This window comes from Sinohyriopsis cumingii, chromosome 3, assembly GCF_028554795.1.
Source record: "Sinohyriopsis cumingii isolate HCF-2022 chromosome 3, ASM2855479v2, whole genome shotgun sequence".
Taxonomy (NCBI): domain Eukaryota; kingdom Metazoa; phylum Mollusca; class Bivalvia; order Unionida; family Unionidae; genus Sinohyriopsis; species Sinohyriopsis cumingii.
Genome location: NC_142963.1, coordinates 52,899,015 through 53,187,372, shown reverse-complemented (window position 1 = coordinate 53,187,372; position 288,358 = coordinate 52,899,015). Strand labels below are relative to the sequence as shown.

At 36.8% G+C, this 288,358-nt stretch overlaps 3 protein-coding genes across 6 annotated transcripts; 2 read left to right on the top strand and 1 right to left on the bottom strand.

The window, feature by feature from the left end:
• Positions 1 to 7,916: 7,916 nt before the first annotated feature.
• LOC149802872 (SPRY domain-containing SOCS box protein 3-like) lies at positions 7,917 to 19,501 on the bottom strand. Of its 2 annotated transcripts, XM_089951323.1 has the most exons (5): positions 19,366 to 19,501; positions 17,284 to 17,460; positions 11,631 to 11,780; positions 9,668 to 9,919; positions 7,917 to 8,383 (listed from the first exon to the last, which is right to left on the bottom strand). In XM_089951323.1, exons 1-5 carry the CDS (start codon positions 19,367 to 19,369, stop codon positions 8,295 to 8,297), a joined length of 672 nt encoding a protein of 223 aa, XP_089807449.1. In that variant the 5' UTR covers positions 19,370 to 19,501; the 3' UTR covers positions 7,917 to 8,294. The 2 variants fall into 2 exon arrangements, with proteins under 2 accessions (XP_089807449.1, XP_089807448.1); XM_089951322.1 differs by lacking the exon at positions 7,917 to 8,383 and having other exon boundaries at positions 8,657 to 9,919.
• A 359-nt stretch (positions 19,502 to 19,860) lies between these two features.
• On the top strand, positions 19,861 to 80,605 carry LOC149802871 (PRKCA-binding protein-like). Of its 3 annotated transcripts, none has more exons than XM_089952317.1 (11): positions 31,870 to 32,017; positions 34,731 to 34,861; positions 41,648 to 41,888; positions 46,601 to 46,667; positions 49,801 to 49,890; positions 51,860 to 51,976; positions 54,432 to 54,565; positions 60,380 to 60,472; positions 62,470 to 62,570; positions 70,575 to 70,669; positions 73,718 to 80,605. In XM_089952317.1, exons 1-11 carry the CDS (start codon positions 32,012 to 32,014, stop codon positions 73,948 to 73,950), a joined length of 1,308 nt encoding a protein of 435 aa, XP_089808443.1. In that variant the 5' UTR covers positions 31,870 to 32,011; the 3' UTR covers positions 73,951 to 80,605. The 3 variants fall into 3 exon arrangements, with proteins under 3 accessions (XP_089808442.1, XP_089808443.1, XP_089808444.1); XM_089952318.1 differs by having other exon boundaries at positions 31,870 to 32,241; XM_089952316.1 differs by lacking the exons at positions 31,870 to 32,017; positions 34,731 to 34,861 and adding an exon at positions 19,861 to 20,055.
• A 27,228-nt stretch (positions 80,606 to 107,833) lies between these two features.
• LOC149802870 (fatty acid synthase-like) lies at positions 107,834 to 242,754 on the top strand. Its single transcript, XM_089952315.1, has 31 exons — positions 107,834 to 107,904; positions 109,064 to 109,250; positions 113,563 to 113,715; positions 114,000 to 114,173; positions 119,522 to 119,722; positions 121,829 to 121,951; positions 128,803 to 129,033; positions 132,532 to 132,971; positions 136,033 to 136,263; positions 140,035 to 140,224; positions 140,334 to 140,563; positions 142,358 to 142,659; positions 150,025 to 150,407; positions 155,120 to 155,392; positions 162,916 to 163,095; positions 167,174 to 168,440; positions 170,376 to 170,521; positions 171,547 to 171,842; positions 178,555 to 178,912; positions 187,604 to 187,726; positions 196,509 to 196,723; positions 199,224 to 199,413; positions 201,934 to 202,097; positions 204,163 to 204,409; positions 207,103 to 207,354; positions 211,510 to 211,637; positions 218,224 to 218,434; positions 223,426 to 223,544; positions 231,850 to 232,128; positions 233,565 to 233,819; positions 240,291 to 242,754. The coding sequence occupies exons 2-31, from the start codon at positions 109,073 to 109,075 to the stop codon at positions 240,402 to 240,404; spliced, it is 7,653 nt and encodes a 2,550-aa protein (XP_089808441.1). The 5' UTR covers positions 107,834 to 107,904; positions 109,064 to 109,072; the 3' UTR covers positions 240,405 to 242,754.
• The last annotated feature ends 45,604 nt before the right edge of the window (positions 242,755 to 288,358 follow it).

Genomic DNA, 288,358 nt, shown 5'->3' with positions numbered 1-288,358 from the left:
ATCCAGTATTGCCTTCACTAACTGATGTTATTAATACCTCTCTCTTTCGTCCGGGGGATTCCCATCATTCTTCAAAACTGCCATTGTAAAGCCTCTGCTGAAGAAACCAACACTCGACCATAACGATTTCAAGAACTACCGCACAGTTTCTAATATCCCATTCATACCAAAATTATTAGCAAAGCTTGTTCTATCCCAGCTTGTATTTCATCTGAATTCAAACAGTCTTTTTAGCCATGTACAGTCTGCATATCGCCCTTGCCACAGTACTCTTCTAAAAGTACTTAATTACATTCTCTCTGTTTTGGATACCGGAAAGATTAGTCCTCACCCTCCTTGATTTGTCTGCAGGATTTGACACAATAGACCATGATATATTACTTCACCGTCTTCAACATGTATTTGGCATTCATGATACAGTCTTACTGTGGTTCAAGTCCTACTTGGTCAACAGGACACAACTTGTGTCTGCAAATGGAATACACTCCAGCCCAGTTAATCTATGTTCTTGGACCTGTTCTTTTCATTCTATACACTCAGCCGCTCTCAAGTGTCATAGATCATCATCCAGTGTTTCACCAATTGTACGCTGACGAAACCCAAATATACAAATGTATCCACCCAACTGAAGTTGATGCTACCGTCCAAAGTGTAGAGAGGGGTGCATTTCTGATGTTAAATCGTGGATGACATGTAACAAGCTGCAGATAATGATGATAAAACTGAGGCCATTCTGATCACAACACAAAGACTTTCTTATTCACATCCTTTACCTCAAACAATAAATATCATTAACACCAACATTAAATTCACACAATCAGCACGAAACCTAGGTGTCACTCTGGACAGTACTCTCAGGTTGCACCAACATGTCATGAATATATGCAAGGCTGCATACCTTGAGCTAAGACGCATCAACTCCATTCGCAAATATCTTTTAGTTGATGCCACTAAAACACGTGTGTGTTCATTAGTACTTTCAAGACTGGACTATTGTAACTCAGTTATGTCTGGTTCATCTCAAAACACAGCTGCTCAGATCATACTTAGAGTACCAAGATCAGAGCACACCTCCCCCGCTGCTCTGTACCCTACACTGGCTATTCATTCGATCCAGAATCAAACACAAAATTTGTTCTCTGTGCTACGTTTCACTGATGAACTCTAGTCCAACATACCTATCCGACCTCACACATGCGTACAGACCAGCAAGACACTTACGCTCCTCTTCTGACAATCGTATACTCATTATTCCCACTATGAAAATAAAGTCGTGTGGACAGCGTTCTTTTGCATACCAGGGCCCAGCAACATGGAATGAATTGCCCACTGAACGTAGACACAAAGACACGGTGACCACATTCAAGAGGGCTCTCAAAACTCACTTATTTCGACTGCAAGAACCAACTTAAAGACCTAATAATGTTTCCTACCTTAAATATTCTAAGCATGTTTTTTTTCTTCTATGTTTTCTTATTTCATGGTGTTTGTTTTTGTAATCATATCATTATATGTTTTTAATCTTATAGGTGTTGTCTAATGTTGTAAAGCGCTTAGAGCTTCTAAAGATTAGACGCTATACAAAATCATTATTATTATTATTATTATTAGTAGTAGTAGTAGTAGTAGTATTACCCAGTGGCATAGAGCTGGTCGAGGCTGGATTAAACCTTGGGAAGATAAACAACAGAACTGTGCCTGTTGACAATCTATGGTATAAAAATATACAGGATGCTGATATTTATGTTCTGGCTAACTGTCACTACTAACCGGTAGTATCTGATATTTGTCGAGAATAAAATTATGCTTATAATAGTAATCCACAAAGTCATAAACCGTAACATTGTCTTCCATTAAGGGGATTTTGTCCAACACGCCAGTTTTAATACGAATTTACAGGAGTGTTATGATATGTTGGCACCGAACCTCTTTCCGACAAAGCTACACCCTTCTTCAATCTGCCTTTTTGTAGCATTCAAATACCAGTGATTATTCATTTTATGATATTGATGATGTTCTTACGTTTCACACGAATCTCTGCAAAGTAATGGTAGACCAATTCCCAAAGACCCGAAGTTAAACAACGAGTCCTCTCCTTTTCTATTGTATCCATGAGGATAATAATCTGAACGGAGCAAAGAACAGCAACGACAAGACGAAGACCACGTGGCATGTTCAAGGTAAACTGAATCATTATGCGTGAAGTTTCAAACCACAACTGAAACACTGTATTTGGTCTATTGGCTCAAAATAGACAAATCCTACTCTTGCCAATTATTCGCCGCTGGGTCCTTTTAGATACTTAAGTCATTTCCCTTGAAACTCTGGAATTTATTGGCAAAATCACAAAAGCCAGACGAAGTTATAGGAAAGGTTTATTCTTTTCCTCTTGGTGATTCACGACGAGCTTGTGATAACCATAGAGGTTTGTGTGTATTTGAACAAGATCCATAAATGGACAAACGGCATCGCTTTCGACAGTCGAGCAGCAAGGTCGTGCTGTCTCACTAATGTGGGAGGGTATAGGATCACTGTCGTTGCAGGGCAAGGCATCGCACATAACTTCATTGAACATGGGATATATGGGTCCATCCCATGGTTTCAGTGTAAATTTCGTCATCTCTTTGGAAGTCTGTGCAGTAATCTTTTCTTGTTTGTTTGTGGGGTTGCGTAGGTGTTTGGTTTTATAACCTCTTTATATTGGAGAGTGGTTTCCTGTGATCGGGAATTTGCACTTGTTTCTCGTAGACAATCTGGTACACACTTTCCAGGGTCGAATGACGTCTTAATGATTTGATAAACGTAGTTTTGTGAGGATCGAATGTTTTGACAGTCCATTTTCTGGTAAGGACAGCAGTTGTCATAGTATATTTTCAACCACAAAATCAGACATCTGGTAAACATAAACGTGTTTGTTGGAACATTAGGAAGCTTCATCCAATGTGGAACTGCATGACCAGCAACGATTTCATATTATTTGCATATGTGCTAGAAGATAATGTTAAAGAATTAGAAACAAACCTGAGAGAAAACGAACTGATGACCGGTGAAAAGCATTATGAAGACGACATAATAAGATTGTAATTTAATGTCATGGTCAACATAGATCAGCATAATTGTAAGGACCTTCCTACTTGCCAGATATTAAGAGTAAAATCCTAAATGAAGTAACTTAATAGCTACATCCTCGAGATGGTGTTAAATAATCAACAATTGTATGTAGTGTAGAAAACTCATATAGGAGCACTTGAACATCATTAGAAAACGCCGTGTATTTGGAATGTGAGTAACTCGAATAGGAAGGAGTACTTGAAGATCAACAGAAAACACCGTGTATTTGAAGTGTGATTAATTAGTGCAGAAATACTTGAAGATCTATAGAAAACACCATGTATTTGAAGTGTGAATAATTAGTGTATATTGAATAATCAATAAAAAAACACAACATATTTGAAGTGTGAATAATTAGTGTAGGAGCACTTGAGATCAATAGAAAACACCATGTATGTTAAGTGTGAATAATTAGTGCAGGAGTACTTGAAGATCAATAGAAAACAGTGTATTTGAAGTGTGAATAATAAGTGAAGGAGTATTTTAAGATCAATAGAAAACACTGTATTTGAAGCGTGAATAATTAGTACAGGAGTACTTGAAGATCAATAGAAAACACAGTGTATTTGAAGTGTGAATAATAAGTGTAGGAGTATTTTAAGATCAATAGAAAACACTGTGTAGTTGAAGCGTGAATAATTAGTGTAGGAGTACTTGAAGATCAATAGAAAACACCACGTATGTTAAGTGTGAATAATTAGTGCAGGAGTACTTGAAGATCAATAGAAAACACAGTGTATTTGAAGTGTGAATAATAAGTGAAGGAGTATTTTAAGATCAATAGAAAACACTGTATTTGAAGCGTGAATAATTAGTACAGGAGTACTTGAAGATCAATAGAAAACACAGTGTATTTGAAGTGTGAATAATAAGTGTAGGAGTATTTTAAGATCAATAGAAAACACTGTGTAGTTGAAGCGTGAATAATTAGTGTAGGAGTACTTGAAGATCAATAGAAAACACCGTGTATTTGAAATGTGAATAATTAGTGCAGGAGTATCTGACAATCATTTTGAAAGTGAAGAACTCGTGTATGTGGTATACGGTAACTTTACTACGGCACACAAAATATTTGGAATTTGAATGTTTGCACGATAGAAATTATAGGTTACCCCATTTATGTTCAAACATTTTTCATTTTAAATCTGAAAGAGAAATGAGACTTTTAACAGCTTAATTGATGCTTACATAGGAGTGCAGCCATTCCAAGTATCTTCCGAAAAACTCAGTTTTTATTAAGCCAATTTTATATATAAACAAAACCCATATCAAATAAACATGGCTGCTGCGACTATATACTTTAATTTACGGCGGCTTGCCACCGGTTTGGGTCACTCCTGTATGATTTCTGAGTGTACTTATATAATAAAGTCAGTGAATTTACTGTGGTTCGAAGGCGTCATTCTTATATTTTTATGACCTTAATGAACAGTTTTCTGGTAGAACTATCCGCCATTGTATTGCCAATTACAACTAATTATCGATTGCTCCAGCTCGTCTTCCCCTCCTGCTTACCCTCTCCAGATCACCCTATTTATCTTTCCGGCTGTCTTCTCCAGCTCACCCTATGATTACACTAGCTTACCCTACCGTCTCTCGAGCTCACCCAAAGATTAATCCAGGTCACTCTACGATTACTCCAGCTCACCATGGGATCTCTTCAGCTTGCCTTCTCCAGCTCACTCCTACAACTACCCCGGCTCACCACAAACCTCTCCAGCTCGCCTTCTCCAGCTCACCCAACGATCTCTGCTGATCACGATACTATCGCTCGAGTTGGTCCATTTTTAATGATTTGGCGCGCCATATATGGATACTAATAGTACTATGATGCAGAGTGACCGGCAAGCTTAAGGTCAACTGTACAACCTGCAAAGACGTCTGAAACTGCCAAAAGGTCCATTAAATTACCTACTGCGCACGGATTTCCAATTGTTACATTAAGCATACAGATTCAAAGGTCATGGGAATGTCGTTGCTGATCATCTCTAGCATTTGGAAATTATTGCGAATACATATATTTGCTGCCATTAAAAGACATTAGGATAAAGGAATCATTATGAGGAACCAAGTCAACTTCACTGTATGGGAATATGTGCTAAAAGAAATTTTCAAGTAGATTTGTCGGACTGTTGCAAAAGACAGAAGAAACTACAAACGATAAAAAAAAACGCGACAGTGCCTAGGTCGGGTGCAAACAATGCTAATATAAACATACAAGTCATCGTGAATATTCACTAGCTTACTGTTTGATATTGGAAGCCACTGATTATAAAAGGTTTACACACAAGTGTGGAGGTCGGTTAACAATGTTTGAAAACAAAAGTATATAACAAACATGAAATAGAGAAATCAAAACCATAGGAAACAAACTGAGAATCGGGGTTCAAAATAAGGTCACAAGAGTTGTTTTCGTCTCAGAAAAAGATCACATTTTGACTACAACATGGCTGAATGGTAAATGCGTAGCACATATTTTTAGACCAAAAAAAATATGTAATGAATAATTAAATAAAGAATATTCAGTGAGAATTATGAACTTACATGTTAAGCAATGAAGTTACTGGTTGAGACAACGATTATTAAATGCATACATGTTCTCTCTGACAAGTGTTCAATATGTGACCGATACTCATATAAGAAATCGATATAAAGAAATATTACCAAAAACCACAATATTCTCTGACAGTAGTTTTGGTAACGCAATACAATGGAATACCTCTCATGTCTACACCGTTCAATGTCTGCCACGCACATCTGAAATGTTTACCTTCCTCTAAGATGTCATTGTGATTTTACCTATTAAAAATGTCTTTTGACGGTTACTTTACAAAACTCTACATGGTATATCTGTTTATTTAACACAGCTTCCTCCGCATAAAGAAACATCTACCATCATTATTTTTTGCATGGATGTGGTCTTTGTTTCTTTAACCATTCAGATAAATCCGTGTATGAGCTTCCCTTGAGCGGTTGATATCTGTATGCAATGTTAAATATCTAACCCTTTCCAGCATCCACATTGTCCTTTAGCTTATTTGCCGTCCAAGTTTGGTGTGTAAACTGTCAAACGTTAAAATACCATTATCCATTTCGCTTTTATTTGATATATGTAATGTGGCTACAAGAAAAAAGCATACACAAGATGGTCTTCCTCCCAGACAAGTAGTTTTTATGTCTGATCGTTAAGCATAACTAAGCTTTCACCAATAATTTTCAAATATATCTCAATGTCCTTGAAAATTTGACTGCTTCCACGGTAAAATATATACTGAACTAAATGTCTGTTACATAAATCACAAACACAGTAATCATTATGTTTTAAAGATCTGTCTATTCACAGTCCTTTTCTAGATCGGAAACGTGTTCAAGATGGTTGCAATATTCTTTTTTTTTTTTGAATATTGGCATATCACGCACTCAAGTGTTTATTTTGATGTATTGAAGTAGAATGCTTCAATGTATATTTAACCGTTATTTTTAAAGTAGACATATTTCACTATTTAAGCAACTATTATTTAAATAGAGATACATTTATACATTTAACTCTTTGTGCATGCGATTAAGTTTAAATTGTTTACGTCATCGTTTATTGTATATCTACTTTTTGTTTTATAAGCAGAAATTATTGTTACGTGTCAATGATTAAATAAGCAGAAAAAAAATAAACATGCGTCAGCGGTTAGGTAAGTTTTGTTTTGTTTTTGTTTTTTGGGTTCAACGCCATTTTGAACACATGATATGCCCTAAATGGCGACCAGTATATTTAGTGAAGAAAGTCCCCAGGATGAGTCACTAAACCACTGAAGGCTACTAGCAAGTTTTCTCACAACGTCCATTGATCCGAGATACGAACATACGCGGACCGAAGGGATACGTTAGTGATCTGTAACGACGAGAGCCTTAAACAACGTTTATCCGGGATCCCGGTCCAATAAGTAGAAATCGTAACATTTCTCAACTAACCCAGCTATCTAAAGAACTTCGTAGCAGAGCAGGAGAACTCATGAACATCCGGCAGTAGTTCAGTGAGCAGAAATCATGAACATGTGTCAACGGTTCAGTGAGAAATCACGAACATGTCTCAATGGTTCAGCGAGAAATCATGGACATGTGTCAACGGTTCAGTGAGAAATCGTGAACATGCATCAGTGGTTCCATATGCACGAATCATGAACGTGCGTCGATGGTTCAGAAAACAGAAATTATTAACATGCGTTCATCGATTCAATAAGCAGAAATTGTGAACATGCTTCATTATTATAATAAGCAGAAGTAACGAATATGCGTCAACGGTTCGGTTAACACAAATCATGAACATACATCACCTGTTTCCTTAGAAATCATTCATAGGCATCAACCGTTACATGAACCTAACAAATGATCATGCGTCGATGGTTCGTTGAGCAGAAATCATGAACAAGTGTCAATTTGTGAAATAATATCATTGAGTCCTGGAAGTCTAGTACTTTTTAAGTTTTAGCCAATAATTGATGAACCACTCTGACAAGGAAAAGACCTGCTGTACTTTTTTTTTATAGATAGAGTGAGCATACGGGCTAAAAGATCCTGGAAATAGTATCTGTCATTTTGGGGGTTGGTGTGCAGAACCATAAACAACTTGTCTTTGTTATTGACATCGAAACTCATAGGCTATTGAAGTGCGTATGACACAAGAGACGTCAATTCTTAACAATTTATTTATAACTTCGTTCGTATGAGAACCATTCCGAGCTGAAGAATATATATATATATATATATATATATATATATATATATATATATATATATATATATATAGGCAACTGACCTACATCGAAGGTAAGTAAAAGAAGATCCTAAAATGATATATAGAAAGACAACAAAAACAACATCAAAACACAAAAAACACAGGTACTGATGCACCAAGATTGTACATTCTATGACAGCTACACAGGATGAACTATAAACAATAGAACATAGACCTAATAATTTTGAGACGTACTGGGAAGGACGTTCAATGTTATAAAATACATTCAATGCAACATATCGTATGTGACATCGTTTCGAACATAACATTCTTATGTAGCTATGACTATGAACTTAACATATTGTTACAACGGGGTCAAATATTTTTGTATGCGTGTGATTATATTGCTGACAAAGACGTCTAACAATAATGTCTCATTGTGGATAAATCTATATTACTTGAAGCAAGAGTCCAAGCGAGGATCGGATGCTCGTCTGTAGATGATGACCTCTACGGAATGCACATACTTTGGATACGTGTCATCTAAGAGAAAAACAAAAATTCTTACAAGAAAAACCAGACATATGTGTGCTATAGATTTTTCTGGGAGACAAATTTTTAAAAAAATCAATACCTGCTGAAATGTAACACTTTACAATCATCGAGGAAAAGGACGCCAAAATGTCCCCATATATATATATATATATATATATATATATATATATATATATATATATATATATATATATATATATATATATATATATAAACACATGAATACATAAATAATGTACCCTCCCGAGACTGAAAACCTACTAAGTCGAACTCCTCATTTATTTCAATAACATTTAAAAACTGTAACCTCTTTCTTCTGTAAACTGAAACAAATGTACTCTGAAGATTACCCCATTGAAAATAAACTTATTAAAATTGTGGTCATTGAACTGCAGGACCCCGATTGTAAGGTCCGCCAGCAATGTAAAAATCGACCAGTATCTTGAGTGATGGAGAAGAAAATACCTGCTCATGCACTGGCATAAAATACGCCCATCGTAAACAAAAGGCTTGCGATTAGTCTTTACAGGTATCTGACAACTTTTCGAAGTTAATTGTTTGCAATATAGTGACAGAGGTGCAAATCAGATGACATTATGCTTATCTGCCGATCATTTATGCCCGATAGTATATGTCCAAACAATTTTCCATCATGGGATTTATTACAAGGCTCGCGCCCTCTCATTTGACATTTTTGACAATCAAGAGCAAAATTGTTCTCATATTTACCAGTTAGTAATATTTTCAAATCGTGTAAATTGACCTGAAAGTACAATGCATGTACTGAAACCAAATTAGTTTAAACACGGTACAAATATAATAGAAACACGATAATTATGCACGTATTATCAAGCATGACTAGGTAAACATTTTAAGTTTACTACTAAGGGACATAACTGATTGCATCTCTTTCTATTTGGAGTATGAAAACCTGAGCAAACTGGAAACCGACTCACAACTTTAATATCAAGTATGGTCCTTGATAGCTCTAGAACTAGTCTATGTGAATTTCCAAACAGGAAGATTCCGCTCTTTCTCACAAGTGCTTATCTTGATAAAGTACATAATGAAGAAGATGCGGCATCCACAAAATAGTCCATAACTTGACCATGTTAAAACAAGATTCCAGGATATTCCATCAAAATCCTTTTACGTACATTTTCATGATGTTAGGAAGAGGAAGACTGTCAACACAACTATAACCTGAAAGTGATTGCCTGATAGCACTACAACATTTATCCTGAAGGGTAGAATAGCGACAAGCACGCATACCAAGTCCCATTTCTGTTTCTGTGGTGGTGGATGAAATAATTGGATAAAGTGGCTCCATCACACGATCTAATCCTTCAAAAGCAACTCCAAGATTCACTCCGTTTTTGTAGAATGATAGTGTGCCGTTATTAAGATTTAGGTAGCAGCCGATAATTGTTTTCTCGTCATAAATGGGTTCACAATATTGTCGGGATTTGCCGTTGTTCCAAACAGTACCTTTGTACGAAAGTCCCCAGCTGTTGCAATCCATACCTGTTTGAAATGCATACAAAATAAATCATATGAAATCTTTCTCAGACTCCTTTAAAATATAGAACACGTACTTGGTCAATATCTTCTCACGTGTGTTAATCAGGAGAAAAAAAAAAAGAACGATGTACGTATTTCTTACTTGTCTGTGATGGCGACGGTATGTAAATAATATTACAATTCTGTGATTTTGATAGTGATACAGCATACATCATAGTTCTATTCATGTTCGAGAGGACTGTTCTTTATATCAGTAATCGTTCTAGCATCGCTCTAGACTCTTAACAATACAGAACTTGGGTCTTTTTTAAACAAACCAGTACCTTGTTCTTGTTGTTTTTGTTTTGTTTTGTTTTTTTTCGCTTTAAGATAACAACAAACAAAAAAAAAATGAATATACATCGTTCTTTCTTCTTTTACAAATCTGATAAAGATTATTTTTTTCAAATCTATTTGGTGGACGGATGTTTAAATAAATAGTCCAGGTTCCTCCTCCCAAAAATTAAACGGTTGAGCCCTTATTGGGGCCTTGATACAATTTAAAAATGGCGTGCATGCGTTAATTTTCGCAAGCCAAGGTACCGCTATGTCAACCCTATCTACACCTTGGCGGATCAAACAGATGTGCTTTGGGTCTATAGATGATTCATCCAATCAAAATTAAGTTGTCCAAATCTGAACACTGTTCCTACTAGATTGAGACAAGGTGAGCATACAACTTGAATGGGCACATAAAAAAGCAATTTTCCATTGCCGGTCCGTGTTTTTTTTTTTTTGGGTGTTTTGTTTGGTACAATTCTCTTTCACTTAAATAAACATGTATTGGGTTATCTTTGGTATGTAGTCATACTTTCAATAGTGAACTTACAACATATATCCTTTTGAAGTCGATTGCCTCTACCATTTTCGGCTGATGTATAATGCACCACAGATGCACTCTGTTGGTTAGTTGGCACTATATATTAAAGGAGGCAATTCATGAAATCCAATAGATATCGCTAGGACAAAGCACTAAAATATCTGTTCGATCCACCATGGTGTAGATAGGGTTAACATATCGGAACCTTGGCTAGCAAAGATGGCATGCTACTGTCGCCTAAGTAGATGATCTACAAGACTATACACACAAAAAGATATTGATTACTCAGATCTTGCATCTGTTACTAGGGAAAGTAATAACTGACTTGAATTGGACCGTAATTTATACTCTTATTTTATATCCTATGATTGATGTCGAATTAAATACATTTTCTTGGTGTTCATGCAGGTACGGGATTACAAGCATAAACTAATGTATTGCATGATACTAACTATGGTCCTGAATCAACGGTACTGTCAGTTTACAGTAATATTTATTGTTTATGAAATTCATATTTTCTATGTTGACTCATGCGCAATTATGTCTTTTCTGTTTCGGGGATAAACTTTAAAATGTAAAGAGCAAAATCCACCGTATATGCTCGCTTAAAACTTGAATCTAACTGCAAACTGGAGAGACCCAGGCCCTGCGCTACCGGCGCATTATGCTACGACAGATCAGGATCTAGTTTGCGGCTGGACTCGAATTATAAGCTTGTACCTACGGTATTACAAGGTCCTTTCAGATGAATATGAACGGGCGGGTGAAGATTCGCCCATAGAAAGTCAGTCTGACGGTGTTACACATAAATTTACACGGCACTATAAACTGATTGTTTTGAATTTTTGTACATACCTAGTAAATTAACGAACTTGTAATCCGACATATGCAACACAGTTTGCTCCGTTCCCACACCCACCATGACGGACGTGCCAATAGGAGCTTCCAGAAAGATTATCTCCCAATAATGTTCACCATTTGTGAAAGCCTTGGTCCCTCTAACCCCTATAACATACAGTAAAAGGAGACAAATGAAAATGACCAGTGAAAGCAATTGTCTTTAAAATCATTATGCATAAATTGGGGAAACTGCAAATGTATAAACCTTATATATTCGTGGGTTGATAAACATTAATGTCATACATACATACATACATACATACATACATACATACATACATACATACATACATACATACATACATACATATATACATACATACTGTGTGGGGAGGTGATATGTGTAATATGTATTCCCCACCCCCATCCCGTTATGGTGCTTTGGTTATCGCTATCTAGGAGATGATCGACCACAGTGTTATTGCCCAGATCGAGCAAACAATACAATAAAAGATGAAATTTATGGACGGAATAACATATATCTCAGCAAAGATATAGAACAGAACAACACGAGCCTCCGTATGTTACATATATAACAATTTAATAAATTTCATAAACAAAATGAAATTAAACATGACACTTAAATGATACACTTTCTCTCAAGAATAAAATTACCCGTTCTGTTATACAAATTTCATCATAGAAACGAGTGAATGGCTGAACTCAAATTGACGGCATGTCAGCATAACCCAGTTGCTTCCGGCCTTTTCCAAATCACTACTGGTGACAGGTCAACGTTGCCATCATTCCTCTCACACACACACACACACGCACACACACCAACCTCTCCGGGTCATCAACCGTAACTTGGTTGCAGCCTGCATTCCCTTCCTACTGTGTAGAACTGGTATGAAGCTATTTTCCCCTTCAAATAAATAAAACGCAACCTAAATATTTGTCAGGTTTTTCTTTTCTGGCGTCGAACAATAATCCCACTATTGTTATGCCCGATATCGTCTTATAACTAAAAAAAAATACTAAGCTAATGTGGTCAGCTCGCAACCTGATAATAATACTCAGCATTGTATTAACATGAAATTAATATCTTTTCCTAGCTTCTAGTCGCATTCCTAACTGGAATCATGACATAAGTAGACCTCTTCGATAACTATTATATCCTACTGTGAGCTGTAAATTACTAGATGAACGATATCATTCGTGACACGCTTATTTTCTCTATTAAGAACTTAGTGACACAAATTAATTAATGGACTTCACGTCTTGCCTTAACTTCATTACTTGCTAACTAGCTATTCATTGTCATAGACATAACACAATCAATTCTTTGCATACATGCTATATATCAATTAAGACAGATAAATAATTTCTCACAATTTGTATCAGAGTAATGCATGAAATTCCTACAGTACGTGATTTCTATTACATACAAATCACTAAATCTGAACAAATTCATATCAATGAAAATTGTATGACATTCTTACAATACATGAATCGCATAAAACTTAAGACAATGAATGCACGGTTACCTTCTGACTCAATGAAAATTAAAGTATGAATTAAAAACTTACATCACTTGTTAATTTCCTGGGAGCCAATAAGACTTCCCTTTCTAAAGGAAAACTCGGACTGACGAATTTTGCAAGGGAAATTACTTAAAACACTGAATTTCGTCTGGGAAACGCACCCCTTCGTTTAGCCAATAGGATTCAATTTATCTGACGCCAAACTTTTAACACTCCCATATAAGTCTTAATAATTCTCTCTAGTCCGTCATTATTAATAATTAATCTGGAAACTATAATTTTATGACACCTATTTCCAAATGGCACAAACTGTCTCTGGGTTGTCTCTGTTTTGTCATTTCCTCAATACGGCCTTACGTTAACATCTCTGTCGGACCGTTATCCTAGCGGATCCAAAATAAAATCCACCCCACCCCACCCCACCCCCCAAAAAAACCCAGAGCATATCCAATCATTCGCAGGCAGGGATTTATTAGGAGACTATCACATATGTCGAAGTTAATGGTTATGTGTCAACTTTGACTACGACAGAATGTACTATATATAAAACATTTTGCACCATTACATACATACATACATACATACATACATACATACATACATACATACGTAGTCATTGCAGGCAAAAGGAACGTATTCTGATTTAGAAAAAAGCTCATACACTGATCTGCATTACGGCAGCACTACAAACAATAACGGGTGTCTCTTGACAATTACATAACGACAAATATATAGATTGACGGACGGACAGACAGACAGACGGATAGCATACAAAGACAGGGTCGAATTTATAAATGACTTCATTATTCCAATAACAAAAAATCTGGAATTTCGACATTTTTCATTCAGAGTATAAACTGTTTGATAAAGGAAAATACCCCCCCCCAAAAAAAAAAAACTGCCTGCCATCAAAACCACTTAGATTAGAAATATTGCCAACAAATACAGATATAACTGAATGTTTCTTAGAGCGAGAGTCAACTATTTTCCTTTAAGATGGATACATATTAAATATTATGTCTTAGTCAGTAACGCAGTTTTTCAATCTAAGTACTTCCACTGCTACACTATAACCGAATCACTGAAAAAACCCACACACACACAAGCGCGCGCGCGCGCGCCTACCTAGCTTTTTATGGTAAGCCATACCCAACTAACTATTTATGTTAAGCTACATGGTTGCGGCTTGTGGAGGTACAAAACCTCAAACTGACCTGACGTGACCTTTAACTGTCAACCAATAGGTGGATTAAAGAATTTGAAAAAAAATTAACATTAACACCACGTTGAAGTGTGAGTGATTTTTACGTGCTACGACTGTTATTGTTCAGAGGGCAACAACAATTTTGAGTTCGTGAGGGGTGGGTGGGTAGGATTTGTATCCCCTTCTTTTCTTCCATATATATATATTAAATAATAGGTGTTAAAGTCAATCACGTGCAAAATTATTATCTTAAGACCTTGCTTTGGCAATCAATAATTCGAATATGTGTTCAATATGAAGGTGGAAGATCCAGATGGATATAAACGCATGACCTTTATGTTAGTCACCCCAAAAAACGAAAGAACGCAAACAATTTTAGCGATAAAACATAGTATTCACGTTCATTTTTATGTGAAAATGGTTTATTTGAAGTTTGTCATCAGTGCGTATGTTTTTGGTGACTAAACTTCAAAGCTTTGCGTTGAGTATGTACAGGACAAAGGTTATCAGAATCGATTGGCAGTCTGCAGGCTCGGGTTAAAAGTAAGATACAAAGTACGTGTTGAACCTCTTGCAAACGAGATCGCTCGAAGAATTATAGGTTACTGCATTTGTATGGGAAAATATGAACGAGTTTTTCGAATGGAAATACTGCACGACCTTGGGAGTGCAGTATATCCATCCGACAAAACGAGTTAATAGTTTCCCATACAAATGCAGTAACCCTTTTATTATATGCTCATTTTTTATTCTACCTAATGCTTAATTATATTTACAAAATACACTACAAGAAACAAAGTAACTGAATGTATACCGTATTCCAAACTAAATACACAAGCGCAGGTCATCATTACACAACATTATTAATGCGCACATAACTCCGTCCAAAAAATTTGAACTTAGTCCACGCTCGACATAACTTTCGAAAGAAAATGGCGTGTCTAGTTAAACTTGAAATTTGGAATCATACTGTGAATCAATGCGCATTGCAACAACTTTTCCATTTGATCTGGAATGAATAGATTTTATTTTTCGATTCTACGAAATTTCGTGATTATGGACTGGATTTATATGTGACAATTCCACATGAAATACATCGGATTGAAGAAGCGAGGGAGAAGCGTGTTGACATCTGCAAATGTGTTTCTGTCACTAAATGTTTGAAATCATAATGTGGGAAAAATATGAAGTCTTTCAAGTGCAATTATCAAAAAGACGCTATGGAATTTAATGCTTATTTCATTTTGAGTGCAGTAAGGAGGATGCAATTGCACTTAACATCGAAATTACAGCGCAATTTCGAAATGTGTAATCAAGATTGAGAACCTATGACATGGCTAATGTCATTCGGATTTGCAGAATTAAGAAAATACATTTTGAGGAAATTCAGGATGTAAAACTGTAAGTATATTTTTTTGCCATTCTTATGACCAGCTAAAGAAGACAGTATATGCCTTGTCACTTGTATGTTATTTGTAAGGACCCTTTCTTGCGTCTGTTGTATAGCTAGCCCAAATCCGAAACATTGAATACAAAAAAGTTATCGCGGAATGTGCCAAAGCAGCTGGTATCTGGCAGTCCACGAAACATCTACTTTACTTCATTCAGAAACAAATTTAAACAACCACAACGTAAAGCGCCTACTACGCGAGTGTACATGATTTGTGTACAAATCAAAAGTGCTGGCGTCTGCGTCCATTGTTTGTTTACAACAGAAAGTAGTTTCTTTATGTACGTGAATGCAATATGTGTATTTGCACGCGAGGTCAGAATCGGGTAATATTGCACGATTCTGACACTGTAAAGTTAACGGAGAAAAAAAAAAGAGAGCATATAATAAGTCGGAATATTTTTCATTCGTGCACTGACTGCTTTCGTTAATAAAAGACATTTCACTGTTGAAATCAACTCATTCAGCTAAACATAACCGTGCAACCCGTCAAAAGTACAGAAACGCAGTATAGCAAAGTATATCAGTACTGAAATCAAACTGAACAAGAAAATAATAAAAGATTTGCACGCACACACCCAACGTACTTTTTGCGAGTCGAGTAATGATACCTATATTTATGATTACAAACTTCACATGGTTATTTGCTTCTCACATAGTAGTCTATCAAGTAGAATTTATAAGGATCAAGAGATTGAAGGACCACGATGTTGACAGGTTTTAAACAAAAATTTAAAATCTAAATTTAAAAAGGAGCAAACTAACATTGTGTATAGTGTACTAGTTACCTCCTACATTAAACGAAAACATATCATTAGTATGCAAAAGAATTACATCTACGCATCAGGCCAACTAGTCCTACACGTGAAACCTTGAACTGATATTTATGTTTTGGGCGTCACTAAAACAAAACCAACATGTGCTATGTCTTACATTGTAGGACTAGAGGCCAATTGGAGCAAAATGTTTCACCTTTCCAGGTGATACAGTACTGATAAAGATCTGTAAGGACGAATCCGTGCTGTCCCCATCCTCTATTTTACTTCTAAAAATAAGCGCAAAACAACACACACACGTTTATTAAAGTTTCTTTACATTTAGATGGTTATAATTATGCCCTATAAAGGCTACAAATGCAGGAGCTTCTGGAGCCTTCGCCCCCTCAGCCCCCACAGGAGGTTTCGTTACACAGATTCCTCACATACTTGTTTGCGCACCCTTTCCCCCACCCACCGTCCAGAAAGAAGAAAAAAACCCACCACAATACTTTGGGATCCGCCGCTGGACTTCGTGTCATATCATTCGATAGCAAAGATATCGCATGACATTTATTCTGATCATTTATAATTAAATATAGGCCTCGTGCAGAATACCCATGTGGATAAAAGAACAAATGCTAATAGACTAAACACTAATATACAATTACAACAGTTATGCAAGTGATCTCTCTCTCCCCAGCGTGATTTTTACCTGCTGTTCCCGTACTTTGATCGACAGGATCAATATAGAAATAAGCATCTTCAAAACTGCGAGATAATTTCACTTCTGGACTCTTGTGAAATTGATCCCAGACCCAGTCCTCTGGGTCATGGGGTATAAAACCCAACCTAGGATCACTGATGTTTTGGCCTTTTGTCAGAATCAGGGCTGAAACGGAAGCATTATTGATTGTGAGGATTCCAGTCAGAATGTTTGTTTAAACCGATCTTTTAATTAAACGTGCACACAAAAGTAAATGCATGTAAATGGACTGTCGTGACTTTGTTCCGAATTAGGGCCTTTATGACTGACAGATGACGCTACCGCGCTATAACAATGGGAGGCCAAATATATGGGATCAGTAAATGTCAATGGTAAACTTCAAACAATAAAAACAAAAAACAAATTTAAAATATTTCTCAGCAATTTGCCAAATAAAGTTGTTTTAGCGTTATTCGAAAATTGAGAGTAGCATCCAAAAGGATATAAGAGTGAATGGACATAAGCAGGGCACAGTAATAGGCTTCAGGTATCTAGGTGCTATAACCTCTGATGAAATTTTAAAACCTGAGCTTCTTTCCAGGATTGCGCAGACAACAACTGCAGTGGCTTGGCTGAAGCCTATTTAAGAAGGTCAGCAACATTACGCTTGGGTCCAAGGTCACGCTTATGCACTCCCTCGTATGTCCATGTATGTGAGACTCAAACTCTGACAAGCAGAACTAGACAGAAGAACCGATACCTTAGATATGAAATGTTATCGAAGGATCCTGAAAATCTCATATTTAGACCACGTCTCGAATGAGGAGGTGAGCATTAGAATTCAAGGTGTAATATGACCATATGAAGATCTGCTCACCACTGTAAAGAAACGCAAACTAAAATGGCATGGTCGCGTCTCAGGAGACAATCCTAGATGGCACAGTGAAAGAAAATACAAAGCAAGGCAGACAAAAGAAGATATGGGAAGATAACATCAAAGAGTGGACAGGCATTGACTTTGCAAATAGCAGTGGAAAGCAAGGCAAAATGGAGAGAGGTTGTCGCAAAGTCATGTGACGCCTCTACCACCAGCCAGGTTATGGGATACAAAAAATTTAAAATCGGAATAACCGGTTATGTGACTGTTTTACGCATGCATTAAAAGACATAATAGCCGTTCATATTTTAAATAATAATAATAATAATAATAATAATAATAATAATAATAACTTTATTCATGAAATATAATTAACTGGTGCTAATCGTCCATATGTCTTTGGACAAAATAAGGGTAAACACTACGCATGTTATTACAACGTACACTAAATTAAAATATACTTTACTGATAAATCAAGATCCCCAAAACAATATACATTTTATACTCTATAAAGACGTTAAAAGACACTTACATTTCTCCTCATTCTATGTAATGATTCATAAAAGACTTATAAATTAAACATCTAAAATAAAGACATCTAACGCTACATATACAACACATACGCACAAACATATGCGCACACACAATCACACATCCATCCAATACACATGTTAAAATGCACATAAGCACAGTTTATTAAGGGAAAATATATTGCAAACGCTTTACTATCTAATGAATGCAATACAATCAGGTAAAATACCATGAAAGATTAGTTGTTAAAAATGATGTTTACTGTGGCAGATTCAGGGAGTGAAGGCAAGCCCCCCCCCCCCTTTTTTTTAATACACAGACACATGAGCGTGAATCAAGAACGCTTCTGAGAGTAAGCGTTCTTCACATTCCCCTCCCCCCACCCCCCATATTGCTGGCTCTACCCCTTGTCTCACATAAATATACATCTTATGAAAGACACTGTTTGATTCCAGTGCTGATGGCATCACAAATATGATCGAGTGTGATAATACAAAAACTTACGAAAGAATTAATCCTTTTCATTTTTGTATATGTAAAGAAGCTCTACTATAGACCACAGGGGTTCGTTTTCGTGCTTAAAACTGACCTGTCATACATGTACTATATAGTAGTTTTTACAAATCAAATATAAAACTGAAAATAGATTATCGTCTATTGAACTGTTTGGGTGGATTACTTACCCATAATCTAATGTATTATCGAGATGAAATCGCACAAGCTACGTGACTTCTGCTGCAAAAATGTATTTTAGTATTACGGTAGTGTCCTTATGCTGACTTGTGTTGTTTTTAATATAGCAATTGTTTACTATTACTACATGTGGTGACCGATATTTGAACGAAAGTTCTCTCATTGGTTGAAAAGGACAACGCCTTTATGCGGAACATAGCGACCTTGAACCTTCAAGCCTATTTGATTTGTATTTAGGCCATCTAACTTCCTGCAAAAGAAACTGACAAAGAGGAACGGTTATATAGCGTCACCCTAATAACCATCGTGTAACGCGTTTGTGAAATCAGTTTCGGTTGATTCTATATAACGTACAGTTTGAGTTAAAAATTGTAAATAATAATAAATTAATTTTAACAAAATCATAATTACAGGATTAACTGAATCACATTTCCAAATCATTTCATATTTTTATACCGGGTTGGAGATGGAACGACCATATTGCAAGAAAAAACCCACTCTTTAATGTTTATTATACGTTAAATGATGGTGAAAATCATTATTTACCAACTTTCACCGAGGAATGAACTTGTAGTTGAAAAATGTACAAGTACGCATGTGCAAAATGTTTATTTGTTGACTTCCGTCTGCAAGTTGATTTCGAACACGATGGATATGTTTGAATTAGAAGAAGATAAACTGTAAGTCTTGCGTTTAAAGAAAACCACTGTCGATACGTATTATGTCTTCCATTTTTCACCGTTGTATTATCTGCATTTATTGCAAAATAAGTTATTAGCAATAAGTCACGCAGTTATATGTTTTCGAGGACAATAAACTTCCACATTTAAGTTTATCGAAGCATATGTACGGCTATTTGTACGGTTGTTAGAGGCAAACCGTACCACATATGTTACCAGGTATGACCATATATACTTAGGAACAAGACGATAAAACCAAACAACGTTTAACTTTTATAATTAGCATGCAAGATCGACCCCAAAACATTTCGACCCCAGCCATGGGACACTTCGACCCCACCCCAGTTCGTGCACTCATGAAAAAAGATGTTAATAGTGAATTATAATTATTTTCACTTTTATTTAGTTAATGAATGCACACTAATTAGAATGAAAATAAATAAAATTTACCAATGCTGTAAATTTATATAAAAGAGCCGAATTATTGTTAATGATTAGCACATTGCTAATTGTGAATTCCCCTGACTCATTGATGTCTGCAATTAAAGAAAATAACACACACCACTAAGTGTCTTTTATTAAGTTAATGAATGCAGGTCAATTTGATTGAAAAGAAATCCAAAAGAGCAATAATTTTTTTGAACAATAATTTGTACATTTTAAATGGTAAGTCACACTAATCAAACTGTGATTCATTGATGCCTGCAATTAAAGAATATGCCAAAAGCACAGAGGTATTTTTTCCTTGGTTATTACTTTTGATAACAGGATTATGACATCTCAGTCCAATATATTTTGGCATAATACTAACTGAATAGTGTTAATGTTACATTAACGATGTATGAATGACACAAGCTAATAAATAGCTTTGTTTCTTACACAGTACATATATAAAAGCTACTACTGTATATCTTTTTAACAGTTATATTTATTTGTTAAAAAGATTGATAGTCTACATGGTACTAGAAGTGAACATATTTTTTCTTTTAATTGTGTACTTGTTCTTTAACCATTTACATTATTGCTGTTTAGCTCCAGTTTAAATTCTCCCAATATTCATACAGCAACACATGCTTCTATTATGTATAAAATTTGAATGGCTGACCCAGTCATCTTTTGTATATTTGACTGATTTGTTTATCCCATTTACAGACCATTTTGCACTATTATATGACTCGCATGTCGATTTGTATTGGGGTTGAATTGGCCTTGGGGTTGAAATCTCGGGACTGAATTGTCTTTGCAGTTGAAATGTCTAGGAGCAATGTATACTCTATGCACATTCAGTTCTGTTTGGCATGAGTGATATTTTCTAAATCCTGATTGTACAATATATAAAAGGAAGTAAGTTCTATAAAAAAAAGTCATGGACCTTCAAAGCTACATGTTTATAAATTAATTTTGATAATATAGGTAAAATGGATATTGACCTAAGTTCATAGGATCCTCCTTTTCTCTGCAGTTTCAAGATAAGTGCAACCGTTTCATATTTGAAGATACATGGAAAGTTACCACTTATTCTTACAATTTTGATATGCATTAGTGACTTTGTTATTACTAGTGCAGCAGCTTTGAGAATTCCCCAACCAATTCCTTCCAGTCCAGAGAATATATTAATACTTATTGAACATATAATAAACTTTTGCTTCGCTAACAAAAATCTATAGAAAAATATTCATCATCAGACATTTTTGTTCCTAAAAATTATAGAAGGGCATCTAGCTCAATTGGTGTTTTTGGAAAGAAAATCCCATGCTCCCAACCAACTCCCAAAGGTTAAATGATCAATCCCTTATATTTGGGAAAATATACAATGAAATATAAAGTCTTGACAGCAATGCAGCAGCTCTGAAATCTGTAACAACGAAATATGTCTAAACGTTTTTTTCTTTCACTTATTCATTATCCTCTCTCTCTCTCAATGACACACACACACACACACATGGATGGATGGAACAAAATAGTCCCTGGTTTGTATGTGAAAAATGCAAGGTCAGCAACAGTTATCTGTCTGCTCATGCCTCATCATCTACTCCAGGGTGGTTATTAAAATTCTTGTCCAGTAACCCTGAACAATTAGAAACAAGAGTACTGTGAGTGGCACAATATATACCTGACCCATGTTTAATAATCATCCATGTATATAACTGATGTTTTTCTTTCAGTCACACTGACCATGACTATGGACCTTTTGACCCCATTATCAGTATACTTCTTTCATACCCTAAGTGCAAGCTATCCACTGGGCCACGACTGGCCGAGTGGTCTAAAGCGCTCTTCGTTACGGATCACTGCCATCTCACCTCTGTCTGCGGCGGTTCGAGTCTAAGATTCAGCCAATGTGGGCATGTGAGAAAGCCTGCCAGTAGCTTCTCGTGGGTCGGTGGTTCTTTCCGGGGTTTTCCGGGTTCTTCCTCCACCATTAATACTGGCCGCCATGTATAGCCTATCGTGCTGAAAAATGGCGTTAAACCCCACAGCAACAACAACAAGCTCAATTGGTATGGTTGTCTTGTTCTGAATACAGTTACAGTAGGTGCTTATGTTAAAATTATTAGAAATCTCTTGTAGAAAATTGTTTTTAGATACTTCCATAATGTCTTAGTACTTTTACTTCCATTAATGGCCTGTTTATAGTATTATTCTTTTGCAATATCAATCAGTTAATTAGCTTTTTTCCAACATTTAAAAAAAAATCAGGTCTTTTTTTGTGGATTTATTCCTTAGGTGCTTAGCCTCATGATTTCAGTTGTGATTCACTTGTGTCTGATTTGGTGTTTAACCATTTTTGTTTTAATTGGGGTTTGCTTGTCTAAGGCTGTATTTAAAAAATGAAGCCATATGTCTAAGACAGTGTTGACATCATCTGTTTGTGTTAACAGAGTGGAATGGTTTGCAGATGAACTCAGTACAGCCCCAGTATTATATTTCAATATGGTTACCATTTTTTAAACAGTTTTGGAGCATGTCTAGTTATACAGACCAAAGTAGTCACACATTTATCTTTTTCTCTAGTTGGAGTGTTAATTGTTAATTATTTAATTGTGTGTTTATCTTTTGTCCATGATTGTAATTTGTACTTGCAGATAATATAAACAGCATGTTTACATAGGTAACTAGTCCATGATTGTAAGTTGTAAATATGTTTAAATAGCATTTGATTCAGAACACTCTAGGCCAGGGTTATCCAGGCTTTTTTTTGGGCTGGGGAGCCAAAACATATTGAGGCCCAGAGTGGCCGCATGGTCTAAAGCACTCTCTGTTACGGATTACTGCCATCTCACCTCTGTCTGCATGGGTTTGAGTCTTGGATTCAGCCAATGTAGGTACGTGAGAAAGCTTGCCAGTAGCATCTTGAGGGTCTGTGGTTCTTTCTGGGGATTTCCTGGGTTCTTCTCCACCATTAACACTGGCTGCCATGTATAGCCTATCATGTGCTGAAAAATGGCGTTAAACCCTACAGCAACAATAACAACCAAAACAGATAAAATGCTTAAGGTCACAGACCACATGAGGAAGAACAGTTTAATTAATAAACTTTAATAATTAAGTATGACAATCCAACAACATTTACACATGACACTAATGACATTCATATTACATGGTTGTAATAAAATTGCTATATCAAATAGTTACGTATTGTGGTAGGTGCATAAATCATTATCAGAAATCAATACAGAAAAATGGAATAAAAATTAATTAAAATGTATATCTTATGGCCATGGGCCACAAATGTAAAGAGCAAGGGTGCATATGGCCTGCATGCCATGGGTTGGGCATGCCAGGTTTAGGTCTTGTTTACAATTAGATTGGAATGTTTTTGTTTGGAATGGTTCACATCTTATTCAGTTGAAAATATGTATCAACAATAAACAAATAATTAATTCCTGTTTTAGATCAGTATATGGGAATCTATTTGTGATCATAGTTTACAGTTGTGATCAGATATAATTTGAGCAGAATTATTTATTTAAACATTCATTGGAATTACTAAAGTGATCATTCTCTTTTGGATTATTGCACACCATATTGGATTATTATGAACTCATTCAAAGACGTTCAGAACTGCATTACTATGTTCCATCAGGTCATTCAAATTTTTTGGAATTCATCTGAAATCTTCTATTTTCTTTTTACTTGTGATGGGACATTTAGGATTATTTGGGTCTTAAGTCACAATACTGTAAGTGTTGCTTGAATTTTCATATTGTGTTGTTGAGAAATAAATTCCTTGTTGATTTTACCAAAATTGATGGTTTCACTTTCTGTTACATAATTTAGACCTTAATTGGTAGAGTTCTCTATAATATAGTTTAATATGGTGGAAACCTTACTAAGCATGTTTTTGTATAGTCAGGGTAGAGTTCTGTATAGTGTAGTTAAATATGATGGAAAACCTACCTTATCTTAATCCCCCTTTCATTAGACATTTATGCATAGATAGTATATTTTAATACGATGGAAAACCTTACTAAGCTATGGGCAGAGTTCACAGTAGCATAGCAATGACTAAGGTTTGCGTATGCATTTTTTATATTACACCTTGTGTTTGGGTTATATAACTTCATATGAGCACAGCAAAACTATACATTGTAAATTTTATAAATTAATTCTAATCAAAATGAGTACCTAGATTACATTATGGTAATTGCTATTAGGTACAAATATTTATTTAACTGCTTTCCCAGAACATAATTATTTTTTCTTTCTTGTCACAGATTCTAAAATCTACAGAATTTTCTACCCAGTTAAATTTTGAAAAGAAGACTTTAATTTATATGAAGAAAAAGAGAGCTGTGATTGAGCGTTGACATTAAAGTGCAGTAATTTATTTAGCACACTACAGCATTATTAGTGGTGCAAAATGCATTTGACATGGAAGAAACTTTTGTCTACAGAGAACACAATCTGGCAAAATTGATTTGGCTTGTGGCAGTCATCAACTCTTGGATACATGTATGACTTTCCATGTGAGATTGGTTTTTTCCCCCATGGTTTTGAAAGAAAAGGTGAGGATTGTATTTATCTGCACATTTGGACATGCATTTGTAATTGCATGCATCCATGAGTAATGTTGTACAAATCCATCTTCAACAGTTGAGACAGAGACTTCAGAACTTTGGAATTTGGTTGGGTGTGGTCTAAGTATGGTTTTGGAATCTGGATACATCCCTTGGTTCCTGTGTTTGGTGACATTTGTGCATAAATATGTAAGTGTGTGACAGGGCTGGGGGTGGGTATGCAATAACTGAGAAAAACTTGGGGATTCCTATGGTCTTAAAGTTTATTTTGTAAATGTTGGAAGGTAAATGAAAGTGTTTTGTTTGGTCTTAATTTTTATACCATACTATTCTTACTTATATCTTCTTCCCTAAAAAAATGTTATCATAGAGAGGAAAAGAATTTCTGTTGTTAAGACAATGTCAGACAAAAGGAGATGTCTATATCAATCATCATTCAAAAGATAATTAAGTCATGGAGCACAGTACTGTATATACTCACTTATAGGTCAAGTCCACCTGCAGACAACATAGAATCTGATCTTATGGCACATGATGTTCTGTCAGATCAGGTCTGCAGTATGTTGTTTGTTCTATTCTGAACAGAAGGCATAGATCAGGATCTGCCAGTTCATTATGTAATGTCTCTGTTTTAAGGCTTTTAGTTTGGCTAATGCTGATGTCATGATTATAAAATGGCTAGTGTAAGTGAAAGAGTTGACATGCCGAAACTGAACTATAAATCCAAGATGGCGTCAGACTCCTGGACCTTTATGATAAATTGCCATTAAGATCATTATTTTCTTCCTGAACTATCTTTTATTCATCTTCTCTAAATGTCCTCAACAAGACTCGGCTTAGGTGTGACAAAAGCGTTCATTAAGGTCCAATATTATTAGCATTGCACAAATTATATAGGCAGCATATACAAATTTTACAGTACTATAATGAGATGAACCAGTTTAACAAGTGGGAATGAAAAGTTTTTATCCTTACAATATTAACAACCTGATTTAAAGGAACAGTAAACTTTGGAATGCATGCATTAACCATACTATGCTAACAACCAATATAAAAAGAAAAAGTATAAACTTTGGAATAAAGATTTTATCTGTACTTTGTTTACAACCAGTTTAAAAATGAACAGTGTAAACTTTTGTTATGAATCTATGGTCTTAAACTAAGTAAAAGAAACAAGCAAAACAATCAGGTTTATTAAAATAACAATTCAGTTTATTTCTTTGAGTTACAAAGTGAACATTTAAGAGAAACTTACATTATTGTGAAGTAAATCCCAAATAGTCCTATAAGTTGTGCTGATATACCTTTTGTCTTGAATGAGCTGATGTACCAGTAGTCTTGATATATCACAATGATATAATCCAGAATGACTTTGAATAAATTCACAATAATCCCAAAAAAGGGATTTTGTCCGAAATGTCATTGAGCACTTTGTAATTGCAATGAAATATTTGAATAAATAATTCCTTTAAAATTACATCAGAGTACATATGAAAATGATTCCACAGACTGAGCTTAAAAGGGGAATTTAATAATTTTGTTTGATTCATCCTTGTATACAGATCTAAGAAACAATTAAATGGCAAGGATGTGGGTCAGAAGTACATTCCAGTACATTCTAAGTTTCGAAATGATTAGCAAACAACGTTATATATTTTTTATAAAATTCAGGTTGGCCATAACTACCTTACCTCATTAATGGACAAAGGTCAGGCATATGCAATAAATTAAGTGTACATAACACTTTGAAATGAGAGTTATATCCCTACTATGTACTATATAACAAATAGTTTAGAAAGGAAAGGTGTAAACTTTGGAATGAGAGTTTTATCCCTCCTATGTTAACAATCATCTTGACAAGAGTCAGTATTATTTAGACATTTGTATCACATTGATGATGAAATTGATAATGGTCAGTTCATTAAGTTGTACATTTAAGTAGGTTCAGAGGCATTTTGTTTTCATTCCCACAGCTGTGATAATTATTAATTCCTTATTATGTTTTATATGATTGCTCCAGTGGCTTAGAGGTTAGAACATCTGCCTCGAATTTGAGAGGTCGCGGGTTCGAACTCCAGATGAGTCATACCAAAAAAATGGTACATACATCTGCCTCACTTGGTGCTCAGCATTAAGAGGTTAGTGTTAGGACCGGTTAGCCTGGTTTCAGGATGATGTGACTAGGCGGGACATCATGCTACAAACTGTCACACTACAGACATTGTAGTGATATGTCTGAAAAATTGTTAAAGCTACATTAAAAATCTAAACCACACACACACAAACACACACATTTTATATGCTTTAAATGTGCATCAGTGATGGCATGAGGATTCAAGGTACCTAGTGGCAATATCCTTTGTCAACTTCTTCCCCCCCCCCATAAATATAAATTGCCCCCATCAGACAAAAGTGAAGGTGATTTATTATGAAAATTGCAGCTGCAGGTAAAAGAAAAGCTTATGATGGTGATCCTGTCACTTGGTGACATGGGGCAATAGCCCTCTACCAAACCCTAAACCCATTTATGTTACCACTAGTTTGCATAGAACTTGCTTCAAAATAAATAATACATGGTGGTCCTGCAAATATAGATATATGCTGTGAATTCCAATGACTTGAATTTTGACATGAAATTATCAGCAGTACATGCACACAATTTGTGCTTAATTGCCTGTTATTTCATATTTTGTAAACAATATTTAAGATGTATTTAATTTAACTTCCTTCTGATAGTCTTTGTTTTTAAATTGCACATTTCAAGATTTTCTTGTGTTTCTGTGTTCTTAAATGGAGGAAGAACATATATCACAGCATGGATTTTTTGAAAAAGTTACAACCATGTAACATCTCAGAAAATTAAGTTATATTATTATATGTTTCAACCAAGTTTTGTGGAAAAATCAAAATAGATACTTTTGATGTTAAATGTTTTTACCAATACAGTTTTGAAAAGGTTTACAAAGCACTTAGATCTTTTGTTCCAATATGGGTCATTAGTTGCAGATATCTGCCATACTATAAATGACAAGATCTGGCTAGGGAGCCAGTAGGCTAGTAATAATTGTAGAGATTGTGCAAAGCAGGAAGTTGGACAATTTAGGTACAAAAGTAAGAGGGCCAGCTTAGGCAAATCACATCAAGTTAAAGTTTATGATACCATTTTTTTGTGTTAACCATGTAGTTTGACCGTATGGCTTTAAATCACAGGGGCTCATTACAAAGAAAATCAAGGGATGGGGGTTCTAACCTCTAACAATATAACACGTTACTATTCTTGATTACGACTGGCCTTAGTTGGAAATTAGCAGATGCAATTAGGATAAACTAGCAGTGTTGGAACTACCGAGGGGTGCAGACTGGTGTCTTCCCTTGTGCTTTATTATAACAGGTTAGAACCCCCATCCCTTGATTTTCTTTGCAACAAGCCCCTGTGCTTTAAATGAGCTCAGAAAAGAACTATGCTACATTGCAATGAATTATAACTGCTAGTAACACCATGATTACCGGTAATTACATTATGGTACATGTAGTTACAGATAGGTAAAATTAATGATACAATTTTAATACCAAAAAATTCAGAATTGTGGATTCGTTACTGACAGCATGAGGTGGACTGGATGTGCATTGTTATTATACAGTGACATGAAAACAGAATGCAGTGGTGTGAGCTGATGGCTCTGTGCACAAATCCACAAATTCCCTCAGTTGCCCTGATACATTACTGGATCTGTTTTTCAAACTGTCGCTGTTGACTTGTTTTAAACATCCAGTGCTATCTGCAAATTTACTGTAATGGTCTGATCTTACTGCAAACTGCATAGACCCAGATCTGCTATTGCATAATGCACTAGCTTGTCTGGGTCTGTGAGGTTTGTTAGGAGTAATCAATAAAACAACATAGACATTGATCTGTTGGTGAATTATGCAAAGTCAGATCGGGGTCTGTGCAGTATGCAGTTGGATCTGCCTTGTAAATAAAAATATATTGTACCACTCATTGGAATATTATTTAATAGGAATATTGTATATACTGGCTACCTGTATAAAATGATCAGTTTTTAAATGTTCAGTTTAGGGAAGTTTAACTATTAATTCTCTTAGAGAAGGTCAATTGATTAACAGTGGAATCAACAAGAGATTTCTTTTTCTTGTTACATTGCCTCATGACTATAGTTCTCACTGTACTGTGGTTAGGGGTGTGCAGATCTACTTGTATATGAGTATATTGTGGTACACATCCTGTCAGTATATGTTACACAGAATATTGCCAGTGTACCTGTTTTTTGTGTAGTATTTCTATAAATAGTATACCAAAATTTTTTTTATTTCATTATTCATATTTATTGTTTCAGTTGTTTGTCATTTTCAGTGTCTTTTGTTCTAAAAAGATGCGTGTATGTGTGTGTGATTTGGATTTTTAACGTAGCTTTACCAATTTTTCAGTCATATTGCTATGATGTCTGCAGTGTGGCAGTTTATAGTGATGCCTAGCACTGGGGCATCATGTCGCAGACATGTAGCATGTTGTCCCACCCAGTCACATTATCCTGACACCAGACCGACCAGTCCTAACACTAACCTCTTAATGCTGAGTACCAAGCGAGGCAGCTGTTAGTACCATTTTTGTAAGTCTCTGGTATGACTCAGTCGGGGATCGAACCCACGACCTCCCGCATCTGAGGCGGACAAAACAGAGCCTTGAGGGACCCCTGACTAAGCCAGGGATGGAACCCACGACCTCCCACATCCAAGGCGGATGCTCTAACCACTAGGCCACCGAAGCGGTGTAAAAAAAGATTTGTAAAACATGTCCACTGAGAAAATGGTTACACTGAACATTATATCTGGCTGTTGCATTATGAGCCAAAATGGCAGACAGGGAGCCTAACGATCTGTGTGAGCTGGTGCAGAATCAAAAAGCAAAATCATTCATCTAGCTGCAGTTTTTGACTGAAATTCTTCAAGAAAGATGGAAAACAAACTGATCAGCTTGCCATTTGTTGTAAATGCAGTAGGTGGAATTCATGGATGTTATGATGAACATAACTACCCACATTTGCCGACATCATCCCACCATAGCCATCAGAGTAGTATTTGAAAAGATGTAAATTAAATGAGTCTAGATGTTTTGTGTAGTTTGGACTCGACCACATGCAACTTTGACTTCTTGTTAACAACAATAAAAGCATTTTAGTGCTGGGGGACATTAACTCTGATCCTTTGTGTCACTAAACTATTTGTCACTTGTATTAAATGCTGAAACTGGACATGCTAAAAGTCCAAAAACTTAAACATGTATCCAATATACTTAAAAGAAAGTCTCCTTTTTTTAGAAATGTACACATATGCATGAAACTCATGTAGGTGGCTTAACTAAGAATTTTTTGGGGAGGGCTTGATCTTTTTTCATACACTTATGTAATCTGACTGAATCAACATTGGCAGGCATTTATGAACCAACATTGGCAGCTATTTTAAATATCAGCATTGTCTGAATTTATATGTATAATGTGTAAGATATTAATTCTGGTAAATAAAAATGAGACCCAGTTTTACTAAACATCTATAATGTTTTTCATAAATTGAGATTTTTGAATATCTTTTTCCCTGCTTTATTTATATTTATGACTTTTTTCTAGAAAATTTGAGATATCAATGATTAATATACATTCATAATATCTTATATTTTCCAGAACATAGGATTGTGTTATTGCTGTAGAACAGTAGATTTCCTCAAAGTTTTTGAATTCATGAACTTCTTTTTCAGAAGTTAAAAGAACCCCAGATATTCAGTTTAAAACTTAAGTGTTATTTTTCCTGGTATTTATTACATCTACCTCTCATAAGATTCCAAATATTGTCAGAAATGTTGTAAGCAGTGCAATTCAAAATTGCAATCCGAAGAAACCTGAGAATTTTGATCATACTAGGACCTGATGTCTAGGATGCCTTTTATGACATTTGTAGGTAAAGCCTATCATGACTATGGCATGGGTATGTAGTTTTAGGGTTATACTGGTGTGTCATCATCTGTCAGTTTAACTTTGCATTTATGACAGTTTTAAGGCACTGGTGGATTACCCTATTTCTATTCCATTGAAAAACACATTTCTGGTTCATTCAAGAATGTTTTTTCTTCCCCTTGCGTACAATAGCATATTCTTTAGAACTTTTTTCTTATCATGTTAAAAGGAACCTCACAGAGGATTAAGAAATAAATAAAAATAAGCATTGTCATTCTTTGAATATAGTAAAACCCACTGGTCTAACAAAACCTTGTTGTTTTTTTTTTTCAACCAAGAAGAAATGCAAAGAAATTATTTACAGTATTTCCCCATTGTTTTCACTTCAAAGGATTACAGACTCTAAGCTGGTGCTTGCTACTCACAGGTACAAGTGTTTTTCACTTAGTTTTTGCTGGTATGTAACGCTAGATGCTAGTCCAGTTTAACATGTTAATATTGTTAGTTGATATCTAGTGTCAAGGTTGGATTGTTCTTTATTTCCCCCCTTACTCCAGGTTCAAAGGATTTTATATTTTTGTGTACAGTCAAGCAACATGTATATAAAGATTTTTGAAACTTTCAAACTTTTTAGTCTTTACGGTACGATGACGTGTCTAGTTGGAAGTCTGTTGTTCCCATTGAAAACAACCCAGCTGTTACTATAAAAATAGCTAAGTACCGTCACATTCACTTATAAGTCGAGTCAAACTGCAAACAACAAAGATCCTGATTTACCAACTGACTAGAGTCTTTGTTGTTTGTTCTACTTATTACACCTAGCTTACAGCACATTCCCAGATCTGCCAGCATATTTTGTGCCGGCAGATCTGGGTCTGTGTTGCTTGCAGTTGGGCTTGTCTTAAAAGCATATATATACAGTATTTATGTTTCCAGCTAATAACAACACTGATTATTTGATGTGGATACATGAGTGTAAGTCCCCGGGAATTTTGGCAGTGATGTGATTCTCTTGGAAGTACATGTAGAATGTTTTGTGTACATGGATATTTTGTACTTTTTACCAGTTTCTTATTTCTTTGTTTTGTTGTTTGTTGTTTGAAGTTTGTTGTGATTTGTGAAGGGAGTATGAGCTGACTAATTACACGTGTACATTGGTGCTTGGTGTATTTTCCTGTTCTTTGGATAAATTGGATATTGTGAGATTTATTAATCTGTGAAACATTTGATGCATGTGCAAGGCTTTTGCGTTGTTTTTAGAAAATACATATTAGGCATATGTTTTGTGGATAGCATAGACTAGTTCTGGGAGTTTATAGTGTGAGCTACCCAATACTTTTGTAAACTGAAAATTGTCTCCACACTCCCACCCTTGCTTTTGACTAAATTTTTCTTGTACAAGAATAACATATTGGATGCAAATGTAGAATAGGTTTGATGCACTCGCCTCCATGTCATTAGTTAGAGGTGACCAATGGAGGCACTTGCCTGCATGTCATTAAAGGTGACCAATGGGGTCACTTGCCTGCGTGTCATTAAAGGTGACCAATGGAGGCACTCGCCTGCATGTTATTAAAGGTGACCAATGGAGGCACTCGCCTGCATGTCATTAAAGGTGACCAATGGTGGCATAGTGGTTAGCAAACCAGACTCAAAACCAAAAGAGTGTGGATTAAAATCCTACCATTGGATCTGCCCAGGTCAGTTATCTTGCTGTGCCCTTGGTCAAGTTAATTCACTCCAATTGCCTCAGCCCTAAATAACCTACTAGTGTTATTGTGCCATAAAACCAAGCATGTGATTTTGTAATGCACATCTAGAATTAGATGAATCTTGTCATGGCCGGGGTTTAGGACTGCTCCGGTGGCCTAGTGGTTAGAGTGTCCGCCTCAGATGCGGGAGGTTGTGGGTTCTATCCCCAGTCGAGTCATACCAAAGACTTACAAAATGGTACTAACAGCTGCCTTGCTTGGTGTTCAGCATTAAGAGGTTAGTGTTAGGACTGGTCGGCTTGGTGTCAGGATAATGTGACTGGGTGGGACATTATGCTACATGTCTGCAGCATGATGCCCTAGTGCTAGACATCACTATAAACTGTCACACTGCAGACATCGTAGTGATATGACTGAAAAATTGTTAAAGCTACGTTAAAAATCCAAATCACACACACACACTCAAGGCTGGGGTTTTCCCTGTCAGCCATATGATTGAATGTTATCCTACTTGACATATTATTGAGACTGCCTTGGCTAAAGCTCAACTTGGCAGTCACTTTGGCATCAGTGTGCATGCCCAGCCATACATCTGTCCACCTGTATATTCATCTATCCATAATTACTTTGGTATCTGTTTGCATGCCCAGCTATACATCTATACCCCATATATCTGTATATCCATAATCACTTTGGTATCATTGTGCATGCCCATCCATCCATCCATATATATGTCTATCCATAATCATGTTGGCATAAGTGTGCATGCTCAGTCATACATCCATCCACCCATATGTCTGTCCATAAATACTTTGGCATCAGTGTGCAAGACTGGTCATACTTTGTCTACCTATTTATCTGTCAATATGGCTAACAAATCAACACCCAAGATTAGGTCAGTGTTCAAGCTTTTAAAAAAAATCTAAATAAAAGTTGTGCTCGACATAAATTGTGTGGATTCTAAAGATTACCAGGGATCTTTTGTGTGGAATATGTAGCAAGCAAGGGTCTCTTGTATGGATTTTGTTTATTACCATTGCTTTTTTGTGTTACATTCTGTACATTACCAGGGGTCACTTGTGTGGATTCTGTTCATTACCAGGGGACATTTGTGTTAATTATTAGATTACCTGGTATCTTTTGTGTAGATTCTTTGAATTAACAGGGGTCTCTTGTGTGAATTTTGTAGAATTACAGTAGTCTATTGTCTGTATTCTGTAGATTACTAGGGGTCTCTTGTGTGGATTATGTAAAATTCCAGGGATCTGCTGTGGATGTTGTACATTATCAGAGGTCTCTTGTGTGATTCTGTACATTACCAGGAGTCTGTTTTAGTACTTACATGGGTGGACAGGGTGGTTACCCTAGATGCCAGAGGTCTTGTGGCACTAAAACCATGGGCACCAGAGGTATTGGGTAGTCAAAACCCTTTTGGGCCTTTATTGTCACCCTGGGCACTATTTACTCTTAGTACACCATTGGGCTCTTGTGTGGATTCTGTACATTACCAGGGGGTCTTGTGTGGATTCTGTACGTTACCAGGGGTCTGTTGTGTGGATTCAGTACACTACTGTTTATTTTGGTAATGTTTTCTCTGCTTGATGGAAATTTCCAAACAGGTTGGCTGGTCATAGATCTGCCTATGTGGATTGTATGACATAAGCCATTTCAGATACTGTACCTACTCTTGTTAATCATGACTCTGAAAAAATTACAGTTAGGTGTACACTGGTTATATTGTTTTGGAGATACCTTGGTAGATTAACAAATGTTATTCAAGTGTCTTGTGTTTTCTCATGTTGTGGCCTCAAAGTGTTGTGTAAAATAAAAGTCATTATTCTTAATACCTTTTATAAGGAAGCTTATTGGTTTGGTTGATAATTATCTATGATTCATCTGTTGGAAAAGAGATTATTAGAAATGTTTTGGAAAGGTTGTTGGTGACACACTCATGCTCATTTTCTATCATGACATAGGAGTACTTGATAAACAGTAGCAGAATAATGAGTTATGCGGATTACGAGTATGAAATGCTTCCTGAAGAAGACTTGGATGAGTGGTTCTACGACAAGAACAAACATGTGCTCCTCCCCTGGGAAGATACCATGTAAGAAAACTTTACCTCTTGGCACATTCTTTAAATGGCAGTTTGAGTTTCTTCTTACAGTACATCATTCCTCTCACTCCCTGATTTATCAAACACACAGTAACTGGACCAGACTTTGTGGATAGCTACTTGTTGTTGTAGGGTTTATTGCCATTTTGAGCACAATACATGGTGGCCATTATAACTGGTGGAGGAAAAACCCTGGGAAGAACCACCGACCCACGAGAAGCTACAGGAAAGCTTTCTCACGTACCAATGTTAGCCGAGCCTGAGATGGCAGTGATCCAGAACAGTGAGCGCTTTAGACCACTTGGCCAGTCGTGGCCCAGTGGATAGCTTGCACTTAGGGTATGAAAGAAGTATACTGATAATGGGGTCAAAAGGTCCATAGTCATGGTCAGTGTGACTGAAAGAAAAACATCAGTTATATACATGGATGATTATTAAACATGGGTCAGGTATATATTGTGCCACTCACAGTACTCTTGTTTCTAATTGTTCAGGGTTACTGGACAAGAATTTTAATAACCACCCTGGAGTAGATGATGAGGCATGAGCAGATAGATAACTGTTGCTGACCTTGCATTTTTCACATACAAACCAGGGACTATTTTGTTCCATCCATCCATGTGTGTGTGTGTGTGTGTCATTGAGAGAGAGAGAGGATAATGAATAAGTGAAAGAAAAAAACGTTTAGACATATTTCGTTGTTACAGATTTCAGAGCTGCTGCATTGCTGTCAAGACTTTATATTTCATTGTATATTTTCCCAAATATAAGGGATTGATCATTTAACCTTTGGGAGTTGGTTGGGAGCATGGGATTTTCTTTCCAAAAACATGTCATCTATTATGTCAGAGTACTTATATTTTTCTTTCCAATCAGAGCCATTGGAGGGTATTTTTTTAAAGCTCTTTGTTGACCAGAATTTAGTTTTCTTCTTTGGAATATCCTTGGCCTCCCTTTGAAATGTTTGGTCCCCAGACAAAATGCTAAGATTAGAATGGATTCTATTGATGTCCAGCAATGCATTTACATAAGCTCAGTTTTTAGAATAGTAGCAGTACAATCAAAGATAAACTGTTGAAAATGGAAGAGGTGCAATGGCTCAATAATGTGCCCAGCTCACAAACAAAAGGCTAAGGGCTTGAATTCTTCCACCAATCCAACTCAAAAACAAAAGGGTGAGAGTTTGAATTCTTCCATTATTCCAACTCAAAAACAAAAGGGTAAGGGTTTGAATTCTTTCATTTTACCAACTCACACAGAAAAGGGTGAGAGTTTTCCATTATTCCAACTCAAAAACAAAAGGTGAGAGTTTGAATTCTTCCATTATTCCAACTCACAAACAAAAGGGTATGGGTTTGAATTCTTCCATTATTCCAACTCACACACAAAAGGGTGAGAGTTTGAATTCTTCCATTATTCCTACTCAAAAACAAAAGGGTAAGGGTTTGAATTCCTCCATTATTCCAACTCACAAACGAAGGGTAAGGGTTTGAATTCTTCCATTATTCCAACTCACAAACAGAGGGTAAGGGTTTGAATTCCTCCTTTATTCCAACTCACAAACAAAAGGGTGAGAGAATTAATTCTTCCATTTTACCAACTCACAAACAAAAGGGTAAGGGTTTGAATTCTTCCATTATTCCAACTCACAAACAAAAGGGTGAGAGAATTAATTCTTCCATTATTCCAACCCACAAACAGAGGGTAGGGGTTTGAATTCCTCCATTATTCCAACTCATAAACAAAAGGGTGAGAGTTTTAATTCTTCCATTTTACCAACTCACAAACAAAAGGGTAAAGTTTTGAAATCAACCATTACATGAGCTCCAGCCAGCTACTGTGGTGTCTCCTGTGGCAAAGCACATTGCTCCAATTGCCATAGCAGTAAAGAACCTAATTATGTTGCTGTGTTGTAAAATAACACTCCAAACTAATCATGTTTGAAATTATGATGCTGTTATGATGTCATAACACTCTGCAAAGTACTGACATCAATAATAAGATGTTCTGCTACTTTTCTCCTGAATTTTTTAAACTGTCAGTAAAACTACTATTAATGTCTTCAACCCTTCAAATATTAGGCATATTCTTTAATATTAGACATATCCTCAAATATTTTATATATTTTATGTTAGACATATCCTCAAATATTGGAGAAATCTTCAGATATTGGACATATCCTCTGATACATAACACTGAGGTAATAAATTACAAGTTTGATGTCATTATCGATTCTTTATACCTTTGATGTATATAAGTTAAGAATAATGTTGTTGTAAATCTAGACAAGTATTGAAAAGCTGAAGATGTTAGTTCAGTCTTGAAACTTTAATCTTTCCATTGTTGCAAAGACGTGATGTTAATGGGTGTGGGGACTAGTTCACAATTCAGCCTAGTATAGTGAATGTGATGTTAATGACATAAAGTCAAGTAAACTGCAAACAACAATAGATGCTGATCTGCCATAGCATAATATGCCTGCAGATCAGGGTCTGTGTTATGTGTTCAACTAATTACTCCAAATAAACTATGCAGTTTGGAGTTGAACTTGAATCTTAAGTGAGTGCATGTACATACCATATAGTACACATTACAGCCTGCTGTAGTCAGTATACAGATGCAAGGACTAAATTTCAAAGATCACATTTTCACATAATACATAAATGTATTTACATGTATAATGACCACTTGCTCATTTTGACCATGTAGATTGTTACTAGAGTGCCAGTTAAGTTTGTACACAGATAACTTTCAGGCTTTTCAAGAACTGTGTCTATCAGAGCTCTGGTAGTTGTGCAAGATTTCTTCCTATTTCTCTCTTGCAAACAGAATTTAAATTGTCCTGTCACTGTTTGCTTTAAATTTTAAGATTTTGGATTTTAATTGATATCTCTGCTATTTTGATTTTTTTAAATTATGGAAGGATACCTTATTATGTATATAGTATCATGCTTTGAGTATGATATATGTATATTTTGTAAAATTAAACTAGAATAGATCATACTATTGACATTCTACTAGGGTCATACAAAGTTGAATGATCCAAGGTAAAGCTGAAAATAGGAGTTCATGGCCCATGTCAGAAACTTGTTTTCTTTATATCCATGACAGATGACCCAGTTTACATGATGCCCCAGATCAAGGACAAACCTGTGTATGTACATGTAATATATATTTAGTCAGTTATTTTTAAGGCACATATAAGGGGCAAGCGGAAATATAAAGCTATAGTCTGCATCACATAATGTACTTGTGGGTTGAGTCTATTCTGTTTGCCTGATATCATAAGTAGAGAGAATAGCATAAACCCTGATCTGCCAGTGCATTATGGGTTTGCTGTTTTCACAGTTGCATGTTTCGATACACAAGAAAACATGCTCATTACTTCCTCTCTATTTGATGCCTCATTTTTGATTTTATGTAAAGTAATTTATGTGAAAGAGCACTTGCATCAAGGGTTGATCAGTGGTACTTGATTTTAGAAAAGAGTCTGTTTTTATTTTCATGATAAACTGATGCAAAAACGTATGATTGACATGTGCCGTAGGTTTAAGTCATATTTAACAAATTGGTTTCAAAGAATGGGCAAATATTAGAGGAAAGAACAATGTGGTATATAGTTCTGTAGGGATTTTTACTGGGATGTTTATCATTTCCTTAATTTATACACGACTTACCACTTCGTAAAAGGTGATTCAGTATCCTCAGCAGATATATGTTTATGGTGAACACACAATTCATCTACTTGATGTACAAAATACAAAGCTCAAATGAAAACTACAAACAGCTCTCATATATTTGATGTTTGATATAACGAAAATGGGATGACAATAAATACTGATCATTCTCATAGCCACTGAGTAGAAATGGCTAGAGTTGACAAATGAATATAATTTTAATAATGTCATCTTAGAGATGACAAAATAATTGCTGTTGACAATAACCTAAAATGATCTCAACACATTACTCATAGTTGTTACGTTCCAAGGAAACACTTGTAGAAAATTTCGCAAATGTTTGCATAAAAAAATCCACTGGTTAATAACCCATGTAAGATCATTTCAGCAACCCTGGACCACACTTCCAAAACCAGACAGGAAGTATTAGTACATTAATAGAACTGTCACCAGTAATTTGTGGAAGCATTATATACTGTGTGCTGAAGTTACATGTAGTTTAACAATTAAGTACAAGAGCAGCCTTTCACTGTCCATTAATTATCCATATTTTCTAATTAATATCCATTAACATTAAATTCTGTGTAAACAATTTATACTACTGTATGAATAAAACTTGAATTTGAAATATTAAAAATAAAAAAAACTTTATGATTTACAGTGAATATATTTTTTCCAGCATCAGATTCCTTTGATGTTGAGCACTCAAACAAAAACATGGCGAAAGTGATTAATCTTGACAGGTGTTTTACTGGCAAGCTTTCTCACATACCCACACTGGCTGAATCCGAGACTCGAACCGGGGCAGACAGAGGTGAGATGGCAGTGAACTGTAACAGAGACCGCTTTAGACCACTCGGCCACTCGAGGCCCCTTATACTGGTGGTAGTATTGTTTTAAACATTAAAGTGACTGCCATTTGCGTCGGCATAGTTTGATTCTGTTGTATTCATTATGTTGGGTATTTGTAGAGGTTAAAGCGTGAAATAAAATGCCTACTAATATGCAAACTTCGAGAAGCAAAACCACAAATTTAAGTACCCACAAAAATGACTTTCTTTTTTTTTTTTTTTACAAAACCACGAAAATTGAGCCCAATAAAAATAAATGATACTAATGTATTTCAATGTGTGTGATTTGGATTTTTAATGTAGGTTTAACAAATTTTCAGTCACATCACTACAATATCTGCAGTGTGACAGTTTATAGTGATGTCTAGCACTGGGGCATCATATTGCAGGCATATAGCATGATGTCTTACCCAGTCACATTATCCTGACACCAGGCCAACCAGTCCTAAGACTGACCTCTTAATGCCGAGCACCTAGAGAGGCAGCTGTTAGTACCATTTTTATAAGTTTTTGGTATGACTCAGCAGGGGTTTGAACCTGTAACCTCCCACATCTGAGGCAGACTCTCTAACCACTAGCCCACCTGAGCAGTCTATATTCTATTTCAGTGAGTAGTGTAATTACTAATTTAAGAAAATTAGGCAATACCAGCCTAATTCTTTGCAGCTGGCATCAATTACAGTGTGTTCTGATTTGACAGAACTGATCAGGATTGGAGAGTGTGATCCAGGTCTGCTGGGGTCATTCATCAGCTAATTCTTCAAAGGAACATTTGGGACAGTCTTTACAAGTTGGTGGGGTGTTTTGAGGCAAATTTAATGAAGACTTTTAGACTCCAAATAAGGGGTCTGCAGAAGTGTATTGGCTGAATCATTAATAAATATTACATTAACATTGAGTACTTTGACTGTTCATGTGCTCAGTATTAAAGAAAGAATATATATCAAACAGACACAGTAAGTGTTCAAGTTTGTTATGACACTTCCAAATTATATGAATAATATATTTCATTATAGAGAATCTGTAATACACCAACTTGGATCCTAATTACTGCCAGAAATGTCAGAATTCTGAACACAAATATTCAAGATCAGTTGTCAGCACATGCACTTTATACTTTAAAACTGCATTCCAAAGTTAATCAAACAGGTCTCCTCCATTTCTGCATTAGAAATTAGAGTTATTAACCCATGGAGATTTTTGTCATTTTCTCCTTAAATGGGAGTTGGAAACATTCTGGGGTCTACTTCTGAATACATCCAAAAACATCTGTTGCCAAGAGATTTTCATTTAGCCTGATGCCTAGTCGTGTTAGAGAAACCATTTTTGATTGGTTATTTGGCTTGGGAATGTGCAGAAGGGTAAAAGCTGGAGTTCTTTTTTTTTTGCTTATTGGACCCATCATTGTTGTGTCCTGGCCACTTTTTACTCTAATTCCCCAACTTAACCTTCTTTTTGCAAAGGTTCACTCTGTCTGTGTGCAGTTCTGACCGGTCTGTCTTAGATCTCAGGCAAAAAAGTAAAAACTCCAGTCACATAAGTCCAATTCTGACAACTGGCAAATATTTGGTATAAAGAAATTGGATGGGGAGAAAAAAGTATTTCCCTCAGCATTTTGTAGTGAGAGTAGAAAGTTCAGATTATTTAGTAGAACTACATCTGTCTATTTTTCTGTAATACCACCCACATTGATGTATCTTAACTGACCTTGACACTACAGAGCTCAGAAGTAAGGTACTACTTTCTGACACATAAATGTGGCACCAAGGCTTAATGAGTTAACTGGATGAAATTATAAGTTCCCTGTGTTATTAAATTCTCATGCTGCATTAGAGAGAGAGAGAGAGAGAGTATCAGAGGGCCTCAGACAAGATTAATTGTACTCATCTGATTCAGTCTCTATAAATAAAGAAATTACTATTGTCATTATTAGGGCCTAGTCCACCCGACAGGGAGGAAAAGTGGTACATGTATATTGTGCATACTGGGTTTAAACAAGATATTTTCTCCATATTGTACCTGCACAGTTTAAGGGGTTCTGTGTGGACTAGTCCCCTGTGAATATTGAAAGGTTACACTGGTTGACCTATACACAGATTTCATACACTATCATGTGATTATAAAATCCACAATCAGCCAATCAATTGATTGTGTTAGAAGACATTATATCAGTCGTTAAAACATGTCAGAATCAGGAAACATTTTCTGCAAGCTAATTAAACATTTTTTTAAAACTTTTTTTTCTGCAGGGGCATGACAGTAACTTCTGGTAGTGCCAAACTAAAGAAAGATGAAAAGAACCTAATAGGGATAAGTATTGGGGGTGGGGCACCTCTCTGTCCCTGCCTTTATGTTGTTCAGATATTTGACAACACACCTGCAGCTAAGGATGGAACTTTGGCCTCGGGGGATGAGATCGTGGGGGTCAATGGTCAATCTGTCAAAGGAAGGACAAAGGTAGAGGTGGCCAGAATGATTCAGTCAATAAAGGTTAGTTAAAAATATTCATACACAAGTGTAATAATCCATAGAAATCGACACATTGCAAGATGTTTATCAATGTAAAGAATCTCATGCATAAAATTTAATCAGATTCTGATTATTAAATAGCACTACATAGTAACTTTCAGGTCTCCACTCAGATTTTTAGATTTAGTAAGTTTTGGATTTTCAGTTTTGCAGCTTCTGTTTTCCGACTGTGGACTGATGTGTCATTAATAGACTAGCATGTATATTGACCTTGGAAATCATGTTATTGCTACTCATGAGTGTTTTATTAAAAATCTTTTATTATGTCTAGTTGATCCTAAATGAAAATGTTGCTGATCTGACATTCAATATGGCTGTCATGACAGGCATTTTTAAAAATCTTGTCACTTCTTCTCCTGATTGGAAAATCATATCGATGTAGGTTTTTCAATGTCATATTCACTGTCATATTGATGTGGGTTTTCAATGGAAGACTTCTTATGGAGTCATGTTGGACCAGAATGAAAATTTTGCTAATTTGACCTTGAATAGCTCCACTGTTGTGTCCATCTTGAAAACCGTGTTATTGCTACACAAGCATGAAAACATATTTTATGATATCTATTTGGTCCTAGACAGAAATGTTACCAATCTTACATTCAGTGTGAAGGGCACTGTGCCATCTTGACAATCTTGTTATCACTCATTCTTCCTGAATGGATGATGGTATTGGTATGGGGTTTCCCCTAAAGATTTTTTATGAAGTATAGTTGGATTGGAATGAAAAAATTGCTTTAGAATATGAAAGATGGCTCCAACACTTAGTAGTTAAAAAGAAGAAGCCATCTTATTTTAGATTTCAGGAAATTCTTTTAGACCAGCAGAGTGTCAGTCCCATTGGTTGATTTGGCTTCAATAAGAATATTTTTCTTGTAAAAAAACATGTCTAAATTTATAAATTTATTTGCACAAATTTATTTCTAACATTTGTGGCAACATTTCAAATTCCTCATTATTTAGAAGGCAGTCTGATATGTTTGGTGAAATAGAGTTTGACTATAGCTTGTTTGTCCATGTTAAAGTCCCGGAAACAATTGCCTTTTTTATAATGCATTTTATGCACTATTTTAGAGCACTTCATAAAGTCAGTGCCATTATTCAACATACTTTTTGGGGCCCTGAGTGGCTGAGTGGTCTAAAGCACTCTCCGTTACGGATCACTGCCATTTCACCTCTGTCTGCATGGGTTCGAGTCTCGGATTCAATCAACGTGGGTATGTGAGAAAGCTTGCCAGTAGCTTCTTGTGGGTCGGTGGTTCTTTCCGGGGTTTTCCCGGGCTCTTCCTCCACCATTAATACTGGCTGCCATGTACAGCCTATTTTGTGCTGAAAAATGGCGTTAAACCCTACAACAACAACAACATACTTTTTCAAATTTATATTTTGTATTTCTAGTTCCGTTGTTGTTGTAGCATTTAACGCCATTTTTCAGCACAAGATAGGCTGTACATGGCAGCCAGTATTAATGGTAGAGGAAGAACCTGGGAAAACCCCAGAAAGAACCACCAACCCACGAGAAGCTACTGGCAAGCTTTCCCACATTTCTCACACAAGACTCAAACCCACTCAGACAAAGGTGAGATGGCAGTGATCTGTAATGGTGAGCACTTTAGACCACATGGACACTCATGGCTCCAGCATTTTTAGTTCAGTAAAAACTACACAATATGCTTTTCTTCTGAAACACTTCCAGATTTAAGAGTAAAGAAACCCATGGCTTTAGCAAAAATAACTCGTTGGATTATAATTCCAGTTTGTTTCAAGGCCTGGATATCTTGAGACAAACCTTTGGCACATTCATGGAACTCCTCAGCTTGAGTGCATACTCAATTAAGATTTTGATAGCTTGCAGTAAATAAACCAGTTAAAATACCAGCACTTTCAGAGTAGCAATAAATTTAGGTACACATCTTAAATCGGTAAAAACTCATTTATAAGTCAGGTCCAACTGCTAACTGGATAGACCAGGTCTTTGATCATATAATGCACCAGCAGATTGGGAGTATGCATTCTTTTTCTACTGATTACTCTTCAGAAACTGCACAGACCCAGATCAGCTGGCACATTATGCAATGGCAGATCTGAGTCTATGCAGCTTGAAATTTGACCTGACTTGTAAGCAAATACAAATAGTATGTATTGTTTATTTTTGAGCAATTTCACATGGAAAAGATTTAGGACAAAGGTTGTTTTAGGTGATAATGGGTTTGATGAGTTTTGTAAATGGTTTGTTACAACATTTCAGTTATTGTCTATGTAATATACCTGTAAATTTATTATTCTTACATATAGTACAGATATGATAAGCACTGTCTGTTGCTTCAAAATATAGATAATGGAAGATCATTTTCAGTACTGCTTTTATGTACCTTTTCCTATATTCATGTTTGGCCCTATTTAATTAAAAAATTGCAACATTATAACAACAGTGTATAACCTTATTACTGTGTTTACCCTATACTGCAAACTGCACAGACCCAGGTATGTGGTGAATAATACACAGACAGATCTGGGTCTATGCAGTGTGTTGGGAGTAATCAGTAGAACAAACAACAGAGACCCTGATCTGCTGGCACACTGATATGGCAGATCAGGGTCTGTTTTGTGTTTGCAATTGGGCTTGACTTATTAATGAGTACATTTGATTCTTTAGTATACCACAAATCACCTGTGAACAATATAGTCCCAGATCTGCTATCACATAATTTACTGAATGATCCAGGTCTGTACTGATCTGATTCAGGTCTTTACAGGTGGATCCAGGTCTATACAAATCTGATCCAGGTTTGTCTCGTTTCATCCAGGTTTGTACTGATCTTTTTGCTTAGTATATAATACAGAAGCACTTTAATTATACATGCATGTTGTTTGCATTCACTGATGAGATTAAGAAACATGAACTTATCTCATTCATGCATAGCTCGAGGCGATGCTAATAAAACTGGCAGACCTACAACACAGTGTATGGGAAGATTTCAAATGCAGACAGCGCAATGAGTTGTCCAATTAAAACAAAATCTCATTTTACATATTGTTTTAAAACTCAAACAAGTTGACTTGTCACGTTCATTGTGTCACTTTTGTTATCTCTGAAAAACTCCTAAATGTTTAAACTTCACACTGCTATTCATTGCGAGGAAAAGTCACCTGATAGAAACTACATGAGAATTTAGATATAACATGTACAAGTACATGTCTGACACTGTTCTTGCATATCCTGTCAGATTTTGTCTGCGTTCAACCCTCAAGGTCCCTTTCATAGATATCCTGTTAGAAGTCTGCATTCATTATGTCATTCTTAACCCTCTAGGTCCCTTTCTTGCATATCCTGTCAGATGTTGTCTGCATTCAACCCTCTAGGTCCCTTTCATAGATATCCTGTTAGATGTCTGCATTCATGATGTCATTTTAACCCTCTATGGCCCTTTCATGCATGTCCTGTCAGATGTTGTCTGCATTCATTATGTCATTCTCAACCTTCTAGTTCCTTTTCTTGCATGTCATGTCAGATGTTGTCTGCATTCATGATGTCATTTTTAACCCTCTAGGTCCCATTCATAGATATCCTGTTAGATGTCTGCATTCATTGTCATTTTTAACCCTCTAGGTCCCTTTCATACATGTCCTGTCAGATGTTGTCTGCATTCATTGTCATTTTTAACCCTCTAGGTCCCCTTCATAGATATCCTGTTAGATGTCTGCATTCATGATGTCATTTTTAACCCTCTAGTTCCCTTTCATACATGTCCTGTCAGATGTTGTTTGCATTCATGATGTCATTTTTAACCCTCTAGGTCCCCTTTATAGATATCCTGTTAGATGTCTGCATTCATTGTCATTTTTAACCCTCTAGGTCCCCTTCATAGATATCCTGTTAGATGTCTGCATCCATTATGTCATTCTCAACCTTCTAGGTCCCTTGCATGCATGTCCTGTCAGATGTTGTCAGCATTCATGATGTCATTCTTAACCCTCTAGGTCTCTTTCATACATGTCCTGTCAGATGTTTTCTGCATTCATTGTCATTTTTAACCCTCTAGGTCCCTTTCATACATGTCCTGTCAGATCTTGTCTGCATTCATGATGTCATTTTTAACCTTCTAGGTCCTTTGCATGCATGTTCTGTCACATGTTGTCTGCATTCATGATGTCATTCTTAACCCTCTATGTCCCTTTCATACATGTCCTGTCAGATGTTGTCAGCATTCATGATGTCATTCTTAACCCTCTGTGTCCCTTTCATGCATGTCCTGTCAGATGTTGTTTGCATTCATTATGTCATTCTTAACTCTCTATGTCCCATTCATCCATATCCAGTCAGATGTTGTCTGCATTCATGATGTCATTCTTAACCCTCTATGTCCCATTCATGCATGTCCTGTCAGATGTTGTTTGCATTCATTATGTCATTCTTAACTCTCTAGGTCCCTTTCATCCATATCCAGTCAGATGTTGTCTGCATTCATGATCTCATTCTGAACCCTCTTGGTCCTTTTCATCCATATCTTCTCAGATGTCTGCGTCCATAATGTCATTCTTAACCCTGTCAGTCCCTTTCATGTTTTATCGACATAATATCATTCTGTGCATGAGAGTGATTGGTGACCACGTGAAATAGGGATCAGGCATAAGTAATCCTTAAGCACACCTGACCTGTATCACTTTTATTGTAGGATGAAGTCACAATCAACTATAACAAACTTCACGCTGACCCAAAGCAAGGGAAAAGTCTTGACATAGGTAATTTTCCGATTTGAAACTTCTCGGTCATATTGTAAGTTTTTCAGTATAATTTCATTTATCATCTTCATTAAACCCATGCATTTTATAAATACTAGTAATTTGTGACTCATTTACTTATTATTATTGTTGTTGTTATTGTTGTTTTTGTTGTAATTCATGCTTTCCTTGTTTTTATAGATGGTTTAGTGTAATTATTCTAATTTAGATACTGCTCTAATCTTGGCCTCCATTAAGTCTACAATAGATCAGTATTATCTTGTATAGACAGATGCTCATACAAATTTAAAATTCTGAGTATTCATTTGGAAAAGTTTGAGTAAAGAGTAATATTTTGAGTATGTTTGAGTTGAGTAAGTCCAAACATTTTTTATGATTAAAGTATCATTATGTTATTATATTGTTCTATGAAGTCCTTAATATATTATAAAAAGAGGTAATATTTTGAAAGGTAAATCCTGTTAAGATAACATTAAACATCTAAACCAACAAACCTGAATGCAAATGCCCAAGGTGTTGACAATAATTGACGTACAGGTGACTAGTAATGGATGCAGTAAGCTTGTTGTATCATGTTCTCTGTGGTTTTTTAATTAGTTATGCAGAATGATAATCTTTGGCCAGGTTAATTTCTTTTTGATTGCATGTTATAGAACCATTAAAGGAAAATCCTACTCATTGATGTTCTGTTTCATTGTTGAATTAGTGAAAGAAATTCAGTATTCAGATCCCAAACTCAACTTTCAGACACTGTGCTAGTGATAAAAATGAAGCCACTAATGTGGAGTGATCATATGCTTGCAAAATGCTGAAAATAAGTTTATAAGTTATTTCCACCAAGTCTCTCATCCTGGTCCAGCTTCACCTCTACCACCAGTACAACCTACTAATGCACTGCGACCCTTTGTTGCTTTCAAGTCAGAAACCAGGGTTAAAACCAGAAATCCACCATTCCCTCAAGTAAAATGTGAAAGCCAGATTCCTGCCTGACAGTAGTGTCAAGTAGGTTAGCGACAAATGTGATTGCTATAGGATTATTAAATAGCTGATTATGCAAATGCCCATGGTGTGTATACGGCACCCAAATAATTCAATGTCAAAATATGAACAAGAACCAATTATCATGACCCATAAAGTATGGAAATTATGGAAAAGGTGGGTGGAAGCAGATCTACCCTCTTAAGGTCAGTGATTACATCATGAAATGGGTACTTCAGCAGAGAGATATGCAGTTTTACCAGTTCCATCCTGTATTCACATCAACAAGGTTGTCACCCTCATCATACCACACAATAACAGTTCTACACTTTCTGGATGTTGGCGACAGAAATTTATGTCGTATAATTTATGGGTATTTAGAATGTGAACTTCTGTGACCTTGAATGAATTAATTTCAGCAATTTGTCGACATACAGGGCATGAATAATTATTATCTCATACACCTGATTGGTGACATGAATGAACCTCCTGCCTTCTTTGATATGATTCAAGATAGAACATTAGAGACAAAAGGAGTGAAATCTGTTTTCATGCACAGCACAGGATTGGAGAAGAGACACCTTATTACAGTTTTCAGTGTTGCTGCTGATGGTATGTCTTCAGTACATGTTATATTTAAGGGGAAGAGAGTAATGCAACTAAAGCCACCTTCATATGCACTCATCATCAGAGCCCAGGAAAATGGGTGTATGGACACAACCGATATGAAATTCTGGACAATGAAAATATGGCATGTGCACACCAGGTGTCAGGACAATATTCTTGTGTTAGACAGCTTCCAGGGCCACATCTCTGATGATGTAAAGGGCAATTTCAAAAGTAGCAAGACAATGCCAGTAGTGATCCCTTGGGGCTGCACTTCAAAGTTATGACTTCTTGATGTATCCAGAAGTAAGCCTTTTAAGGCCCTGTTAAGAAATGAGTGGATGGAGTACAACATCATCAAGTCCAACAGGAAAGGGTAAGGTGCAGACAGATGATAGTTGATTTGGGTATCAGAGGCCTGGGCTTCTAGTTCTGGAAGACCAGACCTCATTAAAATATGTTTTCTCATGGTGGGAATTTCAAATCCATGCACATGCGCTAATAAGTTGAGTCCATCTGGAAACTACACAAACCCAGATCTGCTATCACATAGATCTGGATCTATGCAGGGTCCATATTGTCTCCATTTGGACTTGAATTGAAAGCAAGTATATCTGGTATATATGAATGCATGTCTACTGTGGCTATATATAAATATTTTTGAGTCAGAAATTTAGAAGGTTTGAAATGGGCTTCATTTATGCTGGTATATTGAAGAGGCCTGCATATTGTCAATTTTTTTTAAACTTTGTTTTTATTTGATAAGTTTAAATGAAAAATAAGAGGATGCATACACTTGGCTGAGTATACCTTAGCGATTAATGCCAATCTTTGACTTCTTCATTCAGTCATTTAGCTTTAGCATTAAGGTGCACTATATTATTCAGTCTTACAGATGGCCAGATCACTCAGACCGCTAGGTTTTTAGAACTGTAGAATTCTTATTACCAAGACACTTTATACCCATCTTTGTAAACCATTTCTTAGCAAGTCCGTGGTATGGAGACATGAAGATTTTTAGTTGCAGGGATATTTGTAATTTATTTACACATGAACAGCTATATAAACTGACGGGACCATCTATAATTACTATTTAATATGTCCTATTTACTATATTTACTATATGTCCTATTTACTATATTTATTCTGCTTTCCACATTTACTATGAGTATATCCTGCTCAGATTCACACATATTGCTTGGTAAATAAAATTGGTTCGCATATGTCCTTATTCATTAATTTTGCTAAAAATGATTAGAAAATATAATCACAGTTTCTTGGTGGTTCATGTACATATTATATTTTGGACCCTATCATATTGGAAATCTGAGTGATTAAGATTTTGTAATGCCATGGACCTTATTGCTAATGCGGAACATCCAAATGAAGAAGTTGTAAGATTAACATTAGGTGCTAAGTCTTCACTGAGATATATATTGTTAAGCTTGAAACAACTGCCTGAATAGACAAGTATCAAGCAATCATAGCCCACTTTTGTATCTTTTTAGACTCATTGCATAGTGCAGTAAACTTTCTTGATCTATTCCAGTTCTAAAGAAAGTGAAGCACCGAGTTGTAGAGACCCTGAATTCCAACACAGCAGATGCTCTAGGCCTTAGCAGAGCAATTCTTTGTAATGGTGGGTATCAGTTGATGGTTGACAAGTTCTTGCAATCTATTTTCTCATGACAACTCAGATGTTTGTTGAAAGTAGCTTAAGAGGAACTACTTCATTTTGGGGATCTTTTCCTCTTGCACAAATCAAATAGTTTTTCAGTAAAGGTTGAGTTCTGAGATGGACTTTGATGATGAGTTGGTAGAGTTTGAAAGGAAGGGTACCATACCTTTGATTATTCAAGCAGGTGGAGCTTTATTGCCGTTCATGTGTGAAAAATGTAATGCTATTGGCTGATCTCATGACACATGGACTTGTAAGCTTATTTTTTCCTCTTTATAACCAGCAAAAACTGATAGGTAATCAATTACATGTCAAGCCTCACCTGTCAATCACTATATTAGGTAGTATGAATATTGTTATTAGGCATATCAATACATGAAAAGTTGTATTATGCTGAGGCAATCAGAGTAACATGTCTTACCAAATGACACATAACAACATTTTTGGAAATTCAAATATCTGGCGTGCCGGAAAAAAGTTGAGCTTTGGATTTTCATTCTGGGTCTTGCTCTCATTTAACTTACATCTTCACCCATTATCTTCCGTTATTTTAGTCAGTATTTCCCTTTTGTCTAAGTTACTTTTTTTTTCAACATGGTAATTGATTAAATTCTGAATTATTTATCTCAGTAAATTTATTCCTTCCAAATGTTTATTTCTTTTGTCAGTAATTTAACCTTGAAAATACTTAATCTATTGACCATCAATGACTTCGCGCTGTAAATCAGCAGACAACTTAACAAACCATCATTATTTCAAATGCCAGAGTTATTTATTTAAAATGAATCACAATCTGAAAATTGTGATTTCTGATTGCTTTGGGCAAGTATTTCAATCAATAGTTTCATCATAGACATGGAAGTCAATATGTTCAAGCTTTTATAATTACTAAAGTAAAAACAAAATGTGGTGACAAAAAAGCATGTCACACAAAATAAAGGCTTGGGGACATAGTAACAAATATTGCATAAAATGTGATCTTTAGCCTAAGGTTGAACATGTCATTTCTGCTATGGCATTGTGTCAAAGCAATTACTAGATAAATATGAGTTAGGTTAACCAGATGAGACTGTTGTAAGGAAAATGATTAGAGGAAACATATTTAGGAAACATTGTAAATTTCACAGATTGCTGTGAAAAGGAGCATAGATGCATGACTTGATTCAGGACTTTTGCACAGTGGGTCCCATCAAGAGTCCATATGCTGTTTGTATAGAATTTTTTGAAAAAAATGATAAGTCCCAATCTAATTTTGACACATTTCTGCAAGTTAGGGACACTTCTTAAGGAGTCAAAGAGAATCCCTGATAAAGGAAATGTGACTTCACTGACTTACTCTTAAATTGAAAAGATTACAGTTAAAAGATTAATAAACAACAAAAATACATTGAAGATAGCTTACTTACAACTGTTTTGACATATATTGGTCTAAAAAAACATTGTAAATTATATTTATAATGGGGAAATAAGATACATTTTCACAAAATAAACATTTTGAATATGTATCTTCATTAAGTTTATTTAAATTTTGCTGGGTTTTTGTTAATTATCTTTTCAGCAGGAAGTGCCTTGGGAAATTAAAACCTTCTTATTCTTGTTTTGCAGATCTTATTCAGCGTTGAATATCTTTAAAACAGAGTCATAAATATAAAAAATTATTGAAAATTACATTATAAAATTGCAACCATATAGAAGTACATAGAAAATGTTAGGAAGGCACACACTTTCTCAGACTTAATGTTTAATGAAGAGAAAAATTCATTTGCTATTTTAAATATAGTTTTTCCATGTCTTTGATTATTTGTCAGTTTTGAGTATATCTAAAAGGATTACCATTGTATAAATCACCTTTTTAAATGCAAGAGTGATTTCGGGAGCATGTTTTGATTGATTATACAGGTATTTAGTAAACAATTCCCATTCATTATAGATGGTTTGGTGAAGAAGTTGGAGGAGTTGGAGAGGACAGCCGAGACCTACAAAGGCCTGATAGAGTTCACCAAGAGACTGCTTAAGGCCACCTTTGATCTGTCACAGTCACATAAAGGTATGTTGTATATTGATGTGCGTTATTTCAGAGTCAAGTCTATACATGGTTTAGTGCCAGTGACATCATGAGATTGCAGTCTGTGTTCGTACATTATCAAACTAGGCATCAAAAAGTAAAAGGCAAATGTGTGTTGAGATTGATTTTCTTCAACTTGACATTACAAACATGCCATCTTGTGTTGAACTCTGGCAGGGTCAGCAGGTGAGAATAATGAGTATCTTGCATGTCTCTAATAGTTTGATTTGATTGTAACTCACATCACAAACATAGCAACTTCTACTATGAATACATTATTTTGGGGAATACCAATTTTTATGGATTTAAATTGTGATTTCATGCACACTGTACCATGAATACATTATTTTGGGGGATACCAATTTTCATGGATTTAAATTGTTGTTTCATTCACACTGTACCATGAATACATTATTTTGGGGGATACCAATTTTCATGGATTTAAATTGTGATTTCATGCACACTGTACCATGAATACAGTATTTTGGGGGATACCAATTTTCATGGATTTAAATTGTTGTTTCATTCACACTGTACCATGAATACATTATTTTGGGGGATACCAATTTTCATGGATTTAAATTTTGATTTCATGCACGCTGTACCATGAATACAGTATTTTGGGGGATACCAATTTTCATGGATTTAAATTGTGAGTTCACACTTTACCATGAATACATTTTTGGAGGGGAATCCAATTTTCATGGATTTAAATTGTGATTTCACACAGTGCTATGAAAACATTGTTTTGGGAATACCACTTTTCATGGATTTGGTGGTTGCTGTAAACTATCAATTAAAAAACCCATGAACTAAAATATTTCTGTCGTAAGACTTCTGTGGAAACATCAGGACTTTTCTGGAAACAGTAGGACTTGTGTGGAAATGATATGGCTTCTTCCCTAATCCACAAATTAAAGTACTAAAAGAAAATAATTTTTAAGCCACAAAAAAAATAATTTTTACTCTGGAATATAAAAGAAATCACAGAGACAGATTTAATCTCAAAAAGCATTACATCATGCTTTGTCAACTGGAATGGACACTACATTTTAAATTTAGCACATTTCTGTTGTACATTTTGCAGTCTTTAGACTGTGTTTTTGTTTGTAATAAACTTGGTATGTTTTCTTCCCGTTGTTAAGTGGAATTTATATTGTTAGAAGTAGAACTGAACGTTAAAGATTCATTTTTGCAACAAAGCAGTAGGTAGTGAAGTGGAAAATTGTTTACCTCTGTGTTTATTCCACATATGGACATCTCTGATTCTCAACTAAGATTGCAAGATTGAACTTTGAACTTTAGGAACTTTGTGACATTTCTTACTAGGGGTCCTGAGTGGCCGAGTGGTCTCAAGCACTGTTACTGATCACTGTCATCTCACCTCTGTCTGCGTGGGTTCGAGTCTCAGATTCAGCCAACGTGGATATGTGAGAAAGCTTGCTGGTAGCTTCTCGTGGGTCGGTGGTTCTTTCCGGGGTTTTCCCGGGGTCTTCTCCACCATTAATACTGGCCGCCATGTACAGCTTATCGTGTGCTGAAAAATGGTGTTAAACCCTACAACAATAACAACAACATTTCTTACTTCATACTCAGACAAAATAACACAAACATATAGCTATCAATAAGACTGAGTGATTTTGATGTCTATCATTTAGGACTTTGATATTTATGAACCCAGATTGCCCCCTAAACTTTTTTTTGGTGCTGCATAACACTTTCAAGCACTTTTAGATTCCATGTAAATTTGTTATGTGCGTTTTTAATTACTGAGTTAGGGAAGTTCCTTTTTAGTTTCCTACTTCCTCATTTATGGAAGTTATGCCCCCTGAATTCCCATTCACCTAGACATGTTTCCACAGCAGAACTTTACCTTTGAATGTTAAATGTCAGTTTAGTTTGACATGCAGCTTCTTTTTTCTGAAATTGTGGATGAGATTAATTGCATTTGTCCAGATTTATTTGATTTTACATTTGTCTTCAGAGGACATTATCTGGTACTAAAGTTATATCAATATGGAACATTTCTCATCTCTGTTCTTTTACAGTTTGCCTTGCCTACAAAATGAAAGCCACATCTGTGGAAATAAGATAAAATTTGAATGATTTACATTCTCTTATATTATCTCAAATTACATTCAAGATTGTTTCCCATCATGGATTTGGAAAGAAGGGACACACCATCAAAAGAGCTTCAAAATATTTTAGCAGAAAGTGCTTTTCATCCTGCCAAGTAAAACAAACAAAACATTGCCACCTCTGTTGGAAAACATAAACATAGAACTGAGATATACTCAGATGTCAGGCAGACAAACATTCTGGCATGATAGCTGGTTACTGTAAATGGGTGGTCCTTAAAATAGTTTTCATTAGTTTGAATGTATTTTGAATTGGATTTCTCTCATATTTATACATACTCTTATGATTTATTTTTCAGCCTTTGGAGAAGTTTTCAGCAGCATTGGTGTGAGAGAGCCCCAGCCTGCAGCCAGTGAGGCATTTACCAGGTTTGGAGAAGCACACAAGAACATGGAGAAATTTGCTATTAAAATGCTGAAAACTGTCAAACCTGTAAGTCTGATTAGATTTTTGTACATTTTGTAACTCCTAGACCTCTAGAGATTCTTCAGTTTCACTTGAAATGGGAGTAGGAAACATTTGGAGTGTTAATTCTAAATGCATCAAAACACATCTGTTTTCAAGAGATTTTCATTTAGCTAAACGCGTAGGTGTATAAAAAGTGTTTTTGAATGGCTTATTACTGTGTTCATGTGCAGAGGGGTGTAAATTAGACTTGTTTTTGGTTTAATTGTTTTTTTAGGGGGATTTTGTTTTTGTTTTTTCTTGGCACCCCTTTTACTCGAAATTTCAAACTTATGCTACCTTTTATGGAGGTTTTTCTGTCTGTGTGCAGTTCATACCAGTCTGCTTTAGAACTGAGACCAAAAATTCCAAAATGTGGACACACTCCAATTTCAAAACTGTCGATTTTCAAGGTAAAAAGATCTGTCTAAAACATTAAGTATTTCTGATGTATTTTTTGTGTGAGTAGAAAGTCTACATTATTTGGTATCATCGCAGAGCTACATCTTTCTGCTTTTCTGTAACACCAGCTTTGGTGTATTGTAAATGATATTGAACTTACAGACCTCAGAAGGATGGTACAACCTCTTGACATAAACCTGGAACATGGAGTTTATGGATTTCATGAAACTTTCTTTGAAATTGTCAAGAAATGGTTTGCAGTTTCAGTACAGTGGTATGCACAAATGATCAAATCAGCAAGGAATACTCAAATTTATTGACATCATCAAAATTTACCCATTAACTCATTGACCCCATAAGATTATTTTCATTTTTGCCTGAAATGGGGGTTGGGTAAAGCATCTTAATTTGTTTCCAGTAGATTTTCATTTAGCTGGCCACTTAGGTGTTTCTGATTGGCTATTTTCCCCAAACATATGCAGAATGGTGAAAATTGGATTTCTTTCTTTTTGCATATTTGTCCCTTGATTTTAAGTTCTCAATGCCATTCAGGACAGATTTTACATTCAGAGATATAGAATATCACGTCAGGTCATTATCTTTTAGTTTGAACATCCTGTTGTGGGTCTTTGTGAAAATTCAGTACTGATTCATGATGTCTTTCAGAGCCACCTCTGTAATGTTATTTGTTATTGATGAATAACTGCAGAAGGCATTCTAAACTATTTAATAAATACAAGTCATCAGTACATTTAGGAAGGGGAGAAAAGACTGCCCCAAAAGTATTTTCCCCCATGGAATTTAAACCCTAGCGAACATATAAACATAAACCAGCTGTTGGTGTATATCAGTTCTAGTCCAAGTGATATTTGAAAGCTAATTATAGTAAGGCTTATACTACATCTCCCCTCCTGAGTATGTGAACATTAAACCGAAATGTGATCTGATCACCTCTTTTCTAAACAAGCTACCTCAGCTTCATTTTTACAAGTTCAGTTGCACAGGTGGTTTTGACAATCATCCTGAATGTGTGAAAGATCCGTTTCTGTCCCACGTGAGTTATTACCATGTATAGACAAGGTGTAGATAGATGCCTCAGATTTAACAATGCCTGAAGAAAAACTATCTTTAGTCCATACCTTATTCCCTACCTGAAGTCTTTACATATTTCAAGCACAATGTCAACGATCATAATTTATTTTTGAGTTTGCTTTTGATAGTTTTCCAATTTCTTCAGTTTCATTAAATCTGGCCATTTTGGCTGTAAGTTTTCTGGTGCCATTGGCAGAGTAGTTGGTAATTTTCTTCCCAATAATAATTCAGCAGGGCTGTATCCATTCGGTAATGATGTTGTGCAATATGTAAAAAGAGCTATGTAAGGATCGCTTGCATTTTTAAGCATTCTTTTAATTGTTTGAACAGTTCTTTCAGTGAGACCATTACTCTGTGAATATTTTGGTCTATTTGTAATATGCCTGAATCCATAATTTGTCACAAGTTCTTTGAGTATTGCAGATGTGTATTGCATACCATTATCTGAAACTAATACTTCTGGTATACTGTATCACATAAAGATTGATTTGAGATGATTGACAATTGCTTTTGAATCTTTGCCTTTGCAATTTTGCTATTTTGATGTATCATGAAAAATAATCAGTCACCAAGCAATATGTTTGACCATTCAGTTCAGACAAGTCTGGTGCAACTCTTTGCCAAGGTCAGCTTGGAAATTCATTTGATATCATTGGTTTGGCTTGATCTCTTGAGTTTTCGATGCAGTTTTGGCAAGATTTTACCAAGTGTTCTAGCTGAGTACTTAGTCCTTTCCACCAAACTAATGTTTTGTCACATTCTCAGCATTTAACTATGCCTTGGTGACCATTGTGAATTCTCTCTAGGATTTCTTTTTGAAGTGATTCTGATATGACCAGGAATGTACCTTTCATTAAGAGACTATTTTGAACTGTAAATTGAGCTCTATCGGCCCAGTATGATTGAAGTTTTCCGTCAAAAGCGGATTTCTCTGGCCACCCCTTTATACAGGAGTGTATAAGTTGTTTGCTAATTGAATCATTTCAATGTTCACACTTTATTTGTTCAAGTGAGTATTTGATGTGGGCAAGTTACTAATTACGAAATCAACATAGGTGTTAGTTTCGGCCTGACATTCTCTGTCACTCTATGAGTGACAACTTAAAAGTGCTCAAGATAGAGCATGAGCAGTAAATAGATTTGTGCCAGCAGCATGAGTTACACAAAGTTGAATCTCATCAAACACTAAAGCATTGAATTCTAGGTGGTAAATTTCCCAAGATTTTTGTGCTCATTAGTGGTACTAATGGCTTATGGTCAGTTTCAAGTTTGAATTGTGACCCAGTTAAATAACTGTTGAAGTGTTCACATGCCAAAGTGATTGCAAGGGCCTCTTTTTCTATTTGAGTATAGCATTGCTCAGTTTCTGACATACCTCACGATGTGAATACCACCGGTCTCAGATTGCTACCTTGCTTCTTCTGTAGCACAGCAACTAGTCCAAATGAAAACACATCAGCATATACAACTGTTTCTCTATTTGGATCATAATGTGCTTAAAGTTGGTGAAGATATAATTTCTTGCTTGATTTCTCTAAAAGCTTTTTCTTGATCTGGATCCCAAGTCCATGAGTTTTTGCATTTCCAAATTTCCCATAATGGTTTTGATTTTTCTGCCAAATTTGCCAGGCTGATTTGCCATACTGAGAAATTGTCGTATATCTGTTACACATTTTGGTGTTTGCATTTCAGTTATAACTTTATCTTTTTTTGGATCATGTCGGCAACCATTTTCATCAAGAATATACCAAAGAAACCTAATAGATGATCTTGAAAATTCACTTTTCAGTATTCAAAGTGATGCTGGCCTTTTGAATTGATTTCATGTCCATTTCTTGTTTTTCGTCTTGCTGTTTCTACATTTCCCCAAGAACAAGAACATCGTCCATGTGACTGAGTGTTCCACCATGTATGACTAGAGTTTCTGACATCCTTTTCTGTAAAATTTCAAGTGCGGAACTGATCCTGAACAGAAGGCAATTAAAATAAAAATTACAGTCACATCATTTCTAGTATCATTCTTGAATAAAAGTGAATTGTTGTTCATTCTCACATGCGTTATCCACGGCTGACCTTTCTTTGTGCTGATAGTCCCTTGAAATCCAGGTTCTGCTCTTGATTCTGTTTTGCAAACTGCTGATTTTGACAGACAGTATTTTGCATAGTGTCCTCTTTTCTCACACTTGTGGCATTCTGCTTCTTTTTCTGGACGTTGGTAACTTAAACCTTAGTGAACATATAACATTAACCAGTTGTTGGTGTAAATCTGTTCTACTCCAGTGTGGAGTGGTGTAAATCTGTTCTACTCCAGTGTGGAATGGTGTAAATCTGTTCTACTCCAGTGTGGAGTGGTGTAAATCTGTTCTACTCCAGTGTGGAGTGTCTGATTACTTTTACTGTTAATTGATATTTTAGAGCTAATTAGATTAAGGCTTACACTGCATCCTCCACACAAATGTGACTTTCATTTACATGAAGAAAATCACTTTTCAGGTGCACCACATGAATTAGATCTAGAGCAAGACAGGAAATCCCTTCTGATTCTCCTTGGATACCTTACCAACAAGAACAAATTCCTTTTACTCACTTAAGTATTGAGTTAAAAGCACATGTGAACAGGGTCTGTCTTCCCCAAAAATGTGCCTTGAAATGATCTCAGTGGTGTCTACTTTTATCTAAAAGGATCAAATCTCCTCAGTGTGGCTGCATCTCAAGACAATTGCAGATGATTCTCTTGTCCCAGTAGCAACTGAAGCTTTGCCCACTGGTTCAAGCAATCCTGCCCACTGGTTCCAACAGTCCTGCCCACTGGTTCAAGCAATCCCAGTTTAAGATAACACAGGCCCCATTTTAGCAAATGAGAGAAACTCACCTTGCAACAGGTATACCCTATCAGAGCTGTCTGCATATTCGTCAAAATAATTCAGTTTCACCTATGACAGTTGGAGATTTTTAATTATTAAAAAATGCTCCCACTTATTTTGAAGTGAACTGAGCTGGGGAGTAGAGAGAGCTCTTGTTTATTTCTACCACTGAAATATGGAAAGGAGAATATCTCAGCTCAAGCTCTCTCATCCTGGGTACAAAGGTTTATTCATTCTATATATAAAATACTGATCCAAAACCAGATGAGTTAATTCCACTTACTGGCTTACAGGTTTAGGGTAGTTGCTACTAACGTAGAAATAGATCATAATTGTTCCATAGCTGACACTATCCAAGGAATGTCAAGAATAAAGGATAAGGTCATTTAACAGCTTTACAAATACATTTATGCTAAAAAAGGGTTTGGCTATGATTTTTTAATGTTTGTTTAAGTTTATATTTTCTTGTTTTTAATGGGGTGTGTTTATATATATATATATATATATATATATATATATATATATATATATATATTCATTCACAGAGAGGTAATTGAAAACTAAACTTATAATAAAATGTTTACATTTTTGGGGTAAGTGGAATGATGGCACTTCCAGGTTTTAGGTATTGGACTTCTAAATTTCCAGTCAAGGATGTCCAGGACTTAAAATCATGAAACATTAATGGAATCTGCCATGACCTAACAATGAAATTCTGATTTTATTTCTTTAAATGACAGGATTATTACCAGAATGTACACTTGTAATGCAAATTGGTGTTGGTGAAAGGGAATTTTGCTACACTTTTTATAATTATATTTTCAGTTTTTCATTTTATTCTAGACATTATATTGCAAATATGTGTATATGTAACTTCAGTAACTCATAACGTGAATCACCCAAATTCCCAGCATCACTCGAGATACTTGCCCAGTCCTGATGTGACACATATGTATATGAATGAAAAATACCAAACTTCTGGAAGCTCGAACGTATTTTTTCAAAAGCTCTGTTGTACATGATATAGTAAATCCTGTCTTAAGAGACTGAATCTTTTGCCAGCTTAATAAGGTCTCTCAAGAAAAGTTGTATTGCAGTCAAGGTTATCTCATTATACAGTAAAATTGACCTGTGACTGAAGAACCGCAATGTAAATGATGTGTTTTCCAGAAACCTGTCGTTTTAAATTAGGTTTTTTCTGTACTAATATATACTTGCATATACTTGGGATCCAAATGAAAACTGCATTTGATCTTCTGTTGCATAATGGTATAGCAGATCTAATGCTGCTTGTTAGGATTAATCAGCAAAAGAATATGTGTCCTGATCTGCTTGCAAATTATGGCATATCAGGGTCAGTGTTGGTTGCAGTCAGACCAATTATATGTGAGTGTGTAAGGTACTTTATTTCATGGTAAATTTCTGTAATTTGTACATTTTTCAGATGATTAGTGATCTGAACACATTTCTCAACAAAGCAGTACCAGACACCAGACTTACTATCAAGAAATACCTAGATGCCAAGTTTGAATACCTGGTATGTTGAACGAAAATGTCAGGAAGATGAGAACTGGTTGGAAGAAAACATGTATGGCCCCACTATATTTATGGCAGTAATACATTAATAGTATTACTCATGTCCATCTGTCCCATTATGTCTTGCAACATCACATCTCATGTCATGTCCCATCTATCTTATCCAGTCATGTAACATCACATTCCACATAATTTCCCATCTGTCCCATCCAGTCATGTAACATCATATAACACATCATGTCCCATCTGTCCAATCATGTCACATCACATTCTGCATCATGTCCCAGCTGTCACAAATTTAATTTTGTTGCATTAACTTTTGAAGGACTTAATAAATGTAAGCCAAATTTAATGTAAGGCTCTAAATAGTAGATTTTGAATAGGTTCAATTTTCACCACTTTACAGCATAATTTTTTTGAGTTATGGACCCTGTTAGAACTCGAATTGCATATACATGCAGAGGTATGTGTCATGCACATGTCATACACATTTCTACTAAAGAGATCCATTCTTTTCATTAAAGAACATAGACAATGTAAATAAATGTAAAGTTAATGTTTTCCTTCAAGTGGTAGCTGGTTAAGATTGACATTAACGGACAACTAAACCCCTCAAAATCTAAACCCTTGGCCCCCCAGATTTTTTATTTTGAGAGGTATTTTTCCAAGCACTTACATGATGTGAGAGAGAGAAGAAAGAGAAATAGAGTATATTATTATGAGGGAACATCAGTGTATGTGCATGGGTGGATGCATGTTTGTGCATAAAATTTAAAAAGCTTCTTTATTTCTTCTAACCAGCCATTAATCCTTTATAAATTTGCTTTAAAAAATAGATAAAACATGTTTTATTAATCATGTATACAAGTGAATAGTGTCAGTCACAAAAATTTAGAAAATAAGCTGATAAACATAATCTTTGTTAAAGGGCTTTCCTACTAGCATTTAGTTAATAATAATTTTCCTTCAAAGTTGGCTCTTTTTTAGCATGTGTTGCAACATTGTTTAACCATACTTTCCCTTGGGACATTTTCAAGGTCTTTGTCTCACCATTAAGCCTTTTCTAATGCTTGCTAAATATAATTTATGTTTCAGCATGTGTCAGGAATTTAGCAGCTAAAATACATTTCAAAATCTGAAGTGAGTTTTGGTTTTCTGGGGTCTTCTTTTAGCATAAAATTGAAATTTGGGAGCTAAATTTTGGTATTTGAAGTTATGGGTTTTTTTTATAATTGGGAAAAAAATTATGATACAAAGATCGAGAAATTATAGACAATAAAAAAATTCTGTCTTGAGAGGATTCCATTATTCTTCTGTTCTATTTTCATTTTATCTTAACATGAAGACATCTATAAAATCGTACTTTATGCCCTGTTCTCATATTTGATATGTATGTTGGTTACGCAAAATGAAATAATAAAACATTAGGTGAAAAAGTGAATATTTCAGACTTTTAGTTAAAATGCAAATATGACAGAGAACAACTATATGCACTTAATTATAAGTTGATGCCAACTGCAAACTGCAAAGACCCAGATTTGACATTGCATAACTCACTGTCAGAGCAGGGTCCATGTTGTTTGTATTTGGACTTGTTAGTGATTATATATGGTATTGAGGTTTTGCAATGCATGATAAAATATCAGTAAACAAATCCTCACACTACCAGCCTACCACCAGATGTCAGTCAGCATTTTATTGAAGACTCTAGTGGTCAAAAAATCCATTCTCAAGATGGGCTCTAATTTATTATTCAGTCATGTTTGGCGTGCTAAACTAAAGTGACCAGGTTGACTAAGGTTGGTAACGTTGACCATTATTACTGTGTAAAATGTAAAAATTTATACTGTTGTAACTTCACTGTCATTCATCCAAGTTTCATGAAACTTTTACTATGAACCTCAGATTTCTCACTAAGTGTTAAAACTTTGAAATAAATATCTTTCATTTTAAAGAAAATGAAGCACTAATTAAGAGGTGTTTTCTCCACTCATTCAGTCTTATTGCTTGAAAGTGAAGGAAATGGATGACGAAGAGTACAGCTATGCAGCACTGCAGGAACCTCTTTACAGAGTTGAAACTGGAAACTATGAATACAGGTGAAGTTTTTACACAATTCTGTTTTAGAAACCCTTATATGGATATAAATTTAGAATGTGGTCATATATATTCAGTTTGATGACAGTAACCATTCCTTCAGAAATTACATATGGGATGGAAAATTGCAACTCACAAAATAGGCCAAATTTTTAATGAGTATTTCTTTTTGGAACCTAGTGCTTCTCACAATAAAGTATATTGTTAATTTCCCCATTATTAAAGGTAATGAAAGAGCAGACTGTGCTGCTAAAATCTCTCTGCAGCCTTTTGATCATAAAATATAATACACTGATTTTAAACCTGGTATCCAAAAAATCCTTTTTTAGTAAGTGGCAGGCATTATGGAATGATGCTGTCAATAACTAGCTCCATGTGATCAAACCTACTTTAAGTGAATGGCCTCTTTCCTACACAACCAACCATAGGGACAAGGTAGTCATTGCCAGAATTAGAATCGGTCACACTTAATAACTCACTCCTACATATTAAAGGGTGAAGACCCACCTGAACACATTTCATGAAATTAACCCTTCACCGTGAACCACTTTTTGATAGAATGTTTTGATCTCCAGCCTTCACATGATCATTGCTACAATGTTCAACACATGAAGGAACTTTTTGATACCGTAAATGTGACATGTATTTTAAATTTCTTGAAGGAACTTACCATTTATTTAAAATCTAGATTGTGTGCAACCCCATTTTCATTGAGTGTTCTTAACCAACATGTATACTGTTAATCACACTAATTATTCTTGTATTGTCTAATTACCTTATATACATACCATTTACATCCTCCTTTGATTGGTAACCTTCATATATTTTCACCATTTTGTCATTGTGTTTTAGTATTTTTATCACTCGTTGATAATAAACATAGAGCTTTACAGCGATGGTGCATCATAAAATCCACAATCAGTCAACCATCTAACTTTCAGGAACCCTTATATTTAATAATAGTGAATCTATTCTCCAAGATTACATCTCAGCTTGAAACAATTCATGGCGCAAAAACTGTGTCATCATTCATTTTGAATGGTCAGATACAGGTACAGTCACTGGCTTATGTAGCAGAAAGTAGTCAGATGTATAAATTTCTTACCTTTCATTTCAACCCTTCCCATTTTGATTTCTGGCTATCTTGCTTATACTTTCAGTACGTCACACTTTGCATATGATGTCACACTTTTTAAGGGTGATTTCCCACACCAGCTGTGACGTCAGATGAGCAATGTGCTGAAATTTAATGAATAAATTAATGTACACTAGCCTTGTGATAAACAAATCATAATGATTGATGAAGCTGGTTTGCCAGTAAAGGTGAAGAGGTAGCCTTTAATTGTATAAAGTGTATAAATTTTTTCAGGGTAGTCTGTCCTGTAATCGTCTAAATTAGGGCTGAACATTACTTGACAGCTAACACAGAAAGCTTTCATTGATTGATTGTAGTGTTATGCATATCTATATTATGTGTATTATTTTAATAATAAGTGTTTGTTAGGGTCATTTCTTTAATGACATCTTTAATACTAATATCAATGTATGCATTTTAAAAAAGATCAGTCATGAATAAAGTGTTTAGATTAATTCATAATGTTCCAGTGTTGAGTCATACTACTAGTACAAGTTCACATCGTATGATCCAACAAGGACATGAGTTCTTGAAAATGCTTCTTTGTTAGTGAAACCATTCCCCCATTTTTTGATGTATTGCTATAAAACTTAGTAAATGTTATGGCCATCAACTGAAGATGTGCATATGTAGTCATATCGCTTTGATTCCTCTTTTTTGTTAGAGTTATTCCCCTTATTTGTCATGTAATATAATGTAATCTATGATACAGTCTTATGAATGCAACTGATCCAACAGTTTTTTTAATGGCTTGCCATGAAATTTGGTCAGTATTATGGTCATCACCTGAAGATGTGCATATCAACTAATCATGTTACTTCTGCATTTTTAATATCAGTGATATACAAGCTGTCGCTTTTGCATAGCTGGTACTTTTCTGGGTGGAAAATACCCTGACTGTAAATGAGGAGAATTCGTTTTCACAGTAGGGTGAACTTGAAGATTCTTGGACACAAGATCATCCCCAGGTCAAACCTCTAGATGCCTTGCTCTTGTGCACTTACCTTCATTCATTTTCAGGTTGCATCCATTACAGGCTGCTTAAAAAGTCTATGTTATAGAGAAATTGCCTTTGCTTTGTGTTTTATGTCACAATTTGAGTTTTTTCTTTATTTGCATCATTTTTATCATGATGGAATTACCTTTGTTCAAGTAATTATTTCCTTTAAATGTTTGGTGTGGCCTTTCATTAGGTTCTTATTGTTAAGAATTTATTTCTAGTTTAGGTTTTATGTTTAGTGAAATATCCCTAACCTTGCAGAATTTGGTCTGCAGACTTGTATTGATTCTATTTTTATTGTTTTATTACTGTAATGAATCTTCATATTTCACATTTTCTATGTTAATTAGTATTGGATAGTATTCCATTTTATTATCTGTTTTATTACCAATCATACCAAACTGGTTTTTTGCTAAATTGGTCATCACCAGATGTCAAATAAGTGTTGTCATCATCAGTTCTATCAATTATCTTCAGTATTATTTATTGGTTTTTGTTGCCATATCTTATCTAAATATGGTCTGTAGATTCACATTGATTCATTGTATTGCTTACTACAGTATTGAATCATCACATTTTAATTTAATTAGAATTGTGCTATTTTTATGCTTGCCCACAGGTTCTCTGTGTGCTAAAAGTGAGTCATGCCCCCTCCACATGGGGGGAGCAGCAGCCTTACAGTGCCCATTGTCCACAATGAGATCAAGCCACCTGATAAGGGAAAAGCTCAGATCTAAGTCTGTCAGATTTGAGGAAGGGTCTTATCTTCAGATCTGAGTTTTTTGACTGGGCACCAATCACTTGTCTTTAACCAGTTACCAGCAACTGTCACTGGTCATTGAAGCTTTCTTGGTATGGGGACAAGGATTGGGTCAAGGCTCCCTCCTCTCTTGCCTGTTGGGGATTTATAATCAGTGTACAGATGGCTAGGTATGGGATAGGGTCCATATCAAGGCATTCCCCAGCATTATTTCCTGTAATCCATCTAAATTCATGCAAGATCTGAGGCCTGCCACTGCAGGGAAGTGATTGGCCCTTTCCATGCATGCAGACATCCATTAGTAAAGATGGCAGAGAAGGATGAGATCTGGTCTTTCGACCAGGTTGTAAACAAGGTTTGCTGTCTGTTGCTCTGTGATCTGTGTCCCAAGCCTTCAGATCTTTTGCTGCTCCTCACTCAGTTAGGATTAAGATGCTTTCTCAAAGGTTTAGTAGTAACCAGGACTTTACTGGACCATGTAAGAGGATGTATGTCAGAAAAAGAAGAGAGAAGCCCCCCTTCTTCCTGAGACCCTTGATCTCTGCATCATGCAATATGATTCATACCTGTTCCTGGCTACTTGGATGCTGAAGCAAGTTAAGTGGGTATTTCCATGGGGACCCAGGCACCCCTTGCTGTTTAAATAATGGAAACTTTACAACAAAAAGCTAGCTCACAAGTAGCCTCACATGCTGACCAATTTTCAGCATTTCGTTCAACCTGCTAAGAGTGGAATCTATGTCACCAGTTGCCCTTCATTGTTTGTTGGAAGCAGTGGTAAAAACATCTTGGCATATGTTATCCTTAGCCATGCCTTGTCATTGGAGCTTCTACCACCTCCACAAGGTCTAGAGCACTGTAAGAACCTCTGAGGGCTGCTCCCACAGAAGCAGAGACTATCTTCGGGAGGCTTGACTGACTGACCACCAGTCCCATCGGCAAAGTTTTTTAAAGTCATGGAGCCCCACTCAAAGCAACAACCCTATTTCAGAAGGACATCCCTTGGGACTTGCTTCATCTCATGCAAGTATTCCTCTTCTGTTGATTTCCATATGTGTCAGTCTGTACCACTTTTCAGAGGCTTGGTATGGAATGATTTTCAATGGTTGGGTCCTTTCTTTCATGAAAGTGGATACTGACTCGTGTTTTGAGATCTGCCTTCTCTGATTATGCCCCCTATGTTCTTCCACCAATTGAATCTTATGTGATTAAAGGAAGAGGCACACTTCCTTCTTGTGAAGGATGCAATAAAGAGGTTATTCAGCCCACTTAAAGTCACTTGGTATCCCAGTCCACATTTTTCAATGATTAATTGATCCATAATGGCTTGTTAGTCTCTCAGACTAGGTCTGTCTGAATGTTGGTTCATGTGACTAGGCTGGGTCTTCTTCCAACCTTGAGAAATCAGAGCTTACCCAATGTCAAGATTTTGTCTATGTGGGGATTAATTTCTTCATAAACTAGATTAGTTTGTATCCCTCTGGAAAGAGTGGTCAAGATCCTGTCCTTGTTGGAGGTGCTGATTACAATGCCCATGTTATTGACTCGTCCTGTTTTTCCTATGCTGCAGACTTTGTACTCTGCAACAGACATGGTTCTTCTAGGTAAACTGTACTTGTGCCCTCTCCAGTTTCACCTTTTGACAAACTGGAAACCACACAGGGACCTTCATGATGCTCTGATTTCTCTAGATGTGAATTTCACCATCATCTGATTTGGTGGACATATTCAGGCTGGTTTCTCACTGGAGACCCCTTGCATACCCTCAAATCCCACTTCTATCCATTTACAGAGGTGTCAGATTCAGGGTGTAGATATCTTGGAGGAGAGTCTGTCAAGGAAATGGAACATAGTCCTCATGGAATGGTCTCTGCACCAATCCATAGTAGATTGCATGTTCCAACTTTGATGGACACTATTGATACACCTGCTTGAAAGTAAAATGACTAGTCCACATTTTTCGTTTTCCCAGTTACCATCTAGAGGACTTGGGCAGTGGACACTTTCACCATGCTTTTGCATCCTTTAGAATCTTCACTCTGGTACATCAAAATAAGGAACACCACTGCTCAGTTCATTTTGTGAGCCAATCTATGACCCCAACATTTGAGGTACAATATATATGCCCTGCTGGTGGACCATTCCAAAATATTACCTGAGAGGAGGTACCTCCTGTCCTGGCACCGGATATCTGTCCCAGACAGCAGCCTTCAAATTCTCCCCATTTTTTCCTTTTGCTCATCTCAAAAAAACAACAAGTTGCCAAGTTTCATATTCAGCCCAGGAGACAATCTATATATCTAAGGTCTATAATGCCAAGTGGAGAATCTTTGGGGATTGATGCAGTAGGAAACATGTCAGCCCTGGCTGACCTTCTTTGAGTATATTGAATGATTTTCTTCTCATCCCTTTGGAAGGGAAACAGTGCTCAAGACCAATGTCTCACTTACTAATGCCTAGATGCAATTTCTCTTGCATGTTCAGTTTCTAACATAAACTCCCTATGAACTATTGGGTGAAGCTTCATTCAAAAACCTTAGCCTCAAGCCTGTTTTCTTGCTTCCCTTTGTGTCTATGCAGCAAAGGGTCGAGCTTCATGACCCATCCATAGAACCAGGCTGTATGAGGTTCAGTGGAATTATGAGTCAGTTTCTTGCCATTGCCAACCAGGTTTTTACCAAACACCCAACTTCTGTTAGTTGCTACACTTCCGATTGGGATCTCCAGTTTCAGTCATATCTATTTGGATGATCCATTTTATGCCCAGTTAGAGCCTTATGCATTTTTGGACAGCTTCTAAGGGGAGAATAAAGGGTAAGAAAGGTCTTTAACTCCCCCTTATGGGTTTGGCTGATCTTTCAACTTCCACCATTTGAGATGAGTTGCTTTTCCTGTCAGGAGATTTTATCAGTCTCTTCATGAAAGTGATCTTTCATTCATGAAATTAAGCTCATGAGGTTCAAGCAATTGCTGCCTCATGGACCCATCTAACTCATTAGTGTCTGGAGGGTGTGTTGAAAGCCGTTTATCTCAGACTTCTTTCTCCTTTTACCTTTATTCATTGACTCACCAAAGCAAAGGTATATTTTGCTGTGGATACCATCTGGAAGTAAACTTCTATTCTGCAGGCCACTTGTACAGTCATCAGCCTCCTACTAAACTGAAAAAATCTGCTATGCAATAGCAATGGATTTTGTATGTATGGGGGGGGTAAAACTAATTTGAATTATGTAATACTTACCTGTTGCTATAGCCAGATTCCTTCCTCCTGCCCTACACTGATGTCCCACTAGTTTAGGATGTATTCTAAAAAGAATAATGGATAGTGGGCATGGGTTAGGTGTCTACAGGTTGGACCAAGGGCGATCTGGGCATGGGTTAGGTGTCTACAGGTTGGATCAAGGGCGATCTCTTATGTTGAAAAATCTTCTGGTTCACCCTAATGGAAGGATGAACTCGCATCATATAGTTGGGGAATTTTCTGCCCAGAAAAGTACCAGCTATACAAGAGGAACAGGTAAGTATTATATTATTGACATCAGTTTTGAGCTATTGCCGTTTTCATCGTGTAGCTTAATCCAGTATTTGACACAATCTCGTCAGTACAACTAGTCCACAGTTTTTGATGGATTGCCATGAAACTCAGTAAATATTTTTATGGTCTTCACATGAAGATGCACATTTGACAAATCAATGTGCCTACATTTTTTTGTAAGAGTTATTGCACTGCCTTATTTGGAATCTGTTGTAACATATGACAGAATGTTGTAAATAAAACTAGTCTCACATTTTTCAGTTGATTACGATGAAACTTTGTACACTGCGTCCTTAGCACACCCTGATAACTCTCAAATGCACTTACAATGCAGGGGCTGATTTGGGTCCCGTTTTTTTGTCTTACAGAAAATGCCAGAACTTTGCTCATATTTGCCCCACATAAATGTGTTCAAAACTGGTCAAAGACAACTTGATATAGCGTTTGTTTTATCATTGAAAATGGCAGTCATTGTGATGAAATTTTGGAATCGTCATCATGAAATTCACATTTTAATAAGAATTAATATTTTTATCAGATTTGTTGTAACAAACATTTTCTCAACAACACAATATATGACAAAATATAAATCAGTGAAAATTTTGGTAAATTCCTACTGGTAGCAACACTTTAGCAAATAAATGCCAATTAAATAAGTCTTGTCAATTGAAATTCATGTTTTAATTTGATCTTTTAATTCAGGTTTAATGTAATCATGATAAATGTGATGTGCCCACTTTTATTTAAATGAGTAAAGATTTCATTGACTGTCAGGCAATGCATGGAAGTGCTTTTCGTGAGAAATTAATTAAGTGCTTACTCAGTAACTAAGCAGACTTTAATTATTATTGTTCTGACAACTGTTGTGAACTTATTGGTATTTTGACACAATATACACATGTCAATAATGAATTGTCTCCAGCTGATTTTTAAAGTAAAAAGAGACATAAAAGACATACAGTAACATCATACACAACAGACATCTCGTAAGGTTTTGCTTTGGCTAATCTGTGATCTGTTCTAAATATGTATTTAAAAACAACTTGCACACTCTATTAAAGCATGCATAATTTTGACTTTGCTGTTTCTTGTCGGTCAGTTTTTTTTTGTGGTTAGATTCCGATGTAGCATTCTAGGACAGTGCAGCTGCTGTGTGCAAATTCTCTTTTAGAATAAATGTTGTGGATAAATTCCACTTAAAAGTTATCACTTGCTGATGTCTAAACTTTGTTGCTGTGACCAATTTTTCATACCTCATGGAGTTGTTAGGTTTTGGATCATACACTGAGTAAGCAAACATGCAGCATTTCTTTGAAATTTTCACCTGTACATAACGTATGTTGACTGAGAGAAAAGTAATCATTTTGTAATGTCTAGATATTTACATTAATGACAGTACTCCAGTTCAAATCAAAATAATTGGAAGTCAGACCTCTAAGGTTGGTTTCAATCCTGATGTCCAGCGATCCAGTAGACATCACTTACTTCAAAATGAAATCATTGGTTGTATATATAAATTTTTAAGATATGTCATTTTATTGTATACAGTATTGATTTGTCCCTATTAACATTTTAGACTGATACTTAGATGTCGACAAGAAGCAAGAATAAGATTTGCGAAGATGAGGTCAGATGTTCTGGTTAAACTAGAGCTTCTGGATCAAAAACATGGTAAGATTTATGAGTGTCTTGCATTGGATACTACACCCCTGCCCCAGCAATCTCTTTTTTTGCTACATGCATTATGGTAAAATTTGAGTTTCTAGCATTGGATACTACCACCACCCACCTCCCAGCCATCTTTGTTTAGTACATGCAATATGGTAAGATTTATGAGTTTCTAGTATTGGATGCTACCCTATTTATATCTGCTGTTGGCTTAGTGAAAAATGTGCTTTCCTAACAATAATTTTATTGTCTAAGCTTTACACTATTCTGTTGGAAATTATTATCGCTACTTTATTACACATGCATTTAATCTTACATGGCTGATCTGGCATTTGATACAGATGCACAGTCTGTGTTCCGTATCACATACCTAAAATTTCTATATTTTACACTCGGCTTGGAACTGATTTTACCACTGAGCAATATTCTGTAATAGTCTACTTTTAAAATAACAAGAAATATTTATTGCTATAAAATTGAAACTATTGTGTGTAATTTCGAAAAAATGTCTGCACACTTTATGAATTTTAAAAATTGTCATATTTGGAGGATTGGGTGGTTGTATAATGTACAGTGTGACCATGCTATAGCATGCTCCATCATAACACAAATTCCCAAAATTTCATATGTATGTATTTTTCTTAATATTTGAAAAGATATTTTTCTTCTTAAAAGTACAAAAAATAACGTGTAAAAAGTTTACTATCATTTTGAGGAAGAGATTGTTTAAGAAATCTAACATAAGAGGATCTTGCAATGCCTCCTAAAATTTCATATACATGTATTTTTCTCGTGCACAATTTGTAAAAAATAAATTATACTTAAAAGTATGAAAAATAACAGGTAAAATCTTTATTCAGGGAGCACACTGGGATTTGCCAATGTCATAAATTGGGTATTTACTTATTATTTTTCCTTATTGGTGACAAAATGTACCATCTGGAGATGCACTGTGACTAATACATGAATTTTATTACATTATCTGTACTCGAATTCATTGATTTTTCATGTACATATACAGTACTTAATACATTATGGACTGTACTACACAAATACAAGATGTCAACGTACAAGTATATTTCAGACTAATTTTGTATTTATTTAATCAAAAGCACATATTTTTGCACCAGCTTATATTATTACCCCATCCACCCCCAGCCATCTCATTTTGGTACATGCATCATTTTCAGCTAATTGCTGACAGGGTTGGTTATAACTTGGTTTGATCTGTAATGTGTTTGGGTTCCTTGGACTACAACAACCATGTTATAGCAGGGTCAAACTATATGTTGTGAAAATAGATAAATTTGCAGTTGGGGCCTAGTTGCAGAGTGCCATAAGTAGTGTTAGTATTCCAAGCACTTACAGCCAAGAAATTCAAGTTAGGTGAAAATAGTATTTTAGACAGACTGTTTGATGGTGTGTTTGCTGGTGAAGCTTGTGTGCAAAGTGATAATACAGATGACAGAGAAGGAGAGACCCAGACATTCCCACTGAAATCCTATATTGAAAGTTTTTGTGAAAAGTCCAGACACATGAAAAACTCTGGAGTCATGTCCAAATTCAAGACATGGTTCGAAGTGCCTATAAGCTCGTAGAAAATCGGTTTTAATCAGACTTGGTAAATAGGCAAATATCATCAAGATGTTGGACAACTTTTAATATGAGAGACTTATACATATTTATTTGATCCTGTGTCTGATATGGAGATTTTTTCTTGACCACTCTTTACACTACTTTTGATAGGATTTGGATCAAACTGGTTATTAAGTCTACGTCAACAAGATCTTGCTTGAATATGAGTATGTTTGAAATTTATGCATATTAATGATGTAACTTTGCATCTGATCTGCAAGCTTGCCAACAATCCAGCAACTACATATTTCCCTTTTTTAAAATTAATTTTGTTAGTCTTATACTATCAAGTTGTTGTATGAATTTAATAGTGAGCAAAATCTTCATATAGTAATGAGGTAATGATGTATTGTTGTTGTTGTTGTTGTTGTTGTAGGGTTTAATGCCATTTTTCAGCACACGATAGGCTATATATGGCAGCCAGTATTAATGGTGGAGGAAGAACCCGGGAAAGCCCCGGAAAGAACCACCGACCTATGAGAAGCTACTGGCAAGCTTTCTCACATACCCACATTGGCCGAACCCAAGACTCAAACCCATGCAGATAGAGGTGAAATGGCAGTAATCTGTAATGGTGAGCGCTTCAGACCACTTGGCCACTCGGGGCCCCAGTAATGGTTTATGAATTTAATAGCGAGCAAGATCTTGATATAGTAATGAGGTAATGTTGTATTTGATTGAGCTTATTACCACTCTGAAGACCAAATTCCAGACAGAAAAATACTTGTACTACTTTAAGCTTATATTATCATCACATTAGAAAGGTTCTGTAATAGGTGATATGGAGCATATTAATGGAATATCTTGCATTGGATTGGCTGAGCTTGTTACATCTAAATATATATTGTCCATATATCTCATCTAGGTTTTATAACAGCTGATAAATGGATTTATATCATCAAGATGTTGGATGGCTTTGAGTAAGAGCAAGAGAATGTGCATATTAATTATGCCTTTGGAAAGAATTTTTTATGAGGATATAGTCAAGTAGATAAAATTAACATGATATAAGTTTGGTAGATAGTTCACATGGGAAAACATAATATCATCCCACCTGTTGTGACATTTATGTGCGAGTCAGCATGTATTGTTCAGTATCTTTTATTATCTACCTGTTTTGACCGTTACACTTGGGTCAGCTTGCATTATATCATTCAGTGTCATGTTTTTAATGTAACTTTATGATATTACATCAGTTTTATTTGTTTGAATGATGCATTGATTGCATAAACTATCGTTATCTTGTGGTTATTAAAATCCCATATTAGTAGTACTTTATTTTGGAAATCAGAAACTAATGGAGTTATTTCACTGTTTTGCTCACCAAGGTATAAAATTCAAAGAAGTATTTCTACTTATTTTGGGGTCAAATTCCCCAACAATGAGCACTTACGTCACATTTTTTCCCCTTTCCAGTTCAAGATATCGTGTTCCAGTTACAGAAGTTTGTATCTGCAATGGCCAGGTATCACAAAGACTGTCATGTAGTGATGAAGGAAGCTGTTGTCTTCCCAATTGAGGTAGATTTGTCTCGAGGTACATTTACCTATGACACGGCTGACCAGTTTAATGATGGGGAAGAGGAACAGGAGGAACAAGGTGAAGAGGTTACAGAACCAGATGTTGGAGATCTCATTAGCACAGAATAGCTTTTGATTTTGATATTTAAAATATTTTGAACTTAGTGTTGTGTTCATTGAATTGTTTCTTGTAAAGGAGCAGGCAAAGCATGTAAGAGTCTTGAAGTGAAGACATGCAGATATTTTGTTCAAATGGAAAGGATAATGTCTGTATCAACAGTTTTCAAGTTTAACATATTCGTATTAACGTAAATCAATTTTTATTATATGAAGACATATAAATTCTAAACCATATTAGGCTGTACTGGTCATAGAGCTTATGAAGATGGCTTGTTGTCCATCATCTGTCTGTCCATCCATCTTTCAGCATAAGTATTTTTATTGCTACTCCTTTTAAACTTCTTGGAGGATTGCCATGTAACTTTGCACATGCATTCACCCCAAGATCTACCTGGTTCTAAAAGAAAATGATACCTCTCAGACATCCTTCTGGAAATATTTTATCTTTACTCCCCATGAATTGACTTGGGATTTTCACCTATAGACATATTATGAAGTCTGGTGGGTCCTAAATGAAAATGGTACTACTCTGACTTCCATGTTATTGCTACTGTTTCTGAATGGATGGTCATATCATCATGGTCTTTGCAGCAAAATACTTTTTGTTTCTGAATGAAAATGGTGCTGATCTGACATCTATTATGGCCACCTTGCATGCAGCAATCTTGAAAATTTCTATAACTTCTCCTTCTGAATTGATGGTCATATAGATATAGAGTTTCATCAGAAGACTTATTATGATGCCTGGTTGGTCCTAAATGAAAATGGTACAAATCCTACATCCAACATGGCCACCTTGATGGCCATCTTGAAAATATTGTTATTGCTCAAAAATGTCAGAGATAGTTTAAACACTTAGTAGTGGAAAAGAAGAAATGGTCTTATCTTGGGAAATTCTTTTTGGCCAGTGCAGTTTTAGTCCAATCGAGGGACAGTTTTTTTCTGTTTATTTTGAATGAAATGTTCAGGAACTGTTATGGTACTTCTTTGATTGGTTCAAACAAATATACCACTGTATACATACTCTAATGACCTTTCAAGTGAGCTTATGGCATTTCCTTGGATTGATTTTCTGTCAGCTTTGTGAATAATGCACCATCTGTGTTTGTGTTGTTAAGAACAGCTTGTTACTAACCTAGAGGCTAGATTTTAAGAACAGAGAATCTGATGAAACTTGCTGTGTAAGCTTATCAGTACCTTATTAAATCAATTTTATTATGATTAATACTTGTGCATATTTATGACTTGATCTGGCATCTCATCGGCTGTAAGAACTTCATACCATTCTAGAGATTGCATTTTCAATAGAATTTATCTAGTTTCACATGTAGCTTGTATGATCAAGAATTTATTCAAATTTGATAATAAGCCTTACAGCTTAAGAATATTTCCAGATTAAATCCTGCTTGACAGCTTGTAAATCCACACGGAATAACAGAACCCTATGATTTCAGATTTCGTGGCTACATCTTGCTGTTCTATCAGATCCAGCAACCACAAAGAGGCAAGTACTGCTCATTGACTCATTTGAAAGTCTCCATTGCTTTGGTCAGGTGTCTCAAGTTGAGCATCTGTGGATATGTCATGTGACTTTCACTTGCACTTTTACTTACAAAGCAAACATTTTCATATATTATGGATCAAAATATTTCAAATTACTTCATATAGTGGATTTAGTAGTTCATTTAGACAATAAAATTAAGAAATTGCAGAATATATTTTGTTGAGTTTCATACCCAAAGCAACTGAAACTTTCAAATGAGCATATAAGTAAAAGACTGATTGGTTACTGGATTTATGGAGCAACCAAATGTAGCCATGAAATTCAAAATGGTGACTGGAGAGATGTTTGATGTGGATTTACAAGTTGTCAAAAAGGATCTATGCTGGAAATATTTAATACATATTGTCAAAAGTATCAACCAAATGCAACTCAAGAGCTGTTGAGAAATACCAGTAAGTGTTCTACAGTGTACAAAGATGTGTTGTGGACAAGTTTGTTTGCACAATTATATGATTTATTGAATAGGGAAATCCGACCTAAACCATCCATCAATACCAGTACAGATTTGACAGCTGATTTATTGGATTAGACAAAATATTTCTTGACTATGAAGAGGTTTATGTACAGCTTTGAAAACTTAATAAATATACTGAGCTCTGTTGCAGTATAAAATAGTTTTGATTAGCTTAATGAGTAATATCAGACCCTTCTAGGCCTCCCATGCTGTTGTGTATAGAGTGCTGTGATCTGGTATTCTGAACTAGCATTCATTTGCTCTTTCAGTCAGTAAATGTGGCTCACTGTAAACATAGATCAAATTTTATGTACTAGTTGTGTACTAGCTGTTTACTAGTTGTGTACTAGCTGATTTCTAGTTGTCTACTAGATGTTTACCTAGTTGTGTACTAGCTGTTTACTAGTTGTGTACCAGCTGTTTACTAGTTGTTTACATATCTATTACATAAGCCTTGTGCAATTTTAATATCATACAATTATGATACAAGAAACTTGTTAATATGTTGTCAATGAATCCCACATTCCAGAAATTGAGTACCATTACAATATACTTTGTTAATTTGTATTCATATTGTTATTTTGTAATATTTTATCTGCATTAAGTCATGAATCCAAATATGTTTTAATATCTTTTATTTTAGTTCTTTTTGTTATCTTTTACTAAAAATTTATGCTTGCTGTGGAGGCTTGGAACAAGACATCTTTTCACATCATAGGTCTCAGAACATAAGGATTGGATTTTGCTGTAAATCATTTATGTTTTGCAGTGACTCAATTTTGTTAAGGTACATCTTTTCACTTTTTTAGAAAGTATTGTGAATTTATTTCTTCCATAGACAAATTTTCATGATTTTGCGAAGTGACATTTTGGTTGGTTTTATTTGTGTATTACATATGTGGTATTAATAATATAACCATTGAGACTTACATTTTTTTAATTTGTAAAAACAATTCAATTTATGTAAATTCATCCATCTTTAAAAAAAATAGTGAATTCACAGTGCATTCATTTAGGTGATGAGCACTGAATTGCATTTACCTCTAAAAATCTCTTTTGCAGTTATAATTTTAAAAAATAATTAAATTTGTGTTTGAAATTAATATGACTGTGTGTGTTTGTGTGTGTGTGTGTGTGTATATGCCTATATTTGAACAAGATTTGAAATCTCATAAAATGTAAGTAATACTTGCACTAAACATAAATTTCTGCATGGCATATAATTAAAATGTTATTTTATGATATTTATTATTACATTTATAATAATTCTGTATGGATGGTAGTTGATACTTAATATACATGTACATTATTTAGAAAGTCATCATGATCCATTATTGACATCATTGTGAAACTCCCAGGAAACTAAGGTTTTACACTCAGCTACCCCACAACACCAGGACTTTGTTCCATAACTATTGCATTATGTAATGTATGAATTTCAGTCCCAGTACTATACAAGATGTTGTAACATCAGTACTGTGTTCCATAACTGTTACATTATATACTGCATGGCTTACAGTCCCACTACTATACAAGATGTTGTAACACCAGGACTGTGTTCTGTAACTATTGCTGGCTTACAATCCCACTACTATACAAGACGTAACATCAGGACTGTATTCCATAACTATTGCATTATGTAATGTATGGCTTACAGTCCCACTACTATACAAGATGTTGTAACACCAGAACTGTGTTCCATAACTATTGCATTATGTAATGCATGGCTTATAGTCCCACTACTATACAAGATGTAACACTAGGACTGTATTCCATAACTATTGCATTATGAATTGCATGGCTTACAATGGCACTACTATACAAGATGTTGTAACACCAGTACTGTGTTCCAAAACTAGTGCATTATGTAATGCATGGCTTACAGTCCCACTACTATACAAGATGTTGTAACATCAGGACTGTGTTCCATAACTATTGCATTTTGTAATGCATGGCTTACAATCCCACTGTATTGTTAGGATGTTTTCCTTCCTTCCATTAAGACTATGTTCATCACCATCAACAGTTCATAAATGGCTTACACATAAGGTAAGGAAGGGTGTTACCAATTTTTGGATCAAAAGGTCAAAGGTCAAGGTAATTGTGACTGATTGAAGAAAATTTGTTGCAGCAAAATGACTTAAGTTCCTAACTATTAACAATTGCCAAACATTTTAGATAGCTTGCACTTGGGGTTGGATGAAACATATTGATATAAGGGTCAAAAGATCAAATCCCAAGGTCACATTGACTCAAAGAAGAAAAATGGTTTCCTGCATAATAACATTAGTTCTGTACCACAGAAATGAACCAAACAATGTGAATGACCTGTACTGGGAGTAAGAAAAAACCTATTGATTTGAGGTCAAAATGTCTAATGTTATGGAGTTAATGTGTCTGAAAGAAGATTTTTTTTTACTGTACATCAGTTTTAAGTAACAGCCATGTACCTTTACTGAAGTTTTGGATGACATGTTGGGTATGAAAGAAGGCTATTGATTTTATGGTCAAAGGTCAAGGTTACTATACCTAAAAAAAAGAAAAATTGTTTTTGTATAATAGCTTTAGTTCTAAACTATAGCTTGACCAAAGTTTGTGGAGTGTTTGCACATGAGGTCTGGAAGAGGTCCATTGACTTTAGGATCAGAAAGTCATGGGTCAGGGTCATTGTGACTCAAAGACATGTGGATTTATTGAATAACTTTTGTCCCAGAGTAAGTTTTTTACGACTTTGTGGATAAAATACACTTAGAGTAATAAATAAATCTATAGATTTCCAAAAGTCAGTGGTAGTAGTCATGATTAAGTCAGAAAAGAAAATAATGGTTTCTGCAAAGTAAGTTTTGTTCAAAACTGCATGTCTTGACCAGAAGTTGAGGTTATTGAGACCTTTTGATCAATAATTTATGGAGTGAAGGATACCATACTAGTGCCTACATAAAGCATTCGTGCGAACCATTACATTTTGGCATAAACATCAAGCATTTTTTCACCAAATTTAATTTTACACTTGCCTATATATGGATTACACATGTCTGGTACATTTAAAAAAAATAGAAAAATAATGCGGTAAAAAGTTGTATTTTGTCATTTATATTAATGTCTCTTTAATTCTACTTGACAGAAAAAATTGAGAATATTTTGAAAAGAAAGGCTGCTGCATAAGAATAGCATAAGAGTTAATTTGTCTATCATAGCTCTGCATGTACATTTCTAATTAATTTTCTATTTATAGCAAGCCATTTCCAGTAAAACAGATGGGTTTCTTTAATTTGAAAGTCTCACGGGTTCATCATATTAATAATCAAGTTAGCAGACCAGTCTGTACTTTTAAAGAAAATGGTACCAGACATTAAATGAAATGGGCTTTTATGGCTGACTTGTGCATGAAAATTCTTGGAGCAGATAGTTCTTTTTAAACTTCAAAACATGTCTGATCAGAAAAAGAATAAATGAACACCACTTTACAAATTTGTAAAGAAGAATATTGAAAGGATGCACTACATCACTCAGTTGGAGCACTTGTCATGCTTATTGCAAAATTTGTAGACAGACTGATCATTCAGCAAAAGTAATACATGTAGACTTATTAAAGTGCGTGTTGAATATGCGGTAAATAATTGTTCTGCATGTTTTGTGTTTTGTATTCTGGTTCCAAACAATGTGGATTTTGCCCATTATTACCAAGTATTGTGACCTGTAGATCCAGTCTAGTAGTAAAAATAAATGTACATTTTTCCTGCAGTGTAATGCAATGACATGTCATATAACAGCTATGATGCCTCAGTGAAGTAGAGAACTGATATTAGTACTATTAATATATAGATTACACTTTTTATGCTCAGATTATGTCTTTTTGCCACTTATATTATGCTGAGCCCTCTGTTGGGGTTGGCATGTCTTGACTTAAATTTAAATTTAAATTCATTGATCTGATTGACTGAAATTTACACATGATTTGAGAAATATCAATCAAGTGTCTGAAGTTTAATTACTTTTCCTACTGCAGTGACAAAGAACATAGTATAGAGTAAACACTTCATTGAAAGTGTTGTGGCAGAAATCTTGTGTAATTTCATTTTAATCAAGGTGACAAGCTTGTTGCCTGTTAACAACTAATCCATCTAAGATAACATCCAGTATACATTCCATATCTTACAGATTTATGTGTTTGACTGTGTATGTGAATTAGATTATAACAGTCTTATGTTATTGAATTTGATGTGTTAGTGAAGCCAGCAAAATTGTTATTTTTATGATAATAAAACCAACCTTAGTGTTATCAGATCCTCATACAAACACAAAACTTTTATCTATGTTAAAACAGACTTGGAAAAATGTTTTTGAGAAACAGCCTAGAAAGTAATTCTGTGTGGTGCTACATCGCTGGTGAAAGTCACAATGTCATCAGAATTTCTAATAGTATTATGGATTTTTTCAACTTTGGTTGATGTTTTAATTTTCATCATTTTTTAATTATTGATAATGGCCAGCCTTGTGGAATAGATCTTTGAAATCCAGATTTACAAGGCAGTATTTGTCAAGGTTATCATCGTCTTTAAAACTCGTATAGCAAGCAGTTCATTTTAATATGTTTTAGTTCCGGCTGTAACTTATGTTAATTTAAATAAAAAAATATCTCTGAATTGATTTTCTTCTGCTTATTTGCATAATTTGATCCTGGTCTGTCATCCATTCATTTGATAATGAAATTCTGTCATCTTACTACATTTCTTCTGTAGGGATAGATATTTTTGATTGAGATTTGCTTGCAAAAGGTGTTACAAATGCATTATGGTGCATGTTGAACAAATATATACCATATATGCAAGTCAAGTCCAACTGCATACAACATAGACCCTGATTTTCTGTCAGATAGAGCACTGGCAGATGTTTAGTATGCTAATTATAGCTGACAGACATTGATATGCACCAATGACTATCATCTAAATCTGGGGCAACGACTGTTCAAGAGTATTGGCTGAGTGAGTGACACCACAGTTTGGTGAGTGAACTTGTGAGGGGTGGCAAGTTCAGTGAATGCACTGAAAATACCATGTTTGTTCCAAGCCTGTGAAAAAAGGAGTGATACATGGTTTGCTACTGCAGCCTGAAGCTAGGAATGTGTCTCCATAGTCCATCAAGATTTAGAGTTCACCCAGAGAGCATGGATTTCCCTGTACATGTAGCTCAACACATATATGTAAACCAAGGCAAAGATGGAGTTTGAAAAGGATTTCTTCAAGCCAATGAGCAATTCTTCTTTCAGAAAGACCATGAAGAACCTGCAGAACTAAATTTCAGTGGATCTCATGCGGTCTGAGGGTAAGGAAGACAAACTTCACTGCATAATTGCTGACTGGCTTTAGCAGCAACCTTGTTTTCATTTATTTAAAAAAAATTAAACCTGAAGTTAACCATTGCATCTATACAATCCCCAACTTCAGCAAGCTCCTCACATATATGACTTTTACTATGGCCATTATCAAAGCATGTTATGGTGAAAAGCATCCCAGTTATACATGGACACCACCAACTTGCTGCTGCAGATTGAAACTGCCAACGGTCTAAAGCAACATGGATGCTGGCCTCCATGATATGAGCTCCTCTACAGTATGGCCTAGAGAGTGGTAGTAATCTGTAGTTCCCTGCAAATGAAGTCCATGCAAGGAGCACCACAGGATAAAGATGGTATATATATGGCGACCTGGTATCAGCCAAGGTGAACTCCTTGAGCAACCACACAGTGTCAGAGGCTTTACATTGCCTTCCTTCCATCTCTCAACACATGTATGGGTACCTCACATAATTGTTTGAGTCCAGGAGTTTCTCCTCTGAATCGACCGGCCATGTCATTGATGTTGCTGGTAAACCCCACATCACCATCTTGCAAATGGCAGCAACAGGTTTTTACATGCAAGATGCATTACCTGAATGTTTAGGGCCACCACAATGGCAGACAGCTGTCTACCCTAGTCATTTTTATGTTTTGCTCACTTACTCTCCACAAACAACATCTGGCTGTACTGGTGCCAAAACAGCTGCTCAGCCAGAGAATGATTGAATCTCTCCACAATACCTTGCACATGGTAGACACGTGCTTCACCCTGCCTCACCTGCAGATTTTGCTTGTACATGACTTCTCATAAACTCCCAGTCTTGGTCAACCTGGAGCAGTTTGGGCGACCTTAATGGCCCCTAATTGTAGATATATGTCAGCATGTCAGCAACTTTGGAAGCCTCATTCGTGGCAAAGACTTAAGCCATCTGGTAAATCTGACACATTGTCCTCTTTTTGTGCCACTCCATGGCAACATCTAGTGACTTTTGTGGATTCTGCGAGTTTTCTGTTTGTTATAGCTGCCATGCCCTTCCAGTAACCTGTAGTTGGACTATAGCGTATCACTGCTATCTATCACAGTAAGTCCTGTGCAGTATTCATAATGTTTTGTTCTCTTGAGCTACAACATTCAAACTTTACAGAGCAAAAGGAAACACATTTATTGCTGCTGTGCTCCTGAGCAGGGAAAGTCTGCTTACAAGTACTTTTAATATGAAAATAAAACAAAATAACAAAGGCAAGGCCCCCGTCAAAAAATATCAGCTCATATTTTGCAGCTCAGGCTATTGTGTATAAGAGTCGAACACTTGGGTTCACCACAAAGCTCACCGTCCAGGTTGCCATCAGCGTAATGGTGGGGTTCTGTACTGGACACTAGGCAAAAATCGCATTCTTCTTCGCTAACATCCTGATTAACGATTTCAGCAAAATGTTGGCCAAGCAAACGCTCATTGATGCATTCAAGGTGCTTGCAGCACTTGCAGTGGTACTCGGTCTGTGCAGCTTGGAGCTTTCGTCTGCCTTTTCATGCCAGTTGCATTCATTGTCAGCAGCTTTTGGGCTAATTGCGGAGAAGGGGTAGTTTCAGCCTGTGAATGCAATGGCATTAACAAGTGCCCCGCTGACCATGGGAGCAACTTCAGCCTTTAGGCAGCCATGATGATATTGGTAGAAATGATGCTGTGTTTAATTCACATGTCGTCTTTCGAAATGCTCAGCGTTGTGATGGCAATGGCCTTTGCTGCAATAGTCTGCCAATCATCATATAGCCAATGCCATGGCCACCTAGTACCACTCCATGGTAATTTATGTTTTCCAGGTCAATATGTCAATATAGACCAAATTATATTCAATTTCCTGGAAAATTTCAAGCCTCAATATGCATTCAGAATCACGGTTTTATTTGCAAAATTAATAGACTGTCTCCATGTTCGATGTACCTAACAGAAGACAAACACTGAGCCAAATATCTATTGCTTTACACGATTACCATTTTTCAAAAAGCCAAATCGTTGAATTCCTCAACCCTCTCCCTCCCCCATTAATGTATGAAAGGGCAACAGTGTTGTCCATTGCATGTTGACCCTTAATTCCTGAGCAGAAAATTAAGAGACCTACTTTTAGTCCAATGGCATTAATGTGCCACAGTCTTCTTTCTTCAGCTGACCAATGACCTTAAGCCAAATTATAATCAAATCTACCCCACCCCATATATATTTATATCACTACTTAGAGCCATGTGAGGCTGGAATACAGGATAGGGATGAATGGTGAAATGTCCATATTGATTCCACCATTGAACAAGTTAGTGACTTTTGTCACTCAAAACTATGGGACTGTCGGATTCACCCCTATGCAGCTTCAAGTTGTAGTCCTCTGTGTATAGCACAATGGCCTTTACATTGCTCCATGTTCACTAAGAACCATATTTCCAATCAACCAAGCGAAATCCAGAATGGGAAAGGAAGTTGCCCCAATAACTGCTGGCTGTCAGATACCAAGCTCTCAGCTTTTACTTATGTAAGGCACAAAATTAACAATGAAGCCCATAAACATTAACTTGAATAATGAATCCCAAGTTATGCACCAAATGCAGTGTCTTGCACATTTTTTACACAGTGAATGTGTCTGATGCAGTAAACTCATCAATATACACTACATTACAATGGCCACCAATGCGCAAGTGTGCAAAAATAGGCTTTACTTACTTTGTGAATGCATGAAGAGCCAGAAGGTAACACATTTAGAAGGCAAGTGAATTTATAAAATGCGTTATCCAAACAAAATCGTAGGTAAAATCAATGCAAAGGGAGTAGAATAATATGCCTCTTTCAAGTAAAGGGAGACAATCCAACAGTCCTTTTTTTTGTTTTTCTTTCTTCATTGGACTGATGGAAGGATGTAAAGTTTACCTTTTCAAGTGTCGTTTTCTACCTATTAATTCCAGTGTTTGCAGTTAAGATTTAATTTCTGTATACCACTCTTCTTGGGTCTTAGAAAAAGCCAAAGAGAAACAAATTTGTTGACAAGTTGGAACAGGGCCTGACAAGATTTTAAAAAATCAACTTCAAGTACTTCCACATTGACTCTGAAGGTATTTGTGGGTGAAAACTTAATTTCAAATTAGTCACATTAAATTTTATTTTCAAGTAAAGTCTTTAAAGTACAATCGTCAGAAGTAATTTTTGTTCATTCAGAAAAGAAGATTACTTCCAGATGGTATCCACAGCAAAATATACCTTTTCTTTGGTGAATCAATGAATGAAGGTAAAAGGAGAAGTAAGTTTGAGATCGAGAAAAATGGCTTTCAACACACCCTCCAGACACTAATGTGTGTGTATGTGTGTTTAGGATTTTTAACATAGCTTTAACAATTTTTCAGTCATATCGCTACGATGTCTGCAGTGTGGCAGTTTATAGTGTTAGCTAGCACTGGGGCATCATGCCGCAGACATGTAGCATGATGTCCCACCCAGTCACATTATCCTGACACCAGGCCAACCAGTCCTAACACTGACCTCTCTATTTGTGTGTATGTGTTATGAAAGATTGTGGTATTTGCAACAACAACATCAGACTAAAGCTTCCGTAAGGACTAAGGCTGAATAATAATAATAATAATAATAATAATGAGGACATTGTATAGCGCCTAATCTTTACAAGCTCTAAGTGCTTTACAACATTAGGCAACACCTATAACATAAAAAACATAAATGATATGATTACAAAAAACAAACACCATGAAATTAGAAAACATAAAAAACATGCCGAAAATATTTAAGGTAGGAAACATTATTAGGTCTTTAGGTTTGTTCTTGCAGTCGAAATAAGTGAGTTTTGAGAGCACTCTTGAATGGGATCACTGTGTCTTTGTGTCTAAGTTCAGTGGGCAATTCATTCCATGTTGCTGTGCCCTGGTATGCAAAAGAATGTCGTGAATATGACTTTGTTTTCATAGTAGGAATAATGAGGATACAATTGTCAGAAGAGGAGCGTAAGTATCTTGCTGGTGTGTACACATGGGTGAGGTCAGATAGGTATGTTGGACTGGAGTCCATCAGTGAAATGTAGCACAGAGAACAAAATTTGTGTTTGATTCTGGATCGAATGAATAGCCAGTGTAGGGTACAGAGCAGCGGGGAGGTGTGTTCTGATCATGGTACTTTAAGTATGATCCAAGCAGCTGTGTTTTGAACTTTTTGAAGTTTCTGGAGTAGATATTGAGATGAACCAGACAGAATTGAGTTACAATAGTCCAGTCTCAAAAGTACTAATGAACACACAAGTGTTTTAGTGGCATCAACTGAAAGATATTTGTGAATGGAGCTGATGCGTCTCAGCTCAAGATATGCAGTCTTGCATATGTTCATGACATGTTGGTGCAATGTGAGAGTACTGTCCAGAGTCACACCTAGGTTTCCTACTGACTGTACATTTAATGTTGGTGTTGCTGATATTTATTGTTTGAGGTAAAGGGTGTGAATGTCTTTGTGTTGTGATCAGAATGGTCTCAGTTTTATCATCATTCATCTGCAGCTTGTTACATGTCATCCATGATTTCACATCAGAATAACACCTCTCTACACCTTGATGGTAGCATCAACTTCAGTTGGGTGGCTAGATTTGTATATTTGGGTGTCATCAGCATACAATTGGTGAGACACTGGATGATGATCTATGACACTTGAGAGTGGCTAAATGTATAGGGTGAAGAGAACAGGTCCAAGAACAGACCCTTGTGGAACACCACAATATAGATTAACTGGGCTGGAGTTATTTCATTTGCAGACACAATTTCTGTCCTGTTGACCAAGTAGGACTTGAACCACAGTAAGGCTGTATCATGAATGCCAAATACATGCTGGAGATGGTGAAGTAATATGTCATGGTCTATTGTGTGAAATGCTGCAGACAAATCAAGGAGGGTGAGGACTGTAATCTTTCTGCTATTCGAAGCAGAGAGAATGTTATTGACTACTTTTAGAAGAGTAATTTCAGTACTGTGGCATTCAGATGAGATACAAGCTGGGATGGAACAACCTTTTCTAAGATTTTTTATATGAATGGGAGATTAGAAACTGGGCGGTAGTTCTTTAAATCGTTATGGTCGAGTGTTGGTTTCTTCAGCAGAGGTTTTACAATGGCAGTTTTGAAAAATGATGGGAATTCCCCTGATGAGAGAGAGATATTAATAACATCAGTTAGTGAATGCAATACTGGATCTAAGCACTCGAGCAGCAGTGATGTTGGAATTTGGATCAAGTTCACATGACTTTGGTGCGCTCTTCATCACTATGGTACATACGAAATCCGTAGAGACAGGTTCAAATGCTGCTAATGGTTGCTGCTGAAATTCTGTATCCCAACTGTATGGTGATAACGAGTCAATTGAAATTGTGTTGTCAAGCTTATCTCTAATGGTTTGTACTTTGTCACGGAAGAAATTTGCAAACAGGTCTGGAAGGTCGACTGGAGAGAAGGTCTTTGACATTAGCTTGTTAGTAATCTCGAAGAGCCCTTTGCAGCTGAAACTTTCCATTAGTACTGTAGTAGGCTGATTTCGCTGCATGGACTATATTTGTGACATTCTTCTTAGCGGCTTCATAGATTTGCTTATGAATAGTGAGTCTGGTGGAAAGCCAAAGCCTCTCAGCTTTACGACGGTCTCTTTTAGCAGTGCGAAGCTGGTCCCTAACACTGCTATACCATGGAAAACACTTTTGAATTGATACTCTAGCCATCTACAGAAATGCATTTGATGGCATTGACACCACACCTAGGCTGTGATGTGGCAGATATTTGCAAATTGTCAACAATCATTCAATCCCCTTCAAAGTTGCCCATGCAATTAAAGCTTTGGGTTGCATGATGGTCTGCATGACTTGAAATTTCATGATCCCGCAGCTAGCCCTGAAAGCCAAAAAGCACTATTAATCTGAGTACTTGCTAACACAAAACTGAAAACAATGTTCATCACATGTATAATGCAATCTCCAGTCAAAAGCTTAAGCTTATTCTAGATGAAGTCAACAATAAACGGCTTTGAAAAACGAGATATGAGCTCTGTCTCTCAAGGTACACACTTAGATTATCAATGATGAGGTGGAAAAAAAAAATATTTGATAGCCAGAAGAAAAGACAAAGTATTCAAAGACCCAATGAAAGGTCGAGCTGGAAAATTCTCAATAGACTTTGTTTGGTCTGTGGAAACAGCTTAAATAGTGAAAACAAATGGAACAAATAAATCGTGAAAACAGCTAGGACAACTTTCTTGCTCGAGGGCAAATTAAGCATGAGGCCAGTCCACAGCACACCACCACATAATGCACTGTGTTCACCTTAACGGGCTGCTCCATGCTTCACAGTGAAAACGCCTCTGGGTTCAGCTACCTCGCCAAAACACGAATCATTTGCTAGATGCATGGTGCAACACACATCAGAGGATGATGTGGCTTATCTTAGTAGTGAAAGGGGTGAGATTAGCGACAATGGGAATTAGCATTAAAAACACCCCCTGGGTAAGATTAGCGACAATGGAAATTTAACATTAACCACCCTGGGTAAGATTAGCAACAATGGAAATTTAACATGGGCAAAAAACCCTGGGTAAGATTAGCGACAATGGAATTTAACATTGGAGAAAGGAAAAAAAAGGAAATATTGATTTTAGCAACAAAGGCATTCGAACAATGGAAAAAAAAATATCGATTCTAGGGACAAAGGCAATTGAACATGGGGAATAGAGTTTGGGTTTGTCTAGGGACAAAGGGGAATTGAACATGTTAGAAAAAAAACTACTTTAGGGACAAGGGGAATTGAACATGGGATTTTTTTTTTTTTTTTAAATTTTTTTATAAAGGGGTAGGCAATCGAAAGGCTATCTCTTTTCGAGAAATGTGGGTGGCCCTGAAAAGGGCCTTTGGGTTTATGTTAATATTAATATCAACATAGACGGCATCTGTCACATCTTCTTCTTCTTAAACTCCTTCTAACTGCAGGTCCATACACAAGTACCCTCTTGAGGCATCCTTGTCTTTCTATGTAAACTCTTCTCATCCATAGACTAGTATCTGTCCTATCAACAACAGTCCACTTGGACCGGACATACATGAGCATGTCCGTCCTAAACATCATTGAAGACACAAGGGTGGATGATTCAACTGTGGTCCACATCGTGAGGCGACGAGAACAGGTGAATCAATGCAGTGAACTGCGCTTATTTATAGGTAGAGGAAGGATTGAAACGGATTGAGTTCATTCACCAATCCGAACACGCGTTACAAAATTCAGTCAGTCCGCATCCAATCCGAAGAAAGCAGTCTGTGACGTCATGTGGTCTATATAGATTCGCTAGCGCCTGTGTGCTGTCAATCTATGCGACAGTGATTCAACATGACGGAAACTCAGAAAACGATCCATTGGGGTGCACCAGCAGTGGAGACCGCCCAAGGGAACCCGGACTTACTTTCAGAAGAGGTACATTGGGATTTTGTGGATTTTCTTACCTCGCAAGAATTTGTTCCGGAACCTTCGTCCCATTCTTCATTACCGCAAGTGGAGAATTTTAGACAGAGACAGAAAGAAGAATTGGAGAAATTTATGCAACGACAAAAGGAAGCGGAACAAGCTTTTCTCCTACAGCAACAGCAACAGCAACAAGAAGAGGTAAGAAAAAAACAACAAGAAGAAGTAGCAGCAAAGAAACAAGAGGGTGAAAATCAAACGGCTACGGTACTGTTGGACATTTTAGCGGAGTTAAGAAGTCTGAAACAAATGTATCAGACTTCTTTATCACGACCGAAGAGAATACGACCTTCCCGAGCTAAACACGCCAACCCTGTGACTAAGCCTATCGTACCACCCTTAGTGATTTCAACCCAATCATCATCATCAGAAGTAGGCCTCGGCCGTGGCAAAGGCTTAAGGCAGTTAAAGTTGATTGGTTAAACTCACCCCTACACCAAAAAAGGCCCTTTTCAGGGCCACCCACTTCTCTCGAAATGAGATAGCCTTTCAATTTGCCAATAACTCAAAAATCAACAAAAAAAAACCATTTTACCTTATAGTACATGTCTGTGTATGAGTGCGTGAGTGTAGCTTCTTATTTTAAAATCAAAACTCAAAGACACTTACCTTATATAATTAATGTATTCTTTTCTCCATAGTTACAATCCAATTCACAATTCACAACAGAACACTTTATAAATTACATTCACTTCTTCTGTTTCTTTTTTTTACTCTCTCTTTGTTTTTCAATTTCTTCACCGTCACAGTCTTTTCCTCCTCTTCCTCCTCACTTTCTTCCCTTCTTTTCTTCTCCTGTTTCTTTTTCTTCACCTGGCTGCTTTCTTCCTCTGAAGAATCTCTCTCTTCTTCTGAAGAATCCCTCTTTTCTTCCGACTCCTCTTGTTTCTTTTTTGGGCAATCTGGAGACCAATGTCCTTTTTCTTGACAATAATAACAGGTATCTTGACTTTTGTCTTTTTTAGCCCCTGTTTTTGTTCTTTTTTGACGGTCTGGACACTCTGAAGACCAATGCCCTTTCTTCTGACAGATATAGCAAGTATCTTGACTTTTATCTCGAAAGGAAGGAGAGTAGTCCGTCGGCTGGTCTGAAGAGAATTTTCTAATGACCCCTCGCAAAGCTCTGATGAAACGTTCCATCTGGGTAGTCTCTTCCATCGTTGTGCTCGGTTTGAGAGTGAAATGAATAGTGAAAGGACAAGACACACACCCTTTTTATATACGCTGGTTTGCCATGACTATAAATTAGTCTATGGTGTTTAACCTTGAGTCATTTGACGTTTTGCACTCAAGATGAAACGATCCTATTCATTCGAGAAGAAAGAAGAAGAAGAAAGTAAGAGGCAGAAACGTGATCTATCGCCTCTTACCAGAGCTGAAGTCTTGGCACAAATTCATGCCAGTGATTTTGAAGAGGACATGAGTGAACCAGAATCCGAACCCTCTAAACAAAGTTCACCACCCTTAGTCAACCCTGAAAAGTACTATTCCATTCGAGAGACGGAAAAGCGCTTCTCTAGAAAATTTAGAACCACGGCTTACACCTACACAGTGAAGCTTAAAGATTTCAAGTCCGACGTACCATTGGAGAAAGCAGAAGGGTTTATCACCGAGATGTGGGATTCTTTGCTCACCGCACTCAAGCGACAATGTCAACCCAAAAAAGACGATCGCTTGACACTATCCATAGATCACGACAGCTTGAAATCCCCTGTTTGGATCGAGTTTAGCAGACCCGCAGAACTAACCCCTTCCAAAGTCATGGACAAGATTCAACACGTACAACAATCTAATGACCAGTTTGACATCACCGATGGTAAAGCCACACTGAAAATGGCCCACGTCTCTCCTCCTCAAGGGACCGGACAACGCAATAAGGTGTTATTGGTGAACGACCTTCGCAACACCAAAAAGAGTCTCATCCAAATTCACAATTCTCAAGACCAGATGTGTTTAGCCCGAGCCATCGTTGTGGGACGAACATATGCCAACAAGAACGACACGGTAGAATGGAAAAGAGCCTGGAAAACTATTCAACGATCCGACCGAGCCAAACAACGAAACGAAGCAGAACTCCTGTTACAACAAGCCGGACTGTCCAAAGACACACCCTGTGGCATTCCTGAGATGCAGAAATTGCAAGATGTCCTAGCTCCACTCTACACCTTGAAAGTGCACCCTCAAGAAATGCGCGGACCTCTGTTGTTTCGAGGGAAAGACTTTAAGGACGGAAAATACATTCATGTCTATGATCACGATGACCATTTCGATACCATTACCACTATCACTGGATTCCTGGGATACAGTTATTACTGTGAGAAATGTGACTATGGCTATAACAATCGAGAGCAACACAAACATTGCGGATGGAAATGCCTAGGATGTTTGGCCTCTCCACCCTGTCTGAGCGAAGGACAAGAAAGAGTACATTGTCCTGCTTGTCTGCGCACGTTTGTCAGCCCTGCCTGTTACCAACAACATCTGAAGACGCAAGGTTCACAGCAGAAATGTGCTTGTCATCTGCTGAGATTGTGCCCTACGTGTCGACAAGGCCTACGTACCAATAATGCCAAGGCACACGTATGTTCAGGAAAGAAAAAAATGTCACATTTGTCACCACATCGTGGACTTGGAACACGAATGCTACGTGCAAAAATACTAACCCCCACCAAAGAAAGAGGACGGTCACAAGAAGAAAGGCAATTTCATCTTTTTCGATTTCGAATGCATGCAAGAGACTGGCATTCACATTCCTAATTTCTGCGTGGCTCATCGAGCGTGCGAGAAGTGCATTCAAGAACCTATCTTCAGTCATTGCCCTCACTGCAGTAAGATTCCCGGAGGGCGTGAAAAAATCTTTCGAGGACCGAACACGTTAGCCGATTTTGCCCAATGGGTCTTAGATCCCATCGACAAGACGTGGAGCCAAGAGAACATCGAACGTTACGGAGATTGTCATCGTCATGCCACAGTGATGGCTCACAATTTTTCCGGATACGATGGACAGTTTCTTCTCAGATACTATACGGAACAAGGCACCGAACGTCCTAAAGTCACTTTGAACGGAGCTAAAATCATTTTCATGCAAGTGGGACAAGTGCAGTTTAAAGATTCGATGAGCTATTTGGCCATGCCTTTGAGTCGAATGCCTAAAACGTTTGGAATGACAGAAATGGCTAAAGGGTACTTTCCACACTTTTTCAATACGGAAGCCAATCAACACGCCGTTCTACCCCATTTGCCTGAGGCTCACTATTACGACCCCGACAACATGCGTACCGAACAACGAGAAGCTTTCTACGCTTGGTACCAGACTCACGCCTCCGACCCTTTCGACTTTCAGGAAGAAATGCTAAAGTATTGTCGTTCTGACGTGGACATTTTACGGCGTTGCTGTGGAAAATTTCGAGAACTGTTCATGGAACACGGAGGGGTCGATCCTTTGAAAGAAGCTTGCACCATTGCCAAAGCGTGTTCCTTAGTGTATCGACAACGATTCATGCCTGAAAAGACCGTGGCTGTCATCAGTCCTCAAACGACCCACTATGTCAAGCGTCAATACTCGGTCAAAGCCCTACGTTGGTTACATTACTTGTGCGACAAGGAAGACAAATGGATTCAGCATGCCCGCAACGGAGGAGGCGAAAGACCATCGGAACGTATTAGGTCGATGGCTGGGACTTAGAAAACCCCAAGATCTGTTACCCTGATCGTAGCACTAAAAATCAGTTTTTACAACGAACCATGGACGACTTGTACCAGGACACTTGTCAGCGACGCCTAAAGTTAGAACAGCAAGGATACCAAGTGGTGGAAATGTGGGAACACGAGTACGATCACCGTATGAAAACCGATCCCGAGTTTAAACGTGCCGTGGAAAGTTACAAGCTGATGGACCCCCTAAACCCGAGGGATAGTTTGTACGGAGGAAGGACCAATGCCACCTGTTTGCTGTACCAAGCCGACGAAGAGAAAGGAGAAGAAATCAAATACTTGGACGTGTGTTCGCTGTATCCTTACGTGTGCAAATATTGTCCCTTTCCTGCAGGGCACCCACAATTGTTCACGGAACACATCGACCTGAAAAACATTCGACAATACGAAGGCTTGATCAAGTGTAAAGTTTTGCCTCCCACGAACCTATACCATCCCGTCTTACCTCACCATTGTCAAGGCAAACTGATGTTTCCATTGTGCCGCATTTGTGCCGAAACGTGCAACCAAGACCAACCTTGTCAGCACACCCAGGAAGAACGGGCCTTGACGGGAACCTGGGTCAGCGTAGAATTGTTCAAAGCTCTGGACATGGGATACCAACTGTTAGAAGTGTACGAAATTTGCCACTTTCCCAAGACACAACAATACCACAAGGGTGACCCCAGTCAGAAAGGCATTTTCGCCGACTACGTGGATGCCTTTTTGAAACTGAAGCAAGAAGCCAGCGGCTATCCTTCCTGGTGTCACACTTCCGAAGATGAAAAGACATTCAAAGAGAAATACTATGAACAAGAAGGCATCTCTTTAGACCACAACGAGAAAAACGAAGGCAGGCGGTCGTTTGCCAAAGTGATGTTAAATTGCTTGTGGGATAAAATGGCACAACGACCGTGTTTACCCAAGACGGAATATTTGACAGAACCTTCCCGCTACTTTCAGATGATTCACGACAAAACCAAATACATGAAACACGTGGACGTCGTTCGCGAGGATTTGATCTTGGTCAATTACGAAGAAGATCTGGACTTTGTACAAGACGACCCCTTTGGAAATGTCATCATTGCGGCTTACGTGACAGCTCGTGCTCGCTTAAAATTGTACGAAGCTTTAGAACTGTTAGGGGAACGTGTCCTGTACTTTGACACGGACAGTTGCATTTACATCCATCACCCGAGTCAACAGCACCCTGACATCGAAGGAGACCGTTTAGGAGCCTGGACAGACGAACATCCCGACGACAAGATTCTAAGTTTCGTCAGTGGTGGTCCCAAAAATTACGGCTACGAATACCGGGACAAACAAGGAGAATTGCACACGACGTGTAAAGTGAAAGGATTGACTCTGAATTATCGTACCAGTCGTGTGGTGAACTTTGGGGTATTGAAAGAAGCTTTGCAATCGGGAGAGGATGGAAACTATAAAGTGACCACCTATCAACCCAACAAGATTGTCCGTTTACCCACTCACCACATCGTCAGTCGACCCTTGGAAAAAGTCTATCAAATCGTGTACCAGAAGCGAGTGCGACTTTCCAATCATTTCACCTTACCGTATGGACACGTCGGTATTGGTCTGTATATAAAAAGGAACCCTAGGCAAGATCGCTAGTTCATTGTGACTACCAAGACCGAGCGAACAAGATGAATACTTTCAGAGAAACAAAAAACAAGTTTAGACAGGCACAATTCAAGTGTGGGGCTTCTGAACTGGAATGCGATTGTGAGCCTTGCGACTGTTCAACCTGTGTTAGTGACGGTGCCAGAAGAACCCGTCACCCAGGACAGGACTGTCGTGGACAGGCCTGAAAGACCCTTTCGGGAGGACACTTGTGTGACCTTACCCCCTATAGAACTGGTCAGAACATTACCCAAAACATGTTGTACAGACACCTGTGTTTATTCCACGTTGATGGTTATCATGTGCCTTTTATCCTTGTACTTAAGCCTTTGGCTTTTATGTATTTTTTTGTCTTTCGTATTCATGTTTGAAACATTCAATAAACGTGTTCTGAAAAAAAGTATATAAACTCTCGTCTTGTTTGTTTTCGTGTCACAAGTGACATTCCAGACACTATGGCTACCTCTGCTGTCTATGCCCCCTCTTCCTCCACTGTCAAAGTCATCGACGAACACTTAGATCGTGCCAGTTGGGAGGCTTTGTATCTTCGCCATCATTTTAACATGCTCATTGCTGGACCTAGCGGTTCAGGCAAAACCGAATTCGTCAAACGTTTCATCGAACATAAACATCATTTGATCGATCGGCCACCTCATCGGATCGTGTGGTGTTACAAAGAGTGGCAATCGACGTACACCCTCTTGCGAGAAAGTCAAGGCGATTCCATCGTGTTTGTGGAAGGCATTACTAAAGAAGACGACGGCATCGTCTCTGACTCCCGTCAAACCCATTTGGTCATTTTCGACGACATGTTAGGAGAAGACGAAGAAGAAATTAAACTGTGGTTCACGCGCAAAGGGCATCACCGTAATGCCAGTGTCGTTTACATCACCCAAAATTTGTTTCAACAAAGTAAAACCCATCGTACCATCAGTCTCAATGCGCATTACGTGGTCTTGTTTAAAAGCCCTCGAGATAAATCGCAAGTGCAAGTCTTAGCCAAACAGCTTGGAACGCCTTGGCTGACTCAGGCGTACGACGATGCCACTCAAACTCCACACGCCTATTTACTCGTCGATTTGAAACCTACGACCCCCGATGATTTGCGATTTCGTACCCACTTGTTTCACCACTGGTGCCAAGACGGAGGGCCTGTCCTGTACACGTCTCCGTCCTCGACTTAATTTCACTCCACAAAAAAATCTATAAAAACATCAGACCCTTTTCGTCTGTCTCACACACATTTTGAACATGACGTCCCTTCAGTCGCATCTTCCCGTCAAATTGATTCGTGCCTTGTATGGCATCAGTCGAGAAAAAAATCCACAAACACGAGCTCGTGTCTTAGAAGCTAGTCTCAAAGAAGTCTTACGATGGTTCATGGTGACGGCACGTCAATTACTCTAAGGAATCATTCAGATTCCTCATCAAACCAAACGCTTTTTTTGATCGAAACCAAGTCGCTTTGACCCAACTGGCCGATCCCCGCATCGACACTCAAACCAAAAAACAAATCATTTTGAAACCCGGAGGAAGCGGTACTCTAGGAGGGGTCATCATTCGCTCTCTCTTAAGATGGGATCCTAATGCCCCCAAACTTTTCCCCAAGAAAAAAGTCAAACGAAGCTCCAAGAAGAAGAAAAAGACCAGGTCCCCAAGGAGAACTTCTCCAGTGGCGGGACCCTCCTCTTACCAGACGCCACCCCGGAAAAAGAAAAGAAGCCCCCAGAAAAAGAAAAGTCCACAGAAGAAAACTAGTCGCAAGAGAGGCACTTCGGCCAGGACGCAACTTTACACTTGCAAACCACGACCTGCCACGGCGGTGACTGCGTCTTCGGCATCCTCAAGTTCATCCACTTCTCCGTTGATGACACCAAGAACTGAAGAGTACTTGGAGACGTTGATCACACCAAGAACATCTCCGTTGATGACCCCAAGAAGAACTTCCCCAGTGGCAGGACCTTCCAATTTAGTGGCAGTGGGTGCTGCTCACAAAGTACCTTCTCCCAAAATCAAAGTCCAAGAAAGATCGGGCATGTTACAAAGTTTACTGGATTTGTCCAAGCAAGAACTGGCTCGATTTAGTCCGTTACGTACCCCTGCACGACGTGTCATGCCTGTCCTCAAACTGATACGACGTAAAGACAATCAGTGGCGACGCGTTCCAGTATAAAAAAGGTCTGTGACCAAGTTGGGGTATCAGTGTTTTTGGTGCTGAAGACTCAAAGATGTCACCCTCCAGAAAACATCCCTCTGCTAAACAGCCAAAAGGAAAGAAAAGAAAAGGTCTGCCTCCTCGTTTAGTTAAACATGGGGACATGTTATCTGTCCTGTCCAAAGCTTCTCCACCCCTACGAAAAAAACTCATTCAATCGGCCTCCAAAGAGGTCATCGATACCGTGTGCGAATGCTGTTTGAACGTCTTGAAAGGCACGATCCCTTTGTCCAAACACCAGAAACAATGCTTAGGTAAACATCGTCACGTTCTTCGCCAAATGGTTCAAAAGAACATTCCCATTCGTCAAAAGAAGAAGATGTTGGTCCAACGTGGAGGCATTTTACCCCTCTTGTTAGGTCCCTTACTGAAAGGAGTCTTGGGAACCATGTTGGGAGGACTGGTGGGAGCAAGATAAAAAGGCCCTCGGAAGTCCCAAGATCTCATAATTGACCCCTGACAACCCCATGGAAGGACGAAAACTAGATTTAGTGCCTTACAAACGATGGATGGAATACCATCGGTGGCAAGAACAACGCACCCCGCATTTACCTCCCAATCCCCATTTGAGCAAGATGTCCCAGTTGCAACACGAATTGCAGTCCTTGATGGATCGCCAAGATTTGTCCGAAACAGAAAAATCGAAAAAGTACGGTCAACTCTTGCAACGACTGCAACTCTTTCACCAGAAAGCTTTAGACGAAACAGCTCTAACCACTCTGAAAGATTTTAAGACCTTGATGAAAAGTCCAGCACCATGACCAGTACCAGTACCAGTACCAGTACCACCACTACCAGTGACCAAGACAGAAAAAGGAGAAGAAGAAGAAGAAGGGTTTCAAACTCCACCAGAAAAAGTACGCAAGTTAATAACACCACCTACCTCCAGAATTGGATGGATTAAAAAGATGATGGCCACCCCTTCTTCATCACAAGAGAAAAAGAAAGTGAAGACAGAAGTGAAGACAGAAGTGAAACAAGAACCGATATCCCCCGCTCAGACATCCTCCTCTTCAACACCTATTGCCGGTCGCACACGCAAAGCATTGCAATCCAGGAAAGTACCCCAAGAGAAAAAGAGTAGCATCCTCCAAGAGTGGGTGTCTCATTAACACACAAACACAAAAAATGGAAAAAGTCTTAGCCAGCATTTACTACGATCCCTCTCATCCTGCAGGTTACGCAGGAGTTCAAAAATTGTATCGTGCTGCCAAAACTCGATTGAAAAGTCTCCGTTTACCTCAAGTGCAACGATGGTTACAAGAACAAGCTACCTACACTTTACACAAACCCATTCGACGCAAGTTTGCCAGAAGTCGCACCCGAGTGGAAGGCATCGATCATCAATGGCAAGCCGATTTAGCCGATGTCTCTCATTTGGCCAGCTACAATCGTGGCTACAAATATTTGTTTTGTGTCATCGACGTCTTTTCCAAATTTGCCTGGGTCGTGCCCTTGACTTCCAAATCGAGCAGCGAGTTAGTGCGAGCCCTGCAACGGGTGTTGAAACAAAGTGGTCGTCACCCTCTTCGATGGCAAACGGACAAAGGTACCGAATTTCTGAACCAAGCTTTCCAAAAAGAATTAAAGAAACGTGACATTCATTTTTTTACCACCGAGAATCCCGAAACCAAAGCCAGCATCGTGGAACGTTTTCAACGCACTTTGAAAGAACGCATGTGGAAATATTTTACGCATCACCACACTCTGAAGTACATCGACATCTTACCGCACCTGGTGCAAGCGTACAACCAATCTTACCATCGAAGCATCGGACGTGCCCCGCAAGAAGTGACTCCCGACAACGAAGTGTTGGTGTTTGAGCGCCTGTTTGGTACGTCCCCGACGAGGGCTGTCCCCAAGAAAAGTGGAGAGTTGACCGTAGGAGATTGGGTGCGCATTGGCAAAACCAAACGCACTTTCGACAAAGGTTACTTACCTAACTGGACGACCGAATTGTTTCGTGTCACTGGACGAGTGCATGGCCGTCATCCTGCCGTCTATAAATTGGAAGACATGAACGGAGAAGTGCTCAAAGGAACGTTTTATTTGCCAGAGTTAAAACATGTCACCAAAAAAGAAGACGACGTGTACGACATCGAACGCATTCTCGAACGCAGAACCCGTAAAGTAGGCAAACGACGTGTCAAAGAAGTCAAAGTACGTTGGAAAGGATATCCACCCAGTTTTGATTCCTGGATCGACGCTTCGCAAGTCATCGACTATAAAAAGAAGTGACAATCATGCCCTTTCACACAGACGCAGCTACGTCGACCACTCCTTCACCTAGTTCTTCTCTGCAAGATTTACAAAAACAACCCTTGTGGGTGTGGTGTGGAGAACGTGTGCCTAAAACGCAAATCGTCTTTTTCTGCCAAATCTTCGTGGTGTATTGTGTCATCGGGGCAGCCATCGCCAATTTGAGTTTGCAACAAGGAGACAAACAATTGTGGACCATTTTATTGAGCAGTTGCATTGGTTACCTGCTTCCTAATCCCTCCCTGAAATTCTCTTCGAACGGGAACCACGGGAACCTTGTGTCCAGTGCCAGTACCAGTCACCACTCAAACAACAACCACAGCCAGAACCCCATTTTGGGCGGAGACACGCCTCTGACGTCCAGTAACCCCTCGGACAGCCACAGAACTCTGGAATTATGAGTCAACAAAACCAATTTTACTTAACCTTACCCAGTGACAGTTCCATGGAGGTGTTTCCCAAGAACACGTTGTGCTGTTACCCGGCCAAATTACCTCAGACCATCCCCTTAGATCACGAAGCCCATTGGGAAGTGGCTTTAGTAGAAATCATTCACCGGACCCAAGTCCTCAATGTCCTTCCCAATCAAAATTTTTTGATGTAGAAGTTCATGACGAACAATTGCAACAGTACTTGGATACCTATGGCAAATATGACAAGAAAACCCCTGGCACAAAAAATCAAAAGTACACCACCTATCACTTGTTCATTCCTCCAGGCTATTATTTTAGATTCAACATTTGGTGAGCACCATAACCTCCAGATTTAATGTCGTGTTTCTGAAAGCTTTGGAGAGTGTCAAAAAAAGTGTCACCATGGAATACCACAAAGCAGCTCGTCGCTTCTTGATGAAATTTGACGGGAGTAAAATCCTGTCCATTTTATTTTGTCCTGAATTGTTTGACATGTTGGGCGGAGACATGGACATGAGAATGGCCATGCTCAAGAAAAACGAATTACCAATCGTTTACGACAACGAGTCTTTTAGCAAGTTATTTCGTGCCCCGGTAGAACTGAACCAAGGACTGAATTTGATTTTTGTGTACTCCGATGTGGTGGAGTACGACGTGGTGGGACACACCTCCGCACCGTTACTGCGTGTCATTCCTTTCAAAGTGGATTCTGCCACGGTCACTGACGAGGAAGGTGGAAACACTTATCACGTTCACCGCGAATTTGTCCATCCTCACTATTTGCCTGTCAGCAAGTCGTATTTGGACACGGTCAACATTGCTATAAAAGGAGATTTGGGACAAAATATTCCATTCACCAAAGGAAAAGTCACGGTGAAACTCCATTTTCGAAAACGGTTCTCTCACGACTCGTAAGTCATGTATCCAGTGTACCGAGGGGTTGCTCGACAGCGAGGACACGGTTTAGGAGATATGTTAAAATCGGCCTTTCGTTCGGTGGCTCCGGTCTTGAAACCGATGGTGACACGCGGATTGCACGCCTTGATAGATGCGGCACTGACGCAAGGCAAAGAATTTCTCCAAAATGTCATCATCGACAAACAAAACCCTAAAGAAGCCTTCATGAGGGCAGGCAAAAATGTCTTGCTGCAAACGGGCAAAGACCTTTTGGACCGACGCGAAACACCTATAAATGCCCTGCACGCTACCGAGTCAAGCATTCAGCAAGGACAAGGCAGAAGGAGACGACGAAGAAAACACCCTTTCACCAGACTTCACACGTCTAAAGCGAGAAAGACAAAGAAAAGAAGAACCGTTCGAAACTTAGACGTTTTCGATTATTGAGACACAGAACAAAATGATGCACCGAGAGTCTTGTGCTTGTTCCAAGTCGGAACTGGATCTCTTTGCCATGCCCCCTACCATGATGACGATGCAAGAATCCCAATGGGTGGAATTTCATCCCGTCTCCTCTTTGACGGATTCCGCTCCCATCGAGTTTGAAATCAAAGGACAACCCGAAGATTACATCGATCTGAATAGCAGTTACCTGTATTTGAAAGTGAAAGTGATCAAAACGGACAACACCAATCCAGGAGGCGATGCAAGAGTAGCTCCTGTCAACAATTTCATGTATTCCTTGTTCAGCGAAGTGGACTTGTACTTGAATAACAAACTGGTCAGCAGCAGCATGGATACTTACCCATATCGTGCCTACTTGGAAAATCTCTTGACGTACGGAAAAGAAGCCAAGAATACTCATCTGGATGCTTGCGTGGTATGGAAACCTGACACGGCAGGTGTAGCCACGTTTAGCGACACAGTCCTGACAGAAGATGACAATCCTCACAATGTGGGGTTTAACGACCGTCGTAAGAAAATTCTGCAAGGGCGAAGTTTAGAACTGATGGATCGTTTGCATTTGGACATGTGGTTACAAGAAAAGTATTTGCTGAAGGGGGTGGATATCCGTCTGAGACTGAATCGTAGCAGTGCCGCTTTCCATCTGATGGCCCATGCCAACGAATACAAAACTATCATTCAAGAAGCCCGACTTTACGTGCGTCGTGTGGAAGTGTTACCTAAAGTGGGAAACGACGTCAGTCAGACGTTGAGCAGAACGACCGCCAAGTATCCGATACGACGCATAGAAGTGAAAACGTTCACCATTCCCGCTGGACAGCGATCTATGATCGAAGATCATCTGTTCCAAGGACAGTTACCCAAGCGTTTGATTGTTGGTATCGTCAGGAATTCAGCCTTCAACGGAACCCACGATCAAAATCCTTTTGAGTTTCAACATTACAATGTGTCCAAGATCGAAGTCAGTCGCGACGGCAAGACCTTGTGTACCCGACCCTTTGAGCCTAACTTTGGTGTCGCAAAGAATTATTTGAGATCGTACTTGTCCCTGTACGAAGCCACGGGACAGTTAGGAACCAACACCAGTCACGGTATTTCGTACGACGATTATGCAGGAGGCTATGCTTTGTGGAGTTTTGATTTCACTCCAGACCAAGGCAGCGACGAGGGACATTTCCACCCTATAAAATCGGGTCAGATTCGTGTGGAACTTCAGTTTGCAAATCCACCTCCAGATCACACAGTGAACGTCCTCCTGTATGCAGAATTCGACAATACCATAGAAATCAACAGTTTGAGAGAAGTCATTCTAGACTATTAGAAGCCATGGAAGACTGTTATCCCTCTTTGCCTAGTGGAGAAACTTTAGACATGAAATGTGAGGAGACCGTGGAAGGAGAATCCCAAGACAAAGACGAAAAAGACATCATGATCAAGTATAGATGTCCAGAACAAGATCAGCAATTGGTCTCCTACTGTGCTACATACCTGGCAGACACAATTACGATATGGATGAAGCATGATTACTATGGATGTCAAAACATCAGTCAAGAAGAAAAATTCAACGAATATCTGGACGAAGCTTGGAGTCTGTTTAAAAAAGACGTGTTACGTTGGTGGTATAAAGACTTGCGTGAACATTTCTGTCCTCCATTAACGACTCGAGACATCCATTACATCAAAGCCCTCTTTGACAAATTCAAAGAGAAAGTCGAGATCGAAATTGATCACTTATTATCAGCAAAAGAACATTTAGTGACTTATTTTGATCGTGATTTTTCTAGAAACGATGAGAAAGTAAATCGTTGATTTTGTGACTAGTATGCTTATTTTGTTGTCTTCAGCTAGGAAACGTAGTGTCCATCCATGACTCAATGACTTGCAACAGTGGAAATCACAATTTCATTCACAACGTTGCAACCCTGTTTAAAGTAGAGTGTAAATTGAAAACAAAATGTTTGTCATTTGAAAAAAAATGTTTGATGTTATATTGTTGGATTATTGTTAAAAATGTTAGAGTTGTTGGTTAGTGTTAAGTGATTTTTGAATAAAAATGTTGTGTTTTGAAAAAAATGCCTTTGTGGTTTGTTTGGCTATAAGAATGTTTGATTCATGCTCTTTGACTTCTTACTATCCCTCTCATGACACTCATTGAACATTGCGGCTCGAAAACCGTGGAGGGATGTTTTCCTTCACGTCCGCGCTTTGACTTTAAGAACCGGTTGTTTCCAGTCTAACCATCCATTGTCGACTCATCCTCCTACGAAGATGTACTCCAAACTAGCTAAGCTAAACGAAGCCTACGTGAATTTGCATAGGGTCAGACACAGTCTGATACCGAAGCCAGAAGAGATAGAGAATGTGAGAATGCTAAAAGTCACTGAAGACTTGATAGAAGAGCTCTTCAGAGAAGAAGTGAACAGGGAGAAAGAAGAATGGACAGAGAAGTACAGACTTCAGAGACAGCAGCAGCAGCAACAACAACAGCAGCAGCAACAGCAGCAGGAACCTGAACCTGAGAGAGGCTTTGTCGATTGTCGTATCGACACCAAAGAGTTCTTCTTCTCTTTCCGAAGAAGCAGACCTATCGTCAGAAAGTCTATCCTCAGAGGACGTTGCATTCTTAGAAACTAAAAGATTGCCATAGCAAACAAAAAAACAAAAAAAAAAAACAGCCCTTTTCAGGGCTACCCCAATACTCTAGAAAAGAAATGACCATCGATTTGCCAATGTGTGTAGGTAGAGTAGTGTGAATATAAACACTAACTCTTTTTTATAGTGTGAGGGTATGTGTTTGTGTATAGGATTGTGCGTTTGTAAATGCTCACGTACGTTGGTGTGAATAGTAGATTAAGATCATGTCTTTTTTTTTCATTTGGTGTTTGACGTGTGGGGAGAGTAGATTTGGGGTTGGATTATTTTGAGTATGTAGATAGTATATTGAAGTGATTAATGAAAAATTTTTTTAGAATAGTGATGAACAGTATAAAAAAGTGAGTGAGTGTTTCTTTGGTCATTATCTAGGTAAGATCAATTTTATGTTTTTAGGGGGATGTTTTCCATCACGTCCGCGCTTTCAGTATAAATTGAAACTCGCTCGGCAGTCTAGCTACCCTTGTTGATTGATCAACACCACCAGAAGAATGAATACCAGAATTGTGGAACTGCTAGAACTCCAGATGCACCTGGAATATGCCAGGCGCATAGTAAATGAACTATCCACGGAAGCCATGGTAGAAGAGGCAAGAATAAAGAAGGAAGAGGAGGAGAGAAGAGAGAGGGAAGAGGAGGAAAAGAAAATAGGAGAGAGGATGACTTACAAGATACCAGAGACAGAGGATTGGGGTGCTGAAGCCAATCATCCCGCCTCTGCACTCCCAAGAGGAAAGGTGAAAGGAGACTGGGGAAGAAGATGCGTGTGTGGCGCCAGGCCAGGAAGGTGCCATCATTATATAGGTGCATCTGGAGTTCAAAAAAAAAACCAACAGCCCTTTTCAGGGCTACCCAATACTCTAGAAAAGAAATAACTATACATTTGCCAATGTGTGTGTAGGTAGAGTAGTGTGAATATAAACACTAACTCTTTTTTTAATAATGCGAGTGTATGTGTTTGTGTGTTAGTGATTGTGTTTGTAACCGTTCACGTAAGTTTGTGTGAATAGTAGATTATGGGTTTCTTGATTGTTTCTTAGCGTATGTGGAGAGTATAGTTTGGGTTTTGTAACGGCTGACGTACGATTGTATGGATAGTAGATTATGGATTTAGTTTTAATGATTTGAGTGTGTAAATAGTAGATTTGGGGTTTGTTTATTGATGGTTAACGTATGTGAATTGTAGATCATATGGAATGAGAAAAGTAGGGGATGTTTTCCTTCACGTCCGCGCATTGTTTGGTCATGATCTAGGTAAGATCAATTTTATGTTTTTAGGGGGATGTTTTCCATCACGTCCGCGCTTTCACTATAAGAAACCACAAAGTTTGATGTTGGAACCATTCTAAGGAATAACTGAGACAAAATGACTCAAGTATCAGTTCTATTTAATCTATTGAGAGACATCTATTTTTGGATAATGGATGTAGAATATGTTGTAGGAAGAATAGAAGAGGAATGGAGGCATGGAGATATGAAAGACTTTGTAACCAGTCAAGTTCAAGGCCTAAAGACAGCAAGAGATATCATAGCAGGGATGATTGAAGAAGAAGTCAATAAGTCAAGAGGCTTCATTAACCCACCTTACTTCAGAGTGGGAAGTTTGAAGGAAGCACTGGATCATGTCATCAAAGTCCGGTGCTTCCTAGAAAAAATATTGTACTGGACAGAGTGGAGGAATGTAAAATGGGGGTTGGACAAGGTGAAGAAAGGGGAAAATCTGATGAGAAAAGTAATGGAGGAAGAAGTAGAGAAGATTAAAGAGAAATGGAGGGAAGAAAGAAAAGATGTGGAAAACAAAAAGAAAAAGGAAGAGTTTGAGCGGCTTAACAACAATTGGATGAAAATCCAAGAGAAGTTCTGAGCCATGGGTCACCCGGACTGGATGCCGGAAACGGAAAAGAAGAAGAAAGGAATGATGGAAAAAATAAGAGGATGGTGGAAGAAGTTAAGGAGTTAGAAGAAGAAGAAACCCAAAGGCCCTTTTCAGGGCCACCCATATTTCTCGAAAAGAGAATGACTTTTCAATTGCCTACCCCTTTTTTTTAAATTAAAAAAAAATCCCATGTTCAATTCCCCTTGTCCCTAAAGTAGTTTTTTTTTTCTAACATGTTCAATTCCCCTTTGTCCCTAGACAAACCCAAACTCTATTCTCCATGTTCAATTGCCTTTGTCCCTAGAATCGATATTTTTTTTTCCATTGTTCGAATGCCTTTGTTGCTAAAATCAATATTTCCTTTTTTTTCCTTTCTCCAATGTTAAATTCCATTGTCGCTAATCTTACCCAGGGTTTTTTGCCCATGTTAAATTTCCATTGTCGCTAATCTTACCCAGGGTGGTTAATGTTAAATTTCCATTGTCGCTAATCTTACCCAGGGGGTGTTTTTAATGCTAATTCCCATTGTCGCTAATCTCACCCCTTTCACTACTTATCTTGTTTGCCCCAAAAATGCTTCCCCTCCCATTGATATATGCTGGATAGAAAATATGGGGTATCTATTAACAGCCCACACGTTATCACGTTTATATAACTTTATGGGGTACATTGTCACTGGAGGTAAATCATCTGCAGCTGCCTCTATTTATTCAGAAGAATGTCAGTCTCATGTGCCATCATCATCCTTTGGCATGATTTTATTTGCAGCAGCAGGTCATATGCCATCAGAGTTAGTTGTGACATCTTTATATGTTACCCAGGTCACTACCCAAAACCAAGTCACCACAACAATGATTCTGCAACTGTCAATAAAGTCAGCAGCAGAAACAACGTCAATAATAAAGCAACCTATACACATTTGTTACCTCGCCAATCTCAAATATGGAATGATTCTAAATGTCGCGCATTCAAGTCGATAAACAATTCATTAGCAATCATTATTAACATAGCATCCAATGTGAGATAGCTCGCCAGTAGATTGTCGTGGGTTGGTGTCTTCCTTGAGTCTTCAGAGTTCCTTGTTCCACCCAAAATATACCAGCCACCATTTACAGATTATCATGTGTTGAAAAATGATATTCAGTCCCGCAGAACCAAACATCAATAGCATGGGGTTGCAGTTACAGACTTTGAGTACATTTAGAAGCTGCGGTTGCATAGCCAAATGAATTTCCTTTAGGACTAAAATTATTGGTGAGTACATTAGACACTTGCATGATAAAACAAAGCGGGTTTGAAGGGTAGAGGGGGCTAGAACAAAACTACTTTGAATGTTCGAATAGTTCCAACCCTGATGTTGGTGGTGAGTGTGGGTGGATTGTGGGCGGGGGTGCTGGGGCCAAACTGTTTAGTCACCTGAGGTCAATCCTAATTCCACATCTACTTATAAAGTCAAACTTGTTTTTGTTTGGTTTATTTGCAGCATTTCTTGTAGACCGTAAACATGTCAAGATCACTTTGCTCTCGTTGTTGATGTAAACCAGCATTACATCGGCATGCAAATAGGTTACACATGATTCGGACAAAGTAGTACCAGTGGGCGGGGCTAATTTATCATATTGGTTTTCGGTTCATCTGGTATAAAGAAACGATATTCAATAGGGTGTGGCTAGTCAAATTGCTGGAAGTCTAAATTTTTAGTTAGATTTTCAACCTTCACCAGCTAACAGAGTTAGGGCCACTGATGGTCCACATTACCGTTTTGATATGTCTACACCATTCATCGTTTTATAATTTTTAAATTCCCACACACTTTTATTTGGAGCTTTATATTGACTTGATCTAAAATTAGTTCTTTATTTAATTGCTCTTTGTAATATCACGTGCTTATCTTTATAGCACAGTTATGTACCTTGTACTACAGTGATCCAATGAAAATTTGGAGTGAGTAGAGTATACCAAGTGGTGACCATCAGATGCAGCAGGCAATTTTGTTATAAATAATACAGTTCTAACCTGTCTTTTGTCTGGGCAAGATGTAACCAGATGGAGCAAAACAACTGTTTATAAAAAAAAGTAATATCACTTTTTGAAGACAATTTAACACAATCAGACAGAAATTAATTAAAATGGGCACATAATAACTGTCCTAGATTACTTGTCTAACTGCTCTAGCATTTGAATATAAGAAGGATGTCAGCATGTTAGCAACCTAACGTTAGCAACCTGACCTATTTGGGCCTCGTGTTAACTTTGATGACAAAGGCTTCTCGTCAACTTTGATGACAAATTTGTCCTACATTGGATTTGGTTACTGCCTTATATGAGGAAAGAGTTTCAAGTCTACGAATTCCAAACTAAATTATGTCATATTCGGTTAGACGATGCATAAAGGGACTACATAACCCTGGATGATGAAAATAACCTAATCGCAATGTAAATTTATATATTTGTTCTTTTTTCCGTCTAAATTGTAAAGTTTGTTTGATTGTGAATATTTTCTGTCATACAATTGCTAAGCAAATGAAATAAAATTAAATAAATAAATAAAAACATAGTGTTCATTTTTTTTTTTTGCGTAAACACTGTATTTGAAGTTTCACACTTGACCAGTACATTGGACCAGACTTCTTTGTACTTATTTTATTTATCTGAAATTCGACTCGTAACGAAACTGCTTAGCAGTTTAAATTTATTTCACAGTGAACATCGAAGGTGTGCTTTTTGTTAGGTAATTACCACAAAGCTTTGCTGAGCTAATCTTAGTGGCCCTCACAAAATGTTTCCTCTCAAAACAATGCGTTTTACCCACTTTATTTTTATCTGTTGATCTAAAGCATCGTGTTCGTCACTTTGGTAGGCATACTAGACTGACCGAGCACGCGCTACGTGCTGCACGAGGTTACATGTAAACCCCTTACGGATATGACACTGTCAGCGAAGGAAACGATGCTTTTCATGACATTTTGGTAAGTCATTTTAGGAGTGCCATCATGAAAGAATGCAAGTGTTTGTTTTTAACCATACTGAACACGAAGACTAAACATTCTTGATGGGTATTACTGTTGGCCGTTTGGTATCTTCACATGTCATTATTGCATCATTATTTTTTTTCATACTAGAGTTTGACCTTTCGTTTGTGTGAAAATATGATAACGGCGTTTATTTTTACTTTGTATTTCATAGTAGTTGTTTGTTTTTATCTATCATCTAAACATCAAACTTTTGTTGTTTTTTTTTCCGGCTCTATGTTCAGTAATGCGTGTATTTTTGAAACAGAAATCGGGAGTAATAATATATTTAAGAGAAAAAAAAAATGAGTCTCATTCGAGAATCGAAATATGGCGGACACTATAATCATCATATATAGATGTGCATATTTATTAAGTTGAAGCAGTTTTTTTCGTTCTTTCTTTCTTCTCCAGATATTAGCCTCCCCTTTCATCCACCCAAGTGCTAATGCTAAAGGTGTTAGTTACTTTTAGACACGTTTTAGGGGGTATTCGAGGTGGGTTCATTTTAAGCTCGGGGCTAGTAAAAAAATTTCCTTCAATTTTAGGTTCAAACCCTGGCACCATTAGGAGACGAACCATTTAATGTGTGGTGGGTTCTGGTTGGGGGTAGCAGGGAGTTTCTTTAGAACCAGGATTTATCTTTTACATCTCTTTTACTATGAGATAGTTTTTTTTCTTCCTACTAATATAATGTATATAATGTATAAAAAAATTCAGAGCAAATAATATTTTTTTAAAGCTGTTTGTGGCTCAAAAATTTAAAAAAAAACATACACCCTTTAGAAAATTTAATAATCAATCAGAACTTGGAGCTGTTGGGTTTTTAAACTCTAGAATTATTATGGCAGAAATATTTTATAGGATCCATCAACCTTGCCCCATCACGAGAGAACAAGAGCTGATAAGTGTATCGATCATGAGTTTATTGGTTTAGACAGGGTCTATGAAGTTTTACAGAATGTTCCATCCAATGGAACAAGGGCGTGTTTCTTTATTATAAGAGCTTTCCAAACCCATTTATCCTAATTATGAAAATTGTTATATTTTAATGTGTTGTTACACATAGTGGTTAATGTGACCGTATTTAATCTTGCTCTTTGTTTTCATATGTTAGATCTCTAACATGCCAGCCAATGTTCGAGAGACCAGTGTCTCTGCAGAGAGACCATCTGGCACAACCAAGCTCCCACGTCAGGAAGATGTTGTCATCAGTGGAATTTCTTGTCGACTGCCACAGTCAGACAACATGGAGGAACTGAGACAAAATCTCATCCATGGAGTTGACATGGTCATGGGATCAGGTATGATTTCAGGAATTTCTGGACCATATTTTGGCCAACATCTTTCTCTATTCCCAAAGCATAAAGCGAGCCACTTTTCCCATCTGTAGTAGTGGAAGCATTCCCAATCAGAACTTTAAAAACAAAACGGTGCCCTTTACTATACTGGTGCTAAGAGAGAAATTACCATTACAAGTGTAGCAAGGATTTAAATACATGTAGTCGAAACAGCCTATGATATTGAATAATTTAAATGTTCTAGAATATTTTTATTTGTCAATTTTTGTATGAATTAACAATGTAAAAAACACATAAATCCAAAAATTTCCATTTTTATACATTTGTCACACAAGTATTCCCAATTCCATTGACCTCATTTTTAAAATAGTTAAAATATCCATGAACTTGATCTTTTTAGTTGAATTTTGTTTTTGGTGCTAATGGATGGACGGGTGAGAGAATCTGTACATGTATGTAACTTGTCTATGTCAAAGAAGACTCATTTTGATTCCTAACAGCTGGTACATAGCAGATTTCACTGCCATCTGTTTCTTCTCCATAAAGTCTTTCAGAAAGGAAAGTTGTGTGAATATGATCAGAAACATCATAGACCTGTATCGGTGAATTTCATTATCCAATTAAACAATACACAAAAGCATTGTTCTATACAAGATTCTTACCCATGCATCACATTACATCCAGTCCACAACTACTGAATTCTCCATTTGGATAGACAGGTTGATATCTTAGCATTTTCCAGGTATAAAATGCAGGAATCGTTTAGCTTGGCATTTTTTTTACCATTGGTTGACCAGCCATCATGCAAAAAGTTAACATTTACTAGTGCAGGAAATGAAAGTTTTAACAGGTGTCACACTACTAGGTGAAGTGGGTGACTAAGCCCCTCAACCTCCAAATGTAAACTTCTTTTGTTAACTAAGTAAAAGCAACTTCACCCTGTGATTTTTTTTAAAGTTGAGTGATGATACTGTCTTGGCTTGTTGGTTACAGTTTTGTAGCACCTGGCAAATGTGGAGCATACAAACTAAGCCAGCAAAACAAACCTTTGCACATTCATGGGCAGATGTTTTAATATCAGTTTGAATACTAACACTTTCCTGTCAATTATTATTTATTATTGCCAGATTTTATTTGATGACGAAAACCTACTAGCTAGTGTTTTAGACTTAAAACATAGTTAAACAATTTGTGTTTTAGGAATAGAATCAATGAAAGCACTTTCTCAATAAACTTTTAAAGACTTTAACTGTCATATTTTTTTTTGCTTTATTTTTTTATTCTTCATAGAAGCGGTTTGAAACTAAATGACCCTGTCAGTATATAATAACTGCAGACAAAACCGTCTCTAGGAAGTTCCTTTCCATTAGTTTGTCTTCTTTATAATTAACTGAGCACATAAATGAAGGAAAATATACCATTTGTAGAAATCAGTCTTGTGTGATAGAAAATTTAGAATAAAAGTTTAAAAATTTAGGTCAGAAACATATGGCACATTGCTATTTTATGTAATTCTAGAAGAATTTTATGGTCAAGGTTGTTTTCCCCATCACTTGTTTTATTGGAAATTAAAACAAAAACAGAAAAGCATGTAATATTGAACCATTGCACGTTATTACAAGTATGTAGACAAATATTAGAAGTATATATTCACAATCTTATGTTTTGTTGTACAAAAGCAAGAAAGTGAGACCAATAGAAAGTGAGTGTGGTCATATTAAGAGAATCCCTGTTTCAACAGATTCATCCACATGGTTGTGTCATATTAAGAGAATCCCTGTTTCAACAGATTCATCCACATGGTTGTGTCATATTAAGAGAATCCCTGTTTCAACAGATTCATCCACATGGTTGTGTCATATTAAGAGAATCCCCATTTATATAGACTCATCCACATGGTTGTCATATTAAGAGAATCCCTGTTTCAATAGATTCATCCACATGGTTGTGTCATATTAAGAGAATCCCCATTTCAGTAGACTCATCCACATGGTTGTCATATTAAGAGAATCCCTGTTTCAATAGACTCATCCACATAGTTGTGTCATATTAAGTGAATCCCTGTTTCAATAGATTCATCCACATGGTTGTCATATAAAGAGAATCCCCATTTCAGTAGACTCATCCACATGGTTGTCATATTAAGAGAATCCCCATTTCAGTAGATTCATCCACATGGTTGTGTCATATTAAGAGAATCCCTGTTTCAATAGACTCATCCACATGGTTGTGTCATATTAAGAGAATTCCTGTTTCAATAGATTCATCCACATGGTTGTCATATTAAGTGAATCCAATAGATTCATCCACATGGTTGTGTCATATTAAGAGAATTCCTGTTTCATTATATTCATCCACATGGTTGTCATATTAAGAGAGTTCATGTTTCATTAGATTCATCCACATGGTTGTCATATTAAGAGAGTTCATGTTTCAATAGATTCATCCACATGGTTGTGTCATATTAAGAGAATCCCCATTTCAATAGATTCATCCACATGGTTGTGTCATATTAAGAGAGATCCTGTTTCAATAGATTCATCCACATGGTTGTCATATTAAGAGAGTTCCTGTTTCAATAGATTCATCCACATGGTTGTCATATTAAGAGAATCCCCATTTCAATAGACTCATCCACATGGTTGTGTCATATTAAGAGAATCCCCATTTCAATAGATTCATCCACATGGTTGTCATATTAAGAGAATCCCCATTTCAGTAGATTCATCCACATGGTTGTGTCATATTAAGAGAATTCCTGTTTCAGTAGATTCATCCACATGGTTGTCATATTAAGTGAATCCAATAGATCCATCCACATGGTTGTGTCATATTAAGAGAATTCCTGTTTCAATAGATTCATCCACATGGTTGTGTTATATTAAGAGAGTTCCTGTTTCAATAGATTCATCCACATGGTTGTCATATTAAGAGAATTCCTGTTTCAATAGATTCATCCACATGGTTGTGTCATATTAAGAGAATCCCCATTTCATTAGAATCATCCACATGGTTGTGTCATATTAAGAGAATCCCCATTTCAATAGATTCATCCACATGGTTGTGTCATATTAAGAGAGTTCCTGTTTCAATAGATTCATCCACATGGTTGTCATATTAAGAGAGTTCCTGTTTCAATAGATTCATCCACATGGTCGTGTCATATTAAGAGAATCCCCATTTCAATAGATTCATCCACATGGTTGTGTCATATTAAGAGAATCCCCATTTCAATAGATTCATCCACATGGTTGTCATATTAAGAGAATCCCCTTTTCATTAGAGTCATCCACATGGTTGTGTCTTATTAAGAGTTCCTGTTTCAATAGATTCATCCACATGGTTGTCATATTAAGTGAATCCCTGTTTCAATAGATTCATCCACATGGTTGTGTCATATTAAGAGAATCCCAATTTCAATAGATTCATCCACATGGTCGTGTCATATTAAGAGAGTTCCTGTTTCAATAGATTCATCCACATGGTTGTCATATTAAGAGAGTTCCTGTTTCAATAGATTCATCCACATGGTTGTGTCATATTAAGAGAATCCCCATTTCAATAGATTCATCCACATGGTTGTGTCATATTAAGAGAATTCCTGTTTCAATAGATTCATCCACATGGTTGTGTGCTGATTCAGCTGGAAAGCAAGATCTAGTTCATTCATATATTGACTTGGATGCCTCAGATCATTCTCACGGTCTCATCAGCAACAGTGAAATTAAATGTGATTTTTAATGTTATTTAAGTTTATTTACCCTTCTTGGTATCCACATTAGCGCATGAAAAGCTATATATCGTAACTGATAGGAATTCCTAGTTTACATAATTGTATTTATCTGTTTTATTGTAATATGCGGTGTGGCCAGTTGTGGCATGGAGAGGGGGGAGGAGTTGCACAAATTGAACACAATTTATTTAATTTCCTAAGTCTTGGGACACATGATGTAGTTTAAAAAAACAACTAACCTTAAATCCTAAGTTCTGGGAAAAGTATAGCAAGTATATGGACATGAATAAAGTTGAGGTTGAGCAAGCTAGATTTGTTGCCATTGACGTTATCAGTTTTTTCGTAGAATCCTAAGAGATTGTGCCCTGGATGACCGCAGTTTTACATTACTTAGAATTTTTTCTTCGAATCCAGACATTTTAAACATTTTACAGAGATATTTTAAATATAAGTTTTTGAACAACTGTAAGGTACACAGTGATTTTTTCTATATTTTTGTTGTCATAAAACCCTTCCTAGAAATTGGTTGTCTGTTTTTGAGTGGATATCTACCTTACAATCAGAATTTGACCTATTTTGTAGATGAGAATAGGTTTTCCAAGCGAAGAGGAGTCCTGAAAGATATAACAAAATTTGATGCCTCGTTTTTCGGTATCCCTCCAAAACAAGCGGATGTGATGGACCCTCAGCTAAGGTTGTTACTAGAGGTCACTTATGAGGCTTTCATTGATGCAGGTAATTGTGTGTGATAAGTGTTTATTTTGCTGTTTGTTTCAATTCAGTTAAAAGTGATTTGCTCAGATTGACAGATTTTGCATGTTATCAATATGGTCATTAATCTGTGACCATGCATTTTTTTCTTTGCAAAATGTCTGCTTCTTTTAAGATAAAATAGTGCTCATGCAAATTTTTGTTGGTTACTTTACCAACTTTACTGCATCCCATATTTCTACTGTTTCAGCTGTGGTGTAGAATATTATTATTGTTCGACTCTTTATACTGTAACATATTTATTTCAGGTATAGATCCCCACAAATTTCGTGGCAGCAGGACTGGTGTGTTTATTGGTCTGGGTATCTCGGAGGCTCACGAGGGGTGGGGATCTGATCCAGACAAACCCAGAGGTTATGCTGCATGGGGCTGTTCAAAGAATATGTTTGCCAACAGAGTCTCATTCACCTTCAGTCTTAAAGGTTATTATTTTTGTTTTCGTGTGTTGTGCAGAATCCAGGAATTTCCATCTTTGTTTCTTTTCTGTCCTGTCTGTGCCAGCAGTTGTTGAAACTTGGTACAGTAAAACTTTATATGAACAGGCTCTGCTATAAGCGACCACTTGTCATTTACAGGCAAAATTATCATGCATCAATTGATTTTCCTATTTAATAGCATCATTCATGAGTGGCCATATGCTAAATGTAATGAGAGACCAGGACTATTTTTGCTAAATGTGTTTCATTATTTCATTGAATGACCATATTGCAAAGCCAGATATAATTTAACACTACAGTGAATGACCGTATTGTAAAACTAGATATAAACACTACATTGAATGACCATATTGTAAAACTAGATATAAACACTAGAGTGAATGACCATATTGTAAAGCCAGATATAAATACTACAGGGAATGATCATGATGTAAAGCCAGATATAAATACTACAGAAAATGACCATATTGTAAAGCCAGGTATAAACACTTAAATGAATGACCATATTGTAAAATTAGGTAAAAACACTACAGTGAATGTTGTTGTTGTTGTAGGGTTTAACACCATTTTTCAGCACATGATAGGCTATACATGGTGGCTAGTATTAATGGTGGAGGAAGAACCCGGGAAAACCCTGTAAAGAACTTCCAACCCACAAGAAGCTACCTGCAAGCTTTCTCACATACCCACATTGGCTGAATCCATGACTCGAACCCACGCAGGCAGAGGTGAGATGGTAGTGATCCATAACGGAGAGCGCTTTAGACCACTCGACCACTCAAGGCCCTCTACAGTGAATGACCATATTGTAAAACTAGATATAAACACTACACTAGAGAATGACCTTATTCTGAAGCCAGATAGAAACACTACAGTGAATGATCATATTTTAAAGCCAGATATAAATACTACAATGAATGACCATATTTTAAAGCCAGATATAAATACTACAATGAATGACCATATTGTAAAATTAGGTATTAACACTACAGTGAATGACCATATTGTAAAATTAGGTATTAACACTACAGTGAATGATCATGTTGTAAAGCCAGATATAAATACTACAATGAATGACCATATTGTAAAGCCAGATATAAATACTACAGGGAATGATCATGATGTAAAGCCACTGGCCCATGATAAACACTACAGAAAATGATCATATTGTAAAGCCAGGTATAAATACTTAAATTACCAATCACATTGTAAAATTAGATATAAACGCTACAGTGAATGACCATATTTTAAAACTAGATATAATACTACAGTGAATATTGACCTCATTGTAAAGTCAGATATAAACACTATAGCGAATGATCATATTGTAAATCCAAATATGAACACTACTGTAGTGAATGACCATATTGTAAAGCCGGATATAAACAATTCAGACCTATACCCCTTGGTAACATGATTATTGAGTCAAGTCAACAGGTAGACTGCAGATTGTTCCCAAATGAGATACAAAAAATAGAGGGAAAAAGTTGTCCTGTTACTGGTTTTGTTTGGTTGATAAGGTTTTTCTTGCCAAAGACTGTAATTCAAACTTATGTAATTTTGACAAACCACCATTATAGTGCCAGTCATCCAAATTGGTCTCAAGACCGGTTATGCTTTACCAGTTTTCTGCTGTGGGTGATAACAATGGCATCAGCAGTATCAAGAGTTTATATCAGTTATATAGAAGCCTTTCATCTTATACTTTAGTGTAGTATTACATAGAACATGTGCACCAATGAAGGTGCATGGGACTTGATTCTTTAAGTGCATCATTGTAGTTAAACCATGAATGCCATTGTATAAACTGGCATTGACAGATGTCAAACTTCATTTTATCTTCAACACTATTGTTCCTTATTCCATCATAACTTAACATGTGTATGGATCCTAAGGTGTACAATACCACCATGCTAAAACTAAATTACTCATTTTTTCCCCCCACATTTCATGAACTATTTTAACTTTTTATATGCCCATGAATAAAGGGAGCATATTGTTACGACATTGTCAATACAGGTGTACACAATTTACAGCTGCCAAATTTTGTGGATGGCTTGCAATTGGTATAAGGAAGAAACCTATATCATGCTCCAAAGCTCATAAGTCAAGGTCATTGGGATTAAATGAAGTGGGTATGTGAGAAAGCTTGCAAGTAGCTTCCTGTGAGTTCATGGTTCTTACTGGGTCCTCTCCCACCCCCCTCCAGAGTTTTTCCTCCACCATTTATACTGGCTGCCATATATGGCCTATCAGGTGCTAAAAACAGCATTTTAACTAACGGTATAAACAACAGCTAAAGGAGGTGAAAAATAGTTCCCTCACAAGAACTCTAATTCTTCTCCATCTATAGGTACCAAACCTTGTGGATGGCATGCTCTTGGGGTAGGGTTGCTGTTGGTGATAAACACTCATCAGACAATAGATTATTTGATTGACAATATCTAGAGTGATTTTATTTTGTTTTGTTTGAACATTACCATGTGACAGCCCAATTTACACTGATTGGTCAGATACATAAACTGGTACAGCCCACTTCATTTGAAGTTGGGTAAATCAGAGATGCAGGTCAAAAACAGAAATTATTACATTTTGTTGCCTGGAATGAAAATATGTAAGCACTCTTTAAAGATTTGTCTAATTCATTATCATTGTCTCTGCTTCTTTGAATCTGGATTTTATTCCTACATAAAATGCAAAATATTTCTTTAGTCGGAACAGTAAAATTAGGAACAGTATGGAAGTGGGATTAATTTGTTGAAGCAAATGTTGTGAGAAAGGGATTAAATCTTTGAGGAAATTTGAACAAAAGTATTATCCAGTCTCTAATGATGGAATCTCTTACCACAAATGACACCTGCATCACCTTCAAGCCGCTAATGAAGGGGAGAGAGCAAAGTCTGACACTAAAAGGTTTACTGTATTCTTATGTGCAATGGAGCTCACTTGTAACAGCTGGCTTTTGAAAAATGTGTAAAATTCCACATTATGATGGTGATAAGATTGGTAATATACAGACAGAAACTTTGTGTATGTTTTAATTTAATATCTGTGTCATTGTGATAATACAAGTGTGCACATGTGTCTGTGTATGTATATGTAGCGATAATTTGTGACAATGTCAAGTCTGTTAGCAAATTTTGATTTTGGAAGTGTATTTAATAGTTCAAAGAAAATATTTTATTTTCCTTGATTAGTATTTGAATTTCCAGTCATTTTTCAATAGCATGTACACGTAGATAACTTATTCTCAGTTATAAAATCTGCCTTGTATAGGTCACATACATTTACACCCACCCACCCTTTGGAGTGTGTTATATATATCAGTCTTAATGACTTGGGATTAAAACAGTGTGGTATATACATCAGTCTTAGTGACCCTGGCATAAAACAGTGTAGTTTATACATCAGTCTTAGTGACTTGGGAATGAAACAGTGTAGTATAATTACATCAGTCTTAGTGACTTGGGAATAAAACAGTGTGGTATATACATCAGTCTTAGTGACTTGAGAATAAAATAGTGTGGTATAAACATCAGTCTTAGTGACTTGGGAATAAAACAGTGTGGTATATACATCAGTCTTAGTGACTTGGGAATAAAACAGTGTGGTATATACATCAGTCTTAGTGACTTGGGAATAAAACAGTGTAGCATATACACATCAGTCTTAGTGACCTGGGCGTAAAACTAGCTGTTACTACATGTCCGAATCAGTTGGCGGAAGTAGTTTATCTTATGTAAATGGAATAAAAAATTTGCTAATATAATTATAACTCACTTAAAAAGAAAACTTTTTATATAAATTTCCCCAACAATCTAAATTTCTGGACACATTGTGTATGCAAATATACGTGATGGAGACTTTGGTTTTCTTAAACAAGTGGATTTTGATAAAGCTTCATAAAATGGTGAGTCATTGGAATCTGCAATTAAAAATTTTGTGTGTGCTTATTTATAGGCATGCTTGGTTTTATTCTGAAAATTAATTTTGTACTTTATAGCTGCTTCAAGATTACATGCAAAATACGTCATCTTATTGGCCCTGTCCTATTTTATCTTATTGTACCTCTTGTATTGTATCTATTGTATTGTACCTGTTGTATTGTACCTGTTGTGTTGTACCTTTCCTATTGTTCCTATCCTATTGTACCTATCATATTGTATTGTACCTATCATATTGTACCTGTTGTGTTGTACCTTTCCTATTGCTCCTATCCTCTTGTACCTATCATATTGTATTGTACCTGTTGTATTGTACCTTTCCTATTGTTCCTATCCTATTGTACCTATCATATTGTTCCTATCTTAATATACTTTGTATAACTGCAATGCTTGAAATAGCATGGCAAGGCTTTTCATATTTTTTTTTCAGCCAGATTTTAAATATGAATACATGAAAACTAGATACTGGCTTAAAAATCCAATCGCAGAACCACAAATCCAGATTTTGCAGTCACATAATGTGCCAACAGACCTGGGTCTATGCAGCTAGGAGCAGTGAGTAGAACAAAAAAAAAAGACTCTTATCTGCTGGCAAATTATGCAGTGCAAGATTAGAGTTTGCAGTTTTATTAGACTTGTAATCAATTATATGCAGTGACAGATTAGAGAATGTTGTTTGCAGTTTTATTAAACTTGTAATCAATTATATGCAGTGACAGATTAGAGAATGTTGTTTGCAGTTTTATTAGACTTGTAATCAATTATATGAAGTGACAGATTAGAATGTTGTTTGCAGTTTTTTAGACTTGTAATCAATTATATTCAGTGACATATTAGAGAATGTTGTTTGCAGTTTTATTAGTCTTGTAATCAATTATATGCAGTGACAGATTAGAAAATGTTGTTTGCAGTTTTATTAGACTTGTAATCAATTATATGCAGTGACAGATTAGAGAATGTTGTTTGCAGTTTTATTAGACTTGTAATCAATTATATGCAGTGACAGATTAGAGAATGTTTGCAGTTTTAGGCAAATTATGCAGTGACAGATTAGAGAATGTTTGCAGTTTTTTAAAACTTGTAATCAATCATATGCAGTGGAATCTGGGATCTTTAAGATAAAGAGCCAGTAATAAATGTTAATGATATTTTGTTTTGGATTTGTTTCTCTGTATAAAGTTTGAACTAATTTAAGAGTTGATGTATATGTATTGGTCTATCTGGAAATAATGTTGTAGTTTTGAACTTTGTATATGAAGGCAACTGTTCAATTAAACAGTAGGTAGTAGACGGAAATGCTTTCATTACAGAAAGTAATATCCAGTACAATTTTAATGACTTGGCATTGTTATTCTAAATGAGATGATTTACAAGTCCTTTTACTTTTAGGGCCCAGCTACGCAATGCAGGGAAGTGATGCAGCCAGTGCTCTGGCCCTGGATCATGCATTGCATAGCATGCACAATGATAACTGTGAGGCTGCTCTTGTGGGTGGAGTTAACCTGTGCCTGAAGCAGACATCAGACATACAGTATCTAAAGCTGGGTGTTCTGTCATCAGATGGGAACTGTAAACCTTTTGATTCTTCAGGTAAATTATATCAAATTTAACAAGTTTAAGAACTTAAAATGTTGATAGAGTAACCATTTCAACAGAAAATGGTGAATGAGAAAAGAGTTAAACCTGAATGGTATACAGAAACAAAAGTTTTCTTTACAGAAATAGAATAGTTTACATGAAGTTGGGCAGTTTAATTTAAGGATCAGTTTAGTTGTTGTCATATATTGCTTTATTTCTTGTAAAATGGTGACTTGAAGAAAAAAATGTCACCATAAATTACAATTTTAAATTTAAAAAAATAACAAAATAATTAAGAAAATGGACAGGAAGTGTTCATTCCAGAAATGTAAAAAGTAGGGCTCAATGACCTCAACCAGAATCAGATATGGGTTCCTTTAGAATAAATAGGTAACAAATATCCTTTGTGTGTGTGTGTTTGTGTGTGATCTGGATTATTAACAATAATTATAGGTTACTGCATTTGTATGGGAAAATATTAATGAGTTTTTGATGGAATACTGCATGAATTTGTGAGTGCAGTATATCCTTCCGACAAAACGAGTTCATATTTTCCCATACAAATGCAGTAACCTTTTTATTATATGCCCATTTTATTCTACCTAAGGTTTAATTATATAAACAAAATACACTACAAGAAACAATGTAAATGAATGAATGCCATATTCCAAACTAAATACACAAGCGCAGATTTGACATTACAAAATGACATCATTATTAATGTGCACATTGCTCTGCCCAGATAAATTTGAACTTAGGCGCGTGCTCGACATAACTTTCAAAAGAAAATGGTGTGTCTAGTTAAAATTGAAATTTGCAGTTATATTGTGAATGAATGCACATTGCAACAATTTTTCCATTTGATCTGTAATGAATATATTTTGGTATTTTGTTTCGATTCAACGGAAGTTTGTGATTTTGGACTGGATTCATCTGTGCAAATTATACATGAAATACATCGGATTGAAGTGGCGTGGGAGAAGCGTGTTTACGTCTGCAAATGTGTTTCTGTTTCTGGCACTGAATGTTTGAAATCATAACGTGGGAAAATATGAATATGAAGTCTTTCAATTGCAATCATCACAAGGACACTATGGAATTTGATGCTTATTTCATTTTGAGTACAGTAAGGATTGGATAAACTTCCCTGGGTTTTGTCTTTTCATCTTTCTCTCTCAAACTTATTTACATTTAGTTGGAAATGGCACATAGCATTTTAATTTCTTAACCCCTTGATTGACTTCTGTCATGCTTGAATCGTTATGATGCTTAAAGATGATTCATTTAAGGTCATAGGTTTAGCAGTAGTGCATTGGCTCTAGCCTTGTTTTCTCATTCTGCTTTTTATCCGTCAATAGCAACTATGTACTTTAAATTGGGTCCTAATCAAAAATCAGTAAAAGATTTGTCAGCCAGTAAAACGGATTGTCATGTGCTTCACTGGCAAGAAGCTTACTGTTCAGCAAGCCAGCTTTGGAGTACCTTCTCAGTTCAGATAGATATGAAATCCACTATAGGGATCTTTTATCTGTATTTTAGGGGAACTTTTTATGTGCCCTAAATTCTGTATGGATGCAATGTTCCTGAAACAAGGATTAAAAATGGTCAGTGGCACAGCCCAGAATTCACATGGGACATGGATCATTTGTCAGTCCACCCAAATTTCTTGACATTGGAGCTAAGAAGTACCTTTTTGTTGGAAGATATTAAAGTGGACTTGTCCATCAAAACCAAAAATATTGATTTATTTTTCTGATACACACCAATACATAGATTTCTTGATTAGTGTATAGCATATATACCAGATGTATCTGACTTTGAACTCTATTTGTAACATGCTGAAGAGATTCATGTGTCAAACGTTATTGTCCCATCTGTCAGTGACAAGATGTGGGTATATCTTTTTCAGTGGAAATGGTGGCAGCAACAATGTTAAGGTGCAGTTTTCCAGTTTCTGAAAGTGACACATCTTCATCAGTAACTTTACTAGAATATTCCTATATTACAGTTTTTATCATGCTATTCTACATGTTCTTGTCTCAGCAGTGTACAAATCACAATGTGTTCACAAGCAAGGAACAGCATTCCATGTAACTCTTACATTGCATGTTTTTACAGCCAATGGATACTGCAGAAGTGATGGCGTGGTTGCGTTACTGCTACAAAAGAGATCACAGGCCAAGAGAATTTATGCCACCATTCTGAACACCAAGAATATTACTGGTCAAAACCAGGGAACAGGTAAATCTTTGACTTGGAAAATGGGATCTGTGGTATTCTCTTTCTACTGATAACAAGACAAAGGAACTGAGTAATTTATTTTTGACAGCACCACCTGTCAGAACCAGAAATCTGTTGTAATTGATGAGGCAAAGGTTGTCAAAACAGGTGACTCCAAATGATTCTGAATATCAATAAGATCCCAAACTTCTCCCAATTCTGTTGTTATCCTTTGGAATATTTCACTGGATGGGGTCAGGGATTAAGGATACATGATTTTTATGTGTACTTTTTATACTTTAATAATTTGTATAATTTACTTTGTAATTGGGATGTTTATGATTCAATATGTCCTTTGTCTTTCAAGCGCTGTTGCTTCCTTGGTTATGTTTCTGGTTGGGGACCATATTCAAGAGGTAGACACTTACTAATATAAACCCTACACAGAGATTGTCTTGTTGTGATGTCCCTCTGTCTGTCTGTTTCCTATTTTGTTCCTGCACAATAATTCTCCAAAATAATGTCACTCCACCATCAGTCAGAACAAAACTTTCTAAATGGAAATAATATTTGAAGCCTCTTGACTTCACTGTTGAAAAGTCAATGGTCAGGGTCACTTAAAAAAGGAAGAAAAATGGTTTGTGGATAAAAACTTTAGTTCTACATTAGAGACCTGAATTAAAAACTTGTAGGTGGCTTTCACTTGAAGTAAGGTAGTCTGTGGATTGGGGGACCAAAAGCCAAAGGTTAAGGTCATGTGCTCAAAAATGAAAAATAGTTTCTGCACAAAAACTTTGCTTCTTGCCCATTGACCTTGTAGATGGTCCTGTGTGGGAGAAAGTTGTATGCTTGTGCATTAGTAATCTTTAAATAGAGAAAGGATATTATTCTTGCATCTTGAGGAACAAACAAAATTTGCACTTGATTTTAAACTGCACTAGTTGTAAACTAGAAGAGCTTGTGTGATGAACCTTTGTCCATCATTCATTGTCCATTAGAACATGTTTATTTTTGCTACTTCTCCTAATTACTAGGCTACTCCTCAACAGATGGTCATATTGGCATTGGGTTTTCACTTACGATGTCTACTTGATCCTAATAAAAAATATCCTTTCAGACATTCAAAATGGTCACCTTAGCGGTCATCTTGAAATTTTTTGAAGGCAACTCCTCTTGAATGCATGTTTATGTTAACATGGTGTTGCATCCTAGAATTCTTGTGATTATTTGGTTCTATGTAATATTAGTTCTAATGAAAATGATGCCCATCTGACCTCCAACAATACACCATAGCCATCACAAAAATGTTGTCACTGCAATGGTATGAATGGAGGGAATCAGTTAAACACCTTGCAATTTTTAACTGGTGATGAATAAAAATGGTGTAGATAATGACCACCAACATATCTGCTCTTTTTGTCACGAAGTTTTTATCTGATTGACCTTGGAGTGAAGTTAAAGGTCATTGCTTGCACTCTTTTCTTTTGAGCTTATTGTACATTTACAATTGCATTTTGATCAGACTTTGTATTTATGTGCACTTAAAAAAGTTGATAGTCAGCACTTGAACATTGATTTTAAGCTTAATCGTTGTATTAGTTTAAACTGTAGTCAGTTGTAAGTACAAAAACCAAAAAGGTATGAATGGATTTTTTTCATTAAACCCAGTTTGTGGATATCTTAAATGATGTCACTTCAGTAATATTCTCCTGAAAATATATTTGCATTGACATTGTCTGAGATGGGTTCAGTGATCTTTGATCAATAATATCCAGTTAAAGGTCAAAGGCCATCATGAAGAAATTTGCACATCTTGTGAAAATGTTAGCTGCAACAAAAGAGAATAGTTTTGTTCCCAAATTGGAGATTGTCAAGAGATGGTTTTAGTAATCAGCCATTAAAAGGATGAAAATGTTCATGGCCATTCTAATAAGAAAAATAATGCTATTTGCACAGAAAGTTTAGTTCAAGATCTCATTGAGACCCATCGGTCAATAATAATCCAAGTCAGCCATGCCTTACAAGTGTCTACATTGAGGACTTTTAAACATGACATGATGAGTAATTATGATGATTAAGACTGCATGCACCTGTAAATGGTATGCACCTGTAAACGGCATGCACCTGTAAATGACATGCACCTGTAAATGGCATGCACCTGTAAACGGCATAATTTTGTTTATTGCCTGTAAAATTTTACAATGTATGTCTTACATCTGTTGTTAGTAGCTACACATATTCAGGTAGCATGCCAGGATGTATTAAATATTTTTATTGGTACATATACTGTATGTTTTACCTAAATTGTCAGAAGCTATATTCAATAAATGTCATAACATTCAAAAGATATTCATTATATTAAATGATGAAAAGTTGAGCAAGGTACGAGGTGCAAAACAAAATGTCGATCCTGAGGATGTTCGACTTAAATTGTCATGAAACTGCATATGCAACAATTGTCATGAAAAGAGAAATTAGGACATACAGTAAATGAAATAACAATTTGTTTGAGTATGCACATTGTCCAGGTATTAAATAAAAACAGCTGTTGGCTGTAAGCTTAATGTGCGTATTGAAGGTTAAAGTTCAATCTTCAAATCTGATTAAATGGTTTGTGTTAGTTATTTTATTCCATGTACATGTTGGACATTTTGGTAACTGTTGCAGTATTAATTGGGGTATTATGACCCAATTAAATGCCTATTTTGAATGTAACAACACATATTTACCCATCATATGGTACCAACCAATCTCATGGGGGTATATTTCTTGAACTGGTCCATTTGGTCCATAAACAACACTGTACTTTGTGTTTGGAAAGCACAAGCTTTGATGCATCAAAAGATGATGTTATGGTAATATCATATGTTTTTTGACACACAATCCTTTTGTACACATTTGATTCTCAGTTATTACATATTAAGAACAGAAATACAATCTGCACCAGCAATACTACAGTACATACCTAAAATAGATAATCAGTTTGTTGTTAGGTGTATCATTATTGTGTGTAATTTCTGTTCAAGACTGTACATTTTAGTGATCATCTATGAACAAGATATATTATGGCTAAATTTTTGTCCATGGGTATAATTTCTACTTTAAAGATATTGCATAGGATCTATAAATAGGTGTTGTAAAGTTTCTAATAATAAAACATGTTTACAAGTTTAGAGGTTTTTCCCATTTGATAGGTTGGTCAGGTGAGTTCTTAGAAAAATTTATTTCTTACTGGATGGGTCATTCAGGTGGGTTCTTTCATGATGTCGGGTATTTGCAAAATGTCATGAAGTAAGAGGAATTTGCATCTTAGGAAAGAACATGTGTATATAAAGAGAGAACTGAGCGATTAATTCATTCTTATTTTGGATTCTTATTTTATATGTTATGATACTATCAGTCTGCATATGTATTTAAAGGTTTTTCTTGTTTCTGTTACATAATTTATGAGCAAAGAGTCATAATATTGTATAATTCAAGTATCAGGGCTCCCTGGGTGGCAAGTGGTCTAAGGACCTCGATTTTACTGATCACTGATATCTAACCTCTGTCTGCATGGGTTTGACTATTGGATTGGCCTATGTGGGTATATGAGTAAGCTTGACAGTATATTCCCATTAGAGGGTGCTTCTTCCAGGATTTTTCAAAGTTCTTCCTCCAGTAGATATACTGGCCCCCATGTATACATTATACTGTGCTGACAAATGACGTTAAACCCGTAAAACCAAACCAATTAAGTGCCAGTGTCACTGATACTTGCCAAGCTTTGTCATAGACTGGAAGAGCTTATGGAATGGCCTGTTGTTAGTCTCTCCATTAGCAAAAGTTTGTTATTGATGGTCCTCAAAAACTTCTTGGAGGATTGGCAGGAAAATTGACAAATGCTCATTCCAAAGTTTAGTTGATTCTAAATTAAATTGGTGCCACCAAGACAACCAATATGGCCACCACAGTGGACACAATGAAAATCTTGTCACTACTGATTTTGGTTGGCTGGTGATATCAACATGCAATTTTGCCTAAAAGTCTTCTTATGATGTCTAGTGGGTTTTAAACAAAATTGGTAATTTGACATCCAATATGGTCTCCATAGTGGCCATCTTACCAGTCTTGTCACAACTCCTCCTGAACAGAAAGTCACGTTAATTGTGATTTTCATCAAAAGATTTTTCTTATTAATACATGTCTTGAATGGAAAGTCTTTTTGACTTGTGGTTGCTGCTGAAACCTTATGATGTCTAGTTTGTTTGAAATGAAAATGATGGTAATCCAGCTTTCAAAATCGCTCTTCCAGGTAATCAGAAAGTCATATCAACAGATCAACATGGGGTTTGTCTAAAAGACTTCTTACAGTATCTGGTTGGTCTTAAATACTGATGATCTTGGATCCAGTGTGGCAATTACCACAATGGTCATCTTGAAATTTTCTTGTAGCTAATGAATGAAACCTCATACTATCAAAAGGTTTCACAAAAATCTTAAGGATGATTCTTGTATACTAATAAGGGCTGCCTTATGGTCCCATTTCTTTTAGCAGACTCGAGATATGCATTTAAAATTTTCCAATCAAAAGACTGTATAACCTGCCTGCTGATATTTGTCATTCTTCAATTCACTTAACAAACATTACATTGGAACTGTAAATTTACCTGATTATCCCTACTGAGTCATCTTGATAGTAAAAAAAAGCTTGGCAGAGCAGATGGATTATTTGTGGTAGCAACAGGTGTGTATTCCTTCCTTAGATTAATTGTTTGGATGGTTGATAACACATATTGATAGAGACCGATGAATACAATATATGCTGTTTTTGCTTAAATCAAACAAAGATTCATCTGCCAGGGTAATGTATAGATAGGATCAATTGGTCTAGTAATCCAAGCTGAATGTTTTTAATCACTATTTCATGCATTTTTATAGATAAAGGAATTCAGTATTAGATATTTTTGTTTACTGTATCATTTCTTTACATTGCTGTTTGTATTGATGGTGGTTTGCAAGTATAAATAGCAATGCCATTTTTTTGTGATAGGACTACATAAATCAATTGCAAAAGATTCAATCCTTTAGAACAGAAATGAAATTCAGCATGACAGTAAATAAAGGCATCATATTGCAGCACTTTTATTTGAACAACACCAAGTAGCCAAAAGTGATGTGCTCTGAATGAAGCTGGATATAGTTTTTTTGACAGTACTAGGTCTCTTGATGAAGACCTGTGCTAAAAGAGCAACAACACAACTACTGTCACTACAATTCCAAACAAGATGTTTACAAAATATTTGCAGACTCACATTTTTTATTTAAATTATACACAAACTAAAGTAATAATAATTTTGAAAACGAGGCTCATTTCCAGTGATGTAGAAATAAAATTTATTAAATAAAATGAATTTATGACACTTCTTGTCAAAAGACATTTTAATCTGAATAAATAAACTCTGGAGCAACTTTTAATATATTCCAGAGTTGGGAACGGTTCTAATAATAATTATAATAATAATCATCATCATACAATAATCCATGCTTTTCAAAGGAAATTATAATTAAATCTTTTGAGGGAAATTAAAAATTCTCCAAATGATCATTTTGCATTTAATAAAATCCAATTGTAAGGGATAGGGGCTTCAGAATTTTCTTGCTTGAATCATCTTTGATGTATATTTGATCCTACATGAGAACATTGCAAATCTTGCATCCAGTTTGACCACCTGGTGTTTGTAGCACAAGGTATTTGAAACAAAGAAATGGTTTTGTCTTGTATTCCTGGAAATTATTTTCAGCCAGAAAAGCTTCAGTACTTTCAAGAGACTTGTGTTGGAATAGATTTTAGCAATTTCCTTTCAGCTACTGACTCAAGTTTTCTTTACATTTTGTAACAGTTTTGATTTATTAAAAAGAATAATTTATAAAGCTGTTCATTTAACAGGAGTGACATGGATATTATTTACTATCTCCAATGTTAATGAAGCCGTAATGATATTTTTCCAGTCTTGAGGGATTGCACTGATCTAGCTGACTTTCATACAAGTGGTTTTTATACCACATCTTTCTGCAAGACTATTAATTGTTTGAATTCACAATTCACATCTCTAATATCATTTTATTTACAAAATATTCTTTTTCTGTATCATTTCTAAAACCAGACATTTTTGCCAAGCATTTTGACAAGTTTATTAAACTACACAGGCTTTGAAGGTACATTACTTGGGTGTGTTTTGGAATCCCTTTGTACGTCTCTCCAAACTGAGAGAACAGTTGTCATTTCTGTTTTCTTTTCTTCTTACAAATAATAGTTGGAAGTTGAAATGAAATTGTTTCCCAAAAAAGTGTACAGGGGATCTTTTCTCAAGTCAAATATTGTTCAGTGAATATTTGGATATAATAGGATGTTTTGATGCATGGTTGAGTAGTTATACAAGTGTACTTGTGCATTATAAAAGATATTTTTACAAGAAAAAGGTTTTACTTAATTTTTTTACAAAGTTGTATTAGTTTTCCAGGATAGCTGCTATACTTGGTTATCATATATATATATATATATATATATATATATATATATATATATATATATATATATATATATATATATATATTATTGGTTATCACTGGCAGGTCTGGGTCTGCAAACATAGACCCTGATCTGCAAGAGCATCAAGTTACGGCAGGTCAGAATCTGTTGTTTGCAATTTGACTGGACTTACAAGCAAGTATGTACAGTATGTACAGTTTTCAGTGCATCTCCTAGACTTAAACAAGTTTTGCGTTACATTCAGTAAAATTTTGCCACATTTGGCAGACATGTTCAAGTAAAGATAAAGTATAAGCAGGACAAAGAGTTTACTAATATCTTGTTACATTTACTTGCACAGGTCCAGCTTATCCCTCTGTGTCACTCCAGATGCAGCTTTTGTCCGAAATCTATCAAGAAGCAGGTGTAGACCACACCTATGTTGAGTACATTGAGGCTAATGCCATTGGTCACAAGATGCTTGATGCACAGGAAGTCTTGGCTCTGTCAAAGGTGTTCTGCAGAAAATCAGGGTCTCGCCTTCTGATTGGTTCTGTGAAATCAAACCTCGGTCATCTGGAAGCAGCATCGGGTTTGTATAATTGCGAATTGACAAATTTGCAAAATATAAACTAAAGTGTGGTTATAAACACCTGAAAATTACTTTCAAAATTTGCATATTTATTTTTAGCTCTACTGATCATAGACCAGAAGAGTTTGAGATGGCCTGTTGTCCGACATCCAATATGGCTTCCAAAGTTTCCATCTTGAAAATCTTGCTATTCCTCTTGATTGGATGGTGATATAAATATGGGGGCTTTCACTGAAAGATTTCATATGAGGTCTGAATAAAAATGGTACCAATCTGGCGTCCAGTATGGCCATCCTGGCAGCCATCCTGGAAATTTTGTTACTGCTACCAGAGTGGAACATGATACTGACAGAAGACATTTTACCAGATGACTGCTTATGGTGCCTTCTTAATCCTAAATGAAAATGGTTCTGCATGAATATCAACTATCTCTTTACCTTCAGCTGCCACATATATGTGACCCTAAAAATAGCCTTGTAACCCCAGAAATGTATATAAAAGCTGCTAATAATAATCTCTCTGTCCTGGCTGGCGCATACATGCATTCCGGCCAAGGGTTGATACCCCCGAGACACACATACATGTTTCATATTAAAGCTTTGCATTCTTTTTTTAAATATTTACCCAATGAAAATATTCATTACATAAAATGATGAAAGTATTCTATTAGTAGTTTTACAGCATATATTCAGGAAATTCTATTGAAAATGAGGTCATTTGTGAAAGTAAAACAAATGGCAACATTCATGTATTCCAACGATGATTTTGACAAAAGTTTTGAAGGCTTTGAAAGTGATGACATTGCAAATGACATTGATTTTAATCAGATTCAAGATGAAGGATCAGACATTAGTATAAGTCTTATTTTGACACCTGACATTTCAGATTTATCTGAATCTGAGGATGAAATGCATGATCAAATCTGGTTGGAACATGAGGCTGGTAAACGTGGACAACTTTACAGCAGTTTCATTGTCAGCATTTCTTTTAGAAGAAAATGCAAGGGAGATAGAGAACTTTTGACATTTTTTCCCCAAAGAAATATTCCAGTTACTGGTAGAGAAACAAACAGATATGCTGGAAAACAAATTGGCAAGAAGCCTGATCCCAAGTGGTCACCTACTTCAGTTGCAAAAATTAATGCATTTCTTGGAATACATATCATTTTTAGTGTAATGCAAATTCCAAAATAAAAGATTGCTTGGAAAATGGGTAACTTTTATGCAGTATTCCAGATGTAATGACAAGAGAATGATTCAAGAAGCTGTTAAGATATTTTCATGTTAACGTGACTAACAACCTTCCATGGAGACAACCTGGAGATGACAAGTTGTGTCATATTAGACCAGTTCTAAACACTGTCCTTACAAGGTGTCTTGAAAATTATAATCCAACCAAGGATCAAGCTGCTGATGAGGGTATGATAGCGTTTAAAGGCAGATTATCTTTTATACAGTACTTGACAGCAAAGCCTACCAAATTTGGTATAAAAGTATGGGAGAGGGCCAGTCCTGCGAATGGCTATGTTCATGAATTTCAAGTATATTGTGGACTTGAAGAAGGTCGAGGCACTGAACATGGCCTAGGATCCCAAGTTGTGACAGACTTGACAAGAAGACTTGTTGGCAAGAACCACCATGTTTACATGGATAATTATTTTTCAAGTCCAGCCCTATTTCAATCTTTGAAAACCAACAAAATATACTGCTGCACTGGAACTGTACATGCAGATAGGAGATATTCCTGAAGCCATAAAAAATCACAGAAACCTTTCCTGAGTCCAGTCATGGTAAGATAGAAAATGTGTCAATTTTCTTTATAACGTCAGCTCTGGAGAAGAAACCATAGTTCAGCGATGGCATGGGCATGGTGTTTCCCAGCAGATAACTGCACCTTGTGTGCCGACATTTTACTCCAAGAAGAAAATGGGTGTTGACTTGGCTGACCAGATCAGAATGCAATATGGTACATGCAGAAATGCAAAGAAATGGTGGAAGTATCTGTTCTGGTTTTTATTTGATATAGCCCTTTGTAATGCCTTCCTGACCATGAAAGAATCCCCAAACCATCTGATTATCACTCAGAGTTAAATTATGTGTAGACAGACTGCTTCAGGCATTATCATAGAGAATTACCAAGTTGGCAGTAAAATAGTGGACACATTCTTGTGTAGACAGACAGCTTCAGGCAGTATCATAGAAAATTACCAAGTTGGCAGTAAAATAGTGGACACATTCTTGTGTAGACAGACTGCTTCAGGCAGTATCATAGAGAATGACCAAGTTGGCAGTAAAATAGTGGACACATTGTTGTGTAGACAGACTGCTTCAGGCAGTGTCATAGAGAATTACCAAGTTGGCAGTAAAATAGTGGACACATTGTTGTGCGAAACAGTGGTGAGAAAATTAGTCTAATGTACATTATAAACACAGATATATTGAGGTATATTTTTTATTATGAATATGTCAATATAAACATTGATTCCTGTGGATTATATGTACTTATTGGTGGAAATTAGTGGCACAAAACATTGGTAAATCTTTAAAATTTTATTTTTCATTAAATTACATAGTTAGCATGGGACAAGATTGATATAGAAAATGTAGACAGCATGTGCACTAACTCAAGAAGCCTCTCACTCAGGCAGCCATTATGATGCTCTGGGGTTCAGCCTACAAACAGGTGCTTGAAATCAGGCTGCTTATCAGGCTGAGTAGGCAGGGCAGCATTAGTACTTGCAGAAGGTAAAGAGATATAGTCACAAGAGCAGCCATTTTGAAAATGTTGCTATAGTAGAAAGTTATATCAACATGGGATTTTCCCCAGAAGACTTCATATGATGTACTCTTGGTCCTAAATAAAAAAAATACTTTGCTTGGACATCCAATATGGCCACCTTAGTGGCCACTTTGAAAATACTTTTATTGCTGTCCGTCGTGAGTGGAAAGTCATCAATCTGGATTTTCACCAGAAGACCTCTTATATCTTCTTTGTCTTTAGTTTCCTTTTTGAACATCTTGAATGAAATGAGGAATGATCTTACCTCAGCTAGGGCTGCCACAATGAACATATTGAAAATCATGTACTCATTCTCCTGAATAGATGGTGATATCAAAATGGGGTTTTCACCAACAGTCTAAGTTGGTGTAGTTTGTCCAAAATGAAAAGAGTGTCAGGTGGCTGAGTTGTATCGTGTGCCTTTGGGATAGTAAATTGATTTTTAGCCAGATTTACTTGTGTACCCATATGGTGCATCCTTGGGGATGATGGTTTTGGTTTGGGGGAGCTTTATCTGGAGCTTTATCTGGAGGCAATATCTTCTGTTTCTATGCACATTTTGTCAGATTTAAGGTTTCATCATGCAGGAAACATTTGAAAAATTAGGCCAAGAAGTTTTGTTGTTTAAAAAATTCCGTAAATATACAATTTTGTAAATAACAATAATTCAACTTGATTTTAAACAAAATATTTTTGTTTAACACCTCTGATTCCTTGCAGGATTAGGTTCAGTTGCTAAAGTAATTGTTGCCCTGGAAGATGGAATGGTTCCAGCCAATCTCCACTACAAAAGTCCTGATCCTAACATGGCTGCCATAGTAAATGGAAAACTTCATGTTGTTACTGAAAACACTAGATTATATGGACAGATCTATGGTATCAACACTCTTGGTCTTGGAGGAATCCATGTTCATACAATTTTGAAAGCCGATTCTAAAAGGCCTAAATGGAGACACTCGGCAGCCAGTAAAATGTCCCTGTTTGTGTATGCTGCCCACACTCCTGCAGGGGTTCAGAGTGCAGTACATCTTTTACTCCAGCACCCTGGGAACATTCATCTGCAGGCATTATTGCATGAGACTGCCATAATGCCTCCTGCCTCTCATCCATTCAGAGGATATTCCATTTTAAATTGCAAGTCAAGAACATGTGAAGTTCAGGTAAATTATGGCATTTAGAATCAAGTTGACATCTCATGATATGAAAACATTGTTGTTATAATTTATCACATAATTGTTGTCTGACCCAAATCGTTAAAAGCGTCTCATTTTCTAGTGCAATAATTCTCAGGTCATACATTTTAAGATTGTTTTATTTGAATGCATGCATTCTGAAGCATTACCCAAGCATGACTAGACATTGTGTTGTGTAACCTAGCCTGGTGGGGCCCAGAGTGGCAGAGTGGTTAAAAGCATACATCTTTCACTGATTACATGCACATCTCAACTCTGACTGGTCAGTTTTGAGTCTTAGCTCGACTAATGTTGGTATGTGAGAAAGCTTGTCAGTAACTTTCCATGGAATGGTGATTATTCTTCCACCAAGTTTACTGGTGATCATGTAAACTGACATTAAAACCCACAAAATGAAAACCAAACTAAACCTAGCAAGGGCCCCTGTGTCAAGGTCATAGCAGAGGAAAATATAACTGTAACTTATCCAGTATATAGCTTTTGAAGATTATATTTATGAAACTTTAGTTATATTTCATTAACAGACTTTGTTGCATTGTATAACCATGCCCCTGCCACCTCAAAGAAAGTTTAATTCTTTGATTTGTATTTGTATTTTGTATCCTTGACTTGTATTTTGTTTCCTAAACTTGTATTTTGTATCCTAGACTTGTATTTTTGCATCCTTGTTTTTTGTATCCTTGTCCAGAGTATATCTTTTAACTACAATGCATCCTGATGGTCACATCATGGTAGACTGTAACTAAGGCTGGCATGTTTGCATGCATTAATGAATATGCTTATTTGCATACCATTTATTTTAAAGTTTTACATATCATTTATTTTAAAGTTTTACTTACCATTTATTTTAAAGTTTTACATATCATTTATTTACATTTATTTTAGTTTTACTTGCCATTGATTTTAAAGTTTTACTTCCCATTTATTTTAAAGTTTTACATATCATTTATTTTAGTTTTACTTGCCATTGATTTGAAAGTTTTACTTCCCATTTATTTTAAAGTTTTACATATCCTTTATTTTAGTTTTACTTGCCATTGATTTTAAAGTTTTACTTCCCATTTATTTTAAAGTTTTACATACCATTCATTTTAAAGTTTTACATATCACTAATTTTAAAGTTTTACATACCATTCATTTTAAAGTTTTAGATACCTTTGATTTTAAAGTTTTACATACCATTTATTTTAAAGTTTTAGATACCTTTGATTTTAAAGTTTTTCATACCATTTATTTTAAAGTTTTAGATACCTTTGATTTTAAAGTTTTACATACCATTTATTTTAAAGTTTTACATATCATTTAAAGTTGTACATATCATTTATTTTAAAGTTTTACATATCATTTAAAGTTGTACATACCATTTATTTTAAAGTTGTACATACCATTTATTTTAAAGTTTTACATATCATTTAAAGTTGTACATATCATTTATTTTAAAAGTTGTACATATCATTTAAAGTTGTACATACCATTTATTTTAAAGTTTTACATACCATTTATTTTAAAGTTGTACATACCATTTATTTTAAAGTTTTACATATCATTTATTTTAAAGTTTTACATATCATTTAAAGTTGTACATACCATTTATTTTAAAGTTGTACATACCATTTATTTTAAAGTTTTACATATCATTTAAAGTTGTACATATCATTTATTTTAAAAGTTGTACGTATCATTTAAAGTTGTACATACCATTTATTTTAAAGTTTTACATATCATTTAAAGTTGTACATATCATTTATTTTAAAGTTTTACATATCATTGATTTTAAAGTCTTACATACCATTAATTTTAAAGTTTTACATATCATTTATTTTAAAGTTTTACATATCATTTATTTTAAAGTTTTAAAGTTTTACATACCATTAATTTTAGAGTTTTACATGCCATTCATTTTAAAGTTTTACATGCCATTCATTTTAAAGTTTTACATACCTTTTATTTTCAAGTTTTACATATCATTTATTTTCAAGTTTTAAAGTTTTACATACCATTAATTTAAGTTTTACATATTAATTTTAGAGTTTTACATATCATTAATTTTAGAGTTTTACATATCATTAATTTGAAAGTTTTACATATCATTTATTTTAAAGTTTTACAAACCTTTTATTTTCAAGTTTTACATACCATTAAATTTAAAGTTTTAGATACCTTTTATTTTAAAGTTTTACATACCATTAATTTTAGAGTTTTTTATGCCATTTATTTTAAAGTTTTACATGCCATTCATTTTAAAGTATTACATGCCATTCATTTTAAAGTTTTACATATCATTTATTTAAAGTTTTACATACCTTTTATTTTAGAGTTTTAAAGTTTTACATACCATTAATTTAAGTTTTACATACCTTTAATTTTAGAGTTTTACATATCATTTATTTTAGTTTTACTTACCATTGATTTTAAAGTTTTACTTACCATTAATTTTAAAGTTTTACATATCATTTATTTTAAAGTTTAAGATACCTTTCATTTTAAAGTTTTACATATCATTTATTTTAAAGTTTTACATATCATTTAAAGTTGTACATACCATTTCTTTTAAAGTTTTACATATAATTTTTTTAAAATTTCTACATACCTTTTATTTTAAATGGCCTAGTGGTTAGAGGGTCCACCTCAGATGCATGAGGTCGTGGATTTGATTCCTGGCCAAGTCATACCAAAGACTTACAAAAATGATACTAACAGCTGCCTCATTTGGCGCTCAGCATTAACAGGTTAGTATTAGAACAGGTTGGCCTGGTGTCAGGATAATGTGACTGGGTGGGACATCATACTACATGTCTGTGGCATGATGCCCCAGTGCTAGACATCACTATAAACTGTCACAGTGCAGACATCATAGCAATATGACTGAAAAACTGTTAAAGTTACGTTAAAAATCCAAATCACATCACATATTTTCAAGTTTTACATCCCATTTATTTGAAAGGTATGAAAACAAAATAAGAATAAAATTGTAGGTGTTTATATCTGAGCATGGAAAATAAGTATTTTTACAAATTGAATATTTTAGAAATGCATGTCTGATCATCGCCCCATCTGGTATGTCTTCTCTGGGATGGGTACACAGTGGTCAGGAATGGGCCGTCATATGATGTCACTGAGTGGCTTCCGAGAATCCATAGAGGAGAGCGACAGGATCCTGAAACCTTATGGGATATGTCTGCTAGACCTTGTCACATCAGGAAGTGACATGGATTTCAACACCCCTCTAAACTCGTTTGTGACCATCACAGCAATTCAGGTGTGAAATTTTACTTAATTGGTGACAACTTGCTAGGTATTTACTGTACTGCCACCAAATCCCATGTTTCTACACTACTTTTAACTCATTGCAGTTGATCATTTTGATTCAGTCCTGCCTGTCCATATATCAGTCCATCCATACTTCAGCATGCCAGGTGTTTAAGCATAATTGCACATAAACTTTGCATAGACAGATGAAATGACAAGGTAGGATAAAGGGTCGCTTTGTATTAGCTCTCAGATTATGACCAAATATATTTCTGATATGTGTATCTTTCTTTTCATTTTCATGAATGCATTTTTGGTCTCCCTCCCTTGTCATCCAACTTACCATCAAATCAGTTGATGCCCTTCCTCTGTTTGCATAGTAATGGTGATGATGCAAAACATTTACAGCTCCAATGGTGTGATGAAACAAATGGTAGCTACAGTGAGATTCATTTGGTTATTTTATTGTTTTTATTTTCATTTATTTGTATTTATTTAATGGTCATCTTCATGGTCACATCTTTATCATCCTCACAAAAACAGAACTTCCTGACTGCTCCAGAAGCCTAAGTGGTTAGAGCATCCACCTTGGATGTGGGAGGTCACAGGTTTGAACCCTGGCCGAGTCATACCAGTGACGTACAAAAATGGTACTAATGACTGCCTCACTAGGCGTTCAGCATTAAGAGGTTAGTGTTAGGACTGGTCAGCCTGGTGTCAGGATAATGTGACTGGGTGGGCCATGATGCTACATGTTTGTGGCTTGATGCCCCAGTGATAGACATCACTATAAAATGCCACACTGCAGACATCTTAGTGATATGACTGAATTTTATTTAAAGCTACATTAAAAATTCAAATCACATGCATATACCTGGATCCATATTGCTTCAATGTAATTTTTCCTTTCAAATGATAACCCATTACTTACATAAACAACAATACCTTCACCCCCTGAGTCTGATTGGTGTGCCATAACCATCAATAAACAAGTTATTCACAAGATTATCATTTAACTTTGTTCCTGTTAAAACCAAGAATATGGACATGATTGACCTTAGAGGATAATAATAATTTGGTCTAACTTGTTATTGTTAAACTTTTTAATTTGTTCCAGTTTTCATTTCCCTATCAATAGCTACAACCCCTGGGTAACCTTGGCAAGATGATAGCCGTCTCCAGCTGACCAAAATCTAGGCCAATTTAAGTACATGTACATATAGCATGTAAACAGCTGTAGCTATGTGTTACTTGCGCCAACTATACTGAATTGTTAAGTGACAGTCGGATATAGATCACAAGAAGGACTACCATTTGTTTTGTATAAATACGTGTTATTTATGTTTTCAAATGGTATGAGAGTCATACATGAAGTTTATTATATCCATGTATAGTACTTAACGGATTATGGATTGCACTACACAAATGTAAATTGTCAATATACAAGTGTTTTTCACACTACAGTAGTTTGTCTTCATTTAATTAAAAGCACATATTTTTGCTCCAGCTTCTATTATCCCCCTCCCCCAATTATATTTTAGGTAAACGCATCATTTTCTCCAGCTAACTGAATTGGGCGGTTATAACACAGTCCAGTTTATAACATGGTTGGGTTCTGATGACTCCAGTTACCATGGTGGGCCCCAAGTGGCCGAGTGGTCTAAAGCACTCTCCATTATGGATCACTGCCATCTCACCTGTCTGCGTGGGTTCGAGTCCAGGATTCAGCCAATGTGGGTACGTGAGGAAGCTTGCCAGTAGCTTCTTGTGGGGTGGTGGTTCTTTTTGGAGTTTTCCCAGGTTCTTCCTCCACCATTAATGCCAGCTGCCATGCATAGCCTATCGTGTGTTGAAAAATGGCATTAAACTCCACACCTACCACCAATTACCATGTTATAGTGGGGTCAGTATATAACACCTTCTTAGCTTGCCTGGTCTTCTGAAAGTGCTGTCTTGGTTACTGTATTTGCCTTTTGAGTATTGGAACATGTTCATATATTGTATGTAGAAGGTGTTGAAGTCTCTTTGTTTAAATGGTGTCTTCCCTTAGCCATGATGTGTTCAAGCACCAAACCAGATTTCTCACCAATGTCAACATAGTGGTGAATGCCTATGAGGAGACAAAAGTGTGCAATTTAGTCACCATTCGTCCCTCAGCCAGCCACTCGGTGAGGCTCTGACATCACCCATAATACAACACCAGTGACAACTTTTGTGATTCTTTTGTTGACAGTTAAGTCTGTAAAAAAACTGTTTATAACCATTCAGTAATATGCATGTGATAACCACATCCTTCACTATAGTATACAGATGTAGTTTTTCCAGGTAAGTTTTTTCTGTTTTATTGTTAACAAATTTGAGCCAAATAATTGTTTCATTTGCATTAAGATCATCTCGTATCAACATATTCTGTCATTTGACAAACATATCTTGTCATTGATTTGCTTCATAATCATTTGTAGTGCTTAGTTGATATTTTGTTTCTCTTAGTATGAAGGTGTGTGTTTGAATTGTATGTTGCAGATAGGTGCTTTGGTAGGATTGGAAGCAAGTGAGAGAGGAATATTTGCCATTTGTTAGGAACATTGTTGCATCTGAATATATTTCATTTCATCATCCTTGATATTGTTTAACACATCTGCAAATAAATGTTCTTGTGAATAATCACATTCATGTTTTCATTTTCTATCAGAATGATTTATGTCCATTGTTAATGAATTTAGTTCCAAACATTAATATTTTGATCCTTACTTTGGATAGATGTTCAGAATTGTACCCCTGTAGGATTAGGTGACACCCTTGACAATTAATTTTTTATCTTCATCTGGGATTTTACTTGTAACTGGCACAGTTCAAGAACCATTCAACATATCATGATGCAGTTTGGTATGAACACAGTTTTGTATACACCTGCATGTGCTTTTTATTGATCAACACTAATTTTGACCAAGTTAAGCACTTTGTAAGGAGTATTCTTGTTTTCACATGGAAACTTAGAATGTTGCTTGCAGTCATCACAACTCAGAACACACATTCTGCAGAAATTGGGAAGAACATCTTTGACATGGAGTTTTTTTATGGGTTTTGTGTTGTATGCACCATTTTAGGCAGAGTTATGTCCCTTTTAGCTTCATATCTTTACCTCAAATGTTGCTAGTAATCAGCATACATCAAGAGCCATTCAGTACATTCTCATGCAATTTTTGGTGTGAACGTCTGATACAGCTGTACTTCTCCATTTTGGACAGAGTTGTGGCCCTTTATGATCAACTTAATATTTTTGTGTTTGCTCAAGAACACTCTTTTATATAATATTATTATTATTATTATTATTATTATTATTTTTATTATTATTATAGATATTGCTAGTAATGCCAAGGCATTGATGAGTTTTATCAACATCATCATTCAGACAAGTCATGGTGCCTCAATGCCCATCTTCTCCTAACACTGGTTTTTATTCAGCTGTTTAGGATCCTACTTTGTGGCACCCATCACTAATTGGAATTTTGGAACCATTTTATTTGTTGCATGAGAATAAAGAGATCACTAGTTGTATCAAAATTGTCATGGATTCTTAAATTAGATTAAGGAAAAACTCGTGTTGATAAAAAGAGGGAACTTTGATGCAGAAAAGTTAACAAATATTAGTTACTTTTAAATGTTTGAACTGTGTATATTTAAAATACCAGTGAATCTTGAGAGAATGTAATTTTGTTGGGCTTGTGTTGAATTTTAAATTGTACATTAATAATTTATTCTGATAATTCATTTTCCTCAGATTGCACTGGTTAGATTGTTGACCCAAATGGGTATTCGGCCAGATGGAATACTAGGACACTCCATTGGTGAGATTGCCTGTGCCTTCGCAGATGGTGCGATGACAGCGGAGGAGACTATGCTGTCGGTCTACTGGAGAGGACATTGTGTACAAGAGGCCAGGTTGCCACAAGGGAGCATGGCAGCTGTTGGTAGGTGTAGTTTGCTGTTAGTGTCAGGAAATTCATCTGTTGCATACCATGTAACCAGCCTCTTTGTGTAAGAATATTCTTTAAAAATTATTTTTGTACCATTCCTCAGGACTTTCCTGGAAGGAGGCTATGGAGACCTGCCCTCCAGACATTGTACCTGCCTGTCACAATGCAAAGAATACCGTAACAGTCTCTGGTCCTGCCAACTCCATAGCCAGGTTTGTCAAGGAACTGCAAGATCAGCAGATCTTCACTCGGGAGGTTCAGTCAGCAGGAGTTGCTTTCCACTCTCCTCACATGCAGCAGGTGGCTCCAGAGCTCAAGAAAGCTTTGACCAAGGTACCGTTATGTTTAGTCTTTGAATTGCAAGGCTGTACATTCTGTTACCAGGCTGTACATTTGTTACCAACTATCAATTGATTTATATTTGTAATTTTAACTGATTGCTAACCAGTGTCATTGCAGACTACAAATGAATCATTACAAAACTGTGCAGGAAGTTCTAATCTGGTCTGACCTTGGGGCAGTTGGTTTAGACATAGTGAGTTTGACCAAACATTTAGCAGTTTTAAAAAGAAATTGATGTTCTTGCCATCTAATGTATTTTCACCATCAAGATGAATTTATTTTAATTTCTTGAGAAAACATTTCAAAGGAGAAGATTTGTATTGGGGGTGGGATAGAAGATTGGGCTTTAGAAAATGGTGTACTTTTGAATATTTAATTTTTGCCATATTCTCTTATAATAAGATGGCAAATGTTTGAAATTGAGATTCTGATGGTACTGTTACAGTAATGATTAATCATGGAATATTGTCATTTAAATGAAAAGGAAAAGTTGTATATCTCATAATTTACTGTGAAGATTCATTATAAGATCTGCAAGGGTTTCTAGTTTTTTTATATATTAATTTTCTGCCAGAGGGCCACTGATGACAGTCAATGGGAATTTCAAGTTTCACGATGGGCAGATTCTTGGTTTTCTGGTTCACATTACTGCTATGCTGTGGTGTCTGCATATTCTTGATGTTCTTTCTCCATATATTATCTTAAAACCCACTTTGCATGAAATGCAATGCAAACTCTTGAACCTTTGTTACTGGCCCTGCACAGTTTAAACTACATTTTCCAAGTATTATTGAATTTCTTGTAGGAATTTTGAGCCAGTGACCTTTAGAATTGGAAGAAAGTGCACATTTTGGCATTTGGCATGAATTGGCAAAAAAATAATACAAAAGCTTCCCTTAAATATTCCCCTTAAACATCTTGAATAACACAATAACAAGTTAAAGAAGACAAAATAAAATTTAAGCTTGTGTGAGTGTTTCTTCCAAACTCATTTTGGGGTTCATGTTTCCTTGTTATTTCACCTCTGCCAAAGGTTATCCAATTTTTAATCAAATACTTGCAAGTCATCATGAACCACTTTTGATCCCTGAAAGTCTATGCTGTGGGCCATCTGAAAGTCCATGCTGTGGGCCATCTGAAAGTCCATGTCCAGTTGTATATTTTGAGGAATGTGCACATCCACTTCAGTAGTAACTAATGAATTTACAGGATTTAGTGCACTCACTCTATCCATGGGAGATCACTTTGTCTGAATTCCACCTTGACAAGCAGACAACTTTTTAGCACTTTTGTTTGCTACAACAACCAAGAAAATGTAACATAGATTTGTTTTAGCTAGAGATTGCTAGATTTGCAAGGCAATCGATGTGCTGCCTTAATATAGTATGTTTTGGTGACTATTGTTGGAAAAACAAATCTGACTAATGCGGGTTTTGTTGTGTACATGGTGACTCAGTTTTTACATTAGACTCTTAACCAGTGTGTAATGGGTTAGAATCCCACCTAGGTTGACTGTTATAGGGTATCTCTGCAAGGTACATAACTTCTGTTTCTTTGGCATTAATTTTTAATACCAGTCTCTGTATTATTAGCTACAACAAATTTTATCCTGTTGGTAAGTGGATTTATGTAAGGATTCAGACCTTATTGCATCTAAAAAATTACCAAGTCCAGGCTTGTTACAATCAGGGTGCACAATATTTATTTATATTATTAGCGATAAATAAAAAATTGTGTATCTTGCATACTAATGCAGTAAAAAAAGCCTTTCCTTTTGTCTGACAGATTATACAAAGCAAGCCACGTACCAGTTGCTGGATCAGCACATCCATACCAGAGAGGGACTGGGACTTGGACCTTGCTAAATACTGCTCTGCAGATTACCATGTAAACAACTTAGTGAGTCCAGTCTTATTTCAAGAGGCTTTGTGCCACATCCCTGACAATGCCATTGTCATAGAGATAGCACCACATCTTCTGCTTCAGGCAGTGTTGAAACGGTCACTTAGCAAGGAGTGCACAATAGTGGGACTGATGAAGAAAGATCATTCAGATAACCTCGAGTTCTTCTATTCCAGTCTAGGAAAGTAAGTAGTAATGGAGATAACCTTGAGTTCTTCTCAAGTCTAGGAAAGTGAGTAGTAATGGAGATAACCTTGAGTTCTTCTCCAGTCTAGGAAAGTGAGTAGTAATGGAGATAACCCTGAGTTCTTCTCAAGTCTAGGAAAGTGAGTAGTAATGGAGATAACCTTGAGTTCTTCTCCAGTCTAGGAAAGTGAGTAGTAATGGAGATAACCTTGAGTTCTTCTCCAGTCTAGGAAAGTGAGTAGTAATGGAGATAACCTTGAGTTCTTCTCAAGTCTAGGAAAGTGAGTAGTAATGGAGATAACCTTGAGTTCTTCTCCAGTCTAGGAAAGTGAGTAGTAATGGAGATAACCCTGAGTTCTTCTCAAGTCTAGGAAAGTGAGTAGTAATGGAGATAACCCTGAGTTCTTCTCCAGTCTAGGAAAGTGAGTAGTAATGGAGATAACCTTGAGTTCTTCTCCAGTCTAGGAAAGTGAGTAGTAATGGAGATAACCTTGAGTTCTTCTCCAGTCTAGGAAAGTGAGTAGTAATGGAGATAACCCTGAGTTCTTCTCCAGTCTAGGAAAGTGAGTAGTAATGGAGATAACCCTGAGTTCTTCTCAAGTCTAGGAAAGTGAGTAGTAATGGAGATAACCCTGAGTTCTTCTCCAGTCTAGGAAAGTGAGTAGTAATGGAGATAACCTTGAGTTCTTCTCCAGTCTAGGAAAGTGAGTAGTAATGGAGATAAATTTGAGTTTTTCTCCGGTTTTGGAAAGTTAATAGTAAAATATGGTATTGTTTCATTTGTCCAGTGCAAAGGTATCTGTACTTGCTAAAAGGTCACTTCCATATGCAGACAACACAGACCCTGATCTACCATTGCATAATGCATCAACATATCAGTGTCTATGTTGTTTGTTTTTCTGACAACTCCAGACGAGCTGCATAGACACCGACCATTATGCAATGGCAGATCTTGGTTTGTGCAGTTTGCAGTTTGACATGAATTGTAAGCAAGTATAGATGGTCAGTTTTCAGATTAATCTGAAAGTTGTTCATTTTCTAATTGGTTTTAACTCATTTGGCACATGGCCAAGTAAACTTCATGTATGTTCTTGTGTCAAGCACTGTGCATCCATTAATCATCAATTGCATGTTACCATTTTGTGGTCCATATCTCTGATCCAATTTAAATGAAACTTGGAATTAAGGTTTATATCATCGAAATCTTGAATGTGATCAATAATGAGCAAGATCTATGCATATTAATGAGTCAATCTTGGATATGATTGGTTATCCTTGTTGCCACTTTTCAGGCTATATTTCTGATCTGATTTTGATCAAACATGGAGTATATACTAATATTAGTAAGGTCTCAGTTGAGTTTGATAATGAGCAAGACCAATATACACTAACAAGGTGAGTATGCATCTGATTGATTGAGTGTGTTGCATGTACCACTAAGCAGGCTGCATTTCTGAGCATGTAACATGTACCACCATGCTGGTTGCATTTCTGAGCATGTTACATGTACCACCATGCTGGATGCATTTCTGAGCATGCCATTTACCACTATGCAGGCTGCACTTCTGAGCATGTTACATGTACCACCATGCTGGTTGCATTTCTGAGCATGTCATTTACCACTATGCAGGCTGTACTTCTGAGCATGTTACATGTACCACTATGCAGGCTGCATTTGAGTGTTACATGTACCACTATGCAGGCTGCATTTATGAGTGTTACATGTACCAGTGTGTTGGCTGCATTTCTATTCATATATTGATCAAACATGGAATATGTTTATATCAAGATCTCTGATGAGTTTGATAATGAGCATCATCCATGTATATTAATTAGGCAATCTTCTATCTGATTGGCTGAGCTCATTAATGCTCTGGAACCCATATATCTGATTTGATTTTGATCAGACTTGCAGAATTGGCTTGTATGGATGTTACCAAATTTTTTAAACGTATACATTTTACACCATGACCAGAATGCTGAATCGAACAGATTTGAAATGACGTTTCCATTATCTGCATGTTGGGTTATGACTCATCTTGTTTGGTATGCAAACTTGCCAATGTGCATGCCATACTTTGAACAGCAAGAGATTTTTCATTTGCTGTATCTTTTACCTCGTATTATGATTGGATTGAGTTCATGCAACAAGTTTTTGTTCATTATATCAGATAATATTGGTAGAGCATCCATAAGGTTTTTAGGAAAGTTCCATGCTGCTACAAATAAGAACATGATGGAAAAATTGATAAAACAACTAGATATAATGCTTGGATATCAGTACCGGCTAAGATGAGATGTCACTTTGTGCATGCTTGTTTACATGATAATCAATATTGTGAATATTTACAGGCAATAAACTAAACTAAAATGTTTACATGTGAAAACATTGCCACCACGTTAACTCATTGTCCCCTGGAAATTATTTTCATTTTCACCTGAAATGGTAATGCCACCCACTTTGGTTCATCTTAAATGATTTCAACTTGACAGAGCTCAGAAGTAGGGTATTACTTTGTAATGCAGAAATGTGGCATGTTGGGTTAATGAGTTATTTTTTTTTCTTCTTAGAAATTGTAAAGGAATGGCTGTTTTTCTAATTTCTGTGCAGTGTTATTGCACAAATGATCAGTTAAGCAAGGAATATTCAAATCGAGTCATGTCATCAAAATCACCCATTAACTCATTGCCCCTGGAATTTATTTTCATTTTTGCCTGAAGTGGGGGTAGGAGATGCATATTTGGGATTACTATTTCCAAGAGCTTTCATGTAACTGGATGATTAGATGCATACAAAACATTTCAGTTTGCTATTTTGACCACGTTTTGGCAAAAGGATGAAAGTGGGATATTTTATTTCTTCTTTTTTGCATATTAGACATATGGTTTCTAGCACCATCTTATTCCACATCTGAAACCTATCCTACATTTTGCACAGATCCATCTGTATGCAGTTCAGACTGGTCTGATTTAGTTCTAAGGCCCAAAAAGTCTACAATCCAGACACAATCTCTATTCTGAAATGGAAATTTTTATTTCCTGAAATAAAATTGGGCCTCAAAAATTGTTTTTCACACTGTAGTTTTTAATGTGAGTTGAAAGTGAACATTTGATATCATTATACAAGTATATCTTTCCTGTTTGATAATACATTCCATTTTGGTGTATCTTAAATGATGTTGACTATTCAGAGTATTAACAGTTAATGACAGTAACTAATCCATTATTGACAGTAAATGATCACTTAGTGACAGTAACTAATCCATTATTGACAGTAAATGATCACTTAGTGACAGTAACTAATCCATTATTGACAGTAAATGATCAATTAAAGACAATTACTAATCAATTAATGACATTAAATGATCATTTATTGACAATAAATGATCAGTTAATGATTTTTTTAACCTGCATGGAAGAGTAATGTTTTAATCTGCTTCAATTCAGTTGTAAATGGCTATGCTTAAACTATATGAAAGACTGTCATCATTAACACCTCAATACAGTGGCATGTAAAAGATATCACACCATATGCTTAAACTAGCTGAAAAACTTTGCCATCATTAACACCTCAATACAGTGGCATGTAAAAGATATCACACTATATGCTTAAACTAGCTGAAAGACTGTCAGCATTAACACCTCAATACAGTGGCATGTAAAAGATATCACACTATATGCTTAAACTAGCTGAAAGACTGCCATCATTAACACCTCAGTACAGTGGCATGTAAAAGATATCACACTATATGCTTAAACTAGCTGAAAAACTTTGCCATCATTAACACCTCAATACAGTGGCATGTAAAAGATATCACACTATATGCTTAAACTTGCTGAAAGACTGTCAGCATTAACACCTCAGTACAGTGCATGTAAAAGATATCACACCATATGCTTAAACTAGCTGAAAGACTGCCATCATTAACACCTCAATACAGTGGCATGTAAAAGATATCACACTATATGCTTAAACTAGCTGAAAGACTGCCATCATTAACACCTCAATACAGTGGCATGTAAAAGATATCACACTATATGCTTAAACTAGCTGAAAGACTGTCAGCATTAACACCTCAGTACAGTGGCATGTAAAAGATATCACACCATATGCTTAAACTAGCTGAAAGACTGCCATCATTAACACCTCAATACAGTGGCATGTAAAAGATATCACACTATATGCTTAAACTAGCTGAAAGACTGCCATCATTAACACCTCAGTACAGTGGCATGTAAAAGATATCAAACTATATGCTTAAACTCGCTGAAAAACTTTGCCATCATTAACACCTCGATACAGTGGCATGTAAAAGATATCACACTATATGCTTAAACTTGCTGAAAGACTGTCAGCATTAACACCTCAATACAGTGGCATGTAAAAGATATCACACCATATGCTTAAACTAGCTGAAAGACTGCCATCATTAACACCTCAATACAGTGGCATGTAAAAGATATCACACTATATGCTTAAACTTGCTGAAAGACTGTCAGCATTAACACCTCAGTACAGTGGCATGTAAAAGATATCACACTGTATGCTTAAACTAGCTGAAAGACTGTCATCATTAACACCTCAATACAGTGGCATGTAAAAGATATAACACTGTATTCCTCAGCTTTCAGAATAGTAAATTCTGACTGGAGACCCAAAGTTATGATGTTAGTTAATTTGCAAGTATAAGAATTGATTCTGCTCAGTAGAAAATAAAGTAACAGAACAGGGTCATGGAATTAACAATCGCAGAGATGCTACCAGGAATTTGTGCACAGTGTAAAGCAAAGCAGTGATAAGTATATAAAAGTTGTGCATATAAATAATTAATCTGCACAGTAAGTACTTTTTATTTAACTGTTGACACATTAACCCCTTTAGCTTTTTGCCAATTTTGCCTGAAAATTGAGTAGGAAACGCATTTTGAAAGCTATTTCTGAATAGACTCGAAAACACCAAATCCCCAGTCATCTTTCAATAACATACTGCCTAGTTGTGTTAGAAACATCATTTTTCATTGGCTATTTGACTCGCGCATGAGCAGAAGGGTAAAAGTTGGACTTTATTTTTTTTTGCTAAACGGAGCCATTATTTTTGTATGGAGACCACTCTTTATTCCAAATGCCAATCTTATCCTGCTTTTTGCAAAGGCTCATCTGTCTGTTTGCAGTTCATACCAGTTTGCCTTAGATCTGAGACCAAAAAGTCTAAAATCCAGACACAAAATGAGATTCCGACCACGGGCGAATTTTGCGTTAAAAAAATGTTGGGTCCAAAAAATGAGGTTTTTCTATCTGTATTTTTTATTGCAACTAGATATTCCAGATTATTTGGTATCATTGTAGAGCTACATCTGTCTACCTTTCTATAATACCACCCACTTTAGTGTATCATGCATGACCATGACGCTACAGAGCTTGGCAGTAGGCTACTACCTCCTGCCCCGTAAATTCATCGCTAGGGGTTAATGTGTTAAGATGAATCAATAAAAAATTTAAAATTTAAAAGGAACAATAGTTTTAATCAAAATACCTCTGTCCATTTCAAAGTATGCATATGTAGGTTCTTACAAAAGGATGATTGGAAATCCTTCCAAATATTAATAACAGCGTTATGATTGTTCTAGAGGGTTTTTGCAATTGATGCCCTTTCCTTATTTGTGCATGCACAAACTTTGGTCCATTAATTCCTGTAGGTTAAATAAAGCATGGCTGAATGGAAATTTGCTGATTATTTCCAACTTTGTCAGTGGTGGCAGGAATGTGAAAAGATTGGCGATGAATAATGTAGTGGAATATTTTATAAAACACTGGAAGATAATTCAAATGAAGGATGTAATGGAGTGTCTCTGAAAATGGAGGGCAATACATCAAAACAATGTTATATGCTGGGTTAGATAAATTGCCTTGGGGTAGTAATGAAACACAAATATGTTTTTGAATGGAATTGAAAATCGGTTATATTAAAGCACTCACTAAATCATCACATTTGAAATCCATTTCACATGATAATACAGGATCATGTTGAGGCAGATGTAGCTAAGCAGGTCATTCATTTCCCCTTGGTTCATATTTTCATGGATATTTTGAGTGGAAAATTTCCATTACACTGGAGTCAACATGTGAAATATACAGCTTCAACTGCAGCACCACAAAGTTAGGCTACGACATGACTGACTTCATACTTTTCTGATGTGCCTAAATTGAAGACAAGAAGGCCAGGGTCTGCATGTCGAGTCCACAAGTAAACTACTGCTGAAAGCTAAATTAACCGAAACCTATTAACATTGACAATGATGCCACCTCATTTTTGAAAAATGATAATTCAGGACCAGATTCTTTATACAGCCAATTTTTCACCACTTAAAAGCCATGACATTGTCCTTGATGAGGCAGACATAAAATTATGTTAGATTGTGTACATGTATCTAACAGTTCCCTATTTCATTTCTACACAGTGACTCCAATTCTTCCTCATCTACCATAAACAAACTTTATAAGTATCTTGCATTGAAGGCCTATTGATTTGAGTTCAAAAGGTCATGGTTGAAATCACAGGGACTGAAATAAAAAAATTATTTTTGTCCACAAAATGACTTGTATAGCAGATGCTTTGATGGAACTTTGCCTGTGGCTTGCATTGAGAGGTAAGAAAATTCCAGTTGTTTTGGGGTTCAACAGTCAAGGCACAGTAACACTTAAAGCTGATAGTTCCCACATGATATCTTGAGTAGTTGATCTTTTCTTTCAGCATACTTTGTGGTTTATTTGTACTGGAAACATTTTTTGTCAGAGGGTCAAAAATAAAGGTAAAAGGGACAAAAACAAAGAAAGTAAAACAAAATTCTACAAAATTAGTTCAGTGTCACTTGTCTTGACTAAACTTTGTAGATGGCTTCCATTTGGGACAAGGTAGACACCTATCTTTAATTTTGGGGTTAAAAAGTCAAAGCAATTCCATGTTTAAAAAAACATTCCAGAAAATAACTAATGTTCTATTCTGAAAACCTTGACTAATCAGAAATACTCCCCTTGATTTTAGTGTCAATTATTTCAGAGCTCAAGGTCACAGAGATTAAAAGCAGAAAAATATTTCCTGAAAAATAAGTTGGTACATGGTATGGTACTCTTGTTTCAATAATCCAAAGAGAAGTTGGAATCTTGGAAGATTTAAGATAGGACAGCCATTATTAAAGAGGGTGGGCTATATCCTGAAGTGGAGCAGGTAATGATACCATCTAGGAATGGCAGTGTTTGCAGTATCTTCTGAATCAGGATAGGAACAACACTGTTGACTTAGATAATTTTGAATGACTTTCAGTAGTTTTTTTCTCATCATATTTTATCCCTGTCTAAATTTTCAGATGTTTTATAAATGGACTAAACTTGAACCCACTTGGAGTCTACCCACCCGTTGAGTTCCCTGTCCCAAGGGGTACCCCCTTTGTGTCCCCAGTTGTCCAGTGGGACCACTCCAAGATCTGGGATGTCCCAAGTACAGATAACTTCCTGAGTGGTGGTTATGGCCACCACTCTGACAGCACTTTTGAAATGGAGATTTCACCAGAATCTCCAGACTTCTACTTGACAGAACACAACATTGATGGACGGATGCTTTTCCCAGCAGCAGGTTATGTTGTGCTAGCCTGGAAAACATTGGCCAAATATCATGGAGAACTATATGAAAACCTACCTGTTCTTTTGCAGAATGTTAACATTTATAAAGCTACCATCTTGCCACAAAATGGTAAGAATTTTTTTACTTTACACTAAACTCATGCAAGTATTTGGGGTTTGTAAGCTATATATTTTGCTTGCTAATAAGCAAAAGGAAAGACATCTAAAGTAAACAATTTCACTTGTTGCATAGTCAAACCAATCTTAAGCAAGCCACCTGAGTGAAAAGGACAAACACAGTTTACCTCTGACTGGAGGAGGTTCAGTTATTAAATGGGATTTCCATGCAAATATTGTGAAGCAAATCTTGATAGTATTATTTTTTAAATCAGTTTTGTTCTAAAGCAAATATTCAGTCGTTATTCCTAAAATTTTCAGAACTTCTTTAAATTCCATTTTTCAGGAGAAACTTTTCAGGCATTTTGCATACTATATAAAATCACCTGCAAGTCAACATTTTTTTTTACAGAAAATCTTAATCATGCAGTTTGGGCAGTCTTATAAGTGAGACAGAAAAGATTCTATAAATCTAACTGTAATCCTCCTTTAGCTTGTGAAGTGGCACTAACGTTTGTTTTCTCAGTTGACAATCCATTAATCAAGCCATGAATTTGATAATGTGACCTTAATCCCATTGCTTGTAAAGCCGGCACCCATGTTGCTTTCCCAGGTGATAATGAACACCCTTTTATTGTTTTAGGTCGAGTGAAATTAGTATATATACAATGAGGTAAACACATAGGATTATTTGGGATTTCTTAGTAAATATGTGACTGAAATTTCACTGAAATTTCATGGTTATTTCACTGAAATTTCATGAAATTTCACTGAACATTTTTGGTCAATATATTAGTGGGATTTCACTGAAATCATTGAGATCTCACAAAAAATATCACTTAGATTATAAAATTGAGACCAAAACTGAAATTTTGGTGGGATCTCACTAACATTTCACTGACACTTTGGCAAGATTTCACTACTTTAGCTAAAATTTAATTGAAGTACTAGCTAAATTCACTGAAATACCAGTGAAATTTGACTGAAATTTGGAAATTTCAGAGTTACTATACAGTAACATACTGAAATCTCGGGACTTTTTCAGTGAAATTTCAGTAAATTTCATTTACATTGCAAAAGATTTCAAATGGAATAATAGATGCAAATTATAAAGCACTTTATTAACCACTGTAATATTTCAGTATAAATGAAACAAAATTATCCAGTGTTTTATGACTTACAAGCGGCATAGTAGATGTATATATAGTAGACGAAACATTTGAATGTACAAACTGATGTTGTGAATGAGCCCTCAATCCATAAGCAGCCATGACAAACATTTGTCTTGATATAATTACACTGATTTTTCTCAAAATTCTAACACAACTTGAACATTTTTATAATATAAACAATAATATCACTCATGACATTGAAGGATAATTTTACTTGTCACATAGTCGGTATGTGCATTTTCATATTTTTGATATCACAATGTGTTACTCATCACTTTGTGATTTTGATCAGTCCAAATAAGCCCATGAAATTATTCAATTATTCTGCACTATTCTCTTCACTGATTGGCTGAAATCATGGAAGAGCTTTTTTAACCCTGCCTTCTGGAATTTTTTGTTTTCAGTTAACATTTTGGTAGCCATTTTTCAACTTGACTTTAGAAAGTGAATTGTGGCAAAATGGTCTCATCTGTTTGAATATGGCCAATTTACTCCCACAGGAGTTTGTCATGAGTAACGATATCATCATTTGAAAAATGGTGTAAAACTCCAAGACGAGAGCAATAAGAAGTAAAAAACTAAGGGTATTGCTCATTTGATAGTGGGTGTGTATGGTGGTGGTGGAGCGGGTTGGTATATTTTTAACAATAAGAATCCACCCTTTCTAAGCGTGGTTTAAAAGTGAACTTAAAGAAATGAATAAACATACCTCTGTTCACAGAAGAATGTGGACATAAACAGGTCTCCCAACTGACAGAACTGTCACCAACCACAGTATTTTATGCAGTAAATATGTGATGCTAATCCGACGTAAAAAGAAATTTGTTTACGTCTTCTGTGAAGTCTGCTGTTCCAAATCAAATACTGCAAATCTCCTGTCACAAATGCATTATAATAAATATGGGAATTTCTGCATCCATTAATCCTCTTTCACATGAATATCACAACAATGTAAAGTTTAGTTGTGAAAGTGACATTTTAGGATAAACTTGGATCGACTCTAACCTGTACTATGTACCATATCAAACAATGTGACATCACATGCATTTGACATTGTATTGAAAAATTATTTTATCTTCATAAATTGTTCTGTTTATTTGGATGGATGCTTGTTCTTTGATTTATTGTTTATAAAAATGTGCAATCTAATTTTACTAGTTTAACCTTGTTTGGGACTATTTTTTATGCACAATGAATGATAGGTGCAGCATCTGTCAGAATGAATGAAATTATTAGTTCTTCTTTCTATCTAAATAATTTCCATTGAAATAAAAACTGTGATAAAAAGAATCTCAATTGGATGATGATTTAATATTAAATTTATAAAACTCATTGAATAATGTCTGGTTTTTGCTCACCAAGGCTCACAAAGGCTTTGGACATTGTTCAGCTTGTTTCATTAATTCAGCATTATATCAATACCCATTTGAGATGCTGTATATGTGATTCTGATTGGTCCAAATAAGCCCATGAAATTGTGCAGTATTATCTTTTCTGATTGGCTGTGATAGTGGGAAAACCTTCCTTACCCCACATTCTAGAATTTGTTTTTAATAAACCTTTTGGCGGCCATTTTTTGACTCGAGTGATGAAAGGGAATTGGGGAAAAATGGTCTCGTTTGTCTAAATATGGCTAATTTACAGGGATTCGTTATGTCATCTATAACAATGTCATCGTATGAAAATGGTGTAAAACCCCAAGATGAGAACAAGAAGATTTGCTCAGTGGATAGTGGGTGTGTGAGGTGGGGATGGAGGGCAGCAGTATATCTGTAACAGAAGTAAATAAACTCACCTCTGTTCACAGAAGAATGTAGACATAAACTGGTCTCTCAACTTTATCCATCCACAGCATATTTATGCAGTAAATATGTGATGCAAATCCAACTAAACTAGAAATCTATTTGTCTTCTGTACAGTCTTTTGTTCCAAATTAAATAATGTAAATATCCAGTTGCATTATAATAAATATGGGAATTTCTGCATCCATTAATCCTCTTTCACATGAACATTGCGGCAGTGTAATGTTTAATAGTGAAAGTGACATTTTAGGATAAACTTGGATCGACTCTAACCTGTACTATGTTTCATATCAAACAATGTAACATCACATGCATTGGACATTTTGTGTTGAACATTTTTGTCTTTGTAAAATGTTCTGTTTGTTCGGATGGATACTTTCTTTTGATTGATAGTTTGTCAAAAAGTACAATCTACTTTTACTATTTCAGCATTGTTTAGGGACTATTTTTTATGCAGAACAAATGAAAGGTGCAGCATCTGTCAGAATGCATGAAATTATTCATTCTTCTATCTAAATAATTTCTACTGAAATAAAAACCGTGATAAAAAGAGTATCAAATGATTAATAATTTAATATTTAATTAATGAAACTCATTAAATGTCCAGCTTTTGCTCACCATGGCTTATAAAAGCCAGACATTATTCAGCTTATTTCATAAATTCAGTATTAAATCATTACCCATTTGAGATCCTCTATATGTGCGCCATGAAAACAACTCTGCAAAGATGTGACCATTTTTGATAGACCTGGATATCTGGCAACAATTAAACACTTCCCACCTGGTGGAATGGGTTTTCTGTTTTGGACATATGATTAAACGTTATTAAATATGGATGTAGGTACAAAACCTAGAGAAATCTTGAGATGGCTGTTTTCATTACATAGGTAGTCAACAGCATGGCTAATTGCTTTTGCATTTGGCAAAAATGTCATGTGAGTTATCTTGTGGGGGACTTAATTTTGGTCTTAGATTTTAACCATCTAGCCCAATTTTTGGACAAATGCCAACTATAATCCTGATTTTGACAAAGCTGAAGCTTTCTGTATGCTAGGTGATATTTGCCTCATAGCTTCTACTACTGTGTTGCTGTCAATGCATAATACATTTGCCAAAGCCACACAATGCAGTATGCTATAACACCTGTTGTTTTGAATCTTTGTAAATAAGTCTGCCAGTAAAATTTAGGGCAGTGTAATACACATCAAGTTCAACATAAATTTGAATTTTTTTTTGTGCACATTATCTGTAGATTGGTTTATGTGTACAATCTAATCTTTATGGCTGTTTAATTATTTCTCGCCAATGAAATTTTCATATACTTTAAAATCTGACAAGCAGTCATTCACCATCAAGTTAGGGAAGCAGTTATGACCAGCCATAGATGACCTTTCTCAGCCTCTAAATCTACAGGTTCGTTGTCTGCATCCGTTTACTAAATTATCAGAATTTGACGAACTCTTACATTTCTAATGTGCCTATATTTTCTACAAGGGGTTGCTACAAGAACCAACACAAAATGACTGATGTTGACTGTTACGGCATATGTACCAAACAAGCTTCTGTGCCAGATTTTCTTGTATGCTAATTGAACGAGGTGTCATAAGGTGCTTCCATTATAATTTGGTATAGGTGTCCAAAAGCACTTCTGCAAGATAAAGGGTTAAATTGACAGAACTGTTTCAGTCCTACAATGAGCATCTCATGGTAGTTGTCCTTGAGTAACCTCTGTGAGCTATAATTTGTTGCAGGCACCCTGAAATTTGATGTCAGTCTGATGACAGCCACGGGTCACTTTGAGATCCTAGAGAGTAACCAGATGGTAGCCAGTGGGTCCATCATCCGGCTGCAAGAGGATAGTTGTCAGTGGGCTGTTCAACGTGAACTTGATCTGGTTACTCCCATGAGCCCCAGCAGGAAGCTAGAGGTTGCAATGACAGCAGATGATATCTACAAGGAACTTCGGGTCCGAGGATATGACTATGGACCCTTGTTTCAGGGCATTGTGTATGCTGACAGCAGAGGTGAGCACTGAAGTGTCCAGCCTAGGTTAGCAGATATCACGGTGTAATTGCCATATTTACTTGCTTATTTAGTGTTGTGTATCACACTACAGGACTTTTGATACAGGCTGATAGTACAATGAAACATGAGACTGCTCCAGTGGCCTAGTGGTTGGAGCATCTTCCTCTGATGTGGGACGTCATGGGTTTGAACCCAGGCCATATCCTTATCAGTATTATTATTATTATTATTGCACCAGAACTCTTCAATAAGTTTTGAAGTGTAGAGTGTATGGCAACTTTAGAGCTACCTGGTACCATGCCAGAGATACTTCCCAAAGTCCCATACTTTCATCACTTCTATAAAGATGTTTGATGCCATAATATAATGGAATTGATCAGATTTAACCATTTAGTTACCCTGTCATCTGTCACCAGCAAATTCCTGAACCCCACTGATGCATGTCAGTCATAATTTATTTAGTGCATTTTGCATGATGAGCCATGTACCCTCCCTACTCCTCATCGGTTTGGGAATTGTAGGAATATGTACTGTAGAATTATTCAGTGCTTACACATGAGTGTTTACATGTTGTATGGGGGGGGGGGTCTGATAGTCTTGTTATTATTATAATAATGACATTATTTAAAGAGGGTAACACAATTAGCTAAAAACTAATCTACCTTGAGGCCCTCATACAAAGGAATTTATTTATTTTAGCTGCATCTCTGAAGCCACTGGATGTATTGGGTTTGGAAGAAGGAAATAGAGTGGGCATTTCTAATCTCAACTGGAATACTATTCCAGAGCAGAGTTCCAGAGTATTGGAAACTTTTTTTCAATAACTCCTTATTTGGTTTGGGAATTTTATACTGTTTGGTAGACATGGATCGCAGGTGTGGAGTATTACCAGGTAGCCTATACTGGAATAGTGACTGTAAATATTCAGGAGCACTATTATGGGATATCCTGTACATTAATTTGGCTTTTCTCAAACAGATTCGGTCTTTAATAGGTAATATTTTTAACCTATCAGCTAAATTTTCCTTGCTTTCTTTCTGGATTGATATTAGCCCAAATGCTCTTTTTTTGAAGATGTTCCAGCTTTGCTATGTTTTTATCATTTGAATTACCCCATACTGTACTACAGTAGTCCAAATAGGGTTGTATGTAACTGTTATAAAATAGTTTTCTGTGCCTTTCAGGTAGAAAATGTCTTATCCTACTGAGAAGCCATAAACTTGAATTGACTTTTTTACTGATATGTTTGATATGTTCAGTCCATGATAGGTTATTATCTACCAGAACACCAAGTAGTCTATCATGACAGACCATTTGCAAATTTGTATCCTTCCATGTCAGACATAGTTCATCACTATCAAGATTTGTCCTTCTTTGCCGTGTTGAAATAAGTAATATTTTAGTTTTACCAGTATTTACCACCATGCCATTGCATGTGCACCAGTTTTCCAGTTTGTTTAGGGCATTCTGTAAAGAAATTTCGAGTTCATGCTTTGTGTTTTGGATGTCTGACAATGTTGTCATCTGCATAGAGATCTGTAGATGATATTGAGTCTCTTAGTAAAAGTGGTAGGTCATTAATAAATAAAATGAATAGTAATGGACCTAGAATTGAATTAATGCCATGATTAAGACAATTAATATCTTCCCTACTCTAATGAGTTTGAGAATTTTAGGAATATGTATACTTACTCAGTGATTGTCAGAAGTTTAAATTCAGTGCTTACACTTGAGTGTTTATATGTTGTATAGGTGAATACATGATATAACAATGTTTTAAAGATTAGTTCATCTGTAAGTCTCAGTATTGTTATTAATGCCATGAATAATGCTATTAACAGCAATTAATCTACTAACGATACTTAGTAAAGATGACATGTTCCTCCAATGTTTAATTAATGATTTAGCAGTAATATTAGCAATAATTGATAAATTAAACTAGACTTACCAAGTTGAAGTTTGATTGTAATTTCATGAACCCCATAAGTGACTAAGTGATCACATGAGATGACGCTGGTCACATGGCTGATCAGTCTGGAGAGCAAACAAATGGAAGCCTCAGTGTCTTATTGGGTGAGAAGTATTAAGTGATCACTAAAGCACTTATGGGGTTCATGAAATTACAATCAAACTTCGACTTGGTAAGTCTAGTTTAATTTATCAATTTCACTACCGCTATAAGTGCCTTGTGATCCCATGAAATTTCAGAGCGAGGCTTCTATTTATTGAATAGATTAACAACTACTAGAAGGAAAAAGAAGAAAATGTTTATATGTTGGTATTAAACCAGAGAACCCAAACTTACATTGTACATTACATGACCATTATAAAATTCTGGATGCTGACAAGACTTTTGTACTGAATTCAGTCTGGTCTGTAATGGGCTTGATATAGAATTTCCTGAAAGTACAGGCACTAGCCAAACTGGCTGCCTTCAAGATTGTACCCAATCATACCCCTTTAGCACAGGCTGCAGAAACAGGTGCAGCCCTTGTGCTATGAGCCTGGAATCCTGAGGTATCAATACCAGACTTTCTCATAAGTCTTTATCCAGTTTGATTTTGTGCTTTTAGCAACTTTTTTATGTGGAGATCGTGTGCCAATAAATAACTTTCAGAATTTCTCAAAAGTTTGGGTCATTGCAAATAACAAATAACACTATAAACAAGACACAACACACAATATTTTGTCATAGGGATAAGATTCAAAAACAAAGTGCTCCACATGTTTACCTGGTTTAGATTGTTTCAGCAATGAAGGAATGTATATTTGTACACAGTGTTAACACCAAATCTAATGCTATTTGTCTGCATAAGGTGAAGCGTCTGACACCTCTGTCCTGTTAACAAAGCAAGCAGCATGACTAACTTCATAGTAAGTTCCTGCAATGACAATTGGTCATTGCCTTGTAAAGAGAGAAAATACTTAAACACAAGCTGCATATCCCACACAAATGAAATGAACACCCCTCTCATAAATCTGTTAAGTAAAACATTCTTGCTTAGAGTGGATTTAGAAGTAAGACTAATTGATGATGATATTGCAGATCTAGCTGTATTTACAGAACTATAACCTAAACCTCTATACTAATTCAGTTAAAAACTCTATAACAATAGTCGTAGGTGGGTCAAGTGGATTAATCTGTCTTTGATTTGAAATAACACCCACTTTTAGAGATGACCCCAATACTGATTTTTAGTTGATGTTCTCCATGAATTGATGATGAGGCATGCTGCCCTTTCTGATAATCCTTGATTTTTGATTGCCATCCAGATAAGTGAAAAACACCCATCTTCAATCTGTGGAGGGGGTGTCGTCTTTTCGGATTGTGTGCCAAGTGTATAAAATCTCTTGTGGACGTGGCAATTTAGTGTTCTTGGCAGATGAGAAGCACTTAACCAGATACTTCTAATTGTACAACACACCCAGATATCACGCGATAATTTATGCAATTTAGAAATGCAACACCCCCATTTTGTTCCCATATGAAACTGCTACAGAGTTATCCATGTAGATGTGCATATGCGTGTTCTTCACTTCCAAACAGACAGATTGTAATGTCAAAAGACATGCTTAAAGTTCCAAGAAGTTATATGATACAGTTTTTCCTCTTGATTCCAGTGACCACCTGTTTCAGCTTTGGTTGTATGATATACTCCCCCCCCCCCCAACCAACAAGCAAGCTGTCACTGGTCAAAACAACCTGTGGTTCACCATGTGAAACTATAACTGGAGTGCACATTAGATATCCACCAAGATATACACCGTCTGCTTTCTGCCAAAAGTGACAAAAAAGCATCGAAATTACCTTTATATATCTTTAAGTATTTATCTTTTTCATGTTTTAGATCTTTAAAATATAAAGGTGCATACTCTACACCTTGTTCGCAAACAAGATTTCCTACAAGTTAATCCAATTCATGAACAGTGATGTTCCGTTTCCGCAGTATATCATAACACAGAGCAAAAAGACTGTCTGCTTTCTCTTGAGTACTTCGTCTGACAGTCATGGTGACTGAGTCCAGCAAAAGTCCCCACAAATTTTATTTTCTGGGTGGGCTCAAACACAGATTTTCTGGGGTGAATGGCTAAGCCTAATCCATCAAATGTACAAATTGTATTTTGCCTACACTGGTCATAAGATTCCCTCAACAAACAACTATCATCAATGTATGTCACATTTGTGAACCATTTTTGTCTCAATGATGCAAAAACTGGCTTCAATAACTTGATGAAAACATGTGGTGTGGATGCTAAACCATTCAGCAAATGAGTAAATTCATATATATCCCCAAACCACAGAAAACAAATACTTCCTATGTACATGAGCCGTAGGCATCCTTCAAGTTAACAGATGCAAAGAAACAATTTTCTCCATGGCATTAACAGCTGTTTTCAAAGTTTCCATTTTAAAATGTATGTTCTCAACATTTGCATTACATTGTTTTAAATTCAAAATGAGTCTTACAGACCCATATTTTTTAATTCGAATGAAAATGTTTGACAAATATTGTCCAGATCTTGAATTAACTTGACAAATAATACCTCTTGCAAGAAATTTGTTAATTTCAGCATTTATTTGTCTCTCTTCAGTTATTGAGAATTTAATTTTGTTTGGTATATATGTTTGCAGAGGTCGCTGTTCCATAGCCTTACACAGTATTCAGAATCCAAGGATCAGAAGTAATGTTTTGACATTGCATTCCAGACCTAAATATTGACTCTGGGCACCTTTAAATTGTCATAATTTCCTGGTCTGAGATACTTCTGCAGTGGTTTAACCTTGTCGTGGGTTAACACTGAATGTAGTCCAGTCCATTATCGAGAACTTCCGCTAATTTTTCATCTATATTTGAGTCTTTTTGGTGTTCAAGCAAAACACTTTCCAACTCCGCAAACAAACCATCGTTTGCACTGAGCTCAGTGGAATCTGTATCTGGCATAATTAGCTCTGCAACATCCACATCCGAGTTGATGTCCCCTTTTTCATGCACAGTGTCCAAATTGTTTTCAAAATGACCAATGTGTGCCAATCCTGCAGAAACTGCAGCTGATTCGCTTGGCATTTGGGTTTTACAAGAAACACTGGCCAATATATCTTCCATTTTTGTCATGGGCACATGCATTTTGAACACATCTGCATTTTGTGCCCATAACTGACATTGCATGGCTAATTCTTTATCCAGGGTAGCCATATTGGTTATTTGGGTGGAAACCACTTGACTTGCACCAGTATCAGACAATGATATCACGTATTCTTGTTGTAATGGCTGACCTAATGTAGCTTTTCACAGCTGCCCAATATGTGCCTCACCAGGCCTTGCATCTATGGAGGCAGTTGCTGATGGCAAACACACTGGTTTCAACATCAAACCTGTTTTGGAAACCATACTTACATCATCTGACATTTCCTTTTTGTTTTCAACAATTTCTGAGTATTTCAATAAACCTGTCCCCTCTGGGATCTGCCTTGGGCAGTTGACACCCTCCATTATATTGTCTTAGAAATGAAGTTCAGTAAAAACTCGCAAAAGTTGGGAAACTATATGCAACACTTTGCCTCTGCAAAGGTGCAACCCAATTTGTGAAAATTAGTGCTCTGGAATGCACAAAAATGATGACTGCAAAAATTTTCATCTGAAGTCGTAAATTACGCTGTTAATTTTTGATGTTTTCTTCTTTAATTTGCTCCCAAACTGTACATTTCCATGCAACTGTTCTGGTCAGCCACATGACCAGTGTCATCTCATGGGATCACGAGGCACTTATGGGGGAAGGGAAACATAATACATACATGATGAATTGTGTTTATAAATCATTTAGTGAAATAAATATAAACTTATGTTTCTTCATTTAAGAAAGTTATATAGGAAGGATAACACCATTTTGTTATACATCATTATTGTCATTAGTTTTGGTCACCTAAAATACTTCGTTTCAGAATTTTCTTCCAGATATCACAAATGTTGGTAATCATGGGCATAATAAAGCCCCATCAAACATTCACATCACTTGTATTTCATGTACAAAGTGTACATAAATGGATTGATGTCCAATTTATTATGTTCCAACAATACAATCGTATATAAAAAAAATAAAGAAAGAAGTGTATTCTTCCTATCTTTATGAATCCTTGAGATTCCTAAAGTATACATACCATAGCTGGAATCAACTGCATCACCACAAATTTAAAAAAATGAAGCTATGGCATATTCTTACAGGAGAGAACTTCCCTTACAACCAAATTAGGTCACTTGCCTACATTTTATGCTTAGTATTTGAATGTAGCTACTCACAAAATAAATTTGTCCATGTTGTATACATCCTAGCTGATCTTATATACTCATTTATAAGTCAAGTAAACTGCATACAACAAAGATCTTGTCCTGCCCTAGCACAATGTGCCTGCAAATGAGCATCTATGTTGTTTGTTCTACTGATTACCCCTAACAAACTGCACAGACCCAGATCTGCCAGTACATTATGCAATGGCAGATCTGGGTCTGTGCAGTATGCAGTTAAAATCATCTTATAACTGAGTACATATGGTAATCAGAAGACCCATTCTGACCAGTGCAATGGGAAGTAGGAATAAGTGTTTCTTTATTGGTCAAGTTTACATATTCATAACTATATTTCATTGATTGTGGTAGGTTACCCTGTATATTGTACAAGTGAATTGGATGTGTAGTCTCAGCTGTAGTGGCTAATCAAGGTAATTATTGGTGCATGAACTATGCTTGTGCTGTCAATACAAGGTTACTGCTACTTTCCACCAGTAAAATGGATTCTAGGAGTGGACAATAATTATAACTAAATCAGATTTTTACATTAATTCAACATTCATCTTTGATTTCTATTAACTGGATTATAATATGATATAATTTTTATTTTGTCTTTATGCCCTGTTATGGTAGGTGGCTAGGTGAAGTTAAAATATAATAAGAAAAGATTTCGAAGAAACTTTAGTTAGAAAATGGGCCAGCATGTTGTTGTTAGGATCAGTTTAGTCTGAATTTGCTTTTGGTGAACTGTAGTAGCATCAGACTCCTAATCCACGAGTCACAGGTTTGATACCCACACAGGCCAGTCTAGGTTGGGAAAAGTACTTGGCTTCCATTTCCTTGGCATGTGTGAATTCTGCTATAAAGACCCAAAACAACAACAAAAGATAAAAAAGCCTCAATTAACTCTACTTGATTTCTGCATTAGAAAATTAGAAAATTAAACAATACTTGCCCAGATGAAGTTTAAGGATAATATCACCTTTAGGGATCCAATGAGATGACCTGTAAGTCACATGAATGGCCAGTCTTTAAAGAGGTCAAAGGATACAAGATGACAAATAGAGAGGGTGGGTAAAGGGTACTTTATTTGCAATGAAATTATGAAATATTTACTAATCTAAGTCTGGTTGCATTTTACACAAGGAAAACTCTGAACACAAGGAAAAACTATGAAAACGTATTTTGCAGCTAAAAATACACACTGACCAATACTTGGGACTTCTTCTCATTTGTAGGTGAAAATGGAGAGTTGCTGTGGAACAATAGATGGATCTCCTTCATGGACTCCATGATGCAGATGGAACTTCTAGTTCACCCAGACAAGCACCTGCTGTTGCCAACCCAGATCAAGTCCATTAATATCAACCCATTTCTCCATAAAACACAGATAAAGAGTTACAATGGATTAGATAAAGGTGTCCCTGCTTGTGATTGCATCTTATTGTCTTTCATCTTGTGATTTACAAGAAAGATGTATAGTTATGTGAAACTTCCCCGGGTGGATTGGTGTATGCTGGTATATATACACAGGGAGACAATTATGTACATATGATAGCAGATAGACCAGGAGAGCTGATTAAAATGGGTTTACACTGAATGACAAGTCAGATGAGATAGGTTTCTGATAATATTTGAGGAAGATAGTCTTTGCTCCAACCAGCTGTTTTTTTAATGTTATAGCCAGAGGTACATTATCAGAAAAGTAGCACTAGTGAATGCAATTCATGTACTATGTGGTGTAAAATATCAGTAGTGATGGTAACAGCTGGTATAGTAGATTTCAGCCACCATGAAGTAGTGTCCCTGTTATCTGTCCAAAAAGTGGCCTGGAAACTAACAATTTAGTTTCATTATTCTTAATTCAGTCCATTCCATCAAAATATCTACACGAGTGACAGTGCAAAGACATCGGTTTGGTACATAAACTGCTATGTGAATTTCACCTAAATGATTACTTACACATGATTGCTTAAGATCACTTCTTATAAAGATAACTCTGTTCTTATATACCTGTAAATTCCCAAGATCTAAGAAATTAAGGGGTTGCTGTCTTTGCCTAGAAGCTGTGCCAGAAGCATGCTCAATGTGTACGAGAAAAATTTCAAGGAAGATTAGAAACTGGCGAAAGCAATTGCAAGTGTCTTCGCACAATAATAACATCTGATGTGACTGTATTCTTGAATAAATTAGGCCTCTTAAATACTCATCTGAAACATTTAAGCACATTTTGAACCACTGGACAAAAAAACAGGAAATGTGCCAATAGTAGATAAGGGTATATTAGTAGCACCATAGCCATACCAGTATGAATTAGTACAGGTATGGATTCCAAAACAAAATGTACAAATGAGCAAAATCACTGGAGATATATTCAATATTGTAACTGTGGTGTTCATCTGCAAGTGCAGGATAAAATATCAGCAATTTGGCAGTGGTAAGTTTGTTTTCCTTAGCCTGACTGATAATGGAAACACTTCCAAGCAGTCTGACTTTTTACTTCTGGAAGAAATGAGATCTCAGATGTTCTGGGCAATATGTATGTATGTAGGACTGATCTGACACTAAAGATAGTTATGGGAACTATGGCTGAGTATCACTATATCTCCTTCCCAGTCCTCTCATTTGTGAATTCTCAAGAATTACACTGAAAAGGTGGAAGAAATTATGGTAGAGTTCTCAAAATACAACAAAGGCATCAACAAATGATGGTTATTGGGCTGATTTTATGAAAATGTCGAGGCACTTGACCATTAAGTCTGGAGGCAAAAATGAATCAATATCATACTTAACAAATTATTTTTGACTTTCTGGACATTTTTAGAGTTCAGACTGAATTCAGAAGTTTGGTTTAATATTCATGATTGAACATCAGCCTCCATGTTTGATATGCCAGACAGATGACAAGCACTGAGCCAAATATCTGTTGCTCTACACCATTTCATTATTTCAAAAAGACTAGATTGTCAAGTCCCTGAAACCAGTCGACCCCATTTTTGTAATGTACAAGAGGGCACACTATTGTCCATATGCAGTCTTACTTGCTAAAGAAATGAATATAAAGCTTGTATGTTAACTGTTAGTGAGCACGCAAAATATGCCTCTTGCCAAACTACAACATTAGGACTCCTCTTGAGATCTTCCCCTCTCTTTGTGAGAAAAAGGACCATAATGGTGTATGCGAGAGGAATGATTGTATTGGTCATGCTTCCCTGAACTTTTTGCATTTGTATGCCAGGAAGCCTATTATGGTCTGAAATTTGTTTAAAGCCTATTATAGTCTGAAATTTGTAAACAAATTTCCAGATTAACCTTTTGCACTATTAAATACTTATATTTATTTTGCCTTATGAACTTCACCTGGAAAATTGATAATAGTATCCAATTTGTCAGAAATGGTTGGCCTTTGACAATCCAGGAGTTTATAGAACTGTGACAACTCTGCCACAAAATGCATTAAAGAACCTCTCACAGGCTCATTTGTGATGCTGTCTGCAGAGACCTAATTTGTTCCCTAGTGGTGCCAGAGTAAGCGAGTTATCATTGTTGGGGTACCCCCCCCCCCACTATCATCAACTTGAGATGTTTGAGATAATACGGCCAAGATTTGGCTTTGAAATGTGAAGTCACATAGAGAGCTTTTTTGGTAGCACCATTGGGATGATTTTCCAAACATAAACTCCTCTTTATTATATCATTGTAAATAAAGCTCAGAGGAAGCATTCAAACACAACATCCACCATTTAAACACTGATGTCACAGTCTGCAGATTCGTGACCTTGTGTTATTTCAAGGTGAAATTTCTTACATAATGTTATACAGAAATGTCTTCAAATATGCAACCCCAAGAACTTCTGAGCCTTTCTATAGCTTTTGAGCAAGAACCCCACCAACTTTTTTCATGAAATTCTTAAGTTTTATACATTAAGTTGAAATTGTATGTTACTTTTAAAACCAACAATGCATATTCATTAGTACATGTATACATTGATTTGAAATCACAAATTAGTCCCTGTTCATGTCATCAAAATAAAAGAAAAGGATTCTGACTATTATTTGAGTCAGTATTACAGTTCTTGAAGCAGATGCAACCATTAAAATGTGGAATAATAAAGAGAAGGAACTGGCACAGAGTTGGATCCCATAAATATGTATGATTATATTTTTTAAATTGATGCATGTTCTATTTAAATTGTTAATATTATTATTTTCTCAAAGAAAATGACATGCATTATATTCTTCTCTTCCACATTTTGCAAAATGGTTTCACTTTTACTTGCCTGCCTACATTAAATATGAAAATTTAAAATTTGTTTACTAGTGTCACTAGATAATAATCCTGCCCAAAGCAGATGGTCTGACTTTGAAAATGTCTCAGTAATTCTTAATCATTACATCAAGTCTACCCTCAAAAAAGTGTTATACATAATAAAAATAAAAATGTCCTAAAATCTTGGGGTCATGAACCATATCAGCATATCATATCCCCATGACACAAGGTCCAATACAATGCTTGATTTTGGTGTCATGAACCTTATTGACACTAGATATAGTTACAGTGTTTCCTACAAGAATGAAACTCTCTTGTTCATCAGCATGGTCAACCATAATTTCTTGCAAAAAATCCATGCAGCACATCTTTACATCATCAACCATTTATAATGGCATTATGGTAGCATTGCTGACCCGTGTACTGAAACTTTGCTGTAGGAAAGAATCTCTGTACACTTAGCACAAAATAAAGGTAACATTGCATAATGTGCTGGCAGATCTGGGACTGTGTAGTTTGTTAGGAGTAATCAGAAGAACTAAATACACCCTGATCAGCAGGCACATTATGCTATGGCAGATCAGGATTTTTTGTTGTTTGCAGTTTGACCTGACGTGCAAGTCAGTGCATATGGTATTAGTGACATGATTCTGCATCAGACTGGTTCACTTATTCCCTAGATCTTGGACTATTTCTTGTCTAAAACTTGGTATATATATATAGGCTTATAACATGAAGACATTCAATGACTTTTATTTATGTGCAAGAGGCTATGCATATTAAATATGCTTTTATGTTTGGAAAGAATTTGCATACAAGTCTAACATACATCTGTAAAATTATAACAATGTGTGCCTGCTTAGTGAAATGGTCAACAGCCAGTTGCATGCTAAAGACTGTCTGGTTTCAATATTGAAACAGTCTTAAGGCTAAGCTTTAATTCTCAATATGCTATTTTTGGTGAAGGATAAATTATTAAATGATTACAAAACTGATCAATCTATCTCTTTTATGATGTTTGGATCACAAAACTGGTTAATCTGTCCATGTCTTGAAGGTATTATTTAGATTTCAAAACTCGTTAATCATTCCTTTTTAACTTTACGGTATTGTTCGAATTTCAAAACTGATTATTGTCCTTTTTAGCATGAAGGCATTGTTTCAAAAAAAGGAGAAATTTTTGGATAACAGTAACTGAACTGTCTGTTGTGTTCTTTCTTTTTCAGTGGTGTCTGTTATGGTTGATAGGTATTCGGATACAGTTATTGCTGGAGGAGTTGAGTTGCAAGGCTTACAGGTTACCATGGCACCCAGGCAAAGTCAGAGGGATACTGTTCTTCAGGAAGTAAAATTTGTTCCAAATTTGGAAACTTTGGGTTTTTCTTGCAAGGATCAAGCCTTGGAGAAATATGCCAAGGATTGCTGTCTTTATGCATGGAATGGACTGAAGCAGTTGTGCACAGACACCAAAGAGCCTCCAAATGTGAATTTGATCCAACAGATATTGGAGAAAGGAACCAGTCTTGAAGGAAATGTTGACTTGGCAAAGTACACTCACTCACAGTTCAAGGGCCATGCTTATGTTCTAATCCAGATGTTGCAGAAGATCTTTACTTTGCCAAAAGGAGAGACTTTCATCAATAATGCTGTTAATATACTGGATGCCTTCAAATCTGACCTGGCTTCCGACCCACTGTTGACCTTGCTTCATCAACCTCCATTCCTCAATCAATACTTTGACATTGTAATTGAAAACAAATTTGCCAACAAGTTGAATGTCCTCCAAATTGGAGAACCAGATGACAATTTTAGCTCATTAGTTCAGTCTCTGTTCAGTTCACACCCTCTACTGACAGTTGGATTTACATTTACCAAAAGTACTAATCATGAGACATTGACTGAAGGAACAGCAGTAAAGCTTATCGAATGGGACCCAAATGTTCCCCCTACCGATGACTTGAAGGACTATGATCTTTTAATTTTGGATGAAATACTGAGTCGGCAATCTAACATTGCCAAAGCATTGAAGAACATTGCTGCCACAGTCACTGAAGGTGGTTTTCTTCTCATGAGGGAAGTCACTGGTAATTTTCAAGTGAGTTTTATTTTGAATGAGCTGACTTCGGCTTGGAAATCAACAGAGGTTGAGGACCCAGATCAGAGAAATGTCGGTAGATGGTGCAGTGAAAGTAGATGGATTGAGTTGTTAGAACAGGCAGGATTTATTGAAATATGTAGGAAATCAGATGGGTTTATGGCTACACTATTCCTTTTTAGGAAGGTGAAAGAGTTGACAAGTGTTGAGAACCAGACAGTTGTGGACATTACCAGCCTATCTTGTGACTGGCTCACTGAGGTGCAAAATAAATGGGCAGAATGCCAAAAAAAGACAAAGGGAGAGAACATTTGGCTTTTAGCAGATGGAGAATATTGTAGTGGAATTGTGGGAATGGTGAAGTGCATCAGTAAAGAACCTGGTGGAGAAAAGCTGAGGTAAGACCTGCATCAAGAACAACTTTGTTCTAGTACAAATTATTAAATTGAGGCAGAGAATTTAGAAAATGTGGAGATATTTGTGAATTACATGTTACATGTGTTACCAATAATAAAATTCAGACCTTGAGAATTGAAAAGGGTTATTTGGTTTCTTGCTCTTGCTCAAATCTCTAGACTCAGCATAGTATCTGTGCTAGGTGTGATCAAGATGGATTTCTTTGTCTTAATTGAAAGAGAAAAGAAAGGGGCATACTGTTCTACATCTCGATCCATTTCTGGCCAAGAATCAACTAGCTTCATCAGTTCCTGTTCCAAATGGAATCCACAGTCTCACTTGTATCTATCTTGAGGATGATCATGATAGACGCCTTTGCCCAGCTGGAGCTTTACGATTCTGTCTAGACTGATCAAGAAGAAAATGAAAGGGTCATAACTAGCATTATTTCCTTTTCAAAGGTACCTCTTGACTGCCACCAATTTAAGGTAGATTTTTTGTACAATTAAAACAGTTTATCAGTCTCTCATTGAGAGTTCTTTTTTTTAAAAAAAATTAGTTTTCTTTTGATGCTGTAAAGAAAGCCACATTCTGGCAGTCTCACTATACCCCTTAGTTGTACCTAATTAATGTACAGTCTCCACCATGTACAGTTGTCAGACTTGTGCATGGCTTGAACCTGAGGAAAATTGCTATTGTCCAAAGATCAAGGTCACTGTGACTGAAAAGAAGAAAAAGTGGTTTCTGTACAATCCACTATCTGTAGTTTTCAGACTTGACAGATGGCATGCACTTGGGGGAAGCTGTTGTTTTGGGAATGAGTCACTAAAAGAAGAAAAATGGTTTCTCCAAAATTAACTGGAGTTCTCCACCATCTGTTGTTAACAAAACTTTTCTAGATGGTTTGCAATTGAGGTAAGAAAACAAATCTAATAATTTTGGGGTCAAAAGACCACAGGTCAGGCTCAGTATGGCTGAAAGATAGAAATAGTTTCCACAAAATATTAGTTCAGCATCATCAACCTGGCCTCAAACTTTGTGGCTAACTTGTATTTACGGTGAGGAAATAAGTCTGTTAAGAGTCCAATGGTAAAGGTCATGATCACCATGACTGAAAGAAGAAACGCGGTTTCTCGACAATTTCTGCATAAGCACAGTTAAACATTGGTTGGGCATATAATGCACTGTTAACTGTACAAATCAGTTATCTACATAGAAGACTATTAAATACAGGGTTGGCATATAATGTTTCTTGTTTCCACATTTGGGACAGCAGGTACCCATGTTTTCTTAATTACTTTTCTTTTTAAATTAACAAATCCTTGATTAAATGACAAATAATTTATTTACATAAGTTCTTTTTTTATTAATTCAGCCTCAGAATAAGTTTAATCTTCGTTGATACGGGTGTAATATTGACCTAGAAAACAGGTTACAATTGCGATGTCAGTGACTTTACATGACAGTGTGCCTGAGTATCACAAACTGATTATTTTCAGATACATCAAATGGTTCTTCATTGCCATTTTAGTTTTTATTACATTTAGCTACCCTGTTAGTGCCAATACAGACATGGATGGGCATCTGCTAAAAACAAGTTTAAGGTGAATTTTTTTTTGTTTCTTTTGCAGACAAAAAGCATGCTTGGGGTGGGTGGGGGTAATCAGGGTCAAGATTTGGATGACATGGGACAAATTTTTTTAGCAAGTCCAGGCTCATACAGTGCTGGGACAGCATGATGAGACATCAGTGTCAAGATTCTGTTAAAGCTTTTGTACATCAGATACATGAAATATGTCATTGCATGGGTTACATATCAGATATATTTAATGTTATTACATTGGTTCCAAATGATGCACTGATACACTAAGCCCTAATTCCTTTGGGTTAGAGGGTTATGACTGGTTGCTTTACAGTCAGTTTATTATACTTTCCAGGTGTTTGTTTAATATGGATAAGACCAGACTCTTTGCAGACTTGAAGGAAAGTACCCTGTTTAGCGAAGCTGTGAAGAAGGATCTCATAATGAATGTAATCCAAGATGGACAGTTGGGCATGTTCAGACATCTGCTAATTGATAAAGGTATCTCATTCACCATTGCTGTTTTTGTAGAAAATTAATTCGAAATGCATTCTTCTTTGCCTTTTTACCCTGAAATTGCAAGAAGAACTTTTGTGTGTGTGTGTGTGTGTGTGTGTGTACGTGCATGCATGCATACACACCTTGTGAACCAAATACACTCCATCTATAAGCTATAATTTGCACAGTGCACAGATAAATCATGTCCATATTTTTCAGGGTCTGTATTGTTCAAACTCTGAGCTATAGAATAGGTATGATGCAACTAATGGAAGCAGTAGCTTAGTGGTTAATGTGCCCTACTCCCAGCCAAAAGGATGTTGTTTTTTGAATCCTACTCTGGTATCAGTCTATGTTCCCTACTGGTGCCAAGAGTAAACACTTGCTACAATTTCCTCAGTGCTTTAAACCTACTTCTGTTGCAGTGCGATGCAGCATCACACACCCAAACATGTTGTTTATTCTTCTTGCAATATCTTGCCAAAGCATTATGAGAAGGCAGATCAGGGTTAAAATTATGTTCAAAGTTGAAAACGCTTTATAAATGAATAAATACATTATTTCCACCGCTCTAAATACTAAACCTATGTCACCAATTTCAATGTACAAACAATTGTTGTTTATATATAGAAAATAACTTGGGTCTATCATTGTCAGCCAAAATATATATATATATATATATATATATATATATATATATATATATATATATATATATATATATATATATATATATATATATATATATATATATATATATATATATATATATATATACATATATATATATATACATATATACATATATACATATATATATATATATATATATATATATATATATATATATATATATATATAAAATCTTGCATATGTGTGTGTATTTACATGTATGTATGAATGCACATGTACTTTTATCTGTGTATGTATATATATACATACACACACACACAACACACACATGTACACATGCACACACAAATACCAAAAGTTTTGAGGACAGAAGACCATAAATGCTTCATTTTCAGCTGCTAAGCCAGTGCAGACCCAATATGCTCATTTGAGGATTCAGACTCCTGGCAACCTAACCAGTCTGCAGTGGACAGAATCCAGTAACAAGTATGCAGCATCAGATGACAGTGAACATGGCAAGGCCCTGTGCCAAGTGTTCTATGCCAGTGTGACAGACAAAGATGTCAAATATGCACTTGGACAAGTCCAGTCAAACTCCAGTCCCTTTTTCCAAGATGGAACACTGGGACTGGAATTTTCAGGAATTGAGATTTCAACAGGACAAAGAGTGATTGGGATGGTTCCATTTGGGGTAAGTTAGAAGGAAAATTTGGAGTGAAATATCAGGTATTTTTCAATTTGAAGACTTCAGTTTAGGATGGACCATTTTCAGATTTTCACTTGTACCACTCCACCAGCAGATGGAATTTTACTTGGACCACTTCCCTGGAGCAAGTAAATGGCCATTTGCACAGGTAAAGCTACTACTGATATTCTTGAATCCTCACATATTTTACTGAGAAATTATTAGCTCCACTGATCAGAGATATTTTAACTGATTTAGATTATGATTATTTATAGGATGCAAACATGTTTTGCCTGTCATAGCACAAAAATAATGGCTTGTTTTTTAGGGTTTAATGCCATTTTCCAATACATTATGAGATATACATGCTGACCAGTATAATAGGAGGAAGAATTCAAGAAGAACCACTGATGCACAGAAATCTTTCTCACATATCCATGTTGGCTGAGCCAAGACTTGAACACACCTGGACAGATTTGAGATGTTGGTGATCTGTTGCTGATCTGTAGAGACAATCACATTAGACCAGTTTGCCACCCAGGGCCCTCACCAAGCTATGGAACTGATGTGAAATACACTTTATTTCCTTCAGTTACAATGACCTTGACCACTGACCCTGAAATTGAAGGTTTTTTTACTTGCAACCTATCCATAGAGATTTGCAACAATACATGATGGAGACTGGATTTTGTGCAAAAATGACACCAACAATAGATTGATGATGGAAAACATAGCATAATGATAGGTGTATAAATCTTTTGGAGAAAACGACATATTGCTTTGACCATCCACTCAGGAGAAAGAACTATAGCAAAACGTTTAAGATAACCATAGTGACTACAAAAATGATCCAGACTCGATTTTTAAACCCAGTAGTGGTTGTGGAGGGAGCTCATGCAAATTACTTGTGGTTCCCATGATTTCCGATACCCAATGCACAATTTTGTTATTTTTGTTTCTTTTATGTAGGTTCATCAGATCATTTTCTTATTTGCCTTTTCTCCATGATGTCAGTTTATCCTGTATCTATGGAGAATAATTTTGGAATAAAACATCTTTATGATGGAGATCTGTTGGAGTATTGCAGAAACTATGGATCTATTCCAATTAAATACTTTTCTGGTCGGTATACTAAATTGATCCATAGGTCAGCCATTAGTGAAGTGCCTTAAGTGCAAAAGCAGTGTGTAATGTGGAAACAAATGATAACTGATTTCTTTAGGGAAGGCAGCAAGACAGAAAGATCATTTTAAGAATGAAACTAGGGAGGATAAAGTATCAGATGGTTTGCTGCTAACTGAAAAGAAAGTGGTGATACAGAAAGCGGTGATACAGAAAGTGGTGATACAGAAAGTGGCGATACAGAAAGTGGCGATACAGAAAGTGCCGTGATACAGAAGTAACTGGCATGATGTTGTTTACTATGCTTTAAGCAGTGCAGAAAATCTGACACGTTGACCGAAACGGAACAGCATGCACAAATTATGGGAAGTTACATTTTGGATATGTATCCTGAAAACCACTTCCTGAATCAATAAAGACTGCCCATAATTGTAGCACTTCTGCCTTTATAAAAAAGCTGATTGTACAAGGGTGTTCAGATCCTAAAGCAAAACTCGCACTATTATAAGGAATAGCTTAACCACAGACCTTTGAAACTCTATCAGTGAAGCAAGAAAAATTTCAGAATGAGAAAAATAACAAATCCTATACAATACGGTATGCTTTTTTTTCCAAATAGTGACAATTTTAAAAAAAATAAATGTTTTAAATTGTGTTTCTTCACTTTATAATAAGGATGATCACTCACCCATCAGCTACAGTTCAGCATAGCTTACTCCCACCCTTTGCCCACCAGATGAATCACTCTTCTGGAGTTAACTGTGGTGTGACCTCCTCTTCTTGAGAAACTTTCTGGCATCATCTGTGACTCTGAACAGATTGGGACCATTTCCATTAAGGACAAACCAGACATTTGAGAAGTCATTTGGGCACAGACAACTAAATTAAATAATTGTATTCCTATTGGCCATAATGTGGGGATCTGGGAGTATGTATAAAGTATACAGGGAAGCCATTCCTGTCTACCTAAGCAATATCTTTCACCAAAGAGATGCTGATGGTACTCCAATTTAAGGTCCATTAGAAGCAAAAATTACGTTTCACCAAGGCCAACGAAGGAATGGTTTAAAAAAGTTTTCAATATACTGGTCCACTGGTATGGAACAACATTCCCAGTGACATAAGGCAGGCTCCTAACATTTCTTTTTATAATCAATATCTCAAATGGATACAATCTTTAGACAGTAAACAGGTGCCTGTGCATATGTTCAAGGCTTGATACCTTGATTTTAGAATCACTCAATTATTTAGTGTTAAGCCAGATTTTTTACATGTTGTATATAGTGTATATATTGTACATAAGAGATAGAAGGTCATAATAACTAATTGTCATAATGAGTTACCCTCATTAAATAAAGTCTTTATTATTATTATTATTATTATTATTATTATTAACAACAGCAGCAACAACAAGCTGTAATGTTAATATTTTGTCAAGTATCACATACTTAGACCAAACTGTTTAGTTAGTGTCAAAAGGATAAAAGTCAGACATTATGGCAGAAAGAAGAAAATGGTTTCTACACAATATTATTTCTGCATGACAGACCTGGACCAAACTTTGTGGATGCCTTGCATTTGAAGTATGAAAGAAGTCTATAGATTTGGGGATCAAAATGTCCGTGGTTACTGTTACAGTGACTGAAAAAAGAACATTTTCTGAACATTAATGGTATTCTGTACATCAGACTTGGACCAAACTTTGTACATGTACTTGGGTAAGGAAGAAACTTTGTTGATTTTGTGGTTGAAAGGTCAAAGGTTAAGGTCACCATGATTGCCAGAATGTTTATGTACAAAATCATCAGTTCTTAATCGTGTACCTTAACCAAAGTTTGTGGCTGACTTGAACATTGGTTAAGAAAGACTGCTATTGATTTCTTTATGTCAGAAGGTCAATAGTCAAGGTCACAAGGACTGAAGAAAAGAAAAATGATTTTTGCCGAAACAACTTTTGACCAAGATTTTTGGAGGGTTTCTTTTACTTGAAGAAGAGACCTTGTGGAAGAGACCTATTGATTTTGAGGCTTAAAGGTCACCATTATTGTGGCTCAAATAAAATGGTTTTTGCAGAATAAGTTTTAATCCATGACCAAACTGTGGATGGCTTGTACTTAGGGTAATAAACAAACCTATAGATTCTAGCTAGTTTTCTTTGGCACTGCATTGTGTGAACATATTTTGATTCTGGACTATTCAGAATGTGTTATATTTTCCTGTGTTTTAACATGCCTTTCAAATGAATATTTTCATAGGAAACTGAACATTCATAAATGAATGAAAAAAATGTCCACATCAGACCTTAAATGTTCCGCATTCTTGCACAAACCAAAGTATACATGTGATTCTACTGGTGGTGAGCCAAAAGTGCCATTTTAAAGGCAGATACCTTAATACCATTTTTTATAGCTGAAATCTGCCTCCTTGGAAAATAAGAGAAAAAACACAAAAAGGTGTGTTTACATGTTTTTTTAACACATTATGAAAACAGACAGAACTAACCTACTTATATATATCCTAATTATGATAGTCTCTATCTATGTTACTTCTAATATACACTGAGCAATAAAGTGCTACTATCTAATGATGATACACTTCTAATATACCTTCATAGTCATTATCATGCATTAAGTACTTCTTGCTGCAATTAGACAAATATATGACCAACATAAGAATTAAGTGGCATGAACTCTGGGTTTCTTGATTTGTGGATTTTGGAGAGAGCTTATTGAACTTGTTGAACTGTTATTGAACTTAAACTGAATTGATACTTTGATATAAACAGTTGGAAACTACTGTGGTATAATGCTATTATATTTCTACAATTTCAAAAATATATATATATATATAAACTGAAGCTCACAATAAAAGGTGTATGTATGTGATACACTGAGTTAGTAATATTACAAAATACTGAATACAAATAAGATAGAATTCTTACCATTTTTTCCTCTTGGAGTTCTTTAGGATATTACATACTCCATGTCTTCAAGGTAAAACTGTAATTATTCTTTACTAAAAGTCACAAGAGTGGCCGAGTGGTCTAAAGCGCTCTCCGTTACGGATCACTGCCATTTCACCTCTGTCTGCGTGGGTTCGAGTCTAGGATTCGGCCAATGTGGATATGTGAGAAAGCTTGCCAGTAGCTTCTCGTGGGTCGGTGGTTCTTCCCGGGGTTTTCCCGGGTTCTTCCTCCACCATTAATACTGGCCGCCATACATAGCCTATCATGTGCTGAAAAATGGCGCTAAACCCAACAACAACAACAACTAAAAGTCACAAAAATATTCAGACAATGTATTTGGAGCACCTGTCTATCAAGCACTTCACAACAACAGTCAGTAATCATATTTTGGTACAAAATATAGATCTACTATCTATTATGCCCAATACAATATAGAAATCCCATCTTTAAAGCTAGCTTTTAAACACAGGGAACTGAAATAGGGGCATAATAACTGGAGTCTAAAAGCAATTATATTTGACATGAGTGAAATTCACAAATCAATGGCACTTTTCAAATTCAAAAAGAATACCATGAAAGCGATCTAATACAACTCGAACATTAAGCTCATTGCAGAATTTGTGGTCTTCATGATAATTCAGGAAAATATAGATTTGAAGACTATTTAAGTGAGTCTTGAGTATAAAAAACATTGTCAGTATGTTTTGTAATTGTTTTCTGGTTCTAATCCACATGGATATTGCCCGTTTTGCTGAGTATATCGACTTGTTGCAGATCCAGGTTATTAGGAAAATAAATGTACATTTTTCATATGTTGTACTGGAATCACAGCACATTATTATATAGATTACGCTTTTATGCTCAGATTATGCTTTTATGCTCAGACTATGCTTTTGTGCTCAGATTATGCTTTTATGCTCAGATTATGCTTTTATGCTCAGATCATGCTTTTATGCCACTTGTATTAGCAAAAATTACACTTGTACCTCTCTCGAGGCAGGCATGTCACATATGCCTAATTCTTTCAGCCCTGACGACACCTTTACAACTATTTTTCATTCAGTGACTGATCCCATCTTTACCTGTGGTTTGTTCATTAGTTAACAGGCCAATCTCACCTATACTTGGAGTGAATGGGTCAATAATTACTTTGTTAAAATTTAAAAGTTACTAATTTGGAGCGGTTTTAATACATGTATTTCGTTAATGAAAAATAGTAAACAGTAGCAGATTTTGGAGTGATATCTGATGATTTGAGAGTGAAAACTAGTTTCTTGATTTGATCCTGAAAATAATGTAGAAGCAGAGGAATGATATCTTCTGCAGTTGGATATTTTTCAAGATTTAGACTGTGACATGGAATCTGTATTTTATCATCAGAAAAAGTGGATAATGACAGCAATGATAAGGTTCCTAGATGACCAGGATATTTTCAAGATTTAGTCTGTGACATGGAATCTATATTTTATCATCAGAAAAAGTGGATAATGACAGCAATGATAAGGTTCCTAGATGACCAGGATATTTTCAAGATTTAGTCTGTGACATGGAATCTATATTTTATCATCAGAAAAAGTGGATAATGACAGTGATGATAAGGTTCTTAGATGACCATCTTTGGACAAACAACAAAAACAAAACATATGACTAGATTTCGTAAAATTGGTGAAAATGTTATGGATTTTTATTGGATACAAGTAGAGAAATGTAGGTTGGAATGAATGCATGATGTTTACAATATTTTCTAGTTAGCCAAAACCTGGCAGGAGAACAGTTAACTTGACACAGTTAAGTACTGCTGAGGTTTAACAGCATTGATATTGACAGCATGATAGGGCTGATTAAGTGAAACCCTACCACGAGGACATGTTAACAAAATTTTCAAATTAGCTAAAACCTTTTGAGCACAAGCAGTCAGACACAACTTAGTACTGCTGGGGAATCTTTTAAGGTAAATTGTAGATAAGCCAATTTTAAAAAAAAGTTTTTTTATCTTTATATTTTCTAATTTTTAATGGTAATTATTTTGAACAAAATGATCAATAGAACATTTTTTATTTTTAAATTAGATATCTGGACCATAACAAGGCCAGAAGCTTCATTTTTGATACTTTGCCAATCGAGACCAATAACAGTATTCTCAGATCCTATTGATTAGTGATCTTCAAAGGATTAAAATCAATACATGCATGTATTTAAGTAACCATAACTGTCATTTGTCTTCTTGCATATCAGTATGACCAATTAAGTATTATGGGATATCCTTACAAAATAAACACATATACATTTTCTCATATTTACATGCACACACACATATGCACATACACACTGTCATGCAAGTGCTTTCCACATTTCATACATGCACACATGTACAAATTCTTTGTCTCTCAAATCAAATGAAAAACATCCATGTTTTTGGTTTAACAAATTTACAAGTATTTTGTTCTTAAAATCTAAGGTAGGCAATGAGGATGATGTGATCCTACATATATAGACAAATTTTTTTTACATTTGCAATACCCACCAAAAGCCAAAAATACCTTAAAACAATAAATTAAATTTGATCTCAAGGGATTTGTGGTTTATGGGGTTTCACTATATTTACTGAATGCTTTCTCTTGAATTTTGCAGAGTATATCAACAGTTGTACATGTGAGAAGTCACCAAATGTGGCCAATTCCAGACAAATGGACTCTTGAAGAGGCAGCCACCATTCCTGAGGCATATACTCTTGCCTTTTATGCCCTTCATCACCGTGGTAATATAAAGGCAGGCCAGAGCATTCTGGTTCTAGGAAGCAGCAAACCTGTTGCCCAGGCTGCCATTAATGTGGCCAGGCATGCTGGTTGCCATGTGTATGTTGCTGTTGAGACTGACAAGGAAGCTGAGTGGCTTGAGAAACACTTTTCAAAGTTAAAAAAACAGAACATCCTGGTGATGACTGCAGTTGACCTTGGCCAAGAACTCTTGCGCAAGACGAAAGGAAAAGGTGAATAACTGTTATTTAATCCTTCACCCCATTGCATCTGTTACTATGTAGTCTGTTATAGGTGGGCCAAAGCCAGAGTGTAATGTGCTATAAATAGAACACCTGTTACCTAAATGACTCTTCATAAAAAAGCCTGCCTGGAATATTTAGATCAGTTCAAAATAAATTCTGACCATTTTACCCTTTTTTTAACATTTGCCATGTATTGATAAGTTTAAGAGTAATTAAAATCTGATTTTTATAGTTGTATAATTATTTTCACAGAAGAATATTTTTATATGCTTTAAAATCTTGACAGAACTCCTTCATTGTCAAATCATTGAGTCTCTGTGACCATCTATACCTGATCTTTCCCAGCTGCTAAATCTACCAAATCATTGTCTCTCTCTTGTCACTAAATTTGAATTTGATAAATTATCAAAAATCAATTTTGTTGATGTTGACATCATAGCTTATATCAAACTTGTTAACGCCTTCATAGTCTTGATTCTAATCAACCAGACTCAAGAAAATGCTGAATGAAGTCAGTGGCCTCCATTTTGGATAGTGGAGAATAAAACCCAGTCACTTTGATTAGCGGATTACAACTGTATTTTTAATAGCAACCACATGATATGACAGTATAGTCATTTACCTCATTGCCTAGGGTTTTACCCCAAAGATAGTGCAACAAAAACGAGCTCAAAGTGTCTGATATTTATTGCAGGCATCAAAATGCATTTCTTTGCAGATGGTTTACAGGCATCCAAATGTGCTTGTATGCTAATTGAACTGAAGCGTCATCCAAAGGCACTTCCAGTGGAGTTCAATAGAAGCTTCCAGATGCCCTTTTGCAAAGTCATAGGTTAATAATCCCAGCCATTTCAAATGTATTGAACACTTGCTGTTACGTAACAGATTGAAAGATTTCTAAAATGCAACCACTTGTAATCGAAGAATCTGAAATGAAGGCTTCATGGTCACGAGTCTGGTCTGAAATTGTTAAAATACTACTGCTACTTACACTGAGAGATTACACAAATTTAGAAACCATGTACTAAGATTTCATGGTTTTTCTTGGAGTACTGGCTAACCTGTATTTTATGATTGATATTTAATAACTAAACATGCATCGATCTTTCCATGGAAACAATAGAACACCTTCCTCAATCTGCAAATTAAGTTCCAGTGAAAGTGTAATTTTCCTAAAGGTTGCAAAAATAGATGAATTCACAATATCGCAAAAGATGTTGAATATAGTTTTATAAGATGTTCAACTACTGGTAGTTTGTTCCAAAAAAGCTTTTTTTCCAGGGGGAACTATGACTTTAGACGTGCTCTGAGTCTTGTTATTGAAAGATTCAATAAAGTCCAAATCAGGTTTTTAAAATAATTTTCATTCAAATGGTTATTCTATAGTTATCATCTTAAAATCCAGATTTGAATGGTGAGGCTTAGTAAAATGTCCTGTGTGACACTGAGTCAGGAGATTGTTCTTTTATTAAGAACTTGTTTGCTTCAGGATCGTTTTCACTCAATTTCTGTTCAAGAGAGATTTCCAAAGATTCCCCACTTTAGTAAAATGGCCTGTGTGACACTGAACCAGGTTTCCAAACATTCCCCCACATCAGTAAAATGGCCTGTGTGACATTGAGCCAGGAGATTTCCAAAGATTACCCCACTTTAGTAAAATGGCCTGTGTGATGTTGAGCTAGATTTCCAAACATTCCCCCACTTTAGTAAAATGGGCTGTGTGACATTAAACCAGATTTCCAAACATTCCCCCACTTTGGTAAAATGGCCTGTGTGACATTGAACCAGGAAATTTCCAAACATTCCCCCACTTTAGTAAAATGGCCTGTGTGACATTGAGATAGATTTCCAAACATTCCCCCACTTTAGTAAAATGGCCTGTGTGACATTGAGCTAGATTTCCAAACATTCCCCCACTTTAGTAAAATGGCCTATGTGACATTGAACAAGGAAATTTCCAAACATTCCCCCACTTCAGTAAAATGGCCTATGTGACATTGAGGCAGGAGATTTCCAAACATTCCCCCACTTTGGTAAAATGGCCTGTGTGACATTGAGCTAGGAGATTTCCAAAGATTCCCTTACTTTAGTAAATGGCCTGTGTGACATCAAGCCAGGAGATTCTTCACTATAGTAAAATGGCCTGTGTGACATTGAATCAAGACATTTATACTGACCACCATGTATAGTTTAGCATGGCACTAAACACACAAATCCAAACCTCCAGTTGGAGGACAAAAAGAAAATTGATCCCAGTCTGATTCCACAGTCTTATCCAACACACAGAAGAATTCCTTTTTCCTGGACTATCATGTGCATGCTTGTGTCTGAATACTCTGAAAGTTTCATCTTTGCTATTGTCTTTTGGCTTAATTGTGGCCAAATTTATCTTTAATGGTGAGCTTTTGGTTATTTCTTCCCCAGTCTGTGCTTTTGATTGTTTTTGTTAATTATGTGCCCATTTTTGTTGTTTTTGGATTGAGTTTGCACCTTGGTTAATGATGTTTTGCTTCAGTAAATGTTAAACTTAGTCTTGGTTACCAGTGTTTAAGGATGAGTATTATACTTATTTTTGTTCTGGTTCATATGGTGTTGTCATGTCAATGTGGGCATATGAAGGATACACGGCACACTCCCCCTCTCTATCATACACCAGGTGTGTTATGTACTGATGGTTTATCAGTGTGTTGTCCTCCAATGATGCAATGTGGGAGTTGGTAGAAAGTCACTGCACTAGTAGAATAAGGAAGAAGCGTGAGCTTCCTCCACTAGATAATGGAAGGTAGTGTCTATAACAGACAATCCATATTGTAGGGAATTAGCTTGTTCTTTTATTAAGAACTTGTTTGCTTCAGGATCATTGATACTCAATTCCTGTTCAAGAGATATCCTTCACATTTCCTGAGGTGTGTGGAAGTTGTGTTTGCCTGATAAAAGTGAGCTGCAGCTTCCCAAATATTGGGGGAGAGAAGCATTCTTGCTTGAGTAGACAGAGGGTAAAAAATCTTGTTCATTAGATTCAGTTAAGTCTATAGAGACTACCCCATCAGCTCATCATATTTGAACCAGTCTTTGCCAAGTCACTGGTTGCCAGAGAGGCACTGGACATGAGTCATCGAATCAGACCTGTTGACTGCCAATCTAGGAAGAGGGATTGGATCAATACCCTGCCACCTCCTGCATTTCTTTGTTACTGCTTAATCCTTGTGAGGATAAGTTGTTTTTTTCTTGCCCTTCCAAAAAAAGGATTAGACTGGAATCCCCCTTTTTTCCTATGGTTCCTATTAATCCTTATGATATGTGGGAAACTCAACTACTAAGAAGTCAGTCTTTCCTTCCTTCACATAACATCATGGATCTCTCCTGTAGTTTCAAGGTCCATTAGACAAGCAGACCATAGACTCTCCCCATCCCCCCAATCTCTTCTCAGAATGAGGCAAGCCACCACTCTCTTCCCAAAGCATCCAGAAGCAGTCATCATTCACATTCTTCAAGGAGGGATGATCTAAGGGTTAGTCCCTCTGGCAACTTTTATCCCATTGTTGGTCCACAGTGACACTGCTAGGATTGCTAAACTTAAATAAATCAGAGCTGATTCCCTCTCTGGAATTCATTCACATAGGAGTGAACTTCTTCACTTTTCTGGGGCAATTCATGTACACCCAGAAAGGACAGAATGGAATCTTTACTCTTTTGAGAACTTGTCCAGTCAAGACTTCATTTTCAGCCAGACTCTACCTTTTCCTCCTGGAAGACCAGTTCCCTTAGGGAGGCTTTTTCTACATCCTCTCTAATTTATCCACCTTCTGACAACCTGGAAACCACACAAAGATTCTGTCAGCCTGATTTTCTTTATCGTTGGATTTTTTGGGTACCTTTTGGTGTTTTAGTTGATACAGGTAGCCAAATGGAATTCCACTGCATGCCTCGAAACCTTTTTCATATTTGTAAACTTGTGAATCAGATTCAGGTTGAGGTGTTTATCCAGTACTTCTCCAATGTCTTTGGTCTTTAGAGGAAGGTCTCCTTTACATAAATAATTTGGAAATGGGAGCGATTGTTTATAGCAAGTGATTGTTTATAGCTGTGCAAGAATTCATAGACCAAATCAGGGAACATTTGCATGATCATCTCAAACAATGCACTGGTAGTTGTCTATATCAGATAACAAGGAGGCACTTGTGCTTCTCTTTGAATGGAGATATGAAATCTTCAATGCTGTGCACAGTCAGAGGGTATTGCAGTCCTTGCTGTCCAAGTTTGCCATATTTCTGGCAAGACAAGGTAATCCTTGTGTAGCAGTCTCTGCATCAAACAGTAGCACAGAGCCCATATTTAGTCTGTTTGGTAGGCCTCTGGTGGACCTGTTCACCTCAAAACTGAAAAAGAAGCTCCAGTTTTATATCTCCCCATTCCCAGACCAAAATGCCTGGGCAGTCGACATCTTCAGGTTGAGATGGGATCTGCTGTTTGCATATGCATTTCCATGCTTCACATCGACTCTGCAGGAACTCCAATAGGTCTGGACTTCCATTTATGCCAACCTCCTTAAATCAGTTATTAGATGCACACAGTTTGTTATCTCAGTAAAAGAACAAGTCTCAGGTTCTCCACCTTCATGCTTGGCTCATCTTGAGCAATCTATCTGTCAGGCAGCGTTTTCAAGCATGGTTGCCAAATACCAGGAGACATTTATGTCTAAGGTCAATGATGTATAGTGGAGAATCTTCTATGATTGGTACTTTGGTAAATGTATTGATCCTAGCTGTCTGCATCTCATTGCAGTAACAGATTTTCTGCTTTACCATTTTGAAGAGTGCACATTAGATCTCCACTATCAATGGTTATAGGGTATCCCTTATGGACAAACTTAGATTTCCAAGGGTCCAGCCATTAACTCAGAGCCTCATGAAGTATTTTGCTTCAGAGGTAAGTATCTTGCTCACTTGTGCAGTCTGGTTGATTCTTGTTTTGTAGGGCTTAAACTCCACTTGTGAACTATTGGGCGAGGGTTCATTCAAGAATTTTGTGTTTAAAACCACAGTCTTTCTTCTCACTTGAGCTTCTGCAAGTTGAAGAAGCAGGCTCTTTGCCCTTATGATAAAATAGGGGTGTTAACATTTCAGTGGTAATTAGGAATCTAACTCTTCTGTAAGTCTGAATTTTGAGCCAAACTACCTTCAGCACTTCAGTTTCCTTGACAGATGTCCAGTCTGTCTTAACTGCACTAGAGATAATAAACTGTTTTGCCTAGTTAGGGCACTTGGGTTATATTTTGGCAAGTTCAAAAGGAAGAAGGAAAGGTAGGAAATGTTCTTTCCTTTAAGGGCTCCACTGATATTTTGGCATCCACCATCTCTAGGTGGATTCTACCCACTATCAAATGATCCCTCATCAAGAGAGTTTTTCATTCTTGAGAATCATAGCCATGAAATTACAGCTTTTGCTACCTCTGTGCATATTTCAGTTATCATCCGAAGACATGAAGACCAAGATTGGCTGTTGCTTATACCTTCTTTTTGCCATCAGTCCTTGGTGCACCAAAAGCAAGCTTAATTTTTCCACTATTCCAGTAGTTGTCTTCTACTGTATTATGAGTAATTTAATTTCTTACCCCTTGGAGTGTCATCAGCCTCCCTCCTTGTAGATAAATTCAGCTGCACATTAGTAACAGGTAACATATTACTGTGGAGTAAAACTAGTGTCTGTTGTACAGGTATGTACCTGTCATTATTAGATGCCCTTCTCCTGTTGTGCTAGTGTCATGAAGTTTGAAGTACATTTTTTTGAAAGGGCTCATGATGTAGGCTGGAATGGTTCTACAATGTACACTCTGATGCAAAGAATTTTTATAGAATGGAAGGATGAAACATCTCATATAGATGAGTTTTCCATACAGCAGTAATGGGTAAGTATTAATGAGTTTGACCTTCCAACCCCAAAAACCAATTACATATTTTAGCAGTTGCCATCTCAAGGCGGATTGTTTGAACTATTAAATAAATCTATTTGACACTAAAGCCTGATCAAACTGTTGTGTAGAACTTGGACATTTTCTGTCAACAGTGTATCAGCATGAGAGAATTAGTATGTTGGACAATGTACCGTCATGAGAGAATTTGTGATGTTGGACAAAATTTGGCTTTTCAGGACATGTTTTTCCAACAATTTTTAAAAGTTGCATAACATTTTAAAAAGCATGAATTTGTTTTTCAAAAAAAGTCATTCAATTTTATTGGGAACATTTCAGATGTCAAAAATTGAGTGCACAAGAAATTAAGTGAACTAAAGAATTTACTATTACATTTTTAAATTTACATTCAGTGCAATTTTTCTGTCAGAAGTATTCATCTTTCCTCCTATATGTAAGTGTATGAAATTTTTGAAATTTTGCACCATTGAAGATTGGGGAAAAAATAATAAAAATCCATCAAGATTGTCCAAGCTTATTACAGTTTTATTAAACTTACTAAACCGCTCCAGTGACCTAGTGGTTAGAGCATCTGCCTCAGATGCGGGAGGTAGTGGGTTCGATCCCTAGCTGAGTCTTACTAAAGACTTAACAAAAATGGTGCTAACAGCTGCCTATCTTGGTGCTCAGTATTAAGAGGTTAGTGTTAGGACTGGATGGCTTGGTATCAGGATAATGTGACTGGGTGGGACATCATGGTACATGTCTGCGGCATGATGCCCCAGTGCTAGACATCACTATAAACTGCCACACTGCAGACATAGTAGTATGTTAAAAATCAAAATCACACAAACTTAAATTTACTGGCAAGGGAAGCAATCAGAGCAGATCTATAAAATTGACAAGTTTTTCATTTTTGTTTCAATATTTTTATTCCATAATAAATTCTAATGCCAACATATCAGAATTTTGTTAACTTTATTTTGGTCCATTTCCATGAATGCAGTAAAATGTTATATTATTTTACACATGTTTGTATTTTTTTAAAATTGTTTGAAAAATATGATTTGCTTATGATTTATAATTGAAAAATGTGTAAGAGGCAAGTAGTTCCATATTTGATTGGAATGACCAGAGGACATGCGGTACTTATATTGAAATTATCCTTAAATATTCTTTGTTTTATCCCTAAATAGTCCTGTGAGAGACAACATAACAGCAGTGCAGAAACCTCTGAATACCTTCAAAGTTGGAATATCAGTTGGCATCCATTTTGGGCTAAGTAGCTTTGCTGAGAGAGAGCCCTTTTTCATGAAAATTAAAGCTCATAAGTTTAGAGTTGTTTTTGCATCTTGGGCCTTTCTTAATCATTCCATTTTGGATGACGTCATGAAATCTGCTGTCTAAAGTTGTCACTGAACTTTTCATTCTACCTTCATTAGTTGTACATGGGCATATGTTTTGGGTCCAATTACTCCTAAGAAATGGTACAGATCCAGATCTGCAGGCACATTATGTGATGGCAGATCTGTCTGTGCAGTTTGCAGTTGGACTACTCTTATAAGCAAGTACAGATGGAAGTTCTACTAGTCAAAGACCAGAAGAGATTGTGAGATGGCCTGTTTCCCATCATCCATATTCTAATATCTGCCATAGCACAGGTTTATTGTTGCTACTCATAAACTGTTTGGAAGATTGCTCTGAAACTTTACACACACATAGTTGGTCCTAAATGAAAATAGTGCTGTTCCAACCTCCAATATTGCCTCCATTTAAGTCCGTTTGTTATTACTACTCCTGAACGGATTGTCATGTAGACACAGCGGTTTCACTAAAAGACTTCTTATGTTTCATTGATCCTAAAGAAAATAGTCCCAATGTGCCTTTTGGGCAGCCATCTTGAAACTCTTGTCATCACCACTTCTAACAGAATGTCATACTGGCATGGGGTTTTCACTAGAAGACTTCATATATCTGGTTTGTCCTAAACAAAAATCATACCACAGTGGACATCCAATACGATCCTCCACAGTAGAAAGTTTGAAAAATCTTTTGGTACTCCACCTGAGTGGATGGTCATATCAACATGGGAATTTTTAGTCATGATACCTAGCTGGTCCTAAAAAAAAATTGTACTACTATGTCATCCATGGTACTAGTATGTCATCCATGGTACTAGTGTCATCCATGGTACTATTATGTCATCCATGATAATAATGTCATCCATGATACTGATATGTCATCCATTGTACTACTATCTCATCCATGGTACTAGTATGTCATCCATGGTACTAGTGTCATCCATGGTACTATTATGTCATCCATGATACTAATATGTCATCCATGATACTAATATGTCATCCATGATACTAATGTCATCCATGATACTAATGTCATCCATGATACTAATGTCATCCATGGTACTAGTGTCATCCATTGTGCTAATGTCATCCATGGTACTATTATGTCATCCATGATAATATTATGTCATCCATGGTACTAGTGTCATCCATTGTACTAATATGTCATCCATGGTACTAGTGTCATCCATGGTACTAATATGTCATCCATTATGGCCACCATAACAATCCTCTGATAGCAGTTGTTTTGTTTAGGACCCCAAATTTGGCCCTTTTTGAATCACCTATTGTGACTAGGTTGTGTTTTAATTATTGGTTATCTATCATGTTTTAGTTTTAGATCTTGTATTCAAATGAATTACTTTGATGTTGTTTTAATTGCTAATGAATTGTTCTTTTTTTCTCCAGGTGTTGACATTCTGTTACACTTTGAGGACAGTGTGCCATTTTATGCCAGTCTGCAATTGGTAGCCAATGGAGGATGTTGTTTGTCCATCAGTAGAGATGGATTTGTCATGAATGCTGCTTTGAGTATGTATATTATTGTAGATATTTACATTTACATTAAGAAATATCCATGTGAAATTCAAAGATGCTATGTGATAGGCAAATTTTTAACTCACCTAGCCACAATCCCATGCTAGCTGATGGTATGTTCCTGAATCTGGCCTGCATCATGACCATCCACATTTGCTAATTTAAAATTTTCAGGCACTTGACAAATTTGAAGAGGACATGAGTATAAAGGTTCCTTTCAAATTTGTACAGATGACACAGATCTGCCATTTGTAAAACAATATCTTTTAGATGACGCTTCCAAATCTTAAGCAGAATGTAACTAATTTTGACAGAAAGCATTCTGAAGGCCTTTAATGACTTCTCAAAAACTGCTGAACAGAATTTGAACAAATTTAATGGAAAACATTTTAGCATGAAAGTCATTTTTATACATCTGATACCAATCCACCACCACTATATATAAATACAATCTATACATACTTACAATTCCACCTATTTTACTGAATTTGTTTAGATGCAGAATAAGTCACCTTGCAAGAATGAGATATGGGTTGGTAGGCCTGTCTCATTGGTAATCAGTGCTAGTGCAAGTATTATCAAACACACAATAGTTCTGGTTATTTGGTGGTGTTTTAAAAAATAAACATTTTCTTTCAGCATTTCAGTATGTTACAAGGAGTTGGCAAATACAGCCAACAGTCCTACTTAGGATGCTCATCCTATCTGCTTATCACACACCATGAATGCTATGTTCACTAAGACAGTTGTTCCTTGGTTGGCATGCACCAGGTGTGCTTGCTCAGACAGATGTCCTTTTTGTGCATTATCTTCAGATGATGTGGATTTAGTAGAAAGTCACCAATTTTGTAGAGACAGCATAAATGGAGCCAGATCCTATTATGAGGAAAACTCGCTTCTAATCCAGGAGGAGCCAGTGGCACTTCCCAATGCAAGGAAGTCACCAGTGTCTGTAAAGGAGCAATCATTGGCAGTTTCCTGTGTAAGGAAGTTGTCTACTCCTTTTAGGGAGAAACCATTGGTACTTCTCACTGTAAGTAACTAGATTTTTTAAGGGAGAGATTCATGGCATCAACAGCTTCTTAACAGAGGGATCATTGATTGTAGGGAGGTCATCATGAGTCCCTGTAAGGGACAAATCAGTGACACTTTGGTGTTAGGAAGTTGTAAGGAGACTTGACATTATGACAGCAAGAGAGAAGTTAATGTTGATGGTGGTTTGTGAAGAGCTGCTCCACCTCCATACAGATTCTGCCTTAGATGCTTCAAAGGGTTTTCTGGAAGAATGTGTTGATGGTAGCACAGTTTGATGAAGAGGCTTTATTTAGTGGATTAAATCCTACAGTCTTCCCAGGGACCAGAGTGGCCGAGTGGTCTAAAGCGCTCTCTGTTATGGATCACTGTCATCTCACCTCTGTCTGCATGGGTTTGAGTCTCAGATTCAGCTAATGTGGGTATGTTAGAAAGCTTGCTTCTCATGGGTCGGTTTTTTTTTTCTTGGGTTTTCCCATGTTCTTTCTTCACCATTTATACTGGCCAGCATGTATAGCCTATCGTGTGCTGAAAAATTGTGTTAAACCCTACAACAACAACAACAGCAAGTCTTCCCAAGGTCTGAGGGATCAGCAGTATTTGGAATCAGGCCTGGATAAACTGACTAATAAACATCATATTCTAAGAGGTATCATGCCTTTTGTCCTTCTTTCTGCAAGATGGTGGGAAGAAGGGCCTTTTTTCATAGGCATGGATGTTACTAATGGTCATTACATGGGTCCTTTGCTTCTAGGACTCTCCACCTATCAAGGATCCCATTTTGGTTTCACCAAATGAAACAAGAATTCCAAAGGGATGGAAAGGGGCAGTAGAAGTGACAGACATTCAGTCTGGGATCATTTTCCTGGGTCTTCCTGACTTTGAAGAATGAGGGAAGGCTATTCTCAGTATTGATCTTTCCCCACTAAACAAATTTATTTAGGTGTTCAGAAAGAGCATTTCAAAATGGAGACATCTATCTCATCAAGAAAGAATGACTTGGTGGCCTCAGATCTCCAGGAAGCATACATTCACATCCCCATACTCATATCACAGAAGATATTACTATAATTTTGTCAGGGCCAGGAGATCTTTCAGTTTTGGCTTTTTCCTTCAGTCTGGCATCTGCTGCTAGTGCTATTTCAGGGTGATGAGTGTAATAGCATTTCATGTCAGGCCAGTATTCAAGCACATTTTCAGACATGCCCTACTAAAGAACCTATCATTCTGCTGGAAGATAGTGACTTTTATGGGTCTAATCCTTAACTGGGAGAAACCAGATCTGATCCCTTCTCATAAGTTTGTTTACATGGTAGGGAATTTCCTCACAAATTAAGATATAGTTCATGTTCCCTTTGAGACTTTAAAAAATGGTACTAAGAGCTGCCTCGCTAGACATTCAGCATTAAAAGGTTAGTGTTAGGACTGGTCGGCCTTGTATCAGGATAATGTGACTGGGTGGGACATCATGCTACATGTCTGTGGCATGATGCCCCAGTACTAGACATCACTATAAACTGCCAAACTGCAGACATTGTAGTGATATGACTGAAAAATTGTTAAAGCATCATTAAAAATCCAAATCACACACACACACACCATTTGACAGGATCACATATATTGCCCCTTACAACAAGAGTGTTCAACAAGACTTCATGGTCTACTTACCTCTACCTCTCTGTCCTGAGGACTTGAAGTTGATTTAGAGCTGCTAGGTAGACTTAATGTATGGAGTTCCTGCCGCTAGCAAATGGGAAATCTTACAGGGACCCCTTTGTAGCATTGAATCCCTTGGGATCCAAATTTTCTCATCAATCAGAGTTGGTGGCTAAATCTGGACAGATTTATAGTCAGACTTCCTATAAACACCCTCAAACTTTTCTACAATCTGAAGGCATAGACCTAGAGAGCTTCTGATCTGGGAACAAGTCTTCTTCATATCGGCAACCTGGAAATACAGGACATTTTCTGGTACTACAGGGCTGTGTCAACCACACAAGACATTGCTTCATCGCATTTTCATAATTAATCTGCCACTGAAAATGGGCAACTGTATTTCATCTACTGACTTGTATGCAGATGATACCACACTTTGACTCGGATTTCAAACGGCTAAAACCAAACCTCGAGATCTCCCTTCAGATAGTCCTACTTGGAATAGATTCCTGGTGTATAGGAAATGGCATTAAAGTTAACCCAGACAAGACTAAAGTATACCAAACAAAAGAAAGTAAAATTAGGAAATAACAATTTGAATCTTAAGTTCAATGAAATTTGCCTACAAATTGTTATCCATGACCAAATCCTTGGGGTGATGGTTGTCAAGAGTTTGCAATTGAATGAACATATTGAAGTCATATGTCATAAGGTAATTCATGTCTGTGGTTATTTAACAAGATAAGGCCATATCTATCAACTAAACATAGGTTAATATATTACAAATGCTATATACAGCCATGCATAGACTACTGTAATGTTATTCGGGAAATATTTGTGATTAATAATATTTACAATTGATTCCACTTGCAAAAAGAGTTTGCAGACTTGTCTTAGATAATTCTGAAAACATCCCAAATGCAATGAATGCTAATGTTCACAGTAAGTGAACAAATAATTTTGAGAAAGGTTAGGCTTATGCAAAAGGCTTCAAACTATATGGCCCCATTATATCTCAATGAACTGTTACTTCATGCTAGAAAATTGCAGTACTTCCAATATAAGATCAGTTTCAGCTAACCACTTCTCCATACCAAAACCAAATAAAGAACTCGTATATTCAATTTAAAATAGAATCCTAAAGGATACGGAATGGAATCCTATAAAGAAAGCACAAATTTAAATGCATTTAATTACAATCTAATTCAATGGTTGAAAAGTGGAACCTGTTCAATTTGACAAATGCATTACAAGTCAAAAGTATAAATTCACAAACCTTCCAGTTTGTTGTGTCACTACTTATGTGTTTTATATACACAATGTACCTGGTTGGAGCATGTTTATTCAAATTTTCTGTTTATTATATCCATATATAAATGTAGCTTACTATCAATGATGTGTGTGTGTGTGTGTGTGTGTCTGTCTGTCCACATGTACTTTGTAAATATGCATATAATAGAAGGCAACAAGGAGGATTAGTTTCATGCGACTGATTGTGTCACCCTCTTTAAATAAAGTCATCATTATTATTATTATTATTATTGTTATTGTCACTCAGACAACAATTTTGTCTTGGCTTACCTCAAAAGTCAAGTGGGGACTTGTGCCCTTTTTTTTTGCTTGGAAGTCTGGAGCCTCCTCTGATATACAACTTCATGGAACACTTTCAGAGCCTGGAGTCCACCACATATCAGGCATGGGAAACATTTAGGGGGACAGTCTGTCTAGATAGGGACAGGTTTTTCTCACAGAATGGTCCTTGCATCTGCACCATTTGGTTGCAGATACTTTTTCAGCTGTGGGAGAAGTATACAGTAGACATGTTTTCAACAAAGTTGAACTGCAAGCTACCACTTTGTGTGTCTCCATTTCCAGACCAGAGGGTATGGGTGGGAAACACCTTCAGTCAAATGTGGGATTGGATTGACTATGCTGATGCTTTCCCACCATTCAGAATAATCCCTTCTTCAGAGCCTGAGCCTCTTTGTTATTTCTTGTCCTATTATCCCCCTTGTTGCCCATAGGGAGTTACCACTGAGGAAGGATTTTCTGTCACAGCACAGAGAGCCCTCCTGCACAACAGCATCTTGGATGTGTGACTGCAAAATTCCTGCTAAAATAGCAAATTTGAAACAAAATTTTGTAAGCTAGTGGGCAGAATTGTGTAGGAAATAATGAATAGGCAAAAAATTTAAGTAATTACACACGCTTTTTTTTCTTCTTCAAGAAATGTAGAAATCATCTCTTGCTCCTGGGGGCCCCGAATGCCGAGTGGTCTAAAGCGCTCACCATTCCGGATCACTGCCATCTCACCTCTGCCTGCGTGGGTTCGAGTCCAAGGCTCAGCTACCGTAGGTATGTGGGAAAGCCTGCCAGTAGCTTCTCGTGGGTCGGTGGTTCTTCCCAGGGTTTTCCAAGGTTCTTCCTCCACCAGTTATACTGGCTGCCATGTATAGCCTATCCTGTGCTGGAAAATGGCATTAACTCATTCAGCCCCAGAGGTTTTTGTCATTTTTGTCTGAAATGTGCGTAGGAACGAGATTTGGGGTGCTATTTCTGAACACATCGTAATACAGCGGTTTTCAACAGATTATCCATGAGAATAATGCCTAGTTGTATTAGAAACATCAATTTCCATTGGTTATTTTGCTTGCGCATGAGCAGAAGGGTAAAAGTTGGAGTTCTTTTTTTTTTTTTTTTTTTTTGCTTATTAGACCCATCATTTTTGTATGGAGACCGCAATTTATTCCAAATGCCCACCTTATCCTAGTTTTTGCAAAGGTTCACCTGTCTGTGTTCATTTAAGACCGGTATGCCTTAGATCTGAGGCCAAAAGGTCTAAAATCCGGACACAAAATCGCATTCCGATCTCGAGCAAATTTTGGGTGAAAAAAAACCGGGTCCAAAAAATGAGCTTTTTCTCTCTGTATTTTGTAGTGCAACTAGAACTTCCAGATTATTTGATACCATTTTAGAGCTATATCGGTCTGCTTTTTTTTAATACCACCCACGTTGGTCTATCTTAAATGGCCTCGATGCTGCAGGGCTTTGAAGTAGGGTACAGCCTCATCACGCCTACAGATGGGATCGGGGCTGAATCGGTTAAACCCTAGAACAACAACAACAACTATTGCTCCTGCACAGTGTTGCTGTTTTAGACTGCCACTTCAGTTGATTAAAGAGCAATGGTAGATGAACTATGCTGAATTTAGTTGAACCATCAGTTTCTTGAACAAAATTATTCAGCCTAATATGATTAGATATATTCATTTCATTGAAGAAATTGAACCCCTTGTTCAACAGACTTTGGTATTCCTCAGGTACCATTGCTCTTCGAAGAATTTAAATGGTGGTTGACAGAGTTTGAAAAACATAACAACTAGACCATGCCAAAATGATGAAAAGGGCATAAGAACAAATATAGTGTGAATAAACCAATTAGACATTAAGAAGTGCACGACTGTCAATATGGGCTGCCAACTAATGCAATGTTTTTGAAATGTTGTCCTCCAGTTTCCAATACTATGTTATGGAAGTAAGATGTAGCCCTTCACTGCCTCATCATCCTTCTGCCATCAGGGTTATGGAAGTAAGATGTAGCCCTTCACTGTCTCATCATCCTTCTGCCATCAGGGTTATGGAAGTAAGATGTAGCCCTTCACTGCCTCATCATCCTCCAGCCATCAGGGTTATGGAAGTAAGATGTAGCCCTTCACTGCCTCATCATCCTCCAGCCATCAGGGTTATGGAAGTAAGATGTAGCCCTTCACTGCCTCATCATCCTCCAGCCATCAGGGTTATGGAAGTAAGATGTAGCCCTTCACTGCCTCATCATCCTTCTGCCATCAGGGTTATGGAAGTAAGATGTAGCCCTTCACTGCCTCATCATCCTCCAGCCATCAGGGTTATGGAAGTAAGATGTAGCCCTTCACTGCCTCATCATCCTTCTGCCATCAGGGTTATGGAAATAAGATGTAGCCCTTCACTGCCTCATCATCCTTCTGCCATCAGGGTTATGGAAGTAAGATGTAGCCCTTCACTGCCTCATCATCCTCCAGCCATCAGGGTTGATGTCTTGTGTTGTCTGTCATCACATAATGTACCAGCTGATTTTAATCTGTCATTTTGTTGATGCTTTAGATTGATTGACAAGGACACTAATGATTGTGATGCTTCTAAAGATTAGGCGCTATACAAAAGTCCTCATTATTATTATTATTATGCCCATACATCATGCATGATGGTTAATGTATATTGATTCTCAATTCCTTGTTATATTTTTGAAGAATAAATGTTATTGGAGATTCTTCATTTTAACTGTACCTTCATGTGACAGCAAAGTTCAGACATTCAGTGCTGTTTCAGTACTTAAGAATAGATAATACATGTGATTGACATCAATCTAAAGGGTGGAAATGCGTTCTTGTTATGGTATGTGATTGATTTTATGGTGGAAATGCAGCCTGGTTATGGTAATTCACCAATAAGTATTAAAAAACCAAAACTTCAAAATCTGAGCTAACGAAAGAGATTACAGAAATTCACTTTCATGGTAAAATGATATTTATTATAACACTTGCACTTATTCCTCTTTCATTTTTAGCTACTTTTTTTAATGCCATGTTAAGATATCCCCATGATGACCAGATTGGCCCTCTTTTCAATTTGAAGACGGAACAGTACTCAAATTTTTTAGATATTTTGTGCAAACCTGTTACTGGCCAGTTTTCTCCAGCACTAAATTTCTCTATGGTCTGAACCTTGGGTGATACCTTCATTTTTCAGAACTGGTCAAGTCCTCTGACATTCAGAAACTATCTGCTCACTCTTTAATGCATAGGTGGAACCTTTAATGTCTTTTATGGGTTTCTAAACCACTTGTGAACTGTGGAGTAATGCTTCCTTTGAGAACCTTTACAGTTTTCAACCTCTTCCTAGCATTAGCAAGGAGAAGCAATGAAATTCATGCCTTGTCAGTGGAAAAGGGATGTTCACTGGCAAGTACAGTTCAGTTTCTTGTCTTGACCAGCTGGCATTTATTTTGTCCAGGAATCAGTTACCTTTGATAGACACTGATCCAGTTGAAATCCCAAGTCTAAGTTATCAGTGCTGGGGATGATCATAGGTTATTTTTTTCTCCTGGGCTAAATCAAAAGGGATAATAAATGGTTGAAACTCTTATTTCCTCTCAAACGTACCTCTGATCTGTCAGATATGTTTCTTTCATGAGAATCAACACTCATGAGGTATGAGCTATTGCTGCATCTTTGGGCTTTCTCTTCAGTCTCTGGATGATGTGATGTAGCTGACTTCTGGTAGTTTCACTTCACTGAAAATAAATCAGTTATAAGACTTGCCAGCTGGTAGTGCCTAATATCTCTACACCCTCCCTGCTCTAATGTCCAGTCGGTCTCAGTTCAATTCAAGAAGGATGATGTAACAAAGAAAGTAAGCAACATGGGCATCAGACAGGGATTGTGCTTTTGTTCAAAGACCTCTAATTACTGTTCAGAGACCTCTAATTACTGTTCAGAGACTTCTAATTACTGATCAGAGAAAGGAATTCACCTTGAACTGGAGACTTGTGCCAGGAAAAGAGATACATTTAGCAGTACAAATAACAACAGGTAGGTATTTATTAATTAATAATCTGAATTACTAACCCCAAAACTAGTTTGAAACTTTATACCTCTTAAAGAAAAATAATGCATCTGGTTCCTACCAGCCAGTATCAGAAAACTTTGCCAGTATTTAAATGAAATATTCAAAGGAAAACATAACCAGTTACAAATCTGTGAAGAAAAAAAAATGTCCAAAGATTGTAGGTCATAATAGGCTAAATCAGTATGCATTACATGTTATACCCGCTTGATCATCCATGCAACTTACAAAAATTATGGAAAATGTCATGAAAATGAAATGATTATGCCAGAAGACTCTTCCAGAAGTTACCTGATTGACTGAACTGTAATGGTGATAATTAAGATATACAGAGCCATGCAAATAATGTGCATGATGTCAGATGAATTCCACAAAAAAATTGCAAAAATTATTTCATTAATAAGGAAGGAACAAATCTCTTATCCAGGTTCTATGTTTGCTCAGTGGAAGAACCAGTTTCACAGTATCCAGATGGATTATCTTGAAGCAGACGACTTGAAATTGGTCCATTCACTCTTGTCCAGTGGGATCAAAAATGGAGTAGTGAAGCCACTCCCTTGTCGTGTCTTTTCCCTGGAACAAACTCAGCTGGCTTTTGAAAGCTTTCAAAAGTCAGACAAGAGGAAAAAAATACTTTTGCAGGTATAAAATTACCTCCTTGTACAGTCAAATTGCATCACTATAAACTCCTGCTATAATTCATGTAATGGTGACAGTAACTATCTTCAGTGGGTTTGTAACTAATGCAATTTATTTATGGGGGAGAGGAGGTATCGGAATAACTTTTACTGAAAATTGCACAGAAAGTTTTTACAATAGGCAGTTGTGACTTTTATAGTTTTATAGACTTGAAAATAGTCTATTTCAAGGTTGCTTGAATAACTAAAAGGAAAATATTTAAACTGTGATTATAAGAAGAAGAAAGTGATGACTGAAAGGATATGGAGGCTACCTGAGTCTCTAACAGTTTTGTTACTATTGTAACTCGTCAAAGGGAATCGATGTGATTGATAAATTTATTCAACTAATTTTATTTTGTCAGTGAGAGGTTTATATACCCCTTTGTTGCTGATGTCAGCCGGTATTGCTACATGGTTAGGTCATGTGACAATTGTATTGATGAGATGCATTATTGCAGCATCCAGGTTTCAAATGATACCATTGTCTTGCAGCTATGATTCTGGTGGATAAAACATAGTTATAGAAAATTATTTTAAATAGGGGGAATAAACAAATTAATGGCCTGAAAACTCTATTGAAGTTTTATTTAAATTACAAACACTTGTTTTCTAAATTGAAGATAAACAAAGCAAGTTTTTGTAACACTAAGCACAAGTCTGCACAAGAAATTTTTCCATACTGTTTGGAATATTGTACATTGTCAGATGTAATTTGATTGGATCACAAATTCTATCCACATCTCCAATAACTCTAATTTAGGGTTCAATAAAGGTCATCAGTTGAACTGTGCTGTATTTTATTATGTTTCTGGAGATCTTACTATTTTGAAGATTTAATTACATTATGGTATTTAAATATTGTTCATTTTGATGCGTAGCAGATGTAATGCACAAAATAAACATCGTAGTTTATGATGTAGTCAGTAAAATGCAAGGGCAGTCATTGGAGGAAAATATTGCCTCAAAAGAGTTAAATTCTTTTCCAGCAATTGAATATACAGCCAGAAAATCTTATGTTTTCATGGGAGAAAATGTAACAAGTTACAAAATGCCTGAGCTCCCCTTTAAACAGATATGTTGATCCCTACCAGCTGTAGAGTATGTAATTGGTAATTAAATCAAAATATCTTTTTATCTTTTTAAACAAATTGGGTTGGTACACTTTACATATGCAACTGAGCCTAATGGACTTTCCCACTATAGTCTTCATAGGATTTAACATGGTTTCACCATAGCTATTCTCAGCCTTGTTGTTTGCTTATGTGTAGCCACCTTATTTTTTAAGGGTCTCTATGATAATCAGCTGTATAAACTGCCATGAGGGTTTACATGCTGTTTAGGGACTGTTTACATGCTGAAAATTGCATTATGGTAGATATTAAGTCACATGATTATTTCAGTCAGTAAAACTGGTTCTAACAGCTGCCTCACTAGGCACTCAGCATTAAGAGGTTTGTGTTAGGACTGTTCAGCATGGAGTCATGATAATGTGACTGGGTAGGACATAATGTTTCATGTCTGTGGCATGATGCCCGAGTGATAAACATCACTATAAACTGCTACACTGCAGACGTTGTAGTGATATGATTCAAATTCTTAAAGCTATTTAATCTGAGATTTGATCAACATTTGGCAGTTAAAGGAAGAAATGGTCTTGTGTTTTGGAAATTATTTTTGGTCATCAGACCCTTGGAGAGACTCGTGTGCATTCACTGCATGTTTGATACTTGTCCCAAATGAGCACATTGTTTCAGAACCTTAAATGAATGTTCATTTCAGATGAAATTTATAAAATGAGTGGAATATTTCCATCATTTCTGACCATTGGTGAGCAAAATTTTTTAATTCAAGGAGTTTCATTTATATTTATTTCAAATAAACACCAACAATAGATTTTGTTTATTGTATAATGAAAAATGTTAAAATTTAAATTTAAAAACAAAAATTCAGTTTACTTTAATGAGTAGAATAATTTATGCTTTCTCCAACACTGGACATAAGAGTTGTCTTCACCTTAGTTCAAAGGTCATTTGTAGTAGAAATGCATTATGACATGTAACTGGTTCAGTCAAAATTTTGTATCAGAAAGATTGTATAGAGACATAATATGTAAGGATTTGGCCTTGTTTCACAACATGCCTACAATTATTTATTGTTTTGATGTGTAATAGCAGAAATCTTTTAAATATTTTACCTAGAATGACCTCTGATCTTTGAAGCTCTTTATTTGTTTAAGAGCAAAGTTCTTTTTGACAGTAGGTGCTAAGTGAAGAATTTAAAAAAAAAAATATTTGGGTTGGTTAACTTAATTACATGTGCCACGGAAAAGTTGTCATAAACCTAACTTTTATCTAGTGTCATGTAAAATTTTAATGTTATCACAGCACAGAATCATTTACCTCCAGCTGCAGCAGACAGCTGCATTATAAAAGAATGTGGATGCATTCTATTATTTTTGCTAGATAAAAGAGGAAAAGACTGACTCAGGCCTACAGAACTATGGTCCTATCTCACTTCTGGCTGCCCCGCAGGCCTTGTGTGACCCAAGGAAGGTGTACATTTTGACAGGTGGACTTGGCGGATTTGGGTTGGAGGTAGCTGACTGGCTTATTGATAGAGGAGCAAAACTTCTTGTCCTCACATCCAGATCAGGTAAAATATGCAGTTGAACCTTAATTGATCGTCAGTCGAAAAGGATGTCTATAAAGACAGGTGGTCCTCAAACAAAGATGTTTTGAGCATCTAAATTATAAAATATTTTTGTCATCTCTTAAGACAATACGGTCTCTTAATCATTTACTACCTAATAGAATATTTTGGATGAAACTACATTATTTCAGTGCAAGTGTATTTCAACAGCTCTACCATATTTCATTGTAAGCATGTTTGGATACCCAAGCCACATCTCTGTACAAGCACTTACAGTCACCCTTGGTAAACAACCACTATATGCATGGTCAGTTTATAGTGATGAGAATACTTGAGTAAATTGTGGTCTCTGAAGGTTTCTGTGGCATAGAATGTGCTTGTGTGTTAGATAAATCTTTAATAACCAATCAGAGGTAGAACTATATTAAAGAAATCCCCAAAAATACAAATGGCTGCTTCAAATTCTTTCAGGTCGAATCATAATCTAACCTATCAGATTGATTTTTGAGGATTATTTTATGTAGTGACCATGTCAGTGATCATGAAAATCTGTTTTATAAATAAAAAATAAAAATAGTTCACACAGCTTTGACTTATTGCCAATTCTGAAACCCCAGTATGGAGTGGAATGTATATATAGCCCACTAACCCAGCACTAATTTGTTGTTGTTGTTGTTGTAGGGTTTATTGCCATTTTCAGCACATGATAGGCTATACATGGTGGCCAATATTAATAGTGGAGGAAGAACCTGGGAAAACCCTGGAAAGAACCACCGACCCACGAGAAGCTACTGGCAAGCTTTCTCACATACCCACATTAGCCAAATCTGAGACTCAAACCATGCAAACAGGTGAGATGGCAGTGATTCATAATGGAGAGCGCTTTTGACCACTCAGCCACTCGGGGGCCCCACTAATTTGTTGCTTGATATACAAATCAAAATGGCTCCTTTCATATTTGGCTATCTCTTGGGTTTAATGATTCCCTTCTGGTGTTTTCTTTGTTTTTTGCTGTTTATCATTTTTTTTCTTTTGGAAAGAATAAACACTAAATATTGAATTTGAAATTAGCTCTATATATGCATATAACAATGTGAAATGATTCTTTCCAGCCATCCATATTGGAATACTATCAGATGTTGGCACACAGTTCTGATGATAGCACATTGTACAATATTGCAGGAAATGTGTATACTAATTTGTGGTTGGTGCTTCAAGGTATATCATCTTAAGTACAGGTTTAACTGGTTAAAAGATGTGGTCTTGAGTAGTTTTGACTAGTTAAAGATGTGGTCTTGAATAGTTTTGACTAGTTAAAGATGTGGTCTTGAGTAGTTTTGAATAGTTAAAAGATGTGGTCTTGAGTAGTTTTGACTGGTAAACACATTAACCCCTGGAGGTTTTTGTCGTTTTCGCCTGAAATTCGAATAGGAAACATATTTTAAAAGCTATTTCTGAATGCATCCAAAAACACCAAATCCCAGGTGATCTTTCAATAACAAACTGCCTAGTTGTATTAGAAACATCGTTTTTCATTGGCTATTTGGCTTGCACATGAGCAGAAGGGTAAATGTTGGATATTTTTTTTGTGTGTGCTAACCGGAACCATTATTTTTTGTATCGAGACCACTCTTTATTCCAAATACTCATCTTTTCCTACTTTTTGCACAGGTTCATCTGTCTGTTTGCAGTTCATACCAGTTTGCCTTAGATCTGAGACCAAAAAGTCTAAAATCTGGACACAAAATCGGATTCCAACCATGGGCCAATTTTGGATAGAAAAAAAATAGATTCCCAGAATTGAGGTTTTTCCCTATGTATTTTGTAGTGGAACTAGAAATTCGATTATTTGGTATCATTGTAGAGCTACATCTGTCTACCTTTCTATAATACCACCCACTTTAGTATATCATACATGACCTTGATGCTACTGAGCTCGGCAGTAGGCTACTACCTCCTGCCCCCTTAAGTCGTTGCTAGGGGTTACTGTGTTAAAAGTCGAGATCTTGAGTAGTTTTGACTGGTTAAAAGATGTGGTCTTGAGTAGTTTTGACTAGTTAAAAGATGTGGTCTTGAGTACATGTTCGACTACATACCACAAAGTCATTTATTTCACAAAAATCTTGCCTGAAACAAGAGACAGAGCTGATTTGTTTTCAGTAAAAGAACTTCAGAGAATTAATAGTTTGTCCATTTTAAAATGTTTGATATTGATGTTTGTCTCCAAAGTCCGACAACATTTGCCATTAACATTATTCCTAAAATTATACTTAATGATAGAAATTATATGTAATGATAGAAATTATATGTAATGATAGAAATTATACGTAATGATAGAAATTATACGTAATGATAAAATTATACACCTGTTTAATAATTCTGGAGGAAAAACTGGAGTATGAATAATGTATGATTGTGCTGAATTTTAAAACAGTTAATCATGGCTTCTTTTTGCAGATATATTTTATTTTTTTATCTATAACAGTATGTCTCCAACTCATGAGCTTACTGCCTCTATATTAGGTGTCAGGACTGGTTACCAGTGTAGGAAGCTGAGACTGTGGAGGGAATGTGGTGTCACAGTCCAGATGTCCAGGAGAGATGTAACCAAGCCAGAGGAGACTAGACAGCTCATCACTGAGGCCCAAACCAAAGGTCCTATTGGGGGTATCTTCCATTTAGCAATGGTCAGTAGTATTTCTTTCACCTGCAACCATATGCTTGTCAGTATAAATCCTGTTTGTCTTTTGTATTTGACATAATGCTCAAAAGTATTCAAGACAGGAGCTCCTTGTAACCCATCATGTCAAGTTTATACGAAATGTAATATCTTAAATTTTCAGTAAAATACAGAAACTACTGAAGATAAACAAATTTTAACACCAAAATTAAGGTTTTTGAAAGTCGTCTATCTTCAACATTAGTTTCTGTATCCAACTGAAAATTTAGGATAATATTCCTATTGGTCTAAACTTTGTCATTAATACTGAGGAATTCCTGTCATGCTTGTCTAGCCAGTATTATGCTCATGTGGCATTAGACCTTGATATGCCTACACACTTGCCTGTCTAGCCAGTATTGTTCTGACTGGTTGTAGACCTTGATATGCCTACACACTTGCCTGTCTAGCCAGTATTGTTCTGACTGGTTGTAGACCTTGATATGCCTACACACTTGCCTGTCTAGCCAGTATTGTACTATATAACATTACACCTTGACATACATACATACTTGCCTATCTTTCCTGTTTAAGTATCATGGTGAATGATGTTCAAGTTTTGTGTTAAAGTGTTCAAGTCAAAAATCTTCATTAATGGCTGCACTGAAATGAAATTTTACAACAATATTAATATGGATCTAAAGTTTAGCTGATAAAACTAGGAGTTCTTGTCTTCACTTTTCTCTCCTGCTTAATCAGAAAGTTTGTATGGTTGATTATTGGAAACAATATTAAAATTTTGTCTTAGAACAAATTTAGTTGCTGTCTCTCCAGCTTAAGTAGAAAGCAAGTTTCTTCATTGTAAATGGTGTTTAGGATTGCGTCTAGATAGTGCAAGTGTAAAAATAGCACTAAAATTGAAAATTAAATGGCATAAAGAGAATTTTGTTTTAGAGCCAAAGAGGGATTTGATATTCCATGTAGTGGGACTTGTTTATTGTGAAATGGAAAATAATACTTTTAGTTGTATTGCAAGTTGCTGGTATTATGTATTTCTTTCTTTATACCTGAAAACATACAATAATTATTGTAAAGTTCCTATTTTTCATCAGATCTCCTAAATGTTTCCTGAGAATAGTTCCTATATTCCTACATTGGTTGTATCTAAAGTGGGTTTAGACATTTTGTTCTCAACCAGTGTCATGGGAAAATACTTTTCTCATAAATGTTTCCCAATCTTAGTTATGATAATGGTTGTTTTGCCGGAACGGATTGTGCTGAGAATTTTTATTTTGATAAATCAAGCCAAATTACTATTTTATTCCAAAAACTAGATATCATATATCATAAACAATGCAAGATATATTGTTAACTTTAAGATATTTTGTATACTTGTTTGTTATATAGAATTTTTTTTAAAAGATCTGGTAAGGGTTACAGGATATCTTTATAGACTACAAGATATAAAATGAATACCTTATAAACAGTGTTAATTCAGATGTCACATAAATTGTAAAAGATCTTCTAAACTTTATAAGATACCTTAATAAATTTGTTTACAAGACATCTTGTGCAAGCTATGCAAGCTCTCTGACATTAAGATGTCTAGTAAAAATGTATGAGATGCTGTATACAACATAAGAGATAGCTTCCATAATAATAATATTACTGATAATAATAATAATAAAGACTATTAAGAGAGGGTGACACAATTACTTTGCATGAAACTCGCTGTCCTTGTGGCCCTGCGTTATGTGCATATCTACATTCAAAGTACATGTACATAAGACACACACTGATAATTACATTTATATATGGACTTAATGAACAGAAAATTTGAATGAAGATGCTCCAATTAGGTGCATTGTGCATATGAAACTGTTTATAAGATATCCTAACATGAACAACTGTATGATATCTGTTAAAAAACTGGTGTGTTATTTTATAAACTTCCAGGATATATTGTATAAATTCTTGGATATTTTGTATAGTTTTTGAGATAACTAGTTGTTTGAATAAAGGCTGGTTTGGCATATATTTAACATTTTGTATGAAAACGTCCATTTATATTAATATGGTCCAGCTTGTTTCAGGTGCTGAAAGATGGACTCTTTGAAAGCCAAACTTTGAAGTCATTTCACCAAGTTTGTCAACCAAAAGTTTGTGGAACCCAGAACCTTGATCATGTGACCAGGGAGCTTTGTAAGGAGGAACTTGATTGGTTTGTTGTCTTCTCATCCATAATTAGTGGCAAGGGTAATGCTGGCCAATCAAATTATGGTTTTGCCAACTCTGTCATGGAAAGAATCTGTGAGCAGAGGAAGAAAGATGGACTCCCAGGTATGATTTTTGAAAATGGATTGCTGATTTTAAAAAATGATAGAAAGGTTAGAGGTCATGTTGGCAATTCATCTATAAGTTTGTAGGTTTAAATAGAGCTTATTGGTCCTTTTTTTACAATGAAATGACAAATCATTATATATATATATATATATATATATATATATATATATATATATATATATATATATATATATATATATATATATGAAAGATCTGGGTAACTTATTGGCATATGTTTCTTTCTTACATGCAAACAAGTTGATGAAATCTGGATTCAGAATGTGAAACTTCAGTGACAGAATCGTCACATACCTTGAATTGTCTGCTACATTTACTATTTCATGTGTTTATAACCTTCCTTTTTTGGTATCAAGTAGGTAATTGTGTTTATTAATTAAAATGTGAACCATTCAGAAGACAGTAGAAGATTTGTACTTACTTCATGCAAATGGATTATAAATGGAATATTTTTCCAAGTTGTAGACTTTTAAAAGAAATTTATGATATGTTAAAAGAGAAATAAAAGCCATCCAGGTGTTGAAGATTCTTTGAGGAATGTGAATCTATCTCACTCAACATGCATTGCAGTATAGTGAAATGTAAGTTTATGTGAGTGAGATAATGGAATGGCAGTCTTATTACTGAAAATGCATTGCAGTATAGTGAAATGTAAGTTTATGTGAGTGAGATAACAGAATGGCAGCCTAATTACTGATCATGCATTGCAATATAGTGAAATGTAAGTTTATGTGAGTGAGATAACGGAATGGCAGTCTTATTACTGAAAATGCATTGCAATATAGTGAAATGTAAGTTTATGTGAGTGAGATAACGGAATGGCAGTCTTATTACTGAAAATGCATTGCAATATAGTGAAATGTAAGTTTATGTGAGTGAGATAACGGAATGGCAGTCTTATTACTGAAAATGCATTGCAATATAGTGAAATGTAAGTTTATGTGAGTGAGATAACGGAATGGCAGCCTTATTACTGAAAATGCATTGCAGTATAGTGAAATGTAAGTTTATGTGAGTGAGATAATGGAATGGCAGTCTTATTACTGAAAATGCATTGCAGTATAGTGAAATGTAAGTTTATGTGAGTGAGATAACAGAATGGCAGCCTAATTACTGATCATGCATTGCAATATAGTGAAATGTAAGTTTATGTGAGTGAGATAACGGAATGGCAGTCTTATTACTGAAAATGCATTGCAATATAGTGAAATGTAAGTTTATGTGAGTGAGATAACGGAATGGCAGCCTTATTACTGAAAATGCATTGCAGTATAGTGAAATGTAAGTTTATGTGAGTGAGATAACGGAATGGCAGTCTTATTACTGAAAATGCATTGCAATATAGTGAAATGTAAGTTTATGTGAGTGAGATAATGGAATGGCAGTCTTATTACTGAAAATGCATTGCAATATAGTGAAATGTAAGTTTATGTGAGTGAGATAACGGAATGGCAGCCTTATTACTGAAAATGCATTGCAGTATAGTGAAATGTAAGTTTATGTGAGTGAGATAATGGAATGGCAGTCTTATTACTGAAAATGCATTGCAATATAGTGAAATGTAAGTTTATGTGAGTGAGATAATGGAATGGCAGTCTTATTACTGAAAATGCATTGCAATATAGTGAAATGTAAGTTTATGTGAGTGAGATAACGGAATGGCAGCCTTATTACTGAAAATGCATTGCAATATAGTGAAATGTAAGTTTATGTGAGTGAGATAACGGAATGGCAGCCTAATTACTGATCATGCATTGCAATATAGTGAAATGTAAGTTTATGTGAGTGAGATAACGGAATGGCAGCCTAATTACTGAAAATGCATTGCAGTATAGTGAAATGTAAGTTTATGTGAGTGAGATAACGGAATGGCAGTCTTATTACTGAAAATGCATTGCAATATAGTGAAATGTAAGTTTATGTGAGTGAGATAACGGAATGGCAGCCTAATTACTGATCATGCATTGCAATATAGTGAAATGTAAGTTTATGTGAGTGAGATAACGGAATGGCAGTCTTATTACTGAAAATGCATTGCAATATAGTGAAATGTAAGTTTATGTGAGTGAGATAACGGAATGGCAGTCTTATTACTGAAAATGCATTGCAATATAGTGAAATGTAAGTTTATGTGAGTGAGATAACGGAATGGCAGCCTAATTACTGAAAATGCATTGCAATATAGTGAAATGTAAGTTTATGTGCGTGAGATAACGGAATGGCAGCCTTATTACTGAAATGCATTGCAATATAGTGAAATGTAAGTTTATGTGAGTGAGATAACGGAATGGCAGTCTTATTACTGAAATGCATTGCAGTATAGTGAAATGTAAGTTTGTGTGAGTGAGATAACATAATGGCAGCCGCATTACTGATCATGCATTACAGAACAATAAGAACATCAGACATGGTTAACATAGAATCCCATAATGTAAAGTTATTTTAAGAATTCATCTTTTTTAGGGAAGATGTACATTCTCTAGTCTGAAAACCAGATAAATCACTTTCCATAAAAGATCTTGTAATGTGAAAATGGCAAAGAAAGTACATTTGAAATAAAATCTCTGGTTTAGAATCTGGGGTTTCTGAAAAAACATGTGTCAACTTTAAATAACAATAAATGGAATTTAAACATTGGAAGCTTGAAATCTTTATAAAAAAATAAATTTCAGGTCTTGCCATCCAGTGGGGAGCCATTGGTGATGTTGGAGTTGTTATGGATACAATGGGAGGAAATGACACAATCATTGGTGGAACTTGTCCACAGAGAATCAATTCCTGTCTCACTTGTCTTAACCACTTTTTGACTTCATCATGCACAGTTGTGACTAGCTATGTGCCAGCTGCTAAAACTGCAACAACAGGAGTGGATCTAACATTTACCAAGGCTCAGAGTCCACTAGATGTCATTTGTAGTGTTATAGGTAAATAACTGACCCATGGCCTAATCACTCCCTACTTGATAGCACAGTTTTATAAAAACAAGATATTTTATGCTAGTACTAATCCCATATCAATTTGTTGATTTTGTGGTGCATATTTAACATTTAATTAAAAATGGTTGAAAAATGTCAGAATTACAACAGTTTGAATTTGTATACAGTTATCACTGACAGTGGGATAGGCGATGAAAATTGGGCTTTCTTCTCCCAAGCACCCCAAGAATGATGTGAGACATCCTTGTCCTCTGGTAGAGCTGTCCGCAGCTAGAGATAGATCCCTCATTCAGTGAGAGAAGTCTCAAGACAAAGTTTTCCTTATTCCCAGATCTCCTTTGCATCTAAGAGATGGGTCTCCCTCACAGAGACTAGAGGTCACAGTGTCATGACTGGGGTCACAAAGTCATGCCTCCCCACCAGTGGGAGCAGGATAGGGATGTCATGTAAGTTCTGGTGCACTGACATGAGTTTGACTTAGTATTTGCAGTGGTGCACCTCCTCTCTTCTGGTCACTCGTCCCCTCCCAATTTTCTACTTGGGCAAAAGAGATCTGATACTTTGAGAGGGTGGTAAATGAGACATATTGTTTTCTTTCCAGGGACTTGTATCCCAAACGCTCTGGCTCAAAAGACAAAAATTTTCTCCAGGTTGGAGATTCCATGGCTACCTTCCAAGAAGACCTATTGTTCCTCCTCCACTTAGTAGTCAGGATCTTTCTTTAAGGTTTAGCACGAGTCATGAGCAAAATAGTTTAAAGGTGATTAATCGCTGCCTCTGTGTTGAGACCTTTCATTGTCCTAGTCTGTCACCTAATCTTTGCATTTTGTTTTGACACTTTTTGCATTAGTGCTTCCACCCCAGTATCAGTGTACATAGACACATTCCTTGCAGACTCAATATCCTGGCTGTCTGTGTCAAGAAAGGGTCTGATTATTCATGATGAATGTTCCTTCCATCAATCAGTCTGTCATCAGATTTGCATGCTTTGGGTTATTCCAATAATTTTTTGTGACAGGGTTGAATCAAATCACCCACCTTCACCTCTCCAGTTCCAAACTTGGGGGATTTGGGCCATTGATGAACTTTCAATCAGTTTGGAAGGTTTGTGGGCCTTTGCCCACCCACCCATAGTCAGTACCTAAATAATACAGAAGTTGAGGATTCGGAACTACAAACTGATTGACAGCCCCTTTTACATGCGACAAGTCCTGGGTCAACAATCTACTGAGTTTGGTGATAGATATGCCCAGGAAGATTCCAAACAAACTGTTCCTTCTCAAAGAACCATGGCCACAGGTATTCCTTCCAGTCATGCTTGGCTTTTGGCAAGGAACATATAGTTGTGGAAAGAATCTTGCAAGCAAAATGGCACTCCAATTTATAATGCTTAAGAGGGAAAGTGGTGTCTATTCCAGTCCACTAAAAAGTCAACAACATTGTCCCATTGAGTGTCTCATTTCCTCAACTAGCTGACGTTTCTTTCAGACTGTACATGGAGAACAAGTTTGCCCCAGCTACCATCAAAGGCTATGCCTCCATGATATCTGGACACTTGAACACATCATGGCAGAGGGGATATTGGTAATCAGACACACCTGTCCAACCTACTAGCCAATTTTAACTAGAATATAATAAAATTCCTCACCCTCTTATGCCCTTTCAGTGGACCTGAATAAGTTACATGCCCTTTCAGTGGACCTGAATAAGTTACATGCCCTTTCAGTGGACCTGAATAAGTTACATACCCTTTCAGTGGACCTGAATAAGTTACATGCCCTTTCAGTGGACCTGAATAAGTTACATGCCCTTTCAGTGGACCTGAATAAGTTACATGCCCTTTCAGTGGACCTGAATAAGTTACATGCCCTTTCAGTGGACCCGAATAAGTTACATGCCCTTTCAGTGGACTTGAAGTTCAGAATGGATGGTTCTGTGATTCTAATGATGCAACCAGACTTTGTAGCCAAGAATAGGTTGCTATCGGCAAAACAGCCATTGTATGCTGTCACTCTTTGAGATATATGTCCAGAGAAGTGACCATGCAACATCCTGTCTACACCCTCAAGCATTACTTCATTACCTGAAGTGAGAGAAAGGCATGGAACATGAAAATGATCTTTTTTTTTCCTCAGTGAATGGCAGAAATGAGGATATCACTCCAGAAGAATATCATGGCTGAAGTGGATTATTCACTTGGTGGACTCTTTAAGTCTCACCTTATCCAGGTTTCAGCCTCATTTTCAAATGTAGAATTTCAATCCAATACATAATAAAAACTGTTGGCTGGTATGTATAGTCAAACCTTCTAGAGTTTTTATCAGGGATTTAGCTTTGCCGATGCAAGACTTGAATCTGGTGAGTCCAGTGGCTACTGCCAGATGACTACCAGACCCAGTTGACATCATCACAGCCTCCTCGTGGGCATAATTGAGAGCTTTCAATGCATTCACCAATACATTTTTAGATAAATCAGTAATTTTCTCTGCCAAATATAATTGTCATGATCGCCTGACCATCAGCTTTGATACTTTCAAGAAGTTAGGAGAGCAGATTATCTTTCACATAGGGAATCCATCCTTTCTTCCCATAAAGAATTCCTGGGGTATTGATGGGACACTCAGCATTCACTCCTATTTCATATTCTCCCAACATTAATGTGATTGGGGAATATATTTGAAGTGTAAAGTAAATTTTTCAGTAAATTCTGTTTTTCCAGGAAAACTTGACCCCTAACATAACCTTAAAACCCTCCCATCCTCCCCACCATGCCAACAACCTCATTGTTCTATCTACATATTGAAACCAGCAACACCTGGCAGTGGCAATGGCAGATGATGGAGTTATTGCCCTTCATATATAAATGGAATAAACAAGAGAGCTAGATTCAGGAGGGTTGTTTTCCTAATGTCAATGTGATCAGGAAAGTATTCTCAGAGAAATACAATTTACTGATCCTTTTTACTTTCTGGAGCAAAGTCCAAGTTTGGTTATGGTATCTGTATGGAATATGACACACAGGATTACCATTCTTTCCATACCATAACCTTGAAGCAGGGTGCATTTCTATTAGATGCAGAGCCTTCTATACATGAGTTTTGTCAGATAATATTCATACCAGCATGTCCTATCATTCAAATTATGTCTGCAACTTGGTAGATTGGTTGTTTAGATGTGCCTTTTTCTATTGTATTTTTGTCCATTGGACTGACCAGCCATCCAGTCAATGAAGATTTTGTGTCTAGGAAAACACAAAAACTGTGACATGTATATCTATCTAATATATACACACACACACATACAGACACCTATGACATCTGATGTTATACCAGACTTGTAATAGAGATAAACATTATTTTGATGTAATCTTAGATTCAATATTTCTGAGTTTGTTCCATTTATCTGTCCACTCTATTCATCATAGTTGCATTTATTTTTTAAGCAAATGTCAAATACTGTTTTTAATAAGATATCCCATGAAACTCTATACATGTATGCAATTCCCACTAACCCATTGAAAAAAGGAAAATAAAACTAATATGATGCTTCACATTTTTGCTATTGTGTTACCAGATTCATGTTTAAAATAGGGGCCCCGAGTGGCCGAGTGGTCTAAAGCGCTCTTCGTTACGGATCACTGCCATCTCACCTCTGTCTGCGGCGGTTTGAGTCTAAGATTCAGCCAATGTGGGCATGTGAGAAAGCTTGTCAGTAGCTTCTCGTGGGTCAGTGGTTCTTTCCAGGGTTTAACGGGTTCTTCCTCCACCATTAATACTGGCCGCCATGTATAGCCTATCGTGTGCTGAAAAATGGCGTTAAACCCCACAACAACAACAACAACAACAACAACATGTTTAAAATAATGTAGAGAAATAAATAAATGCTGACTTGTACTTAGTGTACTTACCCATCCATGTCACCAGACACTAATTCTGCAATAATGAAGTGACCGAAAGTAAGTAAATATGCACACAAGCATTTGGACCTCCTGCATGTGAAATCTTTGACATATTTGACATATACTTTCTCCTAGCACATTTTCGTAGGGTGGGGGATATAGCAGACTCAGGGATCCTGTCCAAATTTGTTCTTTATGCCCAATGGAAAAGATCATGTCAGTCTTGATTTATCTCTCTGGCACAGGAGTGAAGGATAGTGCACAGTTGAAGTCAGAGAGCCATCTGTTGGACCTAGGGATGGACTCACTAATGACCACAGAAATAAGACAGATTCTTCAAAGGGATCATTGTCTTGTTTACTCATCTGAAGAGGTAGGCAGTGGTTAGATGTTACGTATATTTGATTTAATTTATATTTGATTTAATTTAATAGTTTGTAAGTTTTAAAATCTTTTATTTTTAATTTCATTACATGTCAAAATAATGTAGTTTTGTTTACTAGGAACTCAATATTTTTTCAGAAAATAGTTTGACCTTGACTCTTCAGTTGTAGACACCTAAAGCTGACCTAGTTCCTAACCTTGATTTAGAAATCAGTGAGAGAAGTAAGCAACTTTTTATTTTTTATTCCCAGAGTAAAATGATTGGTTTTTATCATGGTCATACTGGGGCTATGTGATCTTTTTATATGTAAACAACCTCCATTTAGCAATTCTAGGCTTTCCAAAATTGTGCATTAGTTAGTTTCAATAGTGATACTTAGAGAGAGAGCTCTCAGTTTAGGCTTAAAACACTTGATGTCAGTGTGTTCATTGGTTTGTGAGGGTTTTGGGAATTACATTTTAATGTTTATTCGAATTATTTGGATTCTAAAGGACAACTCTTTTTTCTGGAAATATATGAATGCTCATACAGACTTCTTGGACAAAGACATTTCATTAATTCAAACACAGGATTATTGTTTGTGAATAACACAGAACTGTAGACCTCACAACACCACAAAGGATATAGTATACATCATTGCCTTCCATCTTGGATTCTTTGTTGGGACACGAACTTGAGTTCATTAGACCATTTCATTATTAGGAATTCTAAAATTTAATTTGTGAATCATTCTTGGATTATTTTTGGATTTGATTCTTAGAACCATAAGTTCTTTTTTTCCCAATTTTTACAGTGTTTTTCCAGGCAAATAAATTATTTATTAAAATTGTTTTAAGCTTGTTTTCACTTTCTTTTGTTACTGTTTATTTGAGTCTAAACACATAACATAAGATAAATGTTATAATAATCATTGCTCATTAGTTTTAAAGTAAATATATGGAGAAGGTTTCTCAAAGTTTTTCAAAAATTAATATTATTGTCTTTATAAATGAGATTTAAAATTCATATTTTGCATAAACCAAAGCTAAAGCAACAAGGGGCAAGGTTTTCAATTTTGATGACTCTCTACATTGAGAAATTGTAGATGTTAAGTCGGAATAAATTCTTTGACTCAGTATTGATTCTGTGAGTTAAGTTCTTTAAAAGTATTTGAATTTTCAGCTTCTGTGAAAGCCTGTATACTTTTTTTCTGACTAATGTTTTGACATGGAAGTATTGGCATCATATTATACTCCAAATTGAAATGTATATGGATTATGTTGTCGAGATTGCTGTAAGTGTAATGGATAATACCATGATTCTGAGATGATGTAAAACAGATTACATAACCTGTACCAATTCTTGTTTAATTACCATGTCAATAAATTATCAACTGAAGTCATTTAAAAGAAAACAAAGTTTGCGATTTACAGGCTGTGTAGTACTTATTATCTATACTTTAGAGTGTACTGTTGTTATACAAAGCATATTGCTTGCCCCTAACAAAAATATAAATGACATAGGTCAATTGAAAATGTATATAAATAGGGATTTGATAAACAATCATTTTTGTTTTAGATCAGTCTGGTGGAATACATTTGTGATCAGAGTTAATGTTGTGCTGTTGACATCATAAATAAGTTGAGAGGAATTATTTATTTAAAATATTCATTGGAATTACTAAGTTACTAATTGACTTTAGATTTAATATAATACTTTGAATTTTTGGGGGCCCGGAGTGGCCGAGTGGTCTAAAGCACTCTCCGTCATGGGTCACTGCCATCTCACCTCTGTCTGCATGGGTTCGAGTCTCGGGCTCGACCAATGTGGATATGTGAGAAAGCTTGCTGGTAGCTTCTCGTGGGTCGGTGGTTCTTTCCGGGGTTTTCCCGGGTTCTTCCTCCACCATTAATACTGGCAGCCATGTATAACCTATATTGTGCTGAAAAATGGCATTAAACCCTATAACAACAACAACAACTTTGGATTTTTGTATACTCGTTCATTTTTGTGAACTCATTTTTGATTGCATCATTGTTTTATACATGTATCTAGTTATAATCCACATGCCTTAACCTTGCTAAAATTGCTACTGTTTCATTTACTCTGTGTTTTACCTCTTGCTGTGATAGGATTCAGTTTATATAATATGTCTTTGTTTTTGAATATATATAGCAATTTCATTAAAGCATTCCTATGGTTCATTGTGATATCATTTCCTACTTCTGTGTATATATGCATGACAAAAAGCAATAATGCAACCAATGCACTGCCTGGACATGCACATAAGATGCATTTGTAGGATCTGTAATGACACTATGCAGTGGCATACAGACTTAAGATTCTTTGAAATAAACTGAAGCAAAGACATTGAAATGTATGATTTAATTGGAACAGGTAGAACAGGTACTTCCCATATCACTCAGTCACATGTATGGTCATACACATTTACAAGCACTGTAAACATTAACAGGTAGTAAATTTACAAAACTGAGCCATTTACAAGTGTAAATGTTACACCAGTATTATTTTATCTAGGCTAATCAACCCTTAACTGTTGAAACTTTGTACGTTTCATGAGCAAAATAATGTATTGATATTTTCCACCTGCATGGTGGCTTAGTTGTTACCATAGACATGGGTTTGAATCCTGTCCATGGGGCCCCAAGTGACCGAGTGGTCTAAAGCGCTCACCGTTACGGATCACTGCCATCTCACCTCTGTCTGTGTGGGTTTGAGTCTCAGGCTTGGCTAACATGGGTACGTGAGAAAGCCTGCCAGTAGTTTCTTGTGGGTTGGTGGTTCTTCCCAGGATTTTCAAGGGTTTTTCCTCCACCAGTTATACTGGCTGCCATGTATAGCCTATCATGTGCTGAAAAACGGCATTAAACCATGCAACAACAGAATCCTGTCCAAGCCATCTTGGGTTTGTCAGATATGGTACATGTCTATTCAAGGCACTTGCAAGGGTTGATGATATAGATCTATAACAAATACTGCAAAGAAAAATCTACTTAACTTTCTATAGTAATTTTTTTTTAGTCCTTCTCCAAGTAACTTCCTTTTGATTTGTGGTCCATGTACTGAACATGTGTCAGGATTCATTGTGACCTGTTTATTCCACCTCTTAGTTCTTCTCTTCTTTTTTAATGGTTTCCTTATGATAAATTTTTCAGTGTTGGAAGAATTCAGGAGTAGTACTGAGCTCAATTTGGGTTTTATAGTAGGTGATTTAGGGTTTCAATGCCAAGTTTGTATAAGGTCTTTATCATGTGTGTGGGGCATTATCCTGATGCAAAAAGTATGCATGTGAACCTCCTGCTTGGTATGGTTTTCCCCCTGACATTACCAGTGTCTCCTGTCCGTCCCCAACACTCACTAAAATCTCCTGCATTTGTTATGAAATATTTAATTTCTTACAATGTTTTATTTAAATTCAAATAATAATTTTGTTCAGTTTCAGGGAATCTGAGTAACTAATTGATATAAACCCTGTACATTCCTTATTTCCTTATTTCTTCTGTCAGAATTTCTCTGCACTTCTAACTGAAATGTTTAAATTATCTGCTATCTCTTGGACAGTAATACATCTGTCTGAAATGTTTAAATTATCTCTCAGACAGTAATACATAATACATCCAGAGAAATGATCATTTCTTCCGAGATGTCATATATAGGTCTATCTTTACTTGTATCCAGATACCATCACTAAAATCTAGCATCTGTCTCCTGATTCCAGATTTAGGAAGTTCTTTAGGTCCATAAACAGACTCAAGTCGGTTTATACCTGTTGAAAGCATTTTTCAAATATTACATACAATTTTAAAAATCATTTTATGTTAGAAAATGGACATGTCTGTTATTTTACAATTATGACTAAATGCATGACAGACAAACATGGCATCACTAAGCCTGTGATGTCATCAACTTCAAAACGTGTCCTAAAATTAGGACAGTTCACTTACACTGGTCAACAGTGAAATCATTACTGACTTGAAAAGGCCCTAATCTGTAGTATTTTGGTGTGCCGAACACGAATATAACCGTGAAAAATTTGTATTGGCTCTCGTTTTGAAGATATTCATATACCTCATTTTCTATGTTTCACTGTGTAAATTTCTCCAGTAGGACTGCAGCAACATCCGGAATAATGATGTAACATTGCATAATACCATCATGCTCACATCATCCACAGTTGATTGCATCATTTTCTGATGCAATGCAATACTAATGCCATGCGGCTGCTGAAGTAAGTTGACGTCAGCAGTGTACTATACATGTGTAGGCCTATTATACTAATGCCAGGCGGCTGCTGAAGCTGACGTAAGCAGTGTACTATATAAAGCCCAATCAGATAGGTTCAGCATTTAAAATATTTTAGACGTTGTGCGAGACAGTTCAAGCTACTGTTACATAAAACTTATTATTTTATCCATTTACGTACAATAAAGAACAGTAATGCCTCGAAAGTGTGTTAATACCGCGGACAATTTTTGCTATATTTGTGGGGAAGTGACATTTGCCAACCAGAAGAAAAGTATCAATTCTCAAGTGAAGAAGGCATATCATCTTTACTTCGGATGCAAGGTTGGTGACCAAGACAAGCCTTGGGCTCCGCATATATGCTGTGCTACATGTACAACACAGCTTTCACAGTGGTTGAATTGCAAAAGGTCATCAATGCCGTTTGCAGTCCCAATGGTGTGGAGAGAGCCAAGCAACCACCTAAATGACTGTTACTTCTGCTTGGTTCCTCCTCTTTCCGGCGGAATAACGAAGCGAAAGAAGTCGAGAATAGTCTACCCAAACATTCCGTCTGCATTGAGACCAGTTCCACATGGTGAGGGACTTCCTATTCCAGAACCTCCAGCAGAATATTCTCTTGATTCATCTGACGAAGACAAAGGTGAGTCGACCTGTTCTTCTCCTGGTCCATCAGCATGCAGTGATCCAGATTTTCACTGTGGTGCATCATCAACCCCACACAGAATAACACAGGAAGAACTAAATGACCTGATTCGTGATTTGGACTTATCAAAGAACAAGGCAGAATTGCTAGGATCAAGACTCCAACAATGGAATCTTCTAGAAGAAGATGTCACAATTACTGCATATCGAAAGCGCCACCAGCAATTGGAGCCTTTCTTCAGAAAGGAAAGTAATCTGATATTCTGTTCCGATATTGAGGGCCTCATGAATGCTTTAAAAATCACTCATGACCCACAAGAATGGAGACTATTTGTGGACTCTTCGAAACTGAGTCTCAAGGCTGTGCTTTTGCACAATGGAAACATTCTTCCATCTATTCCAGTAGCGTATGCTGTCCACATGAAAGAGACATACGATAACTTAAGGCAGCTACTGAATTCCATTGAGTATAACAAGTACAGCTGGCACCTCTGTGGTGATTTGAAGGTAGTTGCCCTTTTAATGGGACTGCAGCAAGGATATACAAAATACATGTGTTTCTTATGCGAGTGGGATAGCCGAGCAAGGGAAATGCACTACATGAGGAAGGAATGGACTCACAGGCAGAATGTAGCCATTGGAGAGAAGAATATCCAACACCCAGCTCTGGTTGAGGCTCAGAAAATCTTGCTACCACCCCTTCACATCAAACTAGGTTTGATGAAGAAGTTCGTGAAAGCCATTGACCAGACTTTGCCAGCATTCCGATACCTGCATGAAAAATTCCCTCGACTCAGCGAAGCAAAGATTAAAGAGGGAGTTTTTGTGGGTCCGCAGATTCGAGAGCTTTTCAAAGATGACCGGTTCAACAACTTGCTGGAAGGTGACGCGAAACAAGCATGGAATGCTTTTCGCCTAGTTTCTACAAACTTCCTCGGAAATGTTAGGGCAGAAAACTATAAGGAACTAGTAGAAGACATGTTGATGAAGTATAAGAAACTTGGCTGCAATATGTCTCTAAAGATTCACTTCCTTCATTCCCATTTGGATTTATTTCCTAGCAACTGTGGTATTGTTAGTGATGAACACGGCGAACGTTTTCATCAAGATATCGCAACAATGGAACAAAGATACCAGGGAAAATGGTCCACTACAATGCTGGCTGACTACTGCTGGACACTCCTCAGAGATGCTCCCGAACAGCTGTACAAGAGACAGGCGAAGAAATCTAAGATGTAGTCAATGACTTGATTTTTTATAGGTAGGCTATTACAGTTGACCTTTTACTATTGGAATGCATTTCGTTATGTAAACATTAATTTCTTGCAGATTACAAAAAAACTAGAGCCAATTTTGCAATTTGACTGTCATATTCGTGTTCAGCACATAAAAATTGATAAGAATTGACTAATTTTATTTCAGTAACATGACTTTTGTAAAAATTTGTTGTCCAGTGTTATTGACCATCAGACTTATGTGATGTTTTGTTTAGAATATAGTGTATTCTTCTGGATATTTTTCATAAACCCTTGTAACTCAGTGTTAGTCCATACAAGCGAGAATATTGTTGGCAACTTGAAATGCGCTTCTGTCAGGAAAGGGGTTCATGTTTATGAGTTAACAATTTGTTGTTTACATAAAATTTGGTTATTTTAGGCAGTGGATGCTCTTCTTATTTTTCATGTAGCTAAAACAACTGACAGTCAAAGAGATGAGGGAACTTTCCATGGAATACAAGAAAGAGAGTCCATCAAATGCAGATATGAAAATGGACAGTCAACCTAACACATGTACAGTGAAGCCAAAGTTGATCCCCAGTATGCCTCAAGAGACCATTATTCAACTTAACAGTGTCACAAATGACAAAATACCACTGTTTGTGGTGCTTGGATTAAATGGTGAGTACATAGATTTCTATTTTTCAAAGTTCATCAATTCAGAATTATTAAAATAACATTCATAATTGTTGGACTTTGGATTCTTTCACGTAAAGTGTGAATTCTATACTTTTAATGAGAAACCAGTTTTCATGGAGTGTGTGATTGACCCATCCACAGATTTAAAGACTCCAGATATGTTTAGAAATGAAGACAAAAATATTGTACAATATAACCCAAACTGCAAAGTTTGAAAGGACCATCAGACATGCAATTTTGTGTGTGTTCAAAACAAAAAATTGATGCCTACAAAAATAAATGAATTCACAGTAATTGAGAATTTATCTTTGAATTGGGAGGTACTCCTCTGAACTCTATCAACTGACTGCTGTTGCTAGGAACCCTATTTAATTCTTGATCTTAGACTCCAAATACCTCAGGGATTTGGGGCCCCGAGTGGCCGAGTGGTCTAAAGTGCTCTCTGTTACGGATCACTGCCATCTCACCTCTGTCTGTGTGGGTTTGAGTCTCGGATTCGGCAAATGTGGGTATGTGAGAAAGCTTGCCAGTAGTTTCTCGTGGGTTGGTGGTTCTTTCCGGGGTTTTCCCGGGTTCTTCCTCCACCTTTAATACTGGCCGCCATGTATAGCCTATCATGTGCTGAAATATGGTGTTAAACCCCACAACAACAACAACAACAACAACCTCAGATTGCCTCTTAGATCAATGACATTTTAATATTTTGATTCAGTGTTGAGTTTAACTCTTTCTTGCATATAAGCACGTCTGGATGCCCCTACCTGATTGAATTTAAGTCTGTTTCAATGCCTCTCCTGCATTTCAATTTAGCTTGTTTTGATGTCCTTGCCAATTCTTCATACAAGCATGGTCACTTCAACGTACCACATGCTATTGGAATATCTTCCCTGTAAAATAAAACGTTTTCTGGAAGTTGCTATGATGTCATAGCACATGCTAGATGATTACAAGAATCCTTCAAAGCCAGAGATAAGAGAACATTGGAAATTCTACCAAAGTCTGCTGATGTGCAAATAACTGCCACTATCTTTGCATGTAAAATCATGGAATCCATATGTCTAGATCAATGGTTTGGTTTGTCACAAAGCATTGTCAGTAATTGTGGAAAACAATTTTTATAAATACAACATAACCAAACAAGCACAAATACAGTGTAGCTGTTGTCGTTTTATTTTCTCCACACATCATGGTGGTGCAATTAGGCCCCTCCACACTGAGCATTACCACTGGAGGGGAAAATTAATAGATAATAACGATCATTCCATGATTACTGGTATGAATCTTGGTGGAGAATTTTTGGAAAGACTATTAGGTATTTATATTTGATTTACAGGTGATTAACCATTAAAATCTCAAATTTTTTTTAAATTTTACTGGGTATAGTACCAGGGTTTGCAATGATCAGTGGTTGAAACATGTATGCTGTTTAGGTAAGTTGGAAACTTAAAAAAAGACAGCTATGTAGTTTCTCCACCTTTATCCCAGACCTGCCAACTCTTACGATTTTGCCGTAAGTCTTATCAACATTATCCTTAAAATACAGACTATGGCATACTGGCAAAAACTACGGGAAAAAAGGTCGTTGGCAAAAATTCCAGATAATTGGTTCATCTGTGTTTTATTTCGATCTGGGTTTCATCTTAGTGAAATTAGTCAGGGAACCAGACTAACTTTACAGCAGCACAACAGATGCTTTAAACTGCACCAGGAGGGGCCCTGAGTGGCCGAGTGGTCTAAAGCGCTCTCCATTACTGATCAATGCCATCTCACCTCTGTCTGCATGGGTTCAAGTCTTGGATTCTGCTAATGTGGGTATGTGAGAAAGCTTGCCAGTAGCTTCTCATGGGTCGGTGGTTCTTTCTGGGGATTTCCTGGGTTCTTCCTCCACCATTAATACTGGCCGCCATGTATAGCCTATCGTGTGCTGAAAATTGGCGTTAAACCCTACAACAACTACAGCACCAGTATTTGTTCATGCAAAGCTTCTGCATGATCAAACTGTTGATTATAGATTTTTTTAAAAATGGTGTCCAGAAAGTGATGCATGTTTAAGACGAAAGGGAAAATTAGCTTCTAGAAAAGTGTTAATAATCAGCACAGAAAAATAAAAAGGAGTATTCAGATTCTTGTGCATAAAAGCTGGAAAGGACAACATACTTTTATTGGACATCACATGCCAATTTGAATATGTCTCGTGGCAGGAGAAGTGATTGCTGTCTTCATGTGAAACGGAAAAGAATTTCCAAGAATTGTCAAGTTGACAGATAGCAACAAGCCATTGAGCTGCATAGGGTTTGGAACTAGAGTTTGTGCAACACTGTACTAGTGGCAAATAAAGTCTACGCATACTTTACAAACTTTTCAGTTGAACATAATGTCTATCATTGATGGGTCGAACTTTTAATTGTTTTTCAGCTTTACAATAGCAGTTATTGATATTTTGTTACTCTTTACTGAAAACTGGTCAATCTTATGGAGAAAAAAAATCAACCGCCTTACTGAGACAGACTCGTCAGGGTTGGCCGGTTTGTGTATCCTATATTTTTGCTGGAGGTGGGGGAAATATCTAAACAAGTGTCCCTTTGTAGAAAAATATAAATCATGTGCAAAATGATATAGATAGCATTTGTAGTTATTGTAGCAATAATTTAAAATATATTTTTGACTGTTCATCGATTTGGTTTTTGAGAAAAAGGTCTTTCAGAGAATAGTATTTGACATATTTTGGTCCCCAGCTTTAGTGTATTTAGCCCTACCACTCATAAACCAGAAGAACTTATATGATGGCCTGTTGTCCATCATCCATTCATCCATTTTCCATCCATCCATTAGAGCAAGTTTGTTGTTTCTACTTGAAAACTACTTGGATGATTGACATCAAACTTGACACACACAATCATTCCAAGAGCTTGATATTACAGCTCTCCCCCATTATAATACACTTCATTATAAATTGATTATGGATATAATGTGGTACTTCTAAGCAGACCGATCCAGTGGTCTAGTGTCTGCCTTGGATGTGGGAGGTTGTGGGTTTGATTCCTGGCTGAGTCATACCAAAGACTTTAAAAAATGGTACTAACAACTGCCTTGCTTGACACACAGCTTTAACAGGTTAGTGTTAGGACTGGTTGACCTGGCGTCAGGATGTGACTGGGTGGGGCATCATGCTACATGTCTGCAGCATGATGCCCCAGTGCTAGACATCACTACAAACTGCCACACTGCAATCATCATAGTGATATGACTGAAAAATTGTTAAAGCTTCACTAAAAATCCAAATCACACACACACATACACACGCACACATGACTAAAAATCCCACCAAAAAAAACAATGTCAAACTTGGTCTTCTATTTCCTCTTCAAAACTCCTTCATTAGAAACATTTTTTTTGTGCCAACTATAACTGTTCAGTTTATTGTGATATTCTCAGCATATTGAGGTTGTGTATACTGTGGTTCTTGGTGTCTTTCTTGCTTTGGATTCCCGGAAATTCTTTTCAGCCAATGGCATGAGTTCCTTCAATTGATTCTTATTTCTATATTGTCCTGTGCTAATTTGATTATATTTATATATATATATATATATATATTAATATATATTACCATGAATTCATCGGATGTGACTGTCCAAGTGGAAGAAGTAGCTGGTTATGAATCCAGGGGTTAAGTTTCCTAGCATTTATTTGCTGATACTGCTGTAATGTTCTAGTGATATATTATTTTTCTATTTAGGTTTTCATTTGTAAATATATGTAATCTGATATGTCTCTTGACTTCAAAATTCTAAAGATTGACTAAAAACAAGCAACATACTGTCAGCGTAGAAAAAGTCCAATTTGGTTAATGCAAATGCAAATTTTGTCCAAGATAATCCAAATTGCTTATTTATATAAGCAAGGAATAACATGACAATGCAAAATGATCAAAATCTTTTATCAAAACTTAGATCCTGTCTTGAAGGACACTTTTGCTTGGACAGCAATAGAATAATATTGCAGGGACATACAGACATGCACGTACAAGCACAACTCAGAGAATCATTCTACTAGCATAAGTTGTTCCACAGAAAATGTTCCTTTTTTTCCCCATCGGATTACAGTAACTTCATGCAGTCATGATTTAGATCCCATTATTTCATAGTTCATTTGATTTAGGGATATTAGTTTTTGTTATGATGATTATGATGGTGATGATGATGATTATGATGGTGATGATGATGATGATGGTGATGATGATCATCATCACTTAATAAAAAGAGTGCAGTCAGTTTCCATGTGGAGAGAGACCAAACTTTATTAAGAATTCTGGAGCAAGCAATTTTCTAGAATTGCTTTGAAGCATTTCATCTTATGATTCACTATGTGAAGTATACAGTTTAGGAAAATGAAAAGAAGCAAGAAAAGTTCAGTGTAGTTTGGTGGCCCTTGGTGGCTGAGTGATCTAAAGCACTCACCTTCACAGCTCACTTGCACACTGACCTCTGTCCGTGTGAGTTAAAATAATCAGCTTGACCAACTTGGATATGAATGAAAACTTGCCATAGTGATGGTAGTTCTTCCCGGGTTCTTCTCCACTAAATATACTGGCAACCATCAATGGCCTATAGTGTGCTGAAAAGTGGCTTTACATTTACATAGTAAAACAATTCATTCTGTGAGATTCTTCCTCAGGCTTTTTACATTGATGTCAAGGTCATATTATTTATGTGATGCATTGATCAATGTTCCACATTCAGGCCCTGACCTTCTTGTCATGATCATGAAAAGAGGCTAAATAGATAAATTGAGGCTCTTTCTTGTTAGGATCTTGGAGGAAGTTAGATAAATTGAGGTCCTAACCTTGTCAGGATCTTGGAAGAAGCCTGATATACAGTACTGAGAAATTTATAATATTTCATTAATTTAAAAGCTGTACCAATTGATGCTTTCTTTACTGAATTCTTTACAGTTTTCAGATTTGTTTATTGCAGAAGAGGCAGCTGCTATGAAGGATCTGTATGATAATGTGGCCTGTCCAGTATATGGTATCCAGTGTACTCCCCAGACACCTCTTGTTTCCATACAGACCCTTGCTGGCTATTTCCTACAGGTAAGGAACACAATACATTGTACAATATCCACTGTACACCAAAGACTCTAAAGTAAGGAAAGTAGCACAGATCACAGTATCCAGCATACAGCACAGATCTCTGGATACAGGCCCAGGTTAGATACAGTATCCATTGTACTCCACAGACTCTTCTAATTTCTATAGACTGGTTTAAATGCCTCCAATCAGGTCAAGAAAGTTGGATAGTACAAAATACCAGTATGCTGTACAGACCATGTCTAGATACTTTTGCAGTCTTCATTATCAAGGTTTACAACTGTCTTTCAAAGTGGGTAAGTCAATTGGCATCCTTGTTTTTTCTGGATAACAAGCCTTTTCATAGTGAAGCCCAGTTAGACTGGCACTTGTGTACAACTGCAAAATGTGCAATCAGTGGTGTATCAGAAAGAGGGAATGTAGCAGGTTGGTCAGTCTGGCTTTACAGTACAAGCTTTTTCTCAAATAATCTTTACAAATTATGTACCATTTTAGAAGTTATATCCCATTTGAAAATACATGAAATACTTTTCAAAGTTGTATATTTTTTTACTGAAAATTCTCAAATGAAAATGATTCTGTTGAAAGTACATTAATTGTGGGGAATTTTATGTTTAAGACAGTGAAGAAAATTATAAAAAATTCATTGGTAATATCAAAGGTTCTTATAATTTTATTAAATTTGTTCAAATAAGAATTGGAGAGCTATCAATTAGTTTTGAGTATTATTATTTCATAAAAGATTCTAATTTAAAAATATCATTTTTTTTTCAGTTTATTTTGGTCTATTTCCAGGAATGCAGTAAAATTAGAAAATTAAATGCTACTTGCCAAGTTGATCACAATTTCCTTGAACCATTAGTACCCATCGAATCACACATGATGCATGGGTCACATGACTGATCAGTCTTCAGAGAGACCACATGATACAAGATCAGAAACGGGAAGGGTGGGTGGGTGATCCCTACTGCTGCTACTGGTTCAATGAAATTACCATCAAACTTAATTTTTGGTAAATAATTGTTTATTTTTACAATTTCCTTGAACCTTTTGTACCCTAAGAACAACATTCATACTGGGTAAGTCACAAGGCATTATGCAGGCTGGTGTATAGGGATCAAAATGACAGTATTCATGAAAAGGTGTGGGCAATTCTAGGTGCACAAGGCCAAATGACATTGATAATAGGGGTAGTAGTATTAATTGCCTTTGAAACCCCAAAACAATTTCTTACAAATGAAGAAAATGCATTACCTCATGAAGAAAACATGGATTAATCCAAATGAAAGTAGCAAGATATGCTCCACTGTGCCCAAAGCAAAGTAGTTCATATTCTGGGCAATCAACTTCTTTATGATCTCATGCAATGGGAATCTTAACATTGGCACCTATGGAATTCCAAAGGGTAGAGGTAAGGTTTTGGTGGCTGTGGTGATGGCATTACACCTGTGCTACCTGTGACAGTGAGAAAAATTGTTATGTGATAAACCACACTGCCATAAGAATTGAGGCAGGCAAGGATTTGTATTGTTTCAGTGAGTGTTGTGTTCTCTGAGGATAGTTTCACTAATCCAAAATTTTTGACTGTGTAGGCCATCTGTTACTGCTAGAAGCCTATACTTGTGATATGAGCTCATCTTCTATTTAATAATGTGATCTTGTTTTTGTATCCATTCTCTTTTCTCTTTAATTATGCTCATGTCATTTTCCACCCAGATCAACGTTTTGTTTTCAGTTGTGATGTGGTAACGCTGTGTCCTTGCATCCTAATGCAGTGAGGAGCTCAGGATCTGTCATTGTACCTATGTCCACTGATATCATTTCTCAAGTGGTGGATAGCTGACTTCATGCTTCAGATGATAGTATTTCCTTTTTGAGCCCCATCACTTGAATGAAGAAATCATTTTCCACATTTTTGTAGCATGGTTGGAGTCAACAATGTAGTTGGATTGTTTTTATGCATTAGCATAACCAGTTTTTCTCCCACTTTACTGTGAGGGAACCATTATGCTTTGCCATAAACCTTTTCTTCATTAAAGCCATTTGCTTTCTTGTACACATCAGTCTGTGCTAGATGCTGTTCTAATACATTTGTGGACATATCTACCTGCTGGCACATCACCTCCACTGGCCCAAGAAGGGTTATCCATTGGTAACTGTTCCATCTTGATGACTTGAGTGGTGAATGTGATTTCATCCTCCTTCAGCAGACTCAGAATTAGACATTTCAATTTTTCAGCCATGTTTCACTATTAAGCAAAGCAGTTGTGCAAAACAATAACTGATAATAACATTCAAGGAAGGACAGTTAAAAAGTTTTGTGAAAGCATACTTTTCCAGGTGCATCATATCCATTGGGATTGCTCAACCATATCCAAACTTGACACATGCATAGCTGTTGAGGTTGGTTTCCAGCCATTTTGGGGGGCCCCGAGTGGCTGAGTGTTCTAAAGCGCTCACCGTTACGGATCACTGCCATCTCACCTCTGTCTGTGTGAGTTCGAGTCTCAGGCTCGGGTAACGTTTGTACGTCAGAAAGCCTGCCAGTAGCTTCTCGTAGGTACGTGGTTCTTCCCCAGGTTTTCCAGGGTTCTTCCTCCATCAATTATACTGGCCACCATGTATAGTCTATCTTGTGCTGAAAAATGGTGTTAAACCCTACAACAACAGCAACAACATCCAGCCATTTTGTCTTGGATGACTCTAACAGTGGCAGAACTGTCTGGTGTCACTAAAGATGTCACTGCCAGCAACGTACTTCAAGATAGGAATATGCTTGAGATCTTTTTTTCAGACTATAATAATAATAATAATGACCTTATTTAAAGAGGGTAACACAATTAGCTAAAAACTAATCTACCTTGAGGCCCTCATACAAAGGAATTTATTTATTTAAGCTGCATCTCTGAAGCCACTGGATATATTGGGTTTGGAAGAAGGAAATAGAGTGGGCATTTCTAATCTCAGCTGGAATACTATTCCAGAGCAGAGTTCCAGAGTATTGGAAACTTTTTTTAAATAACTCCTTATTTGGTTTGGGAATTTTATACTGTTTGGTTGACATGGATCGCAGGTGGGGAGTATTACCAGGTAGCCTATACTGGAATAGTGATTGTAAATATTCAGGAGCACTATTCTGAGATATCCTGTACATTAATTTGGCTTTTCTCAAACAGATTCGGTCTTTAATAGGTAATATTTTTAACCTACCAGCTAAACTTTCCTTGCTTTCTTTCTGGATTGATATTAGCCCAAATGCTCTTTTTTGAAGATGTGTAAGCTTTGCTATGTTTTTATCATTTGAATTACCCCATACTGTACTACAGTAGTCCAAATAGGGTTGTATGTAACTGTTATAAAATAGTTTCCTGTGCCTTTCAGGGAGAAAATGTCTTATCCTACTGAGAAGCCATAAACTTGAATTGACTTTTTTACTGGTATGTTTGATATGTTCAGTCCATGATAGGTTATTATCTACCAGAACACCAAGTAGCCTATCATGACAGACTATTTGCAGATTTGTATCCTTCCATGTCAGACATAGTTCATCACTATCAAGATTTGTCCTTCTTTGCCGTGTTGAGATAAGTAATATTTTAGTTTTACCAGTATTTACCACCATGCCATTACATGTGCACCAGTTTTCCAGTTTGTTTAGTGCATTCTGTAAAGAAATTTCGAGCTCATGCTTTGTGTTTTGGATGTCTGACAATGTTGTGTCATCTGCATAGAGATCTGTAGATGTTATTGAGTCTCTTAGTAAAAGTGGTAGGTCATTAATAAATAAAATGAATAGTAGTGGACCTAGAATTGAGCCTTGTGGTACTCCATATCTAATTGTTTCAGGTTCAGACAGAACATTATTTATGTAAACATGTTGTGTTCTCTCATTTAAGTACGAAGTAAACCATCTAATTGTTCTTTCATCACACTGGTAGATTTTCAGTTTCTTCAAAAGGATTTCATGATCCACCATGTCAAAAGCTTTCCTGAAATCTACAAATACAGTTCCTATTATTCTACCTTGGTCAAGTGCTTGAAGCCATTTATCAGTTAGGGAGATCAAGGCAGTCTCACAGGAATGATTCTGTCTAAAGCCTGATTGATTAGGGTGTAACAGCAAGTGTTTGGTTAAATATGACATGAATGAGTCATGGACATGTTTTTCAATCAATTTTGACAAGTTTGGTAGTATTGAAATTGGTCGGTAGTTATCAGCATCATCCTTAGAACCAGATTTGTGAATAGGAGTTACTTTTGCAGTTTTCCATATTTTGGGGACAGATGAGGTTGCAATACTTAAAATAATTATGAATGTTATGCTATCTACAATAGCAAAGGCAGAAGATTTAATGAGTCGTGGACCAATCTGATCAAGTCCTGTAGCTTTCTTGGTATCAAGTTCACTGAGACATTTTTTAACAAAGTTTTTTGACACTGGTGGGATAGAGAAACATACCTCCTTTGAGATTTTACTGCTGCAGAACTTTTTCAGTTCATTAAAGTTGTTTTCTATCACTGGCTCTTTTAACTTTGTGGTAATGTTGATGAAAAAATCATTGAAAACATTTGCAATGTCAGTTTCATCAGTGACTATGGTGTCATTTACCAGAAGTGAGTGAATGATGTTGTCGATGACTGTACTTGCCTCATGGACTTGTTCTCTGAAGGCTTTCAACCACTCTGGTAGTCTAGTTGTTAGATCGTCCGCCTTGGATGCGGGAGGTCACGGGTTTGAACCCCAGCCAAATCATACCAAAGACTTATAAAATTGGAATTAACAGCTGCCTCACTAGGTGCTCAGCATTAAGAGGTTATTGTTAGGACTGTTCGGCCTGATGTTAGAATAATGTGACTGGGTGGGACATCATGAATGGGTGGGACATCCGCAGCATGATGCCCCAATGCTAGACATCACTATAATCTGCCACCCTGCAGATATCATAGCGACATGACTGGAAAATTGTTAAAGCTACATTAAAAATCCAAATCATACACACACGCACTCTCTAAAGGCATACTCAAAATGTTCTATGATAGCCTGTGCAACATGGTTCAAGTCACCATCACTGCTCCAGTGGCCTAGTGGTTAGAGCGTCCACTCGGATGTGGGAGGTCATGGGTTCAAACCCTGGCAGAGTTATACCAAAGACTTACAGAAATGGTACCAACAGCTGCCTCACTTGGCGCTCAGCATTAAGAGGTTAGTGTTAGGACTAGTCAGCATGGTGTCAGGATAATGTGACTGGGTGGGACATAATGCTACATGCCTGTGGCATGATGCCCCAGTGTTAGACATCACTATAAACTGTCACACTGCAGACATCAAAGCGATATGATTGAAAAACTGTTAAAGCTACATTAAAAATCTAAGTCACACACACACTCAGGCCACTATCACTCAAAGGAACCAGGTTGATGGAGTCAGGCTTTCAACTGGGGTTGTTGTACACTTCTGCTCTAGCCATTTTCATAGTAAGGCTTATCAATACTAGTCAGAAAGTTCAGGTTTTGTATCATGTGAAATTGCAACTACCTTTAGGTCCTTGTGTTCTTCACTAACCCATTTTTGTCTGCTGCCCTCTGCTTATTCTTCTCATCATAGTGAAAAACTTTATGCTAATTAAAGTTTTATCACCTCTAGGAATGACAGGTAGTCTGCAAGAATAAATGACTGCATGTGTGTCATTCATTTGCCTATTCAACATCCAGCAATTACATTGGACTTTGTACTCTGGCATAATGTCTTTGATGTGAAACATGCTAAAGACAGGCCCAAAATCACTGATTTCAAACTCTTCCTAGGCATTACAAAGACATTGATACCAATCAAGGTCTACATTTTTAGGAATAAGAATTAGGTGCAGTATTGCCTTGTTTTGGTCAAAGAACAATTAGGGCTGAGCACAAGCAGCCAACTTCCTGCCGCAGGATCTGCTCTGTACACTCTTTCTCAAGCCAAGTAAATTCTCCACTGACTACCAGTTTGTGCTCAAACTGCTGCAGTGCTGCGCAGCTTCTAGAGTAAGGAGGGTGAACTACCATCAGTGCTTCAGACTCCTCATGCATATTGTACATGTACTTTATTAATGGCTATACCTTTGCAGATGAGCTATGTATTAATCAGCTAGACATGGAAATTCTCCAAGCAAATGAGTGTTTGTTTCCTTCCTACACATCAAGTCTCTGGGCCACAAGTCCTGCAGAATGCATAGTGTACATTGACACCAGCAGTGCCATACCCCATGCAAGAACAATTTCCACCAAACCTTTGAAGTCACTGTGCACGTAGTTTACAGTGTTCATTTACACAACTTGTACCACACTTCAGTACTTCCATGGTAATCCATGCACAAGTGTTCTTGCCTCAACACACATAAATGCAGGTTAACAGGTATACATGGTTATGTAGACTTTTTAAAATTTGTTGTTTCTTTGGGATCTGCAACAGAAAGATGATCTAGAGATCCAGATTGGGGGGGGGGAGGGGTGCAACCCTGTGACTTAAGCTACACCAGAACATCAGCATCTTTTTTGAACATGTCTCGTTTTGTATTGCTGTGAGGTGGGGTTCATAAAGGGCATTAAAAAATGGTGTCCTGTGCATTTTTGGCAGTCTTTAGAGTGGAAAATAGTAATGGTAGGCTATGCATTGTCTAATAGCTTGCTATGATAACCCACCTGGCTAATCCTTTCAAAACTTAGATTTGTAAAATCTGAGTTTTATGAGTTTCAGGCTATTTGATTGTATGCATCTCTGTTTATACCACACCTGTGCAATGAATCAAGGTCACTGACCAACAGTTCACCAAGTCAAGGTCAAGTTTTTACCTTTAGCTTACAACCACATTGGACAGCATGCCATCCTATCTAATATCATAAAACTCGGTGAATGGATGTATTATTGCAAAACTTAGATTATGGTCCAGATGCAGAATTTTATCAAATTTTACAGAAGCTAAAATTTACTGTTTACATATTTTTCAAAAATGTTGATTTGAAAAGCTCAAAGGAAAACATGTATGCTTTAAATAAAGGTATAAATTTTCTGTTAACAATGCAACTGTGAAGTGCACCCTGACAAAGAATACATAGTGAGAAGACAAAAAAATGTACTTGTTGGATTGTAGCAAGTTTGTATCAGCATACAATGAATGCAGGTTAGCTCCCAGTGCATGCAGAAAGAAGTGAAGACACTTCTTTCCAGATTGAGTGTTACAAGTATGCATGTCCTACATTATCTTCACTATCAGTTAGGATTTGTGCACTACATCAATATCCATCCAGATAACTTTGTTGAGGTATTAAAATGGGCTTCTGATAATGGGTAAGCACTTGCCATTTGTTTTTGTGGCTTCACATGCTGGTCTGTCAATTTCTCTCCCAACTGCTTCTGGGCAACCATGTATGCATAAACATTGCCTTCAGCCCAAGCAGGGACAAACGTTGCCCTCATCTCTAGCACTAGAACCTTGCTACAGTGCAGTGTACATGTGTAAAATTAACACAAAGCCCATAATGATGTATTGAAAGATGTTTTTTTTTATACCCAGTATATTATTACACTGTTGAATAAAATTTATAAACAGTCCCTTTAATGTCTATTCAGGTATATAATCTGATGTAAAATATGGCCACCACAGCTAAAAAAAAGAACAAACCTTTTAATGACATCTCAGAAATCAAACAGAAATTGATCAAATTAGACAGAAAGCATCTTATATGAGGGACTTTTTTGTACAAAAATGATGACCTTCTGTTATTAAACTTCACTAATGTGATTAAAAGTAAGAAGGAAAAAGAATAAAACTTGAAACCGCTTCTCAAAAACTGGTCAACCAAAATTCACAGAAAGCATACTCGCCAATAAGGCCTTTTAAGTTGATGATGATCTTGCATCCAATATGGCAGCCTTTTTAAAAAAAATATAAACAGAAGGACCTATAAATTACAGAAAGCATTATGCAGACCAAAATTTTTTTGGAAATTGCAGATGCCAGACAGGATGGTGGGTGGTGGTTTACAGGCTCAATCAGACCTCTTGATCACAAGATCTGCTGCTTGTATGGCAATGGCTGACTGCCACACGAGCATTATTACTGATCAAGGACATGTAGTGTTACCTTTGTCCATCTATCCATTCATGAACCTAAGATTTGGGCAAGTTTCTCAGTTGGTCACATATTTGCAAGGTGTAGGATGGGGATTGTGCATTGGAATTTGTTTGATAAATAACACTTCCAATCATGTTAATTATCCATTGACAACATAATGATTTCTTGCAAATATTTCTTTCAAATTATTACAGCAAATGAATGCAGTTAACCCCAAGGAGCCTCTCTACCTGGCAGGTCATGAATTTGGAGCACCAGTTGCCCTAGAGATGGCCTTGCAGATGCAGCAGTACTTCGGACAAGAAAACCCAGTTGTGAAAGGGTTGATCTTCTTTGGTGGCTCTCATTCCTTCATTCCTTTGTCTAGTAGTTCGACATTCCACAAGGAGAAGTTTGAGGCTATGTCTGAAACCATGCAGTCTGCAGAGGCTATTACCAGTTTCCTGCTGACATATATTGATGTTGGAGAAGAGGTGGGTTAGTTTAGCTGTCAGGTGATCCATGACATGACGAGGCTGGTTAACATCTGTGTATTAATGCTTAGGAGTAATAATTTTTTTAATATATTTGTCCACCTGTATGTAAATGTCCTATACTCAGATCTGATCCATAGACCAGAGATAGATTTTATGATATGTTCATTTTTTTCTGCCTCTTAAAAAATATGTTTACCAGAATAACAGATCCCTTTTAAACTACTGCATAATTTGAATGCATTGATGCGTTCCATTTCAGCTTCAATTTTGGGATACGATGTTACCAGTCCATACAAGAACTCTTAAGAAATTGTAAAAGACAATTGTGTTTTGTCCCTACCACTGTTTACCTTCATACTTTCCTTGATTCAAAACAATAATAATAATAGTAAACAACTTTAATTTGTGGATTGTATTCTCAAGTTTTGATATTTAGCACACTGTATAAAACCTTATACCTTGATTTATGAACCTTTATGAGGAGATGCATCCTGGTGATTACTACACTAATATCACAAAAGGCCTCTGCTATAGTGGCTAAGCAAAGTACTGCTTCAATACATGTGAATCTGCATTCATTCACATGCAAACATAAGCTACAAGGTGAGTGCTATCAAGCCTATATTCACCTCTTGTTTCATTAGATCATCTGCATGGCTCTATGGATGAAAGCATCTTGGATAAAGACCATTTTCCTTTCCATTAAAGTTTTGGTGTTTTACAGTAAAGCACATAAATAAGTTATTCATTGTAGAGGCAATTGGAGTTGAGATCCTAATGCACAAGGACACACCAGGATAGCTGACTCAGGTTGGTCCAGCGATTCAAACCTGCATCCTTTCAGTCATGAGTCAAGCATGCTAACCCTTGAGCCTCTGTGGCTTCTGATTACTAAAACTAGAAAAATCTTTTTATAACTTCTATCACTGCTCTGGTGGCTTAATGGTTAGAGTGTCCGCCTTGGAAGCGGGAGGTCATGGGTTATACTAAAGACTTACAAAACTGGTACTAACAGCTGTCTTGCTAGGTGCTCAACATTAAGAGGTTAGTGTTAGGACTGGCTGGCCTGACATCAGGATAATGTGACTGGGTGGGACATCATGCTACATGTCTGTGGTAATGATGCCAGTGCTAGACATCACTATAAACTGCCACACTAGACATTGTAGCAATAGGACTGAAAAATTGTTAAAGCTACATCAAAAATCCTAATCACACACACATGACTACTATCTAAAGCACTTGAATATAACCTGACCCAAATTTGACAGTGTCCAGGGATAGAGGGTTTCACGTATATGTAAATGATGCTGATCAGCAGAGCTTGTAACCCCTCGGTGGAATTTCCATACTGCATTGCAAGCCTAACATTAGATGCTGTTATTCTCTTTACACATTAAACCAATTTGATAATGTATTCCTTTCCATTTCAGATGTCTGGATCTCTTTTGTCCCATTCCGACTTGACAGAAATGATGGAAGTTGCTGTAAAGCACTTGAAGAATTGTGGAATAGGTTCATTCAAGGACAGTCTGCTGGAGGCTGCAGTCTGGTCCCATGTTCAGACATATCTTATGGTTGGGCAGTACAAACCTGAATCCAGATATGAAAGTGGACCAGTCCTGCTTCTCAGGGGGCAACAGCTACCTGGGACAGTAAATGTGGACGAAGACTATGATCTCAAAAAGGTTTAAGTCAGGGTGGTGTTCTGTTATCCCCGTCGCATGAAATCATAGGAGCATGAACTATTTTGCAGCTCCTTTGGTTATAGAGAAGAGTCTTCTATGGTCCGTTGTCGATCATCTATCAGTCCATCCATTCATCTACAGTGGAACCCCGCTATAATGCAATAATTGGGTTCAAAAAAATTGGATTGTGTTAATATTGGGGTCGCATTAATGCAGGGTTTGACAGTATTTTAGTTTTTTCAGAGTACAACTCATTGGCACATGTGTATTCATGTCTAATGTATATGATAAATAGAGTATCAACACCGTTTACTCTCATGCCATTGTGGCATGCAGTTCATCCACAATGCATGTAATTCCATTGAAAAATTGCACACAGATTTACAATATTCAGTAATTTTGTCCCAGATCATTGTGTCTGAATGCAACATCTAATAAACAGCATGAACAGAGTATTAACACCGTTTACTTGCCATCTTGTATTGTACCATCAGGGCTTGCAGTTAATCCATAATACATGTAAGTCCATTGCAAAAATTGCGTACATATTTAAACTATTCAATAATTTTGTGATATCAATATGTGTCTGAATTCAATGGGAAAAATTAACAGCAAAATTAGGTTAAGAAAGACTAAGCACGTGTACGGTTCATTAGGGTCCAGGGTCTGTGAACGGTACAAATTTCATACTGTTAAAATTTTCTCATATGTTTTTCTGTGTACATTTATCCATTGCAAATTTCCAATAATAAACACTTGTATGCCTATTTGTTTGAATGACTACAGCAAAAGTAATTAACAATCAACACATGCTTTCAGCGTGCATAAAACTTTTACTTCAGATTTTGTGAATATTGAAAGAAACGTGCGAAAACTACTATACTAATCATTACGCAAAGTGCAGAGAATTACTTGCATTTGTGAATTTGCTTTTCCTTAACAATATAATATTTTTAAAAAAAGTAGGAAATTAATAACAAGTTAATAAACAAACACCATACCCATGTAAAACCAGAGAACAAAGTGCAGTAGGCCTGCAATGGTCAAGAGTCTCTTTTATAAATATTTTAAGCTGAACGCATGTACGATTTCATACCTTTTCAATTTCCAGCTAATAAAGCAGGCATTATCTACTGGTCAACTTATTGCGCCTAATAACATCGCCAAGCCCAGGAAACATGTTGCCGGCTTTTGTTTTTTGATGTTTATTAAATTGTGAGAATCTTTTATCAACCACCACATTGTCTGCTGCTTGGTTATTGTATGCAGTCAAAGAAGAAATACTTGTTGGCTATTGTTTGAGCAACAGTTGAATACAGAGTTAATTGAAGACAATCACAAAGACGACTTACTGGCTTTACTCATGGATCAGTAATAAGTAACATTTCCAATAATGTTTATTTTGGCATAACACTTCAAGTACCTGCCGAAATTGTTAAATTTTGGAAGCTACGCCACGATGGTATTAAAGTTCATACATCAATTCTTCCTCAAAATAATAATGTTTTACACACTATTTCTCATACTTAAAAAAAATAATTCCCGTTACGAGAAAAATACACATATGTGTATTTAAATTTCAGGAACCACACCATGATCATTTTGTATACAAATTAATACACAAACTCTTCCCCAAAATGATAATAAACGTTTTAGACACTATTTCTTGTACTTAAAAAAAATAAATCCCAGTGTGAGAAAATACACATACATCTATTTAAAATGTTAGGAACCATGCCACAATCATATTATATTCGAATTCATATGCAATCTCACATACTTGGACCCAAAAAATATTTTTTCATGTGCAAAGGAATATACAAAATTTCGGGAGCCACACCACGACCACATAATATCCAAATTCACGTTATCACAGGGTGCATTTTAGCGGGGTCGCACTGTATTTGTGCAAATTTGTTATTGCTCCTTCTCCTAATGTACTTGGATGAATGCTATGAAACTTTGTATACTCATTATACTCATTATCGCAAGGTCAAACTTTGTATACTCGTTCATCCCAAGGTCAAACTTTGTACCCTCAATCATCCCAAGGTCAGGTTGCTCCCAAATGAAAATAATGCCACTTGGACATCCAGTATGACTGCCAGTGGCCACCTTGAAAATTTTGTTTTCATGTCAACATGTGTTTTTTTATTATAAGATTTCTTGCGATGTCATGGTGGCCAGCTTGAAAATCATGTTATTGCAACTCTGTTAATGGATAATTATGGAGTTTACAACGAAAGACTTGTTTTGATGTTGGCCCAAAATGGATATGGTGCTGATGTGATTTTATTGATATACTATAGTGGCCCTCTTGAAAATGTTATAGAGACTTCCCCTTAATGTATGGTCATATCGATTCAGGGTTCTCACTGAATAACCCATGATATTTTGATGGTCATATTGAATTAGGGTTCTCGCTGAATGATTTATGATATTTTGATGGAACTAAATAGAAATAGTGCTGATCTGACATCCAATTTGACTGCCATCAAATCTCAATATTTTGTTTTCCATCACCCTTTTCCTTCCACTCCGTAACTTGAAAGCTGTTGGAGAAGAAGGCATGAAACTTGGTACAATTGAATCTCATCTTTATAAAGTTAATTGTGGCATACTACATTGGGGATCTTTCTTCAGAGGTCAAGGTCATGACTCGATACTGTTTGTTTTCCAGGTTTCTTTTCCACACCTAGTACAATTTGAAATTCAGGGATGCAACTTGGTATGATTGTATGTCATAATTAGAATGTGTGTTGTGTACCACATTTGCGGTCTTATCTTCAGCATCATGGTGTATTCTGTTGAATCTGTCCATTACAATAACATTTCCACTCCACGATTCTATAGACAAAGCTATATCTATTATGTATATAATCTATAAAGCTAGCTAAATGTATTAATTATTACCAAAAGGTGTGTTAGTCAACATCCTCACTTCAATATTGAGGTCACAGGTAAATGTTGTCAAGTATGAGTAACATTTGTCCTTGTGCTTGTGAAACTTGGTATTTTATTTACTGCTTTGTTCAGATCTTGTCCTCCACCAGGTCAAGGTCATAGATCAATATTTTAAGGTTTCTTTCCTTTTTGTTTTAGATAATAGAAGCTGTTTGAAGCCCAGAAATAAACCATGGTACACTTGTGCTGCCCAGTTTAATGGCATCTTATGTTTCAAAGTCAAGGTTTTATCTTCAATTTCAGGCCCCTGATCACTTTTTATAACCCCCCATTTTTGCACTTTTTTATAATGTCCAGATATGGCAATGATACTTGTTAACATTTCCGTGTCAACACAACAACACTGCAGCTGTCTTAAAGGTCATTGTCAAATTGCACGATGTGAACTTTTGGAAGATGGAGGTCAACAATTCACTGAATTTGCCTGTCATTATTAATTATAGATGTGGAATATTTGTTGAGCATGTGGAACCCATTGGCAAATGTGACATTATATAGTCCTTTTTTCCTCTGTTAACTTTACACTGTCAGAATCATTCATTAGTGTACGCTACTGAACACCTTGATATATTAGGAACTACTTATGTAAACAATCCATGTACACTCATGTAGTAGACTTTAGGTTTTAGTTTATTAAATTTGTTTGTGAATGAATTAAAACAGCTGTTTCATCCATTTGAAAGTAGAGATTGTAAAAGTGAACAATGTGGACTAGTTTACCGAGTCACAAATTAAATTTTGAAAGAAGCAAATGAATGAACATTTTGCAGTGCCTACAGCAAATGTGAGAGATGCAGTTTTGAAAATTTAAACAGTTATTTAGGAGAAATGTTCATAGTTTTTCATAAATATATGGGTATTTTTAAAATAGTATTGAAAATTATACTGAGGGCAAAATCTATTGCATATCTTTCAGATATGTGAGATTTTATAAGTGAAAGTACTAAATTCGTAGGAGAAATAAAGCTGAAGGTTGCACGTTAACATTGTTGATAGTGATAGATGCCATATATGATACCTGTCATAACATTGCTTAGAGAGCACGCAAGTGACCGGCATAAACATGTCTTCTTTAGCTGGTAATAAGGATGTCAAAAAATATACTTACATTTTTGTATCCTGAATTTCCTCAAAATATGTTTCTTAGGTCTGCAAATCCAAATTAACATCCCCCTTACTGCACTCAGATTTAAATGAACATTTAGATTTCATATCATTTTTTTGATAATTACATATAATTGAGAGTTAATATTTTTCCCACATTATGATTTCAAACAGAAACACACATGCAGATGGGTCAAGATAACTTCCCTTGCTGCTCAAATCAGATTCATATGGAATTGATAGATAAATCCAGTCCATAATCATGAAATTTAGTAGAAATAACAAAAATACCAAACTCTTTTAATTCCATACCAAATGGAAAACTTGTTGCATTGTGCCTTCAATCACAACATGGCTCTAAATTTCAATTTTAAGTGGACCAAACATTAATTCCTTTTCAAAATGATGTTGAGAACCCGACTAAATTCAAATTTCACGGGGCAGAGTTATAATGTGTACATTAATGTTGTTGCGTATCGATGAATCTGGTGGTGGTGTATTTTGGAATACGGTATTACTTTGTTCATTGTAGTGTAATTTTTATATAATTAAGCCTTATGTAGAATAATTAGGAATGAGATTGTAATAGAAAGGTTATTACATTTGAATGGGAAAAATATGAACTCATTTTGTCGGATGGATACTGCACTCCACAAGATCATGCATTATCCATCCAAAAAAACTTGTTTATATTTTCTCATACAAATGCAGTAACCTATCAATCTTCTTGGCTAATCACATCAAGTATTAAAATTGGTTTTAAAGTATTTGCTGCAGTATGTTAACCAAAATCAGTGCCATGTTGCCACAGGCCAGTAACCTATTGAATGTTAACTCTCCCAGAACCTTCCTTCTCTTGCCAATCAATGGTAAAATTTTCTCTTTAGCTTCAGAAAAAAAATAAATTGGAAAACTGCTTTCTTCAAGCTGTCCAAGTATGGTCAAATGTTCTTAACACTAAATTTCTTTCCAGCCATTTTATTGTAGAAGCAAATTTGTTATGGTAAAGATTATGGCTTGATCTCATCCCTGCCACAGACATGTATATCCCTACCACAGACATGTATATCCATACCACTGACATGTATATCTCTACCACTGACATGTATATCCCTACCACTGACATGTATATCTCTACCACTGACATGTATATCTCTACCACTGACATTTACATCCCTACCACTGACATCAATATCCACTGCATAAATTTGCCAGGCCTCAACAGTGACTGATCTGCTTGCCATAGCAGATATATCCACTTGCCTGTTATGTCCTTTAAACCTCAGTGACAGATAGATCCACTCTGTATGTTCATGTTACAGTTGATCTAATTTGTCAATAAAGGACAGTAAAAGAACATTCAGCCAGTGACATTGGAGTTTACAAATGAAGATTCTTGGTATGAAAGATATCATATAATAAATATGGCAACTAAATATGGAGATATTCTGAAATTTTGTAACACATGATAGTTAATTTATCCAGTTGTTGATGATAGATACAGTAGCTTTTGCTAGCAATTCAGTATTGTAATTTTCAGGTTTTTCAGAGTACATGATTGGTGATATTGACTTAGAAAGTGTTGTTAGTGACAATGAATTATCATCTTTGTCCATGCTGTCAGAAATCAAGAGAGAATCAGATGATGAAGAATGTGCAGTGTGGATGAGAGCCATGTGCTCTGTAGGTCACCAAGTTCGCTGAAAGTGTTGCGGCTCCTTTCATTCTGGATGAGAGGGGGAGCAAATATTTTCCCCTGGAGCTAAATGAGTTAATTGTGGCTGAAACTGAGAGCTATGGAGCAGAAATATATAAAAGAAAAGTCCAATAAAGTTTGAAAGAAAAATAGGCAGCATGAGGTGCAAGCAGTGTGATGTTTTTGTGTAAAATGAAACTGCTTTTACAAATAATCACCAACAGCAACTTAAGAACTAGTAGAACAGAAGGACCAGTTAACATTGGTAAATAATTGTGTGTACAAATCTGAGATATGACTTTGTCTAAAACAAATTATACTGTTATAGTGTTATAGTGTTCTGTGTTTAATTTGTGGATTTTTTCATCAGTCTTGAAGTTATTAGGATAAAGGAATCACATTCAAAAGGCAATTGTAGCTTTTTATATGCATTTTTTAGAATTTAAATCAATTGACTATAAGGAAAATAACTTTAAAAAATTGACCTATAATCATTAACTTGAAGTTATCATTTGGGTATCCTTTGGGTGGAGCAACATCAAGCTTTTGTATTTCTCCCACAAATTGACTGGGGGCCCTGAGTGGTCTAAAACTCTCTCCATTACAGATCACTGCCATCGCACCTATGTCTGCATGGGTTCAAGTCTCAGATTTATTGATCATGATAATATTGCATATTTAACTGAATTTAAGTTGTTTTGTTTCAGGTTTGTGGAAGGGAGATAACTGTAAAGATCCAGGATGGTGTGGGTGATGACTTCCTGACTGATGGGAAGGAAAACTTGGCTAAGATTATGAATGAGTTTCTGGGACTCGGATAATCCTTTACATCAAGCTTGTGCATGGAATACTCTAAGTTTTTCATCCCATTTCAACATTTTTCTTTGGGGATTTTTGCATGCATGGATATTTTTGTTGCAGTTAAATTTTGAACATTTTGTTCGCCTTCTTTACAAGGACATTTGTAATTTTCTATATTTTGTAGGAGCACTTTGTATTACCCATACAAAATGTGTACTTCCCTCAAACTGTAGTGATAAGCGTGGTTAAATGATCACATGTTGGTAGGAAACTAGCCGTTAGGTAATATTTTTGTATGCAAAAGATAGCACTTGGTTATCAATTCTGATAAGTACTGCTCACAAAAACTACCAGCTAGGTTTATAAATGCCCAATTAAGGCTAATTAACTTGCAAAGATTCAATGCTGAAAATAATATTTTAATGCTTTATCTCCATATTATCTGTCTCACTTTTTTATCTCGCCTGCAAAGCAAAGGCTAGACATGGGGATTACTTTTGCTCTGGAATATCCCTTATATGCATCAGTGAAGTTTAGCTCATTTTCTTTGAATCCATTGTATGTAGGGTCATGAAACTTGATAGGTATTCATCTTGGAGGATACTACTTACCATGGATGAAGTAGGTGACAGTGTCCTACATTACTTGCCCCAGCAGTTAAGTTTTTTTTTCTTCAGTTTTCTGACACTTATCAATCTTAATGGATGTATTCATCTTGAAGGGCACTACCTACCCTGGACAAAAGTAGGTCCTAGTGACATACTTTTTATGCACTTGTGATTAAGTTATTTTCTGCATTTAGGTCAGTTTCTCTGAGGCACTGTTGTTGGAAGTAGGGTCCACTTGTAATCCACTGACATTTGCTAATGTTATTTTTAAAAAAATTAAAAACTTTCATTAGATATAAACAGTACAATTTATACCACTGATGTCATGTTATAGAAGTTTTACATAACCATTTAATTTTATGTGGCAGATCTTGCATTTAATATTGATGTTCAGTCTGAAATTCCAATTCGCACATCCTGACAAGAACTATGTAGACAGTTTCATGGACAGCCACACAGTATTTGTTGATACTGAAAAATCAGACTTCTATAAATCCCAACTTTATTTTGAGTTTCATTCACACTGCAGCTAGAAATATTTTAAATTAGCATAAAAGAAAGTTCAGGTAATATAAAAACCGCATTCTTGTTTGTTTAGTCCATTCAAGTCAGGGCCTGATGGGCTCATCATGTTCCTATTCTGCATCAAACTTGTTGTTTCTGCTGTTCTGGAAGTAAATTTGTATGCAGTTTTGTGTAAATATTTTGCCCCACAGTTATGTTCTTCAAAGGTGCATAAAAATTAAGGTAAGATGTTCAGCCTGGAAATTTTGTGTAAACAGTAAGATTAGAAAAGAGCTTTTGCCTGAAAACAACAAAAATGTGGCAGCTACCTGAGAAAGATTAAGAACATAAATTACTCTCCCCTGACAGTAATATGCCTATTTGTAATTTTCTAGTCAGAAGCCAAGTACATTAATGACAACTTTTTCCTTACCATATTGGATCTTCATGGTGTCTTGCCATCCCAGTGCTTTTTAGTTCTACCTGTGCATGGACTATCATGTGATGTTATGTGATGGCATACTGTCTGTCATCTGTTAGCACAAGTATGTTATTACTACTTCTCCTAATCTACTTCACCAAACTTTACAAACATATTTCTTTAATTGTCTTGTTCTTCTTGAATGAAAAGTGTGCCATTCATTTATTTAATATGGCCACCATGGCAGCCATCTTGAAACTATTGTTCATGCTACTCCCTCTGAATGGAAATGGTGTTTTCACCCTAATATGTACAAAATGTTTTTTGTATCAAATGTGGTATGAAAGAAGTTTCAAGAAAATCTAAGATGTTTTCAGTAATCATCAGGTACAAAGAACAAGAAGACTGAATAGACTTTTCTTGGATTCCTGGAATTTCTGTTTGAAAAGTTCAGCATTAGTTTTATACAAGGGTATCTTATCTCAATACAGAATCTTCAGATTATGCAAATTTTTCAGTCATTTCGGTCAAAATTGCAATAATGTTTGTGTCTGCCTTTGAAAGATTTCTCTGTACAAATTGTACATCTTTGCAAATCTAGTTCAGTGTACAAGTGCTATATCTATTATAGGCTTTAGTGTCAGTAGTTTGTGTTAGGTAAGCTAGTTTTGGTTGTTGTTTTATCTTGGTTATAATAAAATATCATGACCACATATTTTGACAAATTTAGATATTATATGCCCTAGTTTTGATAAATGTTTTTGAAATGTTATTTTTATGCTTTGATTTTGAAATGTTATTTTTATGATGCAGAAGTATTAAAATTTTTGCCATCTATGTTGTTTTACAGCAGTTCAATGTCACAAAGTTCCTTGTCCTTTAATCATTACACTTTTTCTTCTTGGTGTTACTCTTTGTTGTTGAAGATTTTATTTACAAAAATAGTGTTCTAAACTGTTTTAACTCTAATGGTTGTAGACCAGAAGAAATTATGAGATGGAGTGCTGTTTGTCGTCCAGCCATCTATTAGCATACATTTTTTATTGATATTCCTCCTGAACTAATTGAAGGATTGCCATGAAACTTTACATACATTCATCCCAAAGTCTGTTTTGTCCACAATGAAAATGGTGCTACTTAGAAATCCAGTGTAGTGACCAGTGATCATCCTGAAAGTCTTGTTGTCAGTAATCATCAGTGGTAGTCCAAAAATGTATCTCTATTTTTTTAATTTATTTGTCTCTAGTGCTACTGAAAATCACACTCCTTGAAACATGATTGTGTATGGTGGCTGTGAGTAAAATGTAGGTTTTTCACATGACATTTGTTATGGCAGGTATGTTTATACGTTTAGTTGGTCTGGAGTGGAAAGTCAAATGGACATGGGTGTTTTCACCAGAAGACTTTTTATGGTGACGATTTGGTCCTAAATCGAATGGCCATCTTGAAAATCTTATCAGATGTCACATATGGCCACTACAGAGGCCATCTTGAAAATGTTATCGTTACTCCTGAATGGATGGTTATATCAAGATGGGTTTTTCCAGTAAATAACTTCCTATGCTATCTAGTTGATTTCTAATTGAAAATAGGGACAATCTGATGTCTAGTATAGCTGCTAAATTGGCACTTTGTATAAAATTGTATCACTGTACCTTCTGAGTGGAAGATTTTATTTGATATGTGATTTCCACCAAAAGACTTCTTATGTTTAGTTGATCTTAAATGAAGATGGTGTCTGATATTCAGTATGGCTACCACAGTTACCATCTTGAAAATCTTGTTATTGCTACCCCTCCTGCACGGATATTGATATCATCATGAGTGTTTTCTAAAAGACTACTTAAGGGGATCCAGAATGAAAATAGTGCCAATCTGATGTCCAGTATGGCCACCAGTGGTCATCTTTAAAATCCTTTTATCAACAGTCCTGAGTGGAAAGTCATATTGCTATGGGGGTATTCACCAAAGACTTCTTATGATGTATAGTTGGTCCAAAATAAAAATTGTGCCAATTTGATGTTCAATATGGCCACCACAGTGATCATCTTAAAAATCTTGTTGTTAGTACAGTACTAATCCTAAATGGATGTTATATCAGTATGGGGGGTGGGGGTCACTGAAAGACTTCTTGTGATGCTTAGTTGATTCTAAATGATAATGGTGCCAGTCTTATGGCCGTCTTGAAAATCTTACCCCTACTTCTCATAAACAGAAAGTTGTATCTGCATGGGGATTTTGACATCTTGCCATGTCTTGTTGGTCCTAATGAAAATTTGGCTGAACTTAAAGTCAACATGACCATGAAAGCTTCAATCTTGAAAATATTAATATGGATGATCAAGGTTATGACTTGAGTGAAAACGTGACAAGAGTTCAGCAGTACATTTCAGATTCTATTTTGTTTTTACTAGACTGGTTGCTGAATGTACATTTTATTCATTAGTAATATGGTGATGCAAATTAGTAGCAGTGTATAACACAACAACTATTGTAAAGCAAATTAGTCAAATACATTTATACAAGGACTGAACCCTGTTTAAATACCAACTTTGTACAAAACATTGCAACCTGAATGACACAAATTATCTTGCATCCATGCATGAAGCATTTAAATTGGTGAGTTAATGGCTTTCAGATTTTAATGATATTGAAGGATTAGCAAACTCTCCTGCAGGTGACAATTGGCCAGAAGGTGGTGTTTTAGTGTGCATTAGACATTAGAACCATGTGCATATTGTGTTATTGCATAGCTCTGCCTTCTTCCTGTGACTCTTCATCTTCCTGTCAACTGACATGCTCAACTGTCAAAGAAAGATTAACCTATAATTTCAACCAATTGGCTACTGGATTTTGTAAACAAACTTTAATTCTGACGAAAGCGTAATATAAACTCTTAATCATTCAGGTAACTCCTAATCTCGAGGAGCATTTGACACAGCCTAACAAATTCCATGAGGACATTTTGCATCCTTGCAGTTCTGAATTATAACAATCACATAGCATCATACAGTAATGCTCTTAGTTGGCAATAAACACAAATAAATGAAGTTCTAACTAACAGGTCATAGGGTTTCAAATTTCACAGGCAAAATAATATTTACACTTTTTGCAAATACGATAGGAGGGATGGGGTAGAAGAGTGTGCCTTCTGTCTTATGGTTGTGTTAAAAACAATAACAAACTTTTTAATGAAGTTAAATGTTTCATTTAATTCACACTTGCAGTATTGTTCTTCAACCAAGTTGGAGAACTCCAATTTGGTTATTTGCTTCTTGGAGATTCCTATACAGTGACCATTTTGGGGGGTCAAGAGAGATTTTTCATACAAATCCACAGTAAATGCTTATGTCGAACTATTCCTAATGAATGGATTCAGTGTAAAATCTCCTGCTGTTAAACCAACCATGCAGTTTATTTTGCACAGGGGAAATAAACTTCAGATACTGTTTTGCTTTGCAGTCTGTCCTAGGTATTCCCTAAATCCAAATGCTTTTCCATTAGAGAAAAATAGTCAAATCATCCAAGTGCTAAAGACTTGTTCCCACTATTGTCTTTCTTCACCTGAATCCAGTTTTGGCAAAGGTCATCTAGTCTTAATGAATAAGTCTTGTCCTGAGAATTGTTTGCTTTGAGCAAAGGAGATTGTTGTTGTTCTAGTGTTTAACGCCATTTTCCAGCACAAGATAGGCTATACATGGCAGCCAGTATAACTGGTGGAGGAAGAACCTTGGAAAACCCAGGTAAGAACCACCAACCCATGAGAAGCTACTGGCAGGCTTTCCCACATACCCACGCTAGCCGAGCCTTGGACTCGAACACACGCAGGCAGAGGTGAGATGGCAGTGATCCGGAACGGTAAGCGCTTTAGACCACTCGGCAAGCAAGGGAGAAGTAGATGGAGTTAGATCAGAATGTTCATTTTTCCATCCCTGAAAGCCAAACTGGCATTATACTTTCTTACATACAAGGGACAGCATGCAGGAAAATAATCGGGTCATTATCACATGCATTGCCTTAATTTGTCAGTTTCAGCTAGTTCAGAACCATTCATATTAAAAGTAACTTGTATCCTCATTTATATGTGGAGTTAAATTGCAAACAAAGATCCTGATCTTCCATATCATAATGTGTCTATAGTTTGTTCTACTGATTACTCCTAACAAACTGCACAGAACCAGATCTGACAGCAGATCTGGCTATCTATACTTTGTAGTTGGACATGTCTTGTAAGCAAGACATTCCCATCCCATGCCCCACACATTAACCTTTTTCTGCACTAGTGTATTCTTTTTTTTTAGACCGGTAACCTCTTAGGCAGATTCAGCTCTCAGACTAGGTTTATAACAAGTTATGTCCTATGAACCAAATAGAAGTAGCATTAGTAGTAGTATATTATTACATGTGTATTATTATTAACTATTAGGATGCTACCAAAATACATTTACCTGTATTTATTTGAGCTGTTTAGCAAAAATTAAGAAAAATTCAACTGTGTACATGCACTCATTTATACATCTGTCTCGTACAGTTTCATCTCATCTATGAAAATGACTCCTAAGTAAAATTACTGACAGCTTACATGAAATTGTGAAAAAGACCATTTCTTCCAGGACAGTTGGTATAATTAGGCATGAAAACTGGTGTTCACACTTAAAACAATTGCCATTGCTCAAACTCGCTGAGACCAAAAGACAGCTTTTGTTTGTGACTTTGATGATTAGGGGAATGAAAAGAAGGGGCTGTTGTTAGTAGCATCTAAACTGACCCTTTTTGTCCACATTCTGGTATTTGGATATAAATGTTGTGTTGTAGGCTAAGAGGAAACTTGAATTACCAAACCATAAGGGATATCACTAGCACAGTATTCCTCCTGTAAGAATAAAAACTGCCTTTTGAAGATAACATGTACAAACTTACAAGTTTCACTGGATTACGGTAGGTACAAAATTAAAATATGAAACCTTTAAACATTGATTTATGTAATGCAGATGTATGTATATGTATGCGTATATATCCATGTGACCACGCTATAACACAGTAGTTAGGAGCCATAGAACCCTACCATGTTATTGACCGGACCGTGTTATAAGCAACCAGGTCAGTTAGCTGAAGAAAATGATGCATGTACCCCAACATAATTGCAGGTGGGGGGTAGGTAATAAATGCGGGTGATGAAATACGTGCTTCATTGGCACAGTTACCATCTTAAATCAATGCATATTAAATGGGAAATACACCTGTAGTGAAAACAGAGAAGACTATATAATATTTTACTTTATTTAGAGAACCACGGATTGGTACATATGTGTGTATACTGTTAACATATACATGTCTTATGTAAAGCATGAATAGAGTATCAATACTGTGTATTCGCCTGTGAATCTAGTCACATACAATGAATCCACAATACAAGTAATTCCATTGAAACAATCCAGATTTAAAATGTTGTTACAGGTCATATAGGTCAGTGGATAAACATAGTACAATCTCATAACGAATGATGAAGCACATTAACTTTTCAGTATGTCCCAAGTCGGTAAAAGTTAGTTTGCATTCTAATCTGCCACTGGTAGCATTCGTAAGCAGTCTTTTTCCTGCAATAAAGGAAACTTTCACGGCACAGTAAACTTGTTCCAGTCACATTGGAAAATGCAAAAATCCATCAGATTCCATTGCTTTTATTTAAGTTTTGTACTGACTTCTTTGAAGAAAAGTTGTATTTATTGAAGATTGTAGTCGGCTTTCCTTGATGAAATGAGTATGCTTTATTTAAGTAGCCGCTAAATGACAGCTTTAGATAACCAAACAAATGCTAGTTTCATATTGTGGCGGTAACATCAGATAATTGTATTGCATAATTGAGTGATTTTTTTTCTTCTCCATTTGCTTAGTACATTTTCACAAGTCGGTGCTTTAAAGGTAATGTTTTCTTTGAAATTTCAGCAAACTATTTTATCTGGGGTACATTTTTAAAAAAGGAATTGGCTGTCATTTTGGTCAATCATTGGTACAGTTCCTCCCTGCCTATTGAATAAACCAACAAGTATGATTTTTTTTTTCCATTTGTGGTTGCGGAGTGATGCTGCCTTCCACTCAATTTAACAAAGTGTCAGCGGATGATAGAGGTGTTTTGGTATGATGACAAGGATTAGTACAGAACATGTGGGTGTTCTGAAGGATTTAATTCTGAGTGGAAAGAAGATGAATTTACATATCATCCACAACAAATGTCATTCTATGTAAATACGTTAATTACTAGCGAGTGGCAGAAAATATTGGGAAAGATAGATATTACGAGATAATGCCTCGTCCTTTTGATCTCCGGTACTGGGAATGCAGCTGGCTTTATTTACAGTTTAGGCTTTGAAATCTGAATCATTTTTTTATGTCATTTTGTTTCTGCCTGCGATAAAAACTGCCAACTGCAACTAATGCTAGAAGAAACAGAATGATGGTCAAAAAAGAAACAATCTGTCCAGTTTTCAAAAGCGAATTTATTTCACTACCAGCAATTCCTGGCAATATTGCTGCTGCTTGTTTGGCTATTCAAGCAAATAACTAGCCAAGTTTTTCAAGCCATGTTTGATTGTCAGAATTGTTTGCTTTGAGTAGGAAAGGAGTTGGTGGAGTTGAAACAGGGAAACCATATTCTGCAGATTTTGTTATAAATGAATCAGAAGTTGTTATAATTATGCAGAACAATAAAATGACTGCAGTTAAAACTTTCTCTTGAAAATTCTTGTTAGCCTTGAATTATTTTTTGTTTTGGTATTGTTTCTAACATGTTTAGCAATTAAACATTTTGATTGCATCCATTTCGTTGATATTTTATTTCTTCCATCTATCATATGCTTCAGTGTCTATCAAGTTCTATCACTGATTCAACAGCTTTTGAAGTACAATAAAAACCAGTCTTGAGAGACCACTACTGAGACCACCTGTCTTGAGAGACCACTACTGAGACCACCTGTCTTGAGACCAGGTTCTCCATGCACACATTTATTGACTATATTGTTTTGAGAGACCACTACTGAGACCACCTGTCTTGAGACCAGGTTTTCCATGCACACATTTATTGATTATATTGTTTTGAGAGACCACATTTCATGAAGGATCATTATGTTTTGGCAGAAGGGGTGGTCTTTCAGGACAGGTTCCTCTCTATTTGCATAATCTCTTTTTTCTCTTCTGGAGTAAATTATCTTTGTTTAGCAGATGCTAGTTCTCCACTTTGAATTCTTTTGCTTGCAGGTTATTTCTTTTATTTGTATTTTATTTCTCTAGGAAGGTACGTTTATACATAATATATTGTTTGTGAACTCATGTTGGCTGTCTTTTTAGTCTTTAGGGTCTAGAAGTTCTTGTAAAATGTTGACTGTAGATTTACTATTTGGTGATATTGATTTATCCATTCTTTTCTCCAGCCTTGATTGTTGAGGAAACTACCACTACCATTTGATCTGATTTGTTTTGATTTAATACATTTAAAAATTACAAGTAATGTTTGGATACTTGATCAGGCAAGATCAGAAAAAACACTTTTCTTCATCCAGATGTAGCCAATATTATGTTAAAGGATTTGTGACAAAGCTTTTATTTTTATTATTTTTGGCCAGCCTGAAAATAATGTTTACCTTCAGAAAATTTATAATTTCTTTGTTTCAAAGTAAACTCAGAGGTATTTAACATAAAAAAACGGATTTGTGACGGGTCACAAAAATTAATTAGCTAGGATGTAACATGACTGTCAGAGAAGTCATAATGCATTTGGGGAAATATATGCATTAATACATTTTCATTAATGAACAATTTTGGAACTGGCTCCATGTTTACTCTTCACGACTTTGGTGACATGTTATTGTACTCTTACTTTTCGGGATGTTAAATTTTCATGATTTTTTACTCGTCGTGAAACTCACTGTAATTGTAAGGATGCAAATTTCTGTCAATCTATGAAGAGCATATTAACTTGGGCCAGAGAACAATTAATTACATGTAGTTTTATGGCATGGTTCCCACACGAAATTTCTTGGTTTTTAAAATTGCCCTCATCGAAAAATCTAGTCAATCTGCATTTTTCCTGCAAGAGTGAAAATATAAGGGACTCCGAGATTGAATTTGGAAGAAAATCTCTCATAAAACATTCGTCAAAGGGGCCGCATGTCTGGAAAGTCAATGGACACAATTCTGGCAGTAGAAGCAAACAAAACTTGAAAGCACATGGTATTTGCATCTATCTCATGTAATTTTTTTATACCAATATAGTGATTTGCTTGAATTTATTTGCTTATATTTGCATGAATTATCTCCAAAGAATATGTATTTCTTAGGCAAGATATCCATTGTTGGAATTGTATTGAATGTTTAGAAATATCGTAATACAAATTATCATATTATTTTCATCCTAAATCCTCAAAGAGAAATGCATCAAACAACATTTATGCTTTGTTGAGCTTGTTTCTGAAATGATCAACAGTGGTCATATCTGGGTTTTGGATATTGAATATGTTGAGATATCTGTGCGATTTTATTACTGTAGCAGTACTACTGGTGGTTGTGATAAGGCTGTACCTTCTTGCAAGGTGTCCGCTTTATTTGACTATCATTATCTAGAGGGTGATCGCCCTCGGTATTGTTGCCTGAATTGAGTAAATATTACAATAAAGTGCGAAATTATGAACCCCCGTACATGAAAACCAACAATTACATAAACAATGGTGATAATACATTCAATTAGGAAGATACACTTCTTTTTTAAATAAATCATTTAACGAATTTCACACACAAATATATTTATATAAATAGCCAGTCTGTTTGAAATGATAGGATTGGTTCATCAAAGAATCGAGTGAACAGTCGAATTCATTGCCTTGTACAGCTTCATAACCTGCTTATTCCCGGTTCACTCCAACTTCACTCTTGACTGTGGCTGTCCTTCTCGGTTCCTTCTTTTTTTTTCCTTCTCCAACCTACCTACTGTCTCACCTCTTTCGGCCCTCAAACTTTGTGTGAGTAGGAGGATACGTAAGTACGTAGATATGTAGATACTTGGATATGTAGGTATGTGGATAAGTCAGTGGAGCTAATTCCCCCCATTCAAAATAAACAGAATCGACCTAAATCTTCTGTCAGATATCCTACTGGGAATTGATCATTGCTCCCCTCTCGTTATGTCAGGTATCATCGAATCGGAATTCAAACAGATACAAAAGGCTATTTGGTCAAGCCAGACCATAAACAAATCTAGTTCATGAGATTAATGTATGTCCCAACGGTTATTTCATTCGTTGCTATCTCATCATAAAAATTCTCTAACTTTCTAGTCTCTATGTGAATGGAGCTATATTTCTCTAGGCAGAACTGCAACCTATATTATTTATTGTGACAACTTTCTACAACGTGACAAAGGGGCCGGCCCTCAGTGGCCAGTGGTCTAAAGCGCTCACTGTTCCGGATCGCCACCATCTCACCTGTCTTCATGAGTTCACCGCTCTGGTGGTCTAGTGGTTAGAGCGTTTGCCTCGGGAACTGGAGGTCGTGGGTTCAAACCCCGGCCAAGTCATACCAAAAACTTACAAAAATGGTACTACCAGTTGCCTTGCTTGGTGTTCAGCATTAAGAGGTTAGTGTTAGGACTGGTCAGCTTGGTGTCAGGATAATGTGACTGGGTGGGACATCATGCTACGTGTCTGTGACATGATGCCCCAGTGCTGGACATCACTATAAACTGCCACACAGCAGACATTGTAGCGATATGACTAATTTTTTTAATAAAAACTACGTTAAAGATCATAATCACACACACACACACGCACTGCAGGGGTTCGAGTCTCAGGCTCAGCTAACGTGGGTACATGAGAAAGCTTACCAGTAACTTCTTGTGGGTTGGTGGTTCTTCCTGTGGTTTTCAAGGGTTCTTCCTCCACCATTTACACTGGCCGCCATGTATAGCCTATCTTGTGCTGAAAATTGGTATTAAACTCTACAACCTGACAATACTTTAATAATAGAAGCATTTGTATGGTAGACTACAATTTAAAGACCACAACTCATTATATTGGTGTTTTTTTTGTATATAACTATCTGAAGAAAACAGCTTGCATATTCTTTTGATTCTTCTATTACAGTTATGTGTAATTTAGGTTGCTATAAATGCACTTTATATGCATTTCATTCTACATTGTTGAGACTGTGCCATTTCCCTTCTTTGGGGCATACTTTCAAACGATCCTGAAAGTAACTATGGAATTGGCATAAAGGCCAACCTACAAGTATTGTTTCTCACCTTGATTTTATTTATCCTGGTTGTATACTCGACAACAATTCAATATTGATTATTCATATAAGAGATAAATATATATAATTCAAATACTCTTTTTGAGCAATAATATATTTGCATTTCCTTTTGAATTTGCAAAGAAATAACATTTCAATGGAGCCGTTTTGAAAAGAATTAATACCAGACAGACTGAATGACCTCCGCATTTTACATGTTCCAGTGAAGTGTCATGATTTTCTGTAAAGTCAAAATTAAATCATGGGTCTCTTGGATACATAGTTAAAATCATGCATAGCAATTAACATTGAAATGTTAAATCTCAATAATTCAAAAACTACCATACTCGATGTCTTTTAGTGTTTGCCTTAATTATCTACTACATCCGTGCTTGTTTGGATGAGCATACGTTGTCAAATTCAATGAGCTGTCCTGCTCTTTTGTGATCATAAAATGTTCCATTTATTGAGATTTCAGTCCTTAGAAGTATTTTTATGTATTCTATAATATATAAATTTCTTATGGTTGACAATATGTAAAATTTGTCTTCCAGTATGCACCATGGGGTTTTCACCAGGAGACTTATTATGACACCAAATATGACTGTCGCAGTGAATATATTTAAAATCTTGTCATTATTTCTTCTAAATGGATGGTCATATTACCACAGGGTTTTCACCCGGTGTCTTCTAATGGTGTCTAGTTTCTCCTAAATGGAAAGGGTGCCTATCTTACATCCAATATGGCAACCACAGTATCTAATTTTAAAGTCTTGTCACTAAAGAATATCAGAAGTATTAACAATCTTCGGTTAAAATGAAGAAATACTTCTATGCTGAATTCCTGGAAATTCTTTCCAGATGGCAGGGCTTAATCCCTTGAGAGGGTTTTTGTTTCAAGTATTACAAGTTGTTTTATTATTGGCTGTCAACATGTAACTTATAAACATACTACCAACACCATTAGATGTACATCACACATACTGTACATGGCTTGCATTTGGGGTAAGGAAGAAACGTATTTAATTGGGTCAAAATGTCACTAATCTCTGTCTCCGTGACTGGGAAAATGTAAATGCTTACTGCAAAATAACTTAAATTCTACATCACAAACCTTAAGCAGAACTTTGTGAACAACTTGTACTTGGTGTAAGGAAGAAGTCTCTAGAGTTGGGGTGAAAAGGTCAAATGTCTAGTTTATGTGATTGACATAAGAAAAATGTGTGTTGCATAATGTTTAATTTTAGAATACATACCTTGACCAAAGTTTGTGGAGAGTTTGCACCTCACGTATCGAAGATGCCTATTGATTTGCGAGTTAAAAGGAGGAAGCTGAAAATCATGTGTACTAGTACAAATCGGATTTCGCACATTTGTTCACTGACCAAAATTTATGGATGATTTGGACTTTGGATAAGAAAGTAACCTATAGATTTTGGGAGTCTAAAGGTAAATGGACAAGATCGTGATAAGTATCCTAACAAGTAATGCCTGTGCTACAAGTTTAGTTCAAAACCACATAGTTTTTACTGTAGGTCAAATTTCAAGGTAATTGAGATCCGTAGGTCAGTCAGTAATCGCACGAGTCGGTCGTGATATTGAAAGGCATATTTAGAGGACATTAAAAACGGGGCAGCATATAATGTCACTTTCACGGTACCCTTGGTACTCAGTTCATATCTTCACCACGGCGGTGGAGTGATTTTTTTTTTACAATTTTGTTGGGTTTATTATTCGTAAACCTCACCTACAAATGCTATTTCAAACTTTAATTCAGGCCGTACGTAAAGTTAACTTGTGTGATCATTATTATTACATTTGAAAGGAAGAGTGGTTTTGCCATTGATAAAACATATGGACCTTATTTACTGCATATCTTAAAGCACTAGGTCTACTTCATTTTTCACATGTTTTTAACGAAATTATGAAGTGTTGTGCGTAACTTCCGTTCCGGGAACTGCTTATGGATGAATGTTTCGAGAATATGTTTGGCACAGCCATGGGCGCCCGCATTTGTGGAGGCTAACCCGCCCCCTTCCCAAAATTCACCTCCAAGCATGTTTAGGACAACAATCGTAAAACTTGATAGCCGACCACTGCATTTGCTCCCCACACCCAAGAATTCTGCGGGCGCCCCTGTGCAGAGTATCTGCCAAAGTTCTAAACATTGTCTTAGGTGATCATCACTGCACATTCACTTAAAATTCACTTATTTATAACAGTTCTTTTAAAACACAAAACAACAAACATTGATTTTTCCGACATTCATTGATTACACTGTACATCTGTAATGAAAGAGAGAAACAAAATTTGCTATTTTAAACAAAAGAACGATGATCATTGATGTGTTCATGTTTTGGGGTGGGGGTGCAATGCATTATCCGACCATCACCATGGCAGTATACGTCTTTTTCATTCTTTTATTCTTTTTAAAAAGAAGATGAAATCAACATTTATAACTCTTGTACAGATCACCTTGGCTGATGTACATATCAATCACTTTGGCTTTTTAGCGCACGCCCGTTTACACCCTTAATATTTGATAAAGTCCAATGATAATTTTTTATTTTCATATACTTATTATATAAATAAAAAGCGGGATTGAAATAAAAGGGCGACTCTCGTTTTAATTTGACCAGCAACGTTTGGAAAGTATTAGCCAAGTTACCTTATGCACCTAACTTAACATTAAATTGTTCACATCTAATTTCCCAAAATGATATCACTAGTTATTGGTTTCTTACGAAATGTATCTTCTAAAAGTCATCGTGTGGATGAAGTCTTGGATGACAGAGTATTTACACTCTGAAGGTAATCATTTGAATTATGCACTCGCATAGAGGTACTTAAAATCAGATACTCATTCTACATTGTGAACTGATCACAATACTTGAATATCACTTGAGAAAAAGCTGTATTTACTTTGTACTAGCTTTGTGAAACTGTTTTAGGAACCATGGCCGTAAGTGCATTACGCTGGATAAAGTTAAGTACCTCTGGATATTTCACCACCACATCATATATAGCTCTTTATGACCAACTGTCAAGATTGACAGTATTATGGTTTTATTTGTTTCTCAAGTACTGTTAATTGCTTGGATTTTACAAGTTGTAATTTAACATTTACCATAATAATAAGACGTTTTGCAGTACACTTGACTTTGTTTTGGCCTTCAACTAATTTCATTTAATTTGGTGGTTGTTTCTCGAGCTAAACTCCGCATAAACGTTATGAATGTATGCAGTGTTCTAAAATCATAGGAAACAAGTAGGTCAATGCGACTGAAACAATATGCAAATTTAAATCAATTTACAGATGTTCGATTCCATTTGGCTGTACGGATGTGTCGGGGTGGGTGGGTGGCGAAAATTACCAGCTTATTGAAGCTGTTAACCTTGAATATCTTTTGATATATGACAAAGCCTAGAATAAGCGCACCAGTTACATTCCTGAATTCAGAATTTGGCAGGAATCCAGTTGTCATTTATATGTAATGTCGCATGATTGCATTTTGGATCTTAGTAATAATTGTAAAATACCCCTTAATTTCACACAAAAAAATGTACAGTATATGTTGAATTACATACACGCCGGCTTTTAATTATAAATGGTTCGAACATATTAGAAACATTTCGATATAAGTTCGAATAACTGATCTGCTTTCAATAATTAGTGGAGCTCTTAAAACAAGTGTTACACAAAGTGTAAGTGATTTGTTTAAATAGGAATGGGGTGCAAGATAAGAAACTGCAAGATGAGAAGCTACATCGAAAATACATTAAAATGAGACTTAAATTAAGTGCTTGATATATTTAGAAAGAAATATTCATTTTCCTTTGATAAAATTTAGAACTGGCAACCATAAACTTCCAGTCGAGTCAGGACGTTGGGAAAACATACCGTGATAAGACAGAAGATTCGTCGGATGACATGGATGATGAATTTAGCTATTTATCTCCTTTTATTTCAAGAGAAAACTCAGTTTTTACCATATTATTATTTTAATACTCATAATGTAATAAAGTATGGTGAACTTTTATCCCCCTCACAATGTAATAAAGTATGGTGAACCTTTATCCCCCTCATAATGTAATAAAGTATGGTGAACTTTTATCCCCCAGAAATTGCTAAATATTAATAAATCTTGCTAAATTTATTGACATAATTATGATTCTTTTTTTCTTATTTTTCTCGACAGCATACAAATTACATCACAGACTTGATGTTCAAGTGTATACTTATGTATGTATTTAACTGAATGTACGTACACACGTATGTTTATGCGCATGCATGGGTTTGTACACGTGTATGTATGGTTATGCATGAACATAGGTACTAGGTACAGGTATATGTGTGTATGATGCGTTCTGTATGTACATGTGCGCGTGTCCATGTATACAAATGTGTACATAATGCGTTTAAATTTTTTATTTATAAAGTACTGTTTACGTGGTGTTTTACATCATTTGATAGTGATGCACACTCCATTTTGTCATGCTTCTGTTTGTACCAATAAACGTTTAGTAACTACACTCTACGCACACGGACACTTAATACATGTATGTATACATTACGTGGTTCTCATATGCCGCCTGCGTGTGGCCTGCGATTTCAATGAAAAGTAAAGATTTATTTGATATGAACTTTTAGTGTTAAGCAATCCGGCACATTTATCATGTGCAGCAGTAATGCCATGCAGCACGAAGTTGGTATGCACATATTGCGTACAAATGAATTCCAGCACGAAGTTAAATCGACTTTTAGGTACTAGACATACATTTTTTTAAACCATTATCTACAAAGATTGTAACTTGGTTTGTTTAGTTTTATATAACGTAAATCAGCAGGCTATTGTAACGATTCCAACATTGATTCATTTAATTGGCATGCCTGGATCCCACGCCTCGCAGCTTGAAATGACGTTACTGAATGAAGTTACTGATTAAATACCAAAGGCCACGTAAAAGAAAATTAGATTTTGTTACGAAATTGAGAGAGAGAGAGAGAGAGAGAGAGAGAGAGAGAGAGAGTTGAGGCCACATTCAAGGACAATTTTACCGGTTAGGGCACTGGATTATAAGATGGATAGAGACAGATTAGCTCTGTAGCCAGCGGTCGTGGGTCCAAATTCAAAAGGCCATGACGTGTGTATGTGTTTCCAGTACATAAAGCCCTGTTTATTAGGTTTTTATTTTGTCTCCCCGCCCAACTAGTGCAATTTTCTTTTGATGCATCTATGTACAATGCTGCACTGCACTGATGACCCCCCCCCCAAAAAAAAATGACTGAAAAGGGTAATATTCATATTTAAGCATACATGCACCAAGTTACACGAGTCTGCAGGCAGTATTGGTTGAGAAAACTGTTAAGCGTAAAGGTTGATCGTTGGAGCGTGAAATATTAGTTACAGTGACCTATTTCGGGAAAAAGGTGTAATATTGCTCTTGAAACATTTGTACATCAGCGTTTGTGATCTTTTTTCTCCAGAAAGTATATGAGAAACCTAAATGCAAGTTGCACGAGCAACTTGGAAAAAAAGGTCTATGGTAGGAAAGAATCCCCATTGATCCTTAAGAGTCGAATATGCTGGATATTTTAATCTAGTCTGGTCACCTTACATGAGTATTGGCAACATCCGGGCAATACATACTTTGTTTAAATCACTTATTATTTCCAACGGACATCTAACTCTCGGTAATCAGCAGTTCTCACCGAATATTTTGGGAGTACGGTACTTCACTCTTGTGTTGAATAATTAAAGACAGCGGAGGACATTATAACAAGTTTAAAGCGTTCATTTTTATCAACATTAGCCAGCGAGATTTAAAATAAAAAAAGACGACATAAATCTATAGGTTTTATAAACGGGAAAAAATACAAAGTTCGATGAAATATTGAACGATGGAATTTTTAATTTTTTACGGTATAAAATGGAATAGAATAACCTTTTTTTTTAATTTTAATAGACGCTCAATACTTTTTACTTCATATGCAGATTACACAGTACTGAAACTGACGGGATCAAAACTTTAGTGGTTTTCCAGGCAAGCAGAATAATGTTTTATGGCTATTAGAATGCCTTTACAGCCCATATTATCGTGTAGAAATTATACAGGCGATCTAATTAGAGAAACGTCACTACAGTCCACAAGGCAAGTAGAATGAGGTTGTGTTGCTACTAGAATTTGCTTTATAAGGACCAAAATATTTTGCTACTCTGCAGAAGAAAACTGGTTAAAAAGGAGCCAGTTTAAAGAAATATCACTATCATCCACAAGGCAACGACCCTGCAGGTATAATCCATACAAATCCATTTTTTCTTTATTCTTTCTTAAAGTTTGATCAAAGTCCACCTATTCAATCATGTCTTCAAGATTGTCATTGCCATTAATACTGGTTTAAATAAGTGGCCCAGAAATTTGTAAGTTTTCTATCATTTATTTCATACGTTTTCTACTTTTTTTTTATATATCTAAATGCATATTAGAGATATCACCCTGTTTTTACGCAAGTAGGATCTACTTTTCTCAACAGCCATATTTGACCTTGATTTAGCAGACACTTTCTTGTGTCGTGGTCACGAAGTATATATATCACGAAGTATATATAAGTACCTGTATATTTTTATGTTGAGGATTATTTTTCAACTAATTAGGGATTATTGAAACATACAGCTGTTACATTTTTTTACATGATAAACTGGTGTAGTAAAATGCATTTGTTGTATTCGTATTATAATAAATTAATGTAAGAAAACAAAAAATCTACCAAAAAAGCGAACAAAAATTCATTTTCAGTTCTAATTTATTTGTCTTTGACACTAACCAGGTACCGTCCGTACAGCAATCAGTGCGATGTATATATACATGAATGAGGTAAAACTTTGGACTCACCCCACGTTTACATGGAGCATTATTGAAATATTAAAGATGACAAAGAATAAAATAACTAATTGATGTAATAAAAAAGTTTTAAAATTTCATGTGCAATTATGTACACCTGTTGAAAAACCAGTTATCATATATACTCACTTATAAGTCGAGTCAAACTCCGAAAGAAACAGATCCTGATCTGTCATTGAATAATGTGCCTGAAGATCACAGTCTATGCTATTTGTTTCACTTATTACCCCTAACAAACTACACAGACCCAGATATGCCGTCGCATTATGCGACGGCAGATCTGGGTCTGTGTAGTTTGCAGTTAGACTTGATTTATAAACGAGTATAGAAGGTATTGAAAATTTGGTGTACATACTATATTTTGAGGAAAAGTGGAGAAGAAACTGGCTTATAATAGGAAACAGTACTATACACCAAGAAGATAATATTAAATCTTGTCATCAAAACTTAAAGACCGCTTCAAATAACATCAAATTAAAAGTAGTGGTGTAAGTAGTTTCACATCTTACCTGTACGGCAGGGCCGTAGAGAGCGATCACTGGCCCTGTGGTAAGAAACACCTGGGCCTCTCCATGTTCTTGTTTAAACAAAATTTTTCTTTTATAAAATTAAAAAGTTTTGTTCAGCTCGGCCCCCTTACGGTCCTGGGCCCCGGTGATATATCCCCGGTTGTCCCCCTCTTGTCGGCCATGCTGTACGGTACCCCCCTCCCCAACTTATGTTAATTATTCTTATGGACATTTCAGAATTTGATGTGTCTGCTAATTCTTTGAGGCTGCATTTTCGCGTGGAATAACTACTTTTGGAGCAAAGTTAAAAGTGATTTTTTAAAAACCTCTGTGCTAAATATTAAATGTCCACTACAAGTGTTAAATCTGACAAATACGTGACATTATACTGAGACGACGGCATGCATTTCTGTAAATAATACTCATAGCAATATATATTATTTATGATGATGACACTGGCGAATATCGAGCTCATCGTGTATTTCGTCCAAATAAGTTTTAATTGTGTGTCCTTACAAGAACTAACCAGGGTGGATTTTGGATAAACGAATACTCTGAACGGTCATTATAGAAACATAATTGACTTGACTTACAATATTGGTTTTCTTGATTAAAAATAAAAATAAAAACAACTCCTGTATTAGAATGCACAGCATTTGAAGGAAAAGAATGAAAACGGAAAACATCAATACGCATTTGTGCGTATATTTAAACCATAAATTACTTTGGATTTTGTAGCGGAATGCCCGTATTTGTATATTTTTAGCTGTCTTGTTTTCACAAAACAGAGAATATTAGTTATTAATTTGAATATAAAGTTTCATTTGTAATGAAGGAAAATATTGTATTCTATGTAATCCTTTTGTTGCGCACGACAATTTTCTCAAGGACGAAAATTCTTGAATATTTGCTTACTCATTGTTTTGACATGTTCTTTGTAATCCTTTAGTTGTATAACATTCAGTATATCCCTAGTTAAAACATATTTAATCCAAGGAATCGTAAAAATATCCAGATGTGAATTTAGTTACTCTAATTTCTGTTAGCAAAACCCTTTCTTGCCACATACCAGCTTTCACTCATGAGTCGATAAACTGTCTAAAACTCATTTTAGCAGCATTCACATAGGGGAACGATTCAGGTTCGGTGAACTTGTGTGCCCAGATTGTTTATTCAGGATGATTTCAAACTATCACGTGACATTCATTTGAATTTAATTCAGGGAGCATCTGGAAAAAGATAAGCAAATCCCGTCGCAGTATTCCTGGTGTACAAAATGATTAAGGAATGACTGCATTGCAATAAATACAAGTATTATAAGATCCGTAAAATGAAGAAGTCCAACAACGTACATCAATTTTCATTGGCTGTTATCGTCATGCCTGTACTTTAGGAAGCTTCAAACCCGTCTCTTTGATTCGGAAACCATGCGTTGTTTTATCCAGTTTTTCATGGTAGATTTTCATGTAGTAACCCAAATAAGGCGGAGGCATCTTTTTGCCTTTCCTCTGCAGCAGTTCAGTGTAATTTTTGGCACTAGTAAAATCTTCCAAGCTTCTGGACTTCTTCTTGAGATGAGTATAACTGTGCGTATCTTTGGAGGAAACCCTGGTAGTTACAGGGGTTCTGTCGCTTCCGCTTCTTGCTTGCTCTTTCTGCGAAGACGATCTGGAAGTAGTTACGGGCTTGTAATCTATGTGATTTTTAATTAGTAATATTTTCAATCTTTTGTTTATGTCCATCAACTTTTTACATTTCTCTTCGGTCTTTACGGTTCTTTCCTTCGCTTCCTCCCATTCCTTTTTTTCTTTCTTTAACTGGTTGTTTTGCTTTGTCAGTGCCTCGACCTTCATCTTAAGTTCGAAGGTGTCCGTCTCTAATTTCTCACATCGCTCCTTCCGATATTCTATATCCTCGAGAAGCCAGTTCTTTGTGGTCTTAGTGTGGTCCAGGTCAACTTTCATTCTTGACAGCGTGTCGAAGGTAACTCCTATGCTGTCAGCCTGCTGTCTCTGTACCCTCTCCTTTTCTGCGATGGCTTCTTCCAATTTTTGGGTCAGTTCTTCAATCCTACCCTTATATTTCTGTCTTTCAAGGTCTATTTTTTCACTCACTTTCATTTTTGTATTTACCTCAATCACTGGTTCTTTTTCATATTTTTCGCCAGCCTTGACGCCGTTAGGATTTGAAGGCGGTGCTATTGATGCTCTTTTTTTCAATTTGCCTTTCCTGGTTGACATATTGTCCACACTTGATACAGATGCTATCACTTGAATGGTCCATCAGCATGGAAACATTTTACCATTTTGTCAAAATATAATTTGATGTTAGTGAATATTGCAATATTTAAGACCGTGACAGTCCCGTTAATACTTTTATCGTCAATGGAAATGACATATAATAAATGAAATGTGTACAACTCTACAGGTCGGTAGCTAACACAAATCGGTGGCCTTTTAAACGTAATGCTATCCTCGTTTAGTTCCTTTACATGTGCAACCGTCCAGACACTGAGTAGTTTTAAAGAGTTGGTGTCTCAATACACATTTTTCTTTCCCATTTCTGTAAGTGAGACATGCCGTTATGCCCCGTTCTAAGGTTATCTCTATAGAAAACGAGGTGATAATATCCATTTCTTAACAAGTCTTTTGACAACTCATTCAAACCCGTTCATGTCAGTATTGGACCGTATTTACCAATGAATAATCAGCAATTACGACACTCATATTTGAACCTCTTGTGTATAGAAAGATTTCACTCGCTCCGTTATAAACGAATTTCTTTTGAGCTTTTATTTACTTCAAGATTGATAAATTATAGAAGTATTTACCCTGCTTTTTTGAAAAGAATAAATAAATTTTATCGGTGATCAATAGCAAGTGAATAATAACTATGTAAATGTGCAGAAATATTCTATTCCGCTGTTGTCAAAACATTTAGAATTGGTTAATACAGATTAAATACGGACAAGCAATCTCAGGTAATCGATCTGAGCTTACCGTATATAGTCGTGTATAACAGCCTCGCGGCCAATACGATCCATGCGCTCAAGCGAGGCAAAGAGCGGCAGGTGCAGTCGTTGCCCTAATTTGTAGCTGTATACGGCAGAAAAATCAAACACATGTAAAGATAAGGTTTGACAGGCAACTTAGTCAGCTGTTCATAAATCTCTATTTGTTCCCAATGAATGTTTACAACGTACATATTTTTGTTCACCACAAAATCCACCACCTGCCTTAAGCACTTTGAAAATCTATACGTATTAGCAGAAACTGCACATGTGACCTCTTTTTTTTTTAAGAATCGTTTTCTCAAGTATTGCATTTGTGACTGTGTGATTCTATATAATCTCTCCCTTTTACTAAGGTGTTTGCTGTGTTACGTAAATATAACTGGACAGAAATACTCAAAGAAAAGCGGAGTTTTTATTAAAAAAACATTCTTTACAAAGTGAGAAAACCACTAACGCATGATGAATCATAAAAGTAACATGTTTTGGTAGCTCACACATCATTATGTTGTTGTTGTTCAGGGTTTAACGCCATTTTTTCAGCATACAATATACTATGATTGGCGGGCAGTATAACTAGCAAAGGAAAAACATGGGGAAAACCCCCGGTAAGAACCATCAACTCTAGGAATCTATTGGCAAGCCTTCTAACATACTCATATTAGCTTAGCCCGTGACTCAAACCCATGCCGACAGAGCTAATATGACAGTGCTCAGTAAAGGCTAGCGCTTTAGACCACACAACTCCCCGGGGACCCACATCTATATGGAGTTGGCATATAAAATTAAGGGAGAAAAAGGCTACCTAGCTATTGTAATTTTAAATTCGTATACCTCTAACTACAATACTAGTTCAGCCTTTGCTGACCGTAATAAAGTAATAACTTTGTTTTGCAAACAAGTCCATGTAAAAGGAAGTGTACAATTTTTTTACCTTGACCCACGATATCAATTAGATCACTGATTAGAAATGTCAAGTTTGTTTTATTTTTTGGCAGTACAACAACACAAGTTGGTTATTTTTAGTGCCAAAAGCAACTGGAGTAAAGTGCCATGTACGGTAGTCGGCCCATGCTAATCCTATGGTAGATTTCGCACCCGCGCACTTGTAATTCCAAGACAGCAAGTATTATGATAATTAAAGATTTTGACTTATTACTGATTTGGGTCGAATCCTTCTACGCACCTCCATGGCTTTGTACTTGTATCACACGCGAGTGCACGAGAGCCCACATGCAAATTCGCCAAAACAAAATCCAAGAAGCGCCCATGCCAAGACGATAGACATGTGGGAGGAAAGACTTTCACCTAAATCAATAGTTGTTGTTGTTGTTGTTGTTGTTGTATGGTTTAGCACCATTTTTCAGCACAAGATAGGCTATTCATGGCGGCCAGTATAATTGGTGGAGGAAGAACCACCGACCCACGAGAAGCTACTGCCAGGCTTTCTCACGTACCCAAGTTAGCCGAGCCTGAGACTCGAACTCGCGCAGATAGAGGTGAGATGGCAGTGATCCGTAACGGTGAGCGCTTTAGATCAATCTGCCCCCCCCCCATCAGTAACTAAAAACAATTCGCTCCAATCATAGTACTATAGACCTACGTGTCTCTGAGATTATGCATCAATTCCTTCCACGTACACTTACATGCCCACGTCAACATCATTGATGATGTCTACCTACACGTACACGATCATGATTTACATTAACGCTCACTTGGTAAACAAAGCGACTACTGTTATTGGAAGTAAATTATACACACATTCTAAGTAGGCCTACACTATCATAACCCATAAGTAATATTCTCAGTACAGCTGTTCTAGGCACTTACAGACTGTTGGCAGACCCAACGATATAGATACAGGCTAGTGTCGCAGCTCCGTTTCATGTGTTACTAACAGTACCGGCTCTTGTATAAAGACATATTACATGAAGAAAACTGCCTATTTTGTTTGCTTGTTTTTAAATCTCATGCAAGAAAGAAAAGAAGAAAAAAAAAAAAAAACAAACTATTTCTTGACCTAACCAAGAAATGGAGTATTATGACGCGGATAATTTTCCAAGTAAATTGAACATTTCTTGTCATTATGCAATAACCGGTCAAACTGATAATGGTCAAGGCGAAAACTATATAGATTAATGTTGTTGGAGGTGCTAATGAATATTTGAGACGTATAATTATTATTCCAAGACTATGTGTGCTTTACATTACACGTTACCATGTATGGATATGTATAAAAATAAGTCATATAATGGTAATTCAAAATGGCGTAGGTTTTCACATGGGCTTAATATACTAGAGGTGCGTACACGTGTGTTCATCAGAGCTATTAACTCTAAGAAGTTGTTTTCATTTACAAGTTACAAGTTCTCGGTGGACAAATAAATTACAGTGTTATACTCTTGATCTATTGCAAGTTCGAAGCATACTCGTGGAATATAATATTTTTCTTTAATAATAGAGAAAATGTCGAGCTTAGGTTGGTCATACATGGAAATTAAAGTTAATCTGATGATGTACTGTTGTTGTCAATTATAATTTCGAGACACACATACTTCTTTAGGACTTAGTTTGATTTTACACAAGCTCTGAGCAATCTTTTCTGTCATTTGTCACGCAAGGGTCTCATACGGAGTTGCAAATTCAAACCGCCGTAATTGACACTGACCACACGTGTTGACTGCAGGAAATTAAATTGTAACAGCTAACAAGCAGCAGCGTGCTTACTATCTCAAAGAAATACGGATTCACAAGCAGAACTCGAGCGGAGACTGATTACTATTATATTATTCAATTAAAGCGATGGATGGATGGATGGAAAGCTCAGATTGATGGTGGGTGTATCGAATACGAGAATCATATTAACCGAAAAATGTAGTGTTTGTAACGTCACAGAAAATATTAAATAGCATTATTTTGCAATGTATCATACACAATGGTGAAAGAAGCTCAAAAGATCTGTGATTTTCCAAATACCTATCAGGAGAAGGAGAATATTGACGTTGACGTGTCTGAACTATCCAAACCGTTCATGTACGACTTTTATTATAGGATCAAACGTGGTGCTTTGAAACATCAAGGCGTAGTAGATGGATACAGTTTCGTTATTGATGCACAACATAACCGATGATGCGTACACGGACATGGCTAAACTAAAGTAATTTGATACCAGCGAGTAACCGAAATATCGTACATTGTTTAATAACACCCACAAGAAAGTCGTGGATAATTGTTCAGCTTAGCCTATCAAGGAATACGTGGCAATATGTTCCAACATGAATTCAGTTGTGTTTGGTCGCTCCCGATAACGTCAAAAAGGCAAAAGGATTTCCACGTGTGATTGTGCAAGATATGTATGTGGAATGTTTGCAGCAAGAACGTGAATTAGCATACCATTAATCTTCTCTGCTGAAAGAAATATCGGAGGGGTGTGTATCGTTTCACTAGATGAAGTTTGTCCCCAGTTGACACCAAAAGTGATGAATTTTTCCCCAACGGAATCAGTACTTACGAGCACGGGTACCACGCGGTTTTAAATTGCTTTGCGATTTTATAATAACCATTGCCAGTAGTTTTATCATCTCACGTGTAACAACTTAGAAATTCATCTCGCATAAATGCCCCGCGTGGTGGATTTCGTTCACTTGCTGACGGCGCCAAATGGCAACGTGTTGGTTACTTCAGAGTATCAATCAAATCCGAGTTTGTAACGCATTGAGGGACGACACCGGATCAGAAGCACGACATTGCCCACATCCTAACTCCCCATGTATACGCTCTTATGTTACTTGTTTAGCTCGAATAAGCAGTAACAAAAGAAAGAATGAAAACAACCAGCTTTGAAAATTTTAATAAATAATGTATTTCCCTGGAGAAACACTATCAAAATTCAAAAAGTAAGAACTTACGGTTTTAAGACTCAAATCCAAAAATAATCAAAGAGTAATCCACGAATTAAATTTAGAAGTCCTAGTAATGAAATGTTTTAATAAATTCAAGTTCGAGTCCCGACGAAAAAATCCAAGATGGAAGGCGATGACGTATACTGTATCCTTTGTGGTTTTGTAAGGTCTACAGTTCTGTGTTATTCACAAACAGTAATCCGGTGTTTGAATTAATGAAATGCTTTTGTCTAAGAATTCTGTATGAGCACTCCAATTTTTCAAGGAAAAAGAATCATCCTTTAGAATCCAAATAATCTGAATGAAAATTAAAATGTAATTCCAAAACTGGTCACAAGCAAACGAACACCTTGACATCAAGTATTTCACTGGTCAACAGTGAAATCATTACTGACTTGAAAAGGCCCTAATCTGTAGTATTTTGGTGTGCCGAACACGAATATAACCGTGAAAAATTTGTATTGGCTCTCGTTTTGAAGATATTCATATACCTCATTTTCTATGTTTCACTGTGTAAATTTCTCCAGTAGGACTGCAGCAACATCCGGAATAATGATGTAACATTGCATAATACCATCATGCTCACATCATCCACAGTTGATTGCATCATTTTCTGATGCAATGCAATACTAATGCCATGCAGCTGCTGAAGTAAGTTGACATCAGCAGTGTACTATACATGTGTAGGCCTATTATACTAATGCCAGGCGGCTGCTGAAGCTGACGTAAGCAGTGTACTATATAAAGCCCAATCAGATAGGTTCAGCATTTAAAATATTTTAGACGTTGTGCGAGACAGTTCAAGCTACTGTTACATAAAACTTATTATTTTATCCATTTACGTACAATAAAGAACAGTAATGCCTCGAAAGTGTGTTAATACCGCAGACAATTTTTGCTATATTTGTGGGGAAGTGACATTTGCCAACCAGAAGAAAAGTATCAATTCTCAAGTGAAGAAGGCATATCATCTTTACTTCGGATGCAAGGTTGGTGACCAAGACAAGCCTTGGGCTCCGCATATATGCTGTGCTACATGTACAACACAGCTTTCACAGTGGTTGAATTGCAAAAGGTCATCAATGCCGTTTGCAGTCCCAATGGTGTGGAGAGAGCCAAGCAACCACCTAAATGACTGTTACTTCTGCTTGGTTTCTCCTCTTTCCGGCGGAATAACGAAGCGAAAGAAGTCGAGAATAGTCTACCCAAACATTCCGTCTGCATTGAGACCAGTTCCACATGGTGAGGGACTTCCTATTCCAGAACCTCCAGCAGAATATTCTCTTGATTCATCTGACGAAGACAAAGGTGAGTCGACCTGTTCTTCTCTTGGTCCATCAGCATGCAGTGATCCAGATTTTCACTGTGGTGCATCATCAACCCCACACAGAATAACACAGGAAGAACTAAATGACCTGATTCGTGATTTGGACTTATCAAAGAACAAGGCAGAATTGCTAGGATCAAGACTCCAACAATGGAATCTTCTAGAAGAAGATGTCACAATTACTGCATATCGAAAGCGCCACCAGCAATTGGAGCCTTTCTTCAGAAAGGAAAGTAATCTGATATTCTGTTCCGATATTGAGAGCCTCATGAATGCTTTAAAAATCACTCATGACCCACAAGAATGGAGACTATTTGTGGACTCTTCGAAACTGAGTCTCAAGGCTGTGCTTTTGCACAATGGAAACATTCTTCCATCTATTCCAGTAGCGTATGCTGTCCACATGAAAGAGACATACGATAACTTAAGGCAGCTACTGAATTCCATTGAGTATAACAAGTACAGCTGGCACCTCTGTGGTGATTTGAAGGTAGTTGCCCTTTTAATGGGACTGCAGCAAGGATATACAAAATACATGTGTTTCTTATGCGAGTGGGATAGCCGAGCAAGGGAAATGCACTACATGAGGAAGGAATGGACTCACAGGCAGAATGTAGCCATTGGAGAGAAGAATATCCAACACCCAGCTCTGGTTGAGGCTCAGAAAATCTTGCTACCACCCCTTCACATCAAACTAGGTTTGATGAAGAACTTCGTGAAAGCCATTGACCGGACTTTGCCAGCATTCCGATACCTGCATGAAAAATTCCCTCGACTCAGCGAAGCAAAGATTAAAGAGGGAGTTTTTGTGGGTCCTCAGATTCGAGAGCTTTTCAAAGATGACCGGTTCAACAACTTGCTGGAAGGTGACGCGAAACAAGCATGGAATGCTTTTCGCCTAGTTTCTACAAACTTCCTCGGAAATGTTAGGGCAGAAAACTATAAGGAACTAGTAGAAGACATGTTGATGAAGTATAAGAAACTTGGCTGCAATATGTCTCTAAAGATTCACTTCCTTCATTCCCATTTGGATTTCTTTCCTAGCAACTGTGGTATTGTTAGTGATGAACACGGCGAACGTTTTCATCAAGATATCGCAACAATGGAACAAAGATACCAGGGAAAATGGTCCACTACAATGCTGGCTGACTACTGCTGGACACTCCTCAGAGATGCTCCCGAACAGCTGTACAAGAGACAGGCGAAGAAATCTAAGATGTAGTCAATGACTTGATTTTTTTATAGGTAGGCTATTACAGTTGACCTTTTACTATTGGAATGCATTTCGTTATGTAAACATTAATTTCTTGCAGATTACAAAAAAACTAGAGCCAATTTTGCAATTTGACTGTCATATTCGTGTTCAGCACATAAAAATTGATAAGAATTGACTAATTTTATTTCAGTAACATGACTTTTGTAAAAATTTGTTGTCCAGTGTTTTAAGCTCAAACTAAGAAAAATTTCTATAAACAAAGATTATACAATAACTCTAGACGCAAAACAGATTTCGGGACGAGGGTCACGTGATCACATTCTATAAAGATTTTGAAGGTATATACAAGTCTATTGGCACGTAGTCCAGTTCAGCCTCAATTTCACCACCACCATTCACACACCAAAAATGAATAAAGAAAGAAGTTGTTTACTTGACCCTCAATCAAGGCCAGGAACTAGGTCAAAATATGCACAGTGTTTCTATTATTAGATATTTATGAAAAGATTCAGGGCAAACAGAATTTTCTGGAAAATATTAAATTCCTAGCAAACAAAATTACATTACATAGACATGTAATGAAATTAAAAAATAAAAAGATTTTAAAACTTACAATTTAATTCAGTCAAATATAAATTAAATCAAATATACATAACAACGCATATACCAAATGAAATTGCTTCGAGGTGGGTCTAACGGCAGTAGTTGTGAGATCATTTTGTAGCTAACGGTGGAGTATTTTCTCAAATTGTTTCACCAAGGTATTTACTCCACATTTTGTGAGTTGATGTTCAAACTCATTGCAGATATCAATGATGTATACAACACCGATGATGAGTTCTGAAGCGCTTTAAGATTTACGTCAAATAATGCTCCCATGCATCGTGTCGTTGCAAATACAACCCCAAGCGTTACATTGATGATTACAATCTCATCAACGAAACCAGAATTTCAAGTAGTCTTCCCGACGCCAATCATCATAGGGCAATCCCGCACACATGACATAGCAATGGCGCCGTTGTGCGTTTATCGCATTTGGTCTAATATTCGATCGAGACCGTTTGGAGGCTTCAGCACGTACAACTCGCTTGTGTTGTCGGCAGTGTGGTCGAGGAGGTCCTTATAATGCTATTGGACTCTTATGTCGAGTGTTTAGGCTCGAATAAACAGTAACACAAGAAAGAGTGAAAACAACAGCTTTGAAAAATACAATAATTTATTTTCCTGGAAAAATTCTGTAAAAATAAAAAAAATATGAACTTAGGGTTTTATAGAATCAAATCCAAAATAATCCAAGAGTAAAATTTTAGTAGTCCTGATAACAAAATGTTCTACTGATTTCAAGTTCGAATCCCGACGGAGCATCCAAGATGGAAGACGATGACATATGCTGTAACCTGTGGTGTTGAAGTCTACAGTTCCTTGTAGAAACAAGAATTATCACTTCGGTTTTGGAAATCTAAAAAATTTTTTTTTATAAGAACTGTCTTTGATTAAAAGTCTTACATGAGCACATGTATTGTCCAGAAAAATAACAGAATTAATCCTTTTGAATCCATGTAATTTGAAATAAGTCCAATCCAAGTAATTTGAAATAACTCCAAACAGCACACCATACAACTTCCAGTGTAAGAAAAAGCCCAACTGCAACTTCTACTGGGAATAATTCCAAAACAAAGGTTATATCGTCTTCTAAATGTAAACAGGGGGTCACGTGATCATGTTCTGGAAGCTCGTAGAAATTAGGTACTTGTTAAAGATCACGTCCACCCAGTGTGGCCCTGACGAAAACCAATTATTTTACTCTAAGAAATAAAAAAATAAAAATAAATTCTTTACATCTTAAACACATAGTGTCATCATGACCTCGACAACAACCAATCATTTTAAATAAAAATAGAACTTGTTTACGTGGTTGCTACAAATTTTGAATCAAGGTCAGGATTTAGATCAACACCTGGTGTTTATAAACTAACAGTCAAGGTCAAACTATTTTCTGAAAAAAGTATCATCTCCAGTGAATAAATGTACATTACAATAGCATGTAATAATTTTTTTAAAATTTAAAACTGACAAACAATTAAATATATATATATATATATATATATATATATATATATATATATATATATATATATATATATATATATATATATATATATATATATATATATATTACATCAGATATTATTAAATCAAATATACATAACAGGACTTCCCATAGGTGCGTTCGAGATTGAATAAATTAATTATTAGATCTGACAGAGAATATCCTTGGTGACTGGCAAAGACTTAAAAAACTTTCATACACGTACACCAGTCCACACTCAGGTCTGCCATATTGATCGAATCTCCGTATTATATGGCTGACATTCACAGTCGTCAATGTGAACTCTTTTAGGTTGGCTTAATGATACCGTAATGAGATTCAAAAGGACAAACGAATCTTACGCATGCGTTACAATATCGAACCAGACACTCTCAGGATTACCTCGATGATTCAGATTAATCTGACCTGTGACGCCATTAGTGGCAGTTGGGAAAGCTGAGCTTCTGCAACCTAGCCTCTCATGGTTAAATATTGGTTTCGTCCCGAATGTGGCTCCAGGTAATCTGATCTCAGTTACTCCCATATCACCTGTGTATCTTATATACATCAATTCCCGGTTGATGAACCTTCATCTCACTCTTATGGACCAGGCTGGGCACACGTTGGACCTGCACGGGGAGACCTGGACGGTAAAGCTGTACATTAGAGATCGACCCATATAATACAACAACAGTCGTACGTGGATATGCTAAACTCGTGTGTGTTGTCAACAAGAGGAAACCCGTCGACGCGATATAGGAAATAGCGTTGATGATGTTGACCATGGATTGATCAACTTAAAGATGGCGGAGAGCAATCTTGCACGATTATACTCTCACACAAATCTTGATTCTGCAGGGCGAAATAGTCACGTTAACTCGTAAACCATAAAACAGCTATGCAGTTTAGCATGATGCTGGTGTCGCAATAAACTAAGGATTTTTCCTGAAGAAACGCGATTCCATGTAAAATGTCAGCGAATTCATAACAGTTTTTCTTACAGAAAAAAGATAACCACAAAATTGACCAAAATCAGTTGACATTGGAAGATATTTATATAATAATAATAATAATAATAATAATAATAACGAAGACATTGTATAGCGCCTAATCTTTAGAAGCTCTACGCGCTTTGCAACATTAGACAACACCTATAACATAAAAAAAAACATATAATGATACGATTACAAAAAACAAACACCATGAAATTAGAAAACATAAAAAACATGCTGAAAATATTTAAGGTAGGAAACAATATTAGGTCTTTAAGTTTGTTCTTGCAGTCGAAATAAGTGAGTTTTAAGAGCACCCTTCAATGGGATCACTGTGTCTTTGTGTCTAAGTTCAGTGGGCAATTCATTCCACGTTGCTGGGCCCTGGTATACAAAAGAACGTTGTCCATATGACTTTGTTTTCATAGTAGGAATAATGAGTATACGATTGTCAGAAGAGGAGCGTAAGTATCTTGTATACACATGGGTGAGGTAGGATAGGTATGTTGGATTGGAGTCCGTCAGTGAAACGTAGCACAGAGAACAAATTTTGTGTTTGATTCTGGATCGAATGGATAGCCAGTGTAGGGTACAGAGCAGAGGGGAGGTGTGAGTAGTGAAGTGGGCCACTTTAGCGTCAATGGGAATTAGCATTAAAAACCACCCTGGGCCACTTTAGCGTCAATGGGAAATTTAACATTACGAAAACCCCTGGGCCACTTTAGCGGCAATGGGAAATTAACATGGGAATATATTTTGGGTCTGTTGAGCGACAAGGGAAATTTAACATGGGAGAAAAAAAGCAATTCTAGGGACAAAGGAAATTTGAACATGGGATTATTTTTTTGTTGTTTTTTTTAAAAAAATAAAAAAATATAAAAAAAGGGGTAGGCAATTGAAAGTCTATCTCTTTTCGAGAGATGTGGGTGGCCCTGAAAAGGGCCGTTGGGTTTTATGTTAATATTAAGATATATTAACATAAATGGCACCGCATTGGTCTTCTTCTTGTCCTTAGGCTGCGCCTGACTGCAGGACCGTAAATCAGGACTCTTTTGAGGCATCCTTGACGTTCTACATAGACTCATCGAATCCACAGGCTGGTGTCTGTCCTGTGGATAACAGTCCAGTTGGATCGGACATACATTGGTATGTCCGTCCGGAGCGTCATCGAAGACACAAGCGTGGAAGATTGTACGTCGGTCCACATGTTGAGGCGCCGAGAACAGGTGAATCAATGCAGTGAACTGCACTTATTTATAGGGAAAGGAAGGATTGAAACGGATTGAGTTTGTTGACCAATCCAAACACGAGTTACAAAATTCAGTCAGCCCGCATCCAATCCGAAGTGAGCAGTCTGTGACGTCACGTGGTCTATATAGATTCGCTAGCGTCTGTGCGCAGTCAATTCATGCGACAGTTATTCAACATGACGGAAACTCAGAAAACGATCCATTGGGGTGCACCAGCAGTGGGGACCACCCAAGGGAACTCGGATTTACTTTCAGAAGAGGTGAATTGGAATTTTATGGATTTTCTTACCTCGCAAGAATTTGTTCCGGAACCTTCGTCACCTTCTTCATTACCGCACGTGGAGAATTTTAGACAGAGACAGAAAGAAGAATTGGAGAAATTTATACAACAGCAAAAGGAAGCGGAACAAGCTTTTCTTCTACAGCAACAACAGCAAGAAGAAGAGGTAAGAAAAAAACAACAACAAGAAGAAGCAGCAGCAAAGAAATAAGGGTGTGAAAATCAAACGGTCACGGTACTGTTAGACATTTTAGCGGAGTTAAGAATTCTGAAACAAATGTATCAGACTTCTTTATCACGACCGAAGAGAATACGACCTTCCCGAGCTAAACAATCCAACCCTGTGACTAAGCCTACCGTACCACCCTTAGTGATTTCAACCAAATCATCATCATCAACAGTACGCAGTCCAGAAGTAGGCCTTGGCCGTGGCAAAGGCTTAAGACAGTTAAAGTTGATTGCTTAAACTCACCCCTACACCAAAAACCAAAGGCCCTTTTCAGGGCCACCCACGTCTCTCGAAAAGAGATACACTTTCAATTGCCAATAACTCAAAAAAAACCATTTTACCCCTATAGTACGTGTGTATGAATGTGTGAGTGTACGTTCTTATTTTAAAATCAAAACCCAAAGACACTTACCTTTTTATACATAATTTATTCTTTTATAAATATTTACAATCCAATTCACAATTCACAACAGAGCACTTTAAAAAGTTCATAGACTTCTTCTGTCTCATTGTTTAGTCTCTCTGTTTTTTGAATTTCTTCACCGTTACAGTCTTTTCCTCCTCTTCCTCCTCACTTTCTTCCCTTCTTCTTTTCTTCTCCTGTTTCTTTTTCTTCACCTGTCTGCTTTCTTCCTCCTCTTCTTCTTCTTCTTCCTCTGAAGAATCCCTCTCTTCTTCTGACTCCTCTTGTTTCTTTTTTGGGCAATCTGGAGACCAATGTCCTTTTTCTTGACAATAATAACAGTATCTTGACTTTTGTCTTTTCTAACCCCTTTTTTTCTTTTTTGACGGTCTGGACACTCTGAAGACCAATGCCCTTTCTTCTGACAGATATAGCAAGTATCTTGACTTTTATCTCGCAAGGAAGGAGAGTAGTCCGTCGGCTGGTCTGACTAGAATTTTCTAATGACCCCTCGCAAAGCTCTGATGAAACGTTCGATTTGTGTAGTCTCTTCCATCGTTGTGCTCGGTTTGAGAGTGAAATGAATAGTGAAAGGACAAGACACACACCCTTTTATATACGCTGGTCTGCCATGACTATAAATTAGTCCATGGTGTTTAAACTTTAGTCATTTGACGTTTTGCTATCAAGATGAAACGATCCAATTCATTTGAGAAGAAAGAAGAAGAAAGTAAGAGGCAGAAACGTGATCTATCGCCTCGTACAAGGGCTGAAGTCTTGGCACAAATTCATGCCAGTGATTTTGAAGAGGACATGAGTGAACCAGAATCCAAACCCTCTAAACAAAGTTCACCACCATTAGTCAACCCTGAAAATTACTATTCCATTCAAGAGACGGAAAAGCGTCCCTCTAGAAAATTTAGAACCACGGCTTACAAATACACGGTGAAGTTTAAAGATTTCAAGTCCGAATTACCGTTAGAGAAAGCAGAAGGGTTCATCACCGAGATGTGGGATTCTTTATTCACCACACTCAAGCGACAATGTCAACCCAAAGAAGACGATCGCTTGAGACTTTCCATACAACACGACGGCTTGAAATCCCCTGTTTGGATCGAGTTTAGCAGCCCTGCATAATTGACCGCTTCCAAAGTCATGGACAAGATTCAACACGTGCAACAATCCAATGACCAGTTTGACATCACCGATGGAAAAGCCACACTGGACATGACCCACGTCTCTCCTCCTCAAGGGACTGGCCGCAAAAAGATCTTATTGGTGAACGACCTTCGCAGCACCAAAAAGAGTCTCGTCCGAATTAACAACCCTCAAGACCAGATGTGTTTAGCCACGGCTATCGTGGTGGGACGAACCTATGCTAACAAGAATGACACGGCAGAATGGAAAAGAGCCTGGAAAACTATTCAACAATCGGACCGAGCCAAACAACGAAGTGAAGCAGAACTCCTGTTACAACAAGCCGGCCTGTCCAAAGACACACCCTGTAGCATTCCTGAAATGCAAACATTGCAAGATTTCCTTGCTCCACGCTACACCTTGAAAGTGCACCCTCAAGAAATGCGTGGTCCTCTGTTGTTTCGAGGGAAAGATTTTAAAGATGGAAAATACATTCATGTCTATTATCACGATGACCATTTCGATACCATTACCAGTATCACCGGATTCCTGGGATACAGATATTACTGTGAGAAATGTGACTATGGCTACAACAATCGAGAACAACACAATCATTGTGGATCGAAATGCTCAGGATGTTTGGCCTCTCCACCCTGTCTAAACAAAGGGCAAGAACCAGTGCATTGTTCTGCTTGTCTGCGCACGTTTGTCAGCCCTGCCTGTTACCAACAACATTTGAAGACGCAAGGTTCACAGCAGAAATGTGCTTGTCAACTGCTGAGATTGTGCCCTACGTGTGGACAAGGCATTCGTACCAATAATGCCAAGGCACACGTATGTTCAGGAAAGAAAAAATGTCACATTTGTCACCACATCGTGGACTTGGAACACCAATGCTACGTGCAAAATACCAATCCCAACCAGAGAAAAAGGATGGACACAAGAAAAAAGGCAATTTCATCTTTTTCGATTTCGAATGCATGCAAGAGACCGGTATTCACATTCCTAATTTCTGCTTGGCTCATCGAGCGTGCGAGAAGTGCATTCAAGAACCTATCTTCAGTCATTGCCCTCACTGCAGTAAGATTCCCGGAGGGCGTGAAAAAATCTTTCGGGGACCGAACACGCTAGCCGATTTCGCCCGATGGGTCTTAGACCCCATCGACAAGACGTGGAGCCAAGAGGACATCGAATGTTACGGAGATTGTCATCGTCATGCCACGGTGATGGCTCATAATTTCTCCGGATACGATGGACAGTTTCTTTTGAGATACTATACGGAACAAGGCACAGAGCGTCCTAAAGTGACTTTGAACGGAGCCAAAATCATTTTCATGCAAGTGTGACAAGTACAGTTTAAAGATTCGATGAGTTACTTGGCCATGCCTTTGAGCCGAATGCCTAAAACATTTGGAATGACAGAAATGGCTAAAGGGTATTTTCCTCACTTTTTCAATAATGAAGCCAATCAACACGCCGTTCTACCCCATTTACCTGAGGCTCACTATTACGAACCTGACAACATGCGTACCGAACAACGAGAAGCTTTCTACGCTTGGTACCAGGCTTACGCCTCAGACCCTTTTGACTTTCAGGAAGAAATGTTAAAGTATTGTCGTTCCGACGTGGACATTTTACGACGATGCTGTGGAAAATTTCGAGAACTGTTCATGGAACACGGAGGGGTCGATCCTTTGAAAGAATCTTGCACCATTGCCAAAGCGTGTTCCTTAGTCTACCGACAACGAATCATGCCTGAAAACACCGTGGCTATCACCAGTCCTCAAACGACCAACTATGTTAAACGTCAATACTCGGTCAAAGCCCTACGCTGGTTACGTTACTTGTGCGACAAGGAAGACAAATGGATTCAACATGCCCGCAACGGAGGGGGCGAAAAGACCATCGGAACGCATTCGGTCGATGGCTAGGACTTAGAAAACCCCAAGATCGTGTACGAGTTTAACGGTTGCTTATTTCACGGATGTCTCGTCTGTTACCCTGACCGCGGCACTAAAATCAGTTTTTACAACGAACCATGGAAGACTTGTACCAGGCCACTTGTCAGCGACGCCTAAAGTTAGAACAGGAAGGATACCAAGTGGTGGAAATGTGGGAACACGAGTACGATCACCGTTTGAAAACCGATCCCGAGTTTAAATGCCTCGTGGAAAGTTACCAGTTCATGGACCCCCTGAACCCGAGGGATAGTTTGTACGGAGGAAGGACCAATGGCACCTCTTTGCTGTACCAAGCCGACGAAGAGAAAGGAGAAGAAATGAAATACTTGGACGTGTGTTCGCTGTATCCCTACGTGTGCAAATATTGTCGCTTTCCTGCAGGGCACCCACAATTGTTCACCGAACACATCGGCCTGAAAAACATTCAACAATACGAAGGCTTGATCAAGTGCAAAGTTTTGCCTCCCACGAACCTATACCATCCCGTCTTACCTCACCATTGCCAAGGCAATCTGATGTTTCCTTTGTGCCGCACTTGTGCTGAAACGTGCAACCAAGACCAGCCTTGTCAGCACACCCAGGAAGAACGGGCCTTGACGGGGACGTGGGTCAGCGTAGAATTGTTCAAAGCTCTGGACATGGGATACCAACTGTTAGAAGCGTACGAAATTTGTCACTTTCCCAAGACACAACAATATCACAAGGGTAAACCCACACAGAAAGGCATTTTCGCAGACTAAGTGGATGCCTTTCTGAAACTGAAACAAGAAGCCAGTGGCTATCCTTCCTGGTGTCACACTTCCGAAGACCAAATACAATTCAAAGAGAAATACTGGGCACAAGAAGGCATTACTTTAGACCACATCGAGAAAAACGAAGGCAGGCGATCGTTTGCCAAAGTGATGTTAAATTGCTTGTGGGGAAACATGGCACAACGACCGTGTTTACCCAAGACGGAATATTTGACCGAACCTTCCCGTTACTTCCAGATGATTCACGATAAAACCAAATTCATGAAACACGTGGACGTCGTTCGCGATGATTTGATCTTGGTCAATTACGAAGAAGATCTGGACTTTGTACAAGATGACCCCTTTGGAAATGTCATCATTGCGGCTTACATGACAGCTCATGCTCGCTTAAAATTGTACGAAGCTTTAGAACTGTTAGGGGATCGCGTCCTGTACTTTGACACGGACAGTTGCATTTACATCGATCACCCGAGTCAACATCACCTTGACATCGAAGGAGACCGTTTAGGAGCCTGGACAGACGAGCACCCCGACGACAAGATTCTAAGTTTCGTCAGCGGTGGTCCAAAAAATTACGGCTACGAATACCGGGACAAACAAGGAGAAGTGCACACGACGTGTAAAGTGAAAGGATTGACTTTGAATTATCGTACCAGTCGTGTGGTCAGCTTTGGGGTATTGAACAAAGCCTTGCAGTCTAGAGAAGATGAACACTTTAAAGTGATCACCTATCAGCCCAACAAGATTGTACGTTTACCCACTCACCACATCGTCAGTCGACCCTTGGAAAAAGTCTATCAAATCGTGTACCAGAAGCGAGTGCGACTTCCCAATCATTTCACCTTACCGTATGGACACGTCGGTATTGGTCTGTATATAAAAAGGAACCCTAGGCAAGATCGATAGTTCATTGTGACTACCAAGACCAAGCGAACAGGATGAATACTTTCAGAGAAACACCAAACAAGTTCAGAAAGGCACAATTCAAGTTTGGGGCTTCTGAAGTGGAATGCGATTGTGAGCCTTGCGATGGGAACGATGCTGTACGCTGTGACCTTAGCGATGCCGTAAAGCATTATGGGAACTTTGTTCTCACTACCCCTATCATGGAAAGTGATGCTGTGCGTGTCAAACCTGAGGGATGCGAAAGCGATGCCGTTCGTCCTCTTGGACACTTTACTGGGTTTCGTTTTAAAGGTGAATGTCCACCTTCACGTCTACCCCCTACGGATGTCATCCAGCCCTGAGCAAACTCCTGTCCATGTCACCCAACCCTCATCGAAACGAACCTGTGAAAAACGAATATTCGTTCCCTGTGCGTTTGTCGGAATACTGCGACTTTGAAAATCGTCTTCAATCGTTCAAAGGAAAATGGCCTATGTATCGGAGAGGACCGACCCCCAAAGAATTAGCCAGAGCCGGATTTTTCTACTTGGGCGAAGGGGATAAAGTCAAGTGCTTCAGTTGCGGTGTGTCACTTCACCACTGGAAACCGCAAGATTCGGCCTACCTAGAACATGCTCGATGGTCACCGAATTGTCATTACTTACCCTTAGTGGGACCGAGACATTGAAGTAACTTACCATGTCGTTGAAGAAGAAACCAGATTGGCTAGGAATCAAATGTTGGATACCACCGAGACCAGTATTTAAACTCCATGTCAAAAACGATATTGAATCATTACCTAAAGAACTGCAAGAGAAGATTTACAAGGAAGTTTGGCAGGGACTTGCTAGAGTGAAATCTCAATGGGTAACTGTAGAACTTTTGTGCAGAGAAATTCACAAGAGGAAAGTGAAAAAAATTAATCAGTGTGTTAGATTTCTCTGGATCAAGTGTGCATTCATCCTATTATATCACTCTAGACCGTTTACATCAAAAGAGTTCAATGAGATCCTTGGACGTTACCCTGAATGGCAGTGGTCAGAAATTACTCACTATGTGGATTACTTCTGCTCTAGGAGAAGATTGTGAATTGTACGGACTGACCTATTCATGGATACTTTACAAGAGAACATTCGTGCTTTGGCTGTGGAGTTGAGAGAACGCATTTACCGAGAGCTGGTCAAAATACAAGTCAAACGTAAAGAACAGTTGCATCCGTTACGTCACCAGAGGTTTAACTACTGGTACCTGAATGGTATAAGAGAACTGATTCGTCAGAAATTGTTTCAGTGGTCAGACCTTGTTCAACACTTTGAGTTAGTGAATGAACGAAATGTTTGTTATTTTGGTTACTTCGAGATTCACCTAGAGCAACGCATTGAGGAAGACGAGTTAAAGGATTACCAACATATTTTACGTGGAATCTGCTTAGCGGAAGAGGAAACATCTAAACAAACTCTGAAGTGTAGGTTACGGTATGCAAGATTAGATTCCCCACTGGAGAACGAAGATGTCTAGTTAGAAAGTACCTTTATTGCTTTCGAAATAAAGAGACTATAAAATCAGGAATCCATGCCACGGCTTATGTCACAAGTGATTGAACAGATTCCGTGGAAGGAACTCAATGACCATATTCAAACCGTGGATCATTACCATCGATTATTACAAGAACTGTATCCATTCAATTTGGGTCGACAAGTGGTGTTTGTCTTAGTGACCTGTTTTCTGGGATTTCGTTTACCAGCGGATTCCTTGTGGACTCTTTACGAACAGTACTTACCACCCAAATGTCCTTAAATGGTCACGAAAGACTCCTTTTGCTCAAAGCCTTGCGTTTTCATCTGGATACTTCTCGACCTCTACGGGAAAAAAAGATTCGTCAACTTTTTGCTACCGAAGACGTGTATGACGATGTGTGTGTAGCTTGTGACTTACACCCCCAATGGACAGATGTTCGTGACTGGAAAAAGGGGGGTTTTGAGGCTTTTACCCAAGAAGTGGTCCAGTATGCACAAGAGTTGTTCAAGGAAAAAAGTTACTTTTCAACCTGTGTTAGTGACAGTGCCAGAAGAACCCGTCACCGAGAACAACCACTCGCTTCAGGACAGGACTGTCATGGACATTCCTGAAAGGTCATTCCGGGAGGACACTTGTGTGACAATACCTCATGTAGAGACTGTAAGAACATTACACACTGTCCCTAGGACATATTGGTTACACAAAACATGTTGTACAGAGACTTGTTTATATTCCACTTTGATCGTTTTGATGTGTTTTTTATTGCTGTACATAACTATTTGGCTTTTATGTATTTTTGTCTTTCGTGTTGTTCATATTTGAAACATTCAATAAACGTGTCCTGAAAAAAGTATATTAACTCTTGTCTTGTTTGTTTTCGTGTCACAAGTGACATTCCTAACACTATGGCTACCTCTGCTGTCTCTGCTCCCAATTCCTCCACTGTCAAAGTCATCGACGAACACTTAGATCGTGCCAGTTGGGAGGCCTTGTATCTTCGCCATCCCTTTAACATGCTCATTGCTGGACCTAGCGGTTCAGGCAAAACCGAATTCGTCAAACGTTTCATCGAACATAAACATCATTTGATCGATCGACCACCTCAACGCATCGTGTGTTGTTACAAAGAGTGGCAATCGGCGTACAGCCTCTTACAAGAAAGCCAAGGCGATTCCATCGTGTTTGTGGAAGGCATTCCTAAAGAAGACGACGGCATCGTCTCTGACTCCCGTCAAACCCATTTGGTCATTTTCGACGACATGTTAGGAGAAGACGAAGAAGAAATTAAACTGTGGTTCACGCGCAAAGGGCATCATCGTAATGCCAGTGTCGTTTACATCACTCAAAATTTGTTTCAACAAAGTAAAGCCCATCGCACCATCAGTCTCAATGCGCATTACGTGGTCTTGTTTAAAAGCCCTCGAGATAAATCGCAAGTGCAAGTCTTAGCCAAACAGTTAGGAACGCCTTGACTGACTCAGACGTACGACGATGCCACTCAAACTCCACACGCTTATTTACTCGTCGATTTGAAACCTACGACCCCGATGATTTGCGATTTCGTACCCACTTGTTTCACCACTGGTGCCAAGACGGAGGGCCTGTCCTGTACACGTCTCCGTCCTCGACTTAACTTCACTCAACAAAAAAATCTATAAAAACCTCAGACACTTTTCGTCTGTCTCACACAGTTTGAACATGACGTCCCTTCAGTCGCATCTTCTCGTCAAATTGATTCGTGCTTTGTATGGCATCAGTCGAGAAAAAAATCCACAAATACGAGCTCATGTCTTAGAAGCTAGTCTCAAAGAAGTCTTACGATGGTTCACGGTGACAGCACGTCAATTACTACAAGGGATCATTCAGATTCCTCATCAAACCAAACGCTTTTTTGATCGAAACAAAGTCGCTTTGGTCCAACTGGCCGATCCCCGCATCGATACTCAAACCAAAAAACAAATCATTTTGAAACCTGGAGGGAGCGGTACTCTAGGAGGGGTCATCATTCGCTCTCTCTTAAGATGGGATCCTAATGCTCCCAATCTTCTCCCTAAGAAAAAAATCAAACGAAACTCCAAGAAGAAGAAGAAAAAGACCAGGTTCCCAAGGAGACCCGTGTCTGCAAGAACTTCTCCAGTGGCGGGACCCTCCTCTTACCAGACACCACCCCGGAAAAAGAAAAGAAGCCCCCAGATAAAGAAGCAGAGAAAAAGTCCCCAGAAAAGTCCACAGAAGAAAACTAGTCGCAAGAGAGGCACTTCAGCCAGGACGCAACCTTACACTCGCAAACCACGACCTGCCACGGCGGTGACCGCGTCTCCGGCAGCCTCAAGTTCATCCACTTCCCCGTTGATGTCACCAAGAACTGAAGAGTACTTGGAGATGTTGATCACACCAAGAACTTCTCCGTTGATGACCCCAAGAACTTCCCCAGTGGCAGGACCCTCCAATTTTGTGGCAGTGGCTGCTGCTCACAAAGTACCTTCTCCCAAAATCAAAGTTCAAGAAAGATCGGGCATGTTACAAAGTTTACTGGATTTGTCCAAGCAAGAACTGGCTCGATTTAGTCCGTTGCGTACCCCTGCACGACGTGTCATGCCTCTCCTGAAGTTGATACGACGTAAAGACAATCAGTGGCGACGCGTTCCAGTATAAAAAGGTGTGTGACCAAGTAGGGTATCAGTGTTTTGGTGCTCCTGAAGATGTCACACTCCAGAAAAGATCCCTCTTCTAAACAACCCTAAGGAAAGAAAAGGAAAGGACTGCCACCACGTTTAGTCAAACATGGGGACATGTTATCTGTCCTGTCCAAAGCTTCTCCACCCCTACGAAAAAAACTCATTCAAACAGCCTCCAAAGAGGTCATCGATACCGTGTGCGAATGTTGTTTGAACGTCTTGAAAGGCACGATCCCTTTGTCCAAACACCAGAAACAATGCTTAGGCAAACATCGTCACGTTCTTCGCCAAATGGTTTAAAAGAAAATCCCCCTTCGTCCCCAAGAAAAGTGGAGTGTTGACCGTAGGAGATTGGGTACGCATTGACAAAACCAAACGCACTTTCGACAAAGGTTACTTACCTAACTGGACGACCGAATTGTTTCGTGTCACTGGACGAGTGCATGGCCGTGATCCTGCCGTCTATAAATTGGAAGACATGAACGGAGAAGTGCTCAAAGGAACGTTTTACTTACCCGAGTTACAACGTGTCACCAAAAAAGAAGACGTGTACGACATTGAAAGCATTCTCGAACGCAGAACCCGTAAAGTGGGTAAACGACGTGTCAAAGAAGTCAAAGTACGTTGGAAAGGATATCCACCCAGTTTTGATTCTTGGATCGACGCTTCGCAAGTTATCGACTATAAAAAGAAGTGACCATCATGCCCTTTCACACAGACGCAGCTACGTCGACCACTCCTTCACCTAGTTCTTCTCTGCAAGATTTACAAAGACAACCTTTGTGGGTGTGGTGCGGAGAACGTGTGCCTAAAACGCAAATCGTCTTTTTCTGCCAAATCTTCGTGGTGTATTGTGTGATCGGGGCAGCCATCACCAATTTAAGTTTGCAGCAAGGAGACAAACAATTGTGGACCATTTTATTGAGCAGCTGCATCGGTTACCTGCTTCCCAATCCCTCCCTGAAATTGTCCTCGAACGGGAACAACTGGAACCTTGTATCCAGTACCAGTGTCAGTCACCACTCCAATAACAACAACAACAACCCTATTTTGGGCGGAGACACGCCTCTGACGTCCAGTAACCCCTCGGACAGCCACAGAACTCTGGAATTATGAGTCACCAAAACCAATTTTACTTAACCTTACCGAGTGACATTTCCATGGGGGTGTTTCCCCACAACACGTTGTGCTGTTACACGGCCAAATTACCTCAGGCCATCCAATTAGATCACGAAGCCCATTGGGAAGTGGCTTTAGTAGAAATCATTCACCCGACCCAAGTCCTCAATGTCCTTCCCAATCGAAACGTTTTTGATGTGGAAGTTCATGACGAGCAAATGCAACAGTACTTGGATACCCATGGCAAATATAACATAAAACCCCCTGGCACACAAAATCAAAAGTACACCACCTATCACTTGTTCATTCCCCCAGGCTACTATTTTAGTGGTCAACATTCGGTGAGCACCATAGCCTCCAGGTTTAATGTCGTGTTTCTGAAAGCTTTGGAAAGTGTCAAAAAAAGTGTCACCCTGGAATACCACAAATCAGCTCGTCGCTTCTTGATGAAATTTGACGGGAGTAAAATCATGTCCATTTTATTTTGTCCTGAATTGTTTGACATGTTGGGCGGAGACATGGACATGAGAATGGCCATGATCAAGAAAAAGGAATTACCAATCATTTACGACAACGAGTCTTTTACCAAGTTATTTCATGCCCCGGTAGAACTGAACCAAGGACTGAATTTGATGTTTGTGTACTCCGATGTGGTGGAGTATAACGTGGTGGGACACACCTCTGTGCCGTTACTGCGTGTCATTCCTTTCAAAGTGGATTCTGCCACGACCACTGACGAGGAAGGTGGAAACACCTACCACGTTCACCGCGAATTTGTACATCCTCACTATTTACCTGTCAGTAAGTCGTATTTGGACACGGTCAACATTGCTATAAAAGGAGATCTGGGACAAAATAATCCGTTCACCAAAGGAAAAGTCACGGTGAAACTCCATTTTCGAAAACGGTTCTCTCACGACTCGTAAGTCATGTATCCAGAGTACCGAGGGGTTGCTCGACAGCGAGGACACGGTTTAGGAGATATGTTAAAATCGGCCTTTCGTTCGGTGGCTGCGGTGTTGATACCGATGGTGACACGCGGATTGCACGCCTTGAAAGATGCGGAATTGACGCAAGGCAAAGAATTTCTCCAAAATGTCATCATCGACAAACAAAACCCAAAAGAAGCCTTCTTGAGGGCAGGCAAAAATGTCTTGCTGCAAACGGGTAAAGACTTTTTGGGCCGACCAGACACACCTATAAATGCGCTGCACGCTACCGAGTCAGGCATTCGGCGAGGACAAGGCAGAAAGAGACGACGAAGAAAACACCCTTTCACCAGACTTCACACGTCTAAAGCTAGAAAGGCAAAGAAAAGAAGAACCGTTCGAGACTTAGACGTTTTCGATTATTGAGAAGGGGAAAAAAATGAAGCACCGAGAGTCTTGCGCTTGTTCCAAGTCTGAACTGGATCTGTATGCCATGCCACCCACCATGATGACGATGCAAGAATCCCAATGGGTGGAATTTCACCCCGTCTCCTCTTTGACGGATTCCGCTCCCATCGAGTTTGAAATCAAAGGTCAGCCCGAAGATTACATCGATCTGAATAGCAGTTACCTGTACTTGAAAGTGAAAGTGATCAAAACGGACAACACCAATCCAGGAGGCGATGCTAGAGTAGCTCCTGTCAACAAGTTCATGCATTCCTTGTTCAGCGAAGTGGACTTGTACTTGAATAACAGACTGGTCAGCAGCAGCATGGATACTTACCCATATCGTGCCTACTTGGAAAATCTCTTGACGTACGGAAAAGAAGCCAAGAATACTCATCTGGATGCTTGCGTGGTATGGAAACCTGACACGGCAGGTGTAGCCACGTTTAGTGATACAGTCCTGACAGAAGATGACAATCCTTACAATGTGGGGTTTAACGACCGTCGTAAGAAAATTCTGCAAGGGTGAAGTTTAGAACTGATGGATCGTTTGCATTTGGACATGTGGTTACAAGAAAAGTATTTGCTGAAGGGGGTGGATATCCGTCTGAGACTGAATCGTAGCAGTGCCGCTTTCCATTTGATGGCCCATGCCAATGAATACAAAACTATCATTCAAGAAGCCCGACTTTACGTGCGTCGTGTGGAAGTGTTACCTAAAGTGGGAAACGACGTCAGTCAGACGTTGAGCAGAACGACCCCCAAGTATCCGATACGACGCGTAGAAGTGAAAACGTTCAACATTCCCGCTGCACAGCGATCTATGATCGAAGATCATCTGTTCCAAGGACAGTTACCCAAACGTTTGATTGTTGGTATCGTCAGGAATTCAGCCTTCAACGGAACCCACGATCAAAATCCTTTTGAGTTTCAACATTACAATGTGTCCAAGATCGAAGTCAGTCGCGACGGCAAGACCTTGTTTACCCGACCCTTTGAGCCTAACTTTGGTGTCGCGAAGAATTATTTGAGATCGTACTTGTCCCTGTACGAAACCACGGGACAGTTAGGAACCAACACCAGTCACGGTATATCGTACGACGATTATGCAGGAGGCTATGCTTTGTCGGGTTTTGATTTCACTCCAGACCAAGGCAGCGACGAGGGACATTTCCACCCTATAAAATCGGGTCAGATTCGTGTGGAACTTCAGTTTGCAAATCCACCTCCAGATCACACAATGAACGTCCTCCTGTATGCAGAATTTGACAATACCATAGAAATCAACAGTTTGAGAGAAGTCATTCTAGACTATTAGAAGCCATGGAAGACTGTTCTCCATCTTTACCTAGTGGAGAAACTTTGGAGATGGAATGTGAGGAGACCGGGGAAGAAGAATCTCAAGACAAAGACGAAGAAGTCATCAGGATGAAGTCCAGATGGCCAGAACAAGAAGCCCATTTAGTCTCCTGTTTTGCCAAACACTTGGTTGAAAAAATGACGGAATTGATCCAGAAAGATTGCTATGGATGTCAAAACGATCATCCCAGTCAAATTCAACACGATAAATGGCTGATGCTGAGTCAAGAAGAAAAATTGAACGAGTATCTGGACGAAGCTTGGAGTCTCATCTCGGACGAAGTCGTGTTGCATCAGTGGTATAAAGACTTGCGTGAACATTCTTGTTCACCATTAACCACTCAAGAGATCCATCGTATCGAAGCTCTTCTGAATCAGAGTGGGGAGACGAAGCTAAACGCCTTTTACTTGTCAGACATTTTCAAGCAAAACGTCAGGATCGAATTGATCACTTATTATTACCTGTGAAGAAGAAGAAGAAAAAAAACCCCACACAAATCAATGGATACCTGGGAACTTTATTACCTTTTGAACCACAGCTCGTACACGGCTTCTTGGAATCCTGTCGTCTGTGCTAAAGATGAACTCCCTCATCGCAAACCTCAAGACCATCTAGCTTATGTGATCAACATGGACGACAGTCATCTCCCAGGAACCCACTGGGTAGCCGTCTACTTTCCTCAAGAAGGATGCGTGGAATATTTCGATTCGTATGGATTGCCTCCTTTGGAAGACGATATCATTGACTTTATGAGAAGAAATGCTCAGACCACCCGATTCAATAATGTGAAATTACAAGGCACAGATTCCTTGGTGTGTGGACAATACTGTGTGTATTTTCTGCATCATCGCAGCCTGGGCTATTCCTTAGAACATTTAGTGACTCATTTTGATCCTCGTTCTTCTTCTAGAAACTATGTGAAAGTAGATCGATGGTTTTGTGACCATTATGCTTATCTTTTGTCTCAAGCTAGGAAACGTAGTGTCCATCAATGGCCTAATGACTTCCAACAGTGGAAATCACAATTTCATTCACAACGTTGTCAACCCTGTCCAAAATAATGTGTGAGTTGAAAAAATGTTTGATGTTATATTGTTGGGTTATTGTTAAAAATGTTAGAGTTGTTTGTTAGTGTTAAGTGATTTTGAATAAAAAATGTTGTGTTTTGAAGAAAAAAATGCCTTTGTGGTTTGTTTAGTTATAGGAATCTTGATTCATGCTCTTTGACTTCTTAGTATCCCTCTCATGACACTCACTGAACGGTCCG

Bases quoted from the DNA above. Each gene is read 5' to 3' on its own strand.
- LOC149802870 (XM_089952315.1), top strand. From the start codon at position 109,073: ATGCCAGCCAATGTTCGAGAGACCAGTGTCTCTGCAGAGAGACCATCT. The intron at 140,225-140,333 runs GTAGGTGTAGTT...ACCATTCCTCAG, and splicing joins AGGGAGCATGGCAGCTGTTG to GACTTTCCTGGAAGGAGGCT. The intron at 170,522-171,546 runs GTATCTCATTCA...CTTCATTTTCAG, and splicing joins ACATCTGCTAATTGATAAAG to CTGCTAAGCCAGTGCAGACC.
- LOC149802871 (XM_089952316.1), top strand. From the start codon at position 19,898: ATGATGGTGAAAATCATTATTTACCAACTTTCACCGAGGAATGAACTT. The intron at 20,056-41,647 runs GTAAGTCTTGCG...TTTTTTCTGCAG, and splicing joins GAATTAGAAGAAGATAAACT to GGGCATGACAGTAACTTCTG. The intron at 70,670-73,717 runs GTAAGATTTATG...TCCCCTTTCCAG, and splicing joins GCTTCTGGATCAAAAACATG to TTCAAGATATCGTGTTCCAG.
- LOC149802872 (XM_089951322.1), bottom strand. The intron at 11,781-17,283 runs GTAAAAATCACG...TGTATGTTATAG, and splicing joins TCAAAGTACGGGAACAGCAG to GGGTTAGAGGGACCAAGGCT. The intron at 9,920-11,630 runs GTATGTACAAAA...CATTTCAAACAG, and splicing joins CAAGTTCGTTAATTTACTAG to GTATGGATTGCAACAGCTGG.